The following is a 288,358-nucleotide window of genomic DNA, read 5'->3' on the forward strand; positions in this document are numbered from 1 at the left end:
ATCAAAGATTTTAAATAAGACATCAACCGATGAAAATGCCCTTGCCGACATTATCAATCAATGTGCCAGTGAAACAGATAATATACTCACCTTAAACCCGACCAACTACGATGAAATTTCTCAAACTATTAGACAGTTAAAGCCCTCTCATTCGTGCAATCATGACAAAATTTCCTCAACTATACTAAAAACAGTTGAACCCTTTATAATCCATCCATTAGTACATATCATTAACCTCAGTCTCACTAAAGGTGAATTCCCAAACAAACTCAAACTTGCCCTAGTTCAACCAATTTTTTAGTCCGGAAATCCTACTGACATAAAAAACTACAGACCAATTTCTATATTATCATCACTTTCAAAAATTATTGAAAAAATAGTAAAAAAAAGACTTATCGACCATCTTACAAAATATAACATACTCTCGTCAAACCAGTATGGCTTTAGAGAAGGACTAAATACAGATTCAGCTATTTTAGAACTAACATCACATATAACACAAGCCTTAGACAAAGGTGATAAATGTTTGGCAGTATTTCTGGATTTAGCTAAGGCATTTGATACAGTATCTCATCCAATCCTTCTAGCCAAGCTCAAAAAAATCGGAATAAAGAATAAGGCATTTGATTGGTTCAAATCGTACCTCACAGACAGAAAGCAATGTGTTAAGCTACCATCGCATAAACCATCCCACTCAACTAGCATTAACTTTGGTGTGCCACAGGGCAGTGTACTCGGTCCCACACTTTTTCTAATTTTTATCAATGACTTATGTAAACTATCTATTATTGATGGCAATATAATCACTTTCGCCGATGACACTGCCCTAGTACTAAAAAGTAAGACATGGGAAGAAACATTTCATAGAGCGGATCTAACATTGCAAATTATTAAACAGTGGTTGGATGATAATCTACTCACCCTAAACATAACTAAAACGAAATATATAACGTTTAGTCTTAATATTCCGAGTCAGCCTTCAATCAATCGTACACTAAAAATACATTCTTGTAGAGATAACTCTAGTTGTATGTGCAATCCACTAGAACAAGTAGATTCCATTAAATATTTGGGTGTAATAATTGACAATAAACTACGATGGGAAGATCACGTAATAAATGTTACAAACCGTATACGGAAACTGGCATATATCTTCAGGTCATTACGAAATATTCTAAATAAAAATACACTAAAAACGGTATACTTTTTTATGCCAATCAATTATATCTTACGGTATAGTAGTCTGGGGAGGATGCTCTAACACGATATTAGATCCATTAATTAAAGCTCAAAAATTGATAATGCGGACTATTTACAAAGTACACTATATTCACCCCACGAAGGACTTATTTAACGACTTCAAAGTACTCAACATAAAATCCTTATACGTCAAAAACATATCCTCCTACTATAAATTCAAACATACGAAAAAAAATATTTTTGAATCGACCCATAATACAAGATATTCCAACAAATCCAATTATAATATTCCCCCAATAAAAACCTCAATGGTACAAAGACAATTTAACTTTCTTGCTCCAAAACTATTCAATAATTTAACGTTAGAAATAAAATCAATAGCCAAATACAACAGTTTCAGGAAAGCGCTCGGGGATTTTTTGATGTGTGATTGTTATAGTGTTAGTAGCCTATTCCAAGTACTCAGATAGAGGTGTATATATTGTTTATATGCGTGAGGATGCGTCATATGGGTGTATGTATACTTGTGTTGTTATATGTATATAGGTATGTCTGCTGCTATATACACATGTGTGCTTGCATGCACACATATTAAAAATTATATATATAATTATGTACATTTTTACAATCTAATGCTAATTTACTTCTTTCTCCTTTCTAATTTCTATCTTCTACTTTTTATTACAATTTTTCCAAAATTTTAGCTTCATCATACTTATTTCATATGTTTACACTAGATTTCATTTTCATACAAAGTAATTACACTCAATTGGTCACCATGAAACAGGCAGCCGCCTAGTATGGTGATTCATTATATCTACTTTATGTAAATTTCAAAACAATGTAACATGTATTAAATAAATAAAAAATAAAAAAAATCTTTGAGCATTGTATAAAATCAACTCGAAATATAGCATATTTTCAAACTTCTGGAAATTATCAAAAACACTTAATAATTATAAGGGAGGAAAATAAAGGGGGAGAAGCCAGATAACTTAAATAAATATAATTCTAACAACTAATCCTTTGTTTTAAATTATCGCGATCATTTTTGAGCCAAATTCTAACTCCGAGGTGATAAAAATAATAACACATTCTTCTTTTCACTATTTTCAAGTTTTTTTACATTAGCTCCACACAAGAGGCTCTCAGGAAAATGAAGGAGAAATAAAGGAGAAGAAGGAGAAAAAGATCTGAGAAGGACAAAGGTATGATGGGTGGGAAGGAATCAGGCGGTCAGTGTGTCCAGGCATGACGGACGTGTGTCGAGAGAGTCCTGTTGGAGAGGTAAAAAGATCTCCCTGAACGAGTATATCCAAATCGGGCTCGACACATTGTAGGTGGGAAGACGTCAAATTTGCAACCAAGACTAGACAATACGGACTCCATGAACCCGGACACACAATACATGCTAAGTTACCAAACATAGCGATCCACTCAAGGGATGACCTATAGTTCCTGGACGGCGGTAGCCATGCACGCCTCCTAAATTGTTAATACTATCCCATTGAATTACGTTCGATTAAATTAATAACACCGATTGAATAAAAGTTTACCTATGATCATCTTTCACCGGTACGCGCTAATATAATATAGGATTGTGAGACAAAATTCCGTTGCAATTTTGCCTGGGAAAACGTTATCGCTTTTGTCAAACCATTCATTCTCCTCACTTCTCCCAACAAAAGATGAAATACTGCTCATATAACTACCACTATAAATTTCAGCAGGACATTTGAATTCAGGTGTTAACCAAAGAATTTAATTAAGTTTGCGTAGGATTTAAAATATTTTTTATTCCCGAGGACAGGTATTAGATATATTCAATGAATAAATTTTGAACATTTCCAATTAATGAAACTCGGTTTTTGAAATAATCAGAACGCAAATACACAGAGCTTTTATTGTTTGCTAATAGCTTTGTAGCAGCACCGCTTTTTCTGTTGCAATGACTTGTTTGTTTGATTAAAAAAGTTCGAAATTATTACTTCTATCTTTTATCGAATAGTATTTAAGCATTAAATTTAATATTTTACAATAAAAAACCCAGTAACTTGGTGTTTTTATTTCATTATTTATATTTTCAGAAGTTTTTGAGGGGTTACCTTTATATTTAGACACTATACGATAAGCAATACCCATAGTATTAAAAATATTTTCTAAACCACATGGTTATTCTACCATTAAAGTAAATAGGTGACAGGGCATATACAGGGTCCGCCATGGAAAAGGGATGTTATTGGCTAGATGGCCGAGTAGTTGGTCTCAGAGAGTGGGTAATGGCCTTGATTTGTTTGTTCTGTTACTGCTCCGTGAACAGTCTTGACCGCGCAGGGCAGGATAATGGGACAATACAAAAATTCTAAAGTAATTCAAACGCTGTCAAAATGAATACTGTAAATATAATTTCAAAATGGATAAAATATCATTTATACCAAGATGTATTATTATTCCATTTACGCGACATTTTAATCCAAAATACGAAATTCGAGCGACGAGAGCCGAGATACGTACTCGCGGAGCGACTGGCTGTTGTATAAATTTCTTGTCAAAACGTGTTTATATGCGGACAACGCAGCGGGGCGCAATTGTGGGGGTAATCTGGGTATCTCTGGAAGAGTGTATCGGTTCATTATTCTGTCTTCCAAATTACTGTTTACACTAGGACGGTGGGTCCGGAGCTGCGACAAAACAGTATTGTATTGTCCTCGTGTGATCCTGGCATTAGAAAGGGACATTTACTTTCCATGGAATCCTAGAGCAAGTGATGCCATTTGTACCGATAATTGCAGAAAATATAATAAAATCTGTGAAATTGTGAAACGCTACTCAGAGTTTTTGGTACCGACTACAATCATTCATAAATGTTGTGAAGAATCACGTAGGGCGCCAGTGTTGAGTTTGGAGCTCCCCACGTTATGCGCCAGTGTTGAGTATTGGCGTGGGGGGCCAGTGTTGCGATCCGCGTGGGGCGCTTGTGCCGGCTTTGGCATTGTCAGTGGTAGAATCATGGGAATCTAATTATTCAGCTCAGGTTTAGGTCGGCAAATAATGCCTTTACCGGGGGACATTTAACAATCTAGAATCCACTTCCCTCGTCAAATGAAACTCATATGGAAATGATAAATGAGTGCTGCAGAGTCTCCATCCTCTACCTTCGTCGAATGTCACAGCGGTGCTGCCAAGGTCTGGAATCCATGAGAGGACATTGTGTCAGCGCTCTATTAGCAGCAGACACATACCTGGAAGGATGACGAACCTCGTGCTGGCACAGTGGTGGACGCGGACTCTCTCGCTGCAGCAGCTGGTCCAGTTTCCTCACCACCTAGGATTCTTGCAGCAGATTCTCCATCTCCGTGTCACCTGTTTCTGTACTTCATTTTATTTAACTAAATTTCAATTTCAATTTGTAATATCTATATATTTTTTTGTAATATCTGCATTAACTGTACAGCGCCCCTGAGGTGATATTTCGCAAAAACGGCGCTATAAAAATCATCCAATAAATAAAATAAAATAAAATAATAGTTCCAGTCAACAGGTACATAGTATAACACAAAATGGGGACACAGTATACATCCTAAATTATTTCCCGGGTAATTGAATTGAACAATCTCTTTCTCATATTTGCTATGATTGGCAGACGTGTTTAACAGACATTAAAAGAAGGCACATAATGGGGCAAAGTTTTGGTATACGCTTACATGAGTTGTTTCGGGGGATGCAGGAGTTGCGAGGCTATCGAGGTGTTACTCACAGTCATTGTGGAGTGGTAACCAAGGTTGTGATCGTCTACACGCGCAAAACGGGCGCGTGCTTGACTTTGGTCATTACCAAAGTCTCGCCAGACCTCGGTCCCGCAACATTTTGCGGGACCGAGGTCTGGCGCTTAGCATCCGAGACCGGTTTTGTAGTGGCCAACCGCACGTGTTGTTGAGACCAAGGCTAGATTTGGACTGCCGATGGCAGGCGGCCACAAAAACCGTTGGGGTTTGGCGTTGATGCGCAATAGGATGCGCGTCGTTCTGTGCTGCCAGGATCTACGTTGAATTTTGTTTCGCGGGGTTTTTTAAAATGCGTTTGCGAGACATTGACAATGTCAATGTCCAACACGTGAGTGATGGCGAAGTGATCTTCAAGCATAAACTGCAAACAAAAAAGTCTCAACTTACACTTTGTTCTGTCATAAATCGAATTATTTTTAACGATTCGGATCGATTACATCTTATTTGAAAACCATGCAATTTCCGTGACCGAATATGTATATATTTACATACTGCTCTAAAAAGTAGTTCACTAAAAATAGCAAGAACAACATTTTATCTGATTGTGTTGCAACAAGAAAAACTTCTCATAAAAAGCATCTATACCGCGAGAAAAAAATGTCACATGTCATAACGTTGAATATAAAGCAAGTTTTGGGTTTGGTGTGGGTAAGTGAATTCATTAATATTAGTATTTAACGAACGTACCATTTTTTCATGTCTTTGTTAATGTAAACAAGATAACGTACCGCCTATCTACCGAAAACGTCTACCGATATAAATATCTATCCTTGCAAACGATTTTAGCGTCCATCTATTACATGCTTCGTCTGATACTCTTCCGTGTTTCCAAATTTTGACATGACCCGACTCAAATATGTGATTCACTTATTCCTGTGTTCACAACTACCTACTATTTCTACGTTAGTTCTTTATCTATTCAAGGAGAGCGAGAGAATAGATCAATGTAACCGCAGAGTTAAGGCCCACGCGTTTAAAAAATAGCTTGGTAGAATGTGACACCCTTCCGTGTTATTCCTTGTGGGAGTGATATGTGGTGACCCCTGTGGTTCTTCTGGGAAATTCTATTATAGGCAATTATTTTAACAGGGTGTTTGTAAGTTTATGTATTGACATGTGCCCAATTTATAAGCGACTCACGAAATCATAATAAGCGTCTAGAGTTAATATTTTCGTTGTTTTTATATTATGGTAGAACCAGAGAAGTGAATCCAGTTTTAAAAGGAATCGTCCTTAACCTTAAAATTAACAAATTTTTTTGTCGTCCGAGAGAAATGGAATCACAGTTAGCGAAAAAGTAGTTAATTTTAAGATTAAGGAAAATTCTGCTTGTATCCGTGAAAAGTTGAATCAGATTTAACTGAAAATTCTTTGATAATTTTAACGTTTAAAAAAAAATCCTCATTTTTAAATAGAAGTCGTCAGTTATCACAATCAGATATGTTGAGTGAAACTTCGGGCTGGATGTCTCCAAAGCCTTTGATGGGGTCTGGCACCGACCGCTTATCGGAAAGTCACTATGTAGTTAGATTGCGACTTTCTCTAGTAAAGTTTCAAACCGGAGTTGACGGCTCTTCTTCCTCTCCGCACCGAATCAATGTAGCAATTAATTGATGCCCATCATCAATCTCGTGAAATGTACAGAAATTCATTGCAATGCTGACGACAGCACCGTTCACGAGGGTTAGCTTTTGACAAACCCCATTCCACTTACGTCTTACGTCTTACAGCTCGGAAAGTTTTGAGACAAAAAAATTATCACTACCTTGAAAAGGTTCGTGACTAATGTAAAGTCAATTTGGTCCGTTTCAAAGTCTCAAAAACCCAAGTGTGTTAGATTTTGGCAAAAAGGAGATCTATTACTGTCTAGTGTAATTCAATGGAAGCACCCTTCCCATAAAAACTGTATTGAAATATTTGAAGTAAGTATATTAGACCGGCTCGAGTATTGGAGCTCCATAGAAACTCGGCTAAATCTGGCTTTCAAGAAACTGGGCGTCTTATAGAGTGCCAATCAAATGATCGACAGTGGCCAGCTGCTAAACTTGTGTAAATTTCAAGTACGCCCAACAGTGAAATCGGGAGCCACCTCTGAGCTGGAGATAAAACTTGATATAATCTTCTTGATTCTTTGCAAATGAGGACGGTCCGTCTGATTGACAAAACTTCTTTAACAGAATGATTTCTTTCTCTAATGCATAGACGCAATGAAAAAATGCGGAGTTTATTCTACAGGAATTTTAATGAAACCTGCTCTAAAGAGATAGTAGAATTGATCCCATGTTCATATAGGCACTTGCGTGATACTCGAAGGACACGATTGGAACACCCGTTCATAGTCGACTCGTATGTGGAACGAGTGACCGGCATCTTTTTTTCTCCATATTATCATTTGGGCCTCTTCAAGACCCGAATAAATAAATCATCTCCTACAACTCCTACCTAAACCACCTCCCAGCGCTGTCGCGATGTAGTTCCCCGTCTTTAGACTAGACAGACAATGGAGCTCTTGTGAGCTTTCACATAAATAAATAAAAAATAACTGGAATCGCTCCTCAGAACTGAAATCATAGTCGTTCAGATCCAGTTTTATCAATTGGCTAAACCAAATGAATAGGAAAATAGGAGAGAGGAGAGAAGAATGAGATTTAGTTACTATCATAGCATAGCAACTTCATATGTCAATCAACGATCAAGTCGAAAAACTTTATCTAGGTTTATATATATTTAATACCCTCACAAAAAAAAAGTTAATGAAATAAACTTCTTTATCTTAGAGACTTCAGGTACTATCCCTATTTATACCCATCAGCCTTCCTTTCCGGAATGCTAGGTATCGATAGTCTTGTCAACAGGCGGAAAGCTGCGTTGCTGATGATGGCCTATAACTTGTTGAACGGTCACATCAACAATCCAGAAATTTTGAATAAAATTTTATTTTACGTCCCTGATAACTTCGCAAGAGCGCGTAGACACAAACCATTCATTCTTCCGAGATGTAGGACTAACTTACCATCAGCAATGCCTCTCGGAAGAATGATAGGCCTTCTAAACTCACTAGCCTCTGACATCGACATTTTTCACCTGAGCATTACTAAATTTAAATTGCTAATTAGGCAATTATGATTGTATAATGTATCTTTGTTAATGGATATTTTTATTCTGTATATATACATTTAAAATATAAATAAATAAAAATATTTGACGAAGAACGTCTATGACCAATCAATTCATCTACCTACATAATTACTTAGAGACACACGATTAATAATGCTAATTGTATTGTCATTGTGTAATTTAGTTATTCCTTGGGTACTAAAGACAAACATGATTGATTTGATGTAATGAGGTAATATGCATTATTCACTTTACTTAAAATACTTAACATTAATACTTAAATAACTAAAATACTTAATTAATACTTGTACGTAGATTAGTTGATAGCATTCGATTCATTATCATTGTGATGTTAAGTTTGCATGAAATTAATTAGGCTTAATGCATATCATGATGCATATCATATTTTGCACGTATATGGTGGTTACACGTCCATTTAAGAATAATGTTTATTTTATTTTGACAATGTTACTACCTTCGCCTACCTACATCTTCATCGTAATATATAAAAATTCAGCCTGCCTATGTTTGCGTTAGAAAAAAAAACTGTTAAAGTAGTCAACCTGAATCGCTTAAATTTCAATGGTCATTGGAAGTCGGGAACGTTCGAGGAATAATTAACGCAATATTTCTGCACTGGAATGAGATACAGAGTCGATTTAAAGTCGATGTTATGTAGTTTTTTAACAGTAACCTTGTATCCCAGTGAATAGTGGAAAAAGTCGAAGACGCTCGAGAAAGAAATTAGCAAAATCGAAGCATTGCGGGTTCCACTACGTATTATAGGCTTACATATTATATTTTGTAAAGTAAGCAATATACAAAATTAGTACATTCCGCGCGTACGGAGTCGGTGAGAAGATGGCACCCTTAATGAGGGATTTTGTGAGTGGAAATAAGAAGATGGCGCAGGAAAGAGAAAGAGATTGACGATTTTTGTGCACTAGGGATGGGGAATACGCAGCACGCGTGCCAATCTAGGTACTGAAGAGATTTCTTATAAATTTTCGCATGTTATGGAGGCGATTAAAATCCACACAGAACATAGATATTAGACTTGATAAACTTGATAGTTCTTGGTATCTGATATTAGACGACAACACCAAAACTCTAAATACCACAAAAGGGATTAACGATTGCCACACATGAGGTCTTCTTTGTTAAATAAACACACACACTTTACACATTTTCTTTTGAACGTTGATAAAAAACGTTGGTTAAAGAAAGGGGAAGCGTATCAAAGCATGATATCTCAAACATTAATAACATTAATTAATGTGAAAATCTAAAATCATATGCATCTATAAGAAAAATATTTTCTTCACTGTGAACCAACATAAGGATTTTAAAATTTACCTTTAGGGTACCTACTTGAATATCTGCTGTCGGAAAGTTTTATTTCTTATAAAAACAAATCTTATCTGTATGCAATTTCGTTTGCAATATTTATAATTTCGTATCTTCTTAGGCTAGAGACGAGGTATTAGCGACTTTTCTTTGGATCTTGTCAAAATTTGTAAAAATTAATTGTAGTTAAGGCAGATTGTAAATATATTGTAATGATATTAATTATTACGGGTTCCTGCGACAGAATTCCTCCATGACACGCTAAGTTTCTCTGATAGACGCTTTGATCCTTGCTGTTACCCTATTACGCCTACAATTCCTACAAAAAGGTTACGATTTATTTTAGTATCCACCTGTGCAAGTCAAAAAAAGGTTTCTCTGTATCAATGAATCCTTGATTTAAAGGTCATGTGTGGGCGGTCCCTACGCTTCTTTCCTTTCCTCTCTGGTGCAAGACAAGAGTCCCGACTGCTCCCGACCATCTGGAGCCAGTGAGACTATGGCATACTCAATTGGGGTACGTGTGAGGCTGAAGGTAAATGAGTATGTGAAGGAGATGGAAAAGAGGATGGTCGGGAAGTACCTGGCTATCAAGATTTTGAGCAAATACATTTATGCATTTGATAAAATAATTCAAATGAACGCGACAAAAAAAAACTTTTGTCGTAATATCAGGAAAGAAATCGTTGGTGCGGTAGTGAGAGAAAGTGGCAAGGGGTTTTGCTCACCGTGCCACGATGCGCGATTGTTAGTAGTAGCCGGCGGTCTGCCGGTTATAACGATCGAATCGTGCGTTTTAATTCTAGTACATTCTATTTTCCCATGTGTCCATTTAAGTATTATTTACTATTAAAAATATGATTTGCGTAAGTAACAAAAGTAAATTATTCAGTTTTATCAAACATATTAAACAAGATTGCGAAATTTTAAATGAATTTCCTTGTACCGAGTACTCTTGACCGGAGCTAGTGGCATTTTCAATCATCATAAGGGAATGGTTAATAAAGAAAATCAAAGGAACTGACTAACTGACTTCTTTTTTTTTCTTTCCTTTATTCGTAAAATATATTTGTAAACTGTTTTTTAAATTGTTTTCGACTATCACACTAGACACATGTCCGTATTGTGGTAGTCGAAATTTGTGTTTAATTATATAAATGTAATACATGTTCATTTGTTCATATATTATTTTATTAGTATTTGTAAAATAGGTAATACTTTAACTGGTTTTCTAGTAAAAGTACATTTCACAAAAATAAACCAACCGTCTTGCAAACTGTTGATTTTAATGAGATAAAATAAATGTAGATACAAATGGGCAAATAAACAAATGACTTTACTTGTTGATATAATGAAAATAATTATTTATTTTAAAAAGAAATTTTAAACAGAATAAATGAAAAAGGAATAGTAAAGCAAATGAACTTAATTTAATGATGTCAGGCATTTTTAAAATAGTTCCTTCCCTTCATAAATAACCAATTCTGAATATATAATATTAAGTAGATGATCACATACAGGAAAAGAGTTGAAGTAGGTGAGTCTTGTAAAAATATAAATCAAAATAAAAATAATAGATAATGTTAGCGATAATAGAAATAAAAATAATCGCATCAGCGTAATATAAAGATTTTGTTTAAAGTTAATTTAGAGATAAAATTTTACTCGAGAAATATGAAAAAATAAGAACATTTTTAAGATGTAAGGCATTCATTATAATATTTTCTTTCCTGAGCAAATAACCAGTTCTGTACACTAATGGCATAAAGATCATCAGTTTTCGATGTCTTAATATCAATACTCAGCAAGTTGAACATTTTAAGCGCTATATAAGAGAACTGTCGTTCTTTGACATTTAGAATTTTACATTTTTGGTGTGATGAATAGCGGGTGCAAATATTTTGTTGAGTTTTGAGTGTTAAATCATTTTTCCTTATGTGTATGAGAATTGTCTTATGTCTAGGATTGCGAATTTTTTAAAAAGCGGATCTGATGGGTGAGATGGGTGACATTTCAATATAATCCTTGGTAGCAGCTTTTGAATTAAGATCATGGGATAAATAATTGATTGGAAAAGTGCGAAATATATGCATCTCATTGTTTGAAGGTTCAGGATTGATCTAAGATATATATATATATATATATATATATATACGAATATATATATATATCTTAGATATAAATATAAATAGCAAATTTGCGGAGTCTTTTTGTTATGAAATTGACATGATACTCCCAACGCAGTTGATCATTTATAACAACCCCTAGATATTTAATTTGGTCGGATTTTTTTAGGTTGGTACATGAACAATTATTGAGGGGAGGCGTATGGTAATATGGTTCTGTGGGCATGAGTGAATGATAAGATGAGGACAGTTTTGAGGAGGACTGACTTTGCGTATGGCGAAAAGTAAGTTTTTTTTTGTCAATATTAAGAGTCAGAAGGGTGTCGTCTAACTAATGTTTTACTTGATTTAGGCCCTTATTTGCTTTTGTCCATAGTTGAGTTCCAATGTTCTGCTTCAAAGATGATAACCGTATTATCAGCAAAATATATTAAAGTTCCATCAATTGCCAAGTTACATAAAGTGTTTGTATATATTAGAAAGAGAAGTGGGCCTAATACACTGCTGTAGAATTAGCAGAATTTATAAGAGACGATGGCGACCTATTTGTTAGATAGTTCTCAAACCATTTAAGGGGAGTACCTTTTAATAATCATACCTGAAGGAGTTTATTTATTGTTTTTTTGTTTAATTCGTAGAACTCCATTTAATTTTTTTTATAAATTTAATTTAGATTAAATTTGATAATATTATTATTAAATTCTGCAAGTGTTTTAGTTTTTTATTATTGTGACAGCTGTTTCGGCTTACAAGGCCATTTTTAAACTGTGGTTAGTCCACATTGAGACGACGTATTTATACTATTTCAAATGTAAATTTTGAAGGTGCATACATTGATTTATTACTGGTTAAACCGATGACATGATCTATTGTTGGTTAAACCAATCTATGTTTTCCCCTCAGTAAATGGTAATGAGTTCTTAATTATTTACTAATGACTTTATTGCTATGAATTATTTGGGTGCATTATACTGCTTGGGTTTTGTGAAAATACTGAGAAGTGGTGAGTAAATTATTTTCCGTACTTTATTAATTAGTGTTAAATTTGGGTCATTCGTTCGTTTATTGATTTCTAATTGTTCAAGTAAATTTAATCTAATGCCCTTTTTTCTGTAGGCAATGGTTTAGGACCCTTGTTGTTAAGTGGGGTATGATTATTCACCAAGAGATTTTCTGCGAATTTTGAGGATGTGTTTTTATTATTATAACATCGTATACCATGTATGTATCCAAGAACATGCATAATTCTGATACCCGAATGGGGGCCGTAATAGCTGGAATAAAACCTTGTAGAGTTAGTAAGTTCATGTAGTCATTTGCTTCGGGATGCATTACGATTTATGATATTAATATTAAGGTCACCAATAATTAGAACATTTTCAATATCACTCATACACGATAAGGATTGATTAAGTGAGTTTAAGAATGGTGTTATATTAGACGCACTCAGTGATCGGTATATAGATAATATCGTTACACTATTTTCTATTTCGAGCTTATGACAATTTGAATTTCTGATTGAGATTTCTTCAACAGAGTGTTTGTGTGATTTTTGATGTAAATAATTACGCCATCATTTTGAGATGTATTATTCTTTGTGCTGTATTGATTATAGTCTTTTATAGTTTTTGGAATAAAGTTATCTTTGATCGTGTGAGGAATGTGGAGATCCGCAAAGAGTGCAAGGCTGATGTAAGCGTAGTAAGATCAAGAAAAAAAGGAGTAAGATCAAGAAAAGGACGCTTAGATGGTTTGGGCATGTAAAGCGAATGAGCGAAGAAAGGAGTGTAAGGAGAATATACGATGCAAATGTGGATGTTCCTCGGGCGTCCCTGACTTCTGCTACCATTTGCATCGTATATTCTCCTTACACTCCTTTCGCTCATTCGCTCTACATGCCCAAACCATCTAAGCATCCCTTTCTTGATCTCAATCATTACGCTTACATCAGCCTTGCACTGTTTGCATATCTCCACATTTTTTACACGATCATACATGGTTTTACTACACATACGTCTCAGGGATCTCATTTCTACAGCATTTAGTCTTCTTTCATCCTTACTCTGGCAGTTTTTTTTAATTTTTTTTTATTTTAATTTTTTTTAACAAAACACATTTGACATAATAAATATATTTAGACAATAGGTAGTTCCGCAAATCTGCCACATGGCTGCTTATCTGCGGGTTATACTTCTATATATATCCATTTATATTTATATATAAAGAAATAGATACTTTTAAAGGTAAAAAAATATTTTAATAGCCTTCCCGAAGAATAAAATAAAACAAATAACATATTTGGTATCATTCAAGAAAAAGGTCAAATAATTCTTAAAGTTTACAACCTCATAGGTACTCATATTTGGTATCATTCAAGAAAAAGGTCAAATTATTCTTAAAGTTAACAACCTCACCACTCTTTTCTTTTTTCTTCTTTGTTTATTTTATTTTTTAAAAATACATAGATTTTTTATTCATATGTCATATCTTTCCATTTTTCATGCTTAAACTCTCATTTTTCTCAGAGGCATATTTATTTTTGAACTTATTAAAAACCACAGGTACACAGTACTCCAATGTTCGGCTTCCATACTTATTGGATATTTTAGGTATTTTCAGGCATTTTTTTTCTGTAAGACGTATGCTGTGGCTATGCACCAGTGGCTCTTTATAAGAATTATCTTCCCAGTTATCCTTAATGGTAAGTAATCAGAATATACCTTTTATTGGTAGCAGTCCCTCAGCAGAATATAACAAATGCACATTGTGTCTTTGTCTATATATATTAGGTGATACAATTTGTTTTATAATAGAGGTTTGCAAATTTTGTACATACTTACTATAAGTCATGCTTGTATTTCCCCCGCTTAGAATTCCATATCTAAGAATCGATTTTACCAATGAGAAATAAACTAATTTGAGTATAATATGAGGCAAGACAAAATTTAATTTATAGAAATTGTTTACTAGAGTTCTTAGCTGGTTACATACTTTAGTCACTTGCTTATCCCATTTGAATATGATATCAACTTTTAAACCCAGATAAGTATATTCATGGACCAACTCAATTTTTCCACATTTGCAATGTATTGTTATATTTCTATGGATGCATTCAAAGTTATGTGCGATTAGTTTCGGAATATTCCATATTTTTGTGATCTGATATATATTGATTTTGTTTTTTTTGAAGTGAAACTTCTTTAGGCGCGTAATGGATTTTCGGGGACGGAGTAAAACCGAGTCAGAATCGACACGAAAATGCGGGTACCCCCACCACCGCTCACCGTTCACTGTCCCTCTCTCACCATATGCGCTTGTTGAGGTGGGGAAGCCGCTCACGAACGTTCTCTCTCTTCTCTTCTTTCCTCTCTCTCAGACACCAGCGAACTGCGCCACGCCAAGCATCAGCTGCTTGGTTAGTATACTGCGTCGTGAGTGTAATACGAGTGAAATACGTAATTGATTGTGGTTCATACGGTTAATTTGAAAATAGAGAGAGAGGAATAAATTAAATTTGAAAATAGAGAGAGAGGAATACTAGAAGTTTCACTTCTGTCTTGCGTAGGCTTGACACACCCACTTTTTTTTTAACATTTATAACTAATCCTATATCATGTGCCCATTTTAGCAGTTCATCGAAGTCGGTTTGTAATTATTGAATCGCTATTTGAGGATTTTAATTAGATACTACAAGTTCCGTATCGTCTGCGAAAAAGAATCTACGCGCTTTTTTCAATAGTTTTGACATGGCTATAACTATATATAGTTCCATGCCTCACTTCCGTAGATCAGGGTAGGTATCAGCACTCCATTGTGGACTGCTAGCTTCGCTTCTTTGGACAATCAAAATCAAAGGAAGATTGGATCAAACAGGCATACGCCGTGTTTGGTAATAAAAAAACGAGATGAATTGAATTTTTTCAATGCTTTTTTTTCTATGCTTTTCAAACGATCTTTCAGCGACCCGTCTTGCTCGAAACACATTATCTTTTTAAAGATATCCTCATTAGTAATTCGATTAAAAATGGCTTAAAACAATCTTTTATTTCCCAACAGAAGGTAATAAAATTCATAATCATCGTTGAGACCATAATTAATTAGCGGTTGGTGTTGTTAACTCCCAAATTACAGAATGATGTAGTGACTCTTCTCAGAAATTTTGAAAAATTCCAAGAGTTTCCGCAAAATATCTGCATTGCCAGAAAATGCCAAAAATTTTTCCAAGAATTTGAAAAGTAATGTTTAAAAAAATAAATTAGAGAGGTGTTGTTACTTTATTCAGGATCCTATAATGCTTCTTGAAATTTTTGAATAAGACTAATTAATAATCAACACATAACGTATTTGTTGTGTAGGCGGATTCAGGGATAGCATTGATTCCATTTATTTGCAGAAAAATTTTACTAATTGAAAAAGAAAGACAAACATTCCTGGGATACAAATAACCTGACAATATTTGAAAATCTCCTACTACCACCACAGTAAAAGGAAAATGTTGCCTGTGTTGTGATAGAACACAAAGCAAGCCGAGGAATCGAACTCACGACCCTTGGATGAGACCCAAATACGATGCCAACTCAGCCACTGACAAGGTCTAACTAAGTTATGTACAGTTACTAAAGAGTAAGGACGGGTTGATTAATAGAATTTGAACACTTCATCAAATTTCAAAGATTTTCTAGTTCCGTGGAAGTTCTGTTAAATCTCTGCTATTATTTCAGTTTTTGTGAAACAGCTGGCCAGTAATGATATAATAACAGAACACGAATAGAACCTTCACATAACTTGAAAATCAAATTTGTAATATGATGAAATGTTCAAATTCTGTGAAACAACCCATTATAACTGTGCAGAATTTAGTTCATATTGGTCAAAGGGTGGATGGGATAATTGTTTAGATAGCGGCTAGAATTGGCATACATTCCTTATTTCATGTTCGTATTTTGGTATTTATAGTTATTAATTTACCGTCAAGTATAAATATTAAAGAGAAATGATGTGTTATAATTTTATATTATTATTATGTAATGAGCAGGCAGCATTCTGCTGATGCGCTCATATCTGATTTCATAACAAGTTTGACAGTAATTTTAGTAAAATTACATAAAATGTATATAAAAGAACAAGTAAATAGATATATAGCGATTTTATAAAAAAAAAAAAATTTCTACAATATATAATATACGAAGAAAATGATACTAACAATTATTTTTGATGTAGGCATTTTTTTATAATATTTTTAATGTAAACTCCTCCCTTTCATGGCGTTTTTTGTTTCTTCGGTTGATAGAATCAATCGTGATATTAAAAGTTGTTAAAAACTATATATTGACCAACTCTGGCCACTTTGGTGCAATACCTAGTAAAAACCATGGTAATTTGAATATCACTTTTTTTAAATTTTTTTTATAGTGAATACCTCACAAGAGTCCCAACTGCTCCCGTCTGGAGCCAGTGAGACTATGGCATCCCCAATTGGGGGATGTTGTGAGGCTGAAGGTAATTGGGGAAGGGAAAGAGGAAGGTGGGGAAGTACCTGGCTATTCAGATCTAGTCACTAAACACGGCTAAAGCCATTTGGAGCAACGTTTCAATTCTGAATGGTGGTCTTACACCAGGGCGATACTGGTAGTATCTTCCACTTTGGAACGTGCCTCAAACATACTATATATTATTTTAATTAATTAATTGTGAAATAACACAAATTAATCAAATCAAATTAAACCCGCGACCTTCGGAATGGCAGTCCAATGCGTTACCACTGGACTATGCCGGCCGTCACTGTTGTGTTTCAAGTGTAAAAATCTTTTGTTACCAGATCACAGGCAAATAAAATAAATTCTGTCAATTGAATTGTCATTCTTGTTCGATTTTTATTATAAAAGATGAAAAGTTTATTTTTTTATTTATTAAATATTATGATTTGACACTAAAAATCAAAAGCATTAACAAAACTTTTCCTTTAAATTCCTCAACAAACAATCACTCCATGGAAAGGTTTATAGTAACGTTATAAGCTTTGCAAGAGTGAAATTAGTAACCCCGTGACATAATTTAGTTCATACGATACCAACGACCTACTTTGCTAAGTAAAAATGAACGCTTCTGCTTGAATACGTAATGTAGCCGTAAAATTATTTGTGTTCCAAAATGGCTATGCTTACATGAGGCAGCGACCTAGTTTTTTTACGTTATTATAGCACTAGAGTTATGGAGTTTTAAAAATCCATTTAATAGTATACAACCAAACCATCATACTTATACTATGATAAATTATAATATTTGAAACCAAATGTCGTCTAAACTATGGTTTAGAAAAAGGTCTACCTATCCATAGTGCAAAAGACTTCCGGTGAACATCGAGGAATGGGTGAAGTATTGTTACCTCAAAACAGTTATTTACATTTGCAGCAAAATACCAAATCAATGTACGCAATAATTTGTGACCGGCAATACATTTACCTTCTCCTTTATAATGTCTATCATCAAGAGGCTGGTGAATTTCAAACAATAATAATATCTTATTTTTATAAGCAATAATTATTAGCCTGAAACACTCATCCACATTGAAAAATCTCGTGATAAAAGATAAATGACGCCAACGGGACATGAATCCGTTTCCTTTCGATTTCCGGTCGACAGCTCTGACCACTGAGCTATGGCGGCTTATCTCTTATCCGCGAAATAATTCAATATATACTAGTGTTTCATTCAACAATTACTGCTTGTTACATTTTTTCACCTGAAACAACCAACTTTATTTTATATGAGAAAGGCATTGTAAGTGCTAACTCTCTCACTAGATGGCGTCGAGACAAATTGTCTACATTTTTTGGTGAAGAAACTAGAACTTGTCAAATATTAATTATTATTTTTTTGGGAAACTAATGTTTAACACAAGATTTTTTTTATGCATAGCACAAATGGTAACAATTATTTTTATAAGCAAAAATTATTAGCCTGAAACACTTATCCACATTGAAAAATCTCCTGATAAAAGATACATGACGCCAACGGATTCTTCGAAAATGAAAAACGGAAAACTTGAAAACTGAAAGTACCAATCACCCGATGGAATAGCCCGAACATACCATCATAGTAAAAATAATTACTGATTTCATTCTTCACTCTTCCCTTCTCATTGCTCAATCAACTATTTGGTAATCGATAATTTTATTTATTTATTTTATTATAAGAATTTGTTGAACATTTATACATATTTGTGATAATTCATCCGACATGCTAGGGATGTCCCTGTGTTATGGCGGGTGATGTTTACAGATTGGATTTATAAAATAAGTTAATTATTAGTTATAAAGTTATGCAAATTAGGTTAAAATATAAGTTAATTAGATTATACAATAATAAGTAAATAATAAAACTATACAAATTAAATTATATTAAAAGTTATTGAATTATACAAATTTAATTGCATTAAAAATATTAAAATCATGGTTTCTAAATGTATTTATAGTAATAAAAATAGTATTAAATATTAATAATAATTGATAATTAGTTGATAAAATTATAATATAATTTAATTTATGTACCAATTTTTATATATTGTGGTCTTCAAGTGAACTTATCCATTTTGATATAAGTTTTTTAAATTTATGGGGTTGGGTTTCGGTTTTTAAGTTTTCATGGAGAAGGTTAAATATTTTGGGAGCTAGGTACATGAAATGTCTTCGAGCTGACGTGGTATGTAGTGTAGGTACGTTGTAGTGTCGGTTGGTTATTGTTCTGGTGGTGTAATTGTGGTGTACGAGGGTTTTTTTCTTATATTTGTACTAAAAATGCATTAGAGTAAATTTTATGTGAAGTTGCCGTATGTTTAAGACATTGTATTCAGTGAAGAGTCGAGTGGAGGAGTATCTTGTCGGTCGCTTGTTGATAGCACGTATGATCGTTTTATGGGCTTTTTGTAATGATCAATAAAATAATGTGCACAACCGCCCCAAATTATGATGCCATATGCTAATTGGGATTGGCAGAGAGCATAGTAGACTGTTTTCAGTATTGTAGGAGTAAGGATATTTCTTAATGTTCGAAAAAAATAACAAAGCTTGTAAATTCGGGGAGTTAGGCTGGCTAAGTGCTGATCCCAACGAAGATGATGATCAATTAGGACCCCTAGGTATTTTATATGGGATACTTTTTCTAAGTTTGGGCAAGTACAGGAAGAATAAGGTCTTGGACAAGAGTGAATTGTTATTTTCTGATTGTTAGTAGGTTGGGTTGTAACAGATAGACTGAAGGTTAGGAATCTTGTTTTAGCAGCGTTGAGGGTCAGGAGATTATCATCTAACCAATTCTTTACAAGGCCTATGTCGTGTTGAGCTATGTCAAATGCTACTTTCCAGTTTTTATGACGAGCTATGAGCACAGTGTCATCTGCAAAGGATTTAAATTTTCCGGTTATGGGTAGGTTACAGAGTTTGTTGATGTAAATGATGAACAAAATAGGGCCTAGGACACTCCCTTGTGGGACTCCGAATTGAATTGGTAGAGGGTTACTTTCAGCTGTGTTGTTAATTTTTACAGTTTGTGATCTACCAGTTAGGTATGAGGAGAACCAGTTAAGAATTGAGTCCCGGATGCCTATTTGAGATAGCCTTTCTAGGAGTATGGGGTGGGAAACCGTGTCAAATGCTTTGGCTAAATCTAAGAATATGGCTAGACAGGAATCACCTTCATCCAGGCTATCAGAGATGTTCTCAGTCAAATCTAAGAATGCAGATTCTGTACTAATTTTTTTTTGGAAGCCAAACTGACTGGGCGAGAGAATCTTCTGGGTTTCCAAATGGGAGATAAGTCTACTTTTGACAATTTTTTCGATGATTTTTGATAGGACACTTAGCAAATAAATGGGCCTGTAGTTTTAGATATTTGTTTTGTCGCCACTCTTATAGATTGGGATAACCGTAGCATGTTTTAGTTGATTGAGGAAGGTGCCACTTTTGAAATTTTTTATTTTTTTTTATTGTACGACAGAGAGGTAAGTCCAATTATGGTACAATTTTATAATAACTAACAATACAAGTACATATTTTTTTTAAAACATGGTATAGTGATATTGAACACATCTATATCCGCTAGTAGGGCATTTAGCAAGGTCATACCTCTTGTCATGCTATGTTGGGCAATGACATCTGTCCGACCCTGCGGTATACAGAATAGGTCGTGGCTACGATTTCAACAGTATTTATCAGGAACGAATAAGCCACAGCATGACAGGAGATATGGACAATCGATAAGGTTTTTGAGTAACTTTAATTCAAATACAATGAGTCCGGCACTACGCCTGGCCTCCAGGCTTTGGTAATTTGTCTCATTTAGCAGTTACACGTGATGCATGAATTTCGGATATATTCCGTATGATCGCATGTAAACATACCTTAGGAATTTTTTTTTGAATTTGTTCAATCATATTTATGTATTTAAGTTGATAAGGTATCCAGACAGTACTGGCGTACTAGAGCTTGCTTCTGACCACTCCGTTGAACATGGCGGTCATTTTTTCTATGTTATTGAATTGTTTGCAAGTTCTAATTACAAAACCAAGAGTTTTGGAGCAAGCCGAGGTAAGCTGGACTATGTGGTTTGAAAATGTCAGCTTGGGATCAAAGATCACCCCAAGGTCCGTGATGATGTTTATGCGTGTAAGTACTTCACCATTCATTCTATACTGGCAGAATAGCGGATTTTGTGAACGACTATAAGTCATAACAACGCTTTTTTTAATATTGAAGTTAAGTTTATTTTCTACCGACCATATCATGATTGAATCGAGGTCGGCCTGCAGTTTCGAATAATCATAATCTGATTCGATTTACTTCATCAGTTTCATGTCATCCGCGAATAGTAAACATGAGCTGTGACGTATGCATTCCTGAATGTCATCTATCAGAATAAGGAATAACATGGGACCGAGATTCGATCCTTGAGGAATTCCTGACAGAGCTGCGAACTTATGGGAGTCGTATCCATTTATATTTACATACTGACTTCTATCTTTTAAATATGACGCAAAAAATGTCAGTAAGGGTTGATTAAAACCTATTTTATGCATCTTTTTTATTAGAATATCGTGACCTACTCGGTCAAATGCCTTTGCGAAGTCCGTGTAGATTACGTCCGTCTGATGCCTACAGTCTAGGCCTTGTGCTACCCATCGAGAAAGAGAGTAAATTGGTTACCGTTGATTTCTTCGGTAAGAAGCCATGTTGATTACCTCTTAAGAAAGGCGTGATTTGTGGACTGATTTTATCACAGATAATCATTTCAAAAATTTTTGAATTGTTGACAGTACTGCAACTGGTCTATAATTTCTGACGTCAGTCTTTTCATCAGCTTTGTTAAAGGGGCTGACCCTCGTTAGTTTCCAACACTGTGGAAATGTGGAAGACAGGATGCAGAGATTAAATATGTACGCAAGGGGTACACAGATATTTGGAGAGATTTTTATAATTATTGAAGGAGGAATACCGTCCGGACCAGTAGCCTTATCAGGTCGGAGATTCCGGATACAAGTTTCTATTTCCTGGATATTGTTCAATCCGAGTGAGATATTTCCAACGTTCCAGGGAGATGCTGTTGGGAAATTGGTTTCAAGTTTCAGTTTTACTTGACTTTAGACAGAATGAAAATAGTCAGCAAACTTATTTACAATTGTTTCGGGGTTAGTAAAAGTTACGCCTTCCTCAATCAAGCATGTTGGTGAGGTTGGTTTAACTTTTCGTGACCTAATATAGTTCCAGAAAAACTTTATGTCGTCTTTGATCCCATTCTGAACATTTTTCATATATTGTTTTTTAGCAAAATTGATTTCAGATTTTAGCTCGGATCTACTCGCTGAAAATATCAGATAATCGGATTGCTTTTTGTGCAATAGATATCTTTTTCGGAGCGATTCCTTTCTTTTCAGTTTATCTATAATGCTCTTATTGAACCACATCGGATATACATCGTTTGTGATATTGGGTTTGTTATTGGGTATTCATAATTCAAAAATACTAAACAGTACATTGTTTAAATATTTCACTGCTTCGTCTACAGATTTTATGGTGTACAAAAATGTCCAATCAAAATGCGAAAGAATATTATTGCACAGTTCTATATTTGCTCGCTTATAATTAAATTTGTGGAAATTATAGTTATTATTATAATTGTGGAGCGAAGGCGGGGGCCCGCGGGGGGTGCGGCGAACGTTTTGGCGGGGTCTTCGTCTGCACCAAACCGCTCTTGATAGTCGCGCGGAAATGTCCAGCGTCGGATGATGCTGATCTTCATTCACCAGTGGTTCCTCGCTTCTCATCACGTCACACACATTTATGTTGCTAAGGATAAGATCGAGAATGTTGTCGCTACTGTTCTTCACTTTATTGTACTGCGTCAGTCCATTCGAGTTTGTGAAATACGAAAAATCAGTTAAGACGTCTTCGGGTTTATTATTTAAATTGAAATCACCCAAAATTATTATTTATTTATTTATTTCACGCCTATTAAGGCTTTTACATACATATATATAAAACATATTTACGAAATTATACATCTTCTTATTTGATAATATATTGGCTTCATTGTCTAAATTTTCATAGAAAATACGTCTATTTTCGCTGTCATCTGTGCAGTAGAAGTACACTACACATATAAACACAGTAAAGTTATCTTTACAGACTTTTACCCAGAGGTGTTCACCATCTGTTTCTAGCTCTCTTACTCTTATTGAATTTAACGATTTACGTGCTGCAAGCAGTACCCCTCCCCCTCGTTGCCCCTCTCGGTCCCGGCGATGTACTGTGTACTGGCTTGAGGACAACAGTTCTGCATCGAATACAGAGGTTTGCAACCATGTTTCAGTTAGAGCAATAACTTCAGAATTTTGTGAAATAACGTTGTTCGAAAATTCACCTATTTTCGTATTTAGACCACGCACATTTTGGTATTTCAACGCTAGTTTTGTCATTTTTAGGTAGTTAAAAATTTACCTGATTGTGGGCCACCTTCTTTATTTGATAGTGATAAGAATTTAAATTTAGACACAGCGATACCTGCCGGCCAGTTGGCAGCGTCTAGGAATGTATCTTTCTTTTCTTCCGGGACACCTATTTTGAAGGAGGTGTAGTTCCCTTTTGCCTTCAATGAGACAATATCAAATTCGGAGTCCGGTTCAATGGTTTTTAGAAATGCGTGCACGTGTGTGCTATCGGCATCTAAGCTAAAGCGCCAAGCGTGGATATAATGCTTTCGCTCTATTGTTCGCAACGCCGTTTCTTTTTTAGTGCCCGTTATTATGAGGGATGTACGATGTCGCGGCTTTCGTGCTTGCACCTGCCACTCACTCTGATCATCAACGTGTTTAGAATTTATTGGTTCATTCAGTGGCTTAGTTTTATTTTTTCTTGGTTTTCTTTTCTTTATTTTTTCGTCCGGGTTAGATTTCCCGAGATATTCCTCATTTGTCGGAGATGCTGATGAGTTTGTACCTTCTGCCGATTCGTCCAAGGCCGATGGCCCGCTAGATGAAGAATTGATCGGGATTGATCCTTTCGTAGAATTACCCGAGGTAGACGGCCCACTGGTTGCGTGCTCCCTCGTGCCGTAGGCGCTGGCGGCTTCCAGTGCAACTATCTTCGCCGACAATTTGGCGACGGTAGTACTTTGTGCAACAATAAGGTTCGATTGATCACTAACTTTGTTATGTAGCTCTGTTATGATGTTTTTTAGGCCACTAATCTGGTCCGTGAGGTCCTTAATGGCAGCGGTGACCGTTTTCTAGGCTTGGGTCGATCTTGTCGCCATATCAACACTGTTATACAGTTAATATTCAGAGCAATGATAAGAACACGTCCTTCACGAACAATTCACCTGTTAGTTATTCTAACTTAGATTAACAATGTGTTTTAACGGTGTGGTAATTAAGTGAGCTATGTGTTTTAGTATGTAAGGTGAAATTTTGTCATTACCTGCAGCACTATTTGTTTTTATAGAGAGTATAGTGTCAACAATTTCTTTGGTGGATGTGGGGGCTAGGATAAGTGTGGGATGTAGAAAGTTCTGTTGTCTTACCCTTGAAGCTAGAAAATTTTGGGTTTTATTTGTGGCTTTCAGAATTTTGTTGGCTAAGTTTGTGCCGATATTACTAAAATAATAGTTGGCGTGATCAGCTAAGATTTCTGGGTCTTCGTGAACTTGGATATTTTTCCCATTACTAGTGATTGAATGTTGAGTGAGGTTTTTTTATTTTCTGATATGTCGTTGACTACGTTCCAAATTATTTTGCTGTCATATCCTGATTCTTCAATTTTTTTCTTATAAAATTTTTGTTAGGTTATTATTATCAGGTTATTGCAAATGTTATACGATACTTTTTATAGAAACGTGAGAATTGGGGATCAGGGTTATTTAGTGCTTTTTTATGGAGTCTGTCTCTTTTACGTATGCAGAAGATAAGGCCGTTCGTAATCCAAGGTTTCAACTTCTTGTTTTTGTTGGAGGCTGTTTTGGTGGGGAAAGACGCGTAATTAATGTGGGCAGTCAGAAAGCAGGGTAGACTCCCATTTTTCTAGTTCTTCTGCCTTTATCAGATGATCCATATTTACAATTTTATGAGTAAGATTACTGGGCTTAGTGGGAGGAGATTTTGAATTTTGTAATTCTAGGATGGTTGAGTAGTGGTCTGTTACAGTAGATTTGAATACAATTGATTTAGCAGATCGCTTTGTTCTGACCATGATGTGATCTATGCATGTCTTAGTAGTGAGTGTGACTCGGGTAGGTATGTTGATGTATGGTATAAGGCCATGCAGGCCCATTAGGTTTAGATATTTTGTTGTAAGAGGGCTGGCTTCGTTTAGGATGTCTATGTTGATATCACCGATTATGATGAGATCTTTTGTTGAATCTTCGATTTTTTTTCGAGTGAGTAAAAAAAAAGGGAGAAATTATTGAGCTTAGGGGAGCGATATATGGCGAAGACATTTAAGTTGTCAATAGTAACTTTGAGGCGATTTGCATGGTCAACTAAAATTTCAGACACTACAATTCCTCGCCTACATAGTTTAATAAACGTTTGGGGATCAATGGTGTGAGGCACGAAATGAAAGGCGTGTCGTGAAGGTCACAGTATTTATTGAGTCAGTTGCCGAGACGAGGAGATGACGTATGACAGATGTTGAATACTCCAGTTGCTGCGATGGTGTAGTGGTCAAGCGCGGGTCAGTGAGTCGACGCCGGGCGCTGGTGACCGGGACTCGATGACTGTTAGGCACTGGCGATCTGGGGAATCAATAATCCAGTGCTGACGGAAGGCCGAAGGTGTGGTGGACCTTGTAGGCGGTTGAACCAGGGCGCTTGTATTCCGAGTAGCGCTTGCCAGGGACGGCGATCTGGACAAGGCGCTATGATGATGTCCCGATGGAGTTCATGATGGTACGGGCGAAACCGGGAATATTGTCCCTTGCGCTAGTAAAAGGAGCGCGAATGATCACTCGTTGATTCTTGTTAAATGACGGCGGACTGATGACTGACTGCCTGACTCACTGCGTCGGGCTTATTTATACTATTCGGCCGGTGGCAACAGCAGGTAGTTAAATGGCAACTAAATCGAGGCCACTCGCTTGGTCTGGCCCTTTCCCGAAGTTTTGGCGGCGCGGCAATTATGCCCCTTCGGTAGACTCGAACCTTCTGGCGAGTTGTCGTAGTGTGACAAATCGACTGCGACGTAGGTAGGCCGCGTTGTTTACGATCCGAGCTGAAGGTAGGTACTCGTAGAAAGGTACTAAGTAGGTCGAGCGGTTTATTATTAATTATTCAATGGATTCTTCTCGACGCCACAAACGAATTTTTTTTTTTTTTTTTTTTTTTTTTATGTGATACCCCGCAAGAGTGTCCCTGCCTGTGCAGTGTACAGACAGGGGAACTATGTCACCACCCGATTGGGCGGCGTTGTGAGGCGGAATAAGGTAGGGCCATGAATATACAAATAATATCGACATTTTCAAAATAAAATAAAAAATGTTTAAAATATACCCAAACATCTTCTATGTAAAAATATTATGTCTGAAAATGTTGAAATTAATATTATTGTTCTAATTCTATTCAATTGTAAGCCACATGTGTAAAATACTGTAACCATACACAAGGTTGTTTTACATATTGACTCACACGGGCAAGAGTAAATAAATAAATAAATAAAACGAATGCATTTGCTGATTGGGAGCAACTCGCGTTGTGCGACTCACGGAAGTACTCATTTTGTAACGCAATTATAATAAATTTTTCTTATTTCGAAAGAAGCTCTTTTTTAATCGGGGATCAGCCTTTGAAATTACCATCTTCCCAACTTTTTTTATGGGCACAAAAAAATATTGAAGAGCCCTAAAAAGTTTACATTCATTTACATTTTTTCTTATATTAAAAAACATAATTATTTTACTTTAATGCAGTCACAATTTTATAGAATTCAACTTAAAAGGTTAATATAAAATTTTTACTTAGATCTTTGGTGACAATATTTTTTTTTCATCATGCTAAGCTTAATTTATACCTTGGTTGATTCTTTCAGTGTGAAATTTTAGTGGTATAATAATAACGTATAAGAATAGCGTGGTGTAAATTTAAGTGGCATTAAAGCTCTCTTAGTGCCTTTGCTATGGATTATGCACGTAAATAATGGTTAATTTAGTACCAAGGCGGTTTAATATCGCACAGCTTTGAACAACACCAGGAGGGTAAGGTAGCTGTTAATTTGTTTGCAACCATAAACAAACTTATTCCGTAGTTATTAAAGATCACTGATGTATTTTAATGTATGGCCACACTGCAATTATGCAGTATCAGACACACTTCTTCAGCCTTGTAATTTAGATTTTATAATGACCCTTGTAAAAACGGCTTATAACCTAGTGATGGAATTACTTTGTCATGCTGTGTGAATGTTCCAACTCTCTTGGTTTATGACATTATGACGTATCTACAGATATAGCATTTTGGCTTTACTGCGCTCAATTAATTCTAGTTACACCATGTGAACTTACTTTTATTTAATAGTGATTTATTTTTGGGGTTATCTGCCGCGTTGCGCTACCTTCTTCTTCAGCCTACGTTTCGGACAGCATTATAGTATCTATCATCAGGGCAGACGTGTAAAGATTGTACTTATGTATGTGGATGTGATACATCAAATATCCCAAAACTAATTCACTACAATACTTTTTTCAGTAAAATTTTTATTTGTTTATTGTGATTACTTCCCAAAAAATTGACGATGTCACAATGCTGTAACTTCAAAACGGACACTTTTGTATTGAGAGAAGGTAATTAGAGAATATTGCAACTTAAAACACAGCTTTCTGACAAGATAACCTCACAAATACGCTATGTTGCCATTACCACGCCTTTGCGTGCATATTTGAGGTAGAGCGTTTCGGTAGCACATCACGTCAACAAGGTGAAAATTAAGTTTGTTGATCATAAGAATCGGTATTCTAGATTAAATAGTATCGAAATTCATAACGGTTTCCGTTATGAATAGAGTTCTAACAGCGCAAACTAGTCAAAAATACAAACCTAAGAAAAAAGCCCTGCTATTGGACGGTATGCATAATAAACAGCATTGATGAAATATTTGCTTTCTGAAGGAAGTGAAGCGAATATCGGCTTAAGACCTGGCTTAACCCATTCTTACTAAAGCCTTGACACCCATCTGTCACATTTAACCCATTCTTGCTAAAGCCTTGACACCCATCTGTCACATTTAACCCATTCTTGGTAAAACCTTGACACCCATCTGTCACATTTAACCCATTCTTGCTAAAGCCTTGACACCCATCTGTCAAATTTTATCCCTAGCGCAATGAAAACGGCCAACCTAGTATTTTGGAAGCTATCAATACATGTAATTGTATTATATGATATTTAATATATAATTTAACACGTAGTAGATATTGTTATATCAGAAAGATTATTCATAAGTCTGCTCTTAACTTTTATGAAATCAGTGGAGGTATCAAGAATATTATTAGGTCCGCCAGTCTTGCACGTATACATTTAAAGACACTGAAGATTTAAACCTGTGGAAGTGTTAATATTTATATTTTTAATACTGAAAATACGCAGCGGAATTCCACTATAATGATATACTGAAACAATTCAAACATTAAAAAAATAGTTTTTAAATATTTCAATATTTCACTGAAGACATATTCTAGGTGTGTCTGTTGTTCCTGAAGTAAGGTAATTTTCCCTCATTTCGGGTTAAAGTGATCAAACTTTCTCAATATTCTCTCGGGCCTAGGGGTCAAAACGTTGTATCTTTGTTATATAAGTGTTAGTCAATCTACTGGCATTCTAAGGCGGCACAAAACTCTCTAGTTACGTGGGTCTGCTCAAGGCACACATTTTAATTGATTCCGATGAATTCGTAACTATAAATATCTTTTTTTCAGCCAGATACTAACGAATTTTAGTTATTTATATTTAAGATAAATAAAAACAATTGCATAATTTTACAATATTTCACGTAAAACTGTTTGAAAATTTTATAAAATGTTATTCAACTATAAAATAGGCATTAATTTTTTTTTATAGACGATGAATTACTATGAAAAACATACATAGGTATTCAATTAAATGGATTTATCAGAAATAAAAAAGAATAAACCCTGTGGAAAGATCATTTTTTCAGACCTGCTAGGACAAATTCAAGGTCCGTCCAAAAATTCCAGGAAGAGGCTGTGCGTCGCGTTTTCCTTTTTCATTTAAGTGCATAAGATTCCGACTCTGTATTGTTGTGTCGTCTAAGTAAAAGTCTGTCTAAACCACCTCATCTGCGGCTTTTCTAGTAATATTATAAGTTAATTTTTACATAATATTTTATTAATGGTATTCTGTGCATGAAAGGGGTTCCTTATTATTGTTTTGCTATGACAAACCCCTTTCATGCACAGAATACCATTAATATCAATAGATTAGAATTTGTACTCACTTCCAAGCAGATTGAAACGTAACCTTCGGATTTAAGTCCAAGGTAAAGTGAGACATCTATCAATGATAGCCCTTTAAGAAGTAGGGTCGGATACCCATTGTTTTTAAGGCACCTTCGGAAACCCTTAACCTCCTTGTTCTTGGTTAGCTCAATTTATTCCAAGCTATTTTTCAGTACTTTAACTAAACGCCACCCTTATTATCCCCTAGTATGGATTTATTTGGTGACATTATCAGTTGAAACAAATTCGAGCATTATAGCGCCCCTCCACGAATATTCACATTTTTTTGTTATTGTTGGTAAAAGTTCATGAACTTTGTATTGAATGATTTAATCCATTATATGGAATGTATTGCATTGCACTACCCCTGCATACATTATGGAATAAATTCTTATTCTATTAGTCTTCTGAAAAGATTAACATTCTAAAAATCTATTATTTTGAGCAAACGTAACGATGAATCTCTTTTCTATTATTTTTAATAGGTGTAACTGTTTCTCTCCATCAATAATTATCATTTTACAACGATTTATTGTAAACACTTATTGTAAGTATTTTTTTACTTAACCAAAGATATTTAAGTTCATACCTACCTACGTAAAAATGACTTACCCCCTAGAATTATCTAACTCTGAATTTAAGAGGAAAGTGGAACATGAACATAATACTGGGTTCACAAAAAATGAAGGCATTCTTGTACCAAAATATAACAATAAATACGGACAGCGAACCCTGGAGAATAATGTGGTTAACATATTCAATATGTTACCAAGTCATATAAAAAATGTGTAGATTCAGATATAATAAAAACTGAAAACCTTAAAACGTGGCTCTTGTGTTGAGATACTTTATGCTATGCAACCACAGACATAGGAATTAATAGACGAGAAGATAATGGCGAGGGGTAAAATCAACTGTTGAAGAACGAAGGGAGTGAAGCTGACTGTGATTCGTCAATAAATCAATCTGACAGTAAATAGGCATCTCGCATTATAATATCACCATTTACTTCTTAAAAGTAAAATCTACTCTTGAATGAATAGACATTTTTACATGGGAGCGCAAATTACTCGCTACGTTATTAACGAATTTGCGAAGTCCAAATTCGGCAAAAAAATTCGGTTGTATTTTCAGAGTCGAATATTTCGTTTAAGTATTTAGTTAAGACACTTTTATAAATGTTCATAATTTACTTCCCAGCAACCAACCAGCTTTGTGTTTCGCGTCCAGACGTTTCTCGATGTGATAGTAACAACTGATTCATGTTATACGATGTGAATATGCTTAAAATAAAGTAAAATAATGCTTATATATGGAATGTAATACGACAATTGGGTTTATTCTCTTTTTCACATCTATTTTTACAAGTTTTCATAGTACAAGTCAACATTTTGCCGTTTTATTTCGTAAAATGAACCGATGATGCCTCGACCATAGTTCGCACAAGAATGATGACGTCACGTTTTCAAATTTTTACTTGAGGCCATACGCGAGCACAGCCGGCTCCAATGGAACCGGTATGGGGAGTGGGGTAATACGCTTTTAATCACTTAGGGCAGGTCTACTAATATTCATATGTCTATGTATGCAACTATATAAATCCTTAGATTTATTCAGTGCAACATGTAGGTAAAGTAAAATAATATAAAATCAAAATCTGTTAGTTATACAATAATCTGTATTTATAAATTGTACTTGCTTCTGTATGTAGAAGTAAAAATGTAATAAAAAAAAAACTTTTTTCGAAATCCTTTTTTTTTGCATACCAAAATATTTTTCCCTACAAGAATATTTATTTTCCCATACAAATAATTCAACTTTTTTTACCTAAAAACTATCTTAAGATGTTTGAATTTCTTAAAAAGTTATTTATCTGTTCTAGTTCTAAAATCATGTAGAATCACCCCCGATGTTAATGTACTTTACCCCTGAACATCCTGTATAATATAATTAATGTAATATTTGTCGACCCCTCCTACGTAAACTATCGTATCTTCAATATTTCGATAGTTGAGGAGAGAAGTTTGTAGTTTATTTTGATCGCTGCAAATCCAATTATTAACCGATTAAAGTCAAATTTTCGACAAATATTTAATTTTGCATTATTCTATTGTCAATTAATACTGTATTAATAATCCGAACGGTTTTTGTGATAATACACATACGACTTTACAAGTAGGACAAAACATTATGACAAATATCGTAATCATTATATACGACAATTTAGGCTGGAGTTCATTCGATATGTTTTATTGTATCTATTAGATACCATGCTTTTCATAGGGTTTGTGCGAATGTATTTTTAATATTATATGTCATATACGCTTTTATACTTTGGGGAGTACACATTGTGCACGTTGTATTTTATTTTTATTTTATTGAATAATCAGTTGTCAAACTACCTTTGTGCAAGGTTAATAATTGTGTGAAACAAAAAGAGACACAAAATGAAATAAGCAAACGAAAATAATTTATAGTTCTTCTGAGCGACCCAGTCGATACACATTAAATTCGATTAATTATATGAATATATTTCTTACGTGAGAGGAAAGATGAAATATTCTATACCTAGAAGAAGTGTTGTACCATAATATTTAAACTGAATAAATAATTAAAAGTAAAGTTTCACGTACGACAACCTTAATCATAATTATCACGGTCTCGCTTGTCACTAATCTCAGGTAATCAGCAACGTCATTGTTGTGGTATAACGTACATGTCCCAATTAATTCTCTAATGTCGTAATAATATTCGTGCGCAAATTAATGGACCCATCACCTGAGATGATCAATTTCCATTGAGACGGCGAGTACCGGGTTAAGTGGGTGAGACTCCTAATGGATGCTAGCAAATAAATTAAAAGCACGACAAAGCAAGACAAGGTTGTTAATCGGATGACGTGGGTTGTGAAATCGCTTTTATCTCGTTGTGAAATGCTCGGTACGTTATTTTACTACTATATGTACCGTTCACGTTTTCAAGATACTATTATTTGGTAGAGACCTTTGTGATAAGACAGAAAATACTCACTTATATGAAAATCGCGTTATTGTCGCACAATAAAACCAACTACTAGTAGCAAGTGGAACTCTAGCAAGTTATTTTGGACACGATGCTCGCAAAACTGAGGACTCGAACCTGAAAAAATTCACAGTCACTGGAAAAAGCAAAAGTAGATCACCGATGCGTTCAACTTGAAGTCTAGCATAGTCGATCGATAAAGCCATATGTCAATACAAAATTGACTAAATTCGTCATCTATGGTCAGTTAGCGATATATGCTAGTACGGTCAACAATTGATAAGAAATGTTACGATGGCCGATAGATAAATTTTAACGCAGATTCCATAGTATCAGATATGCTTCGGTTCTGTCAATAAATTTTTTTAAGTGTCCTTCGTTATGCAAAATTACGGGCTTATTAACGAAGGAGGTTTAACTGACGAAGCTCTTAGAATTGAAAGAAATCCTATGCGCGGTGAGTTGAATCATTTCTCGAATCGACTAATAGACTCATTTTCAATTTCAATGCATTCTATCTCAAATTGGATGGCATTACAGCAGTTAACATACGAAATAAATGTTGAGCCTTTCCAATCGCAGTTTGGTGCAGTGTTGGTAGCGAGGTTGATTCCAGTCCTTGTGGGGGGGGGGGGGGGTTCAATCTCTATACAACTGCTACTAGTTGGGCAAAGTAGACGTACTATAGTAAAAATACTGTTTTTAAGGGTTTTTTTCTTAAAAATATATATTTTTTAGTACAATTTTTATGCTCAATGCGATTTTTTCCTTTTCATCTTTAAAAACTAATACTATGGTACTATACTAGATATGAATAAAAACAGTATATGATCGCGTGTCATTTAGTCGCGTGCAATGGTACAAACCTTTTTTTCAAATTGGCGCACCCTCATTGATGTTTGGCAAATCGCGCACCATTGGCCAATTTACTTACAGCTGTTCAAATACAAATTCAAATTTGAGAATTTCGATATAACGATCTCAACATTCAAATTGATGGACCAGCAAATCAGTAAAATGGAAACAAACCAAGTTTAACATCGCGCGGGTGGAGGCATGACTGGCTCCTTTTCTGTGATCTGCCAATATATCTATTAATCTGACAGTATACAGGCAACTTGCATTGTTATTTTACTATTAAGTCCTTGAAAATAAAATCTGCTCTCGAATAATTAGACCTTTTTAAAAAGTTGTATAATAAAACTTAACTACAAATCCCAAATTTGTAAAACAAGAGTTCGGGCTTGTTTCAGAAATTGAATATTATACTACACTATTAAGTTAAACGTTTTTACAAATGTGTCATAATTTATTTTTAGCATCGCTACGCCAGGCGGTGTTTTTTAATCCTGTGATAAAATGTCTCATATTGGCGAACTTTACTTTTCTGCTTTTATATGCATGCTTTCAGTTTGGTTATTTCAATGTGCGCTCTTCGGCGGTCAATGTTAGACTGATTTCATAGTTTATTCAAAGCATTCTCTAACCGACCTGATGCCAAAAATATGGTCACGTGGTTTGTACCAAGCTCGTCGAAATGATACCCAGATTTCATCTTAGGGAAAGTCTATCAACTTGAATATCTCATCATTGTTTACTGTCGAATAAACTTACTACGATAAAGAGCCCGTTTTGTCACTATTCCGTTATCACTACTTTTTACTGAAATTTTTATGCTAAACGATTATTCAATATTGTTTCACGTATTACTTCCAGTGACAAAACTTAAAAAAAAAAAATTGTATTTCAATGTGATCTCTCGGTCTAATTAATTATTTTTAAAATAACTTACCACATAAAAGACCCAAATTGTTAAGAGTAAATATTATTTGTAAATAACAATTTAAGTATTTTAACATTTTAAAAAACGTCACATAAATAAATAGAAGTGAATTTTATAACTTTTTTATTTACAAATTATGATCTCAATATTGGTATTCTAGATATAAATACCATGCTACATGAAAGAGTTCAACCAAAAAACTGACAGAGGGAGAATCGGTGATCATCGGAGACCATGGCAAATAACAAAACAATAAAAATGGTGTTCATGGTTGATTTGAGGCAACATTAAAGGGATTCAACATATTTCAACGACCCCTACTTTAACGACAGAAAATTGTAGACCTTGTGTGCTCGAATTATGAATAAAATTAGTTTTACGGTGACTCATAAAAACGTACTTTATCCGTTAAAAAGCTGAATTTAAGAAAATAAGTATTTTAATCATAATACATATATAAAAATCAGGTGTCACTGTGTTCGTACACGCTAATCTCCAAAACCGCCCAACAAATTTCATGAAATTTTTTTAAGGTGTATTTTGGTTGCAACTTGAAACATAGCATAGTTTTTTTAGGTGGCGCCGTTGTCGAGATCTAATTTATTTTTTTCAGATTTCACATCCAAAAATACAACCACAAATTTTAACCTTCCTACATCACGTCCCCCTCAATATTTTTTTGATTTATCACAATATTTTATTCAATTATCACATACTTGAATACTAATATCAAACATTCTTGCTTCAACAAACAGCTTCTAAACATTTCTTTCATTTTACAAGGTTCTTACATCACTTGGAACCTTTTGCAATCGCGATTTTGTTTGTATATTAGTGTTGATCATTGTTACAACGCGCAGTGTATCTCGTCACTTTAGTTGGACGGGGTTTTATTGTTAATAGACTAATTTAATGAATACACTTAACAAACTCAATCTTTTAAACCATTTCTGATTTTAAGGTTCAATCTTGTGATAAGTATTTTGGTATAAAATATTTAAAAGGGACGTGACTCTGTCTGAGAATGGCATTAGGGAAATGTAATTAGAACCTTATACAATAAATTATTATGACCTAACTGGTTGCATATGGTTCTATTTGCACGTTCAGATATTATGTTCTAAATAATAAGTCAACGAAATTCAGTGAATCAGGTCATATAAGGTAGATTTCTAGTTAAGGCTTACAAGATAAAATAATATTATCTTTATTTGAAAATAATCAATAATCCAATTAAATAAAATTCAAATGAGTGTTTTTATTGAAGACATCTGAAACATAACAACATTAAAATATAATTCATTGTGGAAATCGATCTTCAAATCTCAAAGCTCCAAATCAAATCGAAAGTCCAAAACCTGGATTACATTGGTAGAACTGTAGAGGTTTTACATTTATTATTGTTATTTTGTGACCATAATCTCGGAGGTTTAGGATCACAGAGGCCTATCTACAAAAACATTGTTTTAAGCTCAACGCAAATAAAGATTGGAATGCTCATATGCCCAACTGTATGCCCAATTGATATACCCAACTGTATTTCTTACACGGCTGTTTACACGAGGTAGTGCTTCGTGTCACAAGCTTAACTCAAAAACACCAGTTTTAAAGCCAATTCTAAGCCCCCGCTCTGACGTTTTGAGTATCGTATAATTTTCAGTCGTGCACTTAACATATTTCTATAATGATTTCCATATGTATGTTAATTAGCACAATATTGTCTGCAGCGTGCATTACTGTCACGCGCTTATTAAGCAGATAATGATATTGGATTGTTGTGTTGTGTACCGTCATGTCACGCACTTATTTCCTAATTGCTCTGTGATTAAATACATGAATATGAAACTACTATAGTTCATAGGTTCAGGAATATGGGAAAAACTATGACGGTTATTAAAAAAAAAACTTTTTGAAATCAATGTACTCTTACGAATCACCTTATTTGAATGAAGGACAGTAATGTGTAACGATTATGTAGGTATTTTCTGCAATTTGTTTTTTCATCTAAATTCACATGTCGTGTCAAGCTTCACAACGCGCACCTGAACATAAAATCTTCAAGGTTTCTTAAATATTAAAATAATTTATATAACGAAACCTAAAAGTTGTTGTGACTCATAGTTAGGAATTTGCCCGTGTTCACGTACAATGATTTGTCCAATCGAAAACCATTAATGTGCATTTTTTTTCATTATTTAGTAAAATAATTTATTATATTTTTTGGATTTTTTGGATTTTTCGACCACAATATTAGGAACATTTCTTTGCCCGTGTGATAACGCTTGTTTTAGTACTGGATCATTATTTTGCGTTTTATAGAAGCAAAGTCATTAAACGTTGTTTGAATTTAAAATAATATATTCAACTAGTATATATTTTAAGTATTATATTTATTAAGAGTAACATATTAGAAATATATTTACGTATTAAAAGATGTTTTTCGGTTTTTAAATAAAGAGTCTGCTTAGATCCTACCGGAATGTCATATATTCAGTTCCTACCTATCCCTAACCATCACCTTGCTGGAAAAATATTTAAAATTTGGAAAACACTGCAAATTTGCAAGTGAAAAGAAGGAAAATGATTATCTTGGAAGTACTTAGTATCGTTTATGTACTGATTTGATTTGTTGTGGCGATAATTACCTCGATCGCGGTGGATCTCTCTATATTGTTATTGTGCTTTGTGCTACTTTGCAGAGGTACAGTGGTAAGTCAATGGTCTTCATTTTTTTCCTCCTTCCATACCTCGTTCATCACTATACATACTACTATAACTAGGATTCTATAACTAAGATTCCAACTCCCGACAGTCAACCCTTAGGTCAGCAACGTCATCAGCTATCGGAAGGTTGAAGGAACCAAAGCGCACACCAGATACTAAGTTCGGTGAGCGTGCTTTTGCCGTGTCAGGACCTAAAGCCTGGAATGGACTGCCACATGATTTGAGAATGATCGCAGACTCGACAGAATTTAGGTCTCAACTTAAAACGCACCTTTTCAGACAGTCGTATCCATAATTTCAGAAACCTTCACTTTCACAGTTGACGGCAATTTAAATTTAAATTAACAAAATGTAAAAAATACTAAAAATAAAATAAAATAAATAAAAATAATAATTAAAAATAAATAAATAAAAATGATAACAACTAACAATTTGTAGGCTTTTAAGACAGTTAAAATACATTTAAATTAAAATAAAAACTATAGCAGACTTAAGATCATGCGACGACCAGTGTTTTTTGATATAGTGTCCTCTGCGTGCAGTTCTATCTTTTATAAGCATAAACTTTTTAATATAAGTGTGTTTGTTGGAAGTGACTTGCCAGGTAAGTATGTTTTGGTATCATTTCTAAATAACAAATGTAGATCCTAGGAAATAAATTGTACAGCGCCCTTGAGGTGATTTTTCACAAAAACGGCGCTCTACAAATTATCCAATTTTTATTTTTAAACTTCTGATTTAGTTGTCCGGGTTAAGTCTTCCCCAAAGGAAAAACTTAACCCTTCCATTCACTTTTCCACAAATGATCAGCTAGTCAATCAACACTATGTAAGTGCATTATATAAGTAAAATAAATACAAAACAATACAAGAACAACAACACGTCAAATCACCAGATATCAAATGGGAAAAAAAATTCACCGTCTCCAGATATTTTCATATCAGAGGGTTCGGCTCGGTAGAACTTCTAACAGGGCCTAGAATTATTATTATTATTATTATACTACTATCACCCAATTCCAGGAAACACCAATTCATTTCTTCTCGTTTTAAATTATTCACAGTCCACATTATGTTCATCTGAAGATGTAATTTGTAAGCGGTTTCGGATGCTATACATGGAAAACGAGTAAATTTCTACCCACGGCTTCTTGCGAAATCTATTAGTACTCAGTTTCAAGATTGAAGACAATAAATCCGTTTATGTAATAAAAGTTGGAGTGATCAATATATTTTAATGAAATTCCCATAGAATTTTCTTATCAAAACGTATATTTGAACAATGCTTACCTAATCGATTTTCAATACTATTCTCGTGGAATTCAATGGAGGATAACAAAGCGCTTGTGAACTTTAGAGTTTCTTTCGAATGACCATATTATTTACCTAGTCGTGCTGAACGGGACGTTATGAAAGGTTTTATATTCATTATTTCATTCCTTCCTAAAATTCACTTGTATTTTATTGTAGAAGAAACGTGGAAAGATATGGTTAAACAATAAAGTTTTTCAGCAGAATCCTTTTTCACAAAGCCACCGAAATCATAGAGCTATACGATCATAGGCGCAAATTGCATACTAATATCTCGTGGAAACGTGTCCCACTATGCCATAAGCGGTGCGCATAGACCGCATTCAATATATTTAGTTGGAGTGTTGGGAGAGTTGGAGGCCAGTTGGAGGTAAAAAAGTGGAACCTATTTTGTTCGCATCATGTCTCATCTAAACATAATACATAACTTTAACTTTATACTAGCCATCACTATCAATTATTAGTTGTTATTAATTAGCATGTAGATTTAGTGTTTTTATTCCAGATAAAAGAAAATTACATTTTGACTTATTCAAGTAGAAATAACTATTTTACTATTAATACATAATATTTTTTTAAATTACACGTAAGTACATAACATAACAATATTATTCACATTCGGTGTTTTGCTGACTGAGCATAATCTTTTTTTTTTTAAATGCAGCTATACATTTTTCATTTTTAATGTTATCTGGAAGGCAATTAAATATCCGTAACCAATTGATTCTTTGCCATAGTATGTGTGGTGTTTAAATGTATGTCATTGTGTTGCCGTGTAAAGTGTGTGTATACTTGGCACGTTTTAATGAATTCTGTATTTTTTATTTTTCGGAATAACTTTATTGAGTAAAACCTCAAATTGTAATATTTAATTATTGAAGACAATATTAGCGATTTCTAAACGAAAATTTGAAACAGAAAAACCAAAAAAGGATACGGTCACATCTAGGACTCGAACCCAGGACCCTTGTCTTTCCGGGACACCAGGACCCTTGTGTCTTGGACCGTATCCTTTTCTGATTTTTCTGTTTCAGATTTTCGTTTAGAAATCGCTAATATTGTCTTCAATAATTAAATTCTGTATTTGTTTGTATGATTTTATTATTTATTTTGTATATAAGGAGATATTATGTATTATATTCATATTGTTTTATCAATGTTAACAGTTTTGTTTCAATGCAAATATTTTTTTTGGATTTTCTGGATTTGAAGTGAAATAGTTTTATGAATACTTTGTTTTGTGTTTCTGTAGTTTATTTATGTATGTTTCATGTACGTTTCCCTAGATTTCAATCAAGTTATTTAAATGTGAATGTACGAGGCTAAAATATAGATATTTTTGATTATGTGTGTCAATATTAATAATCTGAATATCTTATAAGCAATAACAATATTATGTTTACTTATAATTAGTAATAATACTTAAAAAAACAATAAAAAAAATCATAATTAAAATAAGAAAAAAAACTGGGCTTAAATTATACTGAATTGTTATTGGTAATTTTTTTATGTATGCCTTTAGCGTTTGACCTTGGTTTTTGATTTTATGTTTGGATGCATTACACTTACTTTTGTGCAATATTTTTTGTTATTTTTTGTCGACAAAGAGTTTGTAATTTGATTTTTACCGACAAAATGTTTTGCTTGTCACAACGCAACAGAAAAAGCCAAATAAACTAGAAATTTATTTCGTATATACATAGCTGTTATAATGTGTTGAGTTAAAATAAATAAATATTCAAAATATCAATACTTATGTTTCAGTCATGTCCAATTCATGCGCAAAGACTCATTTAGGAAGGTTTCGCCTTTTTAATACCTAATATACTTTCAAAATCACTGACCCCTAAAATATATATTTTAAATTTGAATATTTTTCATTTACCAATATAAAAATAAATGATTTTTTGGAAAGTGTTCATTAAGTGACTGGAAGGTGCTTTCCAAAAAAGAAAAATTAAAATTGTCAAATTTATCCTTGAGGTGATTTTGCACAAAAATGGCACCATGCAAATGATCCAAATATCATTATTATTATTATTCTTATATCTTTTTTACCTTTGAATTAAGTATTGAATAAAATTACCAGTTGACAAAATTAGGTCGCATTTTTTTATTTTGAAAAAAAAATTCCGTTTAAAAAAGGTGTCTTCAAAGACACGTCACGTTTTTAATTAGTTCATACCACTTTCCCAAAAAACAATAGTTTCATTATAGCTTCCAGAATGAGCATTCGATGTTTCAATGCAAGATAATTTTACGAAACAGAACTTTTATATTAAAAGCAAAATGTTCTGCTCCTAATATTACGTGTTTGTTGCGCTGACACTGACTTGAAAATTATAAATTATTTAATTAAACATTTCCCATGAAAATTTTTCCCCGATAAAACGGTTTAAACTATCGGTGCCCCCTTTTTAATTAAATGGGCTTAGATTATATCAGAAGCGCTGAATGGGAAAAATATCGTGCGTACCTTTGGAAAATAAATTATACTGGAGGCATCCCATGATGTGGAATTCACTAGGCTGGCCTGTAAGGTATTAATTTTGTATGTTTTATTTCATAAAAAAATATTTTTAAATAGTGTGAGGAGTTGAGGAGGTCAATAAACAAGTACCTATCAGTATACTGAGGCGCTGTACCGAGCTCAAGAAGTCAATGTTCACTAATATGCGGATTTAAAATTCACTGAGTTGACGACCAACGGCTACCTAGGTGAAAGAATTAAGAGAACGATGAAATTCGGAATATTTTTTTTTTCTGAGACTGTATTCACAGCGTTCGATAGAGGTAAACCTCATCAGCTGTAATGTGGGACATGTTATTGTAGTATATAAAGCATAATTGCTGTGAAAGTAATGCAGTTAATTTTATTCAGCCAATATAAACGCTTATTATATATTTTTTTTTATTTTATTTGAGACACAAACAGGCCATTTAAAGTACATTCTTGTATAGTACAAAATAAATTTATGTACAAATATAAATGTCCCTAGACTTTTATTTTATTTTTTTTTATAGTGAATACCTCACAAGAGTCCCAACTGCTCCCGTCTGGAGCCAGTGAGACTATGGCATCCCCAATTGGGGGATGTTGTGAGGCTGAAGGTAAGTGGGGAAGGAAAAGAGGAAGGTGGGGAAGTACCTGGCTATTCAGATCTAGTCACTAAACACGGCTAAAGCCATTTGGAGCAACGTTTCAATTCTGAATGGTGGTCTTACACCAGGGCGATACTGGGAGTATCCTCCACTCTGGAACGTGCCGCAAATATACTATATATTATTTTAATTAATTAATTGTGAAATAACACAAATTAATCAAATAAAATTTATAAGCGCACGCCGGGTTCGAACCCGCGACCTTCGGAATGGCAGTCCAATGCGTTACCACTGGACTATGCCGGCCGTCAAACTAATGTGTCTGCAGCAATCACATTTGCACATTCACTATCAAAACAATATCATTATTTTTTTATACAAACCTTAAAAATTACAGAAATTACAAGACATAATAATTTAGGAAATATGTTTAAATTAGGTATCTATATAATAGAAAATATCAAACCAGCAAAAATCAACAAACATTATTTGTTTTTTAGTTTTTATTTTTTTTAGGTACAGAAATCGTGGAGATATCTCATGAAATAAGTTATATTATTTACGAAAATATCTATGCAAGCATGTGTTTAGCAATATCGTTGTATGATCGAGACATTCTAGACATAGGATTAAAATAACCAGTGTTATTGGTAAAAATTTCGGTTCAAAATATGTTAAGATTTCTAGTGAATTTGGGACTGGCGTTTAACTTGATTAGATGGACTATGTTACTATCTACTTGATTATTCACAATTTTGTAAAGCATTAAGAGGTCATTTATGTTTCGTCTTTTAACTAGACTCTCTAATTTTAAATATGTAAGTCGTTGTTCGTAACCGTCTAGTAGATGGTAGACACCTGATCGATAAGACAAAATCCGTTTAAACTTTCTTTTGACAGATTCAAGTCTACATATCTGTGTGATATAATGTGGATTCTAGACTGTTGACCCATATTTAAGAACACTGCGGATTAACGAATTAAATATAATTATGAGGCTATTAGAATTCTTGAACAGTTTAGTTGATCTTACAATAAAACCTAGTAATGTATTTGATTTACTTACAATGTATTCAATGTGTTGGTTGAACGTCAATTTGTTGTCGAATATAATTCCTAAATCTTTGATCGATTCAACTGTTTCCAGATTGTGACCACATATACCATATGAAAATAGGGTTTTGTTGGTGTTCTTAGTGAAATTTATAACTCTGCACTTAGCTATATTCAGTTCCATTTCGTTGTCAACACACCAAGCAGATAAAGTGTTAAGGTCTTGTTGTAAGAGTTCACAATTTTCCATAGATTTAATTGCTTTATATAATTCAGTGTATTAAGTTATCAGCATAATTCTTCAGCAGCAATAAAATTTATAAACTATTCCCATATAACAGTCCCTAAAATTTGCGTTAAGGGCCACTTGTTATGGTCACGGAATGGAACTACCGGATTCTTTACCAGAAATTTTAAGCTTGATTTTTTTCAATCTTGATCATAATTTATCAAAAAACTGTATATTTTCAAAACATATGTTATTTACAATATGGAAGATTTACAGTCTCTTGTGTCTAGGATGAACAGGATTAAAGTATGTATGAAAAATGAGTTAATGGTGATGTAAGTATGTCTAAAGTCATGGTGTTTGAAAGAGAGAGTACAAAAACAGTGTGCAATATAGTTGTGAATGAGGAGTACTTGGAGCAGGTGGATGAGTTTGTGTATGTAGAAAGTATGTTTACGATAGATGGGAAAATTACAAAGATATTGAAAGAATGGTAAATGCAGGTAACTCCGTTAATGGAGGATTGAACGTAATTGGCGCTAGCAAAAATTGTCCAAAGAAATGAAGCTAGCAGTCTACAGTGAAGTGCTGGTACCTACCATGATGTATGGAAGTGAGGCATGGAACTGGTAGAGAAAGGATGAAAGGAGACTGCATGCTGTAGAAAAGAGATCCCTGAGGCGTACGTCACTGGTCACTGGTTAGATTAAGGGTCCAAATTCTCTTAATTAATAGGTATTCCACTGCTTACCACTTCTGACTTATCTTGATAATTTTTAATCCTAGCATTCGTGATACAGTTGAAGGACATTGTATTTATAAAATGCTAGACTGTTGGAAAAAAAATATGAATGGGACCGTGTTTGCCGATGTGAAGGAAAATATTACCTTATGATAAAAATAAAAATGGTTGGAAAATGAATCTTATGTCTATATTATTTGCAATAGGTATTGTCGCATTCATTCTGGAATGAACAACTCCCAAATATTTCAGTTACCTGCTAATTTACATAATTAGTAGTATTAGGTTAATATATTACGTTCTATTTAACTAGTTAATTTGTATGATAAATTTATCCTTTCATTAAGTTTTGTTACTTGATATTTATAACAATACGTTGTGATAAACGATAAACTAGAAAAAACTAGAGAAACGGAATAATTTTATTAATTTCCCACTTTGAGAGCTGTCCACCTTATATTTATTCTATTCCATTGGAAGAAGCCTTTTTCTATTCTGTTCCCATTTCTAAAGAAATCTACTTTACACCGTCTCAGCTACTCTTTAATTTCTTTCCTTTGATAAGTGGATTTTTATTTTCCACAAGGGGGTTTTCAATGGAAATTGTTACACCAAAATTATTATGGAAGCCTTAGAATATCATATTTTTTCAAACTAAACTTAACTTCTTACAATGGTTAGCTTTATTTGCTAAATTGATAATTGAACAGTGTATTATTCTGGATTTTAATCACTTCCCCCTGTGAGCATTGGAGGCTTTCAGGGGGGCAGTAGAAGGTAAAAGAATTAGAGAGCGTCAAAGAAATCTAGAGATGCGACTGCAGACAAATTCTACCTAAATACAATAAAGCCTAATAAAAATCCGATGGAATCTATTTGAATTAAATAATAATATTTTTGTTACTTCCTTATAGCAAAACAAAGGAATATCGGAAGACAAAAAGTTTATAACTTTCGCAATTTATCAGCAGTATCCTTCAGTAACGATGACTTGCTTACCTATTTACCGTCAGCGGTTGAAAAACTTACACGATGATTTTTTAAACATGGACATACCTCACTAGGTGTTGGATTCTTTTTTAAATGTCAACAGAGCAGGATCATCCCAGTTATAAGAACAACTTATAGAACTGACAAAAAACTTATAAAAATAATGACTAAAAAAAATTTTGGCTACAGAAACGAATCATCCAACTGTACCAGAAAAAGAGAAATCGGCTTCAAGTTACTGAACGCGCTGACTTACGGCTGTTTTTTAGGGAATTCGAGCCTGACAAACAAATTCGTCGAAATGTATGAAACGTTGGATTAGTTTTAAATTCAATGCTTTCTTTTAATGTTCATCTTTCATCTGCTTTTCTCTAATCATTTATCACTATGCCTTTTTGTCAAACTGAACTTTTATTATTCTCGCTTATTCTGAACCTACTACATTAATACTTGATTTGTATAGTTTATATATATATATATATAAATAAACTATATATAAACAAACTATATATATAATAATATAATATCAGTATATACATATACTAATTTGTCATTTTCATAATATTGTGCAAACAAAAACCTAGCTAACAAGTACTCTGTAAACTGAATTTTTATAAAATACTTCTATATATGAATAAATATGAGTTTATTTCCTCTCATTAAGACATGATTTGATCTCAGAAATAGGATATTGGTCGCAGCCTATATGTCAGAATCATAATAAAGCATGTTTAAAAATACATTTTAGGAATTACAGAATGATTTTAAGATACGCAACGTAAATAAAAAAATAAAAAAAGTAAACAATGGTAATGTGAAAAGTTAAATTTAAAATATGGATGGCACAACATATTTTTTTAAATTTTAAAGTGGGACGTGGTTGAAATAAATTTGAGAAATTTTGGTTCTTCCAATGCATTTCTTGAATCTTTTATCCCAGAGGAATCATTTAAAAAACATCACCTACAAATCCACCTAAAAAAGTTTAAGGTCAACACAACTATTTCCAAAAAATATTAATAATTATTTATTTATTGATAAACTCTAGTTCAGACATCACAAACAATCTCAGTAGTAAAGATTTTCGGCATTTTAGCATAATATCTTTTGACACCAATATCGTACATAATATGAAATATTGTGTGTTGATCTTAGAATTTGGTGTGAAAAAAATATTTAGCTTTCATTAACCCAAAATCAACTTTGATAGACTAGGTTCACTATGGAACTGTTCCCCATAATATTCATTTTATCATTAATTTTAAGCTGAATAAATTTAACAAGGCGGATTAAAGTTAACTCGTTGAACGTGTTCATATTATAAATATATCGAGTGACCTCTGGCAAAGAATTATCGTTTAATGGGGATTGACCCGACTGACCCAAACATCTACTATTAACGCGATTACTCTGAAATCATTCGACCCAGCGTGAATCAAGGGGTTAACTACAATTTTAAAAGTTCTACCCCTAAAATAGATGAAATGCTGATTTTAAATGCTCCAATTCAGGAAACGGAAACTTTTTCTAATTTCCATCACCTTTTTTCTCGAAATGGGGTAAAAAGGAATGTAAAAATATTTTCAAAGGCCTCGGGTTGTTCAAACATATTTCTCTTCTGGCGTCACCTCATATGTATCTCGTATTCCTACTTGGTTGAGTGCTTACGATTCTTGGCTACAAATGCGGAGGTCACGGGTTCAAATCCTAACGTGAGCATGTCAATTTTAATATTAAGTTTTGTTATGTCATAAATAATTCATAAAAAAAATATTAAGCATATTAGCGGCATATTCCATAGCGGTTGATATTTTCAGTATCACCCTGGTAAGTCCAGCATTCAGAATCGAGACATTGATTGAAATGGCGTTAGCCGTCTTTGGTGACCAGATTTGAATAGCTGTACTTTTTCTCCGCATCTCAATTCCCTCCCCACAAAATTCTACTCTCACAACCCACCTTAATTTTGAATGCAATAGTTTCCCTGGCTCCAGACGGTTGGGAGCAGTTGGACTATTTTGCGGTACTCTGATTAAAATATATATATACATATATCGGCTCTTATCGTAGCAACCTGCAACATTGCTGGCTGCAGCCTGGAAGGATTGTTTTTGTTCAATTCAAATTGAAAATATAACAAACTTTTTCTTCAGCATATTGAAAATATATCTGTATCAAAAAAAAAGTTGAGCATCCTTGACGATTTTCAACTAAGTTTTTATAAAAATTGTTTGATAATTATAAAATAACCATTCAAAAGTGCAAGTTAAGCCTGTGTTACAAATAAATCCATTTCTTTCTGAATCATGCTTAATGCAGCGCCCTTGAGGTGATTTTGCACAAAAACGGCGCTATACAAATCATCCAAATATTATTATTATTATTCCAGCATGTTCAGATGCCATCTTGCGTAGAGCATTATTCTCCATTTCTTTCTGAATCATGCTAAATACTACATGTTCAGATACCATGTCGCGTACAGCATAATTATCCATTTTTTATTTATTGTTATTAAGTTTAATTTGTAGAACTCTATTTTTATTTTTTTATTTTTTATATATTCAATAATATTGTTATTGGGTTTATAAAACAGTTTATTTTTAAACAAGTTCTGCTGTGTAATTATTATTACGCGTGACAGCTGTTTGATACCCACAGTTTGATAATGCCTTCAGAGGGCGAAACAGCTGTCACACGTAATAATAATTACACAGCAGAACTTGTTTAATAACAATATTATTGAATATATAAAAAATAAAAAAAATATCCATTTCTTTCTGAATCATGCTAAATGCACCATGTTCAGATACCATCTTGCGTACAGCATAATTATCCATTTCTTTCTGAATCATGCTAAATACTGCATGTTCAGATACCATCTCGCGTTCAGCATTATAATCATAAAAGCAAGCCAGCACACAACTCCTGATTTGCCAACACAGTCAATTTTGATTATCAAGAGCAGATGAAAATTGGTTCTGGTTTGCAACGAAATCATGTTCTCAGTTTGGAATTTACATACAAAGCAGAAACGAGCGAACTAATTTTAGATACAGAACAGTATTCTATTTTGCAGCAATTGTACGAGAATCCGCGCAAGGTATTTTTTTGTTGTTTTGTATTTACTTTGTGGAATTCGGTGGTAAAACGAACTTTTTTTATTCACTGTTATTTGATTTACTCGTGATAGTTCTGTGATTTTGAAGGCTTTGAAAAATTGTTGGGAAATCATAATCAAACAAATTGTTAAAAAAAATACCAACTAAAAAAAATTTATAATAGTTATGAATTGTCAGGGATTGCATTACTACCAGCGTAAAAGTATGGACGAATTTGGAACTTCATGTTGAGATTTTATAGTTTTTTTTTTAAAAAGAGCGAAATTTTAATCCTGTACAGTGTACATGGTACAAGTGCCATTTTTTAAAATTATTAATCATAGCGGAAATTCTTTTTATTTTAGGCTTAAATTAGCAGATAGATCGTCAGTGACTTTAAAACAACGTAAAAAATCCCAAAAAAATCGAAACTGCCATCATGATTATACAAGATCCATGCAACTAGAGAATCAGCAAATGGATTAGTCGTAACGTCTTTTATTACTATATGGCGCCGTACGATAAATAAGACATCGACAACTTGAAATACATCACGCGAACTGAATAAGAGTGGTCATATTTACTGCTCCTTAACTGCTAAACTGGTGCTGACGTCGAAGAAAACAAGATTTGTTATGACTTCCTCTCTGGGATAAACTTTAAGCATAGCGACAGCAACACCAATATTGTTATTTGTTACACTAAGAAATTGCTTCTTTCACGAAGTTCAGAAGTTTTCTGATATAAGTGCCATCATATCCGAGCTGTCACGAATTCATATTAAATTAAAGTAGAATCTTAGTTTCACCATATTGTATTAAAACACGAACTCCACATTATTTGTTGTCCCGACGAGCGTCATGTAATCAGACATAAATCTTTATAAAGTTGAACAATCCATTTATCTTTCGAAACGAGAGACATGGCGTTAGTTTAAATTACGTGTCTGAAAAGTCTTATTGAATACGCAAAACACAGAAGCCAGAATAAAGCAAAATAAAGTATTTACCAATTATACATATTAATAAGTATTATCCCGAAATATTTTTAAAACCGTTACCTACTTATGTGGGTATAATCCGATATCCTTTTTCAAAGTTTGGGAAAATGAGTGCGAACACAGCACTGACATCTTACATTCGCACCATTAGTTGGCTAGATCTTATGAGAAAATCAATTAAAATTTACAAATATTATGAACTACTTGAATGTTTAGTAACGTTGAAAAATAAATATTCATCATTCCAGAATTATCTCCATTTTCAATTGGCAGGTGGAAAATTGTCAATTTTCCCCCGAATACCAAACTGGGTCATGCCATGCGCTTCGCTTATTATTCAATCGCACGGAATCTTAATTGGCAAATCTAATCTGAATTCGTTACTATGTAAATTATTATTGTAAGTGATATTGTCTAAGTGACCTACTTATTTGATTTGTTAGAATATTGTATCAATATTATTGATAAATATTAATATCTATCAGTTAATTTTTTTGTTTAATAATACCGAATACCCATTAATTTCCAAATAATACTAAATATTTTCAGAAATTAATAATGTGGGGTCAAGTCGTGTAACTATGGCAAATAATTTTTTCAGAAAACTATAAAAGTAAACAAAAAAGTGTGTTTGCAGCGATACATTTTTTTAAAGTATAGAAACGCCAACTAACACTACCATTTATCTTTCAAACGTAATGGAATGGAAATATTGTTTTTTCTGATTTAGATACATATCCATCTAGTCATCTGCAATTTATTTCCACATTTAAATCTGAACAAGATTTTTTGATAATTGCAACGTGTATTCATCATTAAGCTAGTAAATCGATGTCTACATTTATTATCATGTTCAATACACGCTAATCTGTATTTAGGATTTATTGTCAGAAAGTTATGGTAGATATGGACAAAGTAACTCTTTTATCTGCGGACTGTCCACAGGAACTACCACGATTTATTGAGCTTAAAGATCATTGTTAAAGGCACCCTGCCCTAAGTTCCAAGCTTCAAGCTCAAAGTTAAAGCTCTAATCCTAAAGCACCAAGCTTAAAGTTCTAAGCCTAAAGCTCCAAGCTTAAAACTCTTAGCTTAAAGCTGTAAGTTTCAATCCCCAAGCTTTAGTGTCTAAGTTTAAAGCTATAAGCTTAAAAGCTTAAAGCTCCAAGCTTAAAGCTCTAAACTTAAAAGTTTAAAGCTTCAATCTAACGCTCTAAGTTTAAAAGGATAAAGCTCCAAGATTAATGTTCAAAGTTTAAGCTCGAATCTTAAAGATCTTTGTTTAAAGCTTCAAGTTTAAAGTTCCTAGCCTTAAGTCCTAATTTTCAAGCTTCAACTTTAGCTTTGAGCTTAAAGTTCCAAGCTTAAGAGTCTAAGTTTAAAGCTCTAAACTTATAAGCTGAAAGTTTCAAGTTAAAAACTCTAAGCTTAAAGCTTCAAGTTTAAAGCTAAAACTTAAAGCTCCAAACTTAAAGCTCCAAGTTTAAGCTTAAAGCTTCAAGTTTTAATTTATTTGAGACTGAAGTTCTATACAGTCTATGCTATTGCTTGAAATTATATGTAAACATGTTAAATCTGCTACTAATCAAATTCAAATTTAAGTTATGTCTGAAAAAAGCCGCGCAGCTGATCCTCTTAAGCTCCAAGAATAGCTGGAAAATAATGGCTTTTGGATGCTTGTAAGAGAACCATATAATTAAATAGAGAATGTGAGAATTGTTACGAATATGGATTGACTCTGATTGGGTAAGTTGATTTTGCGATAATTTCCACATTTATTAATGATTTCAAAGTTTTCTTTTCATTGTAAAATTTCTATTTGTTATTGTTATTACTACTAAATGGTAAATATTATTTTGCATTGTATTCTGAATATGATTTTTATGTCAAATCTGTCTACAGGTATACAAGTACAGTCATTGGCTATAAGTCTAAGATATAAATTACAAGTTATAGTTATTGTCAAAAAAATTATAAACAAATCAACCAAGTCATATTATTTTTTGTAAAAAAATTAATGAGTAAACCTTCAAATTGTAATATTTGATAATTGAAGACAAAAATAGCGATTCTGAAACGAATATCTGAAAGAGGAACATTCGAAAAAGATACGGCCACATCTAGGACTCGACCCCAGGATCTTATCCAGGATTTTCTGTTTCTGATTTTTCTGTTTCTGATTTTTCTGTTTCTGATTTTTCTGTTTCAGATTTTCGTATATGAATCGCTAATATTGTCTTCAATAATTAGATATTATTTTTATTCTACCACTTAACAAAATTTTAATTTACTTTCCGTTATAATTGAGTGAACAATTTGAGTTAAGGCAGGGTTGGAAAACCTTTTCGCCATCGGAGGATATGTTTGTATTATCACCCACGGGTCGCACTTGGGGGGGACAGGTAGGGTATCAGATTCCTCGAAATATTATCATTACCTTTTTTACCAAGAACGGATTTTAAATTATTTTATATTGAGAAAAAAAAATTGAAAATACACTTCTAAATGTCATATTCACAATCACGTCTACTACTGTATAACTGCCCTCAGAAGACGAAAATCCTGAAAAATTTAATCAAAATAAACCGAATTTCCATATAAATAAAAGTTGTTTTCAGTACAAACAACATTGAAAAAGATATTTTTTCATATAAGCACTCTAGAATACCCAAAAGAAACAGAATTTGTTCTCCACCCGGAACATAAGAACGGTTTCCTTCGAAATGCGCCAACAGATGAATCTGCAACTATAATTCAAATATATAATTTGGAACACAACACTGCTTTTTACACAAGATTGAATTTTTATGTGAGTCCCTGCTTTGATTATAACTACACCAAAAGATGAAAATGGTTTAATGGTTTAATGGTTTAATGGTTTAATGGTTTAATGGCTTAATGGTTTAATGGTTTAATGGTTTAAAGTGTTTTTAATACCCGATTTCTACAGCGCATATTTACTAAATTGGATTTTATCACTGCAATTTGAACACAATAATATTTTCCTTTAAAATACGTCAGAATTCACAACTGTAATTTTATCGTTCTGAAGACAAAACTCGTTTTAATTTTAGAGTTAATAATCCTTGCGCGAATTCCCGAATTATTTAAAACTACACTCAGAACATGGAAATGGTTTCCTCCAATATCTGAACTATAGTTTTATTACTGCACTTCAAACACGGGAATGGTGTCTTTATGGTATCTTAGATGCGTCTGTCTACAGATGAATTACAGTCATTTTATCTGTAAGTGAGTCAGTGTTTAATTAGCATTGCACTCATAATTTATTATTGCACATTTAATTTTTTGAAAGTTAAATATTAACACATTAAAATGTAGTTATAAAGGGATGTTGAATCGCTAATTTATTTGTGTTGAAACTGCTTAGTAATATGGATGTATACGTAAATACGTGTCAGCTATGTTATACTTATCTCTGGTTTTTGAAATGATGTCTTAAAAGTGAATCTCTAACACTCTTTTTGTGGTCAGCAGGCCACACTCATAGTGCGTACAGTCGCACCAAAAAACCTTGCGGGCCACAGGTTCTCTACCTATGAGTTAAGGGAAAGAATGATATTAAAAATGAGTGGGTACCTATCCATACCATTTCTAAACAAAATGTAATTACAGGGTAAATAAATAAAGGCATTCTACTGGAAATATTCTTATTATACAATTACCCTTGTTTGAAATGAATGAAATTCTAATTTATTTATTTCAGCTGGAATGTAAGTTTAAAATATTAATTGGCACTTTTGCCTTGTTATATTTTAGTACCACGATAAAAGCGCGGAATATTTATTTTTATGGAAGAGGCATAGAAACGAAAAATAGCTTCCTTTCATTGTTGAAGTTATATAGAAAAAACGTTTAACATTGTTTGTATATGCAAATATAACGGGACGCAGAATTTGGGCCGAAATATGAATACCAAAACTCCGGTCTTTTATTTCGAGGGAAAGCGGATAAAATATGTCCATAATCAGAGTTTCTCTACGGAGCTGAAAATTTAATCTACACATTTCATAAAAAATTACACAATCTTCGGTATAATTTGTGTTTATATATATATATAATATATATTGCTTAAAATTTGAGAAAACGAATTAGGAGTTAATTGAATTTAATTAAATTTATGAAATTGAATTTATTACTTTAATGTTCAACTTAAATATTTTTTTAAGCTTATCTGATAAATCAGATAGTGATACATTTTATAAAACGTATTATTTTCGGTCCTACTTTCTCAGCAGATTATAAATTATACTGAAATTCGACAAAATGAGACATTATGATATTAATTTGCTGATAAAAACTTTCTTTTTACATTAGCTCTACACAAAAGATCTTGAAGAAAATAATGTCATATTTGGGGATGCGGTTTTGGTGATTTTTTAAGGAAAGTAAGGAGAGGAAGATCTCGGAAGAAAAAAAGTATGAGGGGTGGCTAGAAATCTGGCCTCAGTGTGTCCAGGAGTGACAGACGTTTGAATTCACCTTCCACAGTGGTTTAAGGTGATGGGTTCTCAACCAGCTTTTCCAAATCCGGTCCGACACAAAGTAGCTGGGCAGACGAATCCGCCGCCCAGACCGAAACAGTTCTCACTCTTTTAATCTGGGCACCCCTGCTAAGTCTCCAAACGTAGCAAACCACTTTGGGAGACTTATTGCAGAGGTTTTGATTATCCGATGAATGGTTCTTGGGGGGGCGGTAACCATACCCACCTTCAAAAATGATTACTTTTGTGTTGTTAAATTCTTTGCACATATACTTTCAAATTATTTATTGGCGTGCGCCAGCACACCCCCATCTGGGATGCAATCTATAAGGTTTAGGCTGTAGCCATAAATCATTTAATTGATATACAGTCTAAGAAATAACATATGTATAACGCCATAAGGGTTATTTTTGACAAATACATTACGGTACCATATACATTATCCAACTTTTATGATTATTCTGATTTCCAAAATGTCAAAAGGTGCCTAAAATGTTCAACCTTGATTTCAATTTTAATATTGAATAAAATCCTTGTAAGCAGAGCCAACATTTATATCAACTCTTTCTTCAAGAAACTATAGCAATAAATCATATTGGAATGTGTGACTACAATTTTAGGCTTCTATTAGAGCTCTATAAATAACTCCAATCTAAAATCTGCCTAAGATCTAAATCACGTCATCGTTGAACCAACGGAATTCAATGAATTTATTTCAAGTATAATTTATCCGTGCATTTGCTAACGATGGGATTGCGAGAGAAAAATCAACATTTCATAACTGTACACAAAATTGTCTTTTTGGACATTTTGAAAGCTTTCCACTTCACCAAACACTAAGATGTCGTTATTTTTGTTAATATTATGGAGATATCCAAGAAAATCTCTATAAAGCTCATCTGGATTTTAAATATTCACATCTCTTCTGCTAAATTAATAAAAAATATTTATTCATAATAAAACTACATTGTAAGATACAAGCGTTCACATGAAAGAGATTTGATAAACAAGGATAAAAAATATGACCTCGAATATATTAACCTTATTGAGCCTTAGAGGATGTTTATATCCCTTTAGACACCCACTTATATTTAGGAAATCACAAAAATGTAAATAGGCTTAGGAGTACATTGATTACTAATAATACTAAAATATTATTTATGCTAATGCGTAAATAAAACGGACTATGTTCGAAAAATTTGTTTGCAACATTTTTTTTTGCAGACGAATCTCAAGTTAATCAAGGGAATGTAGGTACCTCGCATATCACAAATCAATGCCAAGGAAATCATCAATAGAAAATATTATATACCACAACAATTTATGTTTCTTATATCCAAAAAAATGTGGGTAGGCAGCAGTGGCGGTCGGGAACTTTTTGTAGAGGGGATGCTGGACATCAAATGTTTTTAATCGTACTTATTACGTACTTGATACCAAATATGCAAATCTAGACGCCAGCCCATGAACAAGATACAATTAAGTACAATCTAAAGTTATCTCCATAAATCCATTAAGCTCCATAACTCAATATTTCCAGTATCTAGAATACGTTTTTTTTCCGCAAATGGCGGAGACACAAAACTTTTTCGCATAAATGATTCAATTATACAACCACACAATTCACTATTATCATTTAGAACATGTTGGCGAAGTATCCATCTTATTTTGGGTATTATTTTTTTATTTATGATTAAAAAGTAAATCGCAGGTTAATAATACTCAATGAGAATTCGACTTCAGCTTCAAGCTCAAAGCAAACTGTCAAAGCAACGCGCGCATACAATCCTGTGCGTTATACATATTTGCATTAAATACGGTTTTTGTACGTTGGATGCTCTCATTAATATCGTATAAAGTTGACGAAGATATTAGCTTGCAGGTCTTAGTGCGCATGCGCGGAAAGATCGTACGTTCTAGCATTCTTGGATACGGTTTACGGTTTATTTGAGAATGCATGTGTATTTAGACTCGCCCGCGCTGTTTGTATCGTGTTGTTTGTTGTGCGTTCACAGAAATGATACGATAATAATATGCACGATGTCTTATAAAAATAATCTTTGTATGATTTTATCTGCGCCGTTTTTGTAAAAAAAATCGGATTAAGGTCGCTGTAGAAATATTAAAATATTTAAATGCAGTATTGCTGTTTACGGCTAGAAGTCCAATTTTTTTTTTATATATTAACTCCACACAGGAGGCCCTGAAGAAAATAATTTCCCTCAGGGCCTATGTCATCTTTGGGGATGCTGTGTGGAGGGTCTTTTTGTGGAGAGGAAGGAGTGAACATGGGTCTTGAAGAGTCCCATGTTGTAGGAGGGAGGAAACACAGAGGCCGGCAGTTCGTTCCACAGCCGAGCTGTTGAACTTAAGAACAAATCGTAGAAGCGACCCGTTCTCATGTGACAAATGTCAACCGTGTACAAATGTTGGGCGCGCGTTTGGCGTGTATCCCGACTACGCACCGGTGCCGAAGGGATCAATGGCGCTAGTTCCTCAGAGCATCTTCCATTGTAATACTGATAGAACAAGGACAGCATACCTACCTGACGCTTGTGCTCTAAAGATTGCAGTCCGTTTGTTGAGATTGGGGAATCTATCAAACGGACTGCCCGTTTTTGCACAGAGTCTAGGGTTTGTTTCAGGTATTTAGGGGCTCCGGACCAGAGATGGCTGCCAAATTCGACAGTAGGGTGCACTTGCGATTTGTACAGGGTCAGCAGTTGTGAACTATTAAAGTATCTGCAGGCCCTGTACAGTACGCCTAGCTTCGGAGAGGCCAACTTTACTCTGGCTTCGATGGAGCCCCCGTACCTGAGCTGGTCACTTATAGTTACACCAAGCATATCAATGGAAGGCCTGTTCGGAAGATTGCTTCCGTTGAAGGAGACTAGATTATCATTTGGATCCCTTTTAGACATAATCAGACAGGATTGAGTCTTTAAAACATTAAATTCGACGAGATTATTTTTACCCCAGGAGGAAATACTCTCGAGATAACCGTCCATTCTCTGCTTCAAAGCCCTCCGAGCCGTTGGAGTTTGTGTGCCCTTTGGGGGCTTGTCAAACAAAAAGCTATCATGAACTGTACTGTCATCCGCGTAACAATGAATCGGTGCACTTGTCAAAAGGTCATTGATGTGCAACAAAAACAAAGTCGGAGACAGAACCGATCCCTGTGGGACGCCAGCATTTATGGAGTGCGAGGAAGAGAAATTTTTTTACTCTAAAATGCAAGGGATGCAGAACATCCACAGCATGTATGGACTTAGTGCGCCTGGTAGGTAGATAGCCTTATCAGCCACAAACTAAGCTTCTATATTATATTATTAAGAAGCAAGCTGTGGAGTAAACTAATGGTGTGTGGACTCCACACCAAATAAAATACATAAATATGCCGGAACAAATCCAGAAAAATTCACGTGTATATGCGGACGCATGGAACTTATCCGAGGTTTACCTATGCATCACAATTATTAAAAACAGGTAATTTGGGCAACGGATAGTTTACCCTGTGATACTTCGTTTTAATATAGTACATAGCGGTAGTCCATTCCTCCTAAAATTCAAAGGTGTATGTGTGCCTGAAAACAGCCGTAGTTATCACCAAGTCTTGTTTAAGATACCATACGGTAGAACAGAAGTTCTAACTCAGCGTAGCCTAACAAGAGAAGTTTTAAGATGGCCATAATGATACGGTTGTGTCCAAAACGGTAGAAAACAAACGTGCATTGAAAAATAAAACTCTAAAAATAAAAATATCTAAAAATTGTTTCATATGCCCAAAATGTGTGAAAATTGTTACATATGCCTAAGAAATACAAAAATTACAAGAGAAATTGTGTTTTCAATGAAATTTCAAAAACAGTACCTAGATATATTTCATTAGGTAAACACTCTATACTACACTTTAAATAACCGTTAAATTCCAGTTGTTAAAAATGTTAAGCAATAATTCATCTACAGTAATTAGATAATTAAACTGCCATACAATCAAACTGAATACTAATCAGTTTTGTAAGACACTATCTAAAATACAAATGTGAAAACAACTGAATAAATATATCACTTAAAAAATATATAAAAAAAAACAATTTAATTCATTTCAATTGCTCAACACCTCGTTACACGCATTTTCAAGTGCAATCTAGATAAATATTGTAGTGACAAACATTACAATCGTACGTAGGTTATTGCTATAATGGTTTACGTATTTTGGAGAGCGCATTAGAAGCAAGACAAAGGTTGCTGACATTACTGTCGCAAACTTCAAACCCAAAGTGCAAATATGCCGGCCATGTGGTTTGGCTAAGGGATGACCAATGGAATTCAACCATCGTAAGATATTCTTGAGTAGGGAAAAGACACGAATGAGTGGGGCTAACAATTTAAAGCTAGCTGACTGCTTTAAATGAGTGAAATCCGTCTTATCTCGGTAAAATAGAGACATCTACAGGAGACCTTTATCCAAAACAGGACTCCTTGTCTTATTAATTTCAATGATTTCGTCTCCTTCAACGAAATCTAATGTTTTTTGCAAATCGCCACGAAAATATTGGTTTGTTGAATAGATCATTTTAAAAGTTGCGGAAAACGAACATAACATGTTTCCCTACGCGCTTGCTTTTGTTTATCAATGATAATTGCTGTTGGGATGCCATTATTTTCATCAATATACATTTTGTTTACACTAACCCGACCCACGTGGCCCTGAGGAAAATAATTTCCCTTTGGGCCTGTGTCATCTTTGGGGATGCTGTGTGCAGGGTCTTTTTAAGGAAAGGAAGTTATTGGAAGGCTAAATGTATGTGGGGTGGGTAGGAATCTAAGGATCAATGTGTCCAGGAGAATGTTTAAAGGGTGGGTATACCCAAGCTCGCCTCCCAAATTGAAAATATGTCTTCTTATCCTAATTTTATACGGCATTTGTACGCTGTTTTAATCATCTGTATTACTTTGTATTCTGTATCCACAATGCAACACTATTTTTTCTTCATTTTTGTGGGCGTAGAAAAAATTATGTACATAGAACAAACCATCACTACTTTTTTAAGATAAGAACTGCGAGTATTGCTTTATTCTTTGTCTAAAATGTTCCAAGCAATATCATTCAATGCCATTTGTCAAAAAAGGTGTACAACAAACCGATACGAAAGAAAACAGGGAATTATTAGTATATTTTAGTTATAAAAAGTTCATTTCTTTGAAACTGGTATGTAGAACAAAACAATATTCTGCTACCAAAATATTTTCTTTTGAGGACAACATGCTGAGGGCAGAAATTTTTTGGAAAATATCGAATTGTACCTACCAAAGTTATAAGTCATGAAAATGTTGATTTTTACCGCAGGCCGGGACATGCCTGGCAGTACTGCAGCACTGCCATTCGAATTTTGAATTATTATTGTACTGCGTACGACCTCATGCGACACTATGGCATAAATTTAACCATAGTTTACTTTGGGAGTTCATAACATTGTAATTTTCATAGATATCGAAAAGTAATTAGGCTGTCGTAAATAACTCTTTAAATATAATACAGTTTCATAAAAAAAAAAATTACTTAATTATAGACAACAATTTATATAAAATAAAGTCGGCCGATAAGGTTACGATCCTACCCAAGCTTAAAAGAAGATTAATTAATTAATAGTAGTGATAAAACAAAGTTTCTAAAACTTTATCAATTTTAAATATTTAGATAAATGGAACAATGCAACATTGTTTGAACCACTATTCCACTTATTTTTTAATAAACGCCGACTGGTTTCAGAACAACCATTCCTTCTTCAGGGCAAAATATATACATTGCCCTGTATATATTTTGCCCTGCGGAAGAAACCGTTATTCCGAAACCAGTCGGCGTTTATAAAGAAATAAAAATATAGTACTTCAAACAAAGTTACATTTTTTATTTATTTATAATGAACAACCATAAAGTTATAGCTACTTTTGAAAGTACAAAATATTTTACACCGGCAATTACCTTGGTCTGTATGATAATATCATTTATTCAGGTTATTAATCAAATAGGCTTAAACGATTAATCAAATTAATACTAAGCAGTGAGTTATTGCCGTTAGTGATACATTTAGAATTAAACCGACGCAATTTAAGATTATCGATTGATTACCTTAACTAGATTTCCAAAGGAGATTATTTTCAATTTTGGTAGATATCCGGAATAACAATCGAGGTAATCTATGTTATAAATGTCGAACAGCAATCAGACTTTAAAAAATGTGTAAAAAAACTGCCAGCAAAAAAAAAATCAAAGCTGGTACCTAATGCTTTAAATTTTTACGTTAATTTTTCTTTATTGGTTTGTTTTCTTTTGTTGGTGTCTTTTTTTCTCTCCTTTCAATTTCTCTGTATTTGTAATCATCCATAATTTACTTTTTTTGTAATTTACTATGCGGTACTGGATAAGTACCTTTCTGTAACTTCTTATGTTGTACGAAGAAAAATAAGTACAACTAATTTACTAAGAATTTCTTCAAATTGTTGGTAATCCGGTTAAAACGGGGTTGCAGACCTTTAACGAAACAATTAATAAGTTTTCTGATTAAATTTGATTAAATTTGATTAAATAACGAATATATAATCACGATATTTGATCACGTGTTCCAACATTTAGTAGCTGATACTAGTAGCTCATGATTCATGCATGCTTTGTTATAAGGGACCTAATTAAAAGTGTTAATAGCTTCACAAGATTTTACACCACATGATGTCACCAACGTTGTCAATCTCTCCCAATGCTCCGCAATTACATTTGAATCGAAGTCTATTGACGTCAGGGGAGCGTATTGACATTTTGATTTCTTAATCGTTTTGAAAATCGTTTGAGATTTTCACGGCCCAAAGTATTATAGTGATTTGTTTTTGGGGTAGTATGCCATGTTGCGCTATCTCCTTCTTTAGCCAACGTTTTGGACAGCATTGTAGCGTCCATCATGAGGGCAGATGTGTAATCTTACAGATTAAAAGATTACACATCTGCCCTGATGATGGACACTGCAATGCTGTCCAAAACGTTGGCTAAATAAGGAAATAGTGCCTCACGGCAAAATACCCTAAAAACAAATCACTTTAATTTTGAAAACCGATTAAATAATGATTGTGCTTACGAATAACAAATTATTAAAACATGACTACTTATCCATTCCGAATCCACAATTATTGTTACATTAGAATGAAGGTATGGAAGATGTTTTTATTGTAGTATCTCTTTGTTACCGTTAGTATTACAATACTACTACGAAAGCAATAGCATGCTACGAAAAAAATTTTGAAAGTTCTCAACAAATAATATGAAAATTTTATTTAATCACTAAAATGAGCCGTGTTGTAGATTATAACACTGAAAATTAAACTCACCTATAAAATTACATTCTTCGGGAAATCGAGAACCGACCCAAACAATATATTTTCCAAGACAAGTAGAGTCAAGCTGTTGAGCCCATATTACATCGCAAACTGCTACATATTTCTGTTTTTTGTTGTTTGTGGAAGTTTTCGTATACTTTTGGAAATACTTACGAATAGTGTGTAAGTGACTCAAGTGGCAAAAGTCGCATTATGATGTGTAATGTGTGTCGTTTGTACTTATATCCTATTAATTTATAAACTTTCTCATGATTTCTCGAGGGAACATTTCACGTTAACGGTTCAAGTACGGGAACGCCGGCAGTTATCTTTCACCACCATCTTATCTGAAGTTTTCTGTTTCAACCACTCCATGCTTTGGCGTTATAGATTGCTACAAGAAAGATAAGACGTGGTCACTAGGCAAAGAAAAATTGCTACATATTGTTTATGAAATACATTCACTTACTTATTTTTGGCCAAAAGATCATAAATATGTTACTGAACGGTGATTTTTCAGGTGGAGAATAGAGGAACGTTGAGGCTCCCTGACCATTCATATTGGTCTCTATAGCACTATCAAAGTATTTTCTATATCAAAATATTTACTATAAATATGCCATAATCTAAAAATCTATAATTTAAGGCAAAGCTCAATGCCAAATCAGTATTTTGATTAATCTTTATAACGAATTGGTGTACATTATGAATACCAAAAAATATGCTTTAGATAAATTGAAGGTTTTCCTATCGCACCGATTGAGTGGAATACAAATAAAAAAATAAATTACTCAATAAAAAATATAAGCGCAAGCTACTAAAAAATTTTTTTTTCAATAGAAATGTATGAACGCACATAGGAAACAATAGGAAACAACTTAAAAGTACAGTGTTATAGTAAGATTATCTGTGACAGTTTCACTTGATTAACTTTTTTGCTTTCTTATAAAATTATTTACAAAATAAATAAAAACCAGTTTTTCGCTTGAAATCGAACGTTTCTAGACTCAGTTTGTCAAGCAATTTTAATGCCTTTTACCTACGATATTTTTTGGCTTGTAGCTTCCTCTTAAGGTAACAATGTAATATGGTAATAAGTTGAGATTCTTAACCTACAAATGTAAGCAGAATTTTATTGAGAACCCGTTGACAAACTCTTATGCAGCAGTTGAAATGAACTTCATTGAAATTACGTAACATTAATAAATAAAAAAATAAAAATTATAACAGCATTAATTTCCATTAATTTCTGTTAAAGTTCATTAACAAATATAACGTTTTTATAAAATATTAATTTCAAACTCAAACAAATACAAACTTCTCATTTAAATAAATAAATTAGATATATATTCTTATAATTTAATGGCCGAATTTGGTGAAGAAAAATTTCGACTATCAAATGAATAATATCACAGGTTACCAAATAATATGCAGAAGATTAATTGCAGGCAATATTTTAATGTCTGAAAAGCCAATTAAGGTGATTGTATTCCCAACTGCGGCACACGCTACTTTAATCATAACACTTTTTGTTACATTCGTATTTGCACTCTTGCTTCCTTTCTTACTATATATAAAAATATCAAAAACGGAAAGAGGGAAAAAGCCTTTTTATCAGACGACTTGAGTGTTTTGTTCTGATCAGAAAAAAAGGAACTTCCTTCCTTTTTTGTAGTCTCAGACAATTGTAGGCCCAGTCCTCTCTTTGCATTATTACATCATATTTCTTGTGGTTAGGGGTAGGATTAGAGGGGAATATCTAGATCAGTGAGCCACTCTTGGGCCTCAGAGGTCGCCCTGTGAACCTCATTAATCCCGCCGGTAAATGAACGCAGCGGGCGTTCTTTAACCACTTGTTCGGTGGTTTGCACTGCACCGCATTCACACACCGTGTACTCTTTAAGGTCCCAACTATGCATCATATGGGCACAGCAGCTGTGGGAAGACCTTATCCTATTTATGATAGACTAAAGTTAAAACAAAATCTAACTAATTATTGCTTCATTAACTTTAAACAAACGGCTTTGCAAATGTACTGAAAAAAAATTAATATTTTTTTTTGTTTTTAATAACAAGTTGTGCAAATAACATGGTTATTTTTTGTTATTTTATTATTATGTTTTAATCATTTTTATAATTATTAAGATGAGACATGAAGCAAAAAAATAGGTTCCGCTTTTTGACCTCCTACTCTCTCATTGCTCTAACTAACAATTAGAAAACTTTTCTTTTAGATTTGGGTGAGTTCAATAATTTATATTGCACGACCTTTGTTTATGATCCTTTATCTGACAATCAATTTTTAATTTATTTCTACTTGATATATCAGCATAGTTTTATTAAGTATTACTCAACTATTTTATATAACATATCATTACTCAAACACAATAGCAATTTTATAAATTGCCTTTAACTTATTGAAATACTCGTACATTAAAACAAATTTATTTTGTCCTCAGCACTCATTATGTTGTTCATTCTTATCCCCTTGGCCAATTTCTTTCACATCCTTTGATTTCGAGATAACTTACCATTTTTCAATTTGTAGTTTGACTTCGCACGAGTGTAAGATATTCATAAATAATAATCTTCTCATGAGCAATGTAGGTACATTATATTTATTATTTGTATTCCGTTCTCAGACATAGTCACAGATTATTCATAAACACGGTTCCCAGAAGCTCGTAAATAACATCCCGCAGGTTGAATTGAAATAAACACTTTCATAAAGGCATGTAGGATGTAGGTATTAGATATTCATAAATACGAATAGTACCTATTATGTACCAATGCGTTGGCACTTTTAGTGGCGATTTATTACATGTAAGGTAGCTATAAGTTTCATTACTTCCTTACGCTGCAATTGACACAAATAAACTTGCAGTTTATAGCTTCCTTACGCTGCAATTGACACAAATAAACATGCTGTTTATAGCTTCCTTACACTACAATTGACACAAATAAACTTGCAGTTTATAGATTCCTTACGTTGCAATTGACCCAAGTAAACATGCCTTTAATAGTTTTCTAACGCTGCAATTGACACAAATAAATATGCCGTTTTTGTCACCTTAAGAAAAATTATTTATTTATTTTATTTCTTGGAATAACTTCATACGTAAATCTCAAATTGTAATATTTAAGTATCAGAAAAATCAGAAAAAGATACGGTAACTTCTAGGACGCGAACCCAGGACCCTTGCCTTGCCGGGGCACCTAGATGTTGTAATGATCTGCCCTTTCTTACTTTTCCTTCTCTTCTTTCTACGATAAATTTTCTTTAAGTCCCATAGGTAACTTTTCCATAAGGCTTTGGTTATGTATATCCGGGGTAGGAATATCCTTCCTGTCGTCTTTACAAGCCTTTGCTCCCCTCTTTATTACACACCCCTTCAAGTGTGTACATCCTAGTTCATCTACGTGACGTACGACCTTGAACGTACTCATTTCACGTGACGGTTCAGTATAAAAAGGCTTCACCAAACGTTGTGTTGGTTTTTTGTTTTTCGGTTTAGAAACCTAGTTATCTATGTATGTGTGGTATCCCTCGGTTCTTTTGAGATAGAGTGAGTTGAATCCATTACCGCTGTGTTTTAAAGCCATTTCATAAACCTCATTCTCTGATTCGCCTGCTCACCGACTAGCTACGTGATTCTACCTGTCGTAGGGTAATGTGAATATAATAAAGTGTTAGATTTTATATATGTGATATACATACGATAAATTTATGGTGTTAGTTGTCGGCGCCATCCATGTATATATTTTGGGAGGGAAGGGAGAGGAACGGGAATGAATTTTTTTTAAGCTAAGATTGGCTCCTCCTCTTTACCAAACAAAACCGATGGATGATAATTTGAACAAGGCGATCGATATCTGCGTGTATGGATATCACAACCGGCCGGGTCTCCCCTTGTTCCAAATCGGCAACCGTCACGCCAGAATAAAGAAAACCAGGTCTCCTCACCAATTTCAGAATTGCCCCAACCTCATACACCTCCAGGATAATCTACTTTACTGAGTGTAGAAGGGGAAAACCATGACATCCCTTGTCACGAATCTTGTCGCGAAAATGTGACACGTAAGGTCCTAAGTTACGCGCCACCTCCAGAAAACGTTGTAACTTCCTCGTCGTCGGGAATTTACATCCCTTTCTAGGCCAATAACATATATAACACACGACAATCTTGTCGACATTTAGCCTGCTTTTATCGATAGGTTGTGTGCCTACCCATTCAGCCAATTATCATGTGAGATATATGTAAGGTTTACTCGAAATGCCTAATTTAGGATGAAGACTGTCTGTATTTTAATATTTGGTTCCAGTAATTATTTTATGAGGTTACTAGCATCCTCGTGTATTAGGTATGGGTAACTTCTACTGAATACCTATCCTCTCAAGTAGGTATAAACGGATAATTGGTTTGATTTTTGCATTTAATTTAAAGAGGCTGCCTACCTCTCGAAAGGTACCTGTTGAGAAAAGTTGTTCGGTTGGTAGTTTTATTTCGGAGATTACCATCTCCCTCTTTTGACTCTAGATTTGTTTTTGTGCATCCCAATTCGTAGCTTAGAAAGTCAAACAATAGATGAAAAGTATTGAATTAGAAAGTCAAATAACAGAAGAAAAGTATTCATTTTGTTCTGTCTGGTTGCATCCGATCGCTTTCTATTCGGGTGGTCATACGCTAGCAAAACTTCCCCTTTGACTGACTGTACACCGCGCCTCTTGGCCTATATATGAAAAGGTCATTGGCCTGTCTCCCACTCACAGCTGATTGACAATTCGTCTAGCGTATTCCTTTTTATGGGAAGATTATTTGGGTTGCAGGCGTTGCAAACTCGGTTCCTGTATCCGTCCTTTTAAAGGGTCTTCTGGAATTAAATAAATTATATAAAAAAACTCACCCTGTTAGCCACCTCCAAATCCTAGTGTGAAGCTTACCTGGTTACACTATATAGCTAAATCAGTTTAATTTTCGATCTCCTCCCTATCGGCTTCTTTCCTCCTTATAGCGAAATCCTTGCAATTTGTTGAATTTTGATCCCCTCCCTACGCCTTAAAAAGGATAATTAAATAATTCTCTAATTAAAATTGTACCTCCCTAATCTGTCAGGATTCGAACCCGATTTTTATGATTTGTTTGATTTTCTGGTTTACGGTCTCCGTGGATAGACCGCCATCTCGCCAACCATTAATTCTACTCTAATCCAATTAAACACTTCCTGCTTTTAAATACGTTCACTCTGTTTTAAAACGCAATCATCATTATTATTATTTTCATGTTTTTAAGACAAGTAACTTAGTTTGGACTACATATTTACGAAATCTCGTTTAATCTAACACACTTTATAACACAATCGCGATTGCACAACACTTTGCGCTCCTGAGGTGGGTTTTTTTCACAAAACGGCGCTCTACAAATTATCCAATTATTTTATTGTCATTATTATTAATTGTATTTTCACTGAGTCCAACCACTTTCACTTCACACAAACACCGGTTCAATAATATTTCACTTTAATTCAAAAACCAACAAAGCTTTCTAACACCATCTGAATTCACTAATTAACTGTAATCTCACACATCACTTCTGCTTTGTATTCCTTTCTCGGGGCTGTCAACGTACCCAAGTTCAAGACTCGACTGTTTCATCAATAAATCCTGTCAATAAATCTTCTCATATTCTAAACAAAAATTTTTTTTTGGAGTACGTTTGTCTCGTTTATTTTATGTTAGTATTCCATTCATCACAATGTGACCGTATTATTTTATGATTTTTCTGTTTCAGATTTCGTTTAGGAATCACTAATATTGTCTTCAATAATTAAATTATTTATTTTTTAAATTTCATTGTTGTAGATCCATCTAAACACATTGGGGCGATGGTTGGTAAAATCGATTTCGGAAAAGTTTTGAGGCTGAGGGAGATGCAGAATAGGATGGTTACAATAGTTGGTGTTCATTCCAGAATGAATGCAACAATACCCAATGTAAATAACTTAGATTTAAAATAAATTTTCAATTTTAACATTAGCATAACAGAATAAATGTTTCCCACATATGTAATTTAAAATCCCAAATAAACATCTAACAGTCTGGTACTTCATAATTATAATGCCCTTCTAGGATTACAAATTATTTTTCTGTCATATGTTTTTAGTTTCGGTTTGATTTTACTTTTAAGTACCTTTCTGAAGCCCTTGAGTATATTTTTTGCTTAAAATCTACAAAAAATTATTTCCCTCAGCTCTAAAGACCGACTCTATTGCCCTCTGAGTGTCATAATTGCAAGTATGCCGCTAACCTGTGGTAAATGAGAGCTTGCAAATAGCAAAATACAATCCTAAGATAATGTAAATATTCGTATTGTCACGTCCCTTTAAAATTATTGTATTAGGCTAAGAAAAAATGTATTTTATACGCCAAACAAGACGTGGGAGGACAAGGCTTTATCAAGATCAATTTTTAATTGTGTTTTTGTATTTTTATTTAAAAGGCAGATACTCCGAGATGAGAAGTGAATCATGTAGAGTGTCTAGAAAGTCTTGACAGTCTGTCTCGAAAAATAGTCTGGGACAGTAGTCTGTCACAAGCGGTAGATAGTAGTACCACTACTGATTAATGGGACTTAGACCCTTAATCTTAGAGTAGACTGTGACAATCGTCTCTATCAGAAATGGTAGGTAGTGGAATTTTACTACTGATTAAGAGAAATTAGACCCTTAATCTGGCACCTACCAGTAAACTCCAACTACGGCTGATAGTCGGTTAGATAGAATATTTTCGTTTATATTGTTTAAAAATAAAACTGATTTGCAGAAAAGATGTGGAAGAAGTGTTTTCCTGCCTACCATAGAGTGATAGTAGAAACAGTTGGGTTTCAAAATTATATGATTTTATTTGTAGATACCGACAGAATGAACTGAACAGTCTATTTTTATTAAAATATAGTGTGAATTTTGAGATCGTCATCAAGCTTCCACAATACCATTAACAAAAAGCGTTAACGTATACGAAAACGATTTGCTGCCTACCACGTTAAATTTGAACAATTTGCGTTATTCCATTGAATATTTTCATCAACCTTAAAAAAAAGCGTCAAATAACAACGCTATTAATAAATTTGTTTACGATCTTTGAAAATGTATCAGAATAGACAAATATAAATGATATTTTAAAAAACAGGTAGAAAATAAAATTAAAGTCGCTGTTCAAATAAAGAATGATGCACGCTCCCGATTTTCTTGACCTATTGAGCACAATTTATAATAATTAATGCCAAATATATTTTTGAGCGAATTAACACTATCAGTAGGTGGTTTATAAAGTTGGTGATTAATTGTTTTTTGGTGAACTCGTGCAATCCACCGCCAGTTCTAGCCACAAATATTAAGGAAATGTGTATTCCATTCACAAGCTTAGATTATGAAAATCTGAATCTTTTCATGAACATTTTTATTTATTTTTCAACGTCTCTTTTATAATAGCTGTAAAACTATCGTTAATAAACCGTGTGTAGTTTTTTTAAACTATAAAGGTGGTTTGTTAACAGCTTTCTAAAATGTTCCTAAAAAAACTATTTATTTCTATTCGATCTGAATAATTATCTAAATGTACCTACTTGAAATTAAATACCATGGGAGAGAGGAAAAGGGACAGTTATATCAAAAACCTAATGGTACTTGACTTATTTATTAATTAGGACGGGTTGTTTCGGAGAATTTGAACAATTCATCAAATTTCAACCTTCATTTCCGGGTTTTGTGAAAGACCTATTCAAGTTCTGTTATTATATCATTATAGGTTAGTTGCTTGAAATAACTGAAATGAAAACAGAACTTGAAAAAATATGTCACAGAACTTCAAAATGAACTTTGAAATTCGATGAATTGTTCAAATTCTCCGAAACAACCCGTCCTAAATTTAAATTTTTCTCAGGATGAATTGTTACATAGAATATGAACAATTCATCAAATTTCAAAGTTGATTTTCAAGTTCTGTGAAAGTTTTTATTGTACTATCACTATGGGCCAGTTGCTTCACAGAACCGATATAAAAATACCACTTGAATAGAACTTCCACAAAACTTAAAAATTTACTTTGAAATTCGATGAATTATTCAAATTTTTTAAAACAACTAGCATTTAAAAAAAGCTTTCGTGGTAAGGACATGTTGCTCTGGAAATTGGATATTATTCAACTCATTGGTAATGATTGTGATTTGGGGGGATGTTTATTTAATATGCATACCATAACCAATACCGTAACAATAATGTTGTGATTCTCTGATCACAGTACTTTAAATTTTGGTCTTTATTTTTCACTGAACTTAAAATTTAAATTTTTAATGCATTTATTTTTAATTCATTTATGTATATATGTATATTTCTTTCTCATGTTAAATTGTACTGCCTTTATGTATATATGTAAAAGCCCTCTGGGCGTAAAATATAATAAATAAATAAATAAATAACACTCTTACATTATAAGCTTCAACAAAAATGCAAGCATTTTTCATTGTGAAATTCACTTACCATAAATTCATTTATCGAAGTACCAACTTTATTTCTCAAAATCGAATGTCTCCAATTCTCTATGTTTCCAATTTTCTCTATGTTTCCTATTATATTCATCGCAGAGGTGATAGTAATTATTGCAAAAAATAAACTGCTACTTCACCATACAAAATAAAACCTCTTTTTTCTCTAAAGTACCTACCTATTTGCAAAACAGTCCTTTTTAAATACGAACTACACTTATTTTCGTAACTCCAAAATAACAATGTTGACAGCGCTACGATGAAATGAGAAAACATTTTTTACAACGCCACTTTATTAGCAGTTGGCAAACATGTAAAATCCTGGAAAAAGTCCCCAGAATTGGCACGTCTCGTGATAAAAATGTAAAATGATATATCTCAACAATATGCCAAGTTTGACACGTGTAACAAGGATAAATCGTCCTACCGAATCACACCCTTATTCTCAAGATGCGCTGATCCCTAGAGATTCCACCGTACAAAGTAGGCAAGAACGTCCAATCTTTTTGAACAAGATTATACTCTTGGTGTAGAACTTTTGTTTCTTTTTACTCGGCGTATAAAGCTCTTCTTTTGAATCTTGGAATCCGTGTGCATATTATAGCAGATAACCTCTCAGAGACTGGGTCATGTAGCAGATTGCAGCATTTTACTACTCGTAAAAAAAGGAGTCCTATTCAACATAACCTCCAAGGCGAGAGCAAATAAACTCGTTGCTCTTTTCTACCCACACGTTCATTTTTACTTCTGCCTCTTATTTGCAAGACGTCTTTTGAAATTGACTAAAATGCTTTATTCTTAACACGTAGCTGTTTCATTTAAGTAGCTTAAACGGCAGAAGAACGTCCGTAGTCGTCATTTGAAATGGAAGAATGGTTTATTGTAGCCCAAATATATTTTAAAGAATACTTCGGCGGTAAATGTTGTACAAACTGAATTTAAGATTTCAAACACCCAAGAGAAATGTCATCAATTTATTGATATAGTTCATATTGGGAGATAGGTACCTACGAACGACGAGATTAGAAAGGGTTCCCAATAATTTATTCCCTTAAGTTATTGGTACACTTAAGGGAAAATTCGAGCGCGTTGTCAAGAAATTCTCTCATAGAACCCTCTCTGATACTGAGAGACATTAATTTATCTGAGATTTGATTATCAAAACCATAAATTGAATTCTGTTTGAATTATCCTGAAAGTGTTTAAGGGATGAAAGAAATATATTTTGATAGAAGAAAAATGTACCTAGATTAATATTTCTATTTAACCTATATTAAATAGAAATAATGTATCTAGATCAATATTTCTATTTAACCTATATTGAATAGAAATAATGTACCTAAGGAAGTATTTCTATTTAACCTAGATTAAGTAGAAATAATGTTCATTGTAAATACTTAAATATTTCTATTTACTCTAGATTAAAAATAGATCTGAATAAGTATAAAAAGACTGTTAATGTAGCCTTACATATAATTTATTTGGCAACTTTACATTATATTATAATTGATTTAACATATTAATTAATTTAAATAGTTTCAATTAAATTTCATCGACAATAATAATTTTTTATATAGATTAAAATTTATTTCCAATATACATACATGGAGTTGTCCTTTATTATTTATAATGATGGTAAGTATATAAAATTTTGACAAACATATTTGGTTATATTATTATATTTTTTATACAGATAATACACATTTAAGAATATATTTACACAAGTAGGCTATATAATTATTTGTCTATCTTCAAATTGCAAAGTTCAAATTCGCAAACAATTCACGTAATTTAGAAGAATAAACAAAGGCGTGGGACTCCATTCATCACAATTATTATCATATTCAGGAAAGGGGATTTACAACTCTCTTCAACTTGGGAACTAAAATGAGGTACGATTTCAGTTTACCGTCTTTTAATTTAGTTCCGCAATGGCTTATCTTATTTAACAAGAATTCTGTACAACAATAGAAATGTTATTTTGTCTCATAAATAAGTAAATACATCAACGGTTAGAAGCCACAAAATTCGCAACGCATTTATATGTTTGGTGGAATGAAATAAGTAGAAAATATTTAACTTTTTAGTGATGACAATTCTTCTTGACGTACAAAAAGTTTCCATTCAATAAAATATAATAACATAATTTTAAATAAATAGTTCCTACAAATTGAACTTTCGTTGTAAAATGTGCAATAAAATATAATTAAATTTTTTGGACTCTGGCTATTTCCCATCATCTATGCATAAATTTAAACAATATAAAGTTTAACAGAACTTATGATTTGTTTTTTTTTTGCCAAACTTAAATTGAGTGTCGACATTGTTTACGAATGCCATCGGTTTGGTGAGAAAAGAATTATTTATGAATATTTGTTTAATGTTTTTTAATTGTATTATCTTAACATGCCAGTTAATTCAAACAAAGGAAATAACGACTAGCGTTTACAGTATACTCAAACATCTTCTGCATATGTTGCATATATTAGTAGCGCCTATGAAGTTAACTCGAAGGTACCATTAATGGTTTAACTACATGTTGATGTTGAACTTTCGAAATTCAGCAACTTTTCACCCTTCGCGAAGACGTCACAAAGACTTTGCCCAAAGTTTGCCTCTCTAACTAACATCTCTGTTTAATGTTGAAACACCACCGGCAAACATTTTCCTTTATTTTAACGTAATTTCCCTTATAATATTGTTCTCTGTATATGTTGTTAACGAAGTATAAGTGGGCCTTCTGGAAATATTATTGAATTACGTTCATATTTTCGCTCTTCAAAAGTTCAGCATTTATAACATTTATTTTAAGTGGGTATCTAAAGATGAATTTGGCAAACTTTAATAACGTTTATTAATTTTGCGAAAAATAAAAGTTTTCTCTATGGAATAAGATTTAAAATAAAATTTCGATAAATGAATTTATATTTTATTTGCAAAAAAAACAATTTCATCTATTACTTTTTCCACAAAAATTAAAGAAATTATTACAAATATATTTGTAAAATTTTGTTTGGTTTATAATTAAATAGATTTGTACTTTTCTTGAATAACACATAGAGAAACTTTTGTAAGACTTGATTGAGTATTTAAGATTCTACACCGTAATTAGTGAAATATTTTTTTAATGTTTTGTGCCTTCCCACTACAAAATAAATAATATCATTTATTGTTAATTTTGAGCAAAATTATCGTTAAAAGTTTATAAATATATGATACCTTTTTACAAATAAAAAAATAAGAAAAGTAACTTTAAACCGAACATAATGAGTCCTGATAAAATTGCACATCAAGTATAATATCAGAACACGAAAATGCTCATTTGGTACATAACAAAATTTAAACTAAAGCTAACATATATAATTTTCTTGTTACCTGGCAAGCTTCATTACACGTTACAGGCATTTCAATATACATTGATTTAAAACAAAAATAACAAAATCATTCAACAAATCAAAAATTATACGTTTACACTTTGCAATTTTATATTACCCTGCACGCTTTGAAGCTTTAATATTATATAATAAAATATGGTTATTATTCGCATGGTATAGACAACGACTATAATAATTTTCATTATTAATACGAATATATATTTATCACCGCATATTCACGATTTCACTGGTAAAATAATGTCTTAATATTTCCGTGGAGATTAATAAAGTCAAGGTGAGAAGGCCCGCTCCGTGTCTGCTTCCGTCGACCCCACCTGGTGTCAAAACAGAATGATATATTAGAAATGTTTTCATAAAATAGAAGACAATACACGTCATGTTATAATTTAAACACCCTGAATATTATAAGACGTGTAGTTGTACTGGCTGTCGGGCTGGCTTATTCAGAATGAATTGCATTATTTATGATGAAGGATACCTCACGGGAAAATTAGGGAATGTGACGTGCGTGAATAAATGCTGCTTATTAATATTACTATGTGGCAATGTATACATCCGCGGGTTATTGAAAATTACATATATTGTGAGATGAAGAAACTTAACGCTGGGAACATTAATTACATCAGGAAAATCAAAATGGCGTTAAGTCAATTACTTTTAAATATATTATCGTGCCTTATTAATAAATATATTTTAAATTTTACACGATTTTCGAAAAACTACTAATGTATGGTAAATGGTTGCTTATCTGCTGTGTAAAATTTAAAACATGTTAATAAGTAAAGCGATAGGTGCCTAATAGACAACCAACATTGGTTATACAAATTGTTTAAAATATTCGTTTGTGTGCATGCTGTAATCTGTTAAAAATATATTAACAGGTGAAATCATCTAAAGGAGTGAAAAGTGTCATAAGTGAGTTAAAGTTAGGTTAGGTTCGGGAATCTTTGTCATTCACCTAAAGCGTGCCCCGTGTCCCGACCGATGGGCGGTGGGTCCTGATCGTAGGCGGTTCCGTGCACGGGGTACATGAGCGCCACGTGCTGGCTTTCAGGCGGCGCCCCTTCGGGTTCCACGTGGTTACCCCCACTGCTCCCCGAGCCGCCGTGCCCGCTGCGTACGCGTTCTTCCTCGATGCTCTTCTCCGTGCTTTGGTAGTAGACGGTGTACACGCTGGCGGCGCAGCGAATCTGCGAAATAACATCATTATTATACTAAACATATACCATTGTTGCCACTGCTGTACAACTTGACATAGATAAAATGATATAACAACGGGCAATCCCGGATACGTATTTATAAAAAATCAACCCGTAAAAAACAGATTTATACCTATATCTATTGTTGGACTAAGGATTGAACCTTCGTAACTGGGAATTGAAGTTGACAACTCTACCAGCGTACTAATCATCAAGCCGTTTAACCGCAGGGGTAGGCAGAGAGGACAGACCGCTAAAACACTCGGTCTAGCTATGTCTTCCTGGGGCGTCCCTCGTTCCTTCTACCAGTCACATTTGTGTCATATATTTGCCTTACACTACTTTCTTCGTTCATTTTTTCTACATGCCCGAAATATTTGTTTTTCCTTTTCTTAATCTTACTTATTACTCTTACTTGCATTGTCGTCGATAACGAGTCTATCTTCCGAGTCTCAGTTTGATCAGATGTCGGGAAGTGAGTTGATTTCCAAGTAATATTCAAATAGATGTATTTTTAAAAAGGATGGCATACGCCATCTCTACTTCGATGAGCCACATCTCTTCATCATAAATGCTCACTCGCGTATCGTTTATCCATAATCTTGATTTTATTTGTTAAATCACCTTCTCTAAACTTCTGTTATTAATATGTTATATGTATAACCTGAACATTTTTTTTCATTATTTTGTCGCCTTATATACAACTGCATTTGTATATAAGCATTACCTATTAAATAGTATATATGTAAGCTTCAACATGCATTCCATTTTACAAAGACAAATTTCAATATCATCAGTTACCTCATTATCTTGTTGAGGCACATGGCTTGACGCAGCTATATTTTATGCTTACCATTACGATGAAATTAAAAGTGTTATTAACGATTTGACTGAAAATACAGAGCTAAGAATAATTTAATGTGCATGAAACAAATTGTTTTGTTATTCAAATATCTACAAAAACATTGTTTTTATAATAAAAATTAAGGCATGATTTTGATTTTAAAATGTTGTTTGTACTGTGTTTTTATGTGTATCAATAAACTACTTCTAAAAATGCATTAACTGTTTCCTTTAATTGAAATTTCATTTGCCGAAACTTGGAATTTCAGTACAAAATATTATTCTTAACATGACAATAATTCAAGTACTTATATAAATCTAAATTATTTTTGCGATCCAAAATTTTGTGTAGGTATTTCTTGCATTTTTTTCAAGTTTTGTAGGTTCTCATTGCATTTTTTGCCATTCAATTATAGATATACCATATAATAAAGAGCATAATAAATGCTGTGTAGGCGTGTTTCGTATCCCTAAGGTCTGGCTAATCAGGCTTTAATTTTCCGATACAAAACTGTGTTTCATCATCATTATGAAATTCAAATGGAATGGCGATATATACAATGTCATTGTAATTGGGACAAAGCGCGTGCTAAATGGGTTAGAAACAAAAGGTATTACGGCTCTTCGTTCTGAATTTCTATAGACATACTAATATTGTGGACTATATTTACAAAGGTGTATATACATTTGTTAGCCGAACCGTTCGTGAGCAATTCCCAAGCCGCTAGATCTCACGATTGAGAGATCCGAACGCTTGTGAACCGGATCGACGATCCCAACCACGAGAACTAGTTCTAAATCCTTTATTTTCGTTGCCAAACCACGGCTTCAAATTGCGGTGCATGGCGAGGTAGCCACAACTCAAACTACGCGATTCAATTTGTTTTCGGTTTATTGTTTTAAGGCGATGTACTACGTCATGTAATATTTTATATTGACCCGCTATCAATAACAACCCTTACGTAGATGGCGATAAGGTTTAAATTCCCGTTCAACACCATCCGTCTGTTTTGATTTATGCAAGAAAAAAACATGGTCAAAAAGTGCCTTTTATTTTATTTTGTGGATGTTCAGGCATAAATATTAAATTTTTTTTTCGATCATTTTATAAATAACTTCATTTTCCACATTATACAATAAAATCATAACCGAAAATGGGTTCGTAAGTAGGAGATTTTGAACATTAAAGCAGTTTTCATAGGCCTTTATACTATTTTTTTCTGGGCTTATAAAAAGACTTATCTAAAAAATACTCGATCGTTTCAAAGGCCAAGATGTATTCTACTCGCAGTATTTAATTAAAGCATCTGAAACATTTTTAAGCGACCAAATTTTCAAACCAAAAACACATGATTTTGCATTACTACGTATGGCATCGCCTTAAAGAAAATCGTCTCACATATTACGAGTACCTAGATGTCTGTCTTTAATTAAACATAGTTATGCTTATATCATCTATTGAACAAGTATATATATTTTTTGAGCCAAAGCTTACGAAAAAATTATGATTCCTCAGAATAGAAAAAAATATAATTTCATCTCTTTAAGGATTTTCTCTTCAGAGCTACTTCCGTAGCTTCGATCCACTGCTTGTCCAATGTCCAGTATCTACTCACACAGCATCCGTATTATTTGTTATCCCTAACTTTATCTAGAGCGACCTAGACGACCTTCCTAAATTGGCAATTGGCTTTTGCATTCAACTAAGAGTGGCAGGCAAAGGATGCTGAACACTTCTAGATTTGCTGAATTCTATATCGGTAGCATTGTGTCACACGTCTAAATAATCGACCGTGCCTCTTAAGAATAAATTATTAAAATAACTTTATTATCTGTTTTGGTAATTATTTTTTAGTAAGGAATAATAATTAAAAATAAAATCAAGAGATTAATTTCACAGTATGTGTATTTTTACTGTCGAAAATTAAATACGATATTTATGGATTTTTTTTTAAATTTTTGCTTTCACGGAAAAAATATATTTTCTGCCAAAACGGCATGTTTATTTTGGTTCGTAAATTTTATGGAGTTTTTGACGTCACGCTGACCAATGTTAGTGACAACCATCTTATTATTCATTAGCGTTATTACGCAATGATGTTGTAGCCAGTTCGAACTGTTTTTTTTATTTTTATTTAGTTACTTTTTTAAATAATTAGGTACATTTTTGTCCTCCTCACTAGGAGATCGTGTGCTGAGGGGGACTATATATGTTAGTATTCGTTTTCAGCGACTAAGATGATGTTTTTAATATATTAGCTAGTTCTTCTTCCGATATTTCCTTTAGCCAAGATTTTACGTCCTTAATGTAGTTATTTTTCGTTTTCCTTTGTTTGATGTTGAGAGGGAGTTTATTATATAATTTTATTGTTAAAAATTCAGAACTTCTTTGTCCAAAGGTAGAATTACATTTAGGAATATTTAGTATGTCATATATTATTTAAAAATCAATAATTAACTTACCCTTCCCTACATTGAACCTACTATTGAACCTGACAGATGTCTCCGATAAAACTCAATGATAGTTTAAAACACTTAGTTGTCCTAGCCCATCTGTCAGTTATTTATCCCATCTACCATGCACTTGTCTTAATCTCCTACATAGATGTGTTTACCAAGAAACTACTATTGAACCTCACACATGTTTCAAATGAAACTCAATAACTTTTCAAACACTCAGTTGTCCTAGCCTTTCTATCAGTTATTATTTCCGTGGCTAATGAACTTGTCCTTATATCCTATATTGATGTGTTTATCTTGAACTTACTTCTATTTTGTAATATATGGTTTATTAACAAAGCCGGTCACATTAATCAAAGTCACATTAAGATCCGTAAGCATTAATGTTCTTTATTAGAGATAAATAATGACCGGTCTTGTTAATAAACCATAGGTATATTACAAAATAAAAGAGTCTCATCGAATGCAAACTACTTATAAGTCCTGCTTTAAGTCACCCCTCAAACCTCAACCATGTATAATAAAAATGCAGATTCACTCAGCAAATAGAAGTGTAAATTGTTTTTATAAGAAAATACTTTGAAAAACAAGTAAAAATAACAATACTATTTCTTGTCAAAAGGTTGTAATTGAGGCATAGCACTCTTTTCCAATTTCATTATATTTCCTTACTTTTTGTGTTTAACTAAGCTAAGGCTCACCCAAGGAATAACAATTATTTATTTTCGTAGCAACAGCCTTCACTAAAAAAAATACTTTTCACCACCTGGAGAACTTCGCCCAAACTCACCAATCCACTTGTATGGAAAGCGGGTCGACAATCTAGTTTTATATTTTCTTCCGTATTTCCTTCAACTCCCTTTATGGTACTCTAACTCTGCCGTACGAAGCAAAAAGAAAAATAAACTAGAACCTGACACCTACGAGTTTTATATTATCTCTGTATACGCAGGATGCATGCACAACATACAACTTGGATGACAGGCAACGGACATTGGGCACGACTTAGAGGCGTACCGCTGATAACTCCGCTGTAACGTCTCCCTCTTTCATACAAACGAAACTTGTAACTGAAAGAGATGTTAAAATGGTGCTATTCAATGGTGCCTTCTGACCTGGATATTTGACAGGCTTTTTTGTCTGTAGATTATATAATATTATCCAGTTTTTTTACTCATGTAACGTTGTAATTTTTTGCCAGGTCTGCTTTTAAGTTACATTATTTTTCTAATATTCTTTGAAAGATTTGCAGTTCTTTATGTAAGGATTCACTATCAAATGTTATCCAATTTACATGAAACTAACAAATTTCACGATTCTTGACATAAAAAACTCAATTGAAGTCTTTATATTCTGAAATTCCGTTGGGCTTAAAGTCATTAATATTGTATTACAGGCTTTGGACAGTGGACTTAAGGGCATACCGCTAATCAATCTGTTGTAACCACCCCTCTTTTTCAAAGCAGTACCTACTTTATTGTCCTCTCTTTGCTTTACCAAGCGAACAGGGTAGATAAAGATAGGCATATATGACAGGAATTGGACACTGGACTTAAGGGCGTAGATCTGTTGTAACCCTCTCTCTTCCTCATAAACAACGAATGTGACAGAAAAAGAGGTTACAGCAGAACTCTCGATGGCAGTACCCTACAGTGGACAGGGTGTTTTGTCTGTCAACCTCTGAAGGCGATCCTAAGCCCTAACTGTCCCTAGGGAAGGACAATCCATTATTTACATTACTTTTCGTCCGCCCCGACACCCCCGGAAGTGTTATTTTTTTGACAGTCACATTATACTAGAATAACAAACGATGTATTCTTGCATCGAAGTGTACTGGAAAATGTCACAAGGGAGAACTTTAATATCTTGTTGTTATTTTTTTTTTGAGAAAAGGGTGTAAACATAATTTAGTTATTTTTGGAAGCATATTTATATATTAAATGAAGTAAGTAAATTTTTATTCTCCGGAAAAATAATAGCACATCTTAAAAGTAACAAACAAATACTGTGGTGGGATTTCATCAGGGCTCTTGAATGTGCAACCTGGTGCATATACAGGGTATCTCAGCACGTACCAATTTGAGAGGCAGGTTTGGGTACCGCCACTTCTGCCACAGGTCATCGCAAGTGTCTCACTAAGTTTGGTGACATATCAGGGGTACCGAGGTTTATGGGGTGAGGTTTGTCCAGGTCTTGACGGTGGATGCATCACCAACTGCGTGACAGGTGGGATCGGGTGAGGCCGGTTGAGGAATACACTTTTTGACGTGTTCAGTCGGACTCTCTCAACCCATTGCCTTGCACCGCAGTGGGATGAATAGATTCATACGTCATTCTTGGATATACTGACTCCCATATTCCAACCCACCCCTTTTGTTCCTTCCCAGAACTTCCTATCGTTCCTTTCCTTAAAAATATCTTCCACGCAGCATTTCAAAAGATGAGGGTCTTTTATGTGGGGTTAATGAAAAAAAATCTTTATTGCTCCCCTGTGAGATCGCAGCTATTCTATATGTTTTATTCTTGTAACTTATACCGCTTCAAGAATGTACATAGGAAGTTTCTTAGATATAAGTTAAGACAGCCTGTGATTGATATCTGTTACAAAACCTAATATCTAATCTGTAACTGCCACGTCTTTCTACCCGGAGATCGATTAACGATGTTCTTACACTTTTAAAATATATCTATTTGAATTTCACTATTGTTTTCGGTAATGAGTCAATGCAAATCTTATGTGGAAATTAACCCCACTTTCCGACATTTGATCGAGGTAAAACTCGGCAGATACGCTTTAGATGTTTTTTTCATAACCCCAAACAGGAAGCCCTGACATAAGTAATTTCCTTCAGGGCAATTGTCATTTTTGCAGATGCTGTGTGAGGGGATTTTTAAGGAAAGGAATCTTGGGAAGAGAATTTTAGAATCTATAGGTCAGTGTATCCAAGAGTGATGGACCTATGAATCCATTCCTCCCATTGTGGTATAAGACGACGGGTCGAGAGAGACTAGCTGGAGAGGTCAAGGGGTCTCCCCAAGCCGGTCTCTCATCTGGTGTCTCACTGGATCGGCGGGCAGGCATATCCACCACCAAGACCTGAACTCGGAAATCCCTGCTAAGTAGCCAAACGTATTGAACCACTTGAGCTGACCTATGGCAGATATCATCCAATAAATGGTTTCCGAGGTAGTGGTACCCGTTACCCGCCTCTCAAATTGAAATTGCTGTCGATGATAATGCATTCTTTCAACTTATTGTAGCAACCACGTACGCACTAATGTATATATATAAATTTCTTTGAAATATGATGAGATTACAGCATTTAATATACTCAAAAAATGTCGGTCAGCAAAAATGGTTTTTTTTTTGTTTCAAAAGACATTTTAAATTAGATGTAGGTATTACGGTAAATTTTTTTTTTAATTTTTGTTTAGCATGCAGATATGTTTGGTTAGGTAGGTCCGTTTTCCACATATTTGTTCCTGCTTTTACTATTGTTCGTATTTCTGCTGACGATACGTGGAGGAAATTATAGTTCAGTAATAGTTAAAATTGAGCATTATGTTGCAAATCGATTGTTTAATTGCAAAGATGTATATCATGGGCCTTGTTGCGGCTAAACATTTAAAAAAAAATACATATGTATGTAACATTTAAACATATTTTGTTGAGTTTTTATTTTAAAGTTTACCTTAAGTTTTCCGGTGCCGAAGTGCTGCGGCGTGACGAGGAAGTGTATTCCCACCACAGCCGTCTGGAGCCCCTCAGAGTTGGTAAACTCCGCCGAGCGATAGCGCTTCGTGTAACTTGGATTGGCCTGAAACAATAATATAACTCAACGTTTGAATCACACTTTTTTATTTTACGCTGTTGAAAAGTTGTTTTTTTATGTTTTTTTCAGTGTAAAAAAGATGCAGCAATATACATGTTCTGGCCAACATATTATATTACCGTATCATTTCAGAAAAAAATATCTGTGTTGCGCTTTACCTAACAGTCAAATCTAGGAATAAAACAAGTTTGTTTGGATTGCAATTTTTCGGCTATACAGCGAAGGTATATTTTTTTTATAAAAAAAAGTATTGTTTTACAATTCATTAATTAAAAATAATACAAAGTGTATTTGCAGCTCGTCCCACAGTTGGAGATACTCTGAGTATCACCTAGTAACCCTGGTCAGAATCAAATGTTGCTGGAAATGACATTAGCCGTGTTTAATTATTATTATTTTTTTTGGTAAACTAATGCTTAAGACAAGATTTTTTATGCATAGCACAAAGGGTAACAATTATTTTACAAGCAATAATTATTCGCCTGAAACACACATCCACATTGAAAAATCTCCTGATAAAAGATACATGACGCCAACGGGACTCGAACCCGTGTCCCTTCGATTTCCGGTCAACAGCTCTGACCATTGAGCTATGGTGGCTTATCTCTTATCTGCGAAATAATTGAATATATACTAGTGTTTCATTCAACAATTACTGCTTGTTACATTTTTTCACCTGAAAACAACCAACTTTATTTTATATGAGAAAGGCATTGTAAGTGCTAACTCTCTCACTAGATGGCGTCGAGACAAATTGTCTACATTTTTAGGTAAAATACTAGAACTTGTCAAATATTAATTATAATACTATTTTTTTTGGTAAACTAATGTTTAAGACAAGATTGTTTATGCATAGCACAAAGGGTAACAATTATTTTACAAGCAATAATTATTCGCCTGAAACACTCATCCACATTGAAAAATCTCCTGATAAAAGATAAATGACGCCAACGGGACTCGAACCCGTGTCCCTTCGATTTCCGGTCGACAGCTTTGACCACTGAGCTATGGCGGCTTATCTCTTATCCGCGAAATAATTCAATATATACCTACTAGTGTTTCATTTAACAATTACTGCTTGTTACATTTGTTCACCTTTCAGAGAGTTAGCACTTACAATGCCTTTCTCGTATAAAATAAAATTGCTTGTTTTCAGACCCTCCACACAGCATCCCCAAAGATGACATAGGCCCTGAGGGAAATTATTTTCTGTGTGGAGTTAATATTAAAAAAAAAAGCTCAGTGGTCAGAGCTGTCGACCGGAAATCGAAGGGACTCGGGTTCGAGTCCCGTTGGCGTCATGTATCTTTTATCAGGAGATTTTTCAATGTGGATGAGTGTTTCAGGCGAATAATTATTACTTGTAAAATAATTGTTAGTCGTTTTTGTTTAACAGATTTGAATAACCAGAGATTTCCTCACCTTCCTTTTTCCCACATCTCGAAGTAAATCACCGGTTCCAGACGATTCTCACTGGGGCCTCAGTGCGGGTGATGACCACATTACCAAATAATGTTTAATTAATAAAAAATACTTTTAGAGTGTCAATAAAAAAATAAAAATAATTTTTTGAGAAGACTTGCAAATATTTGCATAATGCTTCGTATTCATTTGCAAGCCCAAGGCAAGCCTAAACATGAATTATGGAAAAGGAACTATATTTGCGGTTGTTTGTTCCTTTCCCATAACTATTTTCTCTAAGTGTAAATACGCTAAACAAATTAAAAGCGGTAATATTTTAGTTAAGAGGTAAAATTACTTAAGTTTTAGGTGTCTAAAACTGTTTTCGTACAGTTTTGTTTGTAAATAAAATGTAGTTGTTAAACTGGTGAACAGAATCGCGTCGGAAGGTGCGCTATATCAATAATAATAGTTTATATTTATTTTATAAATAATTCTTATAAAATCCAATACTTATTTGTATCATTGTTTGTTACTGATAAAAGAGTGCCAGGATAATATATGAAGCAAAATTGAATGGTAGATAATTCAGGGAAGTTCGAGGAAGTCGTGGCACGACCAAGTAAATCATGCTCCTTTATTCATGATCGTGAATAAAGGAGCACGTGCCAACACACAGTTATTTGGGGGTGTGTCTTCTCTACCTATCTCTCCGAAAAAACGGTGTGAGTTTTAATTATTCATTTGCAAGATCTAATAAACTTAACGATCGATGCCCATAAATAAAATTTTATATTTATTTTATTGTATCCAAGCGAAAATCACCAAACTACCGAAGTGTGTACCTACCTACCTCTTTGGCTTATATTAAGAGCAGGTAAACTTGCCAAGTTGCAGAGGTTTAATTTAATAAAGTGATTCCCATGTTGCTGTACCAGGGTGATTTAACTTCCCTGACACCCGATACCCGATACGCCAAAGTGAAGCAGGACGCTTTGATCTGAGTAACGTAACGCAAATATTTCTTTAGTCACCGTGTACATTACGACTTTCTATCAATCGTACACTCTGTACACAGATTTTGGTCGTCAACGCGATCTCAGAGATATCCACGGTAGTAAGAGTTTTACTAATTAGGTTACTTGGAATATATTGGCGAAAACAGGATGTTTTTGTATCATTTTATTTAAAAAATGTTTGTATTACATACAAAAACCCATGACAGTGCATAAAGATTTCAATCTTTAGAGCACAGACCTCAAATGAGATTGCTTTCTATATTCTACTAGCATTTCAATGTAAGATTCAACAATGAACTAGCATTATTAATCCCTTAGGCATCGGTGCATTTTCAGGAAACACGCAAAATAATTGGAATTTGGGTAGCGCCGCCTTGGGAACCATTTTTTGATTAAACCTCACTTCTGCCATAGGCCACCCCGAGAGGTTCGCTACGTCTGGTGACTTAGCAGGGATGCCCGGGTTCGTCGGGTGACGTGTGTTCAGAATGTTCCTGCATACCAGCTGCGTGATGTACCAGATCGGGAGAGGTCGGTTGGGGAGATCCTATGACATCCCCGTATATATGATATGTATTGGTATGTTCATATATTCGTCACTCCTGGACACTGATTCCCAGATTCCTACCCAACCTTCATGCCTTTTCCTTAGCAGAACTTCTTCTCCCTCCTTTTCTTCCAAAAATCCTCCACACAACATCCTCAAAGATGACATTGGCCGTTAGAGAAATTATTTACCTCAGGATCTCTTATGTAGGGTTAGTGTAAAAAAAACGCGTGCCCAACATTTTTACACGGTTGACATATGTTACACGAGAACGGGTCGTTTCTATGACTCCTTCTTGAGTTCAGCTAAGCTGAAGAACAATTTTTCAGCCTCTGTGTTTCCTTTCTCAGACAACACGGGTTTCTTCAAAAACTCTCCCACAACATCCCTAAAGACGACATGAGCCCTGAGTTATTGATTTTTTTTTAATATGGGCCATTAAAAAATTTCATTAATCAGGAATATTATAATGCTTTATCCGAGTAGGTACTATTTTGATTAAATTTCAGCTTAAACGCAAAATGATAAAATATATTCAGAGACATTTTCCTTACAGTTTTAGAGTTTTTTTAATTTAAATTTCAATTTATTAATATTTTATTTCACCTTAGCTTTATGACGTGTCTATGTTGTCGATAATGCTTTAAAAGGTCAAGTATTTCGTTTAATTTTCAATTAAATTTTTTGCATTTCCCTAGTTTTCAAGTATTCAACAAAGTAGATTTGAAATATATTTTAAATTAAACTCTGGCAAAACGGTTTTCTCCAGTACATCCATAAGCCAGCATATAAACATAGTCTTGCCGCAAATCTTTTACCCCGTATAGCGGTACAGCTCAGTGGCAGAGGCAGGATATGCGGAAAACCCAATTCAAATAAACACAACCGGGAGATAAATAAATAATTCAGTCAGATAGAAATCCTTTGCCCTATCCAATTTTTAACAAAACTCAAGGCAAATATCATGATACTCAACCCAAAACCCTTTTACTATTTAGCTGAAATAAATGTAGTAAATACCAAAAAATAACCACAGGCTTATTTGTGGCCAACTGGAGGGCAATGGACTGCAATACCTGCTTATTGTAGGGGCAGTGAAAGTTAAGAAATATATTACGTCATCGGTGTGTAGAGTCAGCGGCAGCCGGAGGGCTACCGCTTTGTCATCTTGAGAGCGAAAAATCGTAGCACTTCTGTTTTGGCGAGTCCGTTTAAACCTTTCCCTTGCTGTGCTAAAAAAATCCACGCGTTCCGGTGCTGTGTAGTCAATACACATCTCAAAATAAGCGATTTTATATCGGAAAAATATTAATATTCATAGCTAATCGATTATGTTTATTATATTTTATATCAAAAGTGATAATAATTGTAATTTAATTGCTGAAAACATGAAAAAACCATCGGCGGATGCTAAAGAAACGTGCGAGAGGTCCACATCTAACGACGGTTCGCGGCCAACTGGCTAGCGGCTGGCGGTTGTGCGGTCGTAGGTATCGATGGACTAAATCAAAATACAACTGCAGACGTGTGGATGTATCATGTTCCAGCATAGCGAATTAAAGCGGGACATCAATAGCGTGTAATTTCTTTGCACACTCTTCGCGTATTGGTATCACACGGTTGATTGTATTGGTGTATTTGTTCCCGATTTTTTACAAAAATCTCTGATTTTTAATTGAATTTGAAAACTATGTAAAATATTATTTTTTTAATTCAGTTCATAAATGTATAAAGGAGGAATAACTAAAATCTGAATCCAGAATTTATTATATTTATAGAGTTATTAAAAGCAATGTGTAGTAAATACGCACCACAGATAAGGAAAGGAACTTGCGGTGTTCAATAGTGATTGGTCCCGTCCATATCAAGTTATGAAACCCACACAACCCCCTGAGATGCCCAGAACTAGCAAACTGGCAAAATGTTCAAGTATTTATTTACTTACTTGCTAGTTTTCGCGGCTTAGTGCATTGTGCGGGCGTCACGTGGACGGACATAATGATGTGCCTTTATAAATTGAGAATGCTCCAGTGGGAAGATCGCATCATCACATTGCCGCTACAAAATGCATCCTTCAAATGTTGTTCAGTTTATAAGAAAAAAATCTATTAATTTCTCTTCACGAGCAATTTTTAATGCTGTTTAATTTATCAAAACCAAGATAATGCCGTAAAAACAGTATTCGATCGTGCATTGAAGCTTGCTTTTTTGATGTACGTGGAAAAGCAGAATATTGCTTTGCTGGGCTTAGTTGCCCGTGAAAATAAAAATCTAAACGGTAATTGACCTCTGGCTGAGCTCTCTTCAAATATAATGTAAGACAAGCGAATTGAGGGAACGTTTTTTTTAAGATCGACTGAAGGGTTGTTTTCTATCAACACAACACAGTTCGGGAATTCGTGAAAAGTCGTTAAAGAGTTTTATTACTAGGAGACACTGAGTTTATAGGTTTTGTCATTGATAGATGTTGAAGAATTCCTCTCAATGTTTAAATTCAACTTCCGATCGTTTATTTTTAAGAGAAAAAAGGTTTTAATATGCTAAAAAACATAATGCACTGTTATTTCAGATTGTACTGTACATATTTGAAGAGAATGTAAACTTAAAATCTAGAAAGTACCATATTTCAAAATGAGCTCAGAATAAACTTGAATTACCTACATCAAAATGTATTACCTTGAAGTATATAAAATCATGAAAGCAATATAATGCTCCCATAACATTTATTGGAACTCTTGCTTAATCCCCAAATCAAATAGCGTAATAAACCAAATTTTATGTTATCATCCATCCGTCAATGCAAGAATTTGAAATATATCATTGTAATGATGAATCCCTTCCCTTTATCAAGAATTACTGATCATTACGACTTCAGTGGAATCTTTTGTAATTTAAAACAAGGAGCGTAGAGTTTGGAGAAGTTTATACTTAGCGGATCATATATTTCTTATCCATGACGGTACCTTTGTGCCATAAATTGGTGTAACGACTGGCTTAAGCAGGATTTATGACACCAGAATTCTAAATATAACTAAAAAAAATTAAGTGACATCGTATGAAAAATATTTTTTTTTTAGAAATAAATTGAGAAAAAAAATGCGACACCATTCAGCAATTTATTATTTGCTTACTATGTACATTAAATATCTCCTTATACTCTTATATACAATAGGCTAGATCAATAATATAATGCATTGTTTCTGTTTTACACTGGACTGTATTAAACTAATAAATATTTTTTTATTTCTCATTATATTAAAATATTAATTTTGATTAATTAGAAAGCCATTTAATTACTTATTTGAAATCAATATAACTAGTTATATAACTCGTTAATTAAATTTTCAGCTTTTTTGTGTAATTTACCTTATTTTTATATACTTATTCAACATTATTCCTGTATTAATAATCACGATAATAACATACATGTTTTATTTTTATCACACTCATAATGCAGTCGTAGACTACTTTCCAAGCTAGCGTAGCAAGTAGAAGAAATCTATAAAATGTAATAAAACATTAAAACCACAGACAAGGTTACACCTAGTAAGGTAAATTAAATTATGTAGCTTATTATTTCAGACACTTGTATTGTACGAAACTGTTAAAAACTGAAAGCTGATTATAAAATAATTTCACGTTTTTTTTTATTGTGAGAATTTTTCAAAAATAATTTTCAAACCTGAAAATATAACGGGATACCACCGCAAATATATTTTATTATTATGGATTGTTTCAATGCGTAAATTAAATCTATATACCTTACAAATATTGCCTACGTTTCCACCTAAAATTTCTATCCAATTTCCGCGTTGTTTTTTATGTGAACCACACACCAGAGTACCGATTGCCAGGAGCTAGTGAGACTATGGTACCCACAATAATTGGGGTATGTTATAAAGCTGAAAGAAGAAGGAAAGAAAAGAGGAATGACGAAACATGCCTGGCCATTCAGATCCGGTCTGTTGGTACCTAGCATTGTTATACCTTAAACCTTTCCTTCTTGATTCCTACATACAATATTATTGCTGTCCACCTACCGAATTCCTACCTCCCTGTGCCGCTTACAACGTGCGTGTAGTTCAGTTGAAATTCAAAATTCACCCAATGAACCTGTGTTTGTAGGTTTATTAGAGCCCCTTGCCGGCCGTGTCGACATTGAAATCCAAGGAGCCCGCGAGTTTGTGGTTGTGAAAGTGAACTGTATTTAAACTAGCGCAATTTAGAAAAGTGGAAGAAAAAAAAAACGGTAAGTCGGCATACCGGAATTCCAATCCTCTTCTATCCGCTGTGCGACGGTAACTTGATTCCGTCCCCAACACGGTCATTAAACACGACCACTTCCAGCGGAGTTAGTTTTTTAGTACAAAGTACATTTTTCACCATAAAACAAAAACTAACAATAATAGACCAGTTAGACGAGCGTACTTTCAAAACATATGAAAAAAACTTCGTCGATAAACACAAGCTTTGGACAGATATACCTCAAATACCAGGAAGTAAAAGCATTCAACAATCTGACGCTCGAAACAAAAAATGAAGAAACAAAAAAAAATTATAAACAAATTTAAGATATGAATTAAAGAACAAAAAATGCTACCAAACCGGATACTATGGAGAATTTCCACCTTTTTACAAACGATGTCGCCAAAATAATCGAGTCATTTAGTCCTATAATACAAAATAAATTTATCTTAAAAGAATAAAAATATACCTACATAGTACACATATTATACACAACCGACCATCAATTATACACATAAAGCGTAGTTTGTATAACTGCCTTAATTACTTTTTTTATTATGTTATTTAATTTATTTAACTTCTTTTGTTTAATTTTACTTCTTAATATTTCATTTAAATTCGTTTATTGGACATTATTTCAAGACAGTACATTTTTATTCACCTACATAATTTTTCACATTGGCCATGTATTTTGTCTTCCTTTACTCGGCAAGCCTATTTACTCAGTAAGCACTCGATCATTAATGTCTCGCGAAGTACAAAATGTGTGGTAACCACTTTTGGAAGGCGCCATTTACTGAGGCATTATTTAATCTCTTCCTTGATCGTCGGATCTTATCTTCTCAGCCATTTACATCAAGATACAGTACCCAGATATTATCTCCGGCCCAGCTTCCAAAGTGGCGTCTAAAATATTCAGAATTCAGGAAAGCCTCTGCTCACAGTTTCCAGGAGGTCCTAGCATGTATATTTAAACAGATGAAGTGTGTCTTACAAAAAGTAAACGAGGAAGTCGAATGTTAAGTACGACAGGTGAACAAAAGGAAGGAAGGAAGGAAAGAAGCACCGCACAAGACCATGTTGCTTCTGGAAACATAAAAATAATTTAGCGTCACGATCTAAAACAAGAGGTTTGATAGGTATTGAAATATTTTCTTCAGTCAGTGAAATATGTGAGTGTCGTTCTGAAAGTGTATCATATTTTTGGATAATTATTTCCTACTAATTTGCGTACGGCCTTACTTTTGCCCGGCAGATGTTTTATAAAATTTTATATTTATTGATTCATTTTCTGGAAATTGACAGTTTACATTCAATCAGTTTGTTCATAGGTATTGTATAGCCAAAATAAAACCAATTATGGATTTCCTCCTTGTGACTATATCTTTACTGAGACAGCATATAATCAAAGCAAACTCACAAATGTAATCGCGCCATTAAATAGTGATAACTATTTTAACATGTCATGGGTCCGCCAGACCCTACCAGGCAAGTGGAGGGTTAAATACACTGGCCTACGTGATGCAAGACTCGCACGAAAATATAAATTGTTTATATTAAGCTTTTTATTTATTGAATTTAAGTATCAACATCTTCTAACGAATTTAAGAATATAAGTATGAGTATCTTTATAAAATTTTTGCTACTCAATCCAATTCACGACCATAATGACTACTATTATACGTGGATATAAAATAAAAATAAATATTAAGAGTCGATTCATTTTAATTTTAGCAACGTTGCTTTTGTTGTACAATATTTTCGTTTGAGACGACAAATTAACAAATTTTATAAGGACGAAAAAAACTTATTTTTATAATGAATGATATTGTTTTTGGATAAGAGTTGTTTTTATGATGCTGCTGTCTAAAATAGTCAGCATGAAGATAGAGACTCAATCGCTCCAAAAAAGTTCTTGATATATCCAGAATAACTGCTCGCAGCAGTATGTATAAGAGAATGGCGGCATACCCCTGCCTTCTGCGCTACGAGAAGTGAAGTTCGAGCATGACTCACGGACAGACATACCTTCGGGTAGAGCCGTGGACAGTGGTCGTACTCCCTCATGTAAAGACATCTCAGAAAACTTTTTTGGAAGGGTTTTTATGAAGAGTTCACGAAATAATAACGGCTACAATGAATACAAAAAAAGTAACCAGAAGGGTGGGTACTCATTTCCTACACTAATCCAAAATGCGAACAAAGGGATATAACAAAACCAACAAAATTCAATTATTCCCAATCTAAAACATTTCCTTGATTATTTATCCATACCCCAATCAAAGTCACATCGTTTCGGGAACGCAAAAAGTTATTTGTGCCCTGACAAGGCCTGATTTAAGTACATTTTCTAATTTACTGCTACCCTTTAAATATCAAACGACATTTTTGATAGCACACGATCCATGGATCATTGTTTTATTCGGAAGGGGGGGGGGGGTAATAAAGCTGTTGTATGCCTTCAATACATGGCCCTGTCGTTCTGTACTAAAGACGAAAGGGCAGTTTACCGTAATACGAAACCAGCACATTTTCCTCTTTCCGATGTTGGCAAACAAATATGCTTGTCAGATCGTTAATTTGATAAATGTTGTTTGCTAATGTCGCAATGGAGCTATAAAGGTACGAGATGCCCGTCCCGGGATAATGTAACCGGAGTCAGTTATCGCACATATCGAATGTTTAATCAAACACCACTTCAACGCAATTATCACTGAAAAATGAACTCGATAAACAAGCTAGTGATTCAAAACAAACAAAAAAAAATCTTGAAAATATTCAAAACGTAGCTCTATTGCGCCTTCGCTTAAACAGTTTTTTTTTCTTATAGATCAATACTTGATCAAAATATTACATGTTACAATGATACCATGTTTTACTTACTACTTTATGTTTTATAAATTTTGCTCTATACGTTAGGTTAGATAATTCTTATCTGAAAATAATATGTACAACCATAGAGCTACAATTAGAGGCGCTACTGTGGACTAATATATTGTCAAAACTTGTTCCACTATTAGAATGCGATAAACGGTGCGCGTAGAGCGGTTTCGCTAGTTTTTGTTAGAGCATTATTGGCAGAGTTGGAAGTCAGTTGGAGGTAAAAAAGCGGAACCTATTTTTTCGCTTCATGTCTCATCAAAATATAATATTATTTTTAAAACATGAACATGAAATGGTTTGAATTATACATTACCAAGATTAATATAAATAAGACATATATATATATATATATATATATATATATATATATATATATATATATATATATATATATATATATATGTCTTATTATGACATAACATATAATATGTGTTGAGTTTCTTTCGTATTGCAATTAAAAACTGATACAACTTCAATATTTATCTTCACGCGCTACCAATTCAGAAATCAATGTGTTATGTTCCTTTTTCTTTACGTTTTGTTCACAGCATGCAATAAAGATAAATTTTATTTATTCACAATACGAAAATTGGTTAGTCGGAAGAAAATTCCACATGCCCATGTATCTACATATAAAGCGTAATAAATAAATAATGTTGCCATTTATATAAGAGAACATTTTTTCTCACTTCCATTTAATCCGTCTAGTAAATGGGACATATTATATCTCCGTTGCCATACTGACCTGACAGGGAACAAGCACACATTGCCTTTATTCCGATCAAGTAAATAAAATAATTAAATATTTGACGTCCGAGCAGCAGATCCGGCAACGTACAGCGCACATCGCACATGTGCCAGACAATTCCATTTCGTTATTGAGAGATGTCGCCCTTTTTCCAAGCATCCCCTAATGGAAACCACTCGATACGCATTACTTGGATAAACAACCCCGCCATAAATCTCCCGGTAAATTGTTTACGCCCGTCAACATACTAGTACATCCACGATCCACCCCGTCTGAATATCACCCCCTCCCCTTCCCACGTATAAAATAAATTGACATATCTTTCGATGTGGCAGCCATCCTGGTTATGACTTTTTCTGGATCATTACGCCCTAGTAATTGGATCCCTTAAAACGAAAAATCTGACTCATAGAAATAAAAACTGAATTTTCGGTCGAATTTGATCGAATGAATCGGGTATTTTTGAGGCCTGCAACGAATTTCTACATTTCAATTATATATTTTTTCTTCATTTTAATTTTAAATTGGCAGGGTATGGCATTTTATACGGCCGCTTGTAGAAGGAAGTTATTTTAACTAAAGCAAGGGTTGTTGTCGGAAAAAGGATAAATAATAAGTGGAGCAAGCATGTATTGCAACACCAATACTAATAAATAACTTAAAAAACGCTAACCTGCACATTTACTTGACAAATTGAATTTTATTTGAATATTCATAAGCTCCATTGTTTACAATAGTACTGGAGTTGTGATCTGAAAGTAACAGCTTTGACTCCTAAGAAGAAATTCCATGAAATTTTGTTTTTACATTGACTCCACACAGCAGGCCTTTGAGGATCCTGTGTGGGGGGTATTTTTATGGAAAGGAAGTTCTAGAATGGAAAAACGTATGAGGGGTGGGTAGAAATCTGGGGTCAATGTGTCCAAGAGTGACGGAAGTATGAATCCATCCCTCCCACGGCGGTGCAAGGCGAAGGGTTGAGACCAGCTGGAGAGGTCAAAAGATCTCCCTCAACCAGTCTCCACCGCCAAGACCTAGATAATCCTCATCCCATGAACCCGGGCACAACTGATAAGTACCAGTTATAATGACCCATGTAAAAGGATGTTGGTTATCCAATAAATGGTTTCCTGGGCGGCGGTGCTCACACCCGCCTCCAAAACTAAATATATTGCCCTACTCCTTTAATAATACCAGAGCTCAATGATCGAGAAATTTCCTAGGTTTTACTTGCGCTTGAAAGTCGTTATTTTTTGGTGCCAAGGTTGTTTCGTGCTCAAATATGAAATTATATTTCACTAAAAGCTATCTCAAATAACAAATATTAGTGTTCAGTTATAAAACTGAAAAAATCGCTTTTTTCCAACAAAATGTATTTTGCAAACCAAACTGGCACATCACGTCAAGTCTCGGCACGCCATTGATAGTTTAAATAAAAATTACCTTTGCCATAATGTTAGCTGTACTGCTTTGTTCCACATAATATTATCTAATAAAGACTGAACTGGTTCCACCGCACTGTACAAACCCGCCAAAAGGTTTTTCTTTTGTATTCAGTTTTTTTTTACATAATTCTTAAAAAACTATTATGTTAGTAAGAATTATTTAAAAAAAAGAGTAATATTCCGTTCGATGTGATTTTGAGATGATCACGGCAAAAGTATTCTAGTAATTTAATGATTTAGTGATTGAATTTGGCGACACGATAATACATCAACGTACAAAGCATGTACTTCACCACAATCTTAACACATATGCCCTGATAATGGACATTAATGCGTCCGAAACGTTGGCTAAAGAAGGAGGTAGCGTAACACGGCATATCCCAAAAATAAATCACTATATTACTCAGTTTGATGATGAGATTTATCTCATTTAAATTTATTTTTCGACATTATCAGTAAGTTTCTAATATACTTGATAGAGTTGTTTTTCTTATGAATTAAAATTTTATTTATTTCTAGCAACTAAAATTTAATGTATGAAGACGATGCAATACGTCGTGTAATATTTTAAATTGAGCCGCTATCAATAACAACCCTTACGTAGATGGCGATAAGGTTTAAATTTCCGCTTAACACAATCCGCCTGTTTTGATTTATGCAAGAAAAAAACATGGCCAAAATGTGCCTTTTATTTTATTTTGTGAATGTTCAGGCATAAATATTAAATTTTTTCCGATCATTTTATAAATAACTTAATTTTTCACACTATACAATAAAATCATAACCGAAAATGGGTTCGTTATAGATTGTATAGATTTTGAGCAGTTTTCATAGGCCTATACATTATTTTTTCTGGGCTTAAAAAAAGACTATTATAAAAATACTCGATTGTTTCAAAGGCCAAGATGCATTCTACTCGCAGTATTTAATTAAAACTTCTGAAACATTTCTAGGCGACCAAATTTTCAAACCAAAAACACATGATTTTGCATTACTACGTATGGCATCGCCTTAAATGTATGTGTTTTGTTGTACATTAAAATAAGGTTTCATTTTACGACTATTTTCTTAGTAGTTTATACATGTTTAATAATGTTATACATTCTTAAATACGTAGGTATTTGTTTACAGGTTCTACAAAGGTAAAAAAAACTTACTTTTGTTTTTACTTTAGAAATAAATGTCTATTTTTTATGCCTTAAGGTAATGTGTTAAACATTTCTGATGTTTTGTGTCTCTTTATGTTTTCTCTGTATAAATTCTCTGATTTATTCATTTTAAAAATTCGTGCTTATCTATGCCTAGTAGGGTAGTTGTGTTTCTAAACCTGGAAGGATAGTTACCAGAATTGTGCAGCGTTAGTTGGTAATCTACACTATTAATTATGTGTGGCACATCACACAAAAAACACTTTTTTACAATAGCCTTCAAATAATCAGATATTTTTTTGCCTGACTTTTTTTTTGTTTTAGGAAACGGAATAGTGATCGTTTTTTTTCATTTAACTACGTTTTGTACGTTAATCCATCACTATTTACTCCGTTTTCTATAACTATTATTATCCATTATTTTGGCTGGCAAAATTTTTAACCCTCCGATGGGCAGTGTACTTTTACCCCTTTTAATTAGGCAATATGGCCTGGCCAGGCTATATAAGAGGTGTGGGCTATCAAAATAGTTTTATGTATAGTCAGGTGCGCAAATAGTGTGTATGAACGTGTTATTATGTTCTATACGTGTATATAATGGGACAAAAACCCTGTTTGTCCATACAGTACCAACGATTATAAGTTATTTTTCCGCCAAAATTCTAGTTAAAAGTTATCGCAGCATCCTGTTCGGCCGGTATAGCGATACTTGTCAACTAAATCCAACACCACTCGTGCACCTTGATTCGCTTCACGATCAGCACCTGGAAGTTTTCAGGTGTAAATTTGACCTCTGAACGGATAATTTGTATCCGAATCACAGTCCCAACTTGATCTTGATATCATAAGCGATGGCCTGTCCAGGCCATATGGTGCAGTGGTTAAAGTTTTTGCCTTATTTTTTTCTACCAATTAAATGCTAACTCAGGCAATAGCACCATTCATCGCAGTTCACTGAGTTGTACGATATATTGATATTGCTTACCAAAAAATCAACAGAAAAAAATAAAATCACTTTTGAAAATCAAAATGATCAGCTGTAGTAAAAATTATAAAAATAATAGAAGGTTTTTTAAATGGCACCAAATTGTGAAAGATCGCTTAAAAAATCTATATAATCACTAAAGGCTGTTGATAAAAAAAAAACAATCATACATATCTTAAAATTTTGAATTTTAATGTTCCTCCTTTTTTTTCAATATAAAAGATTTTTTTTGTAAAATACCCCAAAAAGGTTTAATACCTTTACCTTCATTATTAGATCCCCTTAACCATTTTTCATTTTTTTATGACTGCATAAAGCATTTAACATTAATTTAACGTACAAATAATAAAATCAAAGCTAACACACCAAAACGAAGCTTTCAAACGGGATTATAAAAAATGCCTACTTTTAATCTTTTTCTATCCAATGACAACCATTAAAAAGCTCCGTCAATGGTAGCCATTGTTGGTGCGGAAACAATGGCGAATTTTTTGCAGTTGTCGCGTCGGGAGCCATTTTACACCCTATCTGAACAATGCGATATTTTCATACGTTATATTTGAGAATTTTGTAACTTGAGCGACTCAACACTACTCGAGTGATTGGTGGTATATATATACATTTACCATATTATTTCATTTATATCATTCCTCTAAATTAATACAGAAAACCTATGAACTGCTTGTTACAGTTTAAAGCCAATGAATTCACCTAGATATTGCTGTTTATCCCATATGCTTAGGTTCTATGAAGTTGGAAAATTATGACAACTGATCGATCTAAACGTTTTGGCAAACTGGCCATAATATACCAAAAATCGATCGAGTGGTAAACAATGTATTTTTTTTTGTGCAAATGAGCGTCATATTTTCAAATTTGAAAGGGATAAATGTGTTGATATGATAATTTATTTCATCATCATTATTATTATTCTGATTTATAAAAAGATTTATGAATGTGGAAAAAGGTGCGTTTTTTAATTTATTTATGTAAACACGTAAAGTGTTTTTATGGACAAACGCCCTACAGTTTTTTCCTCGACATCTTACCGGCAAGTGCTTTAAAAGTTTTAAAATCTTGTTATTTTTTTTTTACTATGAATACCAATTACATTGACTCGCCCAATTCGGGATAAAAAATTTAACAAACTGAATAGGAGGAATTTAAAAATTCATAATAATGGACCCGCCCAAACGTGCTTGAATTTGAGATACCTATTTACGAAATGTATCCAAATTACAATCCAGGGAAGGAATATGTTTTGTAAACATGATCGCAGAAAGCAGCTATAATCAGAAGAAGAGACCGGTGCATTATGGATAGACATTTCTGTCAAATTAAAATGAACTAATTTTACCAACAAAATGATGATATTATTTATTTCAATTTTTTTTATATTAACTCCACACAGGAGGCCCTGAAGAAAATAATTTCCCTCAGGGCCTATGTCGTCTTTGGGGATGCTGTATGGAGGGTCTTTTCGTGGAGAGGAAGGAGTGAACATGGGTCTTGAAGAGTCCCAAGTTGTAGGAGGGAGGAAACACAGAGCCCGGCAGTTCGTTCCACAGCCGAGCTGTTGAACCTAAGAACGAATCGTAGAAGCGACCCGTTCTCATGTGACAAATATCAACCGTGTACAAATGTTGGGCTCGCGTTTGGCGTGTATCCCGACTACGCACCGGTGCCGAAGGGATCAATGACGCTAGTTCCTCTAGTTTATTGCATTTATGAAATATTTTTTATTTAACTGTATTAAGTCTATCTACTCTGTTTTAAAATCTACGTACATCGTTCACTAAACTCCCTTTTAAATTCGTTTTCTTACGTAAAAATAAGTTTCTTTTATTTTATTAATGTCGTTTTTGCCGAAATTAGTTTTTTAAACTCACTGGCAATAATATATTTTAAATAGTATTGTTATTATCTTGCAATATACTATCACTAAATAAATAACTAAAATTGTTTTTATTTCATAATTAAACAAAAGAAACAGCAGAAACAATTATATCAATTTTCATCTCGGGATGTCAAGTTACCTACAGCTTGCGATTTTCCACAAGTATTTTAATTGAACCCGTTTTAGTGGAACCATGCCATAATCATTGCAGATTGATAAAATTGAAGATAAATACTTTTTTGTGATATTCTTTTTACTACACAGGGTATCATTTTTCTTTGAATAACATTATTACTTTGACTTAAAGTGAAGAAAAATCTCTTTGTATTAAATCAAATACGGATGAAAAAATATGGTATTATTCAAGAGTGATTTAATTCTTATATTTTATTATCGGTCACATTAATTCCATTGTTCTAATGTGTCTTATAAAAAAGGTCCCCGGATCCTACATATGAATGAGTTCTCCGGCGCCGCTGTGGCGAGCGATGTTTGGGTAACTCCCGACCCTTCCCACCATCCACTTTCTCCCATCCAGGGGCGTGTGACCACCGGGGCAACGGGGTAGACGTCCTGTTATATCACACTTGGTGAAAAAAGTTAAGGTGTCCCACGTACCACCCTGTATAATCATCCCTTAAATTTAATGCACGCTATTCCAGGGCACATTTTTTTTGTACTTAAAAAAAATGTTGATCTTCATTTCATAAATTGGCCACGCATTTGTTTTATGGATGAAGAGGTTTCTGGTTTTAGCCAAATGTTGTAAAAACAAAATGCAATATTATTTATAAAAATTATTTACCTACTTCCACTTATTTTTTGACGGATTTTCAGTTCATAACGTCGATGTCTGAAAAACAAAATATTTTCGAAAATCCTGCTAAAATTTGTTGCTATGTAGAACGGAGTTGAAATAATTCATAACCAATTGGTTAGTTAATTAAAATAATGCTAGATTTATTATTGTAAAACTCATTTTGTATGCAGACAATTACACAACTGAAATGCTTGCCGTTAAGTATTTTGAACGTGCTCAAGTATCGGGATTCGGTAGAAGTCCGAGTAAATCTAGCTTTGAAGAAACTGGGCGCCTTGTACAGGGCTAGAATATTCTTTAATAGTGACTAGATACTAACTCTGCATAAATTTCAAGTACGTCCAACAACTGAATTTGGGAGCCACCTCTTAGCTGGCGCCCCAAAATGCCCTATAAACCGACTTACAAAAGAGGCCTGTCATCTGATTGATAATTCGTTGTTAGACCGATTTCCTTCTCTAATGCTGAGGTGCAATTCAATTGTTCACTGGGTTTGTTCTACAGTTATATCATTAGAGTCTGTTTGAAAAAGCTAGCTACATCAATTCCGTGTGCACTAGTGCTCGTAAGCTTAACTCCACGGAAACAAGCGGAGCACTGATGCCAGCTTCATGAGAACGGATTGTTTCTCTGAATAGTTTTTGCGAAAGTCTGCTTGCTTGCATGTGGAAAGAGCTACCGGAATCTGTTTTCCTTCTTCATATTATAATTCGGCTATCTCGCAGACTCACATAAATCATTCCAAAAGCTCATACCTTAATCCGCCTCAGGACGCTGCCCAACCGTTCAGACAGGGGCGATCTTCTGAGGTGTATTACTATTTTATATTTATTTTTAAATTTATTTCTAAATATTTTTATGTTATTGGGCCCTGCGGAAAATAATTTCCCTCAGGGCTTTTGTCATCTTTCGCGATGATGTGTGGGGGTATTTTTTAAGGGAATGAAGGAGGGGAAGTTTGGGGAAGGTTAAAAGTATGAGGGTTGGGTAGGTATCTAGAAGTCAGGTGTGTCCAGGAGCAATTGCATATATCCTTCCCACTGCGGCGCAAGGCGATGGGTTGAAAGACCAGTTAGAGAGGTCGAGGGGTCTTCTCAAATAAGCCTCTCGTGATCTGGCACGCCACGCAGTTATTGGGCAGGCGCATCCTGAACAAACCTCACCTGATAGACCCGGGCGCCCATCCTAAATAACCAAACGTAGTGAACCACTTGGGGTGACCAATAGCAGAGGTGTTGGTTATTCAATAAATGGTTCCCGTGGCTTCGATATTAAACCCGCCTGCAGATTTGTTATTTTATGTGACAGTGAATTTTATTGATGAAAAAACGAAGATTTGGCTCGAAGTAATGTTTGTTAATCGTGAATCATATCGTATAAACGCTTCCATTCCTTATTTACAGGATCCTTTCATATTAAATTGTGCCTGAACTCTATAATTATTGAGTTTTACCTGGAAACTGTCGCCGCATCTCACCTCAGAAACTGTGAATGCAGTCTTCCGTAAACATTGTCCAAGCGCCGCAATAGCGCGAGAACACAAATACATTTAGTTGTGCTTTGCTATTTGGCACTATTTGAATGTAGTAAAATGTACATACTCATGGGATCTTGACATCGAAAATTCAGAATCTATTTTATTACGATTATGGTATGATGTTTACTTCTAGTAAGTTTTACTTTCACTTGAACTAATGCTTTTATAATCTTGTGTTTTCACTTCTTCGTGAAAATAATTGTGAAGTTTTCTTATTTTTTATTTAGTCAAAGAGCTACAGTGAGAGGCGATACTGCATACTGCATCTTGTCGAAACTTGTTCCACTATAAGAATGCGATAAGCGGTGCGCGTAGACCAGGCTCGGTACTTTTAGTTAGAGCGTTGGGAGAGTTACTTTTTTCCCTTCATGTCCCATCTAAATATAATGCATCAGAGTATTTAGTGCAATTTTACTAATTTTTGCCATTTTGTCTGGGTGAAAGATCAGCATTCCGAATCAAAATGAAACTTTACCCGTATCTAGTGACCTTTCTCTTCGCATATCCACCCCTTTTATACTCCTCACAGAATCAAAACATAAAAACCGTGATTGGGGAAACCATAGTCCCACTGGCTCTAAATGGTTGAAAGCTGTCACGACTTTTGTAAGATATTAACTTTGACAGGCCAAGATGCTTAGCAAAACTTCTGTAACCAAGTGGGTCTTCCGACGACCCCGTGCATTTTTCTGTCTTAGGGGCATTAAATCTATAGAAATTCCAATTATTAATGGTAACTTAAGTATTTGCGCAGAAATACGTAAAATACTAAAATGATACGTCAAGTATTTAAGCTAATATAAGGAGGATAGTAATTTTGGGTGCTACATACTTCCCCACTTGGCTGCGGGATAGTTAGAAAACAAGGAAGAAAATATTATTACTTAAAAACCTTATTCACAGGTTTGCCCTGAGCATACAAATATCACGCTACGCCACTGTCTTCCACCTCTCCCCTCTCGTGCACAAGTTCATCTACCCCCAAACAAAAAATTCTTTTATGGTGTTCCAGTTCCGTCATCCCTTTTCTGTATTTTCTACACAGCTTTGTTTACACAACGAAATTCCCAACTAGCTTCGTCTTACCGTCCATCCGTTGTTTGTGTCTATATTTCAACTGAACAGACTTTCGTGATTTAAGATTCTTTCTGATGTAATAAAGACTGTTGTAGGTATTGATATGAAGGTCTTTGCGTTCTAAATATTCAATTCTTTTCCAAGGGATTTTTATTTACTATGATAGGTATGAGGTAAATTTATTCATTATTTAAATTCTTTCGTAAATGTATTTATCATAAAGTGAGACTATTCCTGGATGCCTAATATTTAAGGACAAAATACATACTGTGCAAACATGATGAGATAAAAAATACAACAAATTAAAATTAGAAAATAGCATTTTAATGAGCGTAAATTCAAATAAAAACGAGCGATTTACGTCAATAATTTTTTTGTAAATAAACTACAATGTCTACCAAACAATTATTTTTTCGATTTTTTATTTTATTTTTTCTTATATTAAAACAATAGGTACGGTAGGGTTATTGTTTAACAATTTCAATTACTCACGAAAAATACCAAAGATCCCTGTAAAACCAAACAAAATTAAATTATTTAATGACCTACATTTTATACTTAACACAAATAAAAAAGTTGCACATATCTGTACGTGATATTTGATTTGCCTTTTGAATAATAAGATAATATTTCAGTTTGGTCCAGTTATTTGTTCTCTAAACCAAATTTAAGTCTTATATGAAAAGTGTCGCGCAGCCCTTTCCCATAACTCCTTTAATAATAATAGTATGTATCGATGATAACTTAATTTTTTATGAAATGTGGCTATAATATTTGACATCAACTACGAGTATATCACCAAGCAAGTTTTTATTATTATTAACAGACGTGTATTACGTGTACAGTAAAAATCTTCATTTATATCGCAAGAAAATCAAGTTTTGAGTGACATTCACTCCGCTAACCAAATATTGAAATAAATTCTCTTTTTACCAATACTAGTATTTGTGTGATATTATCGTTATATTTTCCATGTAGTGTAACTTTAATGTAATCCCTGGCATATCATTTGGAAATCATTTATTTCGATTATATTATGAAGTTATATAAATATGGTGAGATATACTTTAAAACGTTCGTTCGTAAGCGACCATATACAAAATATATCTTGTACAAATATTATCGACTGCAAATAGGTAAAAAGCCTCAAGCCACAGACCAAAAACTTTACAGGAGACGATAACAGCGAACATCATGAAGCTTGTAATGAAAGTGATTGTTTTTCAAAATTTTGATGTAAATCTCCATTTGAGGGTTAAGTAGTTTTGTATAAGATTTCCTCGAAATAACCTGAAAAAATGTATGTAGGCATAAATATTGTTTTCAGTATTAAAAATGTCCTAATCAGAAAAAACCAACGTATTTTACCAATTGAGGATCTTTTCCATAAAGAGAAATATCTACCCCAAACATTTTTTGGCTTGACTGTATTTAACATGTATATATTTATAGATATATTTTATGTATAAGCTGTTTGTCTCTTACCTTTACCAATAAATAAATAAACAATACCATAATTTTTTTCAATAAAAGTGTCTACGAAATTGCTAATTCTGATTTTCAAAAATCAATATATTTTGTTGCCCTAGGTAATAAAGAAATATCTACATACCTACATCTATATTGATGTGAATAACTAAACTAAATAAGTAGGTATATTATGTAAAAATATCCATTATGAATGTATCTGAGAAGGCCCCTAAGTTCGCAAAAAATAAACTTTACTTCTCTACCAAAAATTTTGCCTAGTTTCACTTTTATTATATATATATATATATATATACTTTAACAACGATAGGTACTATACTTTAAATGTTTATAAGCTAATTTTTATAATTATTTTTCCGATGTAGGTAGTTACTTTGAATGATGAAGCATTTTATTGCTATCTTTTATTTTTATTAAAAGCAATCATTTTAACTAAATTTTGACAACTGAATTTATTTTTCTTATTTTCCATCATGTGTAACTGTTAGTTGAATGTGTATTTAAATATTTTCAAAAAATTTTGACCCCAACACTGTAAAATTTTTTTCTTTTTTATGTTTCTCTCTATGAGAACGCTTCTCAATGAGTTACAGTCACTCTCATTTATACGTTTACTGATTTCAGAAGGGAATGAAAATAATATACTAATACTGGATGTTAAATTAAACTTTATCCAACACACTGATCACATCATTAACAAAGCCAATAAAATGCTGGGATTTATAATTCGCATAACAAAACCCTTCCACAACATAAACAGTATCTATTCTATTATTGAAGACAATATTACCGATTTCTAAACGAAAATCTGAAACAGAAAAATCAGAAAAGGATTCGGTCACATCTAGAACTCGAACCCAGGACAAGGAAAGACCGGAAAGACAAGGGTCCTGGGTTCGAGTCCTAGATGTGACCGTATCCTTTTCTGATTTTTCTGTTTCAGATTTTTGTTTAGAAATCGCTAATATTGTTTTCAATAATTAAATATTACAATTTGAGGTTTTATTCAATAAAGTTATTACGAAAAATAAATAAAAAAAACTCTATATTCCCTTTACACCTCATATATTCGCCCGCACCTGGAACACTGTACACCGATCTGGACTCCTTCATACCAAGCTCATATCGAAAGAATAGAAGAATTCAAAAAAAAAATTTAAATCACATGAATTATAAACTAAACTTACCCTTCTCAAATTATACCGAATCCATTAAATTTCATAATTTTAACTCCCTCCAAACACGACGTCTAATTTTTGATCAAATCCTATTGTTTAAAATCCTAAATAATGTTCTGGACTCACCAGAACTTACCAATTTAATAAATCTTCATATTCCGTCTAGATCAACCCGACAATCGGATTTATTTTATCTACCCTCGTGTAGAACAAACATTCGAAATAATTCCCCAATTCCTCGTATATGTGCACAATATAATACAAAATTTTACAGCATTGACATTTTTGGTAATAACATAATGAAATATCGATATGAAGTAATGCGTACGATCGATTATTAATATTAGATTATGGAATGTATCGGGAGCATCTCCTATCCTCTTCCTATTTTCCTCTTCCTCTCCCCTTTCTTTAACACCAAATAAATTTTAAGATATTAAAACTTCATTTCCAATGAACTTTAGCATAAGAAACTTCTGTGGCTTGACTTCAGTTAACTTGTTTATTTATATCTATCATTGTATATTATGTAAAAGCTGTTTGTTTCTTACAAATAAATAAATAAATATTATGTCTAAATGGGTAGCTCCTTTTTAGACCATAATTCGCGGTGTTGTTAAAATGAATATTATATTTAGTTAGTTCATGTGATATTAAATAGGTTTGATAAAAGATATGGGAAATACTATCAATAAATTATGAAGCAACAAAATAATTTCTAGAATAAATAAAAAAACAACCCATAAAAATCAGAGTTTTATATATTTTTTATTTTTAATGTGCGACATCTATTGACTTTTCTGCAAGTCTAGAATGAATATTTATTTTTCGGAATAACTTTATTGAGTAAAATCTAAACAAGATAGGTTTATCTAAAAAAACGCTGTCTAGATTGCATTTAGTTCGGGTTGAATCTTGCGATCATACATAAAGATAGTTGCCAATAAAAATGTGCGGTGAAAAAATGAAGACAATGTTGGTAGTTCTTATTCGAAGTATGATACAATTAAAAGTGACCATGGGGGTGGGTTGGGTCTCATTAGCTCAGTAGGTAGAGCGGTGTCCTGGAAAGACAAGGGTCCTGGGTTCGAGTCCTAGATGTGACCGTATCCTTTTCTGATTTATCTGTTTCAGATTTTCGTTTAGAAATAGCTAATATTGTCTTCAATAATTAAATATTACATTTTGAGGTTTTACTCAATAAAGTTATTCCGAAAAATAAAAATAAATGTACTTAATTTTTTTTTTTTGATTTTACTGATGATTAATACTTCCTCCCCAGGGACTGGAGCTAACCCGCTAATAACTGAGGTGAATCCTGATTGGGTAGGATCTATTTTTATTTCGTACATTAACTGCTGTAATGTCATCCAATTTCAGAGAAATGCATATAAATCCACGTGTGTTTGAATAATTACCATGTTTGATAGAATGCATTGTCATGGAGTCTTTATGCCAAGTGTCAGCTGGATCGGTTATCGATGGCTTAATTTCCGCTTTCAATACTTGCATTCATTTATTGACGAAAAATAAAGTGGAATTCAAATAGATGCACCTAAAAATAGAGAAAAAAAACTATTGAAAATAATATAAAATGTGCGGAGAATGGTTGAAATTTGCGATATTGCACTAGATAAGTCTAACATCTTGGCCGATCTCACCATAAAAAGCAACAAACGTAATATATTATCGTCGTTGCACATCAAATATGGGCTACGTGACTGTAAGTACATTCTAAATATTTATGAATTTTAAGAACATATCATAAAATTTAATTTTGTGTTCATATCATAACGATTTAATTTTCTGTACATCATAAAAAATGAATTGCGATGAGATGTGTAGAGTATCTGACTTTCGTACTATTTTGGCAAAGTTCATTTATTTGACTTTGAATGCTTTTTCTTTCAAAATATATTTTTCATAGTATATCATACAAAATTACTGATTGAAAAATTGATGGAATAGGTGATATAAACACCGTGTCTCTTAACTTAGAATCTTACGTGACTTTTACGAGTGCAGATCCATTGAATTGTTTTGTGGCAATTGTTCTGCAGGTTTAAGTTGCCCTAACACAAGTCAAATTATTCGTAGTACCTACGTCAAATGCCTTTATTTTATTTTATTTTATTTGGAAAACCAACAGTTATAATAATTACAAAGTATGGTGTATTAAGTGTTAATTATTTAACCAATAATAGGTTTTCACTTAAGTATTTTAATAATTTAGTGAATATATAATATTTATGTAATAAAAAAAGTTACATTAGCCTATAGGGATGGGATGGGGAAGGAAGGGGTATGGGATGGATCTAGTCTGTGTAATGTGTAGCATGTACGTAATAAAAAATAAAAATGATCATATAATTATTTATTGATTTTAGGTTTGAAATTGTGGGGTGCTGAGTTAAATAAGTCTAATTCACTGTATGAAGTATTAAAATTGTATGAAGCACGGTGAATAAAAGCATTTTGTTTTGAGTTCGTGTTACATTGAGGGATGTTTAATGTGTGATTTTGTCTGGTTTGTCTGATGGGTACTCTTAATTGAATTCTTTCAAGTAATTCCGGGCAATCTATCACAGAGGTGGCAATTTTTTGTAAAAATAGTACGTCTGCGGAGTTTCTACGACTTTCCAGTGACGAAATCCTGAAAAACGCTGCTGACTCCTCGTGACTCAGATGAGGACGATAGGCCCAAAAATCAAGGTATCGTAGAAAACGATATTGCACTTTCTCAATCCTTTCTATGTGTGACTTATACATGGGATTCCATACTTGAGAGGCGTACTCCAGAGAACTGCGTACATAAGCAAAGTACAGCATTTTCATGGTATTTACTTTTTTAAAATTTTTGCAGGTTCTGAGTACAAAGCCAAGTACCTTGGAAGCTTTTGCAACCATGGATTCGATATGGCGCTCAAAAAGTAATTTCGGATCTAACACTACTCCCAGATCCTTAGCCTCTGTCATTTTGCTCAGTATTGTGCCGTTAAGGGAGTAATTAAAAGAAATGGGATTTTTATTTCGGGTGAAGCTGATGGCGCCACATTTTTTTACATTTATTTGCAGGTTGTGTTCTGCACAATAAATATTTAGGCGATTTAGATCTTCTTGCACGCGGGTACACTCATTGATACACGTGACAGGGGAGAATATTTTCATGTCATCTGCGTATAATAAAGTTCTGGAGTGGTGAAAACATTTCCCAATGTCATTAATATATATATTAAAGAGTAATGGTCCCAATAATGACCCCTGGGGTACTCCCGACGGCACGGTTTCCCAGTTCGATTTATAGCCACCGACGACTACTGCTTGGCTACGGTTTGCAATATAGGACGAGAGCCATCTGAGGAGATCTCCGTGTACACCGATTTGTAAAAGTTTTCTCAGCAAGATATCATGAATAACTAAATCAAAAGCTTTACTATAATCTGTATATATTGCATCTACCTGTATACGCTGATCCATATTATCTTGTAAGAATTCGGTGAATGCCGTTAAGTTAGTGGTTGTAGATTTCCCCCTCATAAATCCATGTTGGTTATTATTGAGTGACGATCTCAAAGCCTTTAAACAATCAAAAGAAACGTCGATATGAGAACGATCTACTTTCAATGAGAAATCAACCAAACGTTTTTCATTCACTGGTGATTTTAAATTTTGTACATTATTATAATTTCGTTAAAAAAACTACCCATCCAAGTATTTATACAAGTATTCCATATCATTTGTCACTTTCAGTTCCCCAATAGAACTCATTCCGAATAAACGCAGATGTTTTTCTTTCGGTCCTGAAAAATGAGAAAGTTTTTATGCTCTGATTTATTCCATCCTGTAAAATTTTAGTATTGGCAAACACGGAAAGCTCTGTTCCATAAATCGAGTCATACCTACTCGAATATACCCTGCTTGATTTACAAAAATATCCAAATATTTTTACAATTAAATTATAAAATTACTAACGAACTTAATTGGTTCTATCTATTTATCACACGTCGCCACGGATCACACTGACACTCGTCGCAACCAATCTCGCTGACACTCGTCGCAACCAATCACACGGGCAATCGTCGTAACGGATCACTCTGACACTCGTCGCACCCGATCACGCTGACACTCATTGCAATGTATTACACTGACACTCGTAGCAACGGATCACACTGACACTCGTCGCAACCAATCCCGCTGACACTCGTTGCAACCGATCACGCTAACGCTCGTCGCAATGTATCACACTGACATTCGTCGCAACCGATCACGTAATACACACGCAGTCTCGTTAGTACGGTGACGCTGGAACGGGACGGAGTGCGTATCACGTGTATTTCTTCAACGTTGCGTTCTCTATTTCCTCTCACCCACCACTCCCTTGAGTTTCACAGCATACTCAAAATTAGGTTTCCACGGGCTACCAACAGTTAAGATGCTTATGCCAGCCTACAATTTTTATAAAATGGCATCTTGATTAGTGTGTTAAAAGAATATTTCAAAGCCCCATATCACATAGTGTGTAAGATTGTGGGCTGATCATTTTTACGGTGACACATTCCAGACAGAAAACTGTGCAAAATTTAATGACGCCAATTTTTTTCCTTTGTACTGTGAAAATGTCAAAATCGTCTATTGGTATGTTGTAGGTACCCTTCTACAAATAAAACCTTGCCTTCATGATCAAAATATTAAATTTGTTCTAAACAGATATCTTACAAAACATTTTTTTTTCATTTCCAATTTATTAATCTTCTGAGTTGTTTATCAACAGCATAATATACAGCACAAAATGGCTTATTCGGAGTACAACTTCCGATTTCCATAACATTGAATTAGATTTTAAATTACCTTCTGCTGGTATCGTAAAAGATCAAGCTACTCCAAATCTTGATTAAATTGTAATTTGAAAGATCTGTATAGGTGAAAGATATTGAAAAACTTGAAATCGCTAATCAATACGATGGAATTGAGATTTTGCTTTCTTTCTGACGTTCAATCAAATTGATGGCTCAGATTCAATGACGCAAAAAATAATTCAAAATTTTCCAAAAAACGAGGATCAAGGAAAAACACTCATAACCGTAACTCTTAACTATCGATGAGACGTTGAATGTTGAATTTATTGTTAGCCTATGTATTATTGTCGAAAACGTGTTCTTACATTTTTAGGACTCGGAATTTCAAGCGACCTGCACGTTTTCAAAACTCCTGAGAAAAATCTATTAAATGGGGTGATGCGCCTTAGGCGAGGGGAAGAAATCATTTCGAAGGCAAATAATTATTTACTGGAAAATGTAAAATCTTCGGTTGGTGTTTGCTATCTGATAAAAAAACGACATTCCTAAGCGAAAAAATATTGATCGACTTTTTTAAATTGAGAATATTGTAAGGGAATTGAATGTTTCGAAGAACACTCTCAAATGGAAAACATGTTCCCACGCTTGTATCTAGTTAAACCCATCCTTTCACAAATATAGCTACTAGACGTTATCCAGCTATTCGCTTAAAATTGTATTTTTCATTAGGTGGATATAATGCCAAAATTACAAAGTTATTTATTTGGGGATGTGAGAAAGGCATTGTGATCCTACTCATTCCACCGTATTTACGTATATTATATTGTAAACGTTAACGATCAGAAATTGGTTTCCAAATGGAAAAACCGTGCCGGAGTTTTGGTTTTATTGACCTTTTCATTTTTTAGGCATCAACCTGATTAGGCGAAGGCTTATCAGATAAATCAATTTTGACCAAACGATTCATCATTTTGCATGAATCGAAAGGTTTTGAGTGAAATTTAATTGGTAAATGGATTAGGTCGATGCCGATCTGAGGCAATTAGGTAATGTATACAGTGACCTTGAAAGCAAACCAGGATAAAAAAATGTAGGAATAATACATATTTGAACAAAAAAATTCCGATAACGTCTTGATATGCGGAATACATTTTAGTTCGATCGTCTCTCCTCAAAGCATCCACTTTCCTCTTTGTTTATCTCCTAATAACTAGAACAAAATTAACGGACGTACTTATCAGAAGGTATTTTGAGCATTTTGTCCAAAATTAAAGGCTCTCTCTTGAACTTTGTAATGAAAGAACATACAAAATTACAACACGCTACTCGAAAATATCCACACTATCGTGCACAGTGTGTAAGTATTACCACTCGGGAATGAGCTACCCTCTACTTTTCGGGGTGATATTACGGCTTTAAAAAAAATGTTACGTTGATTATGAATAAATAAATTTTATTTTAATTTTATTAAACGTAGAATTAATATTTTTTTATTTTAAATTAATAAAACACCATCACATTTAAACGCCCTGTTTGTTTGGCACGACTGAACCTGTTAATTCTGACGTCACCAGTCACATATTTCATTATTTTTTTGTATTTTGAATTTGTGTGTATTTAAAAGATTTCATTATTGTTGTTTCGCAGTGTTTATGGAATCGAAATTTCGTTTAAGCGCCTGTTAATCCATTGTTACAGATGTATTATTTTATAAAGGAAATTTTAGAATAAGTGCCAAAATTAGTTGAATGGCATTATAAAACAAAAATATTTGTATGGTAATTTGATTGTATTATATGTTGATTATAATAATTCTAATATAAGAAAAAGTACAACGATGGACAAATTCTAGAAACTATCATTAAATTTAAAGAAAATATGGAGATGAATCAGCAAGGTGTAAATAAATTATGTTTACTATAGGTAGATTAATTTTGGAGAAAAACTTTTGTTAGATCACCTAAATTAAACAAGTAGACTTGCATCAACACGATCCCCGCATCAAAAAGCACTTGACCTAAGTGATAAAGGTGCATTTTTCTTATTTGTTAGTTTGATGGCGTCACGTCATTTTCTTCATAGTAATGCAGATAGTTTTTGCCTGTTTATACAATAAATAATACACTAGTAATATAATACGTCAAATTCTTATGGTGACTGTAGACTTGATTTGATATTTTTTACAAATACTAAAGGTTTAATAGTATTAGTGAAAAATGTTTGTGTATATATTTTTGCACTTTGGTAGAATACAATAAAAGCGGTTAGGAATATTGACATTTTGCATAGTGCTATTTAATATTACATGAATAAAAACGTCTTGAGGGTCAAGATACAACATATAGTACCTGTTAAAATAAAACGTCAGCTTTTTGTGACTGGTGATAACACACAGACAAACCACAGATTTGGTCCGCTTTAGGGAAAAAAGCTTAAACTTTGAAAATTAAAACTATTAAAACTCACTGTACCATTAAAAATATATATATACCTACAAAAAATGTATTTAAGTTAAAAAGTCATTAGAGATAAAATAATAATCAAAAGGACTCGAGTTCCTTATTCCTTAAACTCGATATTCACCAATCTCATCCTATTCACTCCTTCAAAATAAAGAATTTCAGAAATAATAATTTATCATACGCTCTAAAATTCTTTACATACGCTCTAATTATGTCAAAGGTTGGTTGAACGAAACACAATTGGGCAAATAAGCATTTGAAAAAGCAAATAATTTATACATGAAGTGTCATAATAAACTACCATTATTAGTTACAAGCGCAAGACTCTGCAATTCTTGACCTCAGTCTGAATTCTTCACAAATCAATTCAAAATGCTTTTTAAAATCACACAAGAAAACAGCCTAGCCATAGACATATGAATATTAGTAGACCTGCCCTAAGTGATTAAAAGCGTATTATCCCCACTCCCCATACCGGTTCCATTGGAGCCGGCTGTGCTCGCGTATGGCCTCAAGTGAAATTTGAAAACGTGACGTCATCATTCTTGTGCGAACTATGGTCGAGGCATCATCGATTCATTTTACGAAATAACACGGCAAAATGTTGACTTGTACTATGAAAACTTGTAAAAGTAGATGTGAAAAAGAGAATAAACCCAATTGTCGTATTACATTCCATATATAAGCATTATTTTACTTTATTTTAAGCATATTCACATCGTATAATATGAATCAGTTGTTACTATCACATCGAGAAACGTCTGGACGCGAAACACAAAGCTGGTTGGTTGCTGGGAAGTAAATTATGAACATTTATAAAAGTGTCTTAACTAAATACTTAAACGAAATATTCGACTCTGAAAATAGAACCGAATTTTTTTGCCGAATTTGGACTTCGCAAATTTGTTCATAACGTGGCGAGTAATTTGCGCTCCCATGTAAAAATGTCTATTCATTCAAAAGCAGATTTTACTTTGAAGAAGTAAATGGTGATATTATAATGCGAGATGCCTATTTACTGTCAGATTGATTTATTGACGAATCACAGTCCGCTTCACTCCCTTCGTTCTTCAACAGTTGATTTTACCCCTCGCCATTATCTTCTCGTCTATTAATTCCTATGTCTGTGAGCCTAGCGAATATATAACAAAATAAGTTAAAATAAAAAAATCGCTTCACAACAAGAGGATGAAGATAGTGAGGAAGGGAAGGAGATAGGGAAGAGGAAGGTGGGGAAGTACCTGGCTCGTCAGATCTGGTCACCAAACATGGCCCAAGGTTTCAATTCTGAATGGTGGTCTTACACCAAGGTGATACTAAGAGTATCTTCCACTTTGTATACAAATATACTCTTATTATTTGAAATGAGTAATTTTTGAAATAACACAAATTAATCAAAACAAAAATTTATTTGCGTCCACCGGGATTTTTAACCCAAGACCTTCTGCTTGCTAGTCGAGAGTCTTACCCGTCAACCACGGAGACCGTCAGGTTAATTGTTACATATTGTATTAAGTCTGTAAAATTTAGATTAGTTGGTACTAATGCAAAATATCTTTAACTGGGCTCCAAAAGAACCGGCGACATGGCATTTTAGCAGACTGACACGTGAAATTCCCGCCTTGAACAAGCGAGGTTATTTAAGACATATTTTTTAATTAGCTATTACCACGTGAGATTAATTAGAATTCTCTGAACGTGATGTTTTTAATAACATAAATGGTTTATGTATATGTAAGTTAATATAAATCATCGAAATCAAGGTTTATATTGCGCTAACAATGAATTCAAAATCTTATTTTTGTTGTCTTTGAATTAATTATTAATTTTTAATTTTTTTTTATTGCGTGGACGCGATTAAAAGTGAGGTGACAATTGTGTTGCAGATTCTTTAAATAAAATGATTGTTTTCTAAATTTAGAATTCTCTAGAATGTTTCGACTTTGGAGTTAGAACATGTGTGTGTGTGTTTTCAATTTTTTTTTATTTTCTAAATTAAAATATTTCAATTTATAAATATCTATTATAAACATCAAATACAAAAATCTGAAAGGTAATTTTATATAGTTTCTTAAAATAGTATTTGTTTTTTTGACATATTCAAAAAGAAGAAACATGTTTAGAGCAAATTTAAAATACCTTGGAAATATTCCGAAATTCGATGATATTTCCGTATAAACTGTTGTCTTAAAAACTACTGAAGCTCAAAAAATTCTTTACAGTTAATAAACAAGACATATTGAAAATTTTATTATTGACTACTGATTATTAAAGTCTTCATAACATTACAATTTGAAGGAATAAAATGTAGGTACTAACATGTAATAAACGTCAGGAATTAATTTTATAACATAAATATGTCGCTGTGAAAATCACTAAAAAAATTAAAACAGCAAAGCGCTTAGAGTTACACAGATTGTAGTAAGACATAGCAACAGAATTTTAACCTTAAGGATGGGAAATATAAACAGAAAAATCATAATAAAGAGCGCACGTTTGAATTTATTTGTGCACACCGAGAGTGGTTCTTATTGGTTTTAAGTAATTTGAAACACCCTATAATACACCATTACATAAGCAAGAAACACTTTAATGATTCTAATGTAAACAAAATTAGTATATATAGACAAAACAAAATCTAAGACAACATAGAAAAGGTTATGCCGTCGATTCTTTCATTTGAAGGTCGGATAATGACCTTTTACATCGTTACACCGAAAGAAGGTTGTCATCAAGAGCTTGGGCTGGATCTATTAGCCCTTCTCTTGTTCTCGTCTGCCAGAGGAGCAAAAGTTCAGTGAAGAGCTTTGTAATGATTGCCGAACGTGAGCGGAATGAATTTATCCGATCAAAATGTTTACTCGACCGTGCCATTCTTAGAGACTTCTAAGTAGATATTTATAGGTTCTGTTCGATGGGAGCCGCCTGATTAAATCAAAGCGCAATAGTAAATGTAACAGGACCACAGACATAGGAATTAATAGACGAGAAGATAATGGCGAGGGGTAAAATCAACTGTTGAAGAACGAAGGGAGTGAAGCTGACTGTGATTCGTCAATAAATCAATCTGACAGTAAATAGGCATCTCGCATTATAATATCACCATTTACTTCTTCAAAGTAAAATCGGCTTTTGAATGAATAGACATTTTTACATGGGAGCGCAAATTACTCGCCACGTTATGAACAAATTTGCGAAGTCCAAATTCGGCAAAAAAATCGGTTCTATTTTCAGAGTCGAATATTTCGTTTAAGTATTTAGTTAAGACACTTTTATAAATGTTCATAATTTACTTCCCAGCAACCAACCAGCTTTGTGTTTCGCGTCCAGACGTTTCTCGATGTGATAGTAACAACTGATTCATACTATACGATGTGAATATGCTTAAAATAAAGTAAAATAATGCTTATATATGGAATGTAATACGACAATTGGGTTTATTCTCTTTTTCACATCTACTTTTACAAGTTTTCATAGTACAAGTCAACATTTTGCCATGTTATTTCGTAAAATGAACCGATGATGCCTCGACCATAGTTTGCACAAGAATGATGACGTCACGTTTTCAAATTTCACTTGAGGCCATACGCGAGCACAGCCGGCTCCAATGGAACCGGTATGGGGAGTGGGGATAATACGCTTTTAATCACTTAGGGCAGGTCTACTAATATTCATATGTCTATGAACAGGACTGTATCGGTTAGATTGTAACACAAACATATCGTGTGTCTACTAAATAACGCATTTTGAAGTTGTGTAAGTCTTTTTAACATGTATTATGCGTTGCTCGGTGCCAGGAGAAATGGCTTAGGCTTTGTAAATGACGTCGAACAAACAAAAGCTAATATATTACTTCTAACAGTCGTCACCGTGACTGAAATGGAAAAAACTTTGTAAATACGCAGCCGGGATGCTGGAAATGGGGTCACCAAAAAATATTAATGGCAAGTTATGAAGTTCAAGAAGCATTGAGGGGGTTGGAGATTAGACGAAGGTTGAGAATTACATGGAATTTCAAATCTGGTAAAAACAAATCCATTTTGTGTCTGAAATCTTTACATAATGATCTCGACCCTGAAGTGGCATCTTCCACTGTGGAAATACATGCAATTAATTGAAATCTGCTATGTCAAGTATTTTATGAAAATACTTGAAATAATCCGCATACTCTTTTAAAACCGGATTACAATATGTATTTTGAAATTATGTTAGCAGAAGTCGGGGACGCCCGAAAAATCACAAGTGAATCAGATACTTGATTCGGGGCATGTCAAGCGTCAGAATAATAGAAGAGAATGTACTGTAAAAAGATGAATTTTACTAATAGCAAATGACACGTTGGTGTCATTGTAAAAATTAAAAGAGGTTAACTAATAATAAAAGACGCGATGGTGCGCCATACTAATAATTAGATTTTTAATTAGCAAATATATGCGGCATGAGCGCTGTTTTAATTAATTAAATCAACACATTGAAACAAAATTAAAATACAACACACGCTAGACGCCATTGTATTTAAGTAGGATTTCTATAAGAAAAGTTTTCATTGTTAAAATAATAAAAGTATGTTAAAGTTAACAAATATTTATTCATTAGGAATTAGAATATGAGACTCTATAATTTTAATTAATGATTTTAATAAATCAAGATCATGTGCCAGGTTCGATAAGGAGGCTCTGGGCGACAAAGAATTTAAGATGTAACAATATGAGTTCACAAACCTGAGATAAAGTGTAGGGCGCCATGTAGATATGTTAATATCTAAAAAAATAATAAGTAATTTAGGAATACAGTGTCCAGTAAAAGGTTAAACTAACTAGCGCAGCTATTTCGTTAGAGATCACTCGCCCAGAGAATTCAGAATGTCCAGTCCAGCCGCTTGCACGCTCGGTACTGAGCACCCTGTAGCTGGACGAAAACCATCTCCCCCGCGTTCCAATCTTCTTCCTTTAATTTAAACACCACCAGAGAGGCCCAACCAGCCTAGTGTCCGTGTTATCAGTCAGCTGAAATTCATTAACAGTTCTTTCGTGCAAGCGTGGCAAATATAACTGTTACAGTATGAGACGATGTATGAATGTGATGGAGGCAAGGAGTGTGTCTCAAAACAGAGTTTTTTGGTGGTCCTACCTCTTTATCTACCCCTGCGGAGTGGCGGCGTGATAGTTAGATAGTTTGGATGGGTTGTTTCATAGAATTTGAACAATTCATCAAATTTCAACGTTCATATGCGAGTTCTGTGAATGTTTTATATAAGTTGTGTTATTATATCATCATAGGCCATTTACTTGACATACCTGAAATAATAACAGAACAAAAACATTCACCAAACTTGAAAATTAGCTTTAAATATTTAAGGATTGTTCAAATTCTCTGAAACAACCCGTCCTAAGTTTACCGGTTTTTTGAATAAATATCACATTTCTTCGTAATTTAAATTTGAATATGTTAGTAATATTTTCTTCTAATTTAATTTCCTATTGTTATTAATTCGACAATTATCTTTATATGCAACAACCACTCTTGACACTGGGTTTTTGTCTAAAGATGAGTCAATTGATTTCTTTTCCTCGTCTCATGTGTGCGTTTGTGCTGCAGGTTTTCAATTTTTCTCAGAAAGTTAGTTGATGTATGGCCATTAATTATTTTTTAGATTAAAAATAACGTATTGAAGTAAATAACTTATAAATGACAAGACATTTAACACCTTCAACTTTTCCTTGACTTTCGTCAATATTTTCATTTGTTTCATAAATCCATGGTTGGCTGAGAATATAACGCTCCTACAGACATGATTATTATGCATGTGTTGTGCAATGATTGCGTTATATATGTTTTTACCGAAAACTATGGTCAAAAATCTTTTTATTCTTCCGAATAGTGACATTTTTTGTAATTTAAAAAGAAAAATTGTTTTGTGTTTTGGATAAAAGTCAGTTAAGAGTTCAGTATTACTTCCAAATATTTATCTTTAAAGACTTCTTTCAAGACTTCACGTCTATCAATATTATACGCGGTGTCCGGAAACTCGTATTACTAGCGGGAAACTGGTGAATTTACATCGCATTTGGAGTCGATACTGTGGTATAACATTTTTGAATATTGCTTCGGTTTTCAAGTAAATCGAGTCCGATATTGATTATAATTATATTTATTATTATTATTGTTGATTTTTCAGGTAAGATTTGAAGAAAAAACCGGTCGCAAAGTGATGAATATCGGCTGTTCAATGTATTTTAAAATAATTCAAACCAAAAACCCGGCTAACAAAGTTCTTATACCCTTTAGTTGCCAAAAAAAAGAAAATTTTAATGATTTTCAACTGCTTACAGCTTATATCTACTACGATTTTCCGGACACGAAACGAAAAAATTATTAATCTCAATTTTTTTAACAACAAAAAAAATACCGCAACTTACATACGCAATAAAACTTCTCACAAAAAAATATTCAAAATGAAGCATCGGCATTCTTCTAGCTAGGCTTTTTTACGCAGATAAATTAGAACTAGGAGAAGGTAAATGGCCTCCGTGGTCAAGGGGTAAGGCGCAAATACATTTTTTCCGATTATTGTTATTTCACAATTTACTCATATAAAATAATATATTTGCATCTAGAGTGGAAGACTCTCAGTATCCAATATATGTAAGACCACCATTCAGAATTGAAATATTGCTTGAAATAGCTTTGGCCGTGTTTGGTGACCAGATCTGAATAGCCAGATACTTCCCCATCTTCATCTTTCCTATTTCCCTCCACCACTACTTTCAGCCTCACAACATAACCTAATTGAGGATGCAATAGTCTCAGTGGCTCCAGATGATCGAGAGCAGTTGAGTCTCTTTACGCTGCTTTGCGTTAAAAAGGTAAGTAGGCTCTTTTTAAAAATATTGATACTCATAAATAACAAATTAGTACCTAAAACTTTATTTAGATGCACGCAACATTTCATTCTAAAAGGCAAACTTGTAGAATATGCCATCACGCTAAACAAAACCACTGTTTAGTAACCCATCAACCAAACCACAAACGGACCCGGGCCACTACTCAATATGCATTGAAACTTACTGGTGGAGCTGGTGAGATTACTAACAGGACACTCTCACATCATAAGAGCTGAGGAGCATGCTGGGAAAGGAAAGTATCAAAAGCTGAACGAAATGTGATTAGAAATAAGAAACTACAGTTCACCTATGATATCAGGTTCCCGCCTTGATGGGAAGAAAGCTTGGAAACCTAAGAACCTATGAACTTACGTTGTGGATCTACGAGACATAGCCGAGTACCCAATGACACTTTTATTACGGTGAATTTAGTACTGGGTTACTATCAGGGGAATATAGTATCGATGTGTGGGGAATATCACAATGAGCTTATGGCCTAGAGGACTTAGATGAACTATGCTGTCTACGCGTCTTCTTTTCAGTAATATTTTTATTTATTATTTTGAATGAAGAATTGCAATATTCACGATACCAAAACAGAAAGAAATCCTAAAAAGGAGATGCTAGATTTACATTTTCTTGTGAACTAGAAACTTCCACAGTTTTTAAATTTATCAGAGATGTCTTTAGGAGCGTCATTTGTCAACCTTTTGGCGGGCCAAGCTGTCTAGATACCATCCTATCTCTAAGTATCTATAAGTTTTGTGCATATTGGAATATGCACGCCTTGTTTGCGTTCGCGTAGGACATTTGTACTGAAAGCTCGTATTCCCAATGGCGGGTAATGCGTTACCCTCGTATATCGATGACATGGGGCTCGGATGTCCTTTTAGATTATGAGAAGACTAAAGACAAGCAGTGCAATGCACAAATGCACATACTAAGGGACTGGAATTATCACCATCTTGGTTCCTTAGCGCGTTGGAAAGTCGGCGCCCGGACCAGACTTCTGCAATTTTGCCTGCACAGGTCCGGCTCTGGGTAAGTGTTAGGTTATGTTAGGTTGGTATCTTTGGTATATATATTTGGTATATAATAGTTTTAAAAAATATGATAATTTTCACCTGATGCCCGTTGATGTACCACGTGAGGTTGGCCGCAGGTCGGGAGTGCTTGCAGGTGCAGTTTCCTCTTAATAGGGAACCGGCGCGATACCGCGGCTTCACGCCTGTGATGACTGGTCTATGCGCCGGAACGTCTGAAAGAGAAAATACTTAGTGTTTAAAAAATTGGGTTCTAGCGGAATAAGTAATTTGCAATTTTATTCAAATAACATTTTAAATAAGTAATGCATAATATCTAATAAATTGTATGTTTTTATTTTTTGATTTAACTTGAATTTATTTTACCAATTGAATTGAATGCATTCCACATTACGATTAGGTTGAAACCCATTTACAGAATTAGTAAGAACCAAAACTTTTTTAACATTATTTTTTTTATATTTTTACTTTCTGTGCTTGCAAAAAAATCGTATATCTAATTAATAAAACTACTAAATATTATCTTTTGAAAACATTATATCGATATTTCGTTTTGGATTCACGAAGGTTTTAAAACGTTTTAACGACGTATTATTTTAACAAATGTCTAAAATTACGAAGAAAATTGGTTGACTCTAAATGATTATAAAATAACCTCTTTACACAGCTAAATAATTGATGCATTCATCTTTATCCTTTCTAAGTAAATTAATAATTAATAAGCCAAAACTTCGGCTAAGAATCCAGTCTTGTATTTAGCAAGCGGAACCAAATTAATTATTTTCTAGCATCGCTGTGGGCCAGGCCTAATGTTATTTGTTCAACAACAGGCATTACGGCAATTTAAGTTTAAGATAAGTTTAGATTAGAGGGTATTAGGCAAGTTGACTCCCATGTCCGTAATTAGGATATCTTGCACGGGTATAGAACATACCAGAACAGCTGATGACCTCCATAATAGGGCTCGAACCCTGGTCATGAAGTTACGGGTTCATAATAATCAAACAAAAAAAATAAAATTTAAAATTATTTTTTTATGTGATTAATGGCATTTACAACATTTTGATAAAAATAACACGGTCACCCTCTACCTCGACCTGAATTATTTTTGTACTTATTTGAAAGAAATAAATCAATCCAATTTTCGTTAATCAACACTATCTCTAGTTGCTAATCACACACGTAATATCCAATACTAATAATAATATAGAATACACACTTCAATAAATACATCCGTACCCCATAATATTTGCTATTTCTTTTTCCATTACCGCCCTTTAAATGTATTTTATTAATTTCAATTTATTATTTCACTGAATTTTACTAAATTTTAAAATGGGAGCCTCAGCACGGGTAAAGCACCAAGCGAGGCTCACATTATCAAATAATGTTTTTTTTATTATTGAATTCAATTTTTCATTATTTTAGAGGAACCTTTGAATTTTTTTGTGAATTAATTGTTATTACTGACAAAATATTTTACTGAAATAACAATTAGTATTTTCATATTTCATTGTATTTGTATAGTAAGTAGAGCAAGATATTTTGTTTAGTAATTATCTTTATCTCACAAAATATAAAATTACCAAAGTTGCCACTAAAATCGTGGAGAATCGATTTATTTAATAGCTTGTCCTATATAAAATTTGTAGCCAAAATAAATAATGTGGAGTATATCTTTACTCGATATTTGATACAGTTTTTGATTAAAAAAATAATTATTTAGTTGGATATTTTGGCCTCAACGTCAAAAGTAAATTCCTCAAGCATCTAATATCGCGGAAGCTTTTCTAAGGAGATTTGCGCTGCCATATGTTAAAAACATCATAGATGAATCATATAATTTACCTAAAATAATTATTTGGCTACTGAATCCAATAATTTTTATACCCGCTATATCCGATTTTTTGACAAAATTATCTGAGTATGACATCCTGTTCACATTTTTGCGAGCAACACGAGGAGCCTAAAATTGAGTTTCAAAACCCCCCTTTTTTTTTAACATTATTTCTGGCTTTCACCCTTCAAGGGTGTTCTTGGCCATCATTTAAAATTATTGAGAAATGAAAGGTGAATTTAAATATTAATTTTATTTAAATAGGCAAATTTCAAAATTATAATGAAAATTGGAGTCGAGTTCAGACTTAGAAGAGACGAGATGTTGAATGGAGGGGAGGCAATTTTAGATAAGGCTTGATAGAATAGAGGATATTTGTTTACAACCAAAAAATATGTGATCTAAAGTTCCCACTTCTAGACCACAGAATGTACAATCTGGGGAGTCAACAACGTGAATTTTAAAAAGATTGGAAGGAACGGAACAATGTCCGATCCTCATTCGAATGAGTGAAGAAATTTCTTTTTTGGAAAAATGAGGGAATTGCTGAAACCACGGTTTTGATGGAATAGTCCTTTGTATTGAGGCATAGCAGGCTCCCTTGGATTGACTAGCAATGTATCACGACCAAAAACTATGTTAAAACTGCGAGTGAGAAACCAAATCCGCTATATCATACACAAAGTTATTATGAAAACGCGCTATATCGGATTCAACCAATCACAAGCAGTTATTTTGCCAAAATACAATATGGCCGCCGCTCTGACGCCACCCTCGTGTGCCAAAATTATCTACGCGTGTGTTTCTAAACCCGCCATGTCGGCTCAGTTGACTTTCAAAAGCCTCTATATCACGAAGTGAGTATCAAAATCCGCTTTATTCATTTTATTTATCGAAATTACTTAATTATTGCTAGACATATATAGAAAAATAAATGTTTTTCGAAATTTTATTACTCCAATTCATTATATATATTTTTTTAATGCTATTACTTATGTACGCTAGAGATGTGACAGTTTTTTGCGGTTTTCTCCAAATCAATGAAAGTTGATATAGCGGGTATAGAAATTACACGACTCATAGATGAAACATATAATTTACCTAAAATAATTATTTGGCTACATCCTATCTAACAATTCATTCAAGCTCATAACTTTACTGTTACGAGCTGTTACTCTGTTACCAGCGTACAAGATTCTCTCAGTAGCACCCTAGTGTAGGACCACCATTCAGGTGGTGGTGAAACTTTGCTTGAAATGGCACTAGCCGTGTTTGATGACCAGATCTGAATAGCGAAGTACTTCCCCATCTTACTCCTCTCCATCTCCTTTCCCTCCTCGTTACCATCAGCTTCGTAACATACCTCAATTGGAGATGTCATAGTCTCACTGGTTCCAGACGGTTTATGTTTAACTAAGTTCGCCGTACACGGTTGCCTATTTAAATCATAAATTATCATATTTATCTTTATCGCACAAATTCCAAGTACAAAAACAATAACAAAAAATAATTAAACATTTTCAAAGTAATAGTTACTATCAACGTTATAATTATTTACGTAATTATTATAAATTATTATTTCTGAGTTAAATTTGGGGCGAAGGGGCATATCTAATGTAATCTATGTCAATTCTATCTTACCGGATCATCGGTATAGCATCACTGGAGCTCATTGATACGTTCCATAGAATTGTTTTAGTTCTTAACAAGTTGGGGTCATTAGAGCAGAGACCGGGTTTTATTGACAACACTGATTAAAATAATAAGAAGGGATGCAATAAGGTATAAATTATTCATGCTAATATCCTGGTGACTTCTGTTGGATATTCCAAAAGTAGTTGACAGTTTCCGTATTATAAAGCTTTAAAAGTATTCATGCAAAAATTTCGAGCAGAATTTTTTAAATAAAGGTGTTTCATTGAATATCATTCGATACTTTGTCTGCTTTGCCGTTTAGGTCTTATTGGATGGATATGTAAAATGTTTGTGATAACGTGAGTGCCCTTCTCCTATTCCCGTATTTTATATTATTATCTTTCTCTCTCTTCCTTTGCTTTCTTTTTTGTCTTCCTCTTTTTATCAATTCCTATTTTCCGTTTTTCATATTTCCTCATCCACCTCTTCCATTAATCCTTTTTACCCTTACTTGTATTTTGTCATTAATAGATTCATAATTATTCCGAAAGATAGCTAATATAGTAATCATTTTATGTGCCACAATACGAATTTTTATTATGTCTTAAAGTTATTATTTTTCAAAAGCTATATTTCCTTCCGTTCCTATAAATTTTGAACAAGTTTATCATAATATCTTGTCATAATAAGCATTTCTAGGGAAACTAAAAATAAACTCTTCCGTCTGTACCCAAGAAATATAATTATATTAATGTCTAGATATTTTATAATAAAAAATATAGAGTTTCATGAACTATATAATATATTATATATATCTTTGTATTATTTCTTTATTCATAATAAACAAGTTTATATAAAAGAAAGATACTTATTTTTTTGTGACTTGTCACTCACATGCCAAATTATGGAATAAAAATATTTTATTGTGAATGTTGCAATAATACTTTTCAGGCAATTGTGCAATCTTTCCAGTGAAACCTATTCAAATACATGAATAACTAAATTTTCCATTCAAATGATCGTCATGATGGCTTCTTGTTTATGAACAGTGCACTATAATGAGCCACCAAAAAAATATTTTCACTAGGTATGGGTTTGAAATACATTTATCTGATAAGAACGAAGTAACGCAAGTAATACACTCACGATGATTACCTACCTTACTTGTTGCAATAATAATATTTTTATGGTTTTTATAGCGCTATTTTTGTCAGAAATCACCACAAGGGTAATTTACAAAAATTGTGTTTACATGGTTCTGGCTTATAAACTATAGACTAGACAACATAAATCTATCGTGACAACTTCAGGCACAGATTGCATCCATCGTCGTTAATGTGATCATCTTCATAATCATAGATCAATAATGTAAAACTATGTGTACAGTGCATTATTTGACCAATGGACGTGAAACAACTTTAAAATATACATATTATTTATACGACTTACAGGCAGCTCGTATATAGGAGTATACTTTTTTTACGTAATATTAAGAACGTTTTCAAAATCTTAAAAATATAGTTTCCTGGGTAAATTTAAAAAATAAAATTGCCGTGCAGGTTCATAGTATGGTTTTTCGAAACCAATTAAATGTATCGCGTGTGAGTATTTATTTATATTTTAAGAATTATTTCACCTGAAAATATGAACTTTCTACATAATTACTTAAGTACCCACTCTTAAAAAATATTACATTATACATGCGACGTTGAAAATGCTAGTAAAAATCTACTTACCAAATGGGACAATGTATATTTTTGAAGCATTGCCCAGCTATAATGTATAAAATCCGGACCATTTAGAAACAATAGAAAATACTTGATCCAAGAAACGGCAACCCACAAATAAAGACAAACATAAAGTGATAGAGAGGTGTGTAAAACGGTGAGTCACTTTATGTCAAAATAGTTAGATTTCAGCTACATTTTAGTCTTGAAAAGTGCTTTCTGCAAATAATTACCTCTAATTGTTGTTTTTGTGTTTAATTCGTAGTACGCCATTAATTTTCTTTAAAAATAATGTAAATAGAATTGAATAAAGTTATTATTAAGTTCTGCAAGTATTTTAGTTTTTTTTATTATTGTGACAGCTGTATTGGCATTCAAGGCCATGTTCAAATTGTCAAAATTATAAAAAATATTACAAGATTTTATTAACAGTTTTTATCACAGCCCCACGTTGGGCGCCAATGTAAAACATTAAATAATAGTAAACATTAAAGTGATTTCGACATAATGACTTTATTACAGGAAAAGTAATAGTAAATATGTAAACATGTAAATATATTTATAAAATCTTAAATAAATATTTATATATAAATATAAAAACTGAAAATTCACGGGAAAATACGGCGCGTTATCTCCGACTATATTTGATGGGAAAAAATTTTCTAGGTAATCTTTAACCTACTAAAAGGGACGACACATCTGGCTATCAGTTTTCAGGTTTGCAGCCTAGGGCTTGATTTGGATATCTCTAAGACCTTGTTTATGTAACTATAGTGAATTTTAAAATAATTGATACAAAGCAGCAAATAGGGGTGGATACTTCGGGTTCCTACTCGAATTTCACGAGTGGTGATGCAACTGTTTTTGTTCATAATTCCAGGCTTTGATAAATAACAAGGTGATCTTCGATCTATGATTAAGGCAGTGAATTGGCCATGGTTCAGGCCCAAACCCCCCCACAGAAATGCTGCATGTCCAAAGCACCATGGGCATTATCAAAATCACGATTTTACTAAATGTTGGAAAGGAAATGAAAATACAACCTATGTATTATGGATTGATGATTATCCAACCATTCCGGGTAGAATTTGCCTTGCCTTGCTATAAAATACTCCGATTACTTCGGACTAGGTTTGTTCTCCGCTTTTAAAATTACATCTCGTATGTTTATGGATTCGATAGTAACCCACGGAGAGAAACCTCCTTTGTCATCCTGATAAAATATAGGTACTAAAATCATATAGAAACATCGGGAAACCAGTACATAAAATATCAAGGTACCCAGATGCATTTTGTTTATGTAACAACCTTTCTGGAAGGAACGACGCATCTCGCTACCAGGATCAGGTTTTGAGCTTACGTCCATCTTACAATCTTTGCTCGTTCAAGGCCGTGTGTCCGCTTATATAGGCCCTCCGTGATACATCATTTACATAACCAGTAGGATATCTACGATATCTTGTGTTCGTAGATGGGGTTGCCGTAATACATAGGTGTGAACAAGAAAGTATTCGGGGTCGCGCAATTAAGACCCGTTACAAAATCTAAAATACATGTAGAACTTAACAAGAACGTTATTAAATTCGATTTATATTCAATTTAAATAAAAAAATAATTAATCTAATTTAATAATAAGATTTTTCATATCCAAAATCATAATTTGATACCGATGTTTCAAAAGTATTTTGCTCAGATGTCAAAATTCTAATTAACCAAAAAAATACATTTAATAATATCCATACAATATTGGTCAATCCATGAAAACATTGCATGGATCAAAAATTCTCAGTGTTGAAAAATGTAATATGTAACACTAATTTATGTTTTCATATTGTTTTAAAAAACTTCTTACTTAATTTTTCAGAAAACACAACACTTATAAAAGGACGTATTGTTTCGGAGAATTTGAACAATTCTTCGAATTTAAAAGTAAATTTTCAAGTTCTGTGAAAGATTTTTTCAAGTTCTGTTATTATTTCAGTTCTGTCAAGCAACTGGCCTATAATGATATAATAACAGAACTTGAATAGGACTTTCACAGAACCCGAAAATAAATGCTGAAATTTGATGATTTGTTGTCAAATTCTCCGAAACAACCAGTGCTAATCGAATTTATAACTTGTTCAACGGAATTTAACCGAGATCGTTAAAATGAATTAAGAATAATAAATATAATATACTCTACAAACATTTTTAAAAATAAATATTTTGTTTACACCGTGACATACTACTGGCACGGTTGAACTAAATATTCAAATACTCAATACTCTTATACAATACAATATTTTTTTATTATTTTTTACGATACAAAAATAACATTTCGACTTTTTACGAAATGTGAAAATCTGATACTAATAAATAAAATTTAGTTTGTTTTCATTTTCGAGATATGCACCTTTGTTATCTTTGCGCAGCTTGATGTTTAAATTTAACCCCTCGGGATAATTTGTTCGCTTTTGGGAACAGCTCATATGCTCTCATAGATATCGCCGTGTCTCCCTTATTTCCAGTTTTATCAATAAGATCTTGGAGGTGTTAAAAAGAAAAAACACCACGCTTTATATTCAAATCTAGAAGATAATCACAGAAGAGTTAAAATGAACACATCTATGAAACCTAAGGTCCGGACCATAATTTAAGACCAATTTATGAAACTTCGTGAGTTTTGTGTTAATTGTTTTTTTTATGAAACAAAAAAATGAGGTGAAAATAGTGTACATAATACATTTGTTTATTAAAATATGTATTTTTTCGTTCAGTAAATCAGTAATTTAAGTTCAGTGTTTGGACGAATAAAAAATGTAGGGTGGGCAATTTTTTAAACTTTTTTTAATGTTTGCATTAAAAATCTTATTATTTAGAAAACTTATAATTTCATATTTACAATCATGTAATTAAATATATAATTGTATTTCATCACCTTTCAAAAAACTTTTCTGGTTGTCTGATTCATTCAGAATTAAAACGTTTAATTTGGATTTCATTGCAAAGTGGAAATACTCCGACTATCTGACAGAATATGCTAAGGGTCAACATAGAAAGATTTGAAGTATTTGATAGTATGTTTTATTATCAAAAAACATTTGTGATGATTCAAATAAGAGCTGTCACTGGTTGAACCGTTTGTTATTACATTATACTGTAATAAGGCCTTGTGTTTTGACAAGAATGTCGTGATACTCCTGTCATAGTCGTAAATAATTTGATGGGTGTCGTGCCGAGGAGAAGTTAAGGGTAAGTTTGACGTGGTAATAATTCTGTAAGTGTTGGAAACGGTTAGGAAAACCGCAGCGCATGTTCAAGCCCACGCCGTTTTAACAATAAATTATTACGTCACGTCTTAACTTTTTTGACGGTGACATATTTTTTTTGCGCTTACTTAAATACCCACGATATTAGTTAAAACTATCCGTGAAAACTCACGGGATATAATAATTCGAATTTTGAAAAAAGACAATTACAATATTTTTCCTTACCTACCTATCTACTTTCGTTATCGCTTACTATTTTTCAGGTAAGCAATTCCAATTTTGAAAATTGGAATTCAAAGCAAATTTGAGCTAATTGAACATGAATAATTACACCTGGGAATAACGTGCATCACAGACCACCGAAATTTTATTTTCATTTTTGAAAAGAGACAATTAGTACTAGTTCAGAACTGAAATGTTGTTGGTGTTGGTGGTGGTTTTAGCTTGATGTTAAATCCCCGGATTCCCAATTTCTACCGATTTAAAACATGTTTCTCTTTTTAACTCTTTAAGTAATTAAGTTAAATATTTACGTTATTTTTGAAGATAATATCAATACATTTTTTGTGCCCAAAATGTAAGTATAAGAAATTCCATAAATAAAATAAAAATAAATAAAATTTATTTTCGCACGCCGGGTTTGAACCCGCGACCTTCGGAATGGCAGTCCAATGCGTTACCACTGGACTATGCCGGCCGTATGAAACACGTATGAAACAATTCACAGTGTATCTTTAAATGCAACAATTGTCAACTCTGTATTAATCTGTACTTTATTTATCAATGCTATCGATTATTTTCTAATCATCCAACTATATTATAAACTTATAAACTACCCTTCCCATTTTTTCTACCTTATAACTCCTGTGGTGATCTGTCTTTTTATTACTACTATCTGGCTGTTATTTACTTTACCGGTTTTGTTTTATATTAAGTACTAAATTATAATATGAACTAAACTTGTCAATTTGACTGGCCTAAAACAGGATCCATTCCTAGTTGGCTAGTCAAAGTTTCCGCATGTTTTATTGTATGATTTTTATGTGAAATAAATTTATTATTATTATTATTATAAAAACTAAAGAATTTGTCGAGAGATTTTTGCTCTATTTAAAACGAGCCGTGTTTTATTAAATATTTTCTCCATCTTTTCGTAATTATTTTCGTTTTTTTATATTAGCGCGCTCCCTCTAACATTCGTATTTTCATAACTCCATTCCAAAACATCTTTGAACGCCTACTACGGGTCCTTAAGTTACTAGACGGAATTTCCAGGTATAAAGAAACCTTGGTCTATGATAACTGGCAAAGTTAGTATGATAGTTAACTGAATGCAGTGGAAATGAGATTCCAATAGGCCACTTGCATGCATTTTATAATGACTTAGAAAAAATCGTGTGGATAAATGTTTATACAAAGATGACAAAAATGTTAAATTTATAGATCTTTGTTATTAAAAAAATAAGTATATCCGTATAACTCATAACGTCACTACGTAGTTAAGATTTTATAATTAGCCGACTGACAGTTTGTAAGAAATATACTATCAACAATGGCGTCGCGCCTAAAACTGGACAAACAAAATACGATGACATTATTCAAGTCTTTGTCTAACAAAGGATGTGCGATGGGAAGAGAAGAATGCAATTATTCCATGCTAATAAATATTGTATTTGTTTTGTCTCTCAGTATTATTACGATACTTCCTTTTACTCTCTGTTCAACGGTCCATATGGCTTCCAAAGAAGGGTTTAAAGTGCAAATGATCTAAAATACCATTAATAGATGATCAAATGCTCCACTAGTTCCTGTACCTCCAAAATAAAATAAAATTCTATTAAAATTAACATATTTTTAAAATTATTTCAAGACATTTTCTGTTTCTTTTAGGCTTAAAAAATAGAAATATTGGTTTATTCTCACATATAATTGTAAATATTATTTTTCGAAAAGGTTGGATAGTCAGGAAACGCTTAGTCTATGGGAAATACTCTTTTAATCGGTATTAGTTACTCATTTTATAAACTCCCCGCATTCTCCATAACATTCTAAATCGGCAAAGAATTATAAATTCCCTGCGATTTGGATAATTTTCCTATAAATTGGCATCCTGCTCGGAAGCAGCTTGATTTAAAAAAAATAACTTTCGTATTTTTATATATTTTAATCACACCCATTAATTATGACTGGCTTATCTGAGGATTGAAATTTTCATTAAAAATTGCCATCGTTTCAAAAATGCGCTAAAAATACGGAATTTTTGGCTTTCCCGAAAAAAAATACAAAATTGATGCAAGTGGCCTATTGAGAAAGAAATAATAAACATAAAGTAGTAAATTCTTGGTAATGGATTTAGAGTTATTAATTCAACTAGTTTTCAAAACCGAAAGTCTGCAACGAAGCCATTATGATATGTACATTAGGCTTTGAAACAATTGAATCGTGTTATAAATATGTACCTACTATTATTCTTACTACCTTACAACTTATCCTTATATTCACTTATTTTATATGTTTATCTCAAAAAACAATCATCTCTATTTTATTTTTAACCTGCCCGCGCCGTCGCGTCGGTCGCCTGGGGAATTTGAACGCCCAGACCTTTGTAAGAACATTTATTTTCTTACTTATAAACCGTCAAAAGTTCAAACGTTCAAACCTTCCTAAAATAAAGTAACGCAGTGAAATAAATATGTTATGTTTTTTACATTTCTCGTAATTACCGTTTTACCAGAAATAACGCTTTCGACGACGGGTGGCATAAATAATGGAAAACCGGATAATCTAATGAGTATGAGTAATTAAAAAGCATTGTTTTATATAAGGATAATAAATGGAAAAATCGTTTCTTACCTACGACGTCCATGATAGCGGTGACCATGAAGGTGTGAAATGATGGGGCATCAGCGGACACCTCGCAGCTGTATCTGCCCGCGGCTCCCTCGTCTAGCTCGTCCAGGGTGACCACACTTGCGTTACTGTGCTTTCTCTGAAACAAAAATAAATAAATTAAAATAATACGAAATAACTCGTAGTAGAAACAAAATGATCACATTTAAGGTTATAGACTGTCACCCAGCTACGATAAATCAAAGCGGTGGAAACAATGAAAGTTACGCATGGGCGTCGCTATGCGTAGATGCAATTTGCATTATTGTTGCAAATGTTTGGAAAATGTTGGCGACACTTGAGATGTGCTCGGTTTGATAAAAATTATGGTTCATGACCTATAATTTTTGCTTTATCATTTAAGGAATAACCGAACTAATACAAAAAAAATATTTCATGACAATGTGAAATTCACCATTTGCGTTAAAGACTTAAAATAAATTACATGGTCATGCTTTAGTACACGCAAAATTAAATTCACATGCTTTCGCATGTATAGAAGGAGGTTAATTCTTATTAGTTGTAACGAAATTTTTCACCCAACCTTTTGTCCATGTCGTGTTTTTCAAATATTATATCATAATATATTATCATGTTATGCCATTAGCTTAGCAAATGTCTTTATTATTATGATTTTTTTCTTGTTATGTAACACGTAGGCGTCGCGTACTCAACTACCAACCAGGCATTTCACTTCTATCGTTTTTTCATCGCCATAGAGAAAATTTCTAGCAATTCTCGTAGGTGAATAATAAAATAAAACATTTTTTGTATTTTACTTTAAGCAAACAAGTTTTTACTGTCCAATAAATCCATTACGATAATCATCAGCCAGAAAGTAATACAAATTTTTGAAACAATCGTGCTGAGAACCAAATATTATATTTGTATTTGTATCTGATATTTCACTGTGTGAAATATGTTCAGGTAACCAACATAAAATAAGATTGTTTTCAATAAATGAGCTGTATTATTTTACCACAGACAGGAAACAGAGTGAGATACAAAGGATTTCTACTATTCGTGGAAAATACAGACAATTGGTTAAAACCAAGGTTCGAACAAAGATAGACACTACGAGGGATTGCTTCGAGGTAGCAAATAATAATGTAGAGGGTGTTTCTTTACACCCAGTATAACTTTATATTAAAACTCACGCGAACGTTAACTTTTTCAAAGATTATTTTGAAAATGTTTTCTTGCGTATGGCCACCGCGGCCGTTTTTGGTGAAGTTCATTTTGTACATTTTGGACCACTTTATCCATTACTGATGGCCGTATGTCACGATAACAATCAATTTTGACTTCCAAAAAAAAATTGTTGGTTTAAGTAAACTAATGGCTTCACGTAGCTCAAAATAATCGATAAATTCCAAATTGTCCTTTTTCGGAGAACAGACATTATAAATCAAGTTTTAACAAAAGTTTGATTTCAAAGCTGAAAAGCTTCAAACAGTGGCCGTAGCAAACAAAATGGCGTAACGCCACAATTCTTGTTGAAACCACCTCTCGTCTGGAGTAATTCATACATATTTTAAAATAAAAAAAGACTTCACAAATTATGGACGTTATTAAATTTTCGTATCGACAAACGGCTTTCAAAGTAAATTAGGATGATTTGGTAGCTTTTTTCAAACGTTTGTCCGCTCATATGATAACCAGTTCACGACGATTTTCCAGACTAGATTCATCATAAATGTCAAAAAGTGGGTGAAATAAAGAGATAGCTTGATTGGACAGTTAACCATTTCGTAAGTTCTATCTAAGCTAAAAAAACACCAGATGTATCTTTGAGAAGTACCCATCCTTACCATTCAGGTTATATAATGAACATGGGAATCTGATTGATTAACAAAGTGCTGGTAGGTTTATAACATTGAATTAATGGGTTTTTGGTACCAAGAAAATTTTCTATTCAAGAATTTTCTATTGTGTTTCTTGATGTTAGTTTGATCATTAAATGTAAATATACCCTAGCAGTTGTCTATATTGTCAGCGGTATATATTTTACATGAGGATATTCAGATTTTCAAGGCTGAGCAAATTTATTAAATTTGATTATACAATATCTGCCTGATTTTATAGCATGCTAAACAAATCGTCCAAAACTCAAAGTTTATTACAATTCACATACCATTTCATTTTCGTGACTAGGATGACACATTTATTATTCCGCTAAAATGTTTTGTTACAAATAACGTATCCAATATTTTCCGCAAACAATTTCAAAGTAACAACAATGGATGTCTCATATTGTTAACGCTGTTTTGAAACGGTAACCACTAAAAAGTTTGACGCTATGAAATGTATCACGTTATTACGTTATCTGCGGTACCCGGTGCGCTGAGGGGTCGAGCTTGAAGGCTTCCTCGGGGTCGTCACGTAACACGTCACGTAGTCATTCAACTATTCGCATACACACAATAACAGGCACGATATTGATTTAAGGCTTTTAGTCGCTAAACCCGAGGAACACGGGTTGGGCTAAATGACCGCACTTTCGTTTTATAACCAGACGAAAATATTTTAAGGCTCCAAATAGACGTCATTTGACGGAGAAATATTTTTACGACCTCTGCAGCAGTCGGAATAAAAACATTTTTCGTACGGTCTTCCGAAAAAAAGTTTTTTTTATTGCTTCAATTTTGGGATTTTTGTTGGATTAAGAAGTTAAGTGTAATATTTAGGTAAGCCCCGGAGTGTTTCACGGATGATTTTAAAATATTAAACTGTCTACTAAATCTGAAATGTTATAAATTTTTGCGGTTTTATTTAACAGTTCTGGCTTGGGTATTAGTAAATAAAATACGTTTTTATCATTAGTTAACTGTCACCAGTACTTAGACCTTCGTTTAACGTTATGACTCGAATGTGAATGTTAGAATAAGTCGGGGACGCCCGAGGAAGTGAGGAGTCAGAATAACATAAGAGTATGTATGAGACAATGTGTGAATGTGAATGAAGCAAGGAGTGTGTCTCAAGACCAAGTTGTTTGTCTCTGCGTACTCCTTCTGAGATACGGATACTTGTATAGTTATTTTAATTATTATTGTGCATATCTTCTGGTAATTTCTTAGTTGTGATACAAATAAATCTTAAATATAGGTATCTATACGATATTTTCCAATGGCTTGGTGCATGGATATTGTATCTTCATAAGCCAGTTAGAATATTAAATTTACAATACACAACTGTGTTAACGAAAATTCAAATGGGAGGAGATCTACGATGTCACGAGTCTAGTGTAAGTGACACAGAGCGCCAATACCCCATTGGGCTAAAATTGGATTATTTTTTCCGCATATCAGATTTGTAAGGAAGGCATTTCTAGTTTTTTTCTTTATTCTATGCATTACTCGAACATAAAGCCATCAATATAAATTATAATGTTTTATTATCATAGGGTCGTTTAACATGTTTGAAAGCGCCCTTGGGGTTATTTTTCCCCAAAAACGAGACTTTTTTAAAAATCCTTTTACTATTCAAGTTCTATCCGAATAATAAAGTAATTGGTTTATGCCATCCATCAATGTTTGCAAAGATTTCAATCGTTATCAGTTTATTGCAATTTGAAACACTTCCGGGAATATAAATTAAGTTTCAGGTCTAAAAGTCAGGTTTTTGCTTTAACCTTTATCTTTAGCCCGTAATCTTTAACGATCGGTTGTCAAGGATGAGAAATCAGGTGGCAAAAGATTACTTTAATTTATATCCCCGGGAAAAGGAGAAGGGTTTTACGGTGACGGAGTCTCATTAATGATAATGATGACTTGATGCATTCACTCCGAAATAACATAGTGAGATCATCACTGATGAATAACCACGAAGTTTGTTTTGAAGATAAATCTTATGTATACACGACAACCGGCACATTTTTTTGAACCAGTTTGTTAATTTATATAATGAAATAAGAGAAAGAATAAAGAAAGGCATTTAACAAAAATATATCGCATAGGAGTTCCAACTGCTCGGAAAAGGTAGAATTGCCAATTCAAATATTTAACAGGTTAAAAGGAGTGGAAAAGGAAAGAATGTGGGATGTATGAAGGTTGTGAAGTACCTGGCTATTTGGGTGAGGTTACTGAATATGGTTAAAGCCATCTAAAATAACATTTTAATTCAGAATACTGTCTTCCACGAGGGGATACTGAGAGTATCGACAACCCTCAAATAAATAAATTTGACAAAGTATTCTTTTTATTATAAATAACACTCTGCAAATGAATAACTTAAACAAAAAGCAAACGAGGAGGCAAATTTAATGAAATTTCCGGTACACTTCAAAATCAGTTAATCAATAAACCTCTGTAGGAAAAGAAATATTTTTATCCCCTATTCTGGGATAGGCAAGCTATGGCTCGAGATCCATTAACTGCTTTAGGATGAATGATTTCGATTTTTTAATTGCTTTAATGTTTAATTTAAATGATTTTTCCCGTACTTAATAATTTATCTTAATCATTAACGCTCTACAAGTTTTTGAAATGCGTTATTGAATTTCCTGAAATTTTATAAATCGATTGTTTAATCAGAAGATATCACTTTATACATTGTAAGGTGCGGAATTCAAACACGAGGAAATACAGGCAAAACTTATACAAAAATTTGTACAAAATTTGCAACACCTGACATGTCAATAAGCAATTTACAAGTATTGTTTTATTATGAGGGTACACTTACAATGAAAGAACTTTTCTGGTTCCTAAGTATTATGAACAACTGGGGAAAAATAATATGTAAATAACCAGTAGTGCATAGCCACAGTACAGTCGGTCTGAAAATTCCACTGCTATCTGAAAGTCAAACGCTAGAATTGTGTGTACCAGTGACATTTAATGAACTAAAACACAATTTTACAATTAAGGAAAATTAAAATCCTACCACTAAAACTATAAAAATGTGTATAATAGAAGAAAAATCCATGTCAACAAAATTATTCTGGTAAATATTGTGTAAAAGATTATGGTCGTAGGTAAATAATTACCAAAATAATATATTTCCCTTTTCTATGAACGCAGTATGTATAATTATGCTCTTTATTCTTATAAATTATGACAACTTGTTAAGGTTAAATCAGCAATCGAACAATCATTTTGCTTTGCTGGAAAACCTTTTATTTGACAAAAGTTCAAAAAGTCCAGTTTTATCTACTATGTTTCATCTGAAACTGCTTTTGAATTACAGCTTCAGATGAACATAAATAGACTGTAAATAAATTTAAAACAAAACTAAATTAATGATATTTGTTAGGATTGGGTGATCAAACGTGTAGGGATAAAACGTATAGAAAGAGAGGAAAAAACGAAGACCAATCTTTTACCACGAAGCAGCACACAACAGAATATAATTTATAAAAGTTTCACCGCAATACCTCTAGGTTATGTCGCCACAAAACAACAAATAAACAATTCCTTCTTTTCAAAGATTGTGTACAAGATAACCACAAAACATTTGCTTCCAGTACTTCAAACTTTGACCTGTTTTTTTCCAAACAAATGCACTCGAAATTTGTGTTCTTGACATCGTTCTAAATTTCAAATCCTTTTCCAGTAAGGTGATGGTTGGAGATAGGTGGGAACTGGATAAATGACATTTTGGAAAGTACTATGCATATTTTCATTTCAAAACCAAACAAAATTAAATTTAATATTTTGAATAAACAACGTAAGAAAAATATGTTTAATACGCTAATCCATTTAAAGTAATAGAAAACCTGCACGATAATCAAATAAAGGCCACGGCTTTCAGGAACCGATAAAACTAAGGGGACAAAGTCTCTATTCACTATACCATATTTTCAAACGTCATATTTTTCGATTCGTATTTCAAATTCAGAAGTAACAATTTTATTTTCCTTCTAATTTTTCCCATATTTTTGGGATCTATCTTTTATTAATGATCACACAGATTCGGTTTTTAACCTAGATAATGTCGTATTTATTAGGAAAAAATAAGAAATTTTAGGACTTTGCCATTGCCAAGTTTCTGAAATGAAATATTTCTACAAAAAAACTAATAATATTTATTCCACAACCAGGGAATACAAACCTTTTTTTAATAGTGATCACATTGCTGGATTAAACTAGAAATAATTATACGGCTACAAATGCAAGATTTCAGAAGCATTAAGTTTCAATCGCTTGGCTGCAATCATTTTTTAAGTATAGATACCGATTAATCATTTCCTAGTAGTTTGTCAAACGGGTAAGGATATATGATACTATTTAAACAATGGGAGACTTTGTACACGTAACAACAGAAAAACTGTTATGGGGCTGAGGATTTCAAACATGAATTTTTGACTTTGAACGGTCCACGATAAACGTCGATTCTTGCTATTTTTTTAGCTTTTAAACGAATCGTTAAAGCTTTTTAAGCTGATAAGCAAAAAAACATGACCAGTACCTATGCTTAACTACCGATCACAATTTGATAAAAAGCTGAAACAAACCGAGAATCATCGTTAAACACTGACCCTCGATGTGATGGTCACCAAATGTAACAATAATTTGAAACAATCCTCTCCATCAGTATTTCGGGTTCTTTGAAAGATTGAAGATTTCATTCGTTCTCGAAAAGCTTCTAGCAAACTGACACATACAAATCGGCTCATTTATTAAGGGGGTTTACCACCCCTGGCCTCCCCAATCAAATTAATTTATCGTGTAGCGTTACATCCGATATTGATGAAACATTCTAACTGGCTATTTATAAAGCCAGGCGGAATTTCTCGTCCTTTTTCGGGCTGTCGAGCGGCGATAATCTCCGGTCACGCGCTATTATCTACTCGTTTGGGGGCCGTCTCGGTGGGCGCTAAGCTGGACAGAACGCAATACCGTTCTGCTTCAGCTGAGTAATTAGTACGCCACTGGTGCTTAGAAATTTCAAAAAATAAGTCCAAAAATATATTTTTTTTAAATAGTTTTAAGATTTGGTGCAATGTGAAAATTTGTTCTATTTAAGTTATGTACGGATTAACAAGATTTTTTAAAGTAAGACTATTTTGAAATCTGCAAAGAATATATATAAGCAATCATCATAGGATATGGAATAAAAATAAAATATTATGTTAATGGTTGAAGAATCACTATTTTGATATTATGAGTGTTTAAACTACCTTAAATCCCAGGCGGGACTTTTTATCGTGCATGAGCCCAATTTATTATGATTTAAGGTTACTTAGTAATCCTTCAAAGATGGTTTGAAAGTAAGATACGTAAATACGAATACTAGAGGAAGCGCGCTAATATTAAAAAATCTGCGAATTTTTTCATGCCTACAGCGTATTAATTGACGTGTTTTTAATCATTTTCTGGGCGTACTTTGCAATTTTTTCTGGTCGCCATGTAAAATAAAATAAAAATTGTTTAAAAAAAACAATTACAGAGTGGAAGATACTACCAGTATCGCCCTGGTGTAAGACCACCATTCAGAATTGAAACGTTGCTCCAAATGGCTTTAGCCGTGTTTAGTGACTAGATCTGAATAGCCAGGTACTTCCCCACCTTCCTCTTTCCCTTCCCCACTTACCTTCAGCCTCACAACATCCCCCAATTGGGGATGCCATAGTCTCACTGGCTCCAGACGGGAGCAGTTGGGACTCTTGTGAGGTATTCACTATAAAAAAATTAAAAAAAAATAAAAATGTTACTGATCATCAAAATTTTATTTTTACATATTTCACTCACTGTGTGAAAATATTCTTCTGACAGAAAATGCCAGAAAGTCTTCTCTATTGATACAATATATATTTGAAGAAAATTCGTGGGTCCTTTTATGATTTTTAAATTTTTACATATTACTTAGTAGAAAAATGTTTTATTCTTTCGAGGAAATCAAATGCCTCAAATTAAAATTTCGCAATGCTGGTGTACAATAAACAATACAGAACAATCTCCTTAAGGGTCAGCCAAGCAATTGCTCCACCATTGGGGCTTAATGTTAGTGTTCTAAAAGATCAAAAATCCTATCAAAATATACAACAAAGAAAATATACTGAAACAGTTTTACTTGTAAATATTCCCTAATACGCCACTGTAGCGTTAGTATGGCTAACGAGGAAGAGGGCTGAATACTGCTTGGGTTAAAATCCTTTATCACAATAATATTAATCCAAGATTTTTTCAAATTGGCACCACTTTGATCCAAACCTCAAAAACACAATAATGAATAAGTAATTTTGGCATTTCGCATTATGTTGCTATCTTCATGTATCTTCAGATGACATTTGTAATGTCATTCACCCGGTCTGTTTTGAATTGCATAAAAATCCGGCCTATTCTATATTGCTTTCTGTATTTGCTTTGCTAAATCGAAATTTGGAGTTAAAATATTCCTGTGATAGTGCTGCAAATGGGCATTAGTATTTTTTTTACATTTTCATTGTGTGACCATTCGATATTTGTCATATCAACCAGATTTTTAACAAAATCTGCATCTCCGTCTGACTACGAAACAATACTTCCCATTCCTGAGGGTCGAGCGGTTTTAAAATCTGTCAACTACTAATGCTCCCGTATCACGGCCGGTGTACGAAGTACGCATGCGCGTGATTATGAAAATCGTTTTCTACTATTCCGTTAACTATTATGAGTAAGATGGAGCAAGTAAAAATGCTTTTGTATTACTAAGGGATTCAGTATTTTGCCGGTCTTTTCTGAATGGATTTTGTATGGTTCTTTGTCTTCTTTTAAATATCCTCTAAGAATAAATAAAAAAATGTTCTTCTACCGGAAAGAAATTTAGTTAAATATATTTACTTGGTAAAAAAAGCGGGATTAACTTCATACTTACCATAATTATACGTATAATTATTACCATAATGATCTCTTCGTATTTGATGCTTTTAAAGCCACTTTATTTTTCCTCTCTGTAGAAATATTATCATGACGTACAGAATGCTATTAATTAATTTATTATGTTCTTCTAACGGGGGAGATACTTACTCCGTGAGTGAATTTTTTAACTATATGTATTACGTGAATTTAAGATACTTTTAAAATTATTACGTATTGTTTCTATAAATGCCGCACAAGAGTCCCAACTGCTCCCAACCGTCTGGAGCAAGTGAGACTATGGCATCCCCAATCGGGGTATTTTGTGAGGCTAAAGGTTGTGCAGAGAGGAAGGAGATGAGGTAGAGGAAGGTGAAGGAGTTCCTGACTATTCAGATCTGGTGGTTTACCAAACATGGCAAAAGCCATTTCAAGCAACGTTTCAATTCTGAATGGTGGTACTAGGGCAATACTGAGAGTGTCTTCCACTCTGGAACGTGCTGTCAGTATAGTATATATAATTTAAAATTAATAAATTGTGAAATAATTTATCAAACAAAATTTTACTTGCGATTCCAACCCGCGACCTAAGGCTTGCTAGTCGCTAGCCTTTCCCCTCGGCCATGGAGGCCGTCTGTTGACTATTCCTAAATAAATTATCTATTACATACTTAAATAATCAAGATTCAGAATAACGAAATAGTAGTATGAGACGGTAGTATGAATATGAATGAAGTAAGGAGGTTTTAATTATTGAAGACAATATTAACGATTCCTAAACGAAAATTTTGAAACGCTTATATTGTTTTCAATAGTTAAATATTACAATTTGAGGTTTTACTCATTAATTTATTAAAAATTAAGTAAGGAGTGTTTGCTAATACATGGTTGTGGGCGGTCTATCCTCTCCGTCTATTTCATGACGATGCGATGGCTAGTCGGTTAGTCAGTTAAATAACCAATTTTTAAGGTGTGGTTCAGATCCGGTTATGAGAGGACAATTAAGATTTATTTTTGTCGAACAGGTACAATGGAACCCTCCACACAGTATCCCCAAAGATAAATCAGGCCATCTTGTGTGGATGTTGGCGTAGTTCAACTGTGAAATTAATACCGAATGCATCCGTGGGTGGTTGTGTAATAAATATTCATTTGATTTTGCGAATTAAAATTGTAGATCCGTTTTCAAAAACATAAATTGTACGGCGTATGCTATAAAATACAGCAAAATATGTCATACGGGCGCTACTGGATATTTTTATGTTGATATTTTTTGATAATCCTTACAAAAATGGATTCACATGATGTCCTATAGAAAATTGATAAAGCGCTACGTACATCTATCTATATTAACGAACACTACTTTACAATTTAACTTATAATAAAATTTGTATTACTTTCTTCTTTTTTTAAGTTTTTCTTTAGTAAATAAATTCAACAAAATTATTTTTAAATTATCAAGACGCATGGCAGCTGTTTTTGCCTTCTGAAGCATAAATTAACTGTTATTTTTATAAATTGAATGATATATATTTTAAATTGAGCTCTACTTAATAAACTTGTTATTTTAATACTTTACAAAAGAAAACAATAAATACTTTTTTCTTCGTCGCATGTTTTTTTTTCTTTTGATATACATAGAAATATTTCTTGTTTTACAAGTATCTGTAAAGGCATTGAACATTTTAAATCATTAAAGCACTATAATGAATTGAATTCATAACAATGGCATTTTTTGGTAACTACTATTTAAGTACGATGTTTTTTATCCGCATTGGATTGAGTAAAATAAACATTCGTTACAAGGCTATGTTAATTATAATGTATATTTAATCATTACAATTTGAGGTTTTAGAGCCTCCCAGCAAGGCGAGAGTCCTGGGTTTAAGTCATTTATGTGACTGTACCTTATATTGATTTTCTTATTTCAAATTTTGTTATAATATTGTAATAATTATGTGTTTACAGTTGCCTCATTATCTTTGACACGAAGAAAAAAATGTATTTTTTTTACATAAGAACATTTTTTTTCTTGTGGAATGATATAATTAAGTCAAAAATAATGACGATGAATACATAAATAAGACTATAAACGAAATAAAAAATATCTCATTTCTATTCTTTAAAAAAAATTTAATGGGTTCCTTAAGAATTGAACAAAATACTTCACATAAAGCGAGAGACAGACTTCAGTTTAATCAATTTAAAATTCGTTCAAAGAAAAGTTTTCGGCTTCAAAGAAATATTCGTATCCTTTAAAGTAGTCATCAATTACTTGCGACAGACGCCTTATTTTAATGACTCTTTCAAAGAAAGGTAACTTACATAACCTTCTTGTTGAAATATTTCATAGGTATCTTAATGCATCTGAAAGAAGAAAATATTTCAAAGGGTTATGATGTGTTTTTTTCTAAAGATCGATTACCAGAAGCCGTTAAGCGGAAAGTGAAACTCTCATAAGACGTAACATAAATTTACTTCGGGGAAGTAAATTCCTTTAACAAATTTGTTTAAGGAATTTGTACGACTCGTGAAACAATACCGCCGCAAATTCATCGGTAAAGTTTTCAAAGAAATTATTACAATTTTCTAAATTGACATGATAAAACAAGGGTTAAGAAATTAATTATTTTTGGCTTCTGAATAACTTTTGTCGATCTTGTAAACTGGTTTGAGGTCTCGGGGAAGAATTCGCGTCCCTAAGGTCCGGATTTTATGGAAACCCCTTTCAAACAAAATTAAATATTTAAAACCGAAAGAAACAGAATTATTTATAACCCTTTATCGAAAGTCGAAACTGTTTTAGCGTTTCCTTTTGAGTCACATTTACAAAATTTGGTCGCTGTGTGGGACCCACATTGTGGGTTTATCTAAATCCCTGGATTCTCATACTACCTAAGGATAAAGGACGCATCCTTGCAAAGATTTACCTGTGACCTTCCTATGTAATTACTGAAAATTGATCACCAGACACGATTCAGAGGAATAAGAACATATCTAACAAAGTAAGTTTTTTTATACTTCTCTCTTATCTTTTATTTGATATCATATCTCTTTTATTTGATATCATATCTTTTTAATGTTTAACAGCTATTTCGTCATGGGCATAGAGTCTCGAATAATACAAGAAATACCTTGAGGGCGTCTTTTGGTTTTCAAATATTTGCCCAATCGAGACTTAAATTCCAATACAAAACTGTCTTTACGAAAATTAAATGGAACGGAGATCTATGAGTTCTAGTGAGGCAGAGCACTAGTCTATTGGGCCAAATGGAACATTTGTTTCCATTTAAATTTGTATGAAAGGAATTTCTAGATTTCTTTGTTTATTATATCGTTGTGGGATTCTACTGTACTATATTTATTAGAAAAATCATTTCATTATTTTATTTACACAGAAAATCTAGATATCAACTTACGTAATTCACTAGTTTGATAATGCCCGTATTGCCCCATGTGAAACCAACAATTATTACAAGTAAACAAATAGGATGAATTATTTTTATTTTTAAATCATATTTTTAATCTCTTATATGGGTGAACATTTAAGGGAGTTGCAAAATTTCATATTGGTTTTACGTAAAAACATGCTTGAATAACCTACGTTTACTTTGGATCTCATACGGAATAGGCACGGAAGGAATGAAAGGGTCTTTCCATACAAATATTTAATGGATCTTTCGCACAATTAAGCTACCCCAAGGGACGTATTTGTAACGTGAATCTCATCTAATTTTCAGCCTTTGAACTGTAGCTTTAAAAACGTACCATTTATAAATGTAAAACAATTTCGTCACAAAGTGTGGTCATACTACAATATATGTGTCATATTCGAGAAAACCATTGAACCGTGGATTTAAAAAGCGTTTTGAAAAATACTTTGTACTTAACCTTTTAATTTCGCGGTATTTTTATTCCAACATTATAAGTACATTGTAGTGCTTGACCCTTTCGAACAGTTCTACTTTAAATTTATATAATATATATGCATTTTAGGAACTGTCCAAAGTTTATAAAAACAATTTACTTGCGCATTTGATTTACCGTTTTTGGTGGACTCAATGATAATATATTCTGATTGATTTCCCATAGTGAAAAGTCTCATCTGTTAAAATTTCAAATACAGGGTGCAGCAAAACAGTGCAGTTTTTAAGAGCCGGTACATCCCGTGAGGTGGGGGTAGGAACCTGGTAGGGGTCTCATTGTTTTGGGAGGGTCATGCCATTTTCAGTCGTTACCATGGTTTCATGGTTTGATATGGACAACTCCAGGCTTCGCCGTCCACACATTTCTTTTAAATGGCTGTTCTTTCGTCGTCACCCAGTCGGCCTTCGGGCTGCGATTTGCGACTTATTCCTGAATAAAAACTACCTGAAGAATTTTTTTTTTTAATATTGGCATTTTTTATTGAGTATAGCGACGATTGTGACGAGGAAATCGTCGCTATCAATGTATCGCCTGAGAACCATCGTCTTTTTGATCTCATCTTGGAGACTCAGGAATAAAACGACATGATATACCGAATAAAATAAAATAAGTATAATATTAAGTTGCATCTTTTTTTAATTGCCCTTCAAAACGACCCTGTCTGTTTTACTGCACCCTGTACAATATAACTGGCAACCGACCAATTCACTGTAAATATTCATGTACTCGTAGTTAATATTTATACTTTTCTTTTTCTTTTGGTAGATACTTGAAAACCTGAAACTCTTCTTTAGCCTATGACTGAAACGAATCCTGTGTACCTTTTCACTTCTTTATTACCTTTTAGGTAAGTTCCTTTAATCCATCGAAGAAGAAGGACACGAGATATTACAGGTGAGGTTGTTATTATTATTTAGTAAAATTTCAAATGAGAACGCCTTATTTGATGTCAGGCAAGTAAGAGAGATAGAGCGCGTGCTAAATGTGTTCGAATCAAAACAGAACTAAGTCAGTGGAGACATTGGTCAAAATTCAAATCTATTTCAAAGTTTCAGTGCATTTTATTGACGTAGTTTTTCCGCCTAAGTTATTCACATGAGTATTTCTGGAAAGATTGGTTTTGTTATTGACTCTCAACTTTTATAACAACAAAGTCATTTGCTTATCAACAAAGTTCTGTCGTCTAATTATGTTTACGCATGACAGCTGCTTAGCCCTCTGAGGTACTATCAAACTACGGTGATGATCTATTGATCCTTTATATATATTTCATTTTTGATGCAGTATTGATCGATCTTTTTCATTTTATTTCAATACTTGTACCTAGATAAGTAATATTATTATTTGATAGTAATAATGATTATCCCTTAAAAATTTACTATTAAACGTGTTTTAAATTGTACACAACTGGTAAACATCCATTCACCCTTATCGATGGTTGTTTATCAAGTGTGTGAAATTTAAATCACGTAAATAATGACAGTAATAATAGTGTTTATTTTATTCAGCTAAAAAATAAGCAATCCTCTGCCTGACATTTAAAAGCATAAATATAATATAAATGAATTAGAGGATATAAGATTGAACATAGGATAGATAAAACAAAACAATTAACATATTTAGCACTTTTACTACGGTGGCGTGAGGGAAATTCTCCATGTACGGTGTAGGGGCGTATGCCATTAATAGTAAGGCCCAGTAGCGGCCAGCTAATAAGTGCTTCCGAGCGCCGAACAACCTACAAAATTTCCGACATGGATCTTCACAATACAAAACTCGTTCTGTTATAACATCTCACAAAAATCTTATACACGTTCAAAGCATTTAGTTTTGGAGTGCGATCTAGAAATTTACTTATTTGTTTGCATATTCGTTGTGAACAGTTGAAACCGCGGCTAGGTACATTGCTTTGAAAATATTACCTCATCACGGATGGCGTTCCGACTTAACCGACGTAATACTATGTAAGAAGGAATGGTTTTTTCAGTAGCATGTTAAACGGGACCGCGTTTGTTTGATATTGTTGTCAATTTTGTGTCTCCAATTTAACATCTACTCTTTTTTAACCAATGTTCCGCTTACAGCTTTCTTTTAAACGAGTTACAAAACGTCGTGTCATTTTAAGATGAGTGATTGTGGTTGTAGAGCAGTGTTGTGATGCTTTGGAAAATTTCCCTAGATCTAGGGGGTTTTTGATTGATTGATTTTTGGAATTTTGTTTAGGGAAAGGGGAAATCATGGACAAATATAGGGAAATTTCGAACTCAGGTAAAACTTTATTTTATATATAACAATATTACTTCGAGCACTGGCAACACAAAATATAAAATAAAAATAATATTTAATCTAATAGAATAATCATAATACTACGTCATATTTTAAGGTTACCAGTAACATTAGTTTTTTAACATTGACAGCTCAAAGTGATATTACGTTTGGAGGAAACATTTAAATACTACATTATAACCATTTACAGGAGTTAAGAATGGGAAAATAATGCATTTAAAATTACAGCTATTTCGTGTGGCAGAATAGTAAGTAATTACTTATTATTTGTACCCAAACTTTTATTTGAACAAAACTGTATGAAATATACTTCTTGCATGTAAATTATTTTATTGATGGATATAATGTAGCAATCATATAAAATGCAATGCCAAAAACAAAACTCATCGTAATACAGCAAGTTTTTAGACGTCTCCAAGTGTGAGACTCCGGCACAATTATTAGTGTCATCTAAATTCAGAATTATACGATGATGGTAAATATAATGAATAATTAAATGAGTTACTGCTAAAAATGTAATATACGTACGATAAATGTTATCCCCCCCTCCCTTGTCGATTTTTTTTTTGCTAAGGTGGTATCCCTGGAATCCAGGAAAATCTCGGACCGAACAAAGGGACATAATTTTTTTGGGCATACCATCACTGCTATCGAGCATTGTCTAGCAGTGATGCTAAGTCTGGGGAGAAGTCCCCAGATCTGAATTGAATTTTAAAGGGATAAATAGGAAATTTTTAGAAAAAAATTAGAAATCTACGGAATTTTGAGTAACTTTAAAATTGTAGATCATGTTCAGTTGCCATATTTCTAAAGAGGGTCATGGAGGTTTTCGCTAAACAAAAGGAGCTTAGAATAGAGCTTCTTTATAAACAGTTATGAACCTAACATTAAATTTACTTTGTGGCTTAATGTTGTACTCTGGATAATTATTTTATATTTCTCCAACGAGCCGCCACTGGTTAGGCCCATATTATGTTAACATATTACGTAGGTATCTAGTATCGGTTTCTGACCAACCCAAATTGTATCTCATAAGTAGGAAAGTTTTAGTTTTTTAACGGTAATTACTTAACCTGTCCCGTACAGTTACGGTAATGTTTTACCGCCTCACATCACACGCGGTCTTTTATTTTACTGTAAATATCATAATAAATATACTGGCCATAATTTTATTTTCCCGACCATTAACCTGTTTTTGTGCTAAGGTATTTACGCTTATGTTTAATTAAATAGTCGGCACATATAAATTTTTAAAAAACTTCTCACAGTAATCTATTTTTATCAGCCAAACTGAAAACAGATAACATAAAAAAAAAAATTAAGGAGTTTATAATTTATTATTTAAAGCTTTTTTTCCTCAAATGAGTCGCGACTGCCCAGAGCCAGGGAGACCATGGCTTCTCCAATTTGAGTATGTTTGATGTTGAAGAGAGTGGACAGGGGAAGGAATGTGAAATAGAAAAGTCAAGGTGAATACCGCACAAGAGCCCCAACTGCTCCCAGTTAAGCGAAGCCAATTAGGGTATGTTATGAGGCTAAAGGGTGTGGGGAAAGGAAGAAGGTTCATTTCATGCAAGGTTATTGATTCTCAATGGTGATCTTTCACTAGGGCGATACTGGCGAAACTTATCTATGTCGTCATGGCTGATAGCATCACTACCATTTATTATAGCTAAAAACTGATGATTTGTTTATCATTAATAAGTTATGTTTAATAATTCACTGTTTTTTTCAGTTTCAGATTCGATAAATCAAAGTTTATTGAAATATTATTCTAATGGTTTCAAACAATACAAGTATAAGTTTATACAATAATTAGCTACAAAATGTAATTTACCTCACAAGGTGTAACCTGTTAAGAACCTGTTAGAATTAAATTTTATTATTTTATTTTATTTTATTGATTTTCCCTACTTGCTACGCTAGCTTGGGCCGTGTCGTATGTAACATGTAGTGTACGACATATATTTTTTTAAATTGACAGTTAACATTTATTTCAGTTTGTACATAAGTTATAAATAGCCAAAATAAAACCAATTATGGATTTCCTCCTTGAGACTTAACCTCTACTGAGACAGAATATGAATTCAAAAATTTATACAAAACAGAAGATTATATAAAACGAAAAATTTACATTAAAATTTAATACATTTATAACCACAAAGAGAGGTTGTAGATATAAATCAAATCATATAAATGTAAACAATAGAGATATAACATTATTCACAAACCATCAGAGAAATATTCTTTTATGGACCTCTTGTATTTGGTAAGTTCGCAACTGAAAATATCCACCTTGGATAATACGCTTTTGTAATTATTATTTTGAGAGTGATAAAAATTAAAATTAAGCATTTTTACTATTTTTATAATTAGTAATACAGGAATTTTGTTTAGCAAAATATGTAAATAAAATAAAGACATTACGAGTTGCACCGTACAGCAGATGGATGTACCTGAATAATAATTTAAATAATTAAAAAAATAAATACTTATCACACTTTTTACGATGACGAATATTTTATGATGTTTATCACCGAATACGCATCATATGTCAAATAGGATTTAAGGCGATGCACTACGTCGTGTAATATTTTAAATTGAGCCGTAAACAATAACAGCCCTTACGTAGATGGCGATAAGGTTTAAAATCCCGCTTAACACCATTCGCCTGTTTTGATTTATGCAAGAAAAAAACATGGCCAAAAAGTGCCTTTTATTTTATTTTGTGGATGTTCAGGCATATATATTTAATTTTTTTTCGATCATTTTATAAATAACTTAATTTGCCACATTATAAAATAAAATCATAACCGAAAATGGGTTCGTAAGTAGGAGATTTTGAACTTTAAAGCAGTTTTCATTGGCCTTTACATTATTTTTTTATGGGCTTATAAAAATTCTCGGTTATATCAAAGGCCAAGATGTATTCTATTCGCAGTAAAAATTAAAGCATCTGAAAAATTTTTAGGCGACCAAATTTTCAATCCAAATACACATTATTTTGAATTACTACGTATGGCATCGCCTTAACCGCAGTAATTACATTTCGGTTATTTTTCTTCCTCTTCAGAGATAAAAAAATATTTGCTCCACATTAACACGTGTATAAATTGTTTAATTTAAGCCTAATGATTAGGAAAACAATTAGCCCAAGTAGTCAGTTATTCGACGGCTTCAGGAAGCCTGTGTTTTATTATCAAATCTTTACCCAAGGTACCCCCAAAGAGGAAGTCAGCATTTATAGTCAATATCACTGCCGTAAGTCTCCAGTACATAGGTAAAAATGTAATTATCGTGTTATATTATATCCAGTGAATTTAAATAATAAATTAAATGGCTAATTAAATAATTAATAATAATTTTTCAAAAACTCTATAAAAAATACTTACCTATTCTGGAGTCTAGAGTAAGAAATAAATTAAAAAAAAAAAATAATTCAGTTTACGTCATGAAATGGAATGCATGATATTTTCGGAAGCCGCGACATCCCTCATTAAAAGGAATTGCTAAAGTATCACTCATTTTAAAGTAGATTCACAAAAATTTTGCCCTTGATTTCGAACATTCAGCCCTCCACAGTGAAATATTTTTACAATATATTGTACTGAAAAATTGCGCAACCTCTGCCTTAAACCTATCGTTATTAATTGGCCTAATAATAGTTCAGCTTTTTCTATGGGATCACCTCGATGTTTTCCATATCTGTCGATATTATTTTAATGCTCTATTCCTAGAATTGTCATTACGAGTGCAGAAATGTTCCATTTGCGTGTTTGATTCCGGATTTGATTGAAATGATTGCTATTTGATTAGCTGATACAAGTTTTTATTTGTTCGTGCAAAATAAAACGGTGTTAATTTAAAACAAAAAGACTATACCCATTTTCCAATCTACGTGATGTATGTGGGTGGAAATGTATTTTATTTCCCAGAATTACGGACGGGATTTTTACATCCGTGCTAATTTTGTCCGTCAATTAGCTGAATTAGATTGTCTGATAGCCGCAGTATAAAAGCTCTATTCTGTATAATTGCGTGGCTGAGACTGTCCAGTTGATGAAAGCTTCCTCACGGTTTTCCGTGCATGAAGCGATTAGGTTCAAAGTGAAAAGCTCGGGTTCTAGACTATTTCAAGAATCTTGATGACCTACTAAGAACATTCTTACATTCCCCACATTTATTTCTACGTTTAAACGTCTTTTATTACCTCACTCGCCCTCTAAAGATATCCTTGATAAATGAAAAGTGAAACATATTAATTAGAAAAGGATTATTGGCAAATTTGGTTGCTTTGTTTTCTTTTATTTTCAACACCAGCACGTCTTGATTACCCCCTTTGCTTACAGCCCTGACCTAGCACACAGTGACTACCACTTCTTACTGCACTTAAATAAGCACCTTGGCAACTATATATATATATATATACATTTTTTTTATTATTTAATATAGATATAAGTAGGTACAGTGGTGTTACATAAATTACATATAGGAAAAAAATATATTTAAAATCGCAATCTCACCAAAGAAGAAAATTGTGCTTTGAAAAAACTCTTGTGCTTGGTGAGCGAGAATATTTTTTTGTAAAAAAGAAGAAGTTATTAAAATAGAATGGCAATATACAAAATAAAGCTCTGATAGAGAGACAGAACACTCAATTTTGATTGGCTGTCAGAGTGTTATATAATAAAGCGGCAATGATTTTCTTCCAAGTCAACATAGAACAAAATGACGCCATCCGTAGTTCAGTGGTTGATACGATCCTTGGCTACAAATATGAAGAAGATGAGTTCAAATCCCGGCGTCCTTAAGAAAATTATGCATTATTATTTTTTGTTATTTAACTTTTTCATTTAAAGAAATATCACGGGCATTAGCCTAGAATGGTAGTTGAAAATTTTAATATTTAAAAAAATATATAAAATAAAAGAAAAAAAATCAGCCACACCTTCCACAGTGGAAAATACTTTCAGTATGACCCTGTTGAAAAATTACACATCAGTATCGAAACGTTGAATGAAATGGTTTTAGGCATGTTTGCTGACCACGTATAAATAGCCACGAACTTCCCAACCTTTCTCTACAGCCTCACAATATAGGTAGCTCAATTGGGGTGCCATGCTCTCACCGGCCCCAGATGGTTGAGAGCAGTTAGGATTATTGTGCGGTATTCCAAAATAAATACACTCTAACAGATTATTTACAGAGCTATTGGAAGCTTTAAAATCCATTTATTGTCAAGTACTCGATATGAAAGATGAACATATTTTGATGACCAATGTTATGTTGAAACTCGAGCAAAACCGGGTAGTACCTATTATTCAAATCGATGTTTGATATAATAATCAATATAAAAAATCAGTTGGCCTTTTGTGCCTTGTCACACGAAAAATAATGCAACTCGTTCTACGCTCCTCTAATTTTGATTTTGACAATAAACAATTTTTTTTTAAATTATTTCATTAACACATTATTTTTACTTGATTTAAGTAATAGTAAGTAGTATTGTTGTTTATCTGTAAGTAATATAATCAAGAAAACAGGATGTTAAAAGAATAATATTATTTTTTTTAATTTCGTACAATATTATATAAGTTCTCTTGTAGTTAGTTATAAGTAGAGTTAAAGTAAGCCAGTTGAAAATACAAAATAACTCAATTTACTTTTAAAAAAATTACATAATGGGAAAAATATTCATAATATTATGTTTTTAACATAATACGTAAATGTTTAAAAAAATAAGACTGCAACAAGTAAGTATTTAAAATGTCATTTCAAAGTTACAATGGGTGTGTATTATGTACGTCATATTGCAATGAAAAATAAAAACATAAAATTAGGATGAAGATGTATGTCTCTAGTACCATGCGTGTAAGTATGCGTGCACGAACTAACTCCCATGATAAATAGTCCTGGGATAGGGTGCTATATCGAAGGACATTATGCTAACAATTTAAGTAACACCGATGACATGGTTTTGATGACGCCAATGTAAAGACAATTCAAAACTAAATACAAAAATTTAAGAAAAACTACATGCCGCCTCAGAACAGGAAACCCTAGTGAGGAGGACTGTGAAAAAAAATACAAAAAATAAACTTATATTATACTTTAAACCTACATAATGTACAAATTTTGCTATTGATATTAATAAAAATAAAATAAAAAAATGATAAGGGGGCTAGGAATCCTACTAAAAAGTTATGAAGATTTTACACTAAAAACCAACATGCTGTGTAACCCAAAAAAAGCAGCACTTTTGGTCACCAGATTTCCTGAACGGCGACCGTAAAAGTGGAAGAGGAAACAAAGTATTTAGGGCACATAATCATCATTTATTTGATTAATTTGTGTTATTTCACAATTAATTAATTAAAATAATATATAGAATATTTGCGGCACGTTCCAGAGTGGAAGATACTACCAGTATCGCCCTGGTGTAAGACCACCATTCAGAATTGAAACGTTGCTCCAAATGGCTTTAGCCGTGTTTAGTGACTAGATCTGAATAGCCAGGTACTTCCCCACCTTCCTCTTTCCCTTTCCCACTTACCTTCAGCCTCACAACATCCCCCAATTGGGCATGCCATAGTCTCACTGGCTCCAGACGGGAGCAGTTGGGACTCTTGTGAGGTATGCACTATAAAAAAATAAAAAAAACAGTGAGCTGGCAAAGATGAGCGTTTAGAAAAAAGTTGAATATGCTCAGTAGAAGGTTCCGGCTTTGCAGTCCATGCATAAAAAGAATGCTATTCCTTACGTTTTGTACGTCCTTTTATACGTGCGAGTTTTGGGTCGACTCTAAGAAGGGCAGCATGGAAAGGCTACGCGTGCATTATAACAAGGCCTGCCGCATGATGTTTCCCAGATACTGCAGTGCTTCCAACATGTTCATGGAATCTAACTTTAAACGTTTTTAAAAAAATATGTTGTTGGTTCTTATTATTTTATATAATCGTTTTATTTTTGTTATGTTTTTATGTGTGATTGCACAAATCACCCACATTCCGGAATAAACTCGTTGTTTTTATTATTATTAAAATTTCCAAGATTTTTTTTTCAACCCATCCTGCTTTGTTATTTTATGTGAATACCGCACAAGAGTCCCAACTGCTCCCAACCATCCGGAGCCAGCGATACTATAACATCTCCAAATGGGGTATGCTGTGAGGCTGAAGGTAGTAGAGAGGAGAGGGAGATGGAAAAGAAGGAGGTGAAGAAGGGTATAGTTATAAAATAGGGCTCAAGCCATTGCAAGCAACGTATCAATTCTAAATTATAGTCTTACACCAGAGCGATACTGAGAGTATCATTATTTCTTATGTAGGTACATAAAACAATATGACGTACAGCATTGGCCTTCTCAGCCAATATAACCCCTTGAGATATTTAGAAGATTGCGCACGAATGTTCGGAATAAATTTACGATAACAGTAATAAGCTCGCCCCACGAGGTTTTTTTGCTCAATTAACCTCTACCACTAGTTTGGCAATCCAACCAACAAAGACCGTTAAATAATTTGAGGCATAGTGTAAGTCAGTGAATAGAGAATAAACAGGTATTTTGTTTGGCCATTGGTGTAAACAAAAAGGAAATTAAAATTACGAAGCTTGTGGAATTTTTTATTTAAATAAATCTATTTTCACTACCCGGTTTCATTCCTAAAATGTATTAATACCACTCTCCTCTAATGAACTAATATTTGCAAATTAAATTGAAAATCCAATTAAATCATTCCATCGCATTTATTGACCTTGAACACGTTAATATTTATGCATAAAATAATAAATAACCTATTCATCAAATACTTTTCAATAAGGACAAGCGCAAACATAAAAGCTTAAAAATTGCAACAAAATAAGGCTACCAAAAAAGGATAAAGCCATTATACAAATAGTTAACTGTACAAAGAAATGCAATATTGCAATATTTGCACTGCCGGAAACCATAAAATCTGCACCAACTCAGGCCAGTTTGTAGAAGCCATATTATTAAAAATAGATTTTAATGAATAATATTCAGGATATCCATCACGATTTTTCATCTTTGGCCTTAATAAAAAAATAAAAATCATTTTTTTTTAATAACGGCTATATAAAGTAAAGCATAATATGTTTTTTTTCCATCCTTGTACTCGTATAATCTAATAATGGTTAATTATGTTTTTTATCAATCAGATATCAACACATGGTGACCTTACATGTTAACAATATTAAAATATAATGTTTTGGCTGAAATTAGTTTAATCAGTACCATGTGGGTACCCAATTTGGGGAAACATTAATGTAATAATATTACACTCTCAATATAAACTTTGTGTATCTTGTTATTTTGTAAAATTATTAACCTCACATTAATACTGGCTGGTCCTAGTGTTGTTAATAATGATATAATGTAAAGAAACAATAAAAAAATAAAAAAATTGTATTGTATGAATGTAATTAATTATTAATTAGATATTTTTGTTACAATGGCTAAAATAAAATTTGTAAAAAACAGTTTTATTTAGCACCTAGTATCAATATCAAACGGACAAATGTATGGTTTCAAAGCTCCATAGCTCATGATGTATTTACCAACCAGAAATACGAGATAAAAACTTTTTCTGTGACAATTTTCATCTTTAAGTCGACTGGGATTAGGAAATATTGTAGACGGGTTTACAGATTTCTTATTAGTGATAAAAGATATCTAGATAATTATTTTACTGAAAGATTTACCATTTCGTAGTGAAAACAGTTTTTTTTAATGTATTTCTTTCTAATTCTTTTAATTATAATAATATTATAACAATATTGCAATAATTGACAAGTCAAAATATTCACTATTAAATGAAGACATGATATATCTTGACGCCAGCCAATGAGAAATAAAAGTATTTAACATTACATAAAAAGCAATAATTGTTGAATGAAATACAAGTATTTATTGCATTATTTAGCGGTTAAAAATAAACCGACGTAGCACAGTGGTTCCGTGCATCTGACTGTCAATCAGAATGTGCTGGTTCAATTCCCGTCGAGGGAATAATTATTTTAGATTTTTTCAATTTATATGTGCTTCAGGCTAATAATTCTTGCTTATAATATTATAATAATTATTATTGATTTTGCTCAAGATAAAATAAAAAAGGAAGATATTTCGTACTTTAGTACTAAAGGTCAATCAAAAATAAGTGGAAGAAGTAGAATCGGAAAATAATATATACTTACATACGAGGCAAGCAGCACAATAAAATGTGTATTACAAATTCTCGTGGAAAGTGGTTGTTTTCTTTTCTTTGCTTCATTGTTCAAAGAACAATGTTCCTTTGTAAACTTAAATGTTTATTGCTTTGTATGCGGTTTTTTTAGATCTATTATTTTGAACAGATTACACGTGTACATTTTTCACATTAACCCCACACAGGAGGCCCTAAGGAAAATAATTTTAAATAAGGGCCTATTTCATCTTTTGGGATGCTATGTGGAGGGTATTTTTTAAGGAAAAGAAGGAGAGGAAGTTCTGGGAAGGTAAAAAGTAAGAGGGTTGTGTAGAAAACTAAAGATCAGTGTGTCCAGAAATGACGGACATGTTAATATATCCCTTCCACTGCGGTGTTAGGCGATTAGTCGAGATACCAGTTGGATAGGTCAAAAAGACTCCTCAAATCAACCTCTTCCGATCTGGCACGTCACAAAGCTTGTGGACAAGCGCATCCTGGGTATCTATTCCCCAGTCTCGATCGCTCGCAATTTCCGCCGAAAGTACATACACTGGTAGAGTTTGTTATTCTTGAGTCTCACCGAAAGTACATACTACACGCCATACGTCAAAATTCATTCGACTTAAACAACGAGTGGGTCGAAGCAGTAGAGATCGGCAAAACTTTCAAAATCTTATTGCATCCTGGTGAATTGCCTTATACAAAAAAAAGATCGTTTCCCGCGCGCTTTTCGAAGTTTAGTTCTTTTAACCATTTTTCTGGCATTTCGATATGTATCCACCACCGCCATTCATTTTAGAAAAAGTGCGGTAGCAAATAAAAACGTTGACAGAACGACGCGGCAACGGTTTGTTTTTAACATTTCAAATTAACTTCATAGAAAACTCAAACACATCAGAAACATAGACAATATTCACAGGGTTGCCAAAAAAGTCATCTCTTTAACCGTGCGACACTCAAGAATGAATAAATATAGAACTTATGACAAAATTCGTAGAGATTTTCGTTCGTAGATGGCGCATAGCGAGTAATTCGTGGTACAGACTCTGGAATAGATACCCTGAACACACCTCACCCGATGAACCCGGGCACTCTTGTTAAATCACCAAACGCAGCGAACCACTTGGGGTGACCTACGGCAGAGGTGTTGGTTATCCAATAAATGGTTTCAATGGTGGTGGTACCCAAATTTGCCACCAAAATTGAAATTTAACAATATCTATTACTATAAAACAGTTTTCCTCAGTTTTTCGATAGTCGCTTGAGCTTATATTATACTATGTTATACAGGTATATTGTTTTATATAGGGTAAGGCGTGTTAAAAAAATCATATATAGATAGGTACTACCTACTGCCGTCATAATAAAGATTAATGTTTATGATCATTTTAATTATTTTTAGACTAGCATTTTCATTGTATTTTTGGCACTAAATCCGCTTTTTGATTTAGAATTCACTTAGTTCACCTTTTATCAAAATTACGCATTTAAACAGAAAATAAAAGTTTTGGCCTCACTTTACAACATACATGTACAAAGCTAGATATAAACCACACGTTTACGCTTTTGGGACGCTCGAAGGGAAATCTGAATCAAATATTTGTCAGGTTATGTCAAGAGTCAAAATAACAACTATTATTTATTTACCTACTATAAAAAATACCCCAAACTAGCAATTCCCATTTTATTTTATTTTTTATTTATTTTTTTAAAATTTAATTAAAATCAAACTTAATAATATAATTATTAAGTTCTGCAAGTATTTTTTATTTTTGTTATTGTTACAGCTGTTTCGGCTTTCAAGGCCATTTTTTGATAATTTGAAAATTTCCTTGAAAGCCGAAACAGCTGTAACAATAACAAAAACCAAAAAATACTTGCAGAACTTAATAATTATAATATCAATTTGATTTTAATTAAATTAAAAAAAAAAATTAAATGGAGTTCTACGAATTAAACACAAAAACAATAAATAGCAATTCCCATGTATGGTGGTTTATAAAACAAATAAGAACATTATAATAACAATAATACAACAACTATGATAAAGTACATGAATATGAATAAAACAAGAACGTATTCCAAGACATGGTTATATGTCGGTCTATCCAATCTGTCTACCTCTCCAGGAAATGATGTGATAGTTCAAATTTGATAATAAGTATTGCAACTCTAACCACGGGTTATTTCAAATATTTTGAAAAATAATGAACTCTTCATTGAACTCCATTTTAAATTCGTATTCTCAATTAAAAATTATTTCCTTTTATTTTGTGATTTTATAAAACTAATTGGAAGTAATGTCTCAAAAATTTATTTAGTAATATATTATCAGATTTAAAAAAAAAATTGTTTTCATCAAAGATCAAAGTCAAAATATAAGTTTTATGAAAGTTCTATTCATGTTCTATTATTATTTGTTGTTTCACAATACTTGGATAGTGACAGACCTACCTACCAACCTCCCGAAGGTCTAAGTTATTTGTCTTTTTTTAATCTCACTTAATGTATTGCAGCTATATTTACAACAAAGTGGGCTGTATTCTTTTATTAGAGGGTAAGCCATCGATAACTTTATTTATGTCTTTCTTATAAATTTATTGCAAGGATGCTTTTTCAACAAGAAAAACACTAATATTGACGCATAATAAAATAACTTTAAATGCATTCCTAAGATCTGTTGTAATTATATTTCCATTGTTGTTTCGTGCCCTCTAAATTTAAGTCTTCGTTTTCAGAAAAATATAAGCCCTTAATACATCGCCCTTGTGGTGATTTTTCAAAAAAAAAGGCGCTATACAAGTTATCCTATTTTGTATTTTCCAACGAAAATCTTAAATCCGGGTTAAGTCTTCCCCATAGGAAAAACTAAACCCTTCCACACACTTTTCCACAAATGATCATCTAGTCAATCGACATTATGCAAGTGCATTATATAAGCATAATAAATACAAAAACATCAGAGATCAAATGGAAAAATAATTCAACGACTGCAGATATTTTCATATCAGAGGGTTCGGCTCGGTAGAAGTTCTAATTGAACCTATAAATCCTACTGATCCTTCATTATAAATATTTAAAATATCTTTGGTAATCCTACATATATCTAAAATGACTGATTGACAGATCTAATACGCTTAAATTTTTAATGAGAGAGCTAGGTATAATGCCAGTAGCTGAAATACCAAATGGTAATATTCTCAGACTATACAATCTGAGAATGCCAAATTCTTTTTATTTCATTTCCTAAATTTGTGTATTTTCTTATTTTTTCAGAAAAAGATTTTTGAATATTACAGGAATTTGTCGCTATTACATCAATGATTTATGTTGTTTTTTTTTTAACTTTTTCATGTTAAACTTTATCGGGTCTATTATGACTAATCGTTCAGTTTGTAAGTATAGTTTTATCAAAATATATTTTATATTTTCATTTTCTAAAAAAACTTGACTATACCTAAGATCTTGGAGATGACAGTACATTTCGGCTACGATTAGCTGATAGGTAGTTACACACTAAAAGACTATAGGAAATTAGACGCTTCATCTTAACGTATTTTATTGTAAAAAAAAATGATGATAAGAAGCAGAGTGTTTTCAAGCATTTCAATTGTGTTCTAAGACAGGAAAAACAAAAGTGTTATGATTAAACAACTCTCTCGTTTCACAAAAAAATCAACTATTAGCTTTAAGGTTGTCAAATTTGATGAAGTATCGTGTCTATTTTTGTTATATTTTATTCTAAGTATTTAGAAAATGGCATGTTTTGGTACATTTCACAACAAACTTTCACACATTAATTCAGCAGACGTATATCATTTTGCAAATTTCCCGCATCCCTGAGCAACCATGATTTGGAGTTCCTGCATTACGTGCCTTGTTAACTACGGTAAATTACTCGTAAAATTAGATAGCGACCCACGAGCACTGCTCTGACCAGACTAATATAATACCCCAGTGTAAGCCACCACTAACTAGCTGCAAAAATGATGTGAATAAGAATGTAGTAGAACTAGTCGTATTAGTAATTATTTTAATTAGATTTTAATTGTGTACTATCGAAATTCAGAAATTTGATCTATCGGTGCCAAAATGTACACTAAAAATGCTCAAAACACACTCTCAATAATAAAACATAAAAAATAAGATATATGTAATTTAGAATAGGTTGTGGAAGTTTCAGGATGTGGAGTTGTGTTTCGCCATGAATACTTACTCGGTGCTGCAGGGCCATTGACTCGGAGTAATAAAATAAATTTCCACGTTTATTGATCAGAAGGTTACGTTTAACACTTATAAGCGAAAGTGATTTTACAAAGATAACGACGTATTGGCTCTACGACGCCCAAGAACAGAATAGCGCTCGAGTTACCAGCGTGTCCGGTCGGACCTTTGGTGACTCGAGCGGCCGGTCTTGCCATTTAATAAAGGGTGACCATCTTCTAAATAATTATAATAATTAATTGGGGTGCCTTCTTAGATCACGACAAGGTTATCAGTGGAAATTGGGATTTGAAGGCTGGCCTGCAAAGTAGGAAAGAAACAGGGTTCTCAAAAATATTTAATTTTTATCTTTTTAAATACATTATTTTTAATTTCATTTTCGTTTTCTTAAATGAACGCATTAATGAAATGAATTCTTAGAAACATAAACTTTCCCACCTTCTAACATCTAGCTGAAACTCAGCAGATAGACTTGATGTCGATGACATCGCATTCTATCTGAAATTGGATGACATTACAGCAGTTAATTTACAAAATAAATGTCGGTCCCATCCAATTAAAATTAAAATAGGTTTTTAGCGCAGTAGACTCCAGTCTCTGAGGAGGGAGGTTCAATATAAGTTTTAAAGTTCACAGCAGTTAAGAGTCAGTCCCGGGTAGGAAGGTTCAATCCTCCGTCAATCAAAATCAAATATAATCTATATATACTTTAAAATAGATGTATTTCTGCGAAAATAACTTTTTTACGAATTGATTATTATAATTAAATTCCAAATTTTTCCGGTTCCAAAAAGACCGGTTGTAAGAAAACAAGATTTCTAATTTGTCTAGTTCTTATAATTTTTTTAGGATTTTTTGGATAAAATTGGCATAAATGCCACGGTAAAAGGCTCAGGCATATGCACCAAAGACCGAAAAAGCTCAAGTATGTGTATGGTCCGATCTCAAATAATAGTTGAGTTACTGTGCGTATTTTGATGATTGTTTTGTTTTATCAACAGCAAAGTTGATGATTAGTTACTTCTATAGGAATAGGCCATCTTAATACATGAATAAAACATTATTATTATAAATTAATTACCTCTTTGCAAATTTGCTTAACATTTATAATATTATTATACATTAATAGACACATAGTTCAAAGACTATGTACAAAAATAGATCTCACAGATGTTTCTCATTTGTACCTCTAAGGACGGGTGCTTTCATAAAATTTTAACGATTCATAGAATTTTATAGTTAAAATAAGCAAGTTCCTTTACTTCTAATGTACTGTGAAACAACCGACCCATGATGAAATAATAACAGAACATGAATAGAACTTTCACAAAACTTGAATTGTAAATTTTGGTTTTTTTAAACGCTTGTTACCGCGGGATTGTTTAATAAAATTGATTTGTAAAATGCAAACTAATGCTCGGTAAAGGATGTTTTTTTTTTGTACAGAAAAAAAGAGTTACCGATTGCCACCTGGTTAAAGACAGCTTGTGGTAGCTACTTAAGCTTGAAATTCAACAAACAATATTTTTTATCAGTACTAGAATCGCCTTGCCAATATTGTTCTTAAGACAAAAGCTAGTGATGGAAAATCTAACGATGATCTGTAATAAGCTTTAAGAAACAAGCCAATTAACCGTGACTCAAAGTCATTCTTTTTAAAAGTTGCATTTATTGTATGTGTTACCCATCAAGTATGTATATGTATATAAATATATATTAATTTTAATTATAATATATATATATATATACATATTATTTTTACCGTCATATTATTTTTATGATTATGAATACTTACGAGTAGATACTCAACATATCAAACAGAACAAGACACAGAAAATAAAATTATAACGGTCACAACTAGAAATTTAAAACAGGATCTTTGTCTTACCGGGACAGCATCTTTAGCTACTTGACCGTTGATACCTAATTATAAAACGTCTATTTGTCCATCTCATATTTCAAATTCAAAATTAACAATATCATCTTGTAACTCATTTTTCCCATATTTTGGGCAGATACCTTTTTTTAAATGATCACTTAGTTCTTAATAATTGGATTTGTAACCTAGATAGTGGCTCGGATAAATATATCCGATTTTCATTTATATTGGATGACTATTGGCCTTTGGAAAGGCTAAATGAATATTCTTTTTTTCGTAACGTTTTTTTAACATTATGTCCATGTGTAAGATATCATTGATAAGAAGATAGTACTAACAAATCCAAGCGAAATATAAAACAGATCAAGACAACAAATAAAAAAAACCATCAAAGTATTATCTTTTTCTACTACGATATATTACATTGATGGGTACCTTAAAAAAATAATTCGTCCTTACAAAAATGATTGTGAATTCCAAAAGTTAGTGCACTTTCTGGATCTTTTATAAATTTATTTAAACTAAATAATTAATATTTTTTTTTTCGCTTGAAGGTATTGTTAAAATTTGCTGAAGCCATGCATTATAATACATCAATTGGCCAAGCCAATGATGGAATAAATTATATTTAAAGCAAATCAAGAGAAATCTCCTGGGTAAAGAAAAGTTTTTCATTAGACTGCCATTAATTTTAGTTTCCATAAGATTTTCAATCAATGATTACGACTCTAAAAAGTTTTCCAATTTTATAATATTATTATTTCCCAATAGTGTTTCCTCGTTCTGTTTCCTCTCAATTTGATAATTGTTCTCGAAAGTTGAAAAAGTTCACAGATAAAAATAACTTTACCCAGCAAGTAATCTAAAATGAATTTAGATTTCAGGAATACGTTTATTTTTTAAAGTTAGATAAACGTTCACGGGTTACGAATAACCTGATAATATGTGTAAATCTTCTACTACCACCACAGTAAAATGAAAATGTTGCTTGTGTTGTGATGGAGGACTAGCCAGTCGGAGAATTTAACACACTACGCCTCGGTGAGAACCAAACGCGATGTCAACTCATCCACCGACCACCACACCGATTAACTATTATAAAAAAATTTAAATATATATTTTTTAGCTTTTCTTCTAATTTTCTCCCGCAACCCTGTTTGCTGGAATACTTACATAACTCACATCTTCGGATCTACCGGATCTGCCCTGATGATGGACACTGCAACGCTGTCCGAAACGTCGGCTAAAGAAGGAGCGCAACACGGCATAATACCCCAAAAACAAACAACAAAAATGCTTTTGGCCGTGTAAATCTAAAAACTTACATAACTCAGTTATGTTTATTTTTCTGTCATCACCGTTCAAGAATTCCATCTTTCCAGAGCCAGTAGGCTCCCAATTTAGTGGGGAGTAGGGAGAAATTAAGATTGGAAAGAGGAGAACCTGATAACATAACACGGATTTTAATAAGATCTGGTCACTTACGGGTAATTTGGCTTCAATCAACGCGTGATTTTTAAATTCCGATTTTTGGTTTTTCACCAGAAAGAGAATAGGTATTTACGACCTTGAAACGTGGTGAAACAATAATTGTAAAAAATTTCTGATCTGGATGCAAGGATTTTAGCAGTTTGGCCACGGGGGTCATTAGTACCCTATTGCAGTCTTTACCTCATTCAACACCGTTTTTCTTCATAATTCACCCCTTGGACCTTCTAGCGTTTTGATTACAACACGAAAATTATGGAAACTTCTGAGGCATCTCGTGATCTGTTTCTGGTGTTGATAATGATAAAAATGAAAATCTAAATCGAAAATCTTTACCATTATATAAAAAAAATATTGATAAGGAATATCGTCTAAGTCATCTATATGTCCGATAGGTCAGTGGCTGAGTTTGCAGCGCGCCTGTGTCCCACCCGAGCGTTATGCGTTCGTTTATTTGGCTGGCTAATTTCTCCATGCACGACACAAGCAACATTTTCCGCCTACTGTTGTGGTAGTAGGAGATTTTCAAATATTGTCAAGTTATTCGAAACCTAGGAATGTTTGTCTTCTTAAAAAAAAAATGCACAAATAATATTGTTATACTGGCACTGTAGCTTTTGTTATGACTTTATTTATTTTTTTATTGACCCCACACAGGAGGCCCTAAGGAAAATAATTTCTCTCATGGCCAATGTCATATTTTTTGCTTACTGTGGTGGTAGTATAAGATTTAGAAATATTGTCAGGTTATTTTTAATCCGGGAATGTTGATCTTTCTTTTTTTAAAAACAAAAAAAGTTTGCGTGCTACGTAAAGTTATTTTTGTCTAAAGAGAGCCTTTTTAAGAAATTGTAGGTTTCTGTAGGTAAAGCGTATGAGGGTTGTGTAAGAATCTGAGGATCAGTGGGTTCAGGAGTGACGGACATATGCATATATCCCACCCAATGCGGCGCAAGGCGATGGTTCGAGAGACCAGTTAGAGAGGTCAAAGGGCTCCCCAAACCAGCATCCCGATCTGGCATGCCACTCAGCTGGTGGACTGGTGCGTCCTGAACACACATCACCCAATGAACCAGGGCACTCTTCCTAAATCTTCAAATCAGCCGACCACTTGGGGTGACGAATGGCAGAGATGCTGGTTACTCAATGAATGGTTCCCGGGGTGGCGGTAGCGAAACCCGCCTCCCAAATTTAAAAACTTTGTCTAATACATATTCCGCAAAATGCTCAATAATGGACAAATGGCGCTCAGTTCCCAGTTGGATTACGATGGCCTAGGGGTGTCAAAATATTTAGGTCAACAACGAAAAAGGTTTTTTGGAATTTCAACATGTTTGCTGAAGTTAAACTTAAAGCATTCCAAAGAATTGAAGTGATTGACAGTTTGGTACCCAGCGCCAGCGAAGTAATGGAAAGGGTTCTGGAGAGGTTCTGCTAATCAGGTTGACACGCACAACCTAAATGGAGTAGACTTACTCGTGTGTAAGACGAATTAACTTACTAACATAACTTGAATAGAACTCTCACGGCACTTGAATTTAACTTTGGAGTTTGATGAATTGATAAAATTCTGCGAAACAACCCGTCAACCGTCGAACTTTGAACGTAATTCCGTCTTGTAAATTGATTTATATTTATTCAGCGTCTCATTCATAATACATACCTACTCTTCTGTTGTATTGACACATGACACGTGATCTGATTCCACGGGCGTGCCAAATTCAATATTTCTTTCACTTGCAGACCAGATTACCGATAGTATTAAAATGTTATCAATCCATTCACTTCACATGCAAGATGTAGGTACAAACAAGATTTAACAATCCCTGAGATGTTTAGTTAACCTCCTTTATAAGAAAGAAATTTTCTTTTAACAACACGCACTGATATCTCTTTTTGATTTGCTTGCTTTCCTAACTTCTACATGCATACATGAAATCACTGTATAGCTTTGGGTAATTCTCCACCTCGGAGACAATGTGACAGGTTTAAGAAAACAAGGAAGAGGGAAGCTCTACTGGTCAATCCCATTCTTGTTAAATGTTATGACTTTGTGTCCATTATTTTATTTGTGTAAGAAACTAGCACGGCCATAAAAGCTATTTTTGGGAACTGTTTTGGTGTTTACAGAAGTCAATTCTTGCCAACATTTCCCAGTTCTGAATATTTAATTGAAGTACCTCCAGAATTTTGCTTTCCTTTTTCAAATTATAGTTTGAACTCGGCAAGAACAATGAATTAATTCATTACGAATTATTATAACATAAACTATTTTCGAGTTTTTCAATGTAAATTTTGGTTTTAGGCTACTAAAATATGTCAAGTAAATTGTGATTTTTTTTAAGTGACAAAGAAAAATTAATTTTAAATAGAAGAAAAATTAACTTTCATACTCTTGCCTGGAATTCTGATTGTGTAGTTTATACCAATTAAATTTTATAATACATTTCACGCTGATTCATCAGAAGAGTTATTTATTCAAGCATAGGCGTGTATTCCTGCTACATTATTTTATTATGGATTTTGCCCTCTGGCAAGATTAAGCCTGTTTCTCTTGTTCCCGCTTGCGAATATTAAACAAAATAACTTCTAAATCCTGTTGTTATAAAACCGCGTCAACTCCAAAAACGAATCCTTATTCCATTATGTAAGTTATTAAGTTTCTGAAAATTTTTTGTTCCCGCTAAGGCTTTCTAGAAACGGAAGCCTCATAACAAAATGAAAAAAATCAGAATTTCTGTCTCGAACGGATATTTTAAAAACCTCACAAAAGGAAACTCATTCATGGCGTCCACAAACATTTCTTCATAAAAATCAAAACATGTTTATGGTATTAGAGCTACCTGAGTTTTATGCTCTAAGTTTTACTGCTTCTTTCAACTTCTCTTATTGTGGGTCGGCTATAATCAGGAAAACTCCACCTTACAGAACATGGAGTGCCTGGAACAACTCAGCGGAACTACTCTCATATTATCGTGACTTATATTTTACATCTTCCCTGTATGGACACTATAACGTTGTCCGAAACTTTGGCTAAAAAACGAGAAACGTAGCGTAGCCACTCGAATGCGGCGTCAATAACTGGTATATGAGTTGAGTGATTAACGTTCGACTTAACTGATAACAGTGCTATTTATCCAATGAGTTTACCTATATTTTAACGTTTATCCTATAATTTTGAGATTTATTAAAATTAAAATAAATCCTAAATGCGTGAATTCTGTGAAAAAAAATTGGTCGAAATGGCGTATTATGGCATGCGATCACTCAAGACGTTTCGCAAGCTTGGCATAATATGCCGGAAATCACTCAAGTGGTTAATAACTCAAAATCTAAACTAATGTCCGGCACACATATTTGTAACGTTAGTGAGATGTTATGGAGAAAAGTGTCTTTCTCTACTATTAATTAATAATTCCTCCAGACTATTAATTGATTTGTATTCGTCACTCGTCCAACTTGTCTAGTACTTCTAGTTTAACGCAACTATATTCAGCAAGTATTTCAATCATGCGTTATTGTGTTTTGAAATACCATTGATTTGCGAAGATTCACAACAATGCAGCGATCCACTAAAAAAAGGCCCAAGTGCTTTCATTGTTCTGCACCAAAACATCCGAAGTTTAAAACAAACCTAGATGAGTTTTTATTAATACTAAACCTTCTTGAAACATTACCGAACCTCATTGTTTTAACAGAAACGCACTTAAATATAAATAACGCTGACACACTGTACAATATTCCGAATTACACATACTTTTCGTCAACTACCTATATTAATAAAACCAGTGGTATCGCGGTGTTCATTCTACATAAACATAGCAATGTAACTGTCACAGAAATTAATATGCAATTATCAAACTGTTTAAAACTGAGTGTAAAAGTGAGAGAAATTATGTACCACATTATTGCTATCTACCGGACGTACGGATTTTATCACACTAATTTCATTATAGAAACTGAAAAATTATTACTGAATCTAAAAAGTACTTTCAATATTTTTGTTGGTGACATCAACATTAATATCGGACACTGAATGTAATGACTTCACTAAATTATAAATCATTTATAAATAATGCAACACTGGTACAACTCAAATAACACTGAAAAAAACATGTCAATATTATAGAAAACCAGCATAACTGACCACTACACCCGTATATTCGTTAACAGCATAGACAAAAAAAAACCAACCCCAACACAACTGTCAAAAAAAACAAGAAAAAAAAATTTAATATGAAACTTTTAGAAATAAATCTTAAGATGAAAACCTGGGCATCAATAATTGAATCAGAAAATCCAAGTACTTGTGCGGAGAATTTCGAAACTGTTTTCCTAAATCACATAAACAAAATCTAAACACAGATTAATCATTTTTAACCTCACTAGGACACAGGCTTGTCCTAGTGAGGTTAAAAATTATAACTTAAAAAAAAGATACAATGTAAAGAAACGATAAATAAATAAATAAATAAATAAAGCCATGGATAACCCATGGATTAGTGATTTCAATCAGAAATAAGGAAAAAATATTATCACCAGTCTAAAAAATTCCCTAACAACGAAAAAATCGCTACTTTCTACAAGAAATACCGAAACAAACTTACCATTTTAATTAGACTGACACAAAAAAAGTATTTTCGTGATAAATTAAAAAATGCTTGACAATACAGCAAAGAATTCTGGAAAATTATCAAAACAATAACCAACAAAAGCACAAAACAAATATTTCCAAAAGACGTTACTCATCAAGAAATCAATACTGACATAGAAAAAAAACAAAAAACTTTGTGGTGATATCTTTAACGATTATTTTGTTAATGTCGGCGCTAATCTTGCTTGTAATATTATCTTAGACAAAAAACAAACTCAACAACCAGAACTAAACCCAACCATTGAAAAAGTTTTCCACACATTTGCCTAAGTAACTGATAAAGAAGTTGAAAACGCTATAAATAGTTTACGAGGATTAGCAAGCCCTGGCTACGACAACATAACTGTAAAAATATTAAAAACTACACGTGAGATATAAAGCAAACCAATTGTTCTTATAATGAATGTAAGTCTAAATAAGGGCATATTCCCGAACAACTATATGAAGACTGTTGTGAAACCCTGTTTTTAAATCTGGTGATGAAAAGAACATTTCTAACTATCGTCCCATAGCACTCACATCAAACATAGCAAAAATTTATGAAAAAATTGTTTAAAAACAACTCAACAACTACACAAAAGAAAATTACTAGCCAAAAACCAGTTTGGATTTAGGGACAATCTCAGCACACAGGATGCAATTGCTAAATTAACATCAACAATAATGCAAAAATTGGATAGTGGAAAAAATTTTCTTGGAATCTTCATTGATCTCCGCAAAGCATTTGATAGCATATCAACCTCAAAACTCACTGAGAAACTAAAACAAATTGGATTGGACGGAAAAGTGCTATCGTGGTTCCAAAGTTATCTAAACGAGATATTTCAATATGTCAAAATCAATAATACCCTTAGTGAACCCAAAACCTCATTTTGGCATACCGCAAGGAACTGTCATCGGTCCAATCTTTTATACTATATATGTAAATCAAATTCACTATTCTCATTGTTGGAGATATCATATCTTACGCCAACGACACTGTAGTTATCTCAAAAGGAAAATCATGGGTGGAAATAATGAGGATAGCCAATATTAATATAAACATATTCAAAACATGGTTCGACCTAGATTGTCCGTCACTAAATACCGAGAAAACATATTTCATACCATTCTCTATGCAGGAAAAAAAATCGAAAACAATATTACCATTAAAATCCATTCATAACAATGTGAAAATAAAAAGAATCTGGGCATCATAGTAGATAGACACTTCAGTGTCCAAAAAAAGGCAAAATACAGCAACCAGAGTAAGAAAACCTATTTGCTTATTTATTAGATTGAGAAACATCCTATCATATAATATAAATAAAACTATTTATTTCTCTCTTGCCCAATCTATTCTATAATATGGTATAATTAGGTGGAGGGAACTTTCAAAACTAACCTCTAACCTGTAGAAAAGGCACAGAGGTTGATTCTAAACAACACAGTTATTTAATTCTTTTAGTGTTCTCAGCCTTAATAATATATTCAAAAAGAACTCATTATCACAAACTGACAAAAATCATTTCAATCCTACAATAACATTTCCCAAAATAAGTAACCGATCAAGATCACGTGGCAACTTAGAAAACCCTACATTTAAAATGAGCTCTTCTCAACACCATTATACTTATCGAGGTGTAAAATTTTTCAATGCACTCCAATATAAAATCAAATCTGAAAAATAGTGTAAAGCCTTTAAATTACAAATGCAACAACTTTTTGATCAACGAAATAAAAATTATAAGTTTAAATTTAATTTTTTACGTATCTTTTGATTACAGGTACATATTAGTAGTAATGGATCAAATTCAAATTTTAATAGTACATTATTAGTATATAATAACTATTTCATTTCATCATTAATTAACAAAAAATTTATTTTTACCATATCCTCTTGAAATATTATATCATCATTTGAACCACCAATAGCTTATTATCGCAATTTATTATGTACCTTCGCTTGCAATATTATTATCAGCACCGTTTACTCCAAATGCATAAAATACTCCATGTACTTATACCACCTACTTATTAATTGAAATGTAAAAATATTATTTATATTTTACAACTATTGATAAATTAATGTTAAATGTAAATAAATATATTGTTAAATTTATTCACATTTACTGTGTATCAAATTTAGTAACTGCTATTTTAGTCTATTTTCATTATCTTTACTTTATACATTTTGTTTATTTCTTACATTATAAATACAAACTTTCTTTCTTTTCTTTACCCTATGTATATTGTAATGGCACTACTCCCCAAATCAAACACGAGAAACGTTTTTCTCTATTGAATTGGGTAGTTACGGTAAAAAGAAAATATTTTTACTGTAATTAGTTTTTTTTGTATAACATATTTATGTTTTTATATAAAAGAAATATATTTAAAAAAAAATAAAAATTATTTCAGATCGTAAAGCATTACGTTTGATCGATTTTTTATCCGATTTTTAAAAGAAAAAAAGAGAACCGCGTCAATGATGTAAGTTTTTCATGTTGATGTATTACTGTTCTTCATAAAAAAGCTACAAGCGTAACGGCAGAGAGATAAGAATCTTAACTCTATAAGAATCCCCCTGTAACTTGGGATCGTTTGGTATCAAGCGTAGATGCTGGAGTTTTTCTTAAATCAAATTGTATCAGGTTTGAATTTGAATAGTAGCTCACACACTAGCTGGGTTCATAGCACCAAGGGATCCTTTACCCAATACGTGTCTACTGTAATACCCCAAAGTCAGAGGGAAGTTTTGGAATCTTGTTAATATGGTGGTTTGGATAGTAGCTGGTAGCTGAGATGGATATTTTAGGCTTTAGGCGATTTTGTTATCTACGGTGCTGGTAATTTTAACAGCGATCTTTGCTTTCAGACAAAATATTTTGAAAGGTTGAATGGCTATCCCTTGAGATTGATTTATCACACTTCAATGGCTCAGTAAAAAGCCAGACAAGAAAAAAAAACGAAAAACTTGTTACCGTTGAGAATCTTGAGTGATTGAAAAAATAAGATTGAATGTTTGGTTTTAAACAACCGTAAAGAAGGTTGAAGTAGATAAATTATAATTATATTAGCAATATGAAAATTTTTGCTAGCATGATCTATCGGAAAAAATGAAAAGTTAAATATAAAAAAATTAAAACATAAGTTTTAATTAAGCATTTAAAAAACAACAGTTCTGATATAAAACACATTTTATATCCATAAATAATAATTGGATGTTTTTTTCGTTGTATTATGCTAATATTTTATTTAAATAAGGATAAACTAATAAGGTTTAACTTTTTTTAATTAACTTATTCTAACTAAAGATACAATTAACATTATAGCCCGGTTTTGTTCCTCATTTTCATCAATGATATAACCAATTGCTTCAACGATGTCGAGGTATTGCTCTTTGCAGATGACGTCAAACTATACAAGAAAATAACTGATATAAATCATTGCCATATACTACAGTCAAATATTAGTAAGTTTAGAGATTGGTGCGTTCAAAATAATTTATTTTTAAATGTAGTAAAGTGCAAAACCTTGACTTTCTTCAGAAACAAAATCCTGTTTTATTCGAATATTCCATCAATAACATAGCTTTAGAAAGAGTCACGGAAATGAGAGATCTTGGAATTATTTTGGACGAAAAACTAAGTTTCACCAATCATATCCATCAAATTGTGAACAAAGGTATGAAAACACTAGGCTTCGTATTAAGAACAACTAAAAACTTTAATTCTTTGCAAGCCATTAAACTATTATACGTATCTCTAGTAAGAAGTCTAATTGAATATAACTCAGTAGTTTGGTCTCCATCTTATACAATACAAAAATACAAAAAAAAATTCTACGTTTTATAAATTTTAAATTAAATATCCCTGTCGAAGACTTAAAATACAATTTCTTATTAAATACTCTAAAAATACATACATTAGAAGATAGACGTAAAATAAACGTTTTAACGTTCTTATTCAAAATACTTAACTCTAAATTCGACTGTTGTGAACTCCTGCAACTTATAAACATACATAAACCCACAGTAACAACACGACAAAATACAATATTCTACAGCAGCACACATAAGCGTAACTACATTGCCCACTCTCCGATACAACGACTTCACACCATGGGAAATCATTACTTGGGTGATGTTGACATATTCAATACCAACTTGGCAAGTTTTGTGGATCATTTAAAACATTTATTTCAACAACACTCCTAAACACATCATGTAAACCAACAAATAGCTGTAATTTTCTGTTTTTGTTTCTTCTGTTTGTATAACTTGTTACATAGCTTTTATCAAATGTAATTTTATTCTTATTTTTTATGTTTGAAAGTATTTGTCAAATTAAAATTATACTACCAACCATGTAAAAGCCCTCTGGGCGTTAAATAAATAAATAAATAAAATTATATCTGTGATTTGTAATTACTAAGTCACACCCAACATATACGAGTACAGTTGAATGATATTAGCATTTGTTCCCGCTCACGATCATAATTCTTATTATACGGCTTGTATGGCATCGATCATACGTATCATATATTCTGATCATGCGAACTGTTATTCACCAAATCATCGGATCGGACCAACACAGACTGTATAAAACACATCTCCTATTATATAAATATAATATTCTGTTTGTGGCGGGCTGGCGGGCGGCCGGTCGTATGACGGATGGCAGACGGGCAGCATGAATTTTATTTGTATACAAAGCTACAGTTTTATTTCGCGGTTGCTAAAAATTTGCACACTTTAGATACAAAACAAAAGGTAGGTTAATTTTTATATGATAATCAGAAAAACCACCTCATCCCCTTTTCCTACGCCCTAAAGAAGTATTTTGATACTTTTAGGTGAAATTTTGCGGCGTTCAAAATAAGAGGAAAATTGTTGTCTTCATCTGATTTCGAAAAATTCTGCGAAAACGGCAATGCCGGGGTCATCAGCTTTCTATTATCTGTTAATATCTGTAAATATAACGAAATGTCCCGTGTGGCTTTCTTTTTTATACAATTCCACATTTTTTTCCGAGATCGATGAAATTTTGTACACTCTACCTTTCAACCAAGAGAAAGGTCACTGTGTACTTGAAATTTCACAAAACCACCATCATCCAGTTTCCCATTCCTTTAAGTAGAAATTCAAAACGCTTTGAATTGAATGAGTTCTCGATCTCGATGAATTTTTGAAAATTTGACGTTCAAAATTAGAAAAACATTTCGGTCTACATCTGTTTTGAAATATTCTGCATAAGTCCCGGGAAACACTGGGGACTTATGTATCTATATATTATATACCCCTGTAAAAGAGAGTGGCCAAGTGTGTCGTGTGGCTTTGTTTTTTATGAAAATCTACAATTTTATTTCGCGACTAACGAAACTTTGCACACTTTACTTTCAAAACAAGAGGAAGGTCACGGTTTATATTAGATTTTGAAAAACTATCCCTATTCTCTTTTCCCTCCCTTAAAGCAGAATTTTGAAACATCGTGATGAAATTTTGCATACTTGACATTCAAAATATGAGGATCATCACTATCCCACTGTCTCTATCCGAATTTTTAAAACTCCGTGCGAAGCCCGGGCAACACCGGGAAAGTAACTTCGACTTTTGTGACAAACCAAAAACTCAGAGCTCAAAGCTCAAATCCGAAACTCAAAAAACTGGAGGCCCAAAGCTCGAAACTCGAAACTAAAATCTCAAAGCTCAAAATTCAAAGCTCAATTTTCAAAACTCAAAACTCTAAACTTAAATCTAAAAGCTCAAAGATCAAAGCCTAAAGATCGAAACTCGAAGCTTGTTCTGCTGTTTGACCTCCAACTGTCCTCCAACTCTTCCAACACTCTAACTCAAACTACCCATACTGGTCTACACGCACCGCTTATCGCTTAAGGCATGATGAATAATAAGAAAACTTTATTAATTTTTTAATTAATTCATAAGTCGAAATTTAGGAATTTTACAAAGCCGAAATATAAATAAATTTTGGTTCTACAATAAAAAAAAATAGCATGTAAAAAACTGTATACAAATATATTTTACGAATAAAGGAAAGGAAAAAAAAAGATCGATTTAATAATTTTATATCTCATTTATTTTTTAAATTAACAAAAAAATATCTTTGATTTATCTTATAAAGTGCTTAGTTCCACAAAAAAAATATATTATGATACGTCCTCACAAAAAAAATCATACGTTGAACGTTAGAAATTTTTTTGACAGGGCATCAGAAATAATATAATTGTTTTTATATAACCGGGGGCCTACTAAGTTATTGAAATAAAATATTAATTGCTCTTTGTAATTGTGTACCTACCTAGTTATATCACTTGTATACAGATGGAGGTACTTATGTAGATTTTTCGCATTGTACACATTAAGCAGGTTTATAACATAAAGCTACAATTAGAGGCGCTACTGGGTACAATATCTCAAAAAACAGTAGGTATTAATAATAATAATAATAATAACATGGAATTTATATAGCGCAGTTTAGTGTCATTTCACTTCAAGTGCGCTTAACTACTCGTATAACAAACTTTAAAAAAATGGTAATTCAGTATTAATGGTTCTTAAAATTATTCCTACAGTGTGCCTTACCCAATACAGATCTAATATTATAACACTAAATACACTGTTTATACAAACTATGTAGGTACACAATGAGGAAAATGTGGGAAGGTACCTGGCTATTCTGATCTGGCCTCCTACCACGGCCAAAGCCATTTCAAGCAATGTTTTAATTTTGAAGGGGGTCTCACACCAGGGCAACAATGAAAGTATCTTCCAATTCGAAAATTATATCAAAATTTTGTTAAAATAAAAAATTTAGAAAATTTTATTGCAAGCTTTCCCAAAAACATGTTTACACACTGCGTGATTATGAAAACAGCATAAACTAAGGTGCATAACTGATTAAAAGTACTACACCTGAAAGAAGACAGATGCGGATTTTTTTATTCAGGCCAAATTTAATTTTTTTTCCTTATTTTAATTCAAACATTCCTGATAATGCGAAGCAACGGAATCCCAAAAGTAGCGAATCATTTCATTTGGAATTTCGTTTCATTATCTATCAATTTCCGCCTTAAATTAATCACTTCTTGCCGGTTTTGACAGATAAACCTTGTTTTTGACGATTCGTTACAAAAAAATCCAGTGACGTGAGGCCTGGAGAGCGCGGGGGCCATTTGATGGCACCTTTTTGCCCAATCCATTTCAGAAACTGTCCATAGAAAGCTCATACATCACGATAAAAAAGTCGAGTCTAATATCAGCCATTATTTTAAATAGGTTGTGCCAGAAAACAAATTAGAAAGAATGAGGTTTTAAAGTGGGTATACATGTTTTGAGACACCCTGTATTTATGATTTTCACTACTTAATCACTTTTATTAATATCGAACCGAAAATGAGAACTCAAATTAAATTCAACTTTCTTAGACTTCACAGAATGTTGATAACGTCCCTGTACTTACGAATATTTTAATAGCAATTAATATTCATTTTAATTTTAAATCCCAATTTGATAATTTTACTCTCTCTGGGTTACACGAAACAAGACTGCCTTTATGCAAATGCATTTATGTTAAAAGTAATTAAATTATATGAGAGTCGCAAAATAAAATTTCTTTTTGAATTACACAAAATCCAAATTAATCTGGCGTGTTCATTAACCTAATGATCCCCAAACTTGGAATGAAGTTTGGTTGAGAGTTTACAAAAGTTTAAAATAATTTTCTCGTAAATCTGAGTTTTCTTTCAGATTTCTACTAGAGATAAAAATATTTTAATCTTATTTTTTTCGTAAAAATTAAAAAAAAAAATCATATAAAAAAACAAGGTTGTATTATTCAATGGCATTGGTAGGGTGTTTGGATATGGTTTATGAAAATCTGATAAAATTAAATTGTCTGTTTAATTCATTTGAGTGTCTCTAGTTATCTACGTTTGAAAATATGATTGCTTTATTGGTTGATTGATTACAGATTTAAAACTAATTCGTAATTAAAAGCAAAGTAAATTAAATGACGATAGTAGAAAATTTCAAACATCAAATACGTACATACCTACTTCAAGGTGCACCGAGAATCTACATGAGCTGACGGAAGTTTTTTTTAATAAATTTAGGGGAAAAAACAGATACAGATATCAATTGACAAGAATATACAAAACATCAACTAGAGAATTCACCTACATCCAAACTATTTCTCACGAATTGACTTAAACAGCAGTTAAAAACATATACAAATATTTTGACTTATAAATAGGGGAAAAATATATATACATTATAATATTATTTTACAAATAGAGATATGAAAGAAATGCGCAATATCCTTATAAGAATTTACAAATTATTTTTGTAAAAATTTAGAGGGTAAAATGAAAAAAAAAAAATATATATATATATAAATAGATAAACAATGTTTAAGAGAAATTAAAATATATATATATATGTATATATATTTTAATTTATATATATATATTTAAACGAAGTACGTCTAAATTGTTTACTTTGAACTTTGTCGGAAAACAGTCTTCATTTTTCTACTAAAAGTAGTGCGTGTATCAAAAAATAAGTCAGAATCCTTGATTATTCAAGCAAAGTCTCTCTCTGTTAAAAGGAGCGTATATTTTTAGTCACATTGATCTAATACTAATATATTATTACAGCGTAAAAGATAGAACGCAAAAGATCATTATTAGAATAGAATAGATTTTTTTTTTAAATTAAAAAGAAGTTGATATGTGCATAACAAAGAAAAGTTTTTTACAATTATTACTATCGAAAGACTCGCTAACAATAAGAACAAACTAATTACAATTCCGGGTACAAAAATACATTACGAAATCGAGACGTTTGTATTGCCTACGTATTCCATGATGTGGGTTATTTTCTCTCCATCTGACCTTTCCATCAGGATTGTCTATCTCTCAGCTAAGCAATAGCCTTATAAAATAACTCCCTCATTCCACAAGAACACTCTTAAAGTCGTATGTATAATGTGATATCGATAACCAATATTTCTCATCAAATTATACGAAGTAGAAATAGCACATGCGGGAATAATATTCTAATTTATGAATAAGGATTTGAACTGAGTGAATGCTTGTACAAATGAACAGGATGGCAACCGAGAAAATATCATACAATTTCGCAATAAATGTAGGTTAAAATTATAGTATTATGTACTTTTCCCAACTGCTCCCAACCGTCTGGAGCCAGTAAGACTATAGCATCCCCAATTGAGTTATCTTGTGAGGCTGAAGGTAGAGGAGAGAGGGAAAGGAAATGGGGAAGAGTAAGGTGGGGTATGTATCAAATATAGTATTATGTACTTATATTATTTATGTACCAGATATAATATGATGTACCGGAAGGTCCCTATACCTACATATATAAGGGTAATCAGAAGTAGGTCAAAAAACTATGACGTTTTTCTCGTATATATTAATCTTAAAATTTTGGTCTTATTATTATAAAACAAAATAGGAAGCTTCTGTGAAAAGTTGCTATACAAAGGGGCTTAAAGATTAAAATGGCTCACTTTCGTGGAAAAATATTTAGTATTCTAAAGCTAAGAAGTTTTAAAATTCCCGAGGCATAAACAATTCATTAAATAATTAATTTTAAAAAAATTACGAAAAAATATATTTTTTAAATAAACATTTCCGGTGAAAAAAAATACAATAGATAAAGAAATAAATGCTTTGGTAATAAGTCAGGGATGTCTGAATAATACATCAAACTCTTTAGATTGAGCATAATCCAGAGTCCGATCAACAGAAGTTAGAAGCCATTATTAGAATAATTGCATAAAAAAAATAGGGTACTTACGACTGGAAAACCATGTTTGAAGTTCCATTATGTTATCATCTTGTTATCTATCAACTCTCGTGAGAAATGACACGAGAGTTAGTGAGTTAGTTAGTTTGCTAGTTTGATCGATCGGTATGAAATGCTTGCATTGGAATTATTAAATATTCCGGTCCTTGAGAGAAGAAAGTGTTTATAGTGAGATGAGATTATAGGAATTCAATATTTCCCATTTCTTAAACTGCATGTTTAATATCAAAATAACCGAATTAATCAGATATTAAAAATAATAAAATATAACAGTGTTATTATTAATACATATATTGATGTCGGTCGCGCAAAAAATTAAGACAGGGTCGACCGCTCCGCTCCTTAATTTTAACCGACCGCAAGGTTTATTGTCGTACCGTGCCGGAGATGTGTGAAAAATTGTATGGAAAATTCAGCCAATATTAGATATTAATTTGTTTCGACAAGTTCGAGATGGTTTGCGAAATTTGACCTCCTTCGCCCGTATTTTAGACGACCTCAGGGTGCACTTTCACCAGCCCGACCGCGCGAAAGTTACGTCTTTCTAGCTAATTTTTTTTTTTTCAAAATCTCCATCGTTTACTTGGTGATGAAATTCTGTCCAAAACGCGGACTCTGCGCTTAAATTTTTTGTAAAATTCGTTGTCCAAACGTTTAGAAACGTTAATCAGCCGTCGTTAGTATAGCTATTCGTAAAAAATGTCGCACAATATTAGGCCAAAGTTTTGACGTTTTCAAAATAAAAAAATGCCATTTCAGGAAAATATTTAGTTTGGCTACATTTCCGTATTAAACATCTAGCGGCGGGAAACGGAAGTACGCATAATTCGCAAAGAAACTCTCAAATTCTTCCAAAAACAGCCGTAGTTCTATATCAATCCGTTCAAATTGTCGCTGATGTGCCGTCTTCATTTTGCCGTTTCAGTTACACAATTTATAATTCCTAAGCGGGTTAGGGGTGATTAAAAAGACACCGCTTGAAAAAATATTATTTAATTTTTTGCTATTATTAACTAAAAAAAATTCCGAAAATCACGTCGGCGGTTTTCGGTCAGGTTTGATTTTAATTTTTTTCTTAATAATCATTACTCAAACCAATTAGTTGCCTGCAACGGGCAAAACACCTAGTAAAAATTATTATTAATAGGGGGATTCCTACAAACACTGTTTTACATTATGGCGTATACGGTATGCTCACGCCCTCCTATAGTTTAATAACTACGTTAGCGAAGAATGTCAAAAGCACATAAATTGAAGAATTTAATCAAATATAATGAAATGATATAATATATTTAGTAATGAAATTGGGAAACTGCATACCTGTTAAGAAACAAATGTGGCAGGTTGTTTATCTCCTAAGCGACAGTAAATTATGAAGATGGGTTAGGTGTGTTTCACGGGTAGGTCACTGGTGTGTTGTGTAACCTCCGTTCCTCTTTTTTTATCCGGATAGTGTTAAATATAATAATCATAATCTCTACAAAATAAAATAAATCATTGAAAAAATCATCTTGAGTGTCTCACCACGACGCTGAAGCCCGGCGTCGCGAACACCTTCATAACAGGATTCTCCTTGGGCATGTATCGGTAGAACTCCCGGTCCCCGCGGTACCACTTCACGGAGTAGAGCAAGTCTGCCTCTATGTCGTACTGGCACTTGAGGGCGGCTGTGGTGCCGCGTTGCACGGCTGCAGGTAGGGAGATCCGCACGTCTCGCAAACAGTCACTGAAACCTGCAAAAAAAACAAAAATTTTAGGTTTTTCATTTTCTTATTTATTTTTTCTTTTCTTTTATTGGTTGACTAATTGACAATCCTCCAGAATACTTACAGAGATACATAGTTAACCATCATTGTTAATTGCAATCACTGCATTACAGACCCTAACGTTTAACAAGAATTTCAAAATCCAAAAAATATTATTTTTATTTATTTCAGTAACACATTACATTAGAAGATTTATAAAATGTTATGAAGCACAAACACCAACAATTTGTTTTTTCTTCGTCTGGGTTTCAAATTTATCTTCACTACGATTGTTGTGTTTTAGTTGCGTCCTCTAACTTTAAATGATTTTTTATTTTTTTATAAAACTCTTTTCATAATCTTTTTCAATGACATATATCATTCAAACATATATCATTTTGGGTTATTTTGTGTTTTTTTTATCTTTAAAAAATAACATATCTTGGCACAGTTCATGGCACAGAACAGAACGTTGTCGAAATTATAAAAGTTTGATTGACCAACAAGAGTTCTATACCATTAAGTGTATTTTCAACATTAAAAAAAAACATTTTTTTTCAATTTTTGTCCTAAATCTGCGGTCAGAAATATGAAAACCAATTTGAAGACACAATATTAAATATTTTATCGGCAAATTTTACAAAAATTTCATCGGTCAATATTTTTGGTGTAAATATTTCCTTATCGGAACATGAACGGAACGCAACATGTTTAGCGTAAATTAATAACATGTTTAAAAATATTCTCAAATGGATTTTAACGAAAGGTATAAAATTCTGATTGGAAAACCGGAATAGTCTTTGCAGGAATACGAAAATGGTGATTTTATACAAATTAACAGAAATATTCACATTGATATTATAAAAATGTAAAATTACGAAAATAAAATGGAACGGTAATTTCATCTACGTGTCATATCCTCGTTTCGGGAGCTTACTAATGCGTGCCGGATACTGGGAGCTTTCAAGTAAGCACCCTTTACAGTACATAATAATAATTAATTGAAAAGCTTCTTGGAACAAAGTCGTAATTTCCTTTAGTACGCTAGCAAATTACTTAAGTTTTATGACTTACAGGAATTATGTAATGAATGTGTCAGCCAGATTAAGCCTTAAAGTAATTCGTTTATTATTTTCCTTATGCAAAAGTTTCTAGGGGCATAACAGCAGCAAAATATTTTGATCTAAAATATTTTTTTCATTAAATGTGGAATATTAAAAAAATAATAACTACAGTTATCTGTTTTATAATAAGAATTTTAAACGTAGTTAAAAAATATATAAAAAAATAATTGTGTTGAAATCCAAGAGAGTAGTCTGAAAATAACAAAACAATGGTAAGCTTCATGTACTCTTCACACAGTAACAAGTTGTGTATATTTGAAATTTCTGATAAGAAACAAGTACTTTCGATCGGAAATGCAGAAAAACAATTAACTTTAGTACTTCTAATACTATATTAGTTGCGCTAACAGATAAATCAGTAAATAGAAATTAATGTGCAAACTCTCCCATAAAGTTCTATACACCACTCTGTTTAACCCCACAAAGCCCCGTCACACAATAATTTACGCAAACTGCGGAAACTTGTCCATATTTACCCTATTACATTTATTTAACAAATCAAGGTGTTGTCTTAACCTCTCTGTTATTTGTATTTCAATAATATCTGCAGCGGGAATACTAAGCAAATCGCAGAGTTTGTGGATTAAAAAGCAATTTGAATCGAGGCACGCTATGAATTAAGCGCCCCAGCGATTACGGTCCGGGGTTACTTTGCTCTGTGAATTTCGACTTTATTGCCCAAGTTTACCCCAAAATGGATCCATTATAACTTCGGAGGTTTGCTGCGGTGACAACTGTTCCAACGGCCACCTACAAATAATTGCTCTACACGGAGAATCGGATTACTAATAATCATTCTAATGATTTTTGTGTGTTTTACACCTGTAATTATGGCAGAGATTATGTTAATTAGTTTGGGAACTTACATCTTGTTACGGAAACCAGATATCATTTATTCCGTATTCCACGTATTGTTGGAAAACTACGAACATTATATTTCTTATTACTTTCATGTATTCGGAATCACCTCAAAGATAAAAATACTTCATTCAGAATTTCATCTGAATATGATCATCGAAATAAAACAAAACAGTGCCTTTATCTATATAGCAGATTGGTAAAATGAAAATACAGGAAAGATACCATTGACTTTAAGAAAATATGAATGACGTCAAAGAATGTGCTGTAGCAGAGACAAAGAAATAGATAAGCAAGAGATGGGGAAAGATTTACATGGATTATTTTTTCATTTAGAAATGTAATGCCCTATTAAAATACTACGAGTATAACAATTTTTTAGTTATTGTCATTATTAAATAAAAGTTTATCTGATTTTGTTGGTCATATACTGCAACGGCATTTATGCCAGCCTTCCGAAATATCAAATCGACAAACTTCAATCAGTGTTTAATGCAGGAGCACGGCTGACAACCGGGGTTTCAAAATATTCGCACATTTCAGAACACCTTCGTAACCTTCACTGGCAAAGCGACCTGAAAGAATCCAGTAAAAATTGTGCTGGATGGTGTTTAAATCCATCAATGAAATGGCCCCACCCTACATCTCTGAACTATGCGTCCCGAAAAATACTGGTCTGAGGCAGTCAACTCTTAGATCAGCAACATCATCAGCTGTAGGCAGACTGATAGAACCTAAGCGCAATTCAAATACTAAGTTTGGTGATTGCGCTTTCGAAGTATCTGGGCCGAAGGCTTGGAATAAACTTCCTCCGGAACTAAGATCCATAACAAGTCCAACAGAATTCAGGTCTAAATAAAAAAATTACAAGCTGTCATATCCTTAAATTAAATATACCATCCCTGAGAGAAAATCCAGTTATTCCCAATTTTTTAATTATGTCTTAAATCCTGTATCTTAATTTTGCTAGTAAACAATTAGATAATTTTAATTAAGTGTTAATCTCAAGTGACCTACCAGGTAAGTATTTTTCTGTATATTACCTCCATAAATAGTTAGTAATAACAGTACAGATCACTGTTGATATGTATTATAAATTTGTACAGCCCTTGAGGTGATTTTGCACAAAAATGACACTATACAAGTCATCCTATTATTATTATTATAATTATCTTATTACCTGATGGTTGCCAAAATGGCTTCTTTATAATATTTCTAAATAAAAAAATACTAAAATACAAAGGATGTCTTAGTCCAGCTGAAGGCAGTTAAGACTGTTCTATTTTAATGATATATATATATATATATATATTATATATATTGTGTTGATTTTCCACGTCCGTAGTTTTATGAAGTAGTTATTTCGGTAACTTTAAAATTTTAAATACCGACCACTCTAAATTTAGATACAGGTTAATGAAAATTTGTCTCTCTTTGAAAATGTTAATAGCTACAAATAAGTGATGTGAATTGTAATGAAGTTAAGGTGTTAAGAATGCTATTTTATTATTCTCCCTGGACGTGAAAGAAGAATGAAGTGAAACCGGTTGCGAAAAAAAAATTTATTGAATATAGTGTAAGTAGATCTGTATAAGATGTCATGACAATGGATTTTCACCGGGAATTAGTCAATTACTTTCTTATTAAAGACTAATATCACGAATCACATCATATATTTGGCGCCAGCGGTTTTCATTTTATGCGATAACTTTTAAGGAATCAACCCGACCAATAGAAAAAAAATGCAGTTAAAAGAATAATTTTTAAAACTCTTCAAATTTATAATTTTTGACGCAAAGCATCCTTCAAAACATATTCAATAACATCGACTATTTTAAAAAACATGTTTATTCTCGAACCAGGGTGACCAGATGATGTATTTTCCAATATGAAAATGTGTCTCATTTTTATTTAAATCAATAATATATTTGCCTACTTTCAACGTGATTACATTGCTTTTGTTGAGTTGGGTTGTAATATTAATATGACTTTATATTTCACAAGGTATAGTGATGTTCGAAATGTCGATATTGTGTTAAAAAGCTAAAATTATACCAGCATTGTATTTCTGAATGAGGTTAGACGTAATTTTATTAAGACTGAAAATAAAACCAAATATAAAGTTCTTAACACATTTTAATTAGGACTTAGTAGCATTAATCGGTAGAAGTACGTCCTGGTATGAGTTACGACCGTTAGAATTTTTTTTATATCGACGTATTATATTTTCATTTATATTATTTCAAGTAATGTAAAGATTTTGGAGCTGTCAGGGGGATATATTAGTATGCATTTCGACAAAAATAACGTTTCACTTGTAACCCACAGTAGTTGATAGTATGGGAAATAGCTGGTCACCCTATATTAAAATACAAGGAGGTTCGTTATAATGTGTTTTGTAAACAACGGCACTCACGAGGGTTTTTTTTTTGCTGGAGCTGTAAAGTGAAAAGTTTTCCAGTTATTTTTTCACTTTACACTCGCCTCCCTCAGCTAATAAATTCCAAGGTTCCCATTATAAATCTTTACTCTGACTCTGACATATATACATTTACATAAATATATATACACAATTCTTCGGAGGTGAGCTTTTAGCCGTAAGAAAGTAAAGCTCAAATTTCCCAACAGTTATCAATCTCGTGAATTTTGTGGAAACTCGCAAACAAAAAGAGAGTTTGACTTTTTCTTGTTAGCTAAGCGACGTTTTTAACTGTGTGTACTAACTGTTGGTTTTCCTGAACAATAGATACGTTTATTGGATGAAAGTAAGCTTTAGTATTAAAATCTTCCAGGAAAATGGTGTGATATTTTTTCGTAATTACGTTAAGCCGTGTAAAAATATTTGCTTAGCGAATAAACCTTTCCCGTATAATTGAAATAAAATAACGAAAAGCAATTTAATTTTCAACGAAAACACAATAAAAAACAAACAAACATCCCTGTCAGTTTTTGGTATATTATAAAACCTTGCAGCTCTTTTTTAAATATATATTTTAATGAAATTCGTGCAAAAGTTCCAATTGTTCAGAGCTAGAGGTATTAAGGTCTCACATTCTGAGATTTAAAGCCATTTGATATTTTATATTATTAATTATTGAAAGTTACAGGAAATATTATGAAAATATCATCCAGTCTGAAGGAAAACTGTGAACAATCTGAAAATAAACTTTGCAACTATGCAACCAATTTCACTGACATGGAGATCGAATATAAATACTTAGATCCGATATATCATACAGTTTAATAACTCGCGAACGCAAATAATATTTATTAGAGCAATAACACGGACTTCTTATAAAGAAAAAATATGAATACGATATATAGTTATATACTATTCACCATTTTCAAGGGAATTGAAATAGAAAATAAATAATAGGTTGTTGATACTGAAGGAGCTTCTATCTTGATTTGAATAAAACTGTTTTCTTTCCTCTCCAAATTCAGATTTCTTATCGTTTTTTTAGTATGTCATCACATCCAACAGAACTACATTCTCAAAAAAAAACCTTACGAAACGGGTGCTTTTTTTGGCTGCCACAAAACGAAAATGTTTTTTGTACGGCGATGTTTCCTTATATCTAGACACGGGCATATGCCCACGTTCATTCCCGACTCATTTATTTTACACAAAAGACGGCTGAGTGAACACCTCACATATTGTAAATATCTTCACTCAGACATTTCCACTAGCACAGTGATTTTTTTTCTTTCATAAAAAGTTCATAATTTCCGAGAGTATTCAAAATTCATCAGATAAAAAATTATCTTACCTTATTTACCTCGAATGATTAGTAAAAATGAATTCCGTGAAATTTTTAATACAAAAAAGGAGAACATGTGGAGGTTTTATTCAAGAATTTTGCAGTATTTTTACAATGTTCACAGAATATGTAATGCTGATTTTTTTTAAATTTCATCAAATTATTAGTCATCTTGATAAAGCATTGGTTAATTCTGAACATTATCCGAACACATGTTCATCCGCCTGCGTTGGTCTTAATAATATATCAGGACGAATTGCAAAAATGTTAGGACTTGTATGAACACGTTATTTTACTAAAAGTTTTTTAGAATAGCTTACAATCCCGTTTTTAACAAGAATACGATTAATTTGAAGAAATTTTCAATACATTAGAAATATTTTTAATCAGAATATTTTGTTAGTGTGTTTATCTAGACGTCATTTTCATCATTATCGGCCATGAAACATTTGAACGCCGCAGCGGTAAATTCAAAACAAACTTACTTTTCATGAAATTTCGCTTCGTAAAAATATTTGTAGTTTACAAAAATAAATCTTATTTGATTAGCAACACAATAAGCAATGAGATAAGAGTTCTTGCTTCTCGTTGGGTAAAGAATTTTTAAAATTTATAACTCATTATTTTATTATATTTTATTTATAAGTCATTCTTTAATGCGCCGCCTAACGCTCTGTTTGTGTAGTTTTTTATATTTTCTTGAGCATTTTACTTTTTTTATTGTGAAAAACACTTATAATATAATAAAACTTTAAGAACATTTTCGTATTCTCAAATATATATTTTTGTTGTGAGAGAAAGCAATTAAAAATAATTATGAGTTGTTAATACTCTATAAGGACTGGTTGTTCGGAGAATATGAACAATTCATCAAATTTAAACGTTCGTTTCCGGGTTTTGTGAATGACCTATTCAAGTTCTGTTATTATACCATCATAGGCTAGCTGCACGACAGAACTGAAATAATAACAAAACTTTCTACAAAAAATCTTTCACGGTCCTTGAAAATTAACAATAAAATTTGAAGAATTGTTCAAATTCTCCAAAACAACCCGTCCTGTGTATTTACTTGCTTTATCGATATGCGACAGTTTTAAGAAAATCGATGTTTTAATTTTAAATGTCACTGTAATTAATTTAATAAATTACAGCCCATCAGGTTTCGCTTATATCAAGCTACACGAAGGCTTATAATGTTAATATATATTAATTCAATAAATTGGTGTATTACAAAGTGTGTTTTTGTATTTAATTTCAAACGTCACAAACCAAAATATTTTCTTTATTTGAAAATAAAGTCAAAATTTTAAATAAGATGATGTGCAAACGTATCAACTCAATTTAATTAAGTTTTCGTATCAATATATATTATGTTTATTTTATGTATGGCATTTAACTAAAACAAACTCATGTTGCCATTGAGGCAAGTCTATTGATACAATTTAGCTTCATTTTCAGTTATGTTAGTGATTCATTTCATGCGATATGTAGAATAGTTAGCTCGCCATCCGTGCTCAAAATTGAATTTCACAGTTAATGTGTTGTTAAGGTATAAGCCTCGATTAGCATAAAGGTAGGGATATAACGCCAGTACAAAAGACGTGCTAAATAGGCTGCGAGTTTACCCAACAAGCCAAATTATATAGGATGCTACAATATCAAGACTAGTTTTAATATAAACTATTTTGGGAAACACTAATAATGTTATATTGGCTGATATTTCAAAACGCTTTTCGTACACACTAGACTGGACTAGAAGTGTGCCTCAATCATTAATTTGTTTTTCTTATTTTTTTTGTTATGTGAAGTTTTTGTTTTATACAAAAGAGCGAACCTATAAGTAAAATGTAAAGGTAAGCTAACTAAGGCGGGTTAAGGTAGGGGCTATTTTGAAGGATTTACGTTGGCAGTTGGCATCATGAGAACGACCCGTTCTCATGATGCCAACATTAACTGCAAACGGCGTTTCCCGCTCGTTTCCGTTGAATTTCACGTAAACGAAGATCAATTTTGCTAGCTCTTTAGAGCATGTTCCATTAAAATACCCGTAGAACAGACTTAGCATGTCTACAGTAGAGATGGCAATCGGTCTGTTAACAACTGATTGTCAATAAGAACACACACACACACACACACAATTTGCACATAACACTGGTCAACACATTTTTTGTCCCTTTAACGAAAGTAGCCAAATCTGACAGGAAATTTCACGCTGATTTCAGATATGTGATTAGTTTTTTTCTATCACGTCAGGTTTTAAGTTTTACCAAAATGTGTATTAATTCATTTTTATTCGTGAGTTATCATTGATTTTTTGATTTTTGACCATCCATTCCATTTGGTCATGCTGCAAACATGAAAGAAAACTATGACAACATGAAGCTGCTGTTGACAAAAAATGAATTTATAAAATACGAATGGAAAATATGTGGTGATCTAAAAATAATAGGGCTCCTACTAGGACTGCAAGCGGGATACACAAAGTATTGTTGTTTTCTGTGTAAGTGGGACAGCAGAGACAGGAAAAACCCTTATGCCAAGAAGGACTGGTCTATTAGAAAGCACCTTAAACCTGGCACGAAGAATGTTCAACATGCTCCCTTAGTAAAATCTTAAGATATCTTACTTACACCCTTACACGTTAAATTGGGTTTGATGAAATTTTTTCAAAAGGCTTCTCTAAGGATGGAAATGGCATGATTTACTTAAAGCAAAAGTTTCCTAAGGTCAGCGACGCAAAAATTAAAGAAGGAATATTTGTGGGACCACAAATAAGGTAGGTCTTGACTGATCCGAATTTTATAACAGTGTTGAGACCAGTCGAGCTAGCCGCTTGGTCAGCCTTCAAGAATGTTGTCAAGAACTTTATTGGAAGTCATAAAAGTGAAGACTATATCAGCATTGTGTCTGAAATGCTCATAGTCTATAAAAATATGGTATGTAACACGTCACTAAAAATACACTTCCTTCACTCTCATTTGAATTTTTTCCCCGAAAATATGGGAGATGTCAGTGATGAGCACGGTGAAGATTTCACCAGGACATTGCGGATGTAAATAATTAATTAATAATAAATTTTTTTTAAAGAAAGACAAACATTCCCGGGTTACGAATAACCTGACAATATTTGAAAATCTCCTACTACCACCACAGTAAGCTGAAAATGTTGCTTGTGTTGTGATGGAGGACTTAGCCAGCCGAGGAATTGAACACACTACGCCTGGGTGGGACCCAAACGCGATGTCAACTCGGCCACCGACCGGTCGAAAAATGATACCGGAATATGATACCATGATAATGGAAAAGTGATACCAAGGAAAGTGGAGTCCATCTATGATAGCAGACTATTTCTGGACCCTGCAGAGAGACTCTCAAGATACTCACAAGCGCAAATCAGGAGCAAAAAAAATTAAATTGAATTAGTTTTGAAATTTTGTTAAGTAAGTACCCGTCATACTATGGAAGAATTATGTAAAAAAACTTTGTTAAATAATAAAAAAACCTGACCTATTAAATTTTTTTTTGTTTCATTTCGTGTTTATGGATACTAAATACATATAAAAAAATTAGCTATGCTTAAGGGACAGAACTTAAAAAAATAAATGTCGACCAGTGTAATCAAGTAGCTTTCATCAAGTACTAATATTTTGAAGGAAATAATAAAAACCTACTTTTATACTTTAAATAAACATCTTTCCACACTGAAACTTGTATATTTTTTATGGTACAATTTATCCTTAGATACAAAATACGAACATAGAGAAAACAATACAGTAAAATATGTACAAAATTTCCAAACAGCTATTGTGAAGAACAACGACACACATAATATATATACAGACAAAGAAGCAATGTACATCTTTTGTTTTTGTTCGGAGGGTATACTTACAACTAACCCTTAGAAGACGGGTAATGTTTTGTAAACATCTTAAAGCCAAATATAATATAGAAACTAACATTTGAAATAATTAGAAAATAATCGTGGAAAGATGGAAAATAAACGAAAAACCGATGTATCTGTAATATTATTATTGTTTTAATAATTACACAGTCTAAAGTATTAGTCCAAAACTTTTATTCGCAGACTATTGATTCTTATGGTGTTGACTCATTACAAATAATATTTTCATCTATTTTATGAACGTAAAATGTACAATCCTTCTCTTTATTCTTATTAACTAAGACAAAGTGTTATGATAGAACCGACAGACAAGCAGTGGTAGCTTTATATATTTCACATATATATTTAAGAAAACAAACTAGTTTTGGATATAAGATGATACTAAAGGTGAATTAAATGAAAATTAGTTTTAAACTAAAACCTTAATAAAAGTTTAAAAAAGCAACATTATAATTTTTCAATAAAACAAAAACACTGTTTAAAAACTTTTTTTTATTTTATCTAAATTTTTTGATGTGTTGTCGATTTAGCTTATTTGTTTAATTGTAAAATAGTCCAGTATCATTTAATATTTTCATGATACGTTTCTTCTGTAAAGTTATATATATATTTTTTTTAAAAAGCAGGTTTATCGTTTTCTTAATGAAATAAAACAATATTTGAAAAAACACGCGTTTTTTAATTTTGCTTTTTTTTCGTTAAATTCAAAAGCCCAACACAATTCATACATTACATTATTTTTCTAACACACACTTAATATAAAGAGTTTTAAGGGACACACCGAATTCAAAAATTTTTACTTATAGTTTTTACTCGAAATGATGTCAGGAATCACCGGTTTAAGTGCGTCTAGTACGTCCTTTAACATCCTACACTTTTATATCAAGCAATTCATAAGGTGTCAGAAATTTAATTGTTAGGTTTCCTATTCTCTGCATGAGTAACTTTCTTCTAAATAACGATCAAAATTGCGTGCGAAATTAAAAGGTTTTGCCGCAAAACAAATTATTAATTTCATCCTCTAATCTAATCTGTTGGGGCAATTTTTTTGTTACTCGTCATGTTTTGCACAAACCAACGAGCAAAAAAATATTATATATTGTCGAGCTTTGAAGACAAACGGAGGAGATCTGATAAGTTTTATAACCTGGAAAGCTCTGCAGAAAGTGTTAATGATTTTTTTTCTTGTCAGTAAATGTAATGAGAGTGTTTGACTGATCATCGTTTTTCTAGTCACTGAATTCTGCTGTAATATTTCTTAGAAGATTGAAATGTGTGAACAGATAAAGCACGAAGATTCGTTTCTTTTCTCTTGAAGTGCTCTTAAAAGCGTATTCCCGAGTTCTCAAGTAGTTTGTCGTCAACGAAAAATCGAATTGACTTTCCTCTTTCACAGTCTTTAAAAATTACTAGGGCAATGTTAAACAATCGTAAAGATAATTTTATAATTATAAATTTATATATTCTTACTTTTAATAAAAGGATATTTTGTAATAATAGTTACATTTGGCTCCAGGAATATCTAATATAAATAATTTTAACTCTTTACTTTTTTGTACCATAAAAACACTTAAATTTTTTAAAGATAAAAATCGCGATGTCAACTCGGTTGGTGACCGAGTTGACATCGCGATTTGGGTACGCGTTTGGGTACCACCCAGGCGTAGTGTATTCAATTCCTCGGCTGGCTAAGTCCTCCATCACAACACTAGCAACATTTTCAGCTTACTTACTAATGGTGGTAGTAGGAGATTTTCAAATATTGTCAGATTATTCGTAACCCGGGTATGTTTGTCTTCATTTAAAAAAAAAGTTTCCCTTAATGATTTAATTTTACAATAACTGTTAATTCAACTTTTTTCATTTTACCCTATTTGTGCTGATAATATAAAAGCGACAAATAAAATTCTGAAATTAAGAGATAAAGTTATTCCTAGCGTTAATTAACACCGATTGGGATTGTTATTTCAAGAACTAGACAATTCCGAACAAAGAAATTATAATAGATAATTTATTATATCATTCCACCTAGTGTCAAAAATTTCGTGAGTTTCGCTTGAAGCACAATAAACATCGAGTATTCACCTAACAAAGAAAACAATGTCGTTGTTTCGAAAATAAATTACGAATTCCTGGAATTGGCTCTCTTTTTTTATTTTGCTGAGATGTTCTTTTTGATCTCGTCGACATTTCACAACCTTGGACCTCTTGTTACTCTAGCGAGAGCTTTAATATTTTCCGTGACACGTCAATTCACCATTTTCAAAAGCCCCATTCAGCTTTCGTAAAGAGCCAATGTCTTTCATCTTCTGGGCTGGTGCATTCGCTATTATTATTTCTTGAGAAGCTTTTGGCTCCAGAAAACTCTCGAGACAAAACTTTTTAGGTTGATACAATGCTGCTTATCTGTAAAGAAGCTCATCGTTGGGTAATCTATTAAACGAAATTTAATAACAGCTTTTGTGATCTCCATACAATCTGAAACCCTTTGACCGACCTTAACCGAAATTTGCTAAGTTGTTTGACGTGTCTTTAGAATCTCGCGCAAAATAGTTATAGATTTTAAAATAATATGTACGTTCAGTTTGAGTGAAATAGTTTTTGTTTAAATGTGAGCATTGTTTTCATTACATTATGTGTACAATGAAAGACAAAAAAATATTTATATAAGAGCTATTATAATATAAAAATAGCTCTGACGTCATAAAAACTCAATGCAGTACGTATTAAATTTCAATAGTTAGTGTTATTATTGTCAGTTAACAAAATCTTTTCATTTATGAGCTATGGAGTTTTGAATTTTTACTTAACCTAAACAAATATGCATGTTATTCAGTTGTTTTAATTAGTCAATAAAATAAATGTGTAGATCGATGTAAGATTGTCGATCGATTAGTAAATAATAATCATAAAACTAAGAAACGTGTTTAAAATGTTATACAAATAATACACAACCATTTTTGACTTCTTTATGATTGTTTTTAAATTGTTTTCAGTTTAAAACACGTTTATCAGAAAACCGGTTGAAGTCAAATTAAAGTGGGGGCGGTAATAATTATATAATAAAAAAATCATTGATTAATTTTTTAAGGTGATTTTACTAGCATTAATCGAGTTGAATAATTCGTAATATTATCGACTAATGTGGGTATCTATCTCATAAATATTGAAAATAAATTATGAATCAGTATATTCGGGTCTGTTATTAATGACTAATGATAATATAATGTTATGCTAATGGGGCAGAACATGCTGCCGGTATTTGATGTAGATATTTGAATAACCTTAGACTAACTGAAATACTCAAATGGCTAAAAGGTCCCTCGAATTCCAAGGGATAATTTTTTAAACGTGTTAACAGGAATTCTATAGAAATTATTTAAATTGTTTTGAAGCCGGAAGGTTTTAGTCAGCTTTTATGGACGTATTCAAAATTTAAACAAATAACTTTGACCTTTCCGTTGTTTTTATAGGTGTAATATTCTAAGTAATATTTTTAACGGATCGCTTAAAACTAATAAGTTTGAAACATTTTTTTTTTAAATTTTGCAGCAATTTATAAATCTCAGTAAAAGACGTGAGGGATGATGGCTTATTTTTTGGGTTTATAAATATGCAGAGTTTTCAATGACATATTTTTTTTAAATAAACCAATTAGTTGTGCTAATCTATCAATCATATATTAATATTCTCGGTTTGAATTCTACGACAATTACAAAATCGTTTTAAAAAAATGCTTAGACAACAGCGCACAGTGCTGCAAATTGAAAATAAAATAAACCAAAAACTTAACATTCCTACGGGTTGGATGCCTAATTCACAGCACAGAATGCATCATGCATAATGAACTTGTTAATTATTTTTAAATTTTTTTTTTTAAATATATTATTAATTTGAATAAATATAAGTGCCGTGCATTAGTCATCCAATCGGTAAAAATGTTATTTATTTGTGAAATAATGTTATTCTTTAATGTTTTTTAATTTACTTCTTCATTTTGTCCCCAATATTGTATGGGACCGTAGCGATGTATGCATAACTTTAAAAATTAAAGAAAAAACACTTGTACGTGAATAGATTATTATGTACTTAACTGAATTTTGTTATTGTTATTATTAGTCTAAACTCGGAAATTAATATTCTACAATGATGGAATCAATGTCCATGTTATGAATTATAGGTAAACCGTGTAGATACCTTTATGTTAGCATCCCTGCAAAGTTGTTATTTTATTCATAATGAATTACGAAATCAAAAATATTATAAGGTAGAAAATATCGAGATATGAAATATTAATATAATACTCAGTAGGTTCGGGTAAGAAATGAATTAAATTTTAGGAGAACATAAATATAAGTAGGATTCACATCAAATATTAAGCAACGGTCAGGTACAAAAATACAAGATGAAGTCATGGAAGTGGCTTCAGAACCTTCTCATCGTACCATTATGAAGCTAATGTGGATAGTAATAGTCAAAGGTAGTCGCGTATCTTTCTTGGCGAAGGAAAATAAATATAAATATCAAATGTTTTCCAACATTACAAAATACTACAAACTTAATTGTGTGTCTCATACTATTGTAATTATCTTAGTAATGGAAGTGTGTTGGGTAAATATTGTACAAATTATCTTAGTTCTCATAGTGTGTCGGGTAGAGATTGTACAAATTATCTTAGTACTCGTAGCGTGGCTGGTAAAGATTGTACAAATTATCTTAGTTCTCGTAGTGTGGCGGGTAAAGATAATACAAATTATCTTAGTACTCGTAGTGTGGCGGGTAAAGATTGTACAAATTATCTTAGTTCTCGTAGTGTGGCGGGTAAAGATAATACAAATTATCTTAGTACTCGTAGTGTGGCGGGTAAAGATTGTACAAATTATCTTAGTTCTCGTAGTGTGGCGGGTAAAGATAATACAAATTATCTTAGTACTCGTGGTGTATCGTGTAAAGATTGTACAGATCCGGTCCATATTTAATTTGAATTGCTTAATAAATAATTTGTTCATATTTAAGAATTTTATAAAATATACCAACTGTGAAATAAATTGCGTTGCTGAGAAAGTTTCACGGGTAGAGCAGTCACTGAAATGGTATAGACCCCCACGTTCAAATCCCTGTTACTGATTTTTCGATTTTTCAATATTTGTTTTTTATTCGTAATTAGTTAATAGTAAATTAGTCCTAAGCATTAGGTTTCCTGGTTCGGGGGTTCCTAGACAAGCTTAGTCCTCCATCGTTGCTTAAGCAACATTTCCGCGTATATGATATCTACTGGCACAAGGAGAAATTTAAATACTGTCAGCTTATTTGAAATCCTGGAACGTTTATCCTTTACAACCAAACCACTTTAATGTATTATGCAAAATCATATAATAATATTCTCCGCCAAATTTCTAAGTGACAACACGAAAAGTTACTCAAACACTTTGTGATGGTGAAATTTTACGTAATTAAATATATATTTTTTTAATTTAGTCACATTACTTGCTTTTATATCTCATTCTCCGTTTCATTTACTGTTTCATGTCATTATTATATAAAATCGATATCTAACAAAGATTAGAATTTCACTAATTTATATTAGTTTTATTATAGCTATCTGTTATTTTATCCTACTATGTGTACTTACTATTATATTTACCATTGTATACCTACTTGTTATACTGCCGTACGTGCTGTAATTAAATAATTAAACTAATAGAATTCCATTTTTAAACCCAATAGGGCCTTACTTAATAAATAAACAACGGATCTCAAAAATAATCGTAGAAAGCTAAAATGTATTTGTCCAGAACCATAGTCAATTAGTATGTAGTATTATAATATTGACCGGAGGAAAATTAATCATTGAATCAACGTTAATCAGCCTAAAACATTATCAATAAAGTAAAACCATTACAACGAAGTTTCCATTAAATGCTTGCTAGGAAAAAGTCTCATGGAAGCATATTAAAATGTAATTTAAGCTAAAAGGGAACATAGTTTGCCAACAATCAATCATAAAGTTAATGAGTATATAATTATATTTTTATGAAACATCTATTAAAATTTACTAAGTCTGGTGATATATCTCAAAAACATACTTTATTATATCTAAATAAATCACTCTGTTTGTACCACTTTTAATTAATAATAATCTACATGTTTAAAAGCCAATGTCTTCTTCGTCGGGAAAATTATAATTAACGAATTTAAAGATGGATAAGTTGAGACAAATAAAATTTTTGATTTGAAAATTCGTTAATTTTAATTGTCCTTACGAAGGAGCTATTTACTTTGAAATATGTAGATTATTTTTAATTAAAAGTGGTGTAAACAAAGTGTTTCCTTTATATTTATATAATCAATATAACGTCAAAAAGTAATTTACAAATTTTTAACAAAATAAAATATACTTCATCATTTTTTACGTTATTACCAGTCAGTAAATGAGTGAAAAAGCTAGGATAGTGTAAGCTGGTTTAAAAAAAAAATTTTACAAGTAGTGTTTTTAATATACTTTGTCTAATCATCAACGTGAATATGTTCAAGAAAAAAACCCACTGTTTAAATCCCAGCATAGTATCAAAATTAATATTAATTGCATAAAATACTTTTCACCTCACAGACACAAAAAAATACTTTTTTAAACTTAATAAAAAGCCCGTATTAATAAATATCGTTCATAATTTGTCTGCGCTTAATCACCTCAAGTCCTGACACCTGTCACCATCCTTTACAGGTTATTTTGTTCGAGAAAACATCGCCGTTTATCATGGTGAAACCAACTCGCGAAACTTACTTCAAATTTACTAGTTTTCTGTTTCAGCATTATTGTTCTAATCTACAGGGGTAAAAAGTTTGGCAAGGGATGGTGAGGAGAGCGCTCGGCTACTTAAGTGAATAAATAAATTCTGTTGACTTTAAATCTTAAATCTTGGTGACATCGGTTGAAAATTTAATAAGCAAAGAAATATAATTTGAACCGTTTTCTCAAATAAAATGCTGATGTCTAGCATTTTATGATAAAGTATTTATACTGCAATAAACACTTTTTTAATGAAATAGTACTAATGCTGTTAAAATAATATTTGAATTTAAAAAAAATACTGTTTGAAAATAAGTTGATTTTTTTATTTACACACCCGCTCTAAGGGGGGTGGGGGGGGTAAAATACTTCTAAAACAAAAGCTTTTTGCGATATCCACATTGTTACTTACATCACAGTACATACACGATTTTTCGTGAAATCCCAGAAAAACTTTCGGTTATCAGTCTGCATATAAAAAAATAATACCTTCACTGTTTTTTTGGTTTTCTTATATATTTCGAATTTCAACGAGCTTAATGCTTTTCCGGCTCCCCACTACTTTGTCACCGCAAATAAACCGCACGCGCAGTCCTAGAAGTTTCATTCGTTTTACTGAAAAGGGCTACAATAATAATATTTTCTTTTTATCGGCTTGCCGGACGGGTTGAACACAAAATTTTAACAATTCATCCAAATTCTAAGGTGATTCTATTAAAGTTCTATTCAAGTTCTGTTATTATTACATTTATGTGCAACAACTGTCCAATAATGATATAAAAACAGAACTTGAATAGAACCTTCACTGAACTTTAAAATCAACTTTGATATTGATGAATTGTTCAAATACTGTGAATCAACCCGTCTTTAATGATTGCCTGATAGGTGAAGGTGAAGATGAATGACATCCGGTTAACCGGTTGAAACGATAGGTAGTAACCAATACCTGAGTGGTACTGAAAGGAGACAAAGGAATATTAAGAGAAACGATCGCTGCGCAATTTAATGGGGGGCACTTGTAACCCCTCTTCGAATTGTACTTAATTTTTACCTTCAGATATGTATAGGTTAAAGTGAAACCAACTTTATCAGATTACAATAATAACCTGATAATTCCGCATTTTTTCATAATTACGAAATGTTAAATTTATTTATCTAATATAGGACTTAAACCTAGCAGAAGAATAAACTCGCGACGCTTGCACGAGAACCTGTTATATTTCACTTGACTACTAACTGGTCAATGGATTGTGTTATCATCAAGAGTTTATGCAGTGTGTATATGTGTGTTTTTTTATTTCGTTTGATACAGCACCAGACTATTAACCGACCGAAATTAGACCAACATTGTCATCAAGATTTCGGACGTATTAGAGACTGATAAAAATGTAGAAGGTGAAACCGTCTGACTGTAAAAATCTGGTCACGAAATATGGCAAATGTGGTCGGTGACAAGCTGGATATATGTATTTTTTTTTGTATTTGAAAAAAATCGTGTACCTAAAGTCAATAAAAAAAACCCATCAAATAAATTGTAAACACATAATGTTATCAAACGAACGACAAAATATCACAAATATTTCTTAGAAATTGAAACATTAAGTTTGGGAATACTTGTCTGATGTTGCTTTCCGATCTGATCGGACGAACCAAATACACGTCCGATTCTCGTATCCGATTTTTTCGGTCTCCGTAGTTTCCAATATGTCTAGCGAAAACTACGGTCAGCACCAAATATAACCTATAGCGGAATTTATTTATTTACAGACTTTCTCCAAGGTTCTTTTTCCCTATCATGGTACATCTTTATCCTTACGTTTTTATGTAACTACCGTACGTTTTTATGTCACTGACTCCAACCGTTTGGAGCCAGTGAGACTATAACATCTCCAATTGTGGTATTTTGCGAGGCTGAAGGTGTTATGGAGGGAAAAAGATGGGGTAGAGGAAGGTGGGAGAGTACCTGACTTTTCAGATCTTTTAAATTTATTTCACACCTCAACAATAAATGTACAATAGATGCGTTTTTTAGTACTATTTCACCTTGAATAGTGGACTTACACCACTATTGGCTACTGAAACTATCTTCCACTCTGAAACGTGCCGCAAATAAAATATATTTTATTTTAAATGAATAAGTTGTGAAATAATACAAATTAAATGAAATATTTGCTCAATAACCGCTACCTTAGGATTAATAGTCGAAACCCTTTGATCGCGAAAGCAGTCGTTACTTAGATATTTATATTTATTGTTTTTGTGTTTAATTCGTAGAACTCCATTTCATTTTTTTTAAATTTAATTAAAATCTAATTTATTAATATAATTATTTAGTTCTGCAAGTATGTTTTGGTTTTTGTTATTTTTTTTATTTTTTTTAGTAATTATTTTTTATTTTTAATAATATGTTTACATGGTACATAATTCATTTTACATCTTGGGTCTTTTTACTACTTTTCCATTGAAAGCATTTGCTTGTGTATGGAAGGGGAGTGTACATAAATGTTGTACTTAAAAAATTCATTGTACATAAATGTATGTTTGCTGTAGTATTTTTTTGATAGTAGTGAAGGATAATATATTAATATAATAAATTTTAAAAAAGAAAGGAAGTTATGGAAAACTAAGAAAATTTGTGAGATTAATTAAGTGACAGTAGTTTTTTTTCAGAATATTTTTAAAGTGTCTCTTGACAGAGAGCAATATTCGCGTTTTATCATTAATGCTTCTGATTTCTTCTGGTAGACTATTGAAAAAAGTTCTTCCCTGGTAAGTATAATGATGTTGTGCAAAAGACGTATTTAGTTTTGGGCATAGAAAAACATGTCTAACTGTTAGGCAAAACAGTTTGAAAATGGCCTTGAAACCTATAACAGCTGTAACAATAATAAAAACCAAAAAATACTTGCAGAACTTAATAATTATATTATTAAATTTGATTTTAATTGAATTAAAAAAATAGATATTTCTGCTTATTTAATTTATGGAACTCCATTTTAATCTTAAGTTTTTATTTTATATATATTCAATAATATTATTATTTTATTAGTCAAAAAAATATTTATTTCGCCTTCTGAAAAAAATGTCAAGTTTGATGAGGACGTGTATTTCACTTCTATGCAAAAGTAGGTACCACGCGCCTTCAGATAATCGGATCGCTAATAAAATCGGCGACACAGTTTCGCAATCGATCGCATATGTCTGGACTGTTTCAACAGATGTATGACGGGAAGGCTTCCGTTAGAACCGACTATCGGATGGAAAATTTGGACATGTTATCCCGACTTTATTGAATAGGTCGTTGGATTTGAAATAATTTCAAGGAAAAACATCATGTTTGTTAGTGTTTTGAAAAGAATTTTCTGAAAGTTTGGCATTCAACCCCAATCTTGTATGACTGATACTTAGTCAAAAAATAGTAATACTGACATGCATTTACATTGGTCGAGGTCTTTGAGGGAGAGGGATCTTATGGTCAGTTCAGCACTCGGACCTCTCGACCCTTTCGCTGGTTTCAAGCGTTAATGGGGTTGATTTTAGCCGACAAACACTCCCATCTCTTTGAATTTTGAATTCAAATCTTCATTATTTAAGTAAAATTCTGAAGTGTTTGTAAAAATAGAATCAAATTTAAATTGTTAAGATATAAATCTAGTGGTTTTTGACGTATAACGGCAGCGATAAAATAATGGGATGGGTAACTTAAATTTAATTCTTGCTACAAGTTTTGGTTTATTCAAAGATTTGCTTTAGTTAAAATAGATTTAAAATCCGTTAATTAATTTCAAAATTCGTTCACAAAGAGATTTCATCTTTTCCTAAAAGCGCAGAATCATGGGTATGGCAAAAGAGATCATGATTATTCTCATAATTATTATTATTAGACTCATAAATATTCCAGTGCTTTATGTACCTTTTCTTCATTTCCCAACCTCCGAAAAGCGGTGGTTTTCCAAGTCAACCATCAGCAAAATGAAAACACTACAGAGGTAGTAATGCAAGTAGTATAATATAGTGTAAGTATTTAATTATCAGGTAATAAAAACCAAGACCAGCACGGTTCGAAGCCGTGGCTTTATGAATCAACGTCTTTATGTAACATGAAATAAATCATTATTACATTATCCGTTATATAAACCGTATTGTGAATCTATAATTCAGATTATATTCGTCACAAAAGAATCAGGTCAATGGTAAATAAATGGATTAAGTTCATACGGGCCCCTACACAATTCTCATAACTGACCAATTTATGGTAATTATAATGTTTGGTAAACCTAAACAGCGGTTTTGAGCCAGCGAACTGGAAACTGCTTTAGCTACTGTTATTTCTTAAAGAAACTCAATGAATAAAACAAAATAAAAAATTTCTTAGAATAAACCCAAGTTTCATATTGTTATGTAATTATTCCGTGAAAGGCTATTTTTTAATCGAAAAAAATTTACGGCGCCGCGGCTTGTACAATTTATTTGTTTTGCTCTGTTGACTTACATTTGAAGTAGAATAAAAAAACAATAAATACCACAAAATAAGCTTTTAAAAAATTTAATTGTTAATACCGCGCAGGCATCCCCAACCGGAGTATGTTGTGAAGAGTAAAGTTTGATGACCAAATAAGGCTAAAGCGATTTCATCACTAGTTTGCAACATACCGCAAATTTTTGCTGGAGTTCAAATGCACGACCTCCAGATTCTTAGTGGAGGATCTCAATGGCTCGAACTAAGAGTTCATATTTACATGACATTTATAATACTCTTATTTTAATGAAGTAACATTTCTATGGGGTGTGTATTTTACTGTTTTGATCTGATCTAATATGATGTAGAATGAAAAAAAAAATTCTCTCAATTTCCACCAAAACCACAAACCACGAATAAAATTGTTTGATGCAAGTTTTAGAAAGTCGGTCACAAAATTATCACTTCTAGTGTTGCAACTTTGCCAGGATGAACTTTTGTTCTGAAAAGTCAACATTCCACCAAAAACGATGACAAAGTTAAGCACGTTTAGTAAATAACTGGCAAATTCGGTTCTTCTACGACCTACGACCACAATGCACCTTTATAATGTTCATTAAATTGAACTTTTTTTGGCATAATCCGTGTAATCAAGGAAAGATGAAAGTACAAATGAGGCGTATGTGTAGTAAAACTATGTATAACCGCTAAAAAAATAATATGGAATCCGGAAAAAAATGCGAGACTAATGTTTGCGTAATGTAAAAGATTAAGAAATTGCCGTTTAGACGATTTGGATGCTTAGATCGGAAAAATGAAGAAAGAGAACTACGTTAAGAGAATGGTAGAAAAATTCGGTGATGTCCATGGTAGACATGAAAATATTTATGATAGGTCATGTAAAGAGAAAGATTAACAACATGAGTCGATTTTTTATCTGACGGTAAATGCATTTAAATTAAGCAAGGATCGCTTGGATGTCAAGACAAAATTGTGTTGGAAATTTCTATGATTTTATTTTTTGATGTTACGATAATGTTTCTAATCCAACATACTTTACAACCAAATTGACAGTCAATAGGTGAATATTCGAGAAGTATCTTCATATCAGTGGACAGTAATTTCCCAATAGAGTTAGTACCACGAATTAAAACATTTATGAAATTTTGTTATTGAAAGATGACGGTCGTAGTCCTGTTGACTTTGTGAAACGTTACAGTTATTTTGTTGAAATTGGAAAGCTAAATTAAATTGCTTGAGCAAAGGCAAGACATGAATTTGTGTAAGTGAACGCAAATATAATCGGTGTCTACAAAATCCAAAAAGAATCTGAAGAATTTTCCTCTTGGGTGTTGCTAGTAGATTGGCATAATGTAAACCCGGCGTTTGTTCGCCTCTCTATTTTATAGAATTCCTTTCTATTTGTTTTCTCGTACGATAAAAACAATGCGCCTAAAATAACTAATCTCGCTTGAATACTGATTTCAGTTAGCAAATGTAAATAAATAATTTGGGATAAAAATCCTGCGAATCAAAATATATTTGTAATAATTCGACTGAATTTCAAATACCTGTCGACATGTTTCTCGAATCGGACATTTCATTTTGAGTGTTATTATTTCATTTGAACTTGAAAAGTATTTTCATTAACGAAGTGTGCTTGTCACTCCAATTTATTTGCGCAGTTGTATGTTTGAATTATATGAATCATGGCAATGGATAGCTCTTTTGAAACAACCAACAACAATTTGTCAAAATATACAGACACTCGTACATTCCTGTATACAACAAATTATTTCGTCTCTCACCTTCGTAAACATTTTTGGATGAAAGATTGAAATCTTGTGATACTCTTTGATTAATATTTAACAAAGCAGAAAAATTAATAATTTGTAACAAAGAAACAAAATTTTAAACCCACGCATGACTCAAATAATAAACATTTTTTTATAGGCGACATCTAAAAAAATATTTCTCGAAAACGCTTTCATCAACACAAACCTTTCCTTATACAATTTTGGGTGAATATAGGCCACTTTGTCCTAAGTTTTTCAATTGCCCAAGGCCAGCGGGATCAAAAATGTGAGGGGATGTTGTGACGCTGACGTAAATAAGGGAGGAAGGGAGATTGGGTAAGAGGGAGGCTGGGAAATGTGACTATTTTTACTTGATTTAAAAACATACCTTACTTAAGCCATTTCAAGGAAAGTTTCAACTCAGATTATTTTCTCTCACAAAGGTGATGCTGATAATTTCTTTCTCTCTGATCAATCAAGATAATGAATATTTGCACCTACCAAAAAAGCCCTTTGTGACGACAGTAAATTTAAAATTGAGAATAAAACTAAATTCTCGGATTCTCACAGTCCCGAGTACTAATCGCGATCCAATCTTTTAACGGTTTGTTTTCTTATATTTGATAATCTTTTCGTTGAGTATTGTTGTAATTATTTTCAATACTTATTATGACAACAAAATTTAAAGCTTCGATAATTTATCATTTGTAATTTTAATTTATACTTTTTTTGAATTTTTGAATCTTAATGCTTCTTTTAAAAGTGTAACGGGTGTATATTTATTTTTAGGCCGTCTTAAAGAGTGAAATTTATTATTTTTATACCGAATAAATAAAATTATACTAGTTCTCATACGACTCTCACCCAAAATATGATAAACATTTAAATTTCACAGCCTTTGGTATTTAAATTCTGGATAGGATTATCATTATCACTTTCCTCGTATTACCGGCGCGGTAAAATAACTTCCGTTGGAGCCTGTTAATTTTTTGAATGTTTATTTTTTATTTATTTATTGTTGCCTGAAAACGTCCCTTTAGAAATCTCCGTATTATTATTTGTTGTATATGTATTGTGCTTAATGTTAAACATGGTTTTATTTTTATGTTCAAAAATTTTTATTTAAATCTTTTATAGCACGATTGAAGAATAGTCAAATCCGAAATTAACTTTTTTTTTAAATTATTGAAGATCTTTATTTCAATCACGGGAGGACGACTTCTGCGGTAAATGCTACAGATCCTAGACTACAAATCAAAGGGTTACGGGTTCAAATACCGGTGAGTGCAAAACTTTTTTGATAAATAAACGCTTTATTTTTAATTCTTAGTATCTCCCTAGTGAAAGACCGTCATTTAGTTGCATTGTCTGAATTGGCTACAGCCGTGTTTTGTGACTTTTTCTGAATATCCAGGAACATCCCTATATTTCTATCCGCCATAGGAAATGTTTAGTCTCTATAAGCTCCGAACAATAGGGAATATTTCACAGGTAAACTTATATCTTGACATATTACAGTGAAACTTTTATTTTCATTTATAAATCTGTTGTACAAATTTTCCAATGATGTAAGTTTCATACGTAAAGAATTTAGTAAGAAAGACTGTTTATAACGCTAATAAACAAAATAAAGTATTCATAACTTTGTGGCTGAGTTGACATCGCGTCTAGGTGTTACCCAGGTGTCGTACGATTAATTTATCAGCTAGTTAAGTCCTTCATCACGATAGAAGCAATATTTTCTGCTTACTTTGGTGGTAGTAGGAGATTTTCGAATATTGTCAGGTTATTTGTAACCCGGATTGTTTGTGGTTCTTTAATAAAAATGTTAAAAGAAGTTAATCTTTAAATCTGTGAGCACAATAAAATATGCATAATATATTACTGTGTATTGTGAAGGATGTACTAGTAGACCATTTGTAAAGATGTATAATATATGGTGACACCATAAATGATGGTGTATGTAAAGTGTGTACATGGTTACTCTGTTACTCCATACAGGAAGCCTTAAGGAAAATAAATTCCCTCAGATTCCCTGTGTGGAGGGTATTTTAGGGAAAGGAAGATGAGGATGTTCGGGGAAGGAAAATGATATGGGAGGTAGGCAGGAGTCTGAGGTTTCACTGCAGTGCAAGGCAATGGGTCGAGAGACTCCGGCTGAATTAGTCAAAAGGTCTCCCTCAACCAATTAAACTAGCCCACCATGCAGTAGGTGGGCAAACGCATCCGCCGCAAAGCACACCCCATGAACCCGGACACCCCTGCTAAGTCACCAAACGTAGCAAAGGGGTTACTCATGGCCCAGAAGTGTTGGTTATCTAATCAATGGTTTAACCCGCCCACCTCCCGAATTGAAATTCTCTTCATACTAAAGAACACTTTTCATTTATTTTTTATTGAAATTTTTGATACGACATGACATCGTAACAAATATTTGAATAATATTAATGCTGTGTAATAAGTTTTAAAAGGTTAAAAACTTGTGCGTGGGTGTTATTATAACACATCTATGCTTTAAGTTTATATATATTTTATTTTTTAACTATTGTATTATTTTGTAAGACCAGGTGAAAAAACAACTGAAGCTCTAATCGAATTAATCAAAATTATTGGGGTGCCACAGCAAGCCTACGCACGACGGAAGTGAAACTTTTAGTATTCTTCTCTCTCTCTTTTCATTTCATATTATTATTATTCAGAATACTCTACATTTTAGTTTTAAAAAGCATAAATTTATTTATAGGCGTGTTGTTAACAAATTAACGTTTAACTAGATTCCTAATATTGACATATTTATAAGTAGCATGTGATAAAAAAAAATAAAGTTATAAAAATATGGGATTCGAACCCGGGTCCTGCATAACGAGTGTCGAACGCGCTGCCACTAGACCGCGAGGAGAGGTATCTCACGCGACGAGAATCGCGTATACAACGTGTACTCCTCAATTGACTTGTCCCGCGCAAATTTTCGTTTTCAAAGACGGCAAATAAATAATATCACATAACGTCTCGTTAACACTTTATATAGGGTCGAATCGAAGATATATCGGCAGTGTGAAGTCATATCTGTCGTTTTTCAAAATATTTCCGTATATTTGTCCGTTTTGGAAAAGATCTATCGTGTTTTATTTTAACAGTCTCATACCCGTATGGAGTCTGAATTTGAAAAACATTCCTAAATTTTGAAAAACTCACTTACGGCTGTGTTTTTTACTAAAAAAACTTGTCACGCACGTCTGCGAGGGTAATTAGTCGCGTTATCGGCCTTGATTAGTAATTTTAATGATTCAAAATAAAAATAATTAATCAAAATACCGAGCGACCCTACCGGCTTGATTTGTAAGCTATATTTTGACCAAAATATCATATAGGTACCGACCGTTACTTCTAGCCAATTACTCGAGTGAACACCTGCCAGTCTAGAGTCTCACTAAATGGATTTAGACATTTCGGGAGACTCTCGGTTAAAATTAACAAATTTATGTAATTTTTTACTTCATTATTACAAATCATGTAGATATCTTCTTATATGTATGCCTGACAAAGTCGCAGCACGAGAGCATTTTATCCCTTTTCCTCGTATTAAAAAAATTACAAAAAGTAAAAAAAAAATTAGTTTAAGTGGGGATCGAACCTCGGTTCTTCGCGACCACAGTCGGGCGCTCTGCCTCTAGACCGCGAAGCTGAGTTTGGAGAGTAACCTAAACTAGGTATATAATATTAACTAGGCTCATATAGCGAAATGATCACGGTTTTTCGTGACGGTTATCAGTCGGTTTTACTCCGGTCCTCGAAAATGCATGACGCGCGTAAATAAGTTTCACTTCAAAAACCTTAGAAAAAATAAAGTAGATGAATAATTATCTCAGAAAGTAAGAAAAAGAATCGGAGTAACTGACAAACCGTCACGTTATTCCAAAGCAGGGTTATGCGGATGTGGTGAAACGTCACACAATCAACGAGGTTCCCAACTCTTCATTCCATCCCCTTGCACGTTAACTTACCCTTTCTTAACATTTGTCGCAACGTCGTTCAATCTTCCTAACATGCATTGAAAGTGGCGCATCCAGGTTTCTATCTTGGGGAGGGAGTTAAATGAATGAAAATATATTATTTATTATATTTATTATTTAAAAATGTTCAATTTAGTAAATTTATTCATATAAAACACGGGTTTTACAGATGTTCTTACATACGTATAACGCACTGTTCCCAACCTTTATATTGCCGGTAAAATTATTTTATCACCGTTTTTCGGTTTTTAACGAAAACCTCGAATAAAACATTAGAATAGAAGAATTTTATTTATCCTCGCAAAGCCCAGTCCGTTTCTGAAAAAAATCCCCAACGAGAGACAGTCAAATGACCGGTGATCAATATAAGAAAAGATAAAAAATTTTAATCATCGGAAGGAGTAGAACGTTTCTGTAATTTTACTACTGCGAGACAAATATTTTAATAGTACACGACTGCTGATCCTGTACAAATGGCAAGGGCGCCCCAAAGTTGCATTTGGCAGCCATCTCTGATCTGGAACCCCAAAATACTAGAAAAAAACTTTTTGCAGATGGGCGGTCTATATGATAGACTCCCCCATATTGACATAGGGATTGCAATCTTTAGAGAACAGGCGTCAAGTGGAAATTCTGCCCTTGTTCTACCGGCATTCTAATGGAAGATGCTTTTAGGAGCTAGCGTCGTCGGGGGAGGGGAGTGAATAGTCTAGAAACACACCAAATGCGCACTCAAAATTTACACAGGGTTGACATACTTGAGTTAACAGCTTGGCTGCTGAAAGATTTGCCGGCGTCTGTGTTCTCTCCCTCTTATAATATGACTCTTTTCAAGACTCATATTCACTCCTTCCACTCCTCAAAAAGACCCTCCACAAAGCATCACCAAAAATGACGCGGGTGTGAATGATTAATATATTTACTTACTACTTGAAATGTTGTATAAATTTGTTTGCATACATAATTAATTAATCGGTAAATACTTGCAGAAATTATTTCCCTATCGTGAAAACATTTAGAAAACTGGTGCTGAGGTAAATAAGGTTTTCTCGTAAAACAAAAATAAAAGTTTTGCTAATATTAGATCTCCATATTTAATCTTTTTCAGATTATTAGAATAAAACGTATAATGTTCATATCCGCAATTACTTGCAAAATAACATTTAGATATTTTAGTAGTGGTAATAATATAAGTAAAGGAAGTATTGATACACAGAAAAATTATTAATGCAATTTTCTCACCTATTAAAAGTGTAACAGTTGTCAGGTAGATACAATATCCGTTCATGAACCACATTTTCACTGCTATTTTACCCAAAATGTTAACTTTATATGAGCATTATTTTAAAATTATTGAACGCACTTCTCACGATCATGAAAACATATCATATATTTTATTAGAATGAAACACTACTTGAGTTAAATTAATAATTTATTTACGTCACATGTTTTTCTCCACTTTTTAATATCAGAAAAACTGATTATTTTTTTAATACAAGTCTGGGTAAATGAACTTTTAAAGAACGCAATTGTTTCTTATGTGTTTAGCCTCTAGAATACACTTCAGCGGTTTAAAAATTCTTACCGCAGAACGACAAACTCCGCAGAACACTTATTGGGAATGGTCAAACTTTATTTTTTGGTCATCACATTCCAAAGCAGCAAGATTACAATCGAAACTAAATACAAAATTTACACAAGTGTTTATCTGAATTATTTAATTTATATCATTCCGCTCCACTTTATTTATTACAGACGTGAATAGAACTTCCCGCGGCAAAGGCAACTGAGCTTTGACTCGGAGGTTGGTCGGTCGCACGGACGTGTACTCGGCGTCGCGGCGCCCTATCGACTGCGACTGGCGTCGTCCACCGGAGAATGATCCTGGAAGGGAAGGCTGCTCCGGCGCCAACACTTAGCACGCCGGCAGCGCTCGGGATGAATCGAAGGCAAAAAACTCTTTGTGAATGAATAAGCAAGTGGGGTGAATGCAGGTTGATTCTTTAAAAATTCACGAGCAGACGAAAATTTCGCGTTGTTTCGCCTAAGTGTTTTGCAGCGTATTTGACACATCGTTTTTTTTTGGGTGATGAATATTTAAAATCTGATATATTTCAGTTTTTCGCTCTGTAAAAGTGTAAAGAAAAGATTTAAAACTTTTTTTAATGAAGATTAACGAGTGTTTGTGCCGCATGACGTAAAAATACCCCTGAAAATGAAATAATATCTCAAAAGTTTTGTGTTTTTCGATGACATTCACTACTTCGCTTTAATTTTAATTTATTTCTCTAATTTATATAAGATAGCGACCTTAATTAATAACAAATACATATAGACAGTTTTCAAACTCATTATGATGTATTAACAACTAAACTACAAACATCTTTGAAACCTTATAACAAGCATTAGCTGAGGATATATTCGCCTTACCCCCGATTTAGCTCTAGAGTTTCAACGGCATCATTGTGGAATGTTCGTGGTCATCGAATAGTATATCATCTCTGTTTATTCCCATCTCTTGGTGTATGGGGCTTTAAGGAGAACTCTTGTTCTTGAGTAGGCACTCCTGTTTAATGTCAGAGCTAATGCGGTATGCCAATATTAGTAACTAATAAGCCCGATGAAATGGAATACATTAGATAGGATATAATGGAAAAAAAAATTTCCATTAAAAATACGCAAAATTTAAAAAAATAATCAAGCAAGACAATCAAGTCAAGTATCAAAACCATTTCAATAAGTAGGTACCTATATTCGTAGAAATGTGTTTACTCAAATAAGGAATCCTCTTTTACAATAAAATATGTAACAATGTAATAATATATTTTTTAAATATTGTATTAAAGACGTACCCCCATAATGAAGCTGAATTTTTGTCAAAGATGTACGCCCATAATTAAGCTGAATTTGTGTCAAAGATGTACGCCTATAATTAAGCTGAATTTGTGTCAAAGATGTACGCCAATAATTAAGCTGAATTTCTGTCAAAGATGTACGCCCATAATAAAGTTGAATTTGGGTCAAAGATGTACGCCCATAATTAAGCTGAATGTGTATCAAAGATGTACGCCCATAGTGAAGCTAAATTTGTTTCAAAGATGTACTCCAATAATTATGCTGAATTTGTGTCGAAAATGTACGCTCATAATTAAGCTGAATTTGTGTCAAAGATGTACGCCCATAATTAAGCTGAATTTGTATCAAAGATGTACGCCCATAATGAAGCTGAATTTGTGTCAAAGATGTACGCCCATAATTAAGCTGAATTTGTGTCAATGTTGTACGCCCATAATTATGCTGGGTTTGTGGGTTATTATTATAGAATCGTTATTTGTTTGTTGATAGATAGTATCCAGTAAAATTGATATTTGTGTGTTGTTATGGTGAAATTCAATAAAAAAATCTATTTATATTTCCGAATATTTCTAGCAATGAATCAACAAAAATTACATCACGATATTTATGATTGTTCTTTTACTTTTTGGAGTCGGGAGAGCTGATGTTTGCCTAAAATTTATATTATTTTTAAGAGGGGCAACGACTGCTCAACATTAGAATATTATTTGTTTAAATTTACAATGTTGCATGTTAGAAGTATTTTGAATTTATTTTTCCAGATATTTAATTATTTATACAGATGTATTGATGTATAATGTAATAATAATAATAATAATAATAAGTGTTTTATTATCTTTTTTTGTAACAAATAGATATAATGATATCCTCACTGGGATCTCCCGTGCTGACGATTTCATTTACATATTACGTATAATTTAATTATAAGAAAATTAATATTACATCAAAGTTACATATGAATTTAATTATGAACATTTATCATGTAGTATAATTTTTTTTTTTTAAATAATTTTAAAATAAGTAAGATAGTGTTTTTTGGTATAGTTCAGTTGATTCTGTCTTAGTAAACGGCTTATGTTTATATTTTTATTTTATATTTTATGTGCTATGTAAATCGGTTGTGTGTGTTTTTTAGTTCAAAACCAACCCGTATGAAAAATGTACAGTAAAATTGACCAAAACTGTAACTTGTCCGCGTATAAGGAGAAAGGTTCAGAATAAATATTTTGCATACATCTAATATACTTACTCGCATGTAGGTACGTTTGTAAAGTATAAAACAATACAACAATAATACAGTAATTAACGTTGCATACTCTTTAACACATTTTCCGGTGGAAATATGTTTTTTAAACTGAAATTTGAATACTATATTACAAACTTAACGTTGCATGGCGTGTCTCTATTTAGAATATTATTTGGCCATTTGGTTAGCTGTTTTTGACCACATAAAAAATATTTACTACACTGGTATTTTTATTTTATTTTAGGTTGACGAAACAATTAAACTTTCTACAACTATTTAAAATGTGCCATTTTCGATTTTCTATCAAAACGGCTTCTTGTTTTTATTCGTGAATTCGGTGGCGTATTTATTACATAAAGCAACGATAACATACAATACGTAGCATAACTTATTTCATTACTTTTGTTATTTCTTTTATTTTCACTAAGAGTTGTATTGTTTTATACTTTACAAACGTACCTACATGTGAGTAAGTATATAAGATGTATGCAAAATATTTATTCTGAACCTTTCTCCTTATACGCGGACAAGTTACAGTTTTGGTCAATTTTATTTAACATTTTTCATATGGGTTGGGTTTGAACTAAAAACCACACATAACCGATTTACATAGCACATAAAATATAAAATAAAAATATAAACATAAGCCGTTTACTAAGACAGAATCAACTGAACTATACCAAAAAACACTATCTTACCTATTTTAAAATTATTTAAAAATAAAAATTATACTACATGATAAATGTTCATAATTAAATTCATATGTAACTTTGATGTAATATTAATCGGACGTAGTTGGTGACAGCCGTCTTACAAGCCAGTGGCGGTTTCTATATCATAATGACGTTGTCGCCAGTTGGAACCGTTTTGGAATGTGTGGTTTTTTTTTAAATCAATAATTTTGATTCAAAATATTAAAATTACACATTTTTAATTTATCAGAATCAAAAAAATTACCCTTTAATTTAAAAATACCGATTTCAATAGACTGTGTACATGGAGATGTATAAATTTAAATAATCGACAGAGTTGCGCGAGCGTTGTGTCATTCTACTCGCAAAAAGGCATCATGTGTTGATTGATAATATAGTATCTTTTTTTGTACATTATTGATTACAATTTCCGAAAATTTCTACGGCAAATGTTAATCTTATGTACTTTATATCGACGATGTGATGGCATTCAGGCCGCTTGGCATTTGAATATTGGGTACCCATTAACAAAATTCAATCATTATGCCTCCCTATTAGTTGGACCCCTGGGAGAGGCCAATAAATTGAGCAAGCGCTACACTACCGGTACGTAAATATGAGCTATTGTTAAGTGGAATCCGATCTGTGTACAAAGTTACGCAATCGCTTGGACAATAATTGGACCGGTTCCTCGAAGAAACATAACCCAATAAAATTTGACAAGATTCAAGTCAAACATAAATTGAAACATTGTTTAGACAGGGATTTAGGGTATTGCAAAAAATAAACCCATAATCTTAGTGACTTAAGTGAAGCAGCACTGCACAAAAATATGCGACGCGCGACCCTGGCGTATTGGATACACCTGCGGTTGAATTTTCCCTGACAAATTGCTAGAATAACGTGGAAATCTTAACGACATATGTGATGAAGTCATGTAAGAACAATATTCGGCGTGCAGTCCGGCGTAGTGGACGGACCTACGGTCGACTTTGCCCTAGCAGACCTAGAAAATCAATCTTTCCGTGGGGTTTATTTCAATAATTTCTGATGAACGTATTACTAGCATCTCAAATGTTTCTAGAGGGATCCCTAGGGAAGTTTCAAATTGATCCTCTAGAAAAATAAAATCTGGTGCATACGGCTAATTTTATATTTGAAAAAGAATTAATTTAATTTTCATACCGTTTTACTTACTATAATTGTAAGGTCCTGTTTTTATAAATCTTAAATTCGAATAATTTTCATCCGAAGGGATCCATCCCTCTTGAAACGTTTGAGATTTACGTTCATCAGAAATAATTCAAATGTAAGCGCCGAGTAAACCCAAGTTATGAGAGTCTTATGTCGCCAGGTTTAGAGGAGACTTTATCAACAATTGTAAAAAATTTCGTATTGACAGTTTTCTTACAATATACGAATATTTTTATTTATTTCAACAACACTGATTAACACACTATGAGCGGGAATGGTATTTTTACCCGCGCGGCCGACTGGTGCTTATCGGCGGGACGGGTAAAAATACCCTTTACGCCGGCTCCACTTCAAAGGCGAGGAATTAAAATTATTATTATTGTTTTCCGTGACTATTTAATCTAAACGCTTGAAGACATTACAAACCACACACACATATAACAAAAAAAGATAAGTCGTTGTTTCTTTTATGTACACACATACTCTTACAATAATTAGGAAATTTTATCGTGTTAAATTTCAAAGATTGTTTGTTAGTTGTATTGGGAATATGAGTACCTATTATATTTTTATGACGTGTTATAAATTCATTGGACCTTTACTTTTATGTGATAATCCCGAGGATGTTATTACAATAATCATTTCCTGAATGAGAGATAACACAAAAATTGTTTAGCAATTGGATGTATTCCCGGCACTTGTTACTTGTGAATATAGAGTGGCGCTAATATACACGTGCTTTAGTTATGATATACAGAGTAACAAAACAGACGTGTTTTTTAGTGGAATTTATTTAATTGATATTTTCTTTTACCCTTCAAAAATGTCTTCAGATACTAACGAAAGGGATGAGGATATATTTTTGCGCTAATCGCGAAAAACACCCGCTATAGGCTAGAGTCTATTGTTTGAAGCTCCCGACTACAATGTGTTAATTTTGATTTTAACCCCCATACAACTTACAACCAAAAATTTCTTAACTTTTTATCTTAGGCGATACCTGAACTATTTTGTTTGAATGTTAAGTTATTTATTGTTTTTATTAAGTGATCGTCATTAAATCATTCTCTGCTTTGTAAAAAAATCAATATTAGTTATTATTTTTTTTTTTTACATTAACCCTACACATTAGGCTCAGAAGAAAATAATTTCCCTCAGGAAAGGAAGGAAAGGAAGGAAAGGAAGGAAAGGAAGGAAAGGAAGGAAAGGAAGGAAAGGAAGGAAAGGAAGGAAAGAATGGATCAGTGTGTCCAGGAGTGACCAGTTGGAGAGGTCAAAGAATCTCACCAAACCAGCCTCTCCAGATCTGGCATGCAACGCAGCTGGTGGGCAGACGCATCCTGAATACACTTCACCCGATGAAGCCGGACACCCTTGCTTAGTCACCAAATGTAGCCAACCACTTGGGGTGACCTGTGGCAGAGGTGTTGGTTATTCAATAAGTGGTTCCCGAAGCGGCAGTACAGAAACCTGCCTCCAAAATTGTAATATTAAAATAAGATTCCGCTGATAAAACTGAATTAACATTAAGGCGATGCACTACGTCGTTTAATATTTTAAATTGAGCCGCTATCAAAAACAACCCTTACGTAGATGGCGATAAGGTTTAAATTCCCATTTAACACCATCCACCTGTTTTGATTAATGCAAGAAAAAAACATGGCCAATAAGTGCCTTTTATTTTATTTTGTGGATGTTCAGGCATAAATATATATTTTTTTTAATAATTTAATTTACAACATTATAAAATAAAATCATAACAAAAAATTTGTTCGTAAGTAGGAGATTTTGAAATTTAAAGCAGTTTTCATAGGCCTTTACATTATTTTTTTCTGGGCTAATAAAAAGACTTACCTAAAAAATACTCGATTATTTCAAAGGCCAAGATGTATTCTACTTACAGTATTTAATTAAAGTATCTGACACATTTCTAGGCGACCAAATTTTCAAACCAAAAACACATGATTTTGCATTACTACGTATGGCATCGCCTTAACGCCAATATAGGTTAGAATCTAATTGAGTTTTCACCTAGTCGTCGCGGCTTCAATCATATGCTAATTTCTCCACCATTGCACAAGTAATCTAATATTTTACAACACTTATATTCTTTTAAGGTAATAAGATAATTTCAAATAATGTTTAGTTATTTGTAACTTGTGAGTATCTTTCCTTGAAAACAAATTAAAATTAAACTATAATTAATTATTATCAATATTCGCCGACGAACTAAAGATGTTTTAATCGATCGGTAATTCTTCTGATTGTTTTACTCTACAAATGAACTTGAATAAAATTTATGAATGGTGCATCGTAAACAAATGACATCTTAATATCAACAAATGCCAAACGATTAGTTTCCATAGATCTAAAAACCCTTTATTATTCGACTACTCAATCAACAATGCCAATCTAAAAGAGTCTTTGAATTCAATGACCTTGGAGTTATCTTTGACTCCAAATTACGCTTCTTGAATCACATTTATAGCATTACCAGTAAGGGATTACTGGTAATGCTCTTAATGGAATCTCTAAAGACTTTAATAACATAAAAAATATAAAATTACTATACACGAAGTCAGGTTGAATACAATTCAACCATTTGGTGTCCTCATTTCAACTCTCATTGTTTACAAATTGAAAAAATTCAAAATAATTTTTTTACGTTTTATTAATTTCAAAATTGGTATTCCTATTATTGAAATCAATTATGTCAATTTACGCAGTAAACATAACTTATCAAAATTATCTGAAAGGCGAAAAATATTTGATCTCCTTTTATTATATAAAATTGTTCATTCAAGGTTGGACTGCCCTGACACTATAAATTTGCTATCTTTACATATACCTCCAAAATATTTTATTCTACAACAATAACTTCGCTACGAATTCTGTGTTAGAAAGAATACATAGGTTGGGCAATGAACTAAGTGATGTAGCTGACATATTTAATTTAAATTTCAATACATTTAAAGCCAAATTAGTCCACCATTTTTTAAATGTAAATAATGTATTAGAAATCATTATATTTCATTTCGATTTTCTATTGTTTGTTTTATACTGTTGTTAAAAATTAAATTTGTAATTATTATGTACTTAAAAGTCTGATAGGGCGTCAATAAATAAATAAATAACATTACCATTTTTGTAAAAGCTCCCAATTAGAGTTCCAGTAGAGATATTCGAAGGTCAGAACGTACCTTGATATTCAGATCTGATTTATAAACCTATATTCATTTTTAACCATTTTAAGAATTGAAGAGCGATTTCGAAAGTATCTTCAAACTGAAATAGTTTTTAATTACATTAGACTACAATAGACATTTTATGATTTATTTGTGATTTATATGGATGAAATGAAATATCATAATATCCATTGTAAAGCGTAGTAATAACGAACGTCTAAGGTATAATATTATATTCTCAACTTTTTTTGCTTACTCACAATGACAGTTACCTATTTGCGGTTATTCTGTAAATATTTCTTGATATATAAAGACCTAAAAAGATTTTCTTGGCATATTTGGGAACATACAGAAAGGTAATGGATATTAATAATGATGAAAAATTGACATGGCTTTTAGATTTTTGGTTCAATCCCGCCATAATGAAATCACTGGTTAGTACGGTCGATATTAGTATAATTTTTCCTGTTTTCTTATAGAAATAATTTAGTTACATGTTATTTGATATTTTCTGGTTATTTCGTTACATTGGTAATCGTTTTTAAATCTATGGCATTGTCATGTCTGTATAAAAGAGTAATTTGTTTAGTTTGAACAAATCACACAATATCCGATCACCTCAAAAACCATTAATGTTTGTACTAGAAAAACTTATCGATCATGGCTGTAATTCTACACATCATTAGGCATTTAATGTTTTTTTTATTTGGTGTCTGTTATTTGCCATTTATTTTATTTTGATTAAACACAAACTTTATTACACGATTACGGGTTTCTATTTTATTCGTCTTTCGTTTTTTACTCATAGACTATCTAATGTGTCATTAATTAGTCTTTGATCTCTTACTGCCTTAAAGCAAGAAAATTTTAAGCACTTTCATATTGTGGAAGTGTATGAGGCTGATAAAAATAGTAAAAATAATAGTAGTTACATTTTTTATTAACCCTGATGAAGGTTCGGGTTGAACTGAAACCGTTTGGTTATAAATATTTACAATAAAGTGGTATTCAAACAATGTTATTTTATTTTAATTATTATAAAAATAGTAGGTATTATATAGTTATAACTTTGCTATTCAGAACAATATCAAAAAAAGTTTTGCTACAGAATGGTTGTCTTCCAACAGGGCAATAAAAACAAAAAAGGTTTTAATTGCCGCTATTGTCTCTAACTCCAGCCGTACAAATCATAACCTTGATTGAAATTGCTTCAGCGTACTCAGTGACGAGATCTGATTTTCCATTTACCCAACATACTTATTCCTTTTACTTTCCATCTTCACTTTTTCCACAACATACCTCAAACTTGGGTTGTCTCAGTCTCATTTACTCCAAATAGTTGGCACTCTTGTGCGGAAATCAGATAAAACAGGAGACTTATTATCTACCTCCATCAACCCTTCGAAGTACAGCTATTAACAAACTACGTTGTTCAAGAAAGATCCTAGAAACATATTATTTATACAGACATGACAATGCCATAGATTTAAAAACGATTACCAATGTAACGAAATAACCAGAAAATATCAAATAACATATAACTAAATTATTTCTATAAGAAAACAGGAAAAATTATAGAAGGACTCAATACAGATTCAGCTATTTTAGAACTAACATCACATATAACACAAGCCTTAGACAAAGGTGATAAATGTCTGGCAATATTTCTGGATTTAGCTAAGGCATTTGATACAGTATCTCATCCAATCCTTCTAGCCAAGCTCAAAAAAATCGGAATAAAGAATAAGGCATTTGATTGGTTCAAATCGTACCTCACAGACAGAAAGCAATGTGTTAAGCTACCATCGCATAAACCATCCCATTCAACTAGCATTAACTTTGGTGTGCCACAGGGCAGTGTACTCGGTCCCACACTTTTTCTCATTTATATCAATGACTTATGTAAACTATCTATTATTGATGGCAATATAATCACTTTCGCCGATGACACTGCCCTAGTACTAAAAAGTAAGACATGGGAAGAAACATTTCACAGAGCGGATCTAACATTGCAAATTATTAAACAGTGGTTGGATGATAATCTACTCACCTTAAACATAACTAAAACGAAATATATAACGTTTAATCTTAATATTCCGAGTCAGCCTTCAATCAATCATACACTAAAAATACATTCTTGTAGAGATAACTCTAGTTGTCTGTGCAATCCACTAGAACGAGTAGATTCCATTAAATATTTGTGTGTAATAATTGACAATAAACTACGATGGGAAGATCACGTAATAAATGTTACAAACCGTATACGGAAACTGGCATATATCTTCAGGTCATTACGAAATATTCTAAATAAAAATACACTAAAAACGGTATACTTTTCTTTATGCCAATCAATTATATCTTACGGTATAATAGTTTGGGGAGGATGCTCTAACACGATATTAGATCCATTAATTAAAGCTCAAAAATTGATAATGCGGACTATTTACAAAGTACACTATATTCACCCCACGAAGGACTTATTTAACGACTTCAAAGTACTCAACATAAAATCCTTATACGTCAAAAACATATCCTCCTACTATAAATTCAAACATACGAAAAAAAAAATTTTTGAATCAACCCATAATACAAGATATTCCAACAGATCGAATTATACCATTCCCCCAATAAAAACCTCAATGGCACAAAGACAATTTAACTTTCTTGCTCCAAAAATATTCAATAATTTAACGTTAGAAATAAAATCAATAGCCAAATACGACAGTTTCAGGAAAGCGCTCGGGGATTTTTTTGATGTGTGATTGTTATAGTGTTAGTAGCCTATTCCAAGTACCAGATAGAGGTGTATATATTGTTTATATGCGTGAGGATGCGTCATATGGGTGTATGTATACATGTGCTGTTATATGTATATAGGTATGTCTGCTGCTATATACACATGTGTGCTTGCATGCACACATATTAAAAATTATATATATAACTATGTTCATTTTTACAATCTAATGCTAATTTACTACTTTCTCCTTTCTAATTTCTATCTTCTACTTTTTATTACAATTTTTCCAAAATTTTAGCTTCATCTATAGTTACTAATTTCATATGTTTACACTAGATTTCATATTTCATACAAATTAATTACACTCAATTGGTCACCATGAAACAGGCAGCCGCCTAGTATGGTGATTCATTATATCTACTTTATGTAAATTTCATAATAATGTAACATGTATTAAATAAATAAATAAAAAATAAATAAATATTATTTACTCAGCGTTTGACATTGAATATCCAAATTTTACTGAACAAGTCTTGTTTAATTCGCAACTTGCATTTGCAAAATACTTGTTTGAATATAAGTTCGATATTTTGCTTCCCAACATTGTAATAGTAAGTAAAATATAACATTCATAACATGTGAAAGCTATTTAATTATAATATTCATTCCACTGGGTATAAAAGCTTCATGACATGCGACATTTTCTCTGAAATAATTCCGGAATTTAACAAATGAAAAAAATTCTCGTAAATAGCTGGGTTAACTAGTTTCTTTGGTTTCCATTCATATTCATTTGAATTCCATCGATCATGGAAATGCACAAAACTATTTCAACTGTCTTATTTTTTTCTGTTATTTGGGCTTCGTCTAATTTTAAACAAAATGTTACTACTGGTTTTATACTATAACACTTCTTCTTTCACTATTAAATTATCTGTCCAGATGTCTTTCAACGGTTTATTTGAATATGTTAATCCTTTAAAAAATTACATGTCTCTGTATTTCAACATTAATACACTTCAAAATAGTACTTCTTCAACATTTATACACTTAAAAATATTCCTTCTTCAATGATATTCTTTATGATATGTGATATCGGAACTTTTTTTTTTTTTTTTTACAAAATTTTTGATACATATACAATTCAGGTACATACATAGTAATATAGAATGAAAGAGTAACAAAAAAATCCCACAAAGGCGAAGCCTGAGCGTGGGTATTATAGTGGAAGGATAAAACAGTGGTGTTTAAAATATATATTTTTTAAACTTGTTAAATGTATCTATAGAGATCAATGTGATTGGTTTTTTTTTAGAGAAGTTTTTATTTTTTCTTCTTTTTTTTAAATTTACAAACATATACACACACACAGACACACAGACACACGCACACACAGACACACGCACACTCACTCACGAATTGGGTAAAGAATTGAACAATTTTGGGGCAATATAGTTGATGTGCCTTTGGCCCAGCCTAGTTTTGCAGTGAGGGACTGTGAACACGCATGTGGTATGTCTCTGGCTCGAGCGATTTGTGTTTTTGGTGAAATTGATAGGACGCGTAAATATAAATTTGAGACATTGAATACAATAGATCCGTCTTAGTTCCATGATTTCTGTTTCTTGAAATAACTGGTTGGTGGGATATGTCTTGGTCCTTTGGTACATTATTTTAATGATGGATTTCTGAGCGATTTCTAAGGGTTTTACGTGATTATTGTAAGTTCCTCCCCAGGCAATTATTCCATAGGAAATAGATGAAAGCACTAACGCGTCATAAACAAGTTTCATGGTTCTTATATTGACAATGTTGCTCATTCGTTTGAAAATGTAACTTAGGTATCTCAGTTTATTGACCGTCTTTTCTATATGGTAAGTCCATTTGAGTTGGCAGTCTATAGTAACTCCTAAATACTTGATATATTGTCCGAATTTCACGTCTTCGCAATTTAAGCATGTCTCAAAGTTACAATTAGGGTTGTGGAACTTCAGATTAAGATTATTTTTAGGGGATGACTTTTGGGAATTGTAAAAGGGAATAAAGATAGTTTTATTCAAATTTAGACTGAGGAGGTTTCTATCAAGCCAATCTTTGACTGTTGCAATACATTTGTTGGCTTTACTGGTTGTTTCTTCCCACGTTTTACCTTGTACTGTTATTGCAGTATCATCGGCAAAAGAGAGAATTTTACCTGGTATTGCAATATTGCATAGGTCATTGATGTAGATTAGAAAGAGTAGTGGCCCTAAGACAGTTCCTTGAGGAATACCATGTTTTGTCAAGTCATAGGTGCTTAAGCTTGTTCCTATTTTTGTGCGTTGTTGGCGATTCAATATATAGCTTTTTAATAACATGAAACTTTTGTTTTTAATACCGACTTTAGAGATTTTTTTAATAAAATTCTGTGGTTGACTGTCAAACGCTTTCTTTAAATCCAAGAAAATGGTTAGCGTTTTAGTGTTAGAGTCAAGGTTAGAGTATATGCTTTTGGTTAAGCTAAAGATAGCGTCATCGGTGCACAGTTTGGTTCTAAAGCCGTATTGATTAGCTGAGAGGATATCATTAGATTCTAGAAAGTTCATAATTTGTCGTTTTAAACACTTTTCGAAGATTTTGGATAATTGAGAAGTTAAAGTTATAGGTCTGTAGTTGTCTGTTTTGAATTGAGATCCGGATTTATGTATTGGGATGATGTGAGAGAGTTTGAAGTCATTGGGATAAATGCTATGCCTGATGCAGTTGTTGAAAATATGATGTATTGGAAAGATTATATGCTTTTTAATTGATTTAATTGTGGTATTGCTAATGTTATCTGGGCCATTTGCAGACTTCTCTTTAAGGTTGTCAATTTGTTTTGAGATTTCAAGTTCTGTTATTTCTTTGAAGGTAGATAGTTCATATGTAGTGACATTAGAATCTGAAAGGCCGGGAGGAATTTGATTCGAGTGAATGCTAAGACTTGGATTATCATCTATGAGGGTTGAGGCGATTTTTGTAAAGAAGTGATTGAAATTGTTTGCAATGCTCTCAGCGTCTTCGATGGTTGTGTTATTGTCAGTAATGATTTTTTGAGGAATTTTATGAACTTTTTGGTTCCTGTTAGAGATTTCGTTTATGACGTGCCATGTTTTTTTGGAGTTGTTGTGAGCATTATGTAGTTGTGTAGAGTAGTATTGTTGTTTTTGTTTTTTTATGATTGAGTTTAGGTAGTTTCTAAATAAAATGTATTCGTTCCGTTTGGTGTGGTTCTGTGTTTCGTTTTTGGATGTGCAATATTTTTCGTGATTTTTATAAATCTTAAAAAGTTTGTTTCTGTGTTGTATTGAGATTATTAGTCCGCGCGTAATCCACGGTTTTATGTGTTTGTGCTTACTTTTTGGCGGTGCTATTGTTTCTTGACTTTTTTTAATACAATTTTGAAGTATTTCATAGAAGGTATTTAAAGCTAAATTTGGGTTGTCATTAGATAGGACAGCGATCCACGATTCTTCGTTCAGTAAGTTATTTAAAGTTGAATAGTTGATTTTAATCATTGCTTTGTTTTTCGGTTCAACAGAGATGGATAAATTTGGTGTATGATGGCCGTAAAAGGTGGGATAGTGGTCAGTTATGTCGATTTTTAATGTAGCGGATTTATGTTGGAAATTTTTATGTGTTTTTAGAAATATATGGTCAAGACATGTATCGTTTGGATGATTAGGTCTGGTAGTGTTGTTTATGTATGATAGGTATCCTGTGGAGTATAGAACATTTAGATATTCGTTTGCGGTCGGATTTAATACAGCGTTTTGTATATTTATGTTAATATCACCCATAAAAAATGCAAAATCGAATTGATTAGAGTTGTTATTGTTGATAAAAGTTTTGATTTCTTGTGTAAACAAAATTGGGGATAAAGAAGGGGAGCGGTGTGCTGTTAAAATTGAAATTTTTTTTCCTTTGGAGGAGAAGGTTGCATGGACGGCATTTGCATATTTGAAATGAGTGTTGTCTATGCTAATGTTGGATATAGTGTGTATATTGTAAAATATGGTTATGCCATCGTAAGAGGTGTGTCTAGACGGAACTGAAAAAGTAGTGTAGTTTGGTAAGTTTAAAGGGGTACATTCGCGTATTTGTGTTTCAGTGAGTGCAATAAAATCAATTTGGAAGGTTAACGAATTTAAAAGGATACAGAAATCATCAAATTTTTTTCTAATGCTTCTGATGTTCATGTTTAGTATGTTGAAAGATGTGTCGTAGAAAAGTGTGTTTACATCTTCAAAATTGTCACATTCAAGAGTTTCAGGGATGCTGTTTTCTTCTGAAGGGGCCATTTTTAGTTGAGTCCGGAGGTCATCTTTGAAGGTACAGGAGGGAGTCCAGGTTATTGAAGGGGTATGTCGCTCGCGTCTCTGATGTATATAATTGGAGTATCCTTATTTTTGCGGAGAAGGACGTTCCCGTTCTTCGTCCACGCGTATTGGTAACCCATCGCCTTTGTTGCTCTCGCTAGCCAGAGGAGTTATTTATTTTGTGGCGTCAGCTTATCGTTTATGTAGATGGGTTTTTCTGAGTTGGAGTGGTTAATGTCTTTGGCAGAGAAATATCCCGCTTTCTTTTTTTGGAGAATGATCTTGTCTTTTTCTTCTTTTGTGGCCATTTTTACTGTATCGAACGTCATCAGCATCATCAATATAAAATGTACATCAATTAAAAAAAAACACAACAAAATGCCATCATATTTACCACTGTCGAAAACTATGTAAAACCTTCCATAAAACTAATGTTGATAAACCTGCCTTACATATAGGTAACTCATGTTTAAAAACCTGCCCTGCCGTTTAACGGTAAATTTTATCGCTCGGACCTAAAAGGCAGTTGTCTCGCTTCAACTCAAGCAACCATCTTACTCTGGCTAGGCAGCCACTGATTGGCTAAGCACAAAACCTGCTTGAGCGACTCACGTGTATCCAAGAGATTTGTAAAAAAATACAAATTTGCAAGCCCTTCCTGTAATAATAGGAAACAATGTTAACTAAATAATTATATACAAAGATACTTATATGTTAATTAAATAAGCTCGAATAGAAATAAAATATGTTACACGTAAGATAATTATGTAATCAGCGAAACTCTGAAAATGTTACAGAGATTTGACCACTTATCTTGTAGAATATGTCTTATTATAACTAAATAAACAATATTGCAACGATGTGGTTTTGGCAGGGCGACAGAGGCAGATAAGGTCTAATATTATAAAATATTCCTATATTTCTGAGATAAACAGATTTAATCCTACAAACGTGGCGAGCTTCATAGCAAGAAAAAAGCAAGCTCGTTACGGGAATTTCATAATACAATCAAGGGTCGGAGGCGCGGTCCTATAGAATCTTATAAAGGCGCCGCAAAAACCGGTCCCTTCACCATTCCGCCATAAGCCCTGGACCGAGCAACACCTACCGCTGTCCGCTCTGCCTGACCCGCTTCGCTACCTGAGACCAACACGCTGCGTTTGATTTCAACCCGGTTCCCCCCCCCCGCTCCACTTCCGCTGTCTACTGCAACTGCCTGCTGCTGAGCTCGCTGCTCACCGACAAGCCAACGACGCCCCGACGTCGCGGCGCCTCTGCCTCGGGCTTCACTGAGCCTTCCCAACAGCCAGCCTCGGAGAGGGGATCTGCCATTGCCTACTGAACCAGCCAGCGCCCCGCAGAGCCGTTACCGACTGAGCCTGGAGGGATACAAGAAGTTGCACCCGCAATAAAAACCAACCGCTTTTATAAAAGCGTTCTTTTCAATATGCAAATTACAAATGTCGAATATATCGTCTTTCTCAAGACGCATTCATTTATGCAAACATACAAGAGTCGATATTCCCTGGATCGAGGGGACTGAACGTTGCCGACTGAGCCAGCCCGCCTGCCAGTCCGCCTGCCAGCCCGCCTGCCAGCCCGCCTGCCAGCCCGCCTGCCAGCCAGTCCCGGAGAGCCTTCCCTCCAGCGTGCGGTCCTGCTCACTGGCCCCGATGTCACAGAGCCGTTACTGACTGAGCCTGGAGGGATACAAGAAGTTGCACCCGCAATAAAAACCAACCGCTTTTATAAAAGCGTTCTTTTCAAAAGCAAATTACAAATTTCGAATATATCGTCTTTCTCAAGACGCATTCATTGAGGCAAACATATTACAAGAGTCGATATTCCCTGCATTTTTATGATATTTTAAATAACTCTGTAATGGTTTGAATGAAATACCTCAAGTGCTTTATTTGAATCATTACACAGGACAAAGGTAAATGTGTGCCGGTGCTTATATTTTTACAGTTTTTTCTTGTGCAGGCGACACGTCCCGTACATTTACAGTTATAGATTTTTTTATGGAGTTGGTGTAGGAGTTTGTTATGGTGTCAAGTAAGTCTTCACATCCTATTTTTTTGAAGATGCGTTCTATTGGAATTATAGGATTTTCGTCTTTCTTCGTGTCGATTCCATTGATTTCAAGCGTAGTGTCGAGAGAGTTTTGCAGAGATTGGTTGACAATGTATTTTAAATTTTTATTTTCCTTTTCAACTTTCTTAATTTTTTTGTGCAATTTGTTTCTCTCCGCCTCGTAATCGTCGATTTTTTGTGAGAGAAAATCGATGGTTTTAGTGAATTCGCTCAACTGGTTCTTGATGTTTTTGACGTCTTTCAATTCAGAATTAAAAAATTTTTCTATGATTTCTGACATTTCTATCTTTATGCTGTCGAGGTTTTTTTGGTTTTCAATATTTTGGTTTGTTATTTGGGATATTATATCTTTTTTCATAGTGTCCATTTTTTTTTCTAGGAACTGAATAATCTTGTCTTCACTTTCCAGAGTGGTTGTCTTGCCTCTCGTGCTTGCCATTGTCGATTTTTGAAATTTACCGTTAAATTTGATTAAAACTGCACACTTCGGTAATTAGCGCCTAAATGCCGCAATCCGTTTAGCACAGACGAACAATGATGACACTTTCCACCAATGGGACACTAAGTGACGACACTTTCGACCAATGATGATCCAAATGTTTGCGTCTGCGCAGTTAGATTGTAATTGATTTCAGATATATTTGTTCTGGATAAATTTAAACTCATGCAGAAGAATAGTATTATGCTAACCTTTACTATTATAAGGTATGTTATTATGGTGACCGGATAAATCATCACAATGATAATTCATAACATCTTTAAAAAGTTATAGAAAGTCATGGAAAGTGATGTAACAAAAACTTTATTAACTGGGTTAGGTAGGTTAGGTTAAGTTAGGTTAGGTTATTTAAAAAAAAAGTCATCTTTTCTAATGACTTTATATCACTTTTTAAAAGTGTGTTGAATTGTCAGTGTGTTGAGTTATCATGAAACCGTTATTATAGCCTTCTTGCAATATATTCCGAACAGTTGAATACATCTAAAATTTTTGCGAAAGTATTGTCAATTATTATCTCTTAGCAATACTAACATAAATGTTCCCATTCCCATTCTTTAAGACGCCATAGCACCTGAATACATTAACAAAATAATATCGCCTATTTCAACCCTCTGACCCAAATGTGTCGACTATATTATTACAAGATGGAGTGTTCTGAAGTATATATTTTTGGCGATAATTTATACAGATTCAGAAAAAATGTCCTGGTATTGTTAAAAAATGTTAAACAATTGTTGACTTCATTATATTACATATTACCTGTAGTCTTTCTTGTTTATTCCAGATCTTCGTAGCTGGTGATCCTTTTTCTGATTAGTGGTTGGAATCAGAGAACGGGTAGGTATTGTTGTGTTGAACTTCAATTATTTTTAGAAACGCTTTATTGTAGTTGGTCCGCAGATCCACCGTGTGTAAGCTGGTGCAATATGTGTTGAAAAGTAACCTATTTGCTTCTGAGCTACACTTATTAAATCTTCGAGAGACCATATTTTCCCTAATGCACAATGATCTTCTCTGTCGTTCAATATGCGAATCACCATTGAGCTCCGCTGTTATGATATGTCCTAAGTACTTGAACTTCGGATTTTTCTGTTATTCTCATGTATTTTAGGTTTACAGGTAATACTTTTGAAGGGCTTGCGTCTTACTTGAATACTAGCAACACATATTTAGTAGGGTTGTAGACTATTTAATGCTCAGTGGCATATTCTCCGCAAATGTTAACTTGATTATCTTGTTGATGATGCCAGACTACCAGAATGTTAATTATTGAAGAGGGTGCATTAATTTTTGTAGTTTTTTTTCCAAAGTAGTGTATAAAGCTTTATGTACTTAAATCTAATATAAAAGCATTGACCGTTGTTTTTCTTGCCTTATATTGCCATAACTGTTGACAATAACTTAATTATAATTTAAGCAACGGATCCCTTCTGAGTAATTCTCATAAAATCTTTTATTTCTGTAATGATGTCATGAATATTCTCTTCTAAGTGATATTTCCAGAAGCATTACGCCAAATTAATCACATTGGATAATTTTAACTTCTTGAGACAACAACAATACAAAAATATGTGTAGGTACCCACTTCCTATGCTTCGATGATTTTATGATTGTGTTTTATATTGTGTATTTTAGTAATGTAACATTCAAAACATATTCACTTTCAATCGTTTTTAGGTGTACCAACTCGTCATGTGTAAAAATATCTGTATTTAAACATTTGTTTTTGTAAAAGGCATAATATGCGAACAAAAGCAGTTGCGTAGTGTATTTTTTTAAATTACATTATTTACCACAAAACAAAGTTGCCAAACACCAAAGCTTTTGGTTATATAACGACGCAATCAAATTGAGCAACATTTTGTGGATAAATACTGAGTACATGATATGAATAGAAATCCCAGTTAATTAAGCGAGATTAGGATTAAACAGTAATTGCCTGACAATCACCGAAGCCCCAACGCGTTTATTCCGCCATTCGAGCTTTTCCAATTCAAGTGAGCAAAAAGTTGTCCCGGTGGACACCTTTCAGTAAACGTGTTTTCCACCCTGTGAGCGGATATCCATCCACATTTACTTGACACTTTTTGAGTGAATTAGAATATATGGGATTGACGAAATTTCGTGGTGCTGGATGGGTCTGGTCTCTTAAGTAGAAATACAATACCCACAAAATACCTCATAATTATTTTTTTTTTAATTTAAAAAAAGATATATTATATACATGTTACTTATATATATACATGTTACTGATCCAAAAATAATTTTACTTTGTCGCAAGCTTACTGGTAACTATCGAAAATTTGATTTGCTATTCCTTAACGTATTTTTTACCAAAACTTCAGCCCATTACGCATATATCATATATAAATTATTTTTTTAAGAAATGTTGAAAACCTGCAGTACAAACCAACACATGACATGAGACCCCTTTTCAGGAAAAAGTCATACATTGTTGATTTACGAAGCAATGAAGATATTTGGCGAATTACCAAAAGAAATAAAATTACGAAAAAACATTTTTTAAAAACACCTGAATTACGAGAACATGTGAATAGTTTATTCCAAAAAACTTTATTTAAATAGTTTATGTATATATGGAGTAGGTATATTAAAACATAGATAACTATGTACCTTCTTAATAAAAATACCATAAATAAAATAGATAAATTCATATATGAACTTGCGCATGCCCCAAAAAAAACTTTTTTTTTGTTAACTTATTTATCTTAATTTAGAAAAAAAAATCGTTTTTTGACATTCATAGCTTCACAATATTTACGATTCGCTAGAAATAAATTGATGACAAATGCTGGAAATACTAACGCAATTATATATGATGGCTTCTTCATTAATGAGCTTAAAATAACAAGAGACAAAGGAAAATGAATCAACACAATCAATACAAGCATATTGGGATTTATTATGACAAATCGAATCAACCAAAAGCAGGCAAATTACAGTGAATGTGATATTCGCTTTATTTTTTTTCGTACTTAAAAAATATTCCGATTATTTAACATTGAGACGAAACAGTGATGTTATTATCGGAAAATAATTTTGTTTTGACATGCTCGCTGGCAAAGTAAATGAAATCAACCATAACAAATTGAATACATTTTTTATAGTAAAGTATGGATTACTAATTACATCAAAATAATTACTTTTAACATTATTATATCTCCACCAATTAATCTTGTATTTTGTCAATTTCTTTAATAATATTTCTTTATTTTGATTTCAAAGATGAGAAGATCAGATAGATTAACGAAAATTTGAAATAGCAATCTTGGAAATGGGGTCTACCCATAAGCTACACCTTTTGTAATTTTTATTTTACAATAAGTAATTTTTTATTTGATTTGATTTATAATTTTGATGTGACTTTTTCCAAATCTCAATACAAGGTCAAGAAATATTTAAAGGCGTAGGTCATGTTCCATAACCTAAGTTTTATATTCGGGATAGGAACCCCGATTAAGATAAATGGTTAAATAATTAATCTCCTTAACTAATTTCATGCATTTTTACATAGGTACATATTGTATAACTCATATTATTATTTAATTGTCTTATTTTATTAAGATTTAACTTAACATAAACTTAATTTAAATTGTGTTTGTATTTTTAATGTTTAATGTATTTTCAGTGTTCCGTAAAAGATATATTATGTTTATTATTTGACTTTTTTCTCAAATTGAATCCGTATTTAAAATTTCAAGAAAAAAATTCCTCACAATTCTTTAACTTTTGCTTGCAAACATTGCTTTATAAATACGGATAATCTGTGAGTTTTCGGAACGCTCAAATAATATAATTATATATTAGGCGGTCTAAAAAATATTTTAATTTAATAATAATACCTATTGTCGATTGAGCTGAAAAAAATTGAGCGAAAAAAATTGGGCAAAAAAATATACTTATAAAAATGCATTTTTTTATATTTTTGATGATTTTGGTTCCATAATTTCTCAATACAATGACAATTCAACACATCTTTAAAAAGTGGAATAAAGTCATAAAAAGTGAACAAAAAATATTTTCTACAAACCTAACCTTTGTAACTTATTTAACCTAGTTTTTGTTTTATCACTTTTCATGACATTATATCATTTTTAAAGTGTCCGGTTACCATTGAAAAATGTTCTTTTATTATCTCTGTGTAAAATAAACCGAAAACTCTGAAAGCTAAACATTTTTAACTTTTCTGCATTTGTAAAGAAATAAATAATTTTTCACCTTTATCCACTGCACGCCACTGGCAAGGGAACATACTCCCGTTAATTAAATAAAAATAAAATTCGAGCCAATTCTCTTGCTCTTACCAGGAATTTTCCGTTTGGAATATTACTAGCAACTTGCCTACAGTATTTCAATCGTATTCAAATGAATTCATGGAATGAAATGAAATAATGAGCTTTTAGAGTGGTACCTATTTTATTTCCGAATAATAAATTGTTTTGAAAGTATTTGTTGCGCAGAAGCTATGGCTTAAAAGCAGGAAAAATCTATATATTATCAGTATAAAGAAAAACTTTGACTGTTTAAAAACTACAAAATTTATTGAACAATTAACCGTCTAAAATTTGTATTGATTTTTCATCAAAAATTCGATAATCGGATGAATAGAATACAATTACAGAATACATAGAGTTATATTTTGTCACCATTCTGTCAAGACATGGAACCAAACAAATTGTATGAGCAAAATATAATAAAAAAATAATGCACAATATTTTAAATACAAAATAATTAAGATCGGATGATGAATACTACAAAACATTTCAGTTACGTCATATAACTTTTATTGTTAAAAAAAAATACTTTATACCTATAAGAGAATCACAATAACAGATTTTTTTATATGTTTTATATTATTTCTATTGTACCTTTCGTCTTTTGCCTTTTGCTTTTAAACCATTATATATTGAAATATTTGGAAACTACTGGTTTTAGCATATTTAAATTATGTTTAATGGTAAATTATTAAAAAGAAATACAGGCGCAGATCTCACATTATATATTTATAAGCGAGTAAAAAAAAAGAACTAGACATAAAAGACTATTCATTTTATAATACCAAAGGTCCTAAGTGTATTTATTTTCTGTATAAATACAGAAATGGTAACAAACTTGAGCATTAATAATCTCTAAAAAAAATACATACTTAAATCTACAGCACTATTTTTCAGCCTTCTTATTGTGTTGTACCTAAATCGACAGCACTACCTTGCCACATTCTTATTGTGTTGTAATTAAATCTAGAGCACTACCTTGCCACATTCTTATTGTGTTGTAACTAAATCTACAGCACTATCTTGCCGCCTTCTTATTGTGTTGTACCTAAATCTTCAGCACTACCTTGACGCATTCTTATTGTGTTGTAATTAAATCTACAGCACTACCTTGCCGCATTCTTATTGTGTTGTAACTAAATCTACAGCACTATCTTGCCGCCTTCTTATTGTGTTGTACTTAAATCTTCAGCACTACCTTGCCGCATTCTTATTGTGTTCTACCTAAATCTACAGCTCTACCTTGCCGCCTTACAGTGTTGTACCTAAAACAATGTGTTTATTTTTAAATATTGACAATATTAGTGATTTCTTAAACGAAAATCTGAAACAGAAAAATCAGAAAAGGAAACGGTCACATCTGGGACTCGAACCCAGGACCCTTGTCTTTCCGGGACAATGCTCTACCAACTGCGCTAATGGGACCCTATCCTACTCGGTCACTTTTAACTGTATCATACTTCGAATAAGAACTACCAACATTGTCTTCATTTTCTTCACCGCACATTTTTGTTTATTTTTAGATTAACTTAACTAGTTAAACCTCAAATAGTAATATTTAATTATTGAAGAAAATATTAGCGATTCTTTAAGGAAAATTTGAAACTAAAAAATCGGGAAAAAATACTTTCGCATCTAGGACCTGAACCCAAGACGCTCCCATTATCTACCTTATTACTATTTCCTTATTAGGACGGTATCTTTTTTATGATTTTTCATTTCAAATTTTCGTTTAAGAATCTCCTATTGTATTGTTTTCAATAATTAAAAAAAGTTCTGTTACGTTTTTTTAACCCATTACCTCCATGAATTTATTTTTATTTTTATAAACTTGAATCATCATTATAACCCGATAGTATAGACTTCAAGGAGAGCACAAAATCAGTTTTAGAATTTTCCGCCCGCCCACCCTCTCACCAGAGCGTCTAGAAAATTGATGCCTAAACGCAACACTTGGAGGTAACCCCCCCTAAGCAAAATTTATGTCAACTATGGAAAAAATGCATTCATCTGTGTGATTTATATTAATAATATAACATAAATAATTGCCTTTGTTTATAATTCAATGAAAAAAAAAATATTAATGGAAAATACGCAAAATAACAAAAAAATCAATATTAAAAAAAACATTGTAGAATGATGAAAACTAACCAAATCTAAGCAAATTATTCTAAGTGATACCCTTCGAAAAAGTCAAAATGAAGGGCGCGGTTGTAGGCCCGGCACCGATAGAAAGTTGGATTTTTTTTGCAGAGAACACAACGAATACGAGATTCGCCACGATATGGAAAATTAAACTCTTGTATTCGAGGCACACGATTCCCATGTTCTGCGTCATGATCTTCTTCCTTCACCCGAGATTCTCCGAATTCGGCATTGACCTGATTTGGAAAAGACAATAAAAGAGTACGGGTAACCCCCACACGGAATACCTTCTGGGAAGGTTTTCTCTGTGGCCTAGTCATCTGGTTTCCCATATCATGCTCGTACTTCCTCCAGAAGCATTGCAACTTCCATCCATTTATAAGAGCACTGCCGAGGCAAGATACAAATAAAGGCCAGTATCACTTCTTTGACCAAACGTTGACCCGATAATTTTGTATACCATTATCATGGAGGTCTACTCCACCCATTCCCAAATTATAATTTCGTATTGGCGCCTGGTTATCGTTTTTTTTTGCATGCTTCCTTCAGAACATTGCATTTTTTGTCTTTTTTCGATTTTTGCTAACCCTGCACTTGACTTCCAGGCTCCATTCGGTCATAGTTCATGGCCACTGTTACTTCACGGTTGTCCTGCAAACGGCATACGAGGATTTGGTTTTCTATGTCTACCACCGCATCAAATTCACCTGTAATTATAAGAGCGGTGAGAGTTACACATTGGCTAGGTAAATGAACGCTATGCGCAAGGGAAATATAAAAAAAAATGTTGACTGAAAAACTTGCCTAAAGCTTCAAGGTTAGGGAAGCAAACTGGCTTACATGTGCCAGTAGCGCACATTCTCTTATCCTTCAGGATACACATCAAACGGTGAGATGTGAAAAAAGTGTCCATAAATAGCTCATGGCGTGCGGGGAACTCTATATATTCCATTATAGACAGTACAACGGATGATCCCTAACCCAATTAGGGGTCATATGTATCAGATGCTCCGGAATACGGCATTGCTTGGAACAGGTAGCCTTCGGAGGAAGCAAAACACCAAATCTTGTAGCCAAATTTGATTGGCTTATTCTTAATGTACATCTTGCAAAAATGAGGACCGAAATATGGCACCATTTGCTCATTGATAGAAAGTTTGTGTGCAAAAACACCAAATCGAATATTTTTCACGTTCAGCATGTTGAACAATGGACGAACCTACATAGAAAGATGGAACGATTAACGTTAGTCGAAGAATAATAAATATAAAAAAAGTTTATGTTATGGCTACTATACCTTAGCCATTCTTTCGGTTTTATCTACAGTGTTGTTATCGCAAAAATGTATATAGCGCTTTGTAAGCTCGAAACTTTGACATTTGATTCCTTTTTTGATGATGCTTACACCCAATGTCGGGTCAGATGAATAATAATCTGTGGTAGATGGCAATGTATTGTAGCCGGTCAACTATCTAACTGGAATTCGGTATTGTTTTTAAATCGAGCGTATTTGATCGTAAGAATGAACTGAAGCACTTCGTCATCAAAGAATAATGAAAACAATTAGAAAGCATTATAAGACTTCAGTTTTTCGTACAATGCACAACATTCAGCGGTTTAGGAATGCAACAGATATGGCTAGTGATTCTTTTTAATGCCTTATACCACCTTGTTTATAGTGAGAATTCTTTTTGTATTGTAGTTTTGATTTTTTGGCTTGTGAATTTAAAATAGATATTTGCAAGGTATTATGACTCGCACCAGACGATTTCGAAGGCTGATTCCAGTCAAGGTCATTAGCGAATTCATCTGGTTCATGCTCGTCATGGCATGACTGATCTTCCTAATCCTAAAAATCATTCATAAAAACACTACAAAACCATATTATTTGAAGGCAAGCTAAGCAAAAACGTATGTAAACACTCTCACAGCTAACCTCCAAACGTTGCGCGCAGGCATCACCTGATTTCAGTCACATCTAGCGGTCATCTTATGCGTATAATACTATGTTGAAACAGTGTTGCCGAACATTTAATCTTTTGATAACAAAATGTGATTCACACTTTTTTTATTTTTTTTCGTTTAAATTTTTTTTTTTCATATTCAAAATGGGTCTATTTTTAGGCCTTTAGTAAAAAAATAATTAATAATAACATTTATTGAATTATGTTAATTATTGAAAGCTAACATACCAATCTGTAAATGCTACATAATAACTTGGTGGGATTTAGCTTTTTCACAGTGAAAAAAATCATACTTTTCATCTATTTTTTTGATGCTTATAGACATCGTCATGGAGGTAATGGGTTAATAAGAAATTACTATGGTTACTTAATAAATACTATGAAATTTTTAGCTGACGATATGTATAATTCATATATATTTTTTTAATTTGTCGAAAATTCAAACAATTTTCAAATTATTATTAAACACCGATTACCAGTATTAGAGCGCTCTTTTATAATCCCGCATGAAAAGAAATTACGAAGTGTATTTTAAAACCGTTAGGGAGTTTTCGGAAATTTCGCTTGATTGACGAGTTTCACGCAGGTGTGTCGGAAGGTATTAGGAGGGGTAACCGAGCGCTAGGCTAAAATTAAAATTATTAAAAAACGGGTAGGCTGCAAATTTTAGTGCTCGTAACTTTTGTTCAGACACAAAAATTATTTGAAAAATAATGTATTTTAAACCATTTTTTGGGATTAACAAAATCCGTGAGAGTTTGACGTGTGAAAATAGTGTTGAAAACTGAAATACATGCACATAAATTGAAAACTGAGAATCTGCCATTTCAGAAATGGCGCCAATTTAATTATTTCACTTAAATACACGTTTGCAAGTTATTCTTTAAAATATTAGGACAAATTATTTGTTTGCGCCCGTACAAATGCAATATTAATATGAATACATATTTTTGTCCGTATAAAAACTCAATTCTTTCTAGAGAGGCATACAAATACAATATTGGTGAATCACCGATACAGTGTTGTGTTTTTTTATGAAAGAATTGAGTTTTTTTATTGGTTAAACTATTTATTCATATTTATATTGCGTACATACGGGCGCAAACAAATAAGTCGTTTTAATATTATAAAGCATAACTTGCAAAAAGCGTATTTTATTAAAATTATTTAATTAACGCCATCTGTGATCGTGTTGATTATAACGAACGTTGCGTTTTATTTCAAAGAGTAATCAGTTACGTTTATTTACTATAAAATTAAAAATGATAACATTTTACCGTATAAAGTGTAAAAAAGTTCACGTTCCATTGGTTAATTTACTTTTTCACAACGATTCACATTCCCCAGGTGAGTTTAAAAAACCCTTTTGTCACGGTTAAAAATAACCACACATTTTACCATTCCGCGGCTTAATTAATCGGCGCAAACGTATCCCGATGATAATATGAGAAGGCTAAACGGTTGAAAGGATTGCTTCCAGAGGTGTAGAATTTTTAATGGATCAAACTCACGGTTGAAGGGGGTTCGTGAACTGCATTGGAAAGGCTTCATCGATTTTTTTCCAACGTCCATGATTAATTACTCGTTTTTTCTCCATTTATCAAAATCAAGTACAGTGCTCGAGACAGGTTCATGAGTTACCTTCAACAAAATTAAATTAAAAATAAATCCCCTGTGATTTCGTTTTACTCTATTTGCGGCTAATTTTATCGAAATAGCCATTCAAATACATATAAATATTTTGCTTCTCCAAAGACTGAACTAGATCTATAATAGATAAAAATTGCGTTTATGAGTTAATTGAATACTATTTTTAAACTATCAAGTTTCTTTAGACACTATTATTTTGCACGTTTAAGGTTGGTTGTCAATTAATAATGAACACTAAACATGAACTTGCGTTTCAAAAACAATTACGGCAAGTCAAATTGAAATACAAAACACAATGTTCAATTATTTGAGCATTAACATGCATAGTTCATGTCAAATGCAGTAAACATGTTAAAGATAAAACCACGATAACGAAAGTATGTGAAAAATTAATACTTAGAGACGCATTAAGAGTTTAGCTTGTTTTTTTAATCACGACTCACCTTATTATTGTAATAATTCAGTGTAAGTATTAAAGTCACATAAAACTAATCGCTTTGACTCACGTGAAAACAGCTCTTTTGCCGTTTTGTTTTGCATTAACCCCACACTTCTGTAGCCGTTATGAAAATAATTTACCTCGGAGCCTATTCCATCTTTTGGATGCTGTGTGGAAAGAGTTTTTAAGGAAAAAAAAAAAGGAGGACGTTCTGGTAAGGAAATTAGTATGAGAGGTGTGTAGGAATTTAGGAATCAGTGCGTCCAGGAGTCACTCCTGCACGTATGAATCTATCGCTCCCACTGCGATGCATGGCGATGGGTCAAGAAAGACGAGTTGGAGAGGTCAAATGGTCTCCCCAAACAAGCTTCTCCCAATCTGGCACACCACATATGTGTTGGGCAGGCGCATCCTGAACATACTAAACCCGATGAACCTAGGCACCTCTGCTTAATCACCAGTGGTAGCAAACCATTTGGAGTGACTTGGGGCAGAAGTGTTGGTTAAAAAATAAAAAAACCGCCCCAAAAAATTGTTTATTGTAGAAACGAACTTCGTGCGTATTAAAATATGGTATAATTTAAGCTTGTATTTGTGAAAATATGTCATCGCGTTGTTTCAAAATCAAATTGTCGTAATGTTAAAAAAGGTGGCAACCTCAAGGTCGAGGTCCAGATTATTCCAATCTCCTGCTAGTTAAGATACAGGATTTTCCAATACGAGGTTTTATTTTGATATCCAATCGTAAAAGATCAATCGTTTCGTTGCTTGTGTGGCAATATTGTTGAAAGTAAACGTTGTCCAGATCAATACCATCCAATTCCGTCCATAAAAAATCATTAATCATCTCTCGATAGCGCAATCCATTCACCGTAACTGTTGCTCCAGCCTCATTTTCTAAAAAGTAAGGTCCAATGACTCCGCCGAACCATAAATCGCACCAAACAGTCACACGTTGAGAATAGAGAGGCTTTTCACCAATAACTCTTGGGTTTTCCGAGCCCCAGATGCGACAATTTTGCTTGTTGACGAAGCCACCTAGGTGGAAATGGGCCTCATCACTCAAGATGATTTGCATTTGATTCACTCAAGTGAATTTTTATAATTTTGATGCGTTGTTGAAGAGTGTATCGTTCCATTTTTATTAATGGCGTAGTTTTTACTTGTTTAATGTCAAAAGATGACAGCTTCAAAAGTAACATCCACCGAAATAGCGGGCTATTCAAAATAACACCTCTTATTGGAAAACTCTGTATATGAGCCCATTGTCAATCTATCACTATAAAGTCTTAAGTGTTTTTTTTTGTAGTTTTCTCTTTGATTCTCTTTCATATTGAATATTTGAAAATCAAAGAATATAAAATAAAATAGCTTTATATCTTTGTGTGAGGAATGTGGAGATCCGCAAAGAGTGCAAGGCTGATGTAAAGGTAATAAGTAAGATTAAGAAAGGGATGCTTAGATGTTTTGGGCATGTAGAGCAAAGGAGCGAAGATAAGAGTGTAAGGAGGATATATGAAATGCAAATGCGAATGGTAGCAGAAGTCGAGGACCCCCGAGAAAGACATGGCACAATCAAGCTAATCAGGTACTCGAGTCGGGTCATGTCAAGAGTCAGAATAACAGAAGAGTATGTATGAGACGATGTATGAATGTGAATGAGGCAAGAAGTGTGTGCCAATACCGAGTTGTTTGGCGGTCCATCCTTTCTGCCTGCCCCTTCGGAGAAACGGCATGATGGTTAATTAGTTAGTTAAATGGTTTTAAAATCGTCCAATAGCTCCATTCCTCTTAGATGTAATCTATAAGACTTGCTTGTATTTGTTTTTAAATTGTGAACACAACACAAGATTCTCAACTGATCATTGCATCCCCAATATTTTCCAATAGAAAAAAAACTTTTTCGTCTTCAAAAACACATAGTGTTTCTCTTAATAAGATACCATTAAAATTATGATACCCATAAAAAATCTATATTATTTTATTTACTCAAACCATCGGCCAACTTATATCGAATACTATAAAAACTTTTCGACTTAGTTTGAAAGTACTTCATACACTTTGTTTTATTTAGTGTTGGTTATCGATTTCGATTATTTTTACAAACTGAGATCAGAGGACAATGATAATTATTATATGGCGAAATAAAACACATTTATAGTGTAGTATATATAAAGAGTATCCGGGGGTAAAGTGCGCTAATTTCGGGTTAACTTTAGCGGATTTTAGAAGTAAACGAATTAAATATTGTTTTCGAAATTCCAATTTTTTAAGGTAAAAAAACTTTTTAGGTAAAAAAATGTTTGTATGGGAAAATAAAAAATGGAATTTCGAAAAAAGTTATATTTCTTTTTTACCTCTACCATCATGTAAAATTACCTACTAATGTAAGCGCACTTTACCCCCGAACACCCTGTATTTATAACGAATATTTGTCTTCTCAGGTGCCTCAGTTTTCACGTCCCCTTGCGACAGTGTCCCGTTGACCGGACCGCATCAATACCTAATACGCTATTAGTTCCGACAAGCGCAGTGTTAAGTGCCGCTAAACGTATCCACCCTACTATGTGAAATTTGAAATATGTTTACGTTCAACGCGAATCATCGAGCTCGGGATACCTGTATTCATAAGTGCGATGATTGCTTACACCTGTTGTTTCTATAAATACACCTAGTTAACTAAGGCATCATAAACTATTGTCTGATTCTATAACTCTATTCAAATTATTCTTAAGGTTAAAAGCTCGTTATATTCTACATGCTTATAGATGGCTTTAATTAAATTATTTTATTATTATACGCTTTTTGCAAAGTATTTCTGTACAATAACAAGACAATTATTTGTATGCGCCCGTACATACGCAATATGAATGTGAACAAACAGTTTTGTCAAAAAACTCATTTCTTTCAAGAAAGGCATACAAATACAAAATTAGATTGAATCATTAGTACAATATTGCATTTGTATGCCTTTTTCGAAATCATTGAGTTTTTAAACGAACAAAACCATTTATTCATATTCGTATTGCGAATGCACGGACAGAAACAAATAATTTTTTATTAATATTAATAACGAGCGTCGCGTTTAAATTTAATTCGTCGGCTTCAGGGCATTTTCTCCACCAAACGCCAAGAGCCGTTGAATTATGTTGTGCCTTATGTGCCAGCAAATGACACCTCATCACGTACTTACGTAATTCCTCATTCTCTTATTTTCTATTATGGTCAGGCGTATTATGATGTAAACACTTTTAAAAGAAGAGAACACATAGCATTCTCTTTCTGTATCAAAGTTTATTTTTTATTTATTTATCATTCATAACGCCCTATTGATCAAATCAATCTCTAACCTGACGATAAGTACTGTATCTACCCTCGGGGGATGGTAAACAAATTTATTTTCAAAGTTCTTAGAAAAAGTCTCTGAGTTATATAGATTTAACCATAAAATAGTTAAATTTCTACACGGGTAAGCATTGAGGATGTCACTTCATCTCAAATATATGTCTAAAAGTATGAACAAAACAAAACAAAACAACAGGAACAGATACAACCCAACATGTATTAATATTTTAGGTTTTACGAGGAATAATTAAAAAATTATTTATTATTATTATATTCTTTTATTTGGGAGGTGGTCAATGGGTACCGCCGCCCTGGGAACCATACTCTGGGTTACTAATACCTCTGCCACAGGTCACCTGAAGTGGTTTTCTACGTTTGGTGACTTAGCAGGGGTGCCCGGGCTCATGTAGGGTTGTGCGTTCTGGATCACACTGATGAATGGGTCAGCCTACTTACTGCGGGGCGGGCCGGGCTGGGAAATGCTGGTTGAGGGAGATCCAGTAAGCCGCTGGATAGTACAGGGGCCCGACCCTTGGGCTCACGACCAAGGGTGGGCTGCCTCATCAGCCAGTGAAAAAACCCTGCCGCTGATGTTGTGCCGGTTCGTTACCGGTGAGGACCCAGCATCCAGCGTTTCGGGCGCATTGGGCGACCTCCACAGCCGGAATCTCCTGCCCATTGCCTGGAACCGCAGTCAGAAGAACATACCTTATATTTAGTGTATACAGTTGCTCCACTCTCTAGCTCCCCACCCAACCTTTTTAACCGAATCCTTCCCAACCCATCGTAAAACCCACAAACAAACGAAACAAACTTAAAAACTGTGAATTCACAACCAATTAATATAAACTCAGCGACAGCGAACAGAAGGAAACCTCAGTGTGGACCGAGGATGAAGGTGAATTTCGTTAACATTCACGGTCTGCACACCAACCAAACTCCCATCCACCACCACCTTCTCTCACAAAATCTCCATCTCCTCTTCCTTACGGAAACTCAGATTGCCGAGCCCCCAGATACCTCCTATCTGAACTGCCCAGGATATCATCTGGAAAGCCTTTTCAGGCCAAAAGGAGGTGTCTGCCTTTACAGCCGTGCTGACATCAGCTTCGCTCGTCTCGCAAATATCGAGAGCGCAAAACACGAAGTGTTATGGGTACGTGTGGATCTCACCGGTATGATGAAAATTTATGCGTGCCTATATCGCTCACCAAACTTTGCCGAATCCGACACTGTTGAGTTGTTTAAATACTTGAGTGACACTGTAGATATTCTCTTGCCCCGTTACCCATCGGCCGAGTTTGTAATCCTGGGGGACTTCAATGTTCATAATGAACAATGGGTGAAGTTCTCGGACCCAAAAAACTCTGCCGGTAGATCAGCGGAATCATTTGCTCTTATCCATGGACTAAGCCAACTCATAGAATCTCCGATCAGAATACCAGACATCCCATCACATCGAGCCAACCTACTCGATCTGTTTCTCACTAGTGAGCCACTTGGGTACAGAGTGGAGGTGACAGCACCCTTAGGATCCTCTGACCACTGCCTGATTACCACCTCTGTCCCATCCTCCATGAACCGTCAATCTGACAAACATGTAAAGAGGAAGGTATGGCACTACAGTGCAGCAAAATGGGACGGCATGCGGTCTTTCTTCGGCGCCTTTCCTTGGAGTACTGTTTGCTTTAGCTCCGGGGACCCATCAATTTGTGCACGCGAGGTAGGAGAAATAATCACATCAGCAATGGATTGCTACATTCTCTTCTCCGTCAAATCCTCTGGAGCGGGCACAAAATCGTGGTTTGACCATCACTGTGCTGAAGCTGTCAGACTCAAAAATACGGCTTTTAATGCACTCCGGAAGATTAGCTCCATGAATAACCTCTCGGAATACCGAAAACGAGCAAGGGATTGTAAGAGAGTTCTAAATAGAGCTAAGAGAAACCACGATCAGAGAATTGCGGAAAAGCTGGCTGACTTCCCCACTGGTAGCCGTGCTTTCTGGTCACTCGCTAGCTCGATTGGAAGAAATTTCTGCAGAACCACTTTTCCACCTCTGACCAAGGCTGATGGTCGGCTGGCTAACTCGGCCCGCGAGAAAGCTGAATTATTAGGCAAAATTTTCGCGAAAAACTCAACTCTTCAAGATAACGGAGAGACTCCCCCTTCCATTCCGCACTGCGGTTTTCAAATGGAGGAACCGAAGATCCGGACCAGAGAGGTTATCCGAGTCTTGAACGAGCTGGTCGACAAAGCCAGTGGGCCGGACGGAATACCTGCCTTGGTCCTCAAGAGGTGTTCTGCAGAAATAACTCCAGTGCTCGCGAAATTATTTAGGCTCTCTCTCAAAGATGGAAAGGTGCCAGATCTTTTTTTTTATTTTTTATTATTTATTGAGTTAGTTTATACATTTGAATATAAACTAATATAAACAAGATCATATTTCATTTTGAAATTTTACATATTTTTACAATAAATATAACATTTCTTTTTAAATACATTCATTCTTCCTTCATTCTTCAGACTTTCAGGCATTTCATCATACATTTTTAGTCCTTTGTACATTAGGCAGTTCTTTGATTTTGTTTTTTTCATATGTGGCAATCTAATCCTATTTACATTTCTGGTTTCGTAATTATGAACATCTCTATTAAAAACAATTTCATCCTTAAAATATTTTGGCATTTGGTTGTTCATGATTTTATGTACAAAAATTAACACATTAAATAATATTTTATTTTATGTACAAAAATTAACACATGGAAAAAGGCAATCGTCCACCCAATTTCAAAAAGGGGGACCGCTCCGACCCTTCTAACTACCGCCCCATAGCCATCACTTCCATACTCTCGAAGGTATTAGAAAGGGTGGTTGACAACAAATTACTCACGTATCTCGAAAATAATAATATCCTAAGCGATCGGCAATATGTATATCGTCGAAACCGATCGTGTGGCGATCTACTCGGATATATGACGCATATTTGGGGACGGTATATCGAACGTTTAAGTGAAACTCAAACCGTTGGTTTGGATATCTCCAAAGCCTTTGACAGAGTCTAGCACCGGGCGCTTATCGGGAAGTTACCATCGTATGGGATCCACCCAACCCTGCATAGTTGGATTGCGGACTTTCTTCCTCACCGCACTAAATCAATGCGGGGGTGCCTCAAAGATCTGTGCTCTCTGTGATGAACTTGCCCTGGGATATTTTTTTTCCGTTTATTGTAGGAATTAATTAATCCTGGTTTCTCCAATTAAAACGTGGTCAGAGGTGACATCTAGATAGAGATGCTGGACACTAGAGGAAATCGAGGCGTGTCGTTTTTTTTGGTCTACGCCAAAAGTTAAGATGCAGCCAATCAGAGAAGCCTAATTAAAGTTCGAAATAAACAGGCTACACCTACCTTATTGATTTATTATCGTGAGAAGGAATTTTTCAGTTTATTTCACGAAATACTGACTTACCAGATGTTGGCGTTAAAGTTATTTTAAAAACAAGTGCTTGAATTTATGATGATAGCAAAAAAATAGGAACATGCACTGCATCGTCAGAGACCTCCGTGATGGTACTTTGAATTGTCAGACTTATTCCAGTGCAGTAGCAATGAATTTGGCAGGTTGGGGCGGGTAGAAAAAAAACCCTAACAAAGCCAATAAGCAACAATTCAACTCCGTTAAGCAATGCTACTAAATGACTTATTAAGTAGGAAATACGCCGTTAAATATAGTTACGTAATTTTTCTAAGGATTTAGACGAATTATAATTATGACGAGCGAGGTAAATAACATTTTAACAGGACGAGTTTGGGAGTTGCTTTATTGAATTAAAATCTCGCAAGAAGACTTAAAGATAAAATTATTATATCGTAAATATTTAATACCTCCTAGAATTAAATTGGTAATTTGGAAGGCGAACAAACTGGTAGGCTGACACGCCACTGGACTGGAAGGGTCTAGTTTCATTCTTTTGAACAAAGAATTTGACAGGTTATTCTTGGACATTCAGTATGTGTGGTCTTTTTAGTGCGTTTCTGTCCTTGAATACACAAAGTTGTCAGAATTCGAAAAAAATAAGTTAGACATCGCCATATGGCGAAAGGCGGAGTTGATTTGGGGGAGGAGACGGGAGAGATTAGATTCAGGAGCGCGAGGAAACGGGCGGACAGTCAGGGTGAAAGAGCGGTTCAAGATTGTCAGTTTTTGAAAGCGTTGGGAGACGGTCAAATAGAATCAAGATAGTCAGGGTTTGGAAGCGCAGGAAGACGGGCAAGATAGTCAGTTTTGTAAGCGTTGGGAGACGGTCAAACAGAGTCAAGATAGTCAGGGTTTGAAAGCGTTGGAAGACGGGCAAGGAGATTCAGATAGTGAAGATCAGGGGGAATTCAAAGTCGGTCGAGCATAGCCAGGATTGGTCAGCGTTGTAATATAGTCAAGGCGATAAAAGTTGGGAGACACGTCGACAAAAAAATTTCATTGTCGGGACACGAACGTGGCTAAAATCACTTAGTGTAGAAAGTGTGGTTTTCTAACAGCATGAGTATTTTACTGCATGTGAGTGTGGTTGTTTTTTATATAATTATTTGGAATGCACTATGATGATTAATTGGTAATTCTTATTATAATCTAATTATAAACCCTTATTTCCCTTATGTAAACAAAATAATTCAATTGTATTTTGAAGTAAGAGTATTTAACTTGAATACTATAGTTAATTATGTTAAAATCTTGAACGGAAGAATTCGTGACAATAGAGTCTGGACCCTTTAGCAAAAGGGGCCATAAATCACATATTGTGTTGAAGCCGACCGGGACTCGGTCATTTCAAAACAAAAAAAAAAGACGAGCGGTTACTCTAAAAACAACGGCAGATTATTCAACAATTGGTATTATTTACGAGTTAGTGTATTTTACGTAAATTAAATATGATTTAATGATGCTTCAAAAGTAATACTTAACGACTAGGTTATACGGAATTCATAAAATATATTTAATCAAATATAACTTACTCAACCATCATTCTCACTTAGCCATGTACCGCGAATGCGCCATTATTTCAACTATAAGAGCTACGTGCGTATATCTACGTACTACTTATACCTACTTCCGACTTCGTTTTACGAACTTTGTGAAGGCTACGGTGTATTGTATTTATTACAGGGGGTTCTTTGACAGCATATAATTTTCATTCATATTTCACGGAATTAACACAGCGGATTGAAGGTAGTAGCCGAGAGAATGCATCTGTCTGGCTTTCTTATTCTATCAAGTGAGATTTTCATTCACATAAGTTTGGCTTGGGACAAAGTGTATGACTTTTTTGTAAGCTATCCTATCTTATCAAAGAGACAAAAGCAAAGGAATCGAAATTGGTAATTGGCTTGCCTAATAGGGACTTTTTTTGTGTTAGCAAAATCGGAACCCTGAATACCGAGATAGCGCCTATTCCAGTAGAGCAGCGCCGGCCTTTCCCGTGCTCTTGATGTGGTTGAGTTATTCCCGTAAAAGCATCGGTTTCTGTCGAATGTGTTGGGGGACCAGCCTTAGATGGTTACCCTGGATAGACCCCTGTTTCGGGTATTTTCAGCTGGTGAGAGGACGCTTTCACGGAGTTCCAATCGAAGGGAACAAAGTTTGCCAATGGGCTTTCCTACTTGAGTTAGCTTGGTAGACGAAGAAACAAAGCGGATAATGGCTATGCTATCCTTTTCTGACGTATGGGGAGGATTTTTTAATTGGCAGAACGAAGGGATCGTGACAAATATGAAGTTGTTTCGACGATTTCTGACATCCTTCCTGTCACATCCAATAATTATTTACCCCACTATAGGAGGAGAAATCATCCAGAATTAGGTTGGGAATTGACTCTGACTGAAACCTTTTGAGGTGACGGAGATCGGATAATTTCAGATTCACGACCTTATGATTCTAGTATCCCTGATCCTTAGCGCCGGAAGTCGAGGATATCATTTTCTACCATTCTTTGATATTTGAAGCGGGCGGAAGGTAACAAACGATAGAGCGAGTGACCATGACTTGAAAGTGGAGTAAGATCTCCCATCCCGGAAACATTCGTTATGTCGGATGGATGCCTTCATCCAAACTAAATATTGATATGACTATGTTGAGTGTGGACGAAAGACTTGAAGTATGTTCTGTATTGCACATATGTAAATATTAATATTAACGGAAACTTGGTTAATCCCATCAATCTTCTCGGCTGAACTTGGATTTCAAAATCACAACATCTATCGAGTAGACCGGAGTCTAAAAACCAGCTCCAATACAAGAGGCGGAGGAGTCCTGATAGCTGTCTACAAAAGGGTTACTTCGAAAGTGCTTAAAATTAAAAATAGTGATGTTGAACAAATATTCGTTTTGCTCGAAAATAAAAATGCTGGCAAGTTAATATTAGGATGTGTATATTTCCTGCCATCTTCTAATTCACAGCTTTATAAGATTCACGTGGAAGATGTAGAAATTTTAAGGTTAAAATATCCTAGTGCTAAACTTGTAATAATAGGTGATTATAACTTGCCAAATATATGTTGGAACCATGACGACCCCGAATTATCTGGTGTTAATTTGTCAACTACAAATCTCAGCGAAAGAGAGATTCTGGGTATGTCGAATTACTTATCAATCCCACAATTAAACACTATCACTAATATAAATAGTCGTCTTCTTGATCTAGTGTTTTGCAGTGAGCCCACTGCTACCGTATGTAAATCCTTGGATGAACTATTGCCTGTAGACCTCTACCATCCTCCTCTTGATATAACTATTCCATTTATTAACAACACTTATCTTAAAAATGTCAAGTCGCATTATAATTTTTATAAAGCAAATTTTCCTAAAATTTCTGATTTCTTAAATTCAACAGACTGGTCTTTTCTGGGGTAAATTTTGGATAGGGCCTGACACGCTTATTACGAATAATTTTTAGAAAAAAACTTTATATTCGCCTTAATTACAATAAAAGAAAACTTTTTGCATTTCGGGCGGCGGAAAATTATGCATTTTGATTTTTAATTGCGTAAAACCAAAATTCACTCCGCGAATCGATGTGGCGACATTAGGAACGCACTGTTATGTTGGTATCACTGATGCATTAACAAGAGCTAAATACGACCGTTGCTATCTTCGTGGGATACCTAGGTTTGTGTAACATGGTTTGTGATACAAAGGAAAGTGCCCCTTAATAACGCCTGCTCGCGTCAAGGCAAGAAAAACATCCCAGTTTTCAACTAGTTTACCGGCTACGCTAGGTTTGTGTTACATGGTTTGTGATACAAATCCATTTGTCTTCCACGAAGTTAGCCATAGTCGTATCTACGCAATGTATCAGGGATACCAACATAACAGTGACGTACCTAATGGCAGCTGATTGCCGCCGCATCGATTCGCGAAGTGAATTTTGGTTAACGCAATTGAAAATTTAAATTCATAATTTTCCGCCGCCCGAAATGCAAAAAGTTTTCTTTTATAGTAATTAAGGCGAATATAAAGTTTTTTTCTAAAAAATATTCGTAATAAGCGTGTCAGGCCCTATCCAAAAATTACCTTTTCTGGAAAACACAGATATTAACAATAATGTCAATACATTTTATTCTATTCTTAATGATGCCATTGCAAATTTTGTGCCCATTCGACATAATAAAATTTCTCATTTTCCAAACTGGTTTAGCCCCGAATTGATCACATTAACATATAAAAAGAAAATTGCTCATATAAATTACAAGCGATTCAGAATGTCAAGTGATTACAATAAATTTCAATTGTTAAGAAAGGAGTGTTGTAAAATCTCAAAATTGTGCTATAAAAATTATATTGATAAAATTGAAAATGATATTCGTGTAAACATAAAACATTTTTGGAATTACACTAATTCTCAAAAAAATAATAACTTGGGTATTCCTCCTTGTATGAACTTCAATGGGAAAATTGGTTGTAATGATGAAAACATTGTAAACTTATTCGCCGATTATTTTAAGTCTGTATATGAAGAGGATATACCTAGCAACGAAATTCCCCAATTCTCATCAAATCTTAGTCTGGATATATCTGAAATACGCATAGAAATTAATGATATCAAAAAGCATGTAAATTTGTTAGATGTTAGAAAAAATGCTGGACCTGATAATATTCCACCGGTGTTAATTAAGGAATGTTTAAACGGCCTAACTGTTCCTCTTTTCCTAATTTTTAATCAATCTCTAGAAACAGGTTGTTTCCCTGATACATGGAAACACAGTTTTCTTACCCCTATTTTTAAAAAAGGGGACAAAACGGACATTACAAATTATAGACCGATATGTATCCAATCAGCGATACCCAAATTTTTTGAAAAAATTGTACTCTCTAAGATAACTTCCAACATACAAAAAATTATAACTTCCTACCAACATGGCTTTTGTTCAAATAAATCTACTTTAACTAATTTACTAATATACGAAAACTTCATATCCAATTCTTTAGCAAACAGATGCCAGGTTGACTCAATATACACTGATTTTAGCAAGGCCTTTGATAAGGTGTGTCACAAAATATTAACTAATAAATTAGCCTCACTTGGAGTTTATGGTAGTTTATTAAATTGGTTTATTAGTTATTTGTCCAATAGAAGTCTTAGTGTGAAAATAAATGGCACAAATTCATACACATTTATAGCCACAAGTGGAGTGCCACAAGGCTCTCATTTAGGGCCCATTTTGTTTATTATATTCATAAATGACATTGTTGATATATTTACTAACATAAAAGTATTACTTTTTGCTGATGATTTGAAACTTTATAAAGAGATTAATAACATAAATGATTGCATTATATTACAAACTAATTTGAGAAATCTTTTTGAATGGTGCTCTATCAACAAACTTGCATTGAACATAAAGAAATGTCAGTTCATTAATTTTTACAGAATAAATAATCCAATATTTTTTCAATATACATTAAATGATAAAAACTTAAATTGCGTCAGTGAAATTATTGACCTAGGTATATTGTTCGATAGCAAACTAACTTTTGTGTATCATATTAATAACATTATCAATAAGGCTCTTAAGACTCTTGGATTTGTTTTGAGAATTTCAAAAGACTTCAATAATTTAGGCACATTTATCATGTTGTACAAAACCCTTGTTAGATGCCAACTAGAGTATAACTCTACATTATGGTCTCCCTTTTACAATATTCATTCCGATAATATTGAAAAGATTCAACATAAGTTCTTGTAGTATATAAACTATAAATTGCATATTCCTGTAGAAAACATTGATTATAACTACTTACTAGATAAATTGTCCTTATTAAAACTTTCTGAAAAAAGAATAAACACAGATTTAATAGTACTACATAAAATACTTCATTACAAAATTGACTGTCCTGAGTTACTCCAATTAATCAGCATCCACATACCCAAGAGATCTTGCCAAAATTTACTACCCTTTTATTTTTACAACACAAGGACACTGTCTTATCAAAATTCCCCAATTCCAAGACTTCACAGTCTCGAAAATAAATACTCTGATCTGGGAGATATATTTCATCTTAAAAATAATCAATACAAATATTGTTTATTTCAATTCTTTTATAGATGGATACACAAATAGACACCTATAATTTCCGAAATATATATATTTTTATTTTTATTTTGAATATCTATTTATGTGAGACTTCTTATCATTTTTACTAATGTATCTTATTTTATTATATGCTTTTGTTGTAACATTTAATATTTTTTCTTTTTTCGTTGTATTATGTTTCCTTTATTGTTTTAATTTTGTAGAATCTATAATAACTGTGATAATCTACTCTTAAACTTTGTGGTGTGTAAAAGCCCATTAAGGCGTGTAATAATAATAAATAAATAAATAAATAAATATGGTAAACATGTGTCATTTTATCTACTGGAACGAGAAGCTGTATAGACTGGAGCCAGGGGCTATTTGGAGTAACGTGACTGCAGAGGCGAAGGCGAACAAACTGAAGCTGAATTCAACTTATTCTTACAAGCGCAAATCAGAGGAGTGTTCACGGGACTCCCAAACTCCTGACGTTGCTGATCAAACCACTTCAGTATATGTTTATGTTTGAGGTTAGTAGAGTGGACTCCTAACTTTCGGCATGCTGGCGGAGCTTAACTCATCATCGATTTGGGGGAGGTTGACGCGACCTAAACCTCGCGCCACCCACGTAACCCCAAATGGTTCCTGACATCAGGCTATCATGCCACCGGACCGGAGCAGCTCCTTGTACCTAACGGTATAAGATGAAACTTCATCAATCATCATCATCATCAACATCATCATTTACCAACAAGGACCCACATATCGTGACATATCAGAATTCAAAGGAATCCTACCTTCATCACCCTCCGTCAAGAGGCAAAACATGTCATTATTTCATCTGTCGCTGGGGTGTTGGGGTTGGACGATCAATTTGGCTGCTCTCGAGCTAGCCACGTTGATGGATGGGATTTGGACGGAGACCAACCGAAAGCAACACATGTTTTATTTATTTATTTATTATTGGATAATTTGTATAGCGCCGCTTTTGTGAGATATCACCTCAGGGGCGCTTTACAGTTGATGCAGGTATTACAGAAAATATAAATATTACAAAAATAGAGTGAATTTAAGTTAAGTAAAATGAAGTATAGGAACAGGTAACACGAAGATAGAAGATGGAGACTCTGCAGCCAGAATCCTAGGTGGTGAAGAAACTGGGCCAGCTGCTGCAGCGAAAGAGTCCACCGCGTCCACCAACAGTGCCAGCACGAGGTTCGTCTTCCGTCCAGGTATGTGTCTGCTGCTAATAAAGCGCTGACACACTATCCTCTCACAGATACCAGACCTTGGCAGCACCGCTGTGACGTTCTACGAAGATAGAAGATGGAGGCTCTGCAGCAAGAATCCTAAGTGGTGAAGGAACTGGAACAGCTGCTGCAGTAAGAGAGTCCACCGCGTCCAACAACAGTGTCCAGGTATTTATCTGCTGCTAATAAAGCGCTGACACCTCACATAGATAAGAGACCCTGGCAGCACTGCTGTGATGTTCGGCAAGTCCATCATTTATCTCCATGTAATCCTGTTCCTGGTAATTGTTGAAGTGGTGCATTCTGTCCGCAAAGCAACGGTTGGGGTAATAAATCTTGGGCTTGGTAAAAAAAACTTGCAGGGTCCAAGCTTGCCCAGTTTCCGAGAATTTTGTTGAAAACATCTGGAGTGCATTTACCGATCGCCGTTCGTTTCGAATGTCCAATGTTTTTGAGCAAATTTCAGAATATTCACTTTTAAAACACTGCACTCAAATCACATATAATAAAATTCTAATAATTATTTAGTTTATTTTCATTTAAGTTCAAATGTTGATTGATTGATTTTAAAAATAATTTCAAAGGGATGTTGCCTCATTTCACATGAAAATACTAAAAAAAAACACAAAGCTGTTGAAGGAAGCGTTAGGACGCGTCCTGCTGCCATTCCTAAAAATACCTACTTTTAGAAATAACTCACAAAACTAACAATCCGTAGTCAAATCATTAACCTAGAATATTGTGCATCTTGAATTGAATTGTCTATAGAGAATTTCATGTACCTACTTGTATTTAATTGTCCCATTATATTAGCACATCATCGACTGCAGTAGCCAGAAACGATTTGACGAGCAAAAAGGTAGGGAAAATGTAGTTAAAATCAGGGTAGTCGGTCATTGTCTTATTTTAAAACCATACAGAATGTAACACGCCTCATCTAAAAAGAACCAAAGTTACCACAACCAATTAAAAAGATCCTTCAATTAATTAATCACTGTCGAAAGAAAAAATTGACACAACGTGACATATTAATTCGATAAGATTGAAGGGTTGATGTACCGAGAGAAGTTGCGAATCAGACGGGAGAAATCATTACTTTTCACGAAGTGAAAAGTAATGATTTCTTTGTCATCGATTCGTTTTGCGCGGGAGAGGGGTATTTACCAACATTTATATACCCGAGTAAAACATTAAAAATCATTTGGCTGCCGTGGCCAGGAGCTTACGGAAGAAATATACTGCTAAATATATTGATAGATAACTATAGCGAAAACTTTAAAAATATTACATGTCTTCGACGCTGTTTTTACTGCACATCAACGATCTCGTTGAATGTGCACCAATTCACTGCTACGCTGATGACAGCACCGTTCACGAAGGTTATCTTTTTGACAGGCCCCCTTCCACCTATGATGTCCGAACAGCTCGGGAAGTTTTGAAGCAAAAAATTGACCACCACCTCGAGATGGTTCGTGCCTGGGGTAAGGCCAACTTGGTCAGTTTCAACGTCACAAAAACCCAAGCGTGTCTGATTTCGGCAAAGAGGGAGATCAATGACTGTCTGGTGCAATTTTATGGGAGCACTCTCCCCAATAAAGACTCCATTGAAATGCTTGGAGTTACTATATCAGACCGGCTCCAGTATCGGGGATCCATAGAAGCCCGAGTAAATCAGGCCTCCAAGAAGTTGGGCGTCTTGTACAGGGCTAGGAGATTCTTCAACAGTGACCAGCTGCTGACCCTGTATAAGTCTCAAGTCCGCCCAACTATTGAATTTGGGAGCCACCTTTGGGCTGGTGCCCCAAAATACTCAATAAACCAGCTTGAATCTGTGCAAAGGAGAGCGATCCGTCTGATTGACAATCCATTGTTAACAGACCGATTGCCTTCTCTAATGCATAGACGCAATGTAGGCATGCTGTGTCTGTTCTACAGGTATTTCAATGGAGCCTGCTCCGAGGAGCTAGCAGTATTGATTCCTGATGCACCGGTGCACGTTCGCGAAACTCGACGGACACAAGCTGAACACCCGTTCAGGGTTGACGTTGGCTTCATGAGAACGGGCCGTTTTTACGACTCGTTTTTGTGTAAGTCGGCTCGTATGTGGAACGAGCTACCGGCATCTGTTTTTCCTCCCCCCTATAATCCAAGCCTCTTCAAGGCCCGCATTAACAAATCCCTTCTTACAGCCCCTACCTTATTCCGCCTCACAACGCCGCCCAACCGGGTGGTGACATAGTTCCCCTGTCTGTACACTGCACAGGCAGAGACGCTCTTGTGAGGTGTCACATAAAAAAATAAAAAAAATTATTATATTCATTCCAATGTTTAGTTGGATCGGGGATTATACTAATGTCCAACAATTTTGAGAAAAAAACAATTTTATTTCTGCTATAAAATGCACTTTCCTGCACATAATCATTTTCAAAGTTTGGTTAAAATCGTAAATACGTATTCATAGCTCCATGATATCTTCGCTGTGAAATTCTGCAAGAGTTTTTTTTGAAAGAAATTTGAGTGTATGATCATTCATTGTTTGTCCTCTTTTGTTTTTGGAGAAAGTTAGATATTTGGTTTTATTCACATTTAATGTAAGAGGGTCAGCATTAAGCCAGTTTTAAAGAACAGCTAGACCATGTTCAGCATCCTTATAGGTGATTGTCCAATCTTGTTTGTGGAATATAAAAACAGTGTCATCTGCAAAGCTCATTATATTTCTTTTCATGGGAAGATTTATATAGCTATAGCGTCACCAGTAACAGGTTTTCTCTTAAAATATACTACGTTGATGATAATATTTAATTAGAATCCGAAAATGTAAGCACTTATTTTTATTATTATCATAATGACTTATTACACTTATTATTATAATTATTACTTTTTCCAACTTGCTCAAAGTTGCTTCTTACCTCACGCCGGGTATATGTTGTAACATTAAAACAGAAATAAAAATCCTCAGGTTCGTCTATATGCGGACGCATGCTTAAGTTTCATTATCAGTGGTACATTCACCATTTAGACTTAATTTAGCCTAGAAACCAGATGTTATGCAAATCTTGCAATAGTTAATGTAATTCATAACTCTACTGATAGACCATTCATCTTGGAATGCTATGGCCTATACATACCTGAAAAATTCAGCCGTAGTCCTCGCAATGGCTTGTTCAAGATACCACACGGCAGAATAGATGTTCTAGCACAACACAGTATGACACGAGGAATCGTGCTCTTTTGAATAAAACGATGAATTTATTTAGTTCCTCTTTAAATTGCCTTGAGACTTTTTTGCATACGAGTGTCAGATTGAAAATATTGTACTGTGATTAGATTAATAATCTGTCGTGCATTAATAAAAAATATCACATCATAATTAAGAATTATAATGAGTTGAAAAATTAGCGAGCCGTACCTAATGTGGCATTAACGAACTAAACGATTTCTTCCTCAGAGGTAGCATAGAGAAAATCATATTTCCGCCTTAAATCTAATGTCCCAGAGATTTCGGGTCATTCTATATCACTGAAAATAATTACTCATTTGAAATGGGGTAAAAAACTCAGGTTGTCCATTTCAAGCCAATAAAAACCATGGGCTATCTTTGGCAATATTAAGACTATGAATACTTTTTGAAATCGCAATGAGTCTTCTTTAAAAACAAGAGCATTCGTTCCATAACGCTCTGGAGACTTCGGAAAATGAAATAGAATTATTATATTATGCGGCATTTGTTTGTCATTTTAGAATTCCGACCCAAATGGGCGCCGCCTAATGAAACCCGCGATGTGAGATCTCGGATGTTCCACATTTTGCTTCCGTCTAGGCTATTTCTTTGGGCGTAGTTCACCAATATGTGTTTCAATACATTTTTATCTAAATCCAGTTTTATTTATTTATTCTAAAACGTGCTCCTAACCAATGATAACTACATTTTCCACAAGGATACGCAGAGAGAGTGTATCTACCCGTATGAATAAATAAGATGAAACAAACTCTTCTGTTATTTATATACCTACCCGTATTTATAAATTGTATCAAAAAAACTCTTCTGTTATTTAGATACCTATCAGTTAGATATATCTTTGGATCATCCCATGTCTCTTTTTATTTATTTGCAAGCAGATAATTTATATTCCTAATATTCCATATTTCGTCAATCTGCATTTTGTTCAATCACGTTAACGTCCCTTTATTCGTTATGCCTACATTGGCATTGCATTTTAACCTAAACCCTTATTTGTGATACGGTCATACAAAGTTTAACTACTGTATTCCACAGGGATCTCATTTCTACCGCAATCATTCTACTTTCCTTTGCGAGTTCCATTCTGCACTGCCATTCATCAATATTTATATATGGGTACCCACTCCCTTGTGGACCAGACTAGCTTCCTTTGACGGTGTTTCTTTAATAGCGACTACTGCAATCAGTTCTGCAGTAATTGATTTTTTAGCTTGTTGTTAGTAGCTCTACTCTAATTTTATTGTAGCTTTGCTTAAAGTTTTTTAACGACAGACCACGATAAACATTCTTAACGAAATTATTAACCAGAATAATGAAAATAATTTCAAAATTTCAGACCAGTCTGAAGATGGCCGTAATTGGTAGTAACCATTAAGGTCTGATCAATTAGTTACAAAATTATTTTCACTGTAGGTGCTAATTACGATGGAATTCCTCCAAGTGCACTGTACTGTGCCCCAGATGCTTTAATGGTACTTTAATGGTAATATAATAAAATAAATGCTTTTTTTTTAATTTTGAATATTTTATCATTAACAAGTTTCCCTAAATAAATTTATTTTTCCCGTGTCTATTTCTCTCGTAGCTTACATTTAAAAACTTCCCCGAGTCCTAGAATATTAAATTCCAGAAGAAAAATGTAAACTGCTGACCTCTCTCGGCGTACTGGAAATATTTCATTAGAGAAGAAACTATGGCCTTCAGACAAGGGATTTATTCACGTTAGTAAGATCAACTCAAATAAAATAGGTAGTCGTATCATCAGAACTAATATTACAAAATACTATAATATTCTACAAAACAGAATATACAGCGTAGAAAAATATGTTTTACAATACCCAATAATTGAGGTCTTACAATTTTTTTACCCAGAAATAAAACTCTTACAAATCTCATTATTTAGATTAATTATTATTACATAAGCTTATTTATTGCCTACTGGAAATTTTTATACTCTCTCCACTTCCTCGAGCTTCAAAATACCAAATAATGGGTATGTCACAGTCTCATTAGCTTCAGACTATTGAGAGCAGTTGGGGCTCTTATAAAATAGAAGAACCCAAAATATTGAAGAAGATCGATGTAAGAGAGCTGAATTGCATCTTTAAGAAAAAAACCCTCAACGACGATATCTCGTGTGCGCACGCACAGGAAAAAAATGTTACGTTCTACATCTTTTTTTTTATTTCTCTTCATAGAAGTAAATGTTTTGTATGATTTCACACTGTATAAAAAGTTTATACGAAAAAAAAATCAAATACTTGAGTCTGATCGTATCATGCGTCAATCAAAAGATAGACTTTATCTATAAGACGATGAAAAAATGTGAATGAAGCAAGGAGTTTATGCTAGTCTTAATGACTATGGTTATTACTAAGGAGGTTGGAGCTGCGCACTTTCTAAATTTTGGTTAATCTAAAAATAATTATTCTTAACCAATAATAATACCACCATAAACCAAAAATCAAAGCAAATAAAAGTAATACCATAAATTTTTTTATGTAAATTTAACGGGCTCAAACTTCAGTTCTTTATTTCATATCGCTCTTTGTCGTCTGGGAACAACAATTATTAATACGCGTTGAGTGCGCATGTTGACCATTGTATTGAAATTTCTTCGAAACACTTTTAAGAGACATTCATTCGGAAATACCCGAAAACACAGTTCATTTATTTGTCATGCCAAGATGGCACCACTTTAGTTAAGTGTTCGCATGAGGATATTTCCAGCAGGTCGGTTTAGGCTTCATAATTGCTAGTATTCTCTATCTGACGTAGGGGATTGACTGGTAATTTTTTTAGCCCACTAGCCTTTTTCACTGATGGCAATCACATATAAAACTGAAATAATTGCATTGTAATTTGAGGTTCGTCTGCAATTCAGTCCCACATTTTTAACAATGGCTCCAAAAGTTGATTTAGTACGACTCTCCTCCCCTGAGCGCACTTTTGTTAGATTTCATTCAAATTTAGAATTGCGATAACTTCATTGCGCTTAAGTAGTCCTTTGTGATTTAGAATGGGTTGTAGATTCAATAGTGAGGTTATAATGAAACTATATGTAAAATTAACGCCGCGCTGGCTTGTTACGTAACGTACATTTTTCATACTTCCAAATTAGAAATTATTTTGTTAATATCATTCATATTAAAAAAAACAATTAACGCAACCAGATGGATATTGATTTAAAACGCGGTAAGTAAGATCATTATCACCTGTTTTATTTATTTAAATATAATTTGTTTTTACTGAAGAGATATTTTCAATTTGTATTGATATTTCAGGCGACTAATTATTGCTTATAATTATTTGTTATCCTTTACGCTATGCATAAAACCTTTTCTTATAAACATTAGTTTATCATTAAAAAAATAATAATATTTGACAAGTCAAAAATATTTCACCAATAAATGATGATATCATATGTCTCGACGCCATCTAGTGAGAAATTTAGAACTAACAAAGCCTTTCCTACAAAAATAAAGTTGGTTGTTTACAGGTGAAAAAATATAATAAGCAGTAATTGTTGATTGGGGTACTAGTACATATTGAATCATTTAGCGGGTTGGAAATAAGCCGACATAGCTCAATGGTTTCAGAGCACCTGACCGGACATTAGTAGGCGCGGGTTCAATTTCCGTTGGTGGCATTTGTTTGTACTCGGGATATATTTTCAATATGTATTGATATTTCACTAATTTTTGCTTATTCGTTTCTAATTAACTTATTTATTGCATGAAACTAAACACTAACTAGTTAAATTAACTTATTAATTGCATGAATTTATTTATTATTACGAAAAATTACAAATATTGAAAATTTACATTACGAAAAATCTAAACTATACAACGATTAATTACAATGCCATGTTTTATAACAAATTATTAACAACTGATTGGTAAATATCATTAAACTCTTGAGAACTGAAATCTTACGCATTTTTGATAGAGAAAAATATTTTATGTTCCACATAGTTTAACAACATAATTATTATTTAACGCCCATTGTGTGAACTTTTCTATTGTGTAAATCCACATTAAATAAAGTTATTCATTATACTTTATATTCTTTGTAGATCTCTACATCGAGTTTATTTTTTGTTAATGAAACTTTAAGTTCACTTTTAAATAATGCATTATTTTGGGTATACTGTGTGATGTCCTAGTGAGTTATTTTTAAGATACGATTGTGTCTTAATAATTACTAGCCCAAAATCAAGCGATATAAAAATTGTAGGATTTGTGAGTATGAAAATATTTATTAAAAAAATGCCTCAAAATCATTGCCTTCCAAAATAAGAAATTTTCCTTACAAACTTAAAATATAAGGACATATATCAAACATTTAAACAAATGTAAAAGTATTATTGTAGAAAGCAATCACTTTGTGGTTTGACATATTTAATAAAATAAAATACTTTTTGTTTTAAAACCACGAGTTTTCAATAATTTTTAGAACCAACCGGTTTCGCTTTACTCAAGCATCTTCAGGGTTCAAATTATTACTGCAGTAATAATATGTACCTTGAAGCCTTGTTACAGTTATAATTTGTACCCTGAAGATGCTTGAGTAAGGCGAAACAGGTCGGTTCTAAAAATTATTGAAAACTCGTGGTTTTAAAACAATAAGTATTTTATTTTATTAAATGTAAAAGTATTTAAAAAAAATACATTTATTTAACGCACGTAAGAACAATATAATTTCGGTTGTGACTTACGTTACATTCTAAAATTCAAAAATAATAGTAATACTTTTAAATTAAGTACCTACATATAATAAATTTATGCCGCCGTAAATTAATTGGTGGTGTGAAGGTCAGTATTTTGGCTGATTCTCGGCTGTGGCAATTATCTACTAGTTTAGAGAGAAACAATAGCTAATCTTCATTATGTATGAATGGAATAAAAGTTAAATCAAGCCATTTAAAAAAATCAAAAATAATACTCCCAAATATCGAGGACACAGTAGTTTCATCGACTGCGGGCAACAAGAGCTCTTGTTCGACAAGAATAAAATGAACTATAAGTTGCTACGGATAACGACTTGAAATGTGGGCATCTTTCACGACGACGTGGCGTCGAAATGAAGTACCCACTACGTACTTGGCGTATCTGTTCGCCCCATATTACAAATTACTATTAAAAACGTGTGACTATTAAAGGCACTAAATGAGAATTCCGTCAGCCTCGCTGAATGTAAATTACCTTTCACGATTTATTATCGGTTCGTGAAATTAAACAAAAGCATAAATTAGGCAGACGTAAATTTAAAGTTTCGTAAAACGGATAAGCCTAGCTCACTTAAGAAATGTATAACCAATACGGCAAAAAATGATTCTGTTAAAAAAGTGACAGCATGCCAACTTTTCGATAGATTATCAGTGATTCAGAATATATCATAAAACTCGTGTTCTTTTTCTAATAGATATCATGACGGAATGCAACAATATCGGTATTTTTATGAACACGTTTTCCGTCATCTTCATAAAACTTTCATTTTTGACTGATTTTTGTGAATGAATTCATTCGCTATAAGCCTGCAGTCAAATTTTTAACAGAAAAAACGTACAGTTTGACCAGATTTTTAATAAACAAACAGTTTTTCATATCAGTAGGCTTTCTCCGTGTGCTTCCATAGAAATGCTTACCTTACCACCTCTAATACTTAGACTATTTTGACAAAATTAATTTTGAAAGCAGACATTTGAGAATAAACTAATTAATCGTGAATTAAATTTTTCTCGGACCTAAGAACTACATAAATTAAAAAAATATATAATTTTGGTTGTGATTTGACGCAATTTCAATTTTAAATTCAATATGGTTTGAGATTTTCACCGCAAAAAGTATTATAGTGATATTTTGGGGGTATCATATGACATGGCATACCATGTCACACTACGTTCTTACCATTTTGAACAGAATTGCAGGAATGTGTAAATACCTATGCTCTGATGATGGACACCGTAATGCAGTACACTTTTTGCAAGTCCCTTATTTTTTTTTACGAATGGTGTCATTTAAAATTATTACTTAGTTTTAATTTCCTGAATAACTTTGTTAACAATAAGTCGGTTTGCTTGATAAGGTCATACAAAGGGAAATCACTCTACATGTTGCACTATGTACTTTCATGTTTCTTCAGCAAAGTGCTTAGATAAAAAAGTGACGGTTATATTGTGTAAATACGTGAAATTTATTTTCACGATATAGTATGTTTTGATTATATTATACCTGCATCCTACATGCTAGTTGTTCAAGTACGTTTTATTTTTGACTTTATGATTATTATTTAATTGCAACGTTTATTCCAACATATTTTGTAATCCTGTTTGAAATACTTACCTTTTTCTATTTTTTAAGGTTTTTTTTAATAGAATTATTGTTGTATACTGCTAGACGAAGATGGTTAATCTTCGATAAGAGAGAAGGTAAAAACTAAAGTATTTCAAAGTAGTATTTGAAAAAAAATTGTTTATTTGTTCAAAAAATATTGTGACAAGACGAGTGTGTTTAAAGAATTAATATTGAACTCGTATAGCCAATGTGAATGGAAAAGATAGTGGGTATAGTTAATTAAATGATATCCATGGTGTAACACGTGCGTAAAGTATTCAATTATATCTCCACCGCGCGCGTGTTATGGCGATAAATTGATAGTAAGATATATAAAAAAAATACTCTAAGGACGGGTTGTTTCGGAGTATTTGAACAATCCATCAAATTTCAACGTTCATTTTCAAGTTCTGTGAAAGATTTTTTCAAGTTCTGTTTTTATTTCAGTTTTTTCAAGCAACTAGCCTTTAATGATATAATAACAGAACTTGAATTGGACTTTCACAGATCCCAGAAATGAACGTTGAAATTTGATGAATTGTTCAAATACTCCGAAACAACCCGTCCTTAGAGTATTTTTTTTTACCAAATACCAATTACCCTTCTTTTATTCATAAACACGGGTACAATTAATCAATATGTAATAATCTATTATTTAAGTCAACTTTGTTATAACTATATTTAATTGTGACAAACTATACGATATTGATTCAACTTATAGACATTGACGGTTGTAACACATATTTAAGCACTGCAAGGCTCCTAGTAGCTAATTATATTAGGTACGGTAACAGTTAATATCAGTTGTAGACAATAATAGTAGTCAATAATAGTGTTACATTTGAAATAATCCATCACAAATACGTAAAATTTCATTTATTTAAACAACTGTCATTCTTATTATGCGTAAATTTAGCATGTTATTATACATTGTTACATAGAAGAAAAAAACCCGCGGAGCGTGTTTTTAACTGCTAGTCATTAATTATTTTACTATTATTATTATCGTTGTATAAATGTAATATCATTAAAGTACCTACCTATCTTTTCACACTATCAAAATAAAAACTCACATTTGCTTACAATTTTAAAATACCAGTTTTATTAAGATGCAACGTTTAATTTTCAGGAGTAAATAAATGAGAGAATAATAGTAGTACAACTTTGGCGAAAATATAACAATAGCAGTTATTATTACACACTGCATCAGAAAATAAAACTCAGCTATTGTCTTTAATTTACTCTCTTAAAAAAATATACACTATCCAACACAGGATCGTGATGGATTCATAATTTAATATTCAAGGCAATAAATACACGGTATAGAAATACTGAAATGTAAATGTTTTTATCAGAAAAAAGTGGTAAATTGTACATTTTTTATTATGGTTCAATAATCAATAAACTCGTTTTTGTAATTTTTTCTACTTCTCGGAAGCTCGTAGATAAGGCTTAGGATTTAATTTTTTTTGTGACAATAATTATTATAAAACGCCCACGATGTAATTTTTTTCATAAGCAAATAGAAAATTAAATTTTCAGAAACTATGACTAATGTTCAAAATATGTGGAAGATATATTTTTTAAATTTATTGTGACTATGGTACTAGCAATATGTAATTTGAACACTTTCGATGATAACTATTGATTTCAAAAACGATCTATAACCGCACATTCTAACATCATTCTGACATAAAACATGCTTCGCGTCGTCGTGAATTCACGAATAAAAACGAAGATGTCGTTTTGGCGGCAATTCCCTAAGGGCTTGATTTAAATCGTTATAAAAAAACTTATTCATCAACGTATAAATACAACGAAAACTTATTCATCAACGTATAAATAAAAAAAAACTTATTCATCAACGTATAAATACAACAAAAACTTATTCATCTACGTATAAATACAAGAAAAACTCATTCAAAAACGTATAAATACAACAACAACTTATTCATCAAGGTATAAATACAACAAAAACTTATTCGCCATCGTATAAATACAACAAAAACTTATTCATCAACGTATAAATACAACAAAAACTTAATCATCAACATACAAGAAAAAATACCTTCAATATCATAATTTTTTTCGTTGGAAAAAAAACAGAGAAAATACCATATTATTGCATAAAAGTTCCAAATTTTCTTTTAACATCACCATTTTGGGGTTGTTTCAATGTTGAAGTAAGTGAAAAATAGAAAAGTTGTGAATAAGATCGTAAGTAACAAAACGTTCCAATTCAGGGTGGTATTATATACAACACCGATATTTTTAAGAAATTTAATTAACCTTTTTCATACTCCTCAAAAAATCGTAGGATTAGAAAATAATTCCATGTTTCATATTTTCGTAATATCAATAACAAGACTTCCAAAAGTAAGATTATGTTGCCTCAGGGATATAATCAGTTTTCTTGGTACAATGTTAACGTTATTCGATACCGACCCTGATTATTTTTCCCCCTTTGGATTAAGCGTTACTAATACCAATAAATTAAGGAAGATAAATAATTGATCTACCAACGCTTTGTTGCTCGGAACAAATTACTGTCAAAGTGGGTTAAGTAGAACTGGGAGAAATTATGTAATAATTCAATTATCGAACAGGTACAAATGGACGTAAATGAGAAAACAAATGGGACATTTATTTAATACTTTGGATCCATTAAATATAAAACATACGATTTTTTTTAGTGTTCTCTCTGTAAGTTAAATGTAGGGATTCGAAAATTTTGTCAAAAATATATCATTGCATGGTACGTGAATCTTGCATATAAGTACCATGCATTCTTTTTCAAGGGATTTCTGGTGATTCGAAGTTATTGGTATTGATAGAGATTCTAACTTGATTGAGTGAAAAAGCTAAAAGCGGTTTTACGTGAATAAGAAAAATATCTTCAATGTAAGCTCATAGGTTTTTAAGCATTTGCAATATTAAGGTAACTTTTAATATGCACATTATTTTTTTTATTTTTTTTATATTAACTCCACACAGGAGGCCCTGAAGAAAATAATTTCCCTCAGGGCCTATGTCATCTTTGGGGATGCTGTGTGGAGGGTCTTTTTGTGGAGAGGAAGGAGTGAACATGGGTCTTGAAGAGTCCCATGTTGTAGGAGGGAGGAAACACAGAGGCCGGCAGTTCGTTCCACAGCCGAGCTGTTGAACTTAAGAACGAATCGTAGAAGCGACCCGTTCTCATGTGACAAATGTCAACCGTGTACAAATGTTGGGCACGCGTTTGGCGTGTATCCCGACTACGCACCGGTGCCAAAGGGATCAATGACGCTAGTTCCTCAGAGCATCTTCCATTGTAATACCGATAGAACAAGGACAGCATACCTACCTGACGCCTGTGCTCTAAAGATTGCAGTCCGTCTGTTAAGATTGGGGAATCTATCAAACGGACCGCCCGTTTCTGCACAGAGTCAAGGGTTTTTTCAGGTATTTAGGGGCTCCGGACCAGAAATGGCTGCCAAATTCGACAGTAGGGCGCACTTGCGATTTGTACAGGGTCAGCAGTTGTGTACTATTAAAGTATCTGCGGGCCCTGTACAGTACGCCCAGCTTCTGAGAGGCCAGCTTTACTCTGGCTTCGATGGAGCCCCCATACCTGAGCTGGTCACTTATAGTTACACCAAGCATATCAATGGAAGGCCTGTTCGGAAGATTGCTTCCGTTGAAGGAGACTAGATTATCATTTAGATCCCTTTTAGACGTAATCAGACAGGATTGGGTCTTTGAAACATTAAATTCGACGAGATTATTTTTACCCCAGGAGGAAATACTCTCGAGATAACCGTCCATTCTCTGCTTCAAAGCCCTCCGAGCCATTGGAGTTTGTGTGCCCTTTGGGGGCTTGTCAAACAAAAAGCTATCATGAACTGTACTGTCATCCGCGTAACAATGAATCGGTGCACATGTCAAAAGGTCATTGATGTGCAACAAAAACAAAGTCGGAGACAGAACCGATCCCTGTGGGACGCCAGCATTTATAGAGTGTGAGGATGAGGTGAAACCGTCAGCAACTGCCTGAATCGACCTATCTCTTAAAAAGTCAGCAATCCATGTACACAGGGATGCGGGAAGTCCGTAAGAAGGCAATTTGTTGACAAGTCCTCGGTGCCAGACCCGGTCAAAGGCCTTGGATATGTCTAGTGCGACCGTTTGGGTCTCACCGTGACGTTCCAGACACCGCCCCCAAACATGCAACACATACGCGAGAAGATCACCGCACGAGCGGTTCCGCCGGAATCCGTATTGACGGTCATTGATAATTTTGTTCTTCTCGAGGTATGTGAGCAGTTTGTCATTGATCACACGTTCCATCACTTTGGACAGAACTGATGTGATCGCTATGGGGCGGTAGTTGGCCGGGTTGGAGCGGTCACCTTTCTTGGGAATAGGGTGAATGACCGCTTTTTTCCAACCAGAGGGCACAGTGCCACACTTCAGGGACATTTTGAAGAGCTTTGTTAAAACTTGAACTATTTCCGCAGCACACCTCTGCAATACCAGGGCAGGTATTCCATCAGGTCCACTAGCTTTGTTAACATCGAGCCCCCGTATAACGTGGAGTACATCCCGATGCCGGATCCTCAGCTTTTTCATATAGAAGCCACAGTGAGGAACCGACGGCGGAACAGCACCTCCGTCATCGAGGGTCGAGTTTTCCGTAAACATTTTCCCTAATAAGTTAGCCTTTTCGGTGGCGGTGTTTGCTAGTGAGCCGTCAGGTCTGGTAAGAGGTGGCAAACTGGGTTTGCAAAAATTCCGACCTATTGAGCACGCAAGGGACCAGAATGCTCTGCTGCCATGCGGGCAGGCAGCCAGCTTTTTGCTGATCTGCAGGTCGTGTTAGAATTTTGACCTTTTAATGATTCTCTTGCATTCCTTTGCCGATTTGTTGTATGCTGATCTGCTTTCGGGCGTTCGAGATGTGTTGTAGGCTCGGTAAGCCGCGTTTTTTCGTCGAACTGCTTCGGAGCATTGTCGACTGAACCACGGCTTTGAGCCCACACCAGTTTCTTTAGTAGTCGATTGTATGAAGCCATCCATCGCCGATTTGATGACTTCACCAATCTCCTGGGCACATCTTGAAGGGTCCGAAGTCCGAAAACAAACAGCTGACCACGGAAAAGCGTTGAAATGGGCCCGCATACCGAACCAATCTGCTGACCTATAGTGCCACACTTTTCTCCTCAGCCTCTCATTGGTTGGTCTGAGGCTAACTGGGATTGATGTCGTCACTAGGCAGTCGTCAGATGATCCCAGAGGCGCTGTGACGTCAATCTTATAACCGTGTGGCACAGTAGTTAAGAATAGGTCTAACAGATTGGAACGGTGAGTCTGGACATCAGGAACCCTTGTAGGCTCCTGAACCAGTTGCTCTAATCCGTAGCAAATGGCAAAGGATTCCGCCTGTCGGCCAGCCGAGTCCGTTGGGCCTGAGAACTTCAACCATGGTTCGTTATGAACATTGAAGTCCCCCAGAACAATAAACTCGGCCGAAGGGTAGCGGTGCAAGAGATCATCAATAGTATCTCTCAAATGTTTGAAGAGCTCGGAAGTGTCTGATTCGCTATGGTTCGGTGAGCGGTATAGACATGCGTAGAATCTTGCCGTACTGGCAAGATTGACGCGCACCCACATTACGTCGAATCTGGAGTTTTCCAGACTCAATAGTTGTACACAGTTGACGTCAGCTCGACTATAGAGGCAGACTCCTCCTTTGAATCGGAACTTGCTTGCAAGGGTAAAGCCCGGGCAGTCCAGATAGGAGTAGTCTGGCGGCTCGGCTATCTGAGTTTCGGATATTAAAAGAAGGTTGGGACGTTGGGACAAAAGATGGTGATGAACTGAATTTAAATTAGTGTGCAGACCGCGAATGTTGGCAAAATTTACCAACATTTTTGGCCCGCACCGGGGACGCCTGCTACTCGCCGCTGTAATGATGTTAAGTTTGTTTTTATGTATATTCATGATTTTATTTTTTTTAAGGGTATGAAGTGAAAGGAAGGTCTGGAATGGAAAGGTATGAGGGGTGGGTAGGAATATAGGGTTCAGGCTGTCCAGGATTGATGAGCGTTTGGTTCCAGCCCACCCACTGCGGTGCTAGGCGATAGGCTGGGAGAGTCCGGCTGGAGAGGGCATCCAATGCGCCCCAAACGCTGCTGCTGGGTCCCCTCCGGTCACGAACCGGCACAACAGCAGTGGCGGGGTTTTTTCACTCGCTGATGGGGTAGCCCACCCTTAGTCGTGAGCCTGAGGGTCGGGCCCCTGTACTATCGAGCGGCCCGGACAGCGGTAACCGGTTGTAAAGGGTCTCCCTCAACCAGCATCTCCCAACCGGCCCGCCACGCAGAAGGTGGGCCGACGCACCCGCCACCAATTATAAAATTATTAACATTATCAACATTACCAATATTACCAACATTATAAAATTTTTTAAATGTAAGCTCAAAGGTTTTTAAGCATGTGTAATATGATGGTAGCTTTTAATATGAACAATGTAAAATATGTAAAATGTAAGCTAATAGGTTTTTAAGTATTTTTAATATGAAGGTAACTATAAATATGTAAAATAAGTAAAATGTAAGTTCAAAAGTTTTTAAGAATTTGTCATATGATTGTAGCTTTTAATATGTAAAATGTAAGCTAAAAGGTTTTTAAGTATTTATATATATTATATTATTTTTAAAGGTTTTTAAGTATATTATATTATTTAATTATTCTTTAAATAACATCAACATTGCAACCGTCTCAAATATTCGTAATCTTGGAATAACTCTTGATAATAAACTTCAATATAACCTTCATATACAACAAATCACAAATAAGGCTGCTAAAATGTTAGGTTTCATCATTAGAAACACAAAACTTTTTAATAACATCAATATCATTAAGCAACTCTACTTTGCCTACGTACGAAGTCATCTGGAGTTTGCATCAATTGTTTGGTCTCCATTCTATAAAATCCACATAAACAAAATCGAAGCAATTCAAAACAAATTCCTAAAATATCTCTGTTACAGGTCATTTGTAAGATTTAATAATTATGCAGAGGCAGCTTCGTACTTTAAAATTGATTCATTAAGTGTACGAAGGCATCATGCAGATGCTCTATTCCTATATAAATTAATTAATAATAATATTCAATGCCCAGAGTTGCTAAATAATATTAAATTTAATGTGCCTGCACGTTTAACACGGTCTTCTATCCTGTTTAAAATCGATCAAAACAAAACGAACTGTAGACAAAATTCTTGCCTGAACAGAATATGTAATAATTACACATATTATTCAATATCGACATCTTCAATTGCGAATTTACTAAATATAAAATGACCTTAAAAGAGTATTTCACTGATGTTTCTTGAATTGATGTTTCTGATGTTTATGTTTCTAGTATTTATATATTTATAATCCTGTTATGGTATGATTTATATGCACAACATTGTCTTCTTATGGTTATGGTTATGATATGATTTATATGCACAATATTGTTTGTATTCTTATGGTTACCAATGTATCGATAATCTTTTATTTTATATAAATTTTAGTTTTTTTTCCCCTTTATTTTTGTTGTATTATTTTGTTCTATTATTTTATACAATTCTTTTATTTTATATAATTATAACTTCACATTTCTCATAAATTTAATTATTTCTTCTAATGCTGTCTTACGTAAAGTCACAAGGAGGAAATCCGTAATTGGTTTTATTTTGGCTATTTTACTTATGTACAATCTGTAAAAATATAAACTGTTGATTTCCCAAAAATGAATAAATAAATAAATAATATGAAGGTAACTATAAATATGTAAAATAAGTAAAATGTAAGTTCAAAAGTTTTTAAGAATTTGTCATATGATTGTAGCTTTTAATATGTACAATGTAAAATATGTAAAATGTAAGCTAAAAGGTTTTTAAGTATTTATAATATGAAGGTAACTATAAATATGTAAAATAAGTAAAATGTAAGTTCAAAAGTTTTTAAGAATTTGTCATATGATTGTAGCTTTTAATATGTACAATGTAAAATATGTAAAATGTAAGCTAAAAGGTTTTTAAGTATTTATAATATGAAGGTAACTATAAATATGTAAAATAAGTAAAATGTAAGTTCAAAAGTTTTTAAGCACTTGTAATATGAAGGTAACTTTTAATATTTATTTACAAATCTTGTCACTATAAAAACTTTAGAAGTTTACCCAATGTACCTGGAATAATATATTTTTTAAGGTGTTTATAATACCTCACAACAAATACGTAAATGTTGGTAATTAGTTAACAATTTACCCTTTTATGCAAGTTTTTTTATAATGAAAAAAACTTTTTTTTATATTACGCGAATACGGAATTTAATTTAAATAGTTCATAATATTTATTTCTTAGATCGTAATAGAAATTGTAAAACCCAATGCCGATGTCATTAAAATGATTGACCTTGAACCTATCCAAACATTCACAATAACTCGTTACATTTTCTTCATTTTAATAATTAATTTTCTATTTCAGGAATATTGACATTGACGTTACAAAAATAACGACTACATAAAAGTTAAAAATACAGTTTTTTGTATAGATATGATGATGAATAAATTTTCTATGACGATTTAAAACGTATCATATTTGATTTGCCGCCAAAACGACATTTTCGTTTTTATTCATGAATTCGGCGGCGTTGAGGTCACGCCGGGCAACGCGAAGCATTTTTTGAAGAAAGTGTCAAATTACATACAAAAATATTCAAAAATCTTCCACACATTTTGAACATTATTCACAGCTTGTGAAAAAAAAATCACCCCAAATAATCAATGATAATAGATTCATACAATGATTGGAAGATTCATATTTTTATGATCAGTGTGATGTCAACTATTTGAACGTCACAGTTTTTTTTTCACTCAATTAATACCTTCAGAAAGAACTTACACATACTTATATCTGATGATCTCCTCACTTAGAGCCATTTTATTATTTCATTTTCTTTACCAATCAACTACTTATGCATTGGCTCCATAGACATATGAATATTAGTAGACCTGCCCTAAGTGATTAAAAGCGTATTATTCCCCACTCCCCATACCGGTTCCATTGGCTGGGCTCGCGTATGGCTTCCCGTGAATCTTGAGAATGTGACGTCATCATTCTTGTTCGAACTATGGTCGAGGCATTTTATGAAATAACACGGCAAAATAGTGGCTTGTGCTATGAAAACTAGTAAAAATAGATGTGAAAAAGAGAATAAACCCAATTGTCGTATTACATTCCATATGTAAGCATCATTTTAAGCTTATTCACATCGTATAATATGAATCAGTTGTAGAAACATATACTATCACATCGAGATACATCTGGTCAAATGTAGCGATTCTCAAGTGTGCGCATCGTTGTTACTGGGAAGTAAATTATGAACACTTATATAAGTGTCTTAACTAAATACGTAAACAAAATATTCGACTCTGAAAATAGAAAAAAAAATTTTTTGCCGAATTTGGACTTCGCAACTTGTTCACAACTTGGAGAGTAATTTGCGCTCCCATGTAAAAATGTCTATTCATTCAAAAGCAGATTTTACTTTTAAGAACTAAATGGTGATATTATAATGCGAGATGCCTATATACTTTCAGATTGATTTATTGACGAATCACAGTCAGCTTTACCCCCTTCGTTCTTCAACAGTTGATTTTAACCCTCACCTTTAATTTCTAGTCTATATATTCATATGTCTGTGATTGGCTCCACTATATATGATTCGTGCGTGCATATGTGTATACATGTTTGCATACAATATGCGTACAGTGTATACACTTATGTGTGTGTTTGTATTTAAATGGGTATGTATGCAACTATGAATGTGTTTATATATATGTATGTGTATTTAGATGTATGCATGTATGTATGCATATATTAATAAGTATGTAAGTTTTTTCCTAATAATTGATTTCGATCCTCCTTGTTTTTATATACATTCTTGTAATTAAATTTATTATTACTGTAACTAATCAATTACTATTACACAAATAATAGTGAGATGAATGTTGTGCTCACCTTTAATTAGAAACATCGTTATAACCATGTATAAATGTAAATTACTGTTAAAATTATGTGATGTATTCTGTTGGCGAGCCAATAAATAAATAAATAAAATATGAGATAGTTTGTAGTAGTTGTTATGTTAGATTGGTTGAAAGAAAAAATGTTTTTGGATTTCATTTTGAGCGTCTAAATTTAATCAGTTCTGTTCATTTTCAAAATTGATACGATTCGTTTTACAAATTTCACACGAAAAAATACTTTGGCACAATTCGAAAAATAGGTACAAACTCAGATTCATTTCATTTCGTTTATATTTAAAGCCGGGCGAATTTTTGATTTAAAACTGGGATTTCCATTTATTTCACAATATTTTTTGTTTTACCAAATCTGTTCAAATTTTTAAAATATTGTTACCTTTCCAGTATTTTTTTCATAACTGTGTTTTATATATATTATCCAGTACCGATTAAATTTAATCAATTTATTTTGACCTGTATCTATTTTAACTTTTATAGAGTATCTTTACATTTTCTTCATTTTAATAATTATTTTATATTTTAGAAATATTGAAAAACCTTAACTATATCAATTTAAAAAATACTAAAATTATTTTTAGTATTTTTAAGTTTTACGTAGTAGTCTTAATTATTTAAATTGACAATGTCGAATTGAAATAATAAACATCGGCAGTCCGCGTGTACTTTTTGAAATTAAAACTGATTTTAATTAGTTTAAGAGATTTTTAGTCATAAATAACACCGTTTGTTTCTCCAAATTGGAATGGAATCAATTGATCGCATCTTAGATACATAAATACATCTATTGTGTATACGATTTTTTTCAATTCTAAAAGCTTAGTTAGTTCACCTACATTCATTGATAAGCCAGTCATTTTGAATAAAGAAGACACTACCCAAAAAGTGGTACATATTGACAGCTTATCCGACAGCACAGAGGTAGCGCTAAAAACAGTGGCTTTTGTAAGCGGACTGTCGGACTCGTATTCTGACCGTGCTCGTCAATATCACTAACTGACCATAGATGACAGATTTTGTCAATATCGTATTGACTTAAGGCTTTATCGATCGTTCGTGCTAGACCTCCTAGGCACTGTAGCATCTGTTCGATAGTCCAATAACTAAAAGGCCCTGCGGCACTAATTCACTATCGTGGTACGGCTGAATTCCGACTGCATACAAATTAACTAACGAACCAACTAAGTCACTTCATTTCACGTGAATATCTAATTAGACAATGAACAACAATGTTTTGAATTTTTTTATTTCCTTTAGAATTTAACAAAACACAACTCTCGTCAATGAATCTAACGAATTCCATTTCAATGCTAGATGGACATATTTAAAAAGCAGTGTTCGGAATTATTCCTGCTGTTAAAGTCTTTAGATATAAATATCTTGTTATTTTTCTGTCATGATTTTGAATTGGTGCGAAAAAGTAGTAGCGCTGTATTGACTAACCTTTCTGTTTTTCATAAATATGCCCTTGACCAAAATTGAATGTTGGAGAAACAGTTAGTCACACAAACTTATTTTTATTTACATATATTTTTACATTTACTCCAAATAAGAAAATAATTTTCCTCAGGGCCTATGTCATATTTTGGGATGCTGTGTGGAGGGTCTTTTTGAAGAAGTGAATATAGATCTTGAAGAGGACGAGCTTATGGACGGCAAATCATTTCACAGCCGTGCTGTTGATCTCAAGAACGAGTCTTAAAAGCAACCTTTTCTCAAATCAGTTGCATTTTATTGCTACAAGAGTGCGGTCGTACCCAGTATTCGTTTAGTGTATCGTATCGAGTATTGTACTACATTCCTGCCTCGCAAAGTACCTCGCCCGGACGGGCGAGCGTATTAAGAAAGAACATGGATGACATTATCGAAGATATAAAGAGCGACATCGCAAAGATCACATCTGTTAAAGATTCAAGAATAAAACTGAGTTTGGAAAACAACCTAAAGAAACTAGAAGAACAAATTATAATAGAAAATTGTATGCTACAAAAAAAAATTATAAGTCTACAAGAGCAAATTATAACAAACAATGAGCACTATAATGAGAAATTAGAGAGTTTCGTGGTAAAAAATATAAAAACATATGCGCAAGCCACAACAACAATTAGCAAAATCGAGAAACAAATTCTACAAAAGCACGCTATCATTATATCAACGACTAAAAACTTCAAGGCTGAAGAAATGAGAAAAAGAATCGAAAAAAACATAGATGTAACCAAAATGAAAGTTGGAGTAACTGAATTTAAAAAAATTGGTGATCAAAAAATCATAATCTCATGTGCAAAAAAAGAAGACGTACAAAAATTAGCCACAAAAATAAATGAAACATTCGGCGAAGACATAAACGCTGAAGAAACAAAAAAGAGAAAACCAATAATGATCATAAAAAGATTACAATCAAATTTGTCAGAAGAGGAAATAGTCTTAGGCATAACTCAGCAAAATGAGGGGCTACAAAATTTCCGAAAGGATGATTTCAAACTCATAAAAGAAATCAAACTCAAAAAATTCGACCAACAAAAGACGTCCCAACAAGACATGTCAAACTACTTACTACAAACGTCAGGAGCCATCAGAAAAATACTAGTTAACATTGGAAAAATCAATATAAAATACCAAAGAGTCCCAATTGAAGATCTTAACCCCCTTACGCAGTGTTATCATTGCCTGAAGTATGGACACACAGCATTAAGATGCCTGAACAGAACGCAACCTCCTACCTGCCCCCATTGTGCAAAAGATCACACCCTAGCAAAATGCACAGAAAGAAACAATAAACCAATCTGTTACAACTGTTCCTGCAATAATAGAAAATTCAAAGCAAACATATCGGACGACCACAGTGCTGATAGCATCAACTGCACATACAGACAAAAAATGCTTCAAATCGCCAAAGAGAGAATAGAATATGAATAAAATTGTACACCTACTTATTAGCGATAAAAAAACACAAAGGCTCTCAAGAAGTCCGTTCTCCATAAAATTTAACTCCAACAGTGAAACGAACAAAGGTGATTCACGGCTTCTAATGAATTTCAATATTATTATTTCTTCGATATGGATGACTTTGTGGTAAATGCTATAGATAAAACCATATCAATAGACGAAAGAATATACACATCGGTGAACGAAACAAACAACATATTAGCGATAAATTCCGAAGTTAGCCTAACCATATTTCATATGAATGTCAGGAGCATAGAATTGCATTTAGACGAACTCCTGGTAACAATAAAATCACTTAACAGACTAGACTGTATAATATTAACAGAGACGCATTCATCAAGTGATATAAATTATAATATTCCGGGTTATACATACTATGCAACAAATATCCAAATTAATAAAAACAGCGGAATCGCAATATTTATTTCAAATAAATATGTTGTGACTTTTTACAGAGAAATTCACATGCACAATGTAAACATTTTAAATATGGAAATCAGTTTCCAAAAGAACACCTTTAGCATATTCGCCATATATAGAACCCATGCCTCAATATTACCAACCTATGTAGATGAACTAAAACACATTCTTCTTGCGAACAGAAATAAGAAAACCATCATTGTCGGAGACATTAACCTCAATATCGCAAATGATTACTCATCCTACGACAAAGATAATTATCTGAATATGATGGCAGAATTAAACTATATTTCGTGTATTAATTCATTTACGAGAATTATCCCAGGTCAACGACCTTCGTGCATAGATCATGTGTTCACAAATATTCAAGATATAAAAAACATAATATCTGCAGTCATACAAACGACAATCACAGATCATTTCGGGTGCATTTTTACGTACAATTACGATAAAAAATGTTTACCAATACAAACTCTAACTCCGGAGAAGGACAACGGCCGACGCAAAACGCTCAACATAAATGCCCTAATACATAATCTAGATAAAGAGAAATGGCACGACATCTTCAATTGTAATGACACGAATAAATGCTTCGAACTATTTGAAAAAAAACTATCAACGCACGTAAGTACTGCACAATTCATTAATTCCAGAAAACAATCTTCAAAATTTAAACCGGTTAAGCCATGGATAACTTTTGGATTAATTGTATCAATCAGACACAAAGAAGCACTATACAAAAAATTTATCCGACAACCTACAAATGAAACACTAAAGAATCACCTAAAAGCATACAAAAACAAACTCACTTATTTAATAAAAAACACAAAAGAAAACTATTTTCGGCAAAAATTGGAAGCAACGGAGAACGATGCAAAAAAAGTCTGGCATGTTGTAAATGAAATCATAGACAAGAAAAAACATAAAAAAAATGAAATACATAGCATCACAAATAACAATATCAAAATACGATGCAAAGAAAATCCTTTAGATACCGCTAACATATTCAACAACTTCTTTGCAAATGTAGGCAAAAACCTTGCAAATCAAATTCAAAAAGTACCGTCCAATGACGTACAGAACCTTAACATTAAAATATCAAACAAAATTGACATGTTTCACCCTACTTCAGCACAGGAAATCGAGCAAATCATTTCAAGCATGAAGGGAAGATCAGCACCAGGTTTCGATGGAATTACTGTCGAAACACTAAAAATTATCAAAAAACATATTTCAAAACCCTTAACACATTTAATCAACATAAGTCTCCAAAGCGGAATATTCCCAACTATATATAAACAAACCATCATCACTCCAATTCATAAATCTGGCAACCCTGAAGAAGTGTCAAATTATCGTCCAATATCGCTGATCTCAAACATTGCGAAAATCTTTGAGAAAATTATCAAAAAAAGGTTGACTGAATTTATTGACAAAAATGACGTAATTCACGGCAACCAATATGGATTTATGAAAAATAGAAGTACCCAAGATGCAATTGCCAAACTATCGAACATAATCCAAGACACATTAGACAAATCTTTGAAATGTCTCGGAATCTTCATAGATCTTAAAAAAGCTTTCGACAGTATTTCTCATGATAAACTTATTGAAAAATTGAATTGTGTTGGGATAAACGATAAAGCTCTAAAATGGATAAAAAGCTATTTATTTGAACGATGCCAAGTAGTCAAGATAAACAACTCACTTAGTCTACCACTAACAAGCAATTTCGGGATACCGCAAGGCACAGTCCTAGGCCCCCTACTATTTATAATTTATGTCAACGATATTTTCAAACTACCACTTAACGCAAACATAATATCCTATGCCGACGACACAGCTATCATAGTGAATGGGATCGACTGGAATATAGTTAACGAACAAGCAAATAATTGCATGAACACATTGAAACAATGGTTTGATACAAATCTTCTCTCATTAAACACTAACAAGACATACTATATACATTTCTCAATTAACAAACTACAAACACTCCCTAACACTCAAATAATTATTCACAATAACAAATGTAATAAAAACATATGTATCCAAGGCTGTTCAATATTGAACTCAGTATCAGAAATTAAATATCTCGGAGTGATAATAGAACAACATATGAAGTGGAAAAGACATATAAGTGAATTGGTCAAGCGTATCAGAAAGTGTGTATACATATTCATAAGATTAAGAAATATTTTAAAAAGAAATAACCTAAAAAGAGTATACTACGCACTAATCCAGTCGTTAATTCAATACGGAATTATTGGATGGGGGGGGTCATACAATAAGATTCTGACCCCGATCAAAGTGGTCCAGAAACTAATCCTCAAAGTAATCCTCAAGAAACCCTCCACGTATCCAACAGAAATGCTATTTACAGATTTCGGGGTGCCCCGAGTAGAAGATATATTCAAGAAAAATGCAATTATCCAAATTTATAAAGATAATATAATCAAAAAATTTGAAACCCACTTATCTAAAAGATATCAATACAATATCAAAATTCCAAAATGTAATACCAAACAAATGCAAAATAACTATAAATATTTAGGAATAAAGTATTTCAACAACCTTCCGATTGAAATAAAGAAATTAAAGGATATTAACATATTTAAACTAAAACTAAAGTTACTCTTTCAGAAATAATCAATTAAATAATTGCCTGTTTTTCCCTTCATTGATATTCATTGATTTTATTATCAGTCTATACTCATCTCCACTGTATTTAGATTTTGTCTCTTTATTTATTGTTACTATCATTTATATACTTACTCATAGCATAATGATATTCTATTTTTCTTATAATTAGTGTAACTCTCTCACCAAGCACAAGAACCAGTTTCTTCATTGGTGAGATTGCGAACATAAATATATTTTGTAATGTTAATATATACCTTATGTACTCACATTATATCCTGTACCCACTTTATATATTTAAATAATAAAAAAAAAAAAAAAAAAAAAAAAAAAAAATGATAAATGCAACCATGTACAAATTTTTGGAGCATTTGGCGAATTTTCTGACTACGCACCGGTCCCGGTGGGATCAATGGTGCTAGTTCCTCGGAGCATCTTCCATTATAATACCGGCAGAACAAGGAGATCATTCACTAAGATAGGAGAGGAATCCATTTTTATTGTGAAGATAAATTTGTAAATAAAAATATAGGTGAGGTATACGACGAATTAAATATTATACAAATCAATGGTAGACACTTGTACGGAACGTTTTCAATTACATATAGAAGGGCATTAAATATTTCTGAATTTACTGGCTTTCGATTTGAGGAAACTTGTCTGTGGTGTTGAGATTTTTGTCAAAGAATACACCTCACACTAAAAATTTTTATGAATAGCCTATCTAATAGTATTATTGTCCCAGCGTCTGGACGATGTAGGCCCTGTGATTGGTCAAATTCAAATTGTGTTTAAATAAGACTTTAAAGATTAAGACACGATTTCATACTGAAATAGAATCGCCACAAGTAATACGATATTTCTTCAAAAATATCGTTTCTGTTCATACAATTTTTGGATAATATCGAAGAAAATATGTTTCAGAAAGTTCATGATCCATTGGATTAATTACATTACAGTGAAAATTATCCACAATTACGTGATTACGTTTGACGTTTGACGAAAAAAGCACGCGTTCATTCAACATGGCCGATACGCACCGCGTCAATAGATAGCCGACAGAGCGCTCCTCTGGCGGTGAAAGAACGAACCAAGGGGCTAGCGCGAATATTTAAATATGCAAAATAAAAAGAATTCTTCTGGAAGTTTATTTAAACTTTGCAATGGCATCTATAATATTATTATGCGATCGTCTGGACGGTCTGGGCCCTCTGATTTTTCGAATTCAAATAATTTGTTTCGGTTAAATTCCGCTAACTTGAAAATTAAGACCCAATTTCATACTAAAATAGGATCACCAGATTTCTTCAAAAGCATCGTTTCTGCTCATATAATTTTTGGATAATATCGAAGAAAATATGTTTTAGAAAGTTCACAATCCATTGGATTAATTACGTCACAGTAAAAATTATCCACATTTACATTTTATATATTTGAAAAATCAAACATTCCAAGGTTCTTTAAAAGTGTCAATCCCTCCTTTACCGGCCGCTGGGGTAGTTTCTCTATTGGCCGACAGAGCGCATAAGAGCGATATACAAATACGTACAACTTCATTTATTGAAACAACGGTAATTATTTACGTGAAACTACCGTTTTAATACGCATTTACAAATAAAACAAACATTTGATTCAACTTAATGACAATAAACAACAACTCTTTGCATGTACGATTTTGAAAAATATTGATATTTAATATTATTTACGTAAATAATAATTTCGCATTATTTTGACAGAACACCGATATGATATACGCGAAAGTATATGCACTGCCAACCCAATAAAATAACATGAAAGACAATCGGAAGATAGAAACGCTTCGTTGATTGTAAAATTAGCCAACAAATCTCTAATCTGACATGTACTTATATGTATAATAAAACAATCATTTTGCCAGGTATAAATATTTATATAATAAATATTAAGGTATTATTCGGAAACGCTGGACAAGGATAATACGAAATATTTTAAATTAAAACCTTCGGATTTACCTTTATAAATATAGAAGGAATCTGAATGCATTCGGGAATTTTTGAATTTTAGCATTTTAATTTTTAATTACGTAAAATTAAAATTTGCTTTCGTTGTATTAGATGACAGCCGGAATAATTTCTATTGATGACATTTTCTTTTTTTGGTATTCCTGATATGAGTGTCTAGAATTTTTACCATAATTTACTCTATGCAAATATTATTTTGGTATTTTGGTTTCTTTTACAAGGAAGGAAATATTTAAAAAAAGGTTATTATAGGTTAGGATAGGTTAGGTTGGGTTATGCTAGGTTAGGTTAGATTAGGTTGGATTAGTATAGTTCAAGTTAGTTTATAGGTAAGGTTAGATTAAGTTGAATTATTATAGGTTAGGATAAGTCAGGTTATGTTAGGTTAGGTAACGTTAGTTTGGGTTATTATGGGTTAGGTTAGGTTGGGTTATTATAGGTTAGGTTGGATTTGTATAGGTTGGGTTAGGTTAGGATAGGTTAGGTTAGGATTGGTTCGGTTAGGTTAGGTTAGGTTAGGCTAGATTGGATTATTATAGGTTAGGTTAGGATATAGGTTAGGTTAGGTTGGATTATTATAGGTGAGGTAGGCTTAGGTCAGGTTAGATTATTATAGGTTAGGATAGGATATAGGTTGGGTTGGATTATTTTAGGTTAGGTTAGGACATAGGTGAGGTTGGATTATTATAGGTTAGACTGGATTATTATAGGTTAGGTTAGGTTATTATAGGTGAGGTTAAATAAAATAATAGTCAAATAAATCATTTGTGCTAAGTAGGCACTATTTTGCCGGAATATTGTATTACATTATATTTTTTTAATTTACGTTTTTCAATTGTCTCTAGCCGCTCATTTCAGGAATACCGACAAAAGAAAATGTTATCAACAGAAATTATTCAGGCTGTCATCCCATACAGCGAAAGCGAATTTTCATTTTACGTAATTAAAAATTAAAAAGCTAAAATTAAAATTTTCCCAAATGCTGTTCGATTCCTTTTATAGAAATTAAGGTAAATCAGAAGGTATTATTTAAAAATATTTCCTATTTTCCGTGTAAAGCGATTCCGAATATTTACCTATACTAATTTACCTTTAGCCATTTAGGCAATTATTCGGGAAAGGTAAAGTTTTACCCGAACAACTGTCATTCTTATTATGCCTAAACGTCTTCCTGTTCCGTGTTTTAACAATATATACTCACTCTCTCTCTGTGAATGACCTAATATCTACCTATTAATTGTAACTGTTGTTAGTATCACTTAAACTGGGCGAAGCCCAACGAAGTGCCGCCCGCAGGGCCTAGCAGAAAAAAACCGGCGGAGCGGGTTTTTAACTGCTAGTTGCTAATTATTTTTACATTTATTTGTATAAGTTGGTTGTTATCAAGGAATTTTTGTATTAAATAAAGCAAAATTATTTCTTCTGAAAATGTGCTTAGAAGAATGCTCGCTAGTCGGCTATGCTATACGTGTGACAAGACAAAATTCGTTATTTAATATAAACTGAAATATATATCAAAGCGGGCGTGAGATTCCAACATCTTTCACTACAGACACCAATGTACTAACATCATAATTTTATCAAAATAACCTTCTCAAATCTGACGCATCGCACAATGCCTCTGTAGAACGAGTCAAAATTCCCAAGGAGACGTTAATTTACCGTGATTTTGGGAAACTGTCATACACAAAACGTTAGATTTCTTACATTATGTCACCGCGAGCCACCCATTCTCCTGGCGTAGCCGATGTGTTGACTCATGATGCGTTCGATTTTCTTAGAATTCGATACGTAAGTTTTTTGTTCCTAACTCCTGTCGCCGTATTTCTAAAACTTTCTACTCCATTATTGGATAGCGTTAGTGGTTGAGCCAATATTTATTTCTTCTCTTTCAAAACGTACATAATATTTTTTAATGACGAAGTGAAGGATGAACATTCAATTTGAATATAATTCATAAGTATGTTTCAATTTTACATGCAACTTAATTGTTTTTATGGGTACCATTATTATTCAAAAACCTAAAAACGTCGCTAGATAAAGTTTGCTTGTTTTAAGGCTTTTTACATTCAATAAAAAAATATTGTTTGGTAAAGACCGCAAAAATATCAATGTCAAATTCCACACAACTTATCATTTTACTTACATGTCTTCATTATGTTTCACGTACAACTTAATAATTTTAAAACTTTCACCAAAAATCCTAGCATTGATAAGCTTTTGGATTCCATTACGTAATAATACTAGATATCGGGATTTATTTCAGTGCTGAAAATCTAGGACTAACTTTCATATGTTTTCCTCAATGCCCAGAATACTTATGGAGGGAAAATATATACCCCGAGTCAGTGGACATCTTTAATTGATCACTTAATAAATACAAAAGATTGTTATTGTCGCAGTTTCGTTATGTATTATAAATATGTACTGTGTATATATATTTATAATTTTATTTAATGCAGTGAGCACCGATATAAAATCAACTTATAAGATATCCTTTTTTACTAAAGGTGTTGAACGCGAGATATTTGAAAGGGGGCGAGAATTGTTTAAAGAATTTCTAAAGACTTTCTTAAAGTATTTCAAAAAGTAATTTAAACAAATATATATTGTATTTTCACCTTTATATTATTTTAACACTTTTTCTTAATTTATTATTATTCTTATTTTAATTTTGTCACATTGTTTAATTTTTATGACTACCATAACACTGGCATAAGCCTTGTATGGTATTTGAAAATTGTAATGTTTAAAAATCTTTAAAATAAAAGAAAAAAAGTATACATAAAATAGTTGATATAAAATTCTAAAAAATATATATTTAAATATTATACTATCCAAATGTCTCTGAAATATAGAGGCACTTGAAAAACTGTCCTCATTCCAAGCTTCATACATATATGTTATTATCTTAATATGTATAAGTCCGTTGGTAAAAAAGAGCGTTAGTAAATTAATAAGTTATAAAAAAATAAATGTAATGTAAATAAGAATAATTCCCAATAAGGAGCTTATTTCATAATTTTCCAATAGTGACCCAACCGACTAACAGTTGTTTGGAGACAAATTTTTACCAACATTTCATTTCAAATATAATTTTCGTGCGGAACGGAAAACAGGTAAAAAAAAAACCCAGTCTATTATAGCCGGTGAGTAGGACCTTAGGTTGGCAGTCGAATGCTTATTGAGTAGCTCAATAAATAATTGCAGTGTGCTTTTGAAAAAATAAGTAAAAACAAGAAAAAAAATCGTTTTTTATATTTACAGGGAGGAAATTTTTTTTATAACAATTTTGTTATTTTAATAACTATATTGCAACCCATATTATACTATTTTTTTTACAAAAGTAATGAAAATATTTAAAACTTTCTAAGCACGAAAACTAATTCTTAATTGGAGATCCCACCGGATTCACGTAGTTGGGAGTCTTTTTTAATTTTTTATGTGAATACCGAACAAATGTCTCAACTGCTCCCAAACGTTTGGAGCCGGGGAGACTATAGCATCTCCAATTGGGGTATGTTGTGAGGTCTAAGGTAGTGGGGAGAGAAAAGAAATTGGGAAGAGCAAAGTGGAGGATTCCCTGGCTTTTCATATCTGGTCACCAAACACGGCTAAAGTCATTTCAAGTAACGTTGAATTCTGAATGTTGGTCTTACACTAAGGCGATATTTAGAGTCTTGAAGGTGTTCACATTTATACGGCAACATGTGCTTTAACACAACAGAAGCTAGCAATAATTCAAAACATTTTTTTTCTGTACATTTGGAATCCTAAAACGTTTCACGAGAGAGTACATGAGACTATGTACCGCTATAAATGAGTGGCATAGTATAACACATAGTACGTATACAAATACCACACTTGGCGGTTGGCATAAAACAACAATATTCCATTGTTTATTTGTCCCTGAAGCCTGGAAGTCCCGTCACTGAAAAAGGAGCTCAGTAGAAATAAATTCGAGGCTAGATGTGATAGTATTGCTATTGGCAAATAAGGCTCCGAGGGGATTACACTCTGTCTGTCTAAGCTCAAGATACTATCGGAACATAGATTGAAGTTTGGGCAATAGCTTTTCTTCGAGCTGTTTAGTAGAATTGCTTTTTGATATAAACGGAAAGGGGATCTGAAAATACGCGAGGAAGGCGCAAGTTTTTTGAATTTTTTTTTCGCGATTTGGGGACATCTTGCAATGAATAACGTAGACATCTTTCGCCAGGGGTGAAATGAAATTGTTAAATGACCTAGAAAAAAATCTTATTTTATTCCTTGCAGGTGTTTGTATTTCTAATGAACACAATAATTTTCATTAGTAAAACTCATTCGTCTTCACACTTAACTTTTATGAAAAATCAACAAAATGACAGATAGTACTAGGAATTTTAGAATTTTCGCCATTTTAAACGTCTGCTTAAGCATTATTGTAATAATCAGATTTTAAATTTGTTGATTCGTGCGAATATTTGTATTAAAACTGTATTACTTGTACATTTATGTAAAAGCTCTGCCCTTGAAATCTCGTGACAAAAGTAAGTTGTTAAGTCGGTAGTGTTGCCTGTTTGTGCAATTCTAAATATGGCTTAAACGGAAAACTTTACTGAAAAAAAATAATTCTAACAATTTTACCTTCGAATGTGTTGTCAACACACTATATAATTACAAGACAACTTATTAAAAGAAGTCGATTATGTAATAATATACAAAATATCACGCTATAAATATACTATTTAATATTTATAACGTGATATTTTTTTCTAATGAATCACGTGAATCTGATAAATAATGGTAGTATCAATTTTTTTTGGTCTTCTATAAATTAATTATTAACAATTTACAAAATTATTTATCAAAAGTTTTGAATTTAGCTGGAAATAAAATAAATTTCATTTAGAATCCCTAGAATGGTGATTTCCACAGATTTCTTGTTCAATCATTAAGTCAAAATATCTGGAATAAATACATGTTAACTCAAATAAGTTGTATAATCATTGGAATAATTTCATTAAAAATCAAAAGTACTTGAAAGACTTACTAAGAAATCATTGCCTTGAATTGAAAACAAGAATAATTATAACTAGTCACGTGCATGTGCTGTTAGATTTAAAATAAATTGATATTATATTCATGGTAATATATCAGTGTTCCTAATATAGTTAGTGATTTGCAAGTGAAACATGAATTTCCACGCAGAGCAGGGTTCCGTTCTCGATCACTTTGCGGAAGTGACATTAACCATTAACCGCAAATGCTAGGTATCTACTTTTGCTAGAAATGTAGCGGAACACCAGTTCAAAGTAGATGATGTCGGCCATATGAGAACGAAACTTATATCTAATTCGTTTTCATTTAATTCTATAGGATTCTGAAACGAGATGGGCTATTATTTTTGTCCCTTTATTTAATCCGGAACTCCAAGACTCACATTTAAATCCCTTCCTCGAGTCCCTTCCTTTACTCGCCTCTCAACATCGCTCGATCGGTAGGTGACACGTGTACTGCTCTATCTATCCTTTTAGGTACTGTGTACAGGTCACGCAACTATTAATGAGGTTAACAAACACACATTTTGAGGTTGTGTTCATTTATTTATTTACGCTCTTTGGGGTTTTTACATAATACAAGTTTCGATTAGATTAATGTATTAAAAAACATCACTTATATATGTAATATAATTTTCAAAAACAAAATAAATCAATATCTTTGAACAAATTAAAAGAAAAGAGATAATGAGTATAGGCACCTACAATAATGAGAAAGAGGATTATATTTGAGTGAGGTGACTAATTATTGCACATTCTCTTGGTAGTGATGTGGTTTCAATTTGGGAGGCGCATTTGAGTACCGCAGCCACAGGAACCATTCATTTTATAACCAACATCTCAAAATCTAAATAAAAATTGAGCTACGGATTATGTTATGTTAGTGGAACAAAATGTAATAAATTTTAATTTCTATGGTGTAATTGAATTTTAATTTTTTTATGATAAACTAATGTTTATAAGACAAGGTTTTATGGATAGCATAAAGGATAACAAATAATTATAAGCAATAATTAGTCGCCTGAAATATTAATACAAATTGAAAATATCTCCTGAGTAAAAATAAATGTCGCCAACGGGAATTGAATCCGTGCTTTCTGATGTCCAGTCAGGTGCTCTGTAACCACTGAGCTATGACGGCTTATTTCCAACCCGCCAAATGATTCAAAATGTACTAGTACCTTAATCAACAATTACTGCTTATTATATATGTTTTTTTTTTTAAACGTAATTGTAAAATTTTAAATAGAAATGTAAATTGTACTAGTAGGCCCGGGAAGATAAGTAAAAATTAGTGGTTTTATGTATTTTTGGATGAGAAATCTCAAATTAAGCTGGAAATAACCATACGCATTTAAATTTTTTTATTGAAATCATTGGGCGGTTTCATGTACAAACACAGTGACACTTGATTTTTATATAGAAATATTAAAATATCAAAGGAACTGTATTCGTTTCCATGCAACCCTTATATTGATAATTTTTTTTAATGTTTTCAACCACGAAATCCCCTGATGCATTTCTAAGAAAGTGCTTATCATAATATGTCAACAAATGTAGATACTCGTAAATTATCACTAAATTAGAATTTTCATTGTTGTTTTACAGTCATTCATAAAGTTTTACAGTGTGCTCTTCATTATAAAAAATAATTTTTGAAGATGAAATAATAAAAAACATGATATGTGCAATCAATTGATTTGTATCGTTAGGTACACTCTTACTGTACGGCTCAATTTTGTGAAGGTTTCATTACCTATAACATAAGCACGCGAATAATAATTATAAGAATTCTGGGTGAGATACGTAGTACCTATTTTTGACTTTCACGTTGTTGAGTTATTTAAGAAAAAAGTTATTCAATCAATTACTATTTTTCAAATAAAACTAAACACTTCCTGGAGGTTCATTCCTACAACAGATTTTGACTGAATTAATCCAGAATTTACCTCACCGAGATCACTTACGTATCATCTCCTACACACAAACGCATCTCACATTAATAATGTCATTAGTCACAAGTTTTCGCAGTTCTATTCAAAGACTCTGAGAAAATTAAAGTAACCCCACAATAGTCATGTGGGAAGCGAACCCAGCAGCGATGTCACATTAAAGTGCCTTTTATTGACGTCAAAGTGTTGGAGACACCAGTCTTCAACACTGCAACGGGCCGAGCCAGCCCAAACCAATTAATTTGGTTCCCACGACCCACGACGTGCTTTCGTGTTTGCTTGCCACCTTCTCATTTAAATATCAATATTAAATTATGAGTGTTAACTTATTGTTAAAAACCTGTAGGTAAGTAACTTTATAGCGTTATTACTTGGTGTTATATAATATTCCGACCGGTCACAAATATATTTTTGTCTTCACATAATTCTAATACGAATTAACAGTTTCAAAAACATTATCTTGCTATCTGAAGATTTATACTAATGCTACTTAAATCAGCTGTTAAAATAACAAAATTCAGCCATTTGTTCAGAGGCCGAGCACTTAACGACTTGACCTGTCATTAAATAGTCAACATTGCATGGCGTACCCTTCACCCCTCCGAATTCTTGATAAAGTGATTTTAAACGACCTACAAATATTATTCGATTTTTGGTGGCTTGACTTAGCAGTTCATGTAAGCTTTAGGCGGAACAGCAAGTTTTTTAGCCCGAGCTAATATTATCACGGGGTAAATAAGTAGGTAGGTTCATGAGCTATTTCGTAGTGTTAATCTTGATTCCACTTAATGTGCCAGTTTTTTAAAACCATTCTAGCCTTCGATTCCTTAAATGTATTTTTTTCAATAAGATACGTTGGTTTAATCGAGAAATATAGCTGATTAATTATGGTCACCATGAAATATAAATCATGTAATGAATAAAATCCCGTTTCTTCAGTCTCTTCTGTAGTTTAAATTAAATTCCATGCTTATGTTGGTGCAAATCGAAAATCTAGTACAATAAAGATGAGTTTCAACTTACTTTGTCAATCTGTTTAAAATTATACGTTTGCTTGCTTTTCAGTAATATAGTTTTTAAATACAGCTTAAAATTACAGTTTTTCAAAACAGGTTAGAAAAACGTTAGGAAAACAAGAAGATATGGCTAAATATATATGAATCCCGCATACATGCGCATTTTTCTTATTAATAAAGTGTTTAATATAATACCCGTGTTTGCATCAAGTAGCGGAAAATCTCTTAAAATCATTTTATTAAATTGCACAGCTTTGATATGAAAGAGACAATACAAAGTCAGATTTATTTTTAATTTTTCAGATGTTCTTTATCGAGAATTGAAAAAAAAATGTATAAGTCACGTCGGAAAGTCAGATTTAATATAATAAACGAATGCGAACTTTTTGTCAATAAATACTAACGATTACAAATAATAATGAAGCTTTAAAAAATATCGGTCTTTCCTTTAGTGAATTATTAGTGTTTTCCAGCTATATGGGTAAAAAAGTTTGTGATTTTGGAGCGATTTTAACACTTATTTTCGATACATGGAGAAAAGGAGTATTATTGATAATTCAGTTAAAAACGGGATTACGTTCCATTTCCTGAAAAACTTTTCATAAATTCCTACACGTGTTCAGACACCTGTATTTGCTTTGATATTTATATAGTGACGTAATATGAAAATTAAATTTTTTGAACAGTTGTTCCGACAAACATTCGATATAATACATATTCATGATAATTCATTCGTATTTTACTAAAAAATTATCAGGAAACAGAACGCTTCATTCGTTAAGTGCCCACAATCCTGTTTTCAACCGGATTACGAAAAATTTGAACAAATTCTTAATAAATTAGGAATACTAGGAGCCGTGAACTGCGGAGGGCAGTTAAATTCCTTGAAAAGTAAATGGTAAAGGATTCCAATTAAATAACCCCCACACGTTTTGAGCGGTTCAAATTTAACCATTTTCATAAAAAAAACGTGTTGCGCTAAATATTTCAAAGTTGTTCCGAGCTGCAGTCTGCAAATTGGCAATTTAGGAGAATTTTCGCAAAGAAAAATATCTACCTTAACCGGTTTTATTTATATTTGTATTCTTTACGTAGGTTTCAATTTGGGAGGCGGGTATAGAAAACCAACACCCCTGCCATAGGTCGACCCGTTTGTGGTGGTTCGCTACATTGGTTTGGTTACTTAGCGGGGGTGCCCGGGTTCATGTGGTGAGGTTTTTTATAGGTCTTGGCGGCGGATGCGTTTGCTCACCTGCTGCGTGGCAGGTCGGATCGGGAGAGACTTTTGAACTCTTCAACCGAACTCTCTCGACGCATCGCCCTGAACTGCAGTGGACGGAATGGATTCATACGTCCGTCATTCTTGGACATAATGACCCCAGATTCCTACCTATAACTCAAACATTTTTCCTTCCCAGAACTTTTTCTCCTTCCTTTAACTATAAACGGGCCACATACTGCATCCCCGAAGATGACATAGGCCATGAGGGAAATATTTTTTGTCGGGAACTCTTGTGTAAAGCTAATTTAGAAAAAGGTGTCTACGAAATGGTTTAAAAATTCGATATTCGATAATGGTAGACGTTTCACAAAGTGAAAATATAAAAAAATAAACATTATTTCTGATTCCCTTTCAAAAGTTTTGCCTCGGTATTTTTCTATTATCAACATTCGCAATTTTAGATTTATTTTTGTAAAGATGGCTTTTCACAAACAAATTGAGTTTTCTTAACTAACCCATGAGGGGAAATTATTTTAAACTTCCGATTTAGTTGTCCGGGTTAAGTCTTCCCCAAAGGAAAAACTTAACCCTTCCACTCACTTTTCCACAAATGATCAGCTAGTCAATCAACACTATGTAAGTGCATTATATAAGTAAAATAAATACAAAACAATACAAGAACAACAACACGTCAAATCACCAGATATCAAATGGGAAAAAAAATTCACCGTCTCCAGATATTTTCATATCAGAGGGTTCGGCTCGGTAGAACTTCTAACAGGGCCTATAAATCCTACTGATCCCTCAACATAAATATTTAAAAAATCTTTTGTTATCCTACATGTATTCAAAATGACCGACTTTTGCATCTTTATATATAAATTTTTTGATAGATCTAATACGCCTAAATTTTTAATTAGAGAGCTAGGTATAATGCCAGTAGCCGAAATAACGAATGGTAATATTTTTATAGTCTGAGAATGCCAAATTTTTTTTTTTTTTTTTTTATTTCATTTCCTAAGAATGCCAAATTTTTTTTTATTTTTATATTCTCATTATTATTCTCATATTATTAGGTCTCACTTTTAATTGAACTTGTATTTAAAGATTATCATGAATATTTTACCTGCACTTTCATTCAAAACTATTTTACGAAAAAAAAAATATTTCGATATTTCTCTTTGTGAAAACGTTACTCAATTACTCTGACGGTAGTTCCTCTAAAACTGTATTAACGATGAAAAATTTTTGTAATTATAATTGTTTTCCGTGTTGGTATTGCATTGCATTGCTAGTTAATGTTCGTGTTGTATATTTCTATACACGCATTACATTACATGACTCAAGTATAACACTATTTATTTTGCTTAAAAATATTCAGAATAGCTTTTTTATTAAATATTATCTTTTCTTTAAAATTAGCGAAAATAAATGCATTACGGAAATTTTCATAATTTTACAAATGAAATAGCAAAATAATATTAATGATAACAAATACCTATATTCACTATATTAAATATCTGGGATGTCTATTTTGAGTTTGACTGTGCATTTATTTGACGTTATGAAAAATGTCCTCTTCTCTCTTTTTTGTTTTAAAAAAATGTTGATGGCTTTTCAATTAATTAATTAATTGTTCCGTTATTATTTTTTTCCGTACCGGTACAATAACCTACCTAAAAACATGTTATTTAATTTTTTAAATGCCTCAAAAATATTTTTTAAGAACCATACACTCTTTTAAAACGTCGTTTCGGTTGTGTATTATTTCTCAAAACAACTTAATTTTCAATTTGTTTGAGTGAATCATGAAACATTTAAAAAAACTGTTTTAAATTTCAGTATAGTTTGCAATTTACAGCAGTCGAAAGTTTTCCCTTGTAAAATTCCCTTAAAAACGGGGGTTAGTATTTTAAATATTCCCACAACAATTTTTGGTAAAACTTGACTGCAGAATGGGTCAAAAGTCTTGAAAAGATTGCGCCTGAACTCTTGTGGAATAAAATAATGGCATTTTAAGCATGTAGGTACTAACGCTAAATTGTCAACCGCGTTGGCCATAATGAACTTTAATGATGTGACCTATTAGTCAACATTAAATAAGTGTTTAAAAATACGAAGATATAACCCTTTCAACCTCCAATTTTTTCTCATTTAATAGCCGTTTTGCAGTGGGTTTTAAAATGTGAATTTAAACATGATGCCAGTGGGGTGCCCACGTTAATCATGTTCAGAATGCGCCTGCCCACAAGCTGCGTGGATTGCCAGATCTAACCTCTCCGACTGGTTTCTCTACCCATGACCTTGCGCCGCAGCAGGATGGATACGTTCATATGTCCGTCACTCCTGGAAACACTGATCCCTAGATTCCTATCCAACCCTCATACCTTTTACATTTTCAAAACTTATTTTCTCCTCTTTTCTTATTATAAACCCTCTACACAGCATCTCAAAAGATGATAGAGGCAGAAGGAAATAATTTTTCTCAAGGCTTTCTATTTTGAGTTCGTATAAAAATAACAACAAAGCTACCCAAAGCAAGCTAGTTGTATCGAACATGAAAAATGATTTTATTGCATTTAATATCAATTGCGGCTAAAGTTGCACACCTGCAAGTTTGATGACCCCTTTTTCCAAATTATAATATTAACCAGTTGAAAAATGCATCAATCTGTTACCAAGCGGAAAAACGACTGGATCGAACATGAAACAGTTCGATAACCCTATTTTCTAAAACAAAATTAAAATATTGACAAAGCCAAAAGCTGTTGCTGGGCGAAATATTATTCGCACCACAATGCCTGCATTTTAAAAACGTAAACATGTTTTTGCAAGCTGACATCACACAAACGCTTGTAGAAAATATTATTAATAGCACATTAAAATAAATTTTTGTGGATTTAAGTTTTAAGACTAGGAGTAGCGACAACGCCGATAACAACGCGATCTGTTCTTACAATTTCTGAGTGTCAACTGAAATCTGTATTCGTTTCCGTTCCTCCAAATCGTTTTAAAGATTACAACTATGTGCAACGAGATGTTTAATGCCGACACTCTATCAGCTGAGCCAGACGCATCTGTCATCATTACAATAGTCGGGCGTCTCTGTGTGCCGGCCCTTATAATCAAATGACCATGCCACCGCTGAATTTCTGCTGGCTACCGACTGAACTGGCCACCGCTGTTGATTGCCTAAAGACTGGCCAATTTATACTGCTGCCAATTGCTGGTCACTGATGCTGACAACGTAGAGGCTGGCCAATTTCTCCTGGCTACCGACTAAACCAGCACTAATGCTGACAACCTAGAAGCTGGCCAATTCCTCCTGGCTACCAACTGAATTAGCCATTGATGCTGATAACCTAGAGGCTGGCCAATTCTTCCTGGCTACCGACTGAATTTACCACGGATGCTGATCACCTAAAGGTTGTGATGGTTTGAACACATACATTATTAAACGAGACAAACGTACTCCAAAAAAAAATTTGTTAAGATTAACAACATAAAATACATTACAGGCAGGCCCTTAAGTAAACACGTTCCCACGGGAAGTGAGAAAG

The 288,358-nt window shown here is 33.1% G+C and overlaps 1 protein-coding gene across 1 annotated transcript; it reads right to left on the minus strand.

The window, feature by feature from the left end:
- Nucleotides 1–70,632: 70,632 nt before the first annotated feature.
- Nucleotides 70,633–206,249, minus strand: LOC149421265 (uncharacterized). Its single transcript, XM_089635450.1, has 7 exons — nucleotides 205,659–206,249; nucleotides 177,494–177,702; nucleotides 129,667–129,802; nucleotides 118,445–118,578; nucleotides 80,620–80,745; nucleotides 73,384–73,615; nucleotides 70,633–72,739 (listed from the first exon to the last, which is right to left on the minus strand). Exons 1-7 carry the CDS (start codon nucleotides 205,711–205,713, stop codon nucleotides 72,630–72,632), a joined length of 1,002 nt encoding a protein of 333 aa, XP_089491576.1. The 5' UTR covers nucleotides 205,714–206,249; the 3' UTR covers nucleotides 70,633–72,629.
- Between the last annotated feature and the right edge of the window lie 82,109 nt (nucleotides 206,250–288,358).

This window comes from Hesperophylax consimilis, chromosome 9, assembly GCF_061612785.1.
Source record: "Hesperophylax consimilis isolate HC1 chromosome 9, BYU_Hcon_1.0, whole genome shotgun sequence".
NCBI classification, from domain to species: Eukaryota; Metazoa; Arthropoda; class Insecta; order Trichoptera; family Limnephilidae; genus Hesperophylax; species Hesperophylax consimilis.

What these genes read in the sequence shown, in the direction of transcription:
- LOC149421265 (XM_089635450.1), bottom strand. Translation starts at nt 205,713, where the DNA reads ATGTGGTTCATGAACGGATATTGTATCTACCTGACAACTGTTACACTT. An exon ending in CGCCGGGCTTCAGCGTCGTG is followed by an intron (nt 129,803 to 177,493) that starts GTGAGACACTCA and finishes TTTTTGTTTCAG; the next exon opens with AGAAAGCACAGTAACGCAAG. An exon ending in TCGGCACCGGAAAACTTAAG is followed by an intron (nt 73,616 to 80,619) that starts GTAAACTTTAAA and finishes GTTATTTCGCAG; the next exon opens with ATTCGCTGCGCCGCCAGCGT.